Consider the following 288,358-nt stretch of genomic DNA (forward strand, 5'->3'; position numbering starts at 1 on the left):
AAAAAGGAACAGCTGGAGGACCAAATTGCAACTCATTAGGTCAATTGGCAATAGGTCATTAACATGACTGGGTATAAAAAGAGCATCTTGGAGTGGCAGCGGCTCTCAGAAGTAAAGATGGGAAGAGGATCAGCAATCCCCCTAATTCTTTGACAGTGTAAAATTGCAAAGAGTTTGAACATATCATCATCTACAGTGCATAATATCATCAAAAGATTCAGAGAATCTGGAAGAATCTCTGTGCGTAAGGGTCAAGGCCGGAAAACCATACTGGGTGCCCGTGATCTTCGGGCCCTTAGACGGCACTGCATCACATACAGGCATGCTTCTGTATTGGAAATCACAAAATGGGCTCAGGAATATTTCCAGAGAATATTATCTGTGAACACAATTCACCGTGCCATCCGCTGTTGCCAGCTAAAACTCTATAGTTCAAAGAAGAAGCCGTATCTAAACATGATCCAGAAGCGCAAACGTCTTCTCTGGGCCAAGGCTCATTTAAAATGGACTGTGGCAAAGTGGAAAACTGTTCTGTGGTCAGACGAATCAAAATTTGAAGTTCTTTATGGAAATCAGGGATGCAGTGTCATTCGGACTAAAGAGGAGAAGGACGACCCAAGTTGTTATCAGCGCTCAGTTCAGAAGCCTGCATCTCTGATGGTACGGTGTTGCATTAGTGCGTGTGGCATGGGCAGCTTACACATCTGGAAAGACACCATCAATGCTGAAAGGTATATCCAGGTTCTAGAGCAACATATGCTCCCATCCAGACGACGTCTCTTTCAGGGAAGACCTGCATTTTCCAACATGACAATGCCAAACCACATATGGCATCAATTACAGCATCATGGCTGCGTAGAAGAAGGGTCCGGGTACTGAACTGGCCAGCCTGCAGTCCAGATCTTTCACCCATAGAAAACATTTGGCGCATCATAAAACGGAAGATACGACAAAAAAGACCTAAGACAGTTGAGCAACTAGAATCCTACATTAGACAAGAATGGGTTAACATTCCTATCCCTAAACTTGAGCAACTTGTCTCCTCAGTCCCCAGACGTTTACAGACTGTTGTAAAGAGAAAAGGGGATGTCTCACAGTGGTAAACATGGTCTTGTCCCAACTTTTTTGAGATGTGTTGTTGTCATGAAATTTAAAATCACCTATTTTTTCTCTTTAAATGATACATTTTCTCAGTTTAAACATTTGATATGTCATCTATGTTCTATTCTGAATAAAATATGGAATTTTGAAACTTCCACATCATTGCATTCCGTTTTTATTTACAATTTGTACTTTGTCCCAACTTTTTTGGAATCGGGGTTGTACAAATGAGTGTTTGTGGTTTATTGATTTGATAATTTAGTGTTAAATAACGTTTTTTAGCAGTTGATAGCATTGAACAAAAAAAAGAGAAATATTGAAATCAAATATAAACATGCTGCAACAAAGTGAATTTCCCTGTAAACTAGCCACAGCTTCTAGAAATTCTGGCTTCCAGTCCCTAAGCAATCATAATAAACCCCTTCCTATATCAAAATGAGTTTTTTTTTCCAATTATTGTGATCATAATCTAGAGTTGTGCTAAAGAACATAGAGTTGTTCTAAAAGACTTTTGTGCTAAATAACTGAATGCCACCTGGGGCAGTTGTCCCTGCTGAGTTACAGACACAAGAAATTATTTCTTAATAAAAATACTTTCATGAATGAAAGTGTTATACTGCAGTGATTTAGAGATTAAAATGGCCTATGAACCATTTATAGTTCTAACTGATTTATAATTGTAATTAGAAAGTTGGAGAGCCAACAATATGAGAGTGAAGTGGACAGGGAACCGGCAGCTTGAGTGGGGGATGTTTCTGCATGGTCCTAGCGCCTGTACCCTCTCCAGTTTTTGAGCAGGCGCTCTTTCCGTATGGTCCTAGTGCACTGCAAAAGCTGGTGCCTAGATCTCATCTCATTATCTGTAGCCGCTTTATCCTGTTCTACAGGGTCGTAGGCAAGCTGGAGCCTATCCCAGCTGACTATGGGCAAAAGGCGGGGTACACCCTGGACAAGTCGCCAGGTCATCACAGGGCTGACACATAGACAACCATTCACACTCACGGTCAATTTAGAGTCACTAGTTAACCTAACCTGCATGTCTTTGGACTGTGGGGGAAACCAGAGCACCCAGAGGAAACCCATGCAGACACAGGGAGAACATGCAAACTCTGCATAGAAAGGCCCTCACCGGCCCCAGGGCTCGAACCTGGACCTTCTTGCTGTGAGGCGACAGCGCTAACCACTACACCACCGTGCCACCCTTGCCTAGATCTAACTCAATAAAAATAAGGCAACATTTTCCAACCACTTTTTTAAGTTTAGTCAACTAATGGTATTTTTGAGTAAGGAGAACTTAATAATATGCATTTCGATGTATGCAAAAAGATTAAGTTGAGTTTACAGAAAAAGCCAAGAAATTGAGTAAAATCAATGTAAAAAACATCAGCATATTAAACACACAAGACTTAATTAAAATAAGTAACATTTAAATGAAAAACATCTTTTTGTACTCTATTTTATTAATTTTGACCAATTCACCCTTTCTTTGTTTTATTATTATTATTATTATTATTATTATTATTATTATTTGTCACATGCACACTTCAAGCACAGTGAAATTCATCCCCTGCATTTAACCCATCTGAAGCAGTGAACACGAACACACACACACACACACACACACACACACACACACACACACACACACACACACACACACACACACACACACAGAGCAGTGGGCAGCCCAGAGCGCCCGGGGAGCAGTCAGGGATCAGGTACCTTGCTCAAGGGCACCTCAGCCCAAGACCGCCCCACGTCAACCTAACTGCAGGTCTTTGGATTGTGGGGGAAACCGGAGCACTCGGAGGAAACCCACACAAACACGGGGAGAACATGCAAACTCTACACAGAATGGCCCTTGCCAGCCTCTGGGTTCTAACCCGGAACCTTCTTGCTGTGAGGCAACCATGCTAACCACTACACCACCATGCTGCCCGTGAAAATGGAAACTGCTTAAAATAATTAGTTAGCATAATAATAAAAAAATCAAGACATATCAAATTCCAACCTTTATTAAATAATTACCATATCAAAACAGTGGCAATGAGCTGGACAGTATGAACAGTCAACATCCATATTTAGTGCATAGAATGCATGACCTCAACTTTTTAAAGTGCTTTATAGAGCACCTTCACAGTACAGTTTTCTTTCTTTAACCGTATACATATTATTAAAACATTTTCACAAGCCATATCCAAACCGTGTCAATAAGCTGGACAGTATTAACAGTCAAGAACATCAGTATTTAGTGCATACAAGAATGCATGACCTCAGATTATTATATGCTGCTTAGTAGAATATTCAGAGTACAGTTTTTTTTACTGTGTACATCATATTAAAGCATCTTAACTTAAACAACTCACAGATCCACATTCAGGAACATTCGACAGTGAAGCCTGCCTACCCAGGCTTGTTCTTCCGTTGCTGCAGGTGGGCGGGTCGTTACGTTTTACATCTGATATAAACGTTTAAACTGAGTTTTGTTAAATCAATTTATGTTGAAGTCCAATAAAATTAATTTTATCATATAAAAAGTAAGTTATGAAAATATTCACACTTTTTTACTTATAGATAACTAAAAAAACTAAAAAAACTAAAAAAGAAAAATAAATTGATTTATTGGAATAAATATACTTTTAAAAATAAAGTAAAATGGACAATACCACTGAAAGACTTCTTACAGTGTGCCTGCACCCCTGGTTTTTTCGGACCTTAAAAAGGTCCCCGGGGGGGGGGGACTTTTGGGGAGGGGTTCCTGTTGGGGGAGAGGAGGTGTCCCCCCCCCAGTATAATGGTAAGGGAAACACTGAACATCAACATAGACTTCTGGCTATATTACTTTACTCTTAATTTGAGTTGCAAACCTCTTCTACCAAACCTCTTCTTAAAGAGAGAGAGAGAGAGAGAGAGAGAGAGAGTGTGTTCCTCATTGCCTTTGCATGATATCAGTTTGCTACTTGGAGTATGAATCAACATAAGAATGATGTTAGAATGGTATTCACGTACATGTTTATATCCAGTAGGTATTATTTGGATCTCATTATCTGTGTGGTAGCTTATTAAACATACACTGCTGTTGCTTTTCTGTTTAATTAGTCTAACAGTAGGAGCTAAAGTCAACCATATATGGGAATTTGTTTCGAAGAAACTGTTTTGTTTGAGCAACTCGACAATCATCTGCCAGAATTATCAGGCTATCAGGCACTTACGAGATTTCAGGATTACAGTGATATCCTAAAACATTACTTAAATCATAGACCCTGCAGCAATAACAAGAACATTGTGTGCAAAATATTAATGAAAAAAAAAAGATATGTAATATTATGATCTCCAAAATCATGGCCAAGTATCACATTAATTTCTTAAATATACAACGTTTCTGGAGCAGTAAAAATGATGAAAACATTTCTATGACAATTAGCCCAGCAGGTCAGGCCATTTGACCACAGGCCACAGATTCTGGTGGTTGGTTTTTTTCCCTTCATTCTCTCTTACTAATGTCGATTTTCTCCCTCTAATTCCATCCCTAAGTGAAACGTGAAAAGACACAGGGCATCTGAGCACTGACCATCTACTGACGTGAAGACGTGAATAAGTAATTTTGGCATGGTGGTTGTAAGCAAACAATATGCTTACTCACTCAAACATAGAGTCATGCAGTTCTTTGCAACTGCCTTACTAGTTTGTGATTTCAAATCATTGCCGAGCACCTGCTTCATTCTCTTATGTCCATCCATCCATCCATCCATCCATCCATCCATCCATCCATTATCTGTAGCCGCTTATCCTGTTCTACAGGGTCGCAGGCAAGCTGGAGTCTATCCCAGCTGACTATGGGCGAGAGGTGGGGTACACCCTGGACAAGTTGCCAGATCATCGCAGGGCTGGTGCATTCGCTTATGTCATATATGCCATATATGAATGGCTTATATGGGTCTCCTAAGAACAATTTAAAAAACAAAGCCTGCCAGTTTAAGGCCACCAACACAAAACGGAACTTGACCATATCTTGACTGCAGTCAGTATGGGTCTCAGTACCTTTCCTGCAACATTTCCTGATGAAAACTAATGACTGAATAAGATGCACACCTTGGGAAATGTCTGCAGCAAAGTAGAAGCAATTTGTTCCCCATTGAGAAGAGATGCAAACAAAAAAGCCACAGCTGACTCAAGTGATATGCTATAAAACCCAATCCCTCAGGTGCAGAAATTAATAGAGTGTTTGGCTGGATGACTGGTGCTGACAATATTAGTTCTCCAAGAGAAATAGCACTGTTAAGAGGTGTGAGCCGAGATCATAAACCCAGACACTTTCGCCTCTTGTGTTGGTCTATAGACGTAGATTAGAGAGGACACTGAGAAAGCCTCTCTTCCACTGACCTTTTCAAATGCAATACTGCAATCCACGAAGCATCACACTTTCTTTGTGACCAGGTAAACATTAAACAGGTCATGTACTTCATGGGAATGAAATGGATAATAAAAACCGGCACTTCTTTAGGCAAGAATGTATAAATTATTTCTGGCTATAACAACATTAGGTTTTCTCAGTCACTTTGGTGCATTTCTTGAAATAATGTGTGCAAACTGCAAAACACAGTGGATTACGTGCAAAATGCTGAGTTTTATGTCTCAAAAGCAACTATTTATGCCAGTGAAAGTGTCCGTACCAATACTGCAATCCACAAAGCATCACACTTTCTTTGTGACCAGGTAAACATTAACCCTTTGATGCAAAACATATGCACACCCCTTCTAATGCACAACATGGGTCAAAAATGACCCGCATTCATTTTCCAGGTTATTTCATGCTGACTGAGTTTTTCTTTGCTCTACCTTTGGAAATCAATTTATTTTATGATTGAATATTCCAAGTATTCTTTAAATAGCTTGTTTTTAATTATCACAAATCATCAATTTAATTTTTTCTTTCCTACTTTATGAACAAAAATACTTTTTATATTACTACACATGGGTCATCCAAGTGTGATTTAAAATTAAATGTCTTAATACTATAATAATCATTTGTTTCAACACTGTAAAAAATGATTTGCTGTTTTAACTTAAAGTTAGTACCCGGGCTGCCTTAAAATTTTGAGTTCATTGAAATTCATATAGTGAGTTAAATTGTTCACCTCGTTGTGTTAACTTACTATATTAATTTCAATGAACTCAAAATTTTAAGGCAGCCCAGGTATTAACTTTAAATTAAAACAACAAATCATTTTTTACAGTGAAGTAATTACTTTAGCAGTGAATGGGGCCAGTTATTTATTTATTAACTATGTAGTTAGCTAAGCCAACTACAATAAAATTAGCTAACTAAAGTAGAATATGTCAACAGTTAGGTAGCTAATCGTAATTACTTGTAACTTTCTGACAAGTAATCTATTCACTCTCAAGGTAACCTAAACATAATCAATTTTTTTCTAAGGTAACGTTAGAACAATTGAAAAACATTACTTCCATGTATTAGATGGGCAAAGGGCGCTGTGCTGAGCTGTGAAATGTCTGACACAAGCACAATTCACAGTTCCCACCAAACGCTGGAGTAAATGCATGCGGGTCGGTTCTGACCCATGTGTGTAAACTTGATGTAGAATTACAAAAGCTGTGCTTGTTCATAACTTAAGAAAGGAAAAATAAAAATGATGATTTGTGCTAAACAAAAACAAGATATTTACTGCATATTTGGAAAAGTAAATGACAAAATGAATTTATTTCAAAAGTATATCATAGAAACACTCAGCCATACATGAAATAACCTGGAAAATGAATGCAGGTCGTTTTTGACCCATGTTGTGCATTAGAAGGGTAGTGATGCAAAAAGGGTTTTTATTCAAAAAGTAAGAAAGGAAAAAATAAAATAAGGATGTATGATGATCAAAAACAAGTTAATTGAGGAATACCTTGAATACTGAATGATGGAATGAATTTATTGCAAAGATCTCATCTCATCTCATTATCTCTAGCCGCTTTATCCTTCTACAGGGTCGCAGGCAAGCCGGAGCCTATCCCAGCTGACTACGGGCAAAAGGCGGGGTACACCCTGGACAAGTCGCCAGGTCATCACAGGGCTGACACATAGACACAGACAACCATTCACACCTACGGTCAATTTAGAGTCACCAGTTAACCTAACCTGCATGTCTTTGGACTGTGGGGGAAACCGGAGCACCCGGAGGAAACCCACGCGGACACGGGGAGAACATGCAAACTCCACACAGAAAGGCCCTCGCCGACCCCGGGGCTCGAACCCAGGACCTTCTTGCTGTGAGGCGACAGCGCTAACCACTACACCACCGTGCCGCCTATTGCAAAGATATAGAAGATAAAAACTCAACCGGGTCACTTTTGACCCATGTTTTGCATCAAAGGGTTAAACAGGTCATGTACTTCATGGGAATGAAATGGATAATAAAAACCGGCACTTCTTTAGGCAAGAATGTATAAATTATTTCTGGCTATAACAACATTAGGTTTTCTCAGTCACTTAGGTGCATTTCTTGAAATAATGTGTGCAAACTGCAAAACACAGTGGATTACATGCAAAATGCTGAGATTTATGTCTCAAAAGCAACTATTTATGCCAATGAAAGTGCCAGTACCATCAGAATGACGAGTCCTTGTGCCATTGTTTATGAACAAGATAGTCAGAATGTTTAGTCGTGTTGCCAATCTAACAGTTTGCTCTGTAAGTAATTTCTGAAAACTGACTGAAAATACACAAGGCAGCACTTGTTTTCCTGTGTGGTATAACAATGTCAATACTACAAAGTTATACATTACTGTGTGTGTGTGTGTGTGTGTGTGTGAGTGGGGGGGGATTGATTGCAAGAGACTGGACTGGATATGATTCAAAGTTTTTACCTTCTGCCATCTCTATGAGGTAGTTTTGCAGTCTTGTGTGCTATAGTACAGTACAGTGAAATGCAGTACATTAATGTTTGAATACATCCAGGCTGGACAAACTGATCAGGCGGGCCGGCTCTGTGGTCAGCATGAAGCTGGACTCTGTGGTGACGGTGGCAGAGAAGAGGACTATGGACAAACTTCTGAACATCATGGACGATGCCAGTCACCCTCTGCACACCGTCATCAGCAACCAGAGGAGCCTGTTCAGTGACAGAATGCTCCTTCCCAAGTGCAGGACTAACAGACTTAAAAACTCCTTTGTCCCTCACGCCATCAGACTGTACAACTCCTCTCTGGGGGGGGAGGAGGGGTAACAGGAGGACAGAGGACGGGAAGGAGCAGTAGCCTAGCCTGACAAAAAGCAATACTGGACAATGTGCAATATAAATGTGCAATACCTCTCCTACTGGACTTTTTTCACATTTTATTTTTTATATTTGTATATGTTAATACTTAATTTATCTAGAAGTGTTCTCTATTTTCTATTCTCTGTTTATCCTGTAATGATGCTGCTGGAATTTTAATTTCCCTGAGGGAACCCTCCCAAAGGGATCAATAAAGTTCTATCTATCTATCTATCTATCTATCTATCTATCTATCTATCTATCTATCTATCTATCTATCTATCTATCTATCTATCTACTGTTGTAAATACAGTACAATACATAAGTACACAAATATAGTACAGTGCAATGAATAGCAAAATGAATAAATGTAAATGCAAGTGGAATTCTGTACTTTGAAGTTTTACAGTTACTGTATATACAGTACAGTGCACATTTTTGGATTAACCAGCTGTTCTCAAGATGAAACGTTTGTATGATTGAGGATACAGTGGTTCTCCACATATTCGGCTGCACCCTTTGACCAGCCTCGGTCATTGTAAGACCATAATTGAGAACGTGGTCCAGAATTGTGGCCCTTATTTCATCTAGAACATGCCTACAGTGGGTTGCAAAAGTATTCATCCCCCTTGGTGTTTGTCCTGTTTTGTTGCATTACAAGATGGAATTAAAATGGATTTTTGGAGGGTTAGGACCATTTGATTTACACTACATGTCTACCACTTTAAAGGTGAATTTTTTTTTTTAATTGTGACACAATCATTAAGATGCAAAAAAACAGAAATCTGGAGTGTGCATAGGTATTCACCCCCTTTCATATGAAACCCATATGAAAATTGGACTTTCATATGAAAGTCCAATTGGTTGGACCATAAGAGCTGGTCCAACCAATTCACTTCATAAGTCATATAATTAATTGATTAAGTTCCACCTGTGTGCAATCACAGTGTCACGTGATCTGTCACATGATGTCTGGATAAATCAACCTGTTCTGGAAGGACCCTGACTCTGCTACACTACTAAGCAAGCAATATGAAAACCAAGGAGCACTCTGAACAGGTCAGAGACAAAGTTGTGGATAAGTATAGCTCAGGGTTGGGTTATAAAAATATCCCAAACTTTGAATATCCCACGGAGCACCATTAAATCCATTATAGCAAAATGGAAAGAATATGGCACCACTACAAATCTGATAAGAGAAGGCCAACCACCAAAACTCACAGATCAAATCAAATCAAATCAAGTTTATTTGTACAGCGCTTTTAACAATAAACATTGTCGCAAAGCAGCTTTACAGAATTTGAACGACTTAAAACATGAGCTAATTTTATCCCTAATCTATCTATCCCCAATGAGCAAGCCTGTGGCGACGGTGGCAAGGAAAAACTCCCTCAGACGACATGAGGAAGAAACCTCGAGAGGAACCAGACTCAAAAGGGAACCCATCCTCATTTGGGCAACAACAGACAGCCTGACTATAATATTAACAGTTTTAACAGGTATAACCCTCAACTGTCCTCATGGGGCCGTCCTTCACAGGAGTGGGGCGATAAAACTCCGACCAGACACAGGGCACCAGGATGGATCAAGCAGGTCCGAGGGGCAGAAGAGGCCAGCATCTCAATCCCAGGATCAACATGTAACTCAGAGGGACAGATGGGGGGGGAGAGAAAGAAAACACGTTGTTAGGTATGCCCTAAAAATGACAAGTATTAAATCTGTGTGGTAGGCTCACAGAGACGAGAGTCTTTACATCAGGCATGACGCACAATGGCATGTTAATATGGTAAAAAATATATCATGACCTGCTCTGGCTGGATGCTTGATTGGGTGATGGGAGCACACTCCTCAGCAATGATGAGATGCAGATGGGACCCTTAGGCCTGGCCAAGACAATTCAGTTACATTTCACCGGGTCTGGGACATGCGACAGAACGTCTGACGGCCGATTCCCTGCAGGCTACGATAGCCAGTCGAGGTCCCCACCGTCTCCACCAAAAGATTTCCTGTTGACTCCATGTAACTCAGAGGGACAGATTTGGGGTGGGGGTGGGGGGGGGGAAGAGAAAGAAAACACAGGTGGTTAGGTATGCCCAATGTCACCTGAATAAGTAGGAACAGTATACATATTGCACCGAGTACAAGCAGGGACTCCGGCAACTAACTATGACAGCATAACTAAAAGGAGAGAGTCAGAAGGTAACACAGGCATGAGGGAGCCCCGGGACATAAAGCAGCCAGCCACTGCACCGTCAACAAACTCGAGTGAGCAAACGAGTGGGGACTGACAGCATCCATACATCCCAGTTTACCAAAACACTCTATGTCTGAGGACCCTCCAGATCTACTCCTTTACCTCATAAACACCATTAACAAAAGGCTTGACTAAACAGATATGTTTTCAGCCTAGACTTAAATGCTGAGACTGTGTCTGATTCCCGAACATTACTTGGAAGGCTGTTCCATAACTGTGGGGCTTTGTAAGAAAAGGCTCTGCCCCCTGATGTAGCCTTCACTATACGAGGTACCAGCAGATAGCCTGCACCTTTTGATCTAAGTAGGCGTGGCGGGTCATAGAGGAGCAGAAGTTCACTCAGGTACTGTGGTGCGAGACCATTTAGTGCTTTAAAGGTCAATAGTAGTATTTTATAATCAATACGAAATTTGATTGGGAGCCAATGCAGTGTGGATAAGACAGGCGTGATGTGGTCATATTTTCTAGTTCTAGTAAGGACTCTTGCTGCGGCATTTTGAACTAACTGGAGCTTGTTTATGCACTTATTGGAACATCCAGTCAGTAAGGCATTACAATAATCCAACCTGGAGGTAACGAAAGCATGGACTAGTTTTTCTGCATCATGCAATGACATTAAATTTCTTATCTTTGCAATATTTCTGAGATGAAAGAAAGCTATCCGGGTGATGTTATCAATGTGAGTTTCGAATGAAAGACTGGGGTCAATAATCACTCCGAGGTCTTTTACTGCTGCACGTGAAGAAACAGAAAGGCCATCCAGAGTTACTGTGTAATCAGAAAACTTACTTCTAGCTTTATGTGGTCCTAGCACAAGTACTTCAGTCTTGTCAGAGTTAAGCAGAAGGAAATTTATAAGCATCCAGTGTCTAATGTCCTTAACACATTCCTCAATTTTATTAAGCTGGTGTCTCTCATCAGGTTTTGCAGAGACATACAACTGTGTGTCATCAGCATAACAGTGGAAACTAATACAATGTTTACGAATAATATCGCCCAAAGGTAACATATATAGAGAAAAAAGCAGTGGACCCAAGACAGAACCTTGTGGAACACCAAACTTTACCTCGGTACGTCTAGAAATATCACCATTTATATCGACATACTGATAACGATCAGTTAGATAAGACCTGAGCCAGGAGAGGGCCATTCCCTTAACTCCCACAACATTTTCTAGTCTATCCAGAAGAATGGAATGATCAATGGTATCAAATGCTGCACTAAGGTCAAGCAACACAAGTAGCGAGACACAGCCCTGATCAGACGCCAGCAGTAGGTCGTTTACTACTTTAACCAGAGCTGTCTCTGTGCTATGATGAGGTCTAAATCCTGACTGATACATTTCATGGATGTTATTCCTATGTAAATATGAGCATAACTGCTGTGCCACAGCTTTTTCAAGGATCTTGGAGATAAAGGGGAGGTTTGATATTGGCCGATAATTGGACAGCTGACAGGGATCAAGGTCAGGTTTTTTAATCAGGGGTTTGATAACTGCTAGTTTAAAGGATTTGGGTACATAGCCAATCATAAGAGAAGAATTTATTATTTTTAGAAGCGGTTCAATTACTCCAGGCATTATCTGTTTGAATAGATGTGTCGGTAAGGGATCTAGTACGCAAGTTGAGGCTTTTGATGTAGAGATTAATGAGAGTAATTCAGTTTCTTTTAGGGGAGTAAAACATTCTAACTGATGATCTGATACAGTTATATTGTTAACTACAAGGTTGCTTTCATTGTCTAACCTTAAATTAGTAGTTTGAATTTTTTGTCGGATATTCTCAATTTTGTCATTAAAAAAATTCATGAAGTCGTTGCTACTACATACTGCAGGTGTGCATGTGTTGATAGTGGACTTATTCCTGGTTAATTTTGCTACAGTATTAAATAGGAATCTAGGATTATTTTTGTTATCTTCTATTAGGGAGGAGAGATATGTTGATCTCGCAGCACTAAGAGCTTTTTTATACTTCAGGAAGCTCTCCTTCCACGCCAATTTGAACACTACCAATTTTGTTTGACGCCATTTACGTTCCAATTTTCGAGTGGTCTGTTTTAATGTGCGAGTGTCATCATTATACCAGGGTGCTAATTTTTTGTCTCTGACCATTTTCCTTTTTAGAGGAGCTACATTATCTAAAGTATGGCGGAATGTTGACTCTAAGCATTCAGTTGCCTGATCGAGTTCTGCAGGGGCTGACAATGACCCAATCAAAGTTGATAACTCTGGGAGATCATTTATAAAGCTCTGTGCAGTAGTTGACGTGAAAGTACGTTTAATACAGTAGCGTGGTGAGGTGCATATATTATTACTCAGACATATTTTGAATGAGATGAGACAATGATCTGAGATAACTTCAGACTGTGGAAGTATGACTATATTGTCTACGTTTAATCTGAATGTTAGTATTAGATCAAGGGTGTGACCACCATTATGGGTCGGTCCTATGACATTCTGCTTAATCCCGACTGAATCTAAGATGGACACAAACGCTGTTTTTAAAGGGTCTTCTGGGTTATCAAAGTGAATATTAAAATCTCCGACAACTAAAGCTTTGTCTAAGGAAATAACCAAATCTGAGATAAAATCTGCAAATTCAGAAAGAAACTCAGAATATGGCCCCGGGGGCCTGTAAATAATAAGCAATGGAATTAACTGGGTAGACTTATCTTTTGAGGCTACATACATTATATGAGTATGAAGAACTTCAAATGTATTAAATTTATAACCAGGTTTGTGTGTTACACCTAGATAATCGTTATAAATAACCGCGACGCCTCCTCCTCTGCCAGTTAGACGAGGCTGGTGTATATAACTGTATCCAGGAGGACTCGCTTCATTTAATGCTATATATTCATTTGGCTTAATCCATGTTTCTGTTAAACACAGTACATTAAACTCCTGATCAGTAATGAGTTCATTAACCATTAGCGCTTTAGATGTAAGAGATCTAATATTTAATAGCCCCACCTTTAGATCAAAGGTGCTGGCAGCAGCTGTACAGTCAGTCTGATCTAATTTTATATTGATTAGGTTACTGGAACAAACTCTCTGAAAATTTCTACCTTTTTGTTGAGCTCGGGGAACAGACACAGTCTCGATGTAGTGGGCCCTGAGTGACGACTCTGTGCAGCTAGCAGACAGTCGGTTTAGCCTGTTCGTCTGCTCCCTGGCCTTGGCTCTGGATTGTCAGAAATTAACTAGGCCTGTTCTGAGACTATGACCTATGCTGCAGGAAATGAGAGCAGCACCTTCCCGAGTGGGATGGATACCGTCCCGCCCTAACAGGCCAGCAGTGCCCTCAAAATTAGCCCAATTATCTATAAAGCCCACACTGTTTTCAGAGCACCACCTGGACAGCCAGCAGTTCAGCGACCATAACCTGCTGTAAGCTACATCGCCACGCCGCATTGGGATGGGGCCAGAGCATACTACAGCATCGGACATCGCCTTCGCTAATTTAAACACCTCTACAAAGTTACTCTTAGTAACCTCAGACTGACGAAGGCGTATATCATTAGCTCCTGCATGGATAACTATCTTTGAGAACCTGTGCTTGCCTAGGACCCTAAGATTACCTGCTATGTCCGGCGCCCTGGCTCCCGGTATACACCTGACTAAAGCTGCTGGTGCCCCTAAAGGCTGAGCTAATTTCACGTGCCGTATGATAGAGTCCCCTATAACCAGAGCTCTTTCAGGTTTCTCAGTGGGTGCATCACTAAGGAGAGCAAACCTGTTCGACACGTGACGCGGAGAGGAGTGGTGCTCCCGTGGGCGAGCCTCAGCGGTAGCTTTGGCTCTACGCTTATGCCGCCGAGCCGTCACCCATTCGCCCCGCTGTAAGGGCTCTAATGCCGGAGTTGGGGGATTGCTAACTCCACCTAGGGCGTCCAGACTTTCCCTAACAGAAACTACACTGTTCTCACGCTCACTAACCTGCTCTAAAGCCTGGACACGCGCTTCTAGCACTGAAATCTTCTCCGTCAGACAGCTAACTAATCTGCACTTATCACAAGTAAAGCTAATAGAGCTATCGCTAGTGACGGAGGAAGAATGACTAAACATCCTGCACTCAGCACACTGAACAGGCTGAAGGTGTGCCATGATGAAAAGATTCACGTACCTTAAATGAAGATCTGTTGATATTAAAGCAGATCAGATGGCCTCCGCTTGTGGAGGAGAAAAAAAGAAAGCTTCCGGTCTCGGGGTTCTTCCGAAAAAAGAAAGAGAAACAGACCGGGCAAGGAGGGCATTAATCAGAGATGCAACAAAGACACCAAAGAGAACACTGAAGGAGCTGCAAAGATCCACAGCGGAGACGGGAGTATCTGTCCATAGGACCGCTTTAAGCTGTACACTCCACAGAGCTGAGCTTTATGGAAGCATGTCCAGAAATAAAGCCATTGCTTAAAGAAAAAAAAAAGAAAACATGCTTGGAGTTTGCCCAACAGCATGTGGCAGACTCCCCAAACACATGGAAGGAGATTCTCTGGTCAGATGAGACTAAAATTGAATTTTTTGGCCAGCATGGGAAATGCCATGTGTGGCGCAAACCCACCACCCTGAGAACTCCATTCCTACAGTGAAGCATGGTGGTGGCAGCATCATGCTGTGGGGATGTTTTTCATCTGCAGGGACAAAAAAGCTGGTCAGGGCTGAAGGAAAGATGGATGACACTAAATACAGGGCAATTCTGGAGGAAAACCTGTTTGAGTCGGCCAGAGGTTTGAGACTGGGAAGAAGGTTCATGTTCCAGCAGGGCAATGACCCTAAACATACTGCTAAAGCAACACTGGAGTGGTTTAAAGGGAAACATTTAAATGTCTTGGAATGTCCTCGTCAAAGCCCAGACCTCAATCCAACTGAGAATCTATGGCATAACTTGAAGACTGCTGCACACCAATGCAACCCATCTAACCTGAAGGAGTTGGAGCAGTTTTGCCTTGAGGAATGGGCAAAAATCCTAGTGGCTAGATGTGCTAAGCTAATAGAGACATACCCCAAGAGACTTGCAGCTGTAATTGCAGTAAAAGGTGGCTCTACAAAGTATTGACTTTTGGGGGTGAATATCTACAGTATACACACTCCAGATTTCTGTTTCTTCATCTTAATTATTGTTTGTGTCACAAAAAACAACAACAATGTGCACCTTTAAAGGGGTAGGCATGTTGTGTAAATCAAATGGTGCTAACCCCCCAAAAATCCATTTTACTTCCAGTTTGTAATGTGACAAAACAGGACAAACACTAAGGGGGATGAATACTTTTGCAAGACATTGTATTTCCCAGTATTTCACTCCAATGATGTCACTCCCAGGGTTTTCCTGCTGACTTGATTTGTGTTGTCAAAATTCTAATTTAATTAATCAAAATTAAAATTATTTTGATTAACTTAAGATAAGATAAAATAGCCTTTTATCATCCCACAAGGGGAAATTTACATTGTTACAGCAGCAAAATATAGATAGAGAAAAAGATAAGGCAGTGAAGGAGTAATGCAAAAGTATTAAGTACTGTATACATAAAAAGGTATATATAAAAAGAAATAAACTACAAATTTAAAGATAAAAATTAACAAATTTGCATAAATTGACAGGTTTGCAGATATACAGTTAACATAAGTGTATTACACAGGTGGTACTGCATGTGTAAGTATTGCACAGGTAGTATTACCAGTATTACACAGGTAGTATTGCACAAGTAAGTAGTAAGTAGATATATTGCACAAGAGCCATTTTAACAGTTTGTTGTAAAGTAGTGATGCTGATAGTCAGTGAACACAGTATACATTCAGAGGGGTTTCTATGGATGTAGAAGTTTGGCTGTTCCCGTTAGGGTTTGCCAAAGAGTATAATGTCCCTCTATCTCCACCTGTCCTCCGTATCCTTTTCTGTCACATCAACTGTCCTCATGTCCTCCTTCACAACATCCATAAATCTCATCTTTGATCTTCCTCTTTTGTTTCTACCTGGCAACTCAGTCTCCAGCATTCTTTCCCCCAGTATACCCTGGATCTCTCCTCTGGACGTGACATGTCCAAACAATCTTAATCTCACTTTTCTCACTTTGTCTCCAAGCTGTCCTACATGTCCTGTTCCTCTAATATACTAATTTCTCATCATTATTAACCGCTATCTCCGCCTCCGGCAGAATGCGCACTAACATGAGATAGTTGCTTCCGTAGATCCCAATCTTTGGCAAAAGCATTCAGGGAATTTATATGAAGACCTGTCCATGCTGTGATGTTATCTCTCCATCTCTTAGGTTGCTGACTCCTGTTTCTCTTTCCATTAATCATGCCTTCCAAACAGATCTTGTTGACGTCACAATTCATTTGTTTTATGTGGCCAAACAGTTTGAATACTTTACTTTTGATGACAGAAGTGATTGGTGGCAATTGGGTTATTTGTCTAAGATCTTCAATTCTGACATGGTTTAAGAGTTTGGTGTTAATTATAAGTTGCATGACATAATTTTGAAAGACTTCCAGTTTCTCTAGTGCAGCAGAAATCCAGTTGACACATTCTAGTCCATATGAAACTACAGGAAGAACATAGGTGTTGTAGATGCTTGATTTTATGTGGTACAGGATCCATTTTCAAGTTAGTGCAATTTTGTTCTTATCAAAAGCAGCCCAACTAAGTCCAATTCTATGATTCACAGCTATCATTCTGTCATTTTTTGAAGAAAGTTTGTGTCCAAGGTAGATGAATTCATAAAGTTGCTTTACTGGTTTGCCATATATTGTAAGGTTGAGGTCTGGATTAGATTTGTCTGTTGTCATGCAGTCTGTTTTGGAGATGTTGATAGAAAGTCCGGCTTCTGCAGCATGTGTAGCAAGAGAGTTAACAAAAGATTGTAAGTCCTGACAGGATTCATTTATTCCAGAAATATAATCAGCGTAGCTGAGATTGGAGAGGAGGTGACTGACGATTGAGAATCCAGATTGACATTAATTTTCAGTTTTAGAGAGTATTGCGGCGATTACAATGCAGAAGTGTATAGCTGAGAGTACATTTCCTTGTTTCACTCCTTTAAAGATATTGACAGATCTGGAGGTGCCAATATCAGTCTTAACGAATGCTTTTGAATTATCATAGGTGAGTTTTAGTAGGTTTACGGTATGTATAGCTTGTTGATTCTGGTGCTTTCAAGAAATTTCCAAAGACAGGGAAGCTTCACACTATCAAACGCTTTGGAGAAGTCTCTGAAGCGTATATATATATATATATATATATATATATAATACATACAGTGGTGCTGAAAGTTTGTGAACCCTTTAGAATTTTCTATATTTCTCCATAAATATGACCGAAAACATCATCAGATTTTCACACAAGTACGAAAAGTAGATAAAGAGAACCCAGTTAAACAAATGAGACAAAAATATTATATTTGATCATTTATTTATTGAGGAAAATGATCCAATATTACATATCTGTGAGTGGCAAAAGTATGTGAGCCGCTAGGATTAGCAGTTAATTTGAAGGTGAAATTAGAGTCAGGTGTTTTCAATCAATGGGATGACAATCAGGTGTGAGTGGGCACCCTGTTTTATTTAAAGAACAGGGATCTATCAAAGTCTGATCTTCACAACACATGTTTGTGGAAGTGTTATCATGGCACGAACAAAGGAGATTTCTGAGAACCTCAGAAAAAGTGTTGTTGATGCTCTTCAGGCTGGAAAAGGTTACAAAGCCATCTCTAAAGAGTTTGGACTCCACCAATCCACAGTCAGACAGATTGTGTACAAATGGAGGAAATTCAAGACCATTGTTACCCTCCCCAGGAGTGGTCAGCCAACAAAGATCACTCCAAGAGCAAGGCGTGTAATAGTCGGCGAGGTCACAAAGGACCCCAGGGTAACTTCTAACATATTATTATTATTAACTATTTATAGGCCTCCGAGACATTCAGCCAAAGTCTTTCTTGAAGAGTTTGGTGAACTGTTGTCAGTCATTTGCCTAGAGTTTGATTGTCTTATTATATGTGGGGATTTTAACTTGCATGTAGATAATACGGAAAACACTTATGCCAAAGAACTACTTGCACTTATTGACAACTTCGACCTAGTACAACATGTACAGGGGCCGACCCACTCTCGTGGTCATACCCTTGACCTCGTCATCACAAAGGGTCTTACTGTTTCTACTACTGTTGTTGACCTGGCCTTATCTGATCATTTTTGTGTTTTTTCTGATGTTTCTATGTCTCCTCACATTCAGAATAGCTCAACGACTATGGGTAGGAGAGTCATAAAAGACAACACATGTGCTCTCTTTGAGCAAGCTCTCTCTCAGAACTCAACCAAAATGTCAGACTCTGTAGATGATTTACTGGAAATTTTTAATTTAAATATGACCCAAATTATGGATGATATTGCTCCATTCAAAATCAAAAGAGTCAATGATAAGCAGAAAGCACCATGGAAGCAGTACCAGGCTGTTAAACTGCTAAAGAGAGAATGTAGAAAGACTGAAAGAAAATGGTGCAAATCTAAACTTCACATCCATTATCAAATCCATAAAGAGATGCTTTGTAATTATAATTATGAAATTCGTAAAGCAAGACAGTCTTTCTTCTCCAATATCATAAACAGGAATATGAACAATGCCCGTGTGCTATTTTCAACAGTAGAGAAGCTAACTAATCCCCCACCACAATTAGCACCTGAACTTCTCTCAGTTAATAAATGCAATGAGTTTGCATCCTTCTTTAAAGGTAAAATTGATAAAATACGGCAGAATATTGCTCATAATATATCTCAGCTGCAAAAAATTGAAAAACTGCAATCATCAATGACACAAATAGATAACTTCAACACAATGTCAGAATTTTGTTTAATTGATTATGAGACTCTTGAAAAAACTGTACAAAATCTCAGTTCCTCAACATCTGAATTGGACATTCTGCCCACCAACTTTTTTAAGTCTGTTCTTCATCTTATAATTACAGATGTGCTTCAAATTATAAATACATCCCTAGAGACTGGCGTTGTTCCTGTGTCCCTGAAAAAAGCCGTTGTAAAGCCCCTACTTAAAAAAAATAATCTGGATCCTTCAGTATTAAATAACTACAGGCCAATATCAAATTTACCATTCATCGGGAAAATCCTTGAAAAAATTGTCTTCAATCAATTAACTGCCTTCTTGATATCAAACAGCCGTTTTGATCATTTTCAGTCAGGTTTTCTTGCCAATCATAGCACTGAAACAGCGCTGATTAAAGTTAGAAATGACATACATCTTAATACTGATGCAGGCAAAACATCGGTCCTGGTATTACTGGACCTCAGTGCAGCTTTTGATACTGTTGATCACAACATACTGCTATATCGACTTGAACACTGGGTTGGATTGACTGGTAAAGTTATCAATTGGTTAAATTCATACTTAAAAGATAGAAGCTTCTTTGTTACCATGGGAAATTGTTCCTCAACGTCAATGTCCTTGACCTGTGGTGTCCCCCAGGGGTCGATTCTTGGACCATTACTTTTCAACCTTTATATGCTCCCACTTGGGCAAATTATCAATAACAATTCAATTTTGTATCACTGCTATGCAGATGACACCCAAATTTATCTTGCTCCATCACCTAATGATTATGCCCTCCTTGAATGTCTCTACCAGTGTATCGATCAAATCAACAGCTGGATGTCACAAAATTTTCTTCAGCTGAACTCAGATAAAACAGAAGTAATTCTATTTAGAAAAAAAGATGAAAGACTCAGGATTACTAGTATTCTTGACACTAAAGGGATTAAAACTAAAGAAATGGTTAAAAATCTTGGTGTTTTTTAATTTACAGCGAGCTAAACTTTGACAGTCACATGAAAGCAATCACTAAAATGGCATTCTATCACCTAAAAAACATTTCCAAACTAAGAGGACTTATGTCAAAAAATGATCTGGAAAAACTGATACATGCCTTCATCTCTAGTAGGGTTGATTACTGCAATGGCCTTTTCACAGGCCTGCCAAAAAAGACTTCAGCTGGTGCAAAATGCAGCGGCTAGGGTTCTCACACGAACAAAAAGAACAGAGCACATTACTCCAATTTTAAGGTCCCTTCACTGGCTTCCAGTAAGCTACAGAATTGACTTTAAAGCATTGCTGCTGGTGTACAAATCTCTAAATAGTACAGGGCCCAATTACCTCTCTGATATGTTGCAGCGGCCTAACCCAATCAGATCTAACAGATCGCAACAGAAAAATTTACTATTAAAACCTGTTGTTAAAACAAAGTATGGTGAAGCAGCTTTTAGCTACTATGCAGTGCAGCTATGGAACCAACTCCCAGAGGACATCAAAAATGCTCCTGCTGTTGGCAGCTTCAAATCTAGGTTAAAGACCAAGCTGTTTTCAGATGCTTTCTGTTAAATAATTAATATTGTCTTCTATACATGTTTTTTATAATCTGTACTTTTACAGTTTCTGCATGTTTCAAATTTTACTTAACTTTTATTCTATTTTATTCTGCTGTTTTTTTCTTTTCTCCCCCTATTTGAACTTCTACTTCATTTTATTATTTTATTTCTACTATTGTTTAATTCTTATTATATTTTCCCATTTATTTTATGTAATTTTATTCTCTATTGTTTACTGTTTTGCTTTTACTTCTGTAAAGCACATTGAACTGCCACTGTGTATGAAATGTGCTATATAAATAAACTTGCCTTGCCTTCTAAGCAACTGAAGGCCCCTCTCACACTGGCTAATGTTAATGTTCATGAGTCCACCATCAGGAGAACACTGAACAACAATGGTGTGCATGGCAGGGTTGCAAGGAGAAAGCCACTGCTCTCCAAAAAGAACATTGCTGCTCATCTGCAGTTTGCTAACGATCACATGGACAAGCCAGAAGGCTATTGGAAAAATGTTTTGTGGATGGATGAGACCAAAATAGAACTTTTTGGTTTAAATGAGAAGTGTTATGGTCGGAGAAAGGAAAACACTGCATTCCATCATAAGAACCTTATCCCATCTGTGAAACATGGTGGTGCCTGTTTTGCTGCATCTGGGCCAGGATGGCCTGCCATCATTGATGGAACAATGAATTCTTAATTATACCAGCAAATTCTAAAGGAAAATGTCAGGACATCTATCCATGAACTGAATCTCAAGAGAAAGTGGAACACCATGCAACAAGACAACGACCCTAAGCACACAAGTCGTTCAACCAAAGAATGATTAAAGAAGAATAAAGTTAATGTTTTGGAATGGCTAAGTCAAAGTCCTGACTTTAATCCAATCGAAATGCTGTAGAAGGACCTGAAGCGAGCAGTTCATGTGAGGAAACCCACCAACATCCCAGAGTTGAAGCTGTTCTGTACGGAGGAATGGGCTAAAATTCCTCCAAGCCGGTGTGCAGGACTGATCAACGGTTACCGGAAATGTTTAGTTGCAGTTATTGCTGCACAAGGGGGTCACACCAGATACTGAAAGCAAAGGTTCACATACTTTTGCCACTCACATATGTAATATTGGATCATTTTCCTCAATAAATAAATGACCAAGTATAATATTTTTGTCTCATTTGTTTAACTGGGTTCTCTTTATCTACTTTTCGGACTTGTGTGAAAATCTGATGATGTTTTAGGTCATATTTATGCAGAAATATAGAAAATTCTAAAGGGTTCACAAACTTTCAAGCACCGCCGTATATCTCATCTCATCTCATTATCTCTAGCCGCTTTATCCTGCTCTACAGGGTCGCAGGCAAGCTGGAGCCTATCCCAGCTGACTACGGGCGAAAGGCGGGGTACACCCTGGACAAGTCGCCAGGTCATCACAGGGCTGACACATAGACACAGACAACCATTCACACTCACATTCACACCTACGCTCAATTTAGAGTCACCAGTTAACCTAACCTGCATGTCTTTGGACTGTGGGGGAAACTGGAGCACCCAGAGGAAACCCACGCGGACACGGGGAGAACATGCAAACTCCATTTGTATTAGTACTCTGGCGAATGCTTGTGTGGGACAATGTCCTGAGACCCGTGCAAAACAGTACCGTTCCTCTGAGGAAGAGGTGCGGTCCCTTTTTAATCGAGGGACACCTACTGCAGCAGGCCAGGCAGCTAATCAGGTCAACCTCATGCCTTCAACCTCACAGGAGTGCCCCCCAACAGCCCCTGTATACAACCTCCGGCTGTACACAAGAAAGGGCCGAGGACACAAGAGGTAAGAATAGCTAGGCCTATTGTTAGCTTGGTACTGTTTTAAGGTGATTTATTGAAGATATAACACAATAAATGGCCGTGCTTAATGGCACTGCGCTCTGACTCGGCACTTCTCCGGGAATGGAGAAGCTGCTGCGGATGCAGATATTTCGTGAACTGAAAGAGAAGCTTCTCATATATTCTTCGCTCTCGAGTCTCCCGTATTTGATTATTGATCATTACTATGGAATTAAAAATGCGTATTACTGCTGTATTAACCACTGTTACACACTGTGATGTTATACAAGACACAAATGTTGTCTATCAACCACAAAATACATAAATGAATACAGTGTAAAATAAATTCACTGTTAACACTGCCTGTTTCCATGCATAATGATATATTTTCTTTCTAAGGTTTCAAGCACAAGGCAGTTCACGTCCTGTGGCTCAGTCCTTTTTCAAAGAGGTGATTCTCCTGCCAGACAACAAAGCTCCACATGTGCCAAGGCGTACAAAAAAAGCTTGGCTTTTTGAAAACGGCCACATCAAGTCTGCCTTGGAATTTAGGCTACATCCACACGACAACGGCAACGAAATTTTTTTTTTAGCGGGTAAAAAAAATATCGCGTCCACATGGGCAACGGATCAGTAAAATATCAGGTACATATGGCAACGCAACGCTTGCTGAAAACGATGCAATACACATGCCACACCTCTACGTGCGCTGTAAGACGGTCCCATCGGAGACACCAGAACAATAGAAGAAGTAGGACGCATGCGCATAAACCCCTTCTTCTACCCGGCGTGAATGAGTGAGTGCTGCTTGTTCTAGTCATGTGGTTGTGACGTCATCGTAAACAAATCCGTTCTACTCATCCGGATGACTTCGCAACGGCGCCGTTGCCAGATTTTTCCACTCTGGAAACCGTTCTCAAAAAATATCGTTTTGGGGCACCCAAAACGCCGGTGCCATGTGGACGCCATGCCGAAACGATAAAACATTTTATCGGATTCACTTGAATCCGTTGCCGTGTGGACAGGGCCTTAGCTGTGACTGGGATTCTGACACAGTAATGCAGGCAATAACAGCAGCTTTCCAACCAGCTGTGGAGGGATGCAGGTAAGTTTTGGAATGGTTTTGTCATACCTCTTTTCATTGGATATTTGCAAGAATACCATGACAGACTATACCACGAAAGCTTGGATATGCTGGGATATATAACAAGATGAACACACATTCTGTCAATGCACTGTGGTTGTAAATAGCTCATAGCAATTCCATTTAAGTTTTCCTGAACTGAGGTGTCCTGGTAGCTCGCCTAGAGTGTGTCTTAAAGCCCAAGTCTTTCCCACAACAGCTGGGGTTCGAGTACAACCTGGGCTCTTTGCTGCATCTCATCTGTTGCTTTCAAATAAAGTTAAATTATGAAATGGTATCTTTTAAAAAGTTATCCTCAACTAAATAACAGAAGTAAACTGAAGATGGTTGAACAGAGAAAATGACACGTTGTAAATTTGTGTTCATACAAATAATGTATTGACACTAAATATTTTCCTTGTACTGTAGTGTGCTCTTTTAGCCTCAACAGAAGTTTCATGTACAGTGTTTTTTTTTTTCCTTCCCTTAGGTTACAAATCCTGCTGCCATGCTACAACAAACTAGTTGAGCCATCCCTTACCCCCACACAGACTTTGAATGGAGACCTTGTGAAAAAACTGTTTCATCAGAAGTCCATTTATGTCAGGCCTGACAAAATTATTTTAAGTGAGGAAAATTAATATGTAAGTAGTACTGTTGATTTCAAGACATGTTTATGACAGTGGTAGTCACAATGGCAATACTGTATTTTACACTTGATTTAAACAGTTACTTGTAATATGCTCTGATATAATACAAAAGTCTGTAACAATGTTTTGTTGTTAGTACAGTTTATTGGATCCATAAAAGTAATTTTATTTATCATTTTGCATTGACAGTCATGTTCTGATGGAGAAAGAAGCTGTACAAATGACCCTGGTTTGTCAGAAATATCTGACACTGACAAATGTGGTAAATATTTTTGTGTTAACACTATTTCATCATATATTAAGTCTTTTTTTTAAATCAAATTTATTTCAAGTAATATCTTAATATAAAAAAATATATACAATAATATAAATACTGGGCGGCACAGTGGTGTAGTGGTTAGCGCTGTCGCCTCACAGCAAGAAGGTCCAGGTTTGAGCCCCGTGGTCAGCGAGGGCCTTTCTGTGTGGCGTTTGCATGTTCTCCCTGTGTCCGCGTGGGTTTCCTCCGGGTGCTCCGGTTTCCCCCCACAGTCCAAAGACATGCAGGTTAGGTTAACTGATGACTCTAAATTGAGCGTAGGTGTGAATGTGAGTGTGAATGGTTGTCTGTGTCTATGTGTCAGCCCTGTGATGACCTGGCGACTTGTCCAGGGTGTACCCCGCCTTTCGCCCGTAGTCAGCTGGGATAGGCTCCAGCTTGCCTGCGACCGTGTAGAACAGGATAAAGCGGCTAGAGATAATGAGATGAGAATGAATATAAATACTTTCTACCACATAATACATGTATTGTACAAGCGCTAAATATGCTCACTGTCATACAAGTTAAATGTTACTCAAAAGTTAATTTTCCATGTTACAGTTACAGCCATTGGTAGTGCGGCTGACGTTTCCAAAGAAGTTGTCCCAGACATCTCCACTTCTGAGGCCCATTCCCTCCCCAGTCATACCCCTTCCATGTCCAGTGCTGATGAAGTTATATGGTGTTTTGCTACCGAAGAAATTTGCACTGACGCACCTTCTATCCCAGCTGACAACCTCACCATGTCCACTAGCGCTGGTGTCATCACCATTGATGAGACTCTCACCATGTCCAGTGGAACTCCTGCCATCTCCACTGGCAACACGCATGGCTTGTCGGTTGGCCCGACTGCCAGTGCTAGTGGTAACAGGCATTTCACCCTTGCAAAGAAGGCCTCTAGTGTGTCCCATGGTCCCACTCAACCCAATGCATCTGGCAACAGTTCATCCAACATATCCTACAGGTCCATCTTTTCTAAATTTTCATCTCTTTTCGTACAGTATTTGCTATGCAAAGATACTGTGGAGTCATGGTGTCTAGAACAGAGAAGAAAGTTGCCCTCCCTCTGGATTTGTTTTGATCTGAACCTCTCTGACAAACAAATGAACCTTTGCTTGCCTATAGATGGGTGTATGTTAGTGAAAGCCAGTCCGTGGGTCTGTTCTATTTAATTTCTGTTTTTATCACCCACGTGGTCAAGTAACACACTGTTATCACCACTTCATTGAGTGGGGCATCAGAGAGAAAGAAAGAGAGAGCAGCAGAGGTAGAGTGACAGAGAGCAAACAATTCACTTTCTCAGGAAGGTAATCAACTGCTGCCATCAACTGCTCCGTGATACACAAATCCCCATGGATTTAACTTGTGGTTTGTGTCATCTCATCTCATCTCATCATCTCTAGCCGCTTTATCCTTCTACAGGGTCGCAGGCAAGCTGGAGCCTATCCCAGCTGACTACGGGCGAAAGGCGGGGTACACCCTGGACAAGTCGCCAGGTCATCACAGGGCTGACACATAGACACAGACAACCATTCACACTCACATTCACACCTACGGTCAATTTAGAGTCACCAGTTAACCTAACCTGCATGTCTTTGGACTGTGGGGGAAACCGGAGCACCCGGAGGAAACCCACGCGGACACGGGGAGAACATGCAAACTCCGCACAGAAAGGCCCTCGCCGGCCCCGGGGCTCGAACCCAGGACCTTCTTGCTGTGAGGCGACAGCGCTAACCACTACACCACCGTGCCGCCCTGGTTTGTGTCAATATGCCTCAAATAAGAAGAAATGTGTTATTATTATTATTATTGTAATAAACCACAATGGATGTACATAAAAATGTAACTTCATTTACTTTGCTGTATGACTATTTCTACTTGGTACTGTAATAATAGTGTTCCAACCCCCCCCCACAAGTCCTCTGCAGGGGGCACAGGTTCGACTCCTGTGGCCCTTTGCTGTGCATCTCACCCTCTTCCTGTCTCCTCTACAGCTGCCCTATCAAGTAAAAGCAAAAAGCCCCACCCCCCAAAAAAATGAAAAAGAAAAAAATTGTTCCAACCCCAGAGATTGTGGAAATTTTTACATTTTTAAACATTATTGCACATTTTCATGTATATTTTACATACCATACACAATGTAGTTTTGGCCCTCCTAAATGCTTGTATCAGTCTTAATGAATTGCATCATTGACCAGCTAAAACAACACATACCATACTTGATTTGGGGCAGAGACATTGTAGACCCTCCATTGAATTGCCCTCCATCCTCTCAAGGCTCGCCCCACTGGATCTACTGTTCTTAAACACTCTCGTACCCGCCAACGCTGAACTTTGATTCCTATTCCTCTCAAACTACCAGTGACATAGGTCTCTCCAGAACCGGGGGTTTGTCTGAGAATCTCAGCAATAAGTCAATCTAGATCAACATTTGCAATGTCAGTGAAACTCCCATAGTCCACCAGACCAAGTTGTGTCCTGTGGTAGTACAGTGTTCAGATGTTTACAGACAGCATCCGAGATATGGCCATCCAGCTAAATCCTAGGTCCCGCATGTGAATGTGAGCAGCTGGTATATTGTACCTTCAAAGCAGTGGCGGCTGGTAGTCTTTCAAACAGGGGAGGCTGGTCGGTTACGATATTTCCAGATTTTAAAAGAAAAAAGAAAAAACACATCAATTTTGCCCATACTCTTGCCTCTGATCTGGCTGATTGTTGGCAGGGTCACAAACTGTGAAATAACAGGTTCTTTTGGCCCATTAGCCTACTGTCCAATATACATGATGGTGGTGTTGGGGGGGGTATATTTTAACATTTTATATTTTAAAATTGTGGCATGTTGTTTAAAAATTGATCATTATTGAAAGCAGCTCTTTGTCAGGAACCTCAGCAGTAACAGCAGAGTGTTCTGGAATAGGCACAAGCACTGACCTTGGGGAGCCAAACAGAGCTGGGTGCCACACATTTCATTCAATGACACTTTCCCTATATTTTACTTATTTTGACTGAGAAATGTTTTATTGACAATTTTGATAACCCTTCACTTTTAATCCAGGTCTGTAGTGTGAAATGTTCTCGACTGTGTTTTTGTTTAAAAATGTTTTCCAAATTGTAGCTGTGTTTAATTCATATCCAGAAAAATATATATTCCAATACAATATACTCAGCATAAACATTTTAAATAGATTCTATATTTTTGGTCCATCCATGACATATTACTAAAGTAGCCTATTTACTGTTGTTGATGTGGGTCACTTGCTGTTAGCCAATTCACTTTCTCGTACCAGGAGAGCTGAAAGGAACGAGTATTATTCCCTACCTTTTTCACCAAGTCAATTTGAGGCGTTGGTCTACCCTGCTCTGCTCTTTAATTTTAATTTTTTCCTCAAAAGGAAGACTGGCAAATGGCTTCGCCAAAATTAAATCAGCAATGCTTGGCATCCGTGCGCAGCTTTCTTGCTAGCTGACTAGCCCCCTCAAGTTCAAGTTCAGTCACTCAAATAAACAAAATTTCTGGAACTAAGATAGCAAACTTGACAACACTATATTTACACTTTATTTACAATGAAAATATATACAAACTAAAAAAGCTGGTAGAAACCGTATGTAATGAATGAAATCGAAATGTAAGCTGATCTCTTACAATACACCACAGCACTTGCGAATCCGCATGGGACTGAACTGAAATTCACCGCTGCCTGTCTATATTTGAAACGAGCTGTCAATCAAAGAAAATATCCGGCTGCTTTCACCAATCACCAGTCTCCTCGCGGAAAGCTTTGCCATGTCCCTCCCACTGTGAGGCTGGGAGTCCGTGGGCGGGTGTTTTCGCAGTATTTGTCCAATAACTGTCTTGCATTTTGAGATTGAAACGCGCATAGCTCCCAAATGCCATTGAAGTCTACTGAGGCTGGGAGTCCGTGGGACTCCGTGGGCGGGCGTTTTCGCAGTATTTGTCCAATAATCGTCTTGCATTTTGATATTGAAAAGCGCATAGCTCCCAAATGCCATTGAAGTCCACTGAGGCTGGGAGTCCGTGAGACTCCGTGGGCGGGCGTTTTCGCAGTATTTGTCCAATAATCGTCTTGCATTTTGATATTGAAAAGCGCATAGCTCCCAAATGCCATTGAAGTCCACTGAGGCTGGGCTGCATCGCACTGTCAGAAGGGGGAAAAACTCACGCACACATTAGGCGAACTGGGGAAAGTTATAACGGAATGATTTCGCACTGTAGTTGGGTTGAGCACATATATTTCTATGATTATGGATCTGAAATAGCAATGTTATAAGGTCGGCTATAACATAAGCCTAGCGCAATTCATCCTACACGATGTTCGTCATTTTTAGAGGAGGCTGAGCCTCCCTCGTTGTCTTAGAGCAGTGGTTCTCAACCAGGGGGGCGCGCCCCCCTGGTGGGGCGCGGAGGTACTCCAGGGGGGTCGCGAGTAGGCTTCATGTATGGAGGAAAAAAAAAATCTGGGGCTAACAGGCTATAGTAGCTAAGCAGATGCAACACATTTACCCATGTCAAAATGCAGGACATTGGACTATTACATACAAATCAATACTATTATAAAATCTATCATCAATCTATCATAAAATCTTGTGTGTGTGGCCGCATCAGTCGGGGGAACTGTGATATGTTCCCAAGCCTTGCAGACTTTATCAGTAATGCAGGCACTTCCCACGATTTCTCATCTGTCTTTCAAGCAGCGTCAGAGCACCTGTCGGTAATGAGAAAACAGTTTGCGGCATACTTCACAGAGGATTATCGCTCTTTTGCGTGGGTTCGAGATCCATTTGTGTGTACTGCTGACGAACTTCCAGTTGACATGCAGGAACAGCTTATTGAGCTGAAGAGTGACAGTAGACTTAAGGCAGTCTTCACCTCATGCCCTCTTTCGACATTCTGGGCAGCATTGATGCAGGAGTACCCGCAACTGTGTGACGTAGCCTTGAAACTGCTCATCCCATTCGCATCAACCTACTTGCTATCTATCTATCTATCTATCTATCTATCTATCTATCTATCTATCTATCTATCTATCTATCTATCTATCTATCTATCTATCGGTCGATATAAGGTGCTGTAGGTCGGGTGGCGTCACTGCGGGTGAGTGTGTTTTGGGGGGGGATGGGGCGGGGCGAGAAGAGGGGTCCCCAACTGCAATGAACCAGCTTTGGTGGGGCCCAGGTTGCAAAAGGTTGAGAACCCCTGTCTTAGAGCAATCGCCCGTGCTTCAAAGAGAAACAATGAAATAAAAAACAAATCTGTTACTGTGTCATTTCACATAGTGTGAATAAATTGTCTTATTACTTTGCAGCCTATAATCATATTTAGGTAATAATCAATTATAATAAGTTTGTAACTTCTTTATAGTAACATGTATTGAGTAGAGATTACTCTTGGCCTGCATCAGCCTCCATCCCCATACATTTTTTTTTTAATTTTAACATTACTGACCTTGGCCTTCCTCTCTGCGATGCAGAATGCGTGCCCATGCCATGCGCTTGTCCATTAGCGTTCAGCTGTAATGTTATATCCACCAACATCTCCCTTAGAAACTCGTAAATTCCTTCCAGAATGACGCATAATGTTCTTTCAGCAAAGTTTTGTTGAACATTATTACTCACAAGCGCTATGAATGTCGCAATAATGTACATATGATCCTCAAGGTGACGCGATACAGTCTCCAAACTGTTGGTGTCATTTGGAGTACAACCTATAGCAAAAAAGTTTTCCAGTTCAGCAAAATACTGGAAAATTTCAACTGATGCCATTTTGTAAAGCCAGTGAATTCAGAAGGCTAACACTTTGATGAAAAGGATACAAGATTCATTCCATATATTCAAAGTTTCATTCCATATATTCGGGGATTCATTCCATATATTCAAAGTTTCATTCCATATATTCAAAGTTTCATTCCATATATTCAGAGTTTCATTCCATATATTCAAAGTTTCATTCCATATATTCAAAGTTTCATTCCATATATTCGGGGATTCATTCCATATATTCAAAGTTTCATTCCATATATTCAGAGTTTCATTCCATATATTCAGAGTTTCATTCCATATATTCAGAGTTTCATTCCATATATTCAGAGTTTCATTCCATATATTCAAAGATTAAAACTCTGAATATATGGAATGAAACTCTGAATATATGGAATGAAACTCTGAATATATGGAATGAAACTTGGCTGACGTCATGAAGGCACTGCCACTGTCCTGCAGCAAAAATGAGTCAGTCGGCTCAGGATTTGGTTGCAGCTATTTTAAGCAATAAAGACATTGTTAACACTCTGGCAAATGCTTGTGGTTTTATTAGTGTTTACTTCTTTTATGTGCAACGAAGCTACGGTGACAAAGTCATTTCCCTCGTGGATCATTAAAGTCTGTCTAAGTCTAAATCTATGCTTGTGCATTCGCTGATCGCGGCGAATGTTAGCATTAGCATTAATTTTGCCATTAACGTTAGCCGGAAGCTAACGCATATTTGTATAATGGTATTTTCTGTATATAAAACTAATTTGTAAATTTTGTTTGTCGAGTTTTACAGCGTTTCTCAATGTACTCTAATACTCTCCTCTGAGTCAGAGTTTTTCTTGGGACCTGTTGTCTATCTGCCAAGCTGTGGGAGCAGGGGCAGAATACAAAGTTTCATTCCATATATTCAGGGTTTCATTCCATATATTCAAAGTTTCATTCCATATATTCAGGGTTTCATTCCATATATTCAAAGTTTCATTCAATATATTCAGGGTTTCATTCCATATATTCAAAGTTTCATTCCATATATTCAAAGGTTCATTCCATATATTCAGGGTTCATTCCATATATTCAGGGTTTTATTCAATATATTCAAAGTTTCATTCAATATATTGAAAGATTAATTTCCTGAACGGCATGCTATAATATATATACGCACACACTGGTTTGTGGAGTTCCATGGATTTCTTGATTATTTGTTCAAGAGCAAAGATCTGTTCTATGGTTCCTGTGCCAGGTTGGTAAGCAGCTTGAGTAGGGGGAAGGATGCATACAAGTCATGTTTGATTCTTGTTGCAATGATAGTAATAAATACTTTGTATATATGGCTTAACAAGCTTATTGGATGATCGTTACCACATTCAAGACGACTGTTCTTTTTGTAGAGGACAACTATGAGAGCTTCTTTAAATGCTTGTGGTACCTTTCCTGTGGTTAATATTTGGTTGAAAAGGTATAAGAGAGCTTTCATTAGTGGTTCACCACCAGCTTTCAAGTATTCAGAGTAGATTTTATCAAGACCAGAACTTTTTTCATCTTTCATAGCATTTATGGCAGCTTCAACTTCATTTTTCAAGATTCCAGGAATTTCATCTTCTGAAAAGTCATCAACTACAAAAGCATTGGAGTCATCTGCATAAAGTTCTGCCTAGAAATTTGCCCATCTTTCAAGTACTTCATCTTTACTGGTTAAAGGCCCGGTCCCACTGCACTTACGGATGCAAAGAGGATGTAAAACGTAAAAAAATCTTTGCCATCCGTTGGAAAACGCTATGCATCCGTTGTGTACTCATTGCATACGTGCTTCATACGCTCTATCCATCGAGCATCCGTCCACTGTGATTTCATCCGCGCAAAAAATTTTGAGCTGCACAAAACTTTTAGAACAGATGAACTTTCCGCCGTGTACGATGTAAATCCGCGACATATACGAGCAACAAACGTTCTATGTCCGTTATCATCCGTTAAATGTCTGCTGTATCCTCTCTGCATCCTCTGGGCATCCTCGCAACTCACATCCGCTGCAGCTGAAAACGGAGAGAGGGAGGAAAGATAAGGTACATGAAACGTCTATTCATCGTTAGTAGCACGGAAATAGAAAGGATGTAAGCGTATGCATCTCGTATATAAAGTATTCAAAACGGACAAAGCGTTTATATCTGGGATGTATCTCGTATATTTAGGATGTCTGGAGTATGTCTAGAGTATGTAGAAGGACACCTAGCCGGACAATCGATATTTTGTATAAAAAGGGGGAGAAAATCATCTGGATCTCTCGATGTAGCCGCCAGCACGTCTTTCCGCTTTATGCTGACGGCGTGCGTGCTGCATCCCTTTATATCCGCGGAGCAGACGCAATTCATACCCCCCGCATGCGCAGTGAACGGTCTGCATCCGATATACATCCGCGCAACATCCCCTTTGTTTCCGTTAGGCGTACGTGATGCATCCCCTTCATCCGCTATGCATCCACTCTTTCTGCTATGCATCCGCTTCTCAGTTATCACCGGTAACCCCTTCGGAGCTGTCATCCACTTCCATCCACTTCCATCCGCTTTCATCCGCTAGGCTTCCTATGAACATGCGTTTAACATCCCCGCTATATACTACCCACGTCCGTTCTTTTCCGTTCTGTTTTCGCAAATTTTCGCCAATTTTGTCCATTTCTGGAGTGGATGAAAACGGATAGAGCCACCCCCGAAATTTTGCTCGTCCGCTGTGTCCTTTTTGCATACGTTTTGTGTCCATCCGCCAGTGGGACCGGGCCTTAAGGCCCGGTCCCACTGCACTTACGGATGCAAAGAGGATGTAAAACGTAAAAAAATCTTTGCCATCCATTGGAAAATGCTTGAATCCGTTGTGTACTCATTGCATACGTGCTTCATACGCTCTATCCATCGAGCATCCGTCCACTGTGATTTCATCCGTGCAAAAAGTTTTGAGCTGCACAAAACTTTTAGAACGGATGAACTTTCCACCGTGTACGATGTAAATCCGCGACATATACGAGCAACAAACGTTCTATGTCCGTTATCATCCGTTAAACGTCTGCTGTATCCTCTCTGCATCCTCTGGGCATCCTCGCAACTCACATCCGCTGCAGCTGAAAACGGAAAGAGGGAGGAAAGATAAGGTACATGAAACGTCTATTCATCGTTAGTAGCACGGAAATAGAAAGGATGCAAGCGTATGCATCTCGTATATAAAGTATTCAAAACGGACAAAGCGTTTATATCTGGGATGTATCTCATATATTTAGGATGTCTGGAGTATGTCTAGAGTATGCAGAAGGACACCTAGCAGCAGTCTTATCATCACAGTCAGTGTCAGGGGGTGGGGTGCTGGTTCTGACCTTCTTCACCTTGCCAGGGCTTGAACGAGTAGGCACGGACTTCCTTTTCTTGCCTGACTGGCGCACCATGGTGTTGATACAAGATGTAGTAGAGATGTATCAATGTAGCCTCCTTCAAAAACGAGATGTAGTAGAGATGTATCGATGTAGCCGCCAGCACGTCTTTCTGCTTTATGCTGACGGCGTGCGTGCTGCATCCCTTTATATCCGCGGAGCAGACGCAATTCATACCCCCCGCATGCGCAGTGAACGGTCTGCATCCGATATACATCCACGCAACATCCCCTTTGTTTCCGTTAGGCGTACGTGATGCATCCCCTTCATCCGCTATGCATCCACTCTTTCTGCTATGCGTCCGCTTCTCAGTTATCACCGGTAACCCCTTCGGAGCTGTCATCCACTTCCATCCGCTTTCATCCGCTAGGCTTCCTATGAACATGCGTTTAACATCCCCGCTATATACTACCCACGTCCGTTCTTTTCCGTTCTGTTTTCGCAAATTTTCGCCAATTTTGTCCATTTCTGGAGCGGATGAAAACGGATAGAGCCACTCCCGAAATTTTGCTCGTCCGCTGTGTCCTTTTTGCATACATTTTGTGTCCATCGGCCAGTGGGACCGGGCCTTTAGAAGGTTGCCATTTTGGTCCTTGATTCCCCAGTTGATATTTTTAGGGTTTTTTTTTGTAATTTTATTTTATTTTTTAGCTTTTTGAGGTACTGTTTCTGAGGTGGAAGAGAATTTAGTTTTTCAATGTCATCCTGAATTTGTTTGAGCTTGACATTTCTAATCCTGTCTAATAAAAATCTCAGCATCTTCAGCTCTGCTACACTGAAAAAAATTAAACATTGGCTCAAATTAAAAAAATTGAGGTAATCGATCACACCTAATATTGTAGTGTTATACAATATAAATAATTCATTTGATTTGACCTGAAATATTTAACTTCATGTAAACCAATTTCTGATGGTTGAACCAAAGCAATTATTTCAGATTTTCCTAAATTAAAATAAATATATTGGGGGTTTTTGGGCTCTTTTCACCTTTATTGGATAGGACAGTGTAGAGACAGGAAATGAGCTGGAGAGAGAGAGACGGGTTGGGAAATGACCTCAGGTCGGAATCAAACCCGGGTCCCCAGATTTATGGTATGGTGCCTTAGTTGACTGGGCCCCCAAATGCATTGGTTTTATTACTTAATGTAAATAATCTTTGTTAAACCTAAATATTTTAAATTCATTTAAACAACTTTTGAATATGGGAGCAAACTATTTTTTTTTATTCACTGGAATGAAAACAAATACATTAAATGAACAACAGCTTTGTTTCACTTTTTTCAGTGTACCTCCAGTTCAGCCTCCTGTCTTTTTGTCAGTGCCACTGTCTCCAAACCATACATCACTGCTCTTACTACTGTCTTGTACACTTTCTCTTTCACTCTTGCTAGTACCCTTCTGTCACAAATCACTCCTGACACTCTCCTCCATTCATGCAACCTGCTTGCACTTTCTTCTTCACTTCTCTTCTGCACTCACCATTACTTTGTACAGTTGACCCCAGATATTTGAACTCATCTGTTTTGACCTCTATTCCTTGTAGCTGTACCATTCCACTGTCCTCACCCTCATTCACACACATGTACTCACTCCATCTTGCTCCTGCTGACTTCCATTCCCCTTCTTTCTCGTGCATACCTCCATGTCTCGAAGTTTTCTTCCATTTACTTCCTGTTCCCACTACAGATCACAATATCATCTGCAAACATCATTGTCCATGGGGCCTCTTGCCTGATGTCGTCTGTCAACCTGTCCATTGTCATTGCAAACAAGAAATTCCCACTGCACATCTCACTGCAGTCACACTGCCCTCATACATATCCTGCATCAATCTCACATACTTCTCCGCCACTCCCGATTTCCTCATGCAGTACCACAACTCCTCTCTCAGCACCCTGTTATATGCCTTCTCTAAATCTACAAAACACACAATGCAGCTCCTTCTGGCCTTCTCTATACTTTTCCATCAACATTCTCAAAGGAAATATTGCATCTGTAGTACTCTTTCCTGGCATAAAACCACATTGCTGCTCACATACCTCTACCACTCCTCTTCGCCTCGCTTCCACTCCTCTTTCCCATAACTTATTTCTGTGGCTGGTCAACTTTATGCCTCTATAGTTACTGCAGCACTGAACATCATCCTTGTTCTTGAATATTGGTACCAGTATACTTCTTCTCCACTCATCACGCATCCTCTCACTTTCCAAGATTAAAAAGTAATTTGCTATCTCTCCTAAGCCTCTCCATGCCTCCACACTGTAAAAAATAGAATTACGCTTTGTTCTAGTAATTCCATATTCACAATTGAATGGACAAGAAAATATGAATAATTATTAACGAACAGAAAAATCCACATCAAACTGAAAGGGTGCACCTCAATGATGTGTAAATATACAATAGTGAATAATCTGAATTGAAAATACATAATTGCCACAGGTGTTTATTCAGTGCATGCTCTTAATGACCAAGACACGGGGTTTCCTCTCCCAAATGCAAGGGCTGGGCAATGTGGTTCTCTCCAGTTGAAGTTCATGTTGTTGTGGCTCAGGTGGATAAGGCGCCATACCATAAATCTGGGTTCAATTCTGACCTGAGGTCATTTCCCAAGCCCTCCCTGTCTTTCTCTCCTGCTCATTTCCTGTCTCTACACTGTCCTATCCAATAAAGGTAAAAAAAAAAATTTTTTTATAACCTCAATTGCCTTTTTGTACTACTGTGAATGCCACTGTTCAGCAAAAAGAGAAATCTATGTTGGCAGAATGAGGAATTGAAAATTGACTTAATTAAGAATTCTTAATAAAGATAACAGTGTTATCATAGTTTGGATTATCATGGGCACATCGTTAGCAAAACATAACTGTGGCAGCGGGGGCGTGGTCAAGCACCGGTCTGTGACAGGAGGGCGGAGTTGGGGAAGGTAAGTGGCAGAATCGCTTCACCTGAGTGTGATTAATCTATGTTTTGTGTGTGTTCTCCCCAGTAAACCGGGCTATTTAAGGAGGGAGAGCGAGAGCAGAGGAGCTCTACAACCCGAGCACCGGAATGTGTGTGTGTGTGTGTGTGTCTGAGAGAGAAAACCGCTTCCGCTGAAAAGTGAGAATAAAACTGTTTTGCGAACTCAGTCTTTGTCCTGCCGTCCTCTGTGCTCCACCCACATCCAGCGAACATTTACAGTGGTGCCGAAACCCGGGATCGTGGAGCACCTGTCCTGCAGCCCCATGGAATCCTCCCCGTTCGCGGACTTGATCCACGCCCTCGCCACGGCTCAGCAGAGCCAGCACCAGGCACTCGTCACGCTCCGGAAGGAGCAGGAGCAGCGCTTCGAAGCCCTGGTGCTGGCTCAACAGGAAGACCGAGAGGCGTTCCGGCGCCTCCTCGCGTCGGCGGGGTCCACCAGCGCACCGGCCGCGGGCCCGTCTCCCATCACCTTGACTAAGATGGGCCCGCAGGACGACCCCGAGGCATTCATCGCGTTGTTCGAACAGGTCGCCGAAGCCTCGGGGTGGCCGGTGGAGCAGCGCGCGGCGCGCCTCCTCCCCCTCCTGACGGGAGAGGCGCAGTTAGCCGCACTACAGCTCCCCGCCGACCACCGGCTGGCCTACGCCGACCTTCGCCGGGCTGTCCTCCAGCGCGTGGGGCGCACGCCGGAGCAGCAGCGCCAGCGCTTCCGCGCGCTGCGAATGGAGGAAGTCGGCAGCCCATTCGCGTTCGGCCAGCAGCTCCGGGACGCCTGCTGGCGGTGGCTGAGGGCCGAAGATCGCGACGCCGAGGGGATCATCGACCAGGTGGCGCTGGAACAATTCATCGCCCGCCTACCCGCCGGAACCGCGGAGTGGGTCCAGTGCCACCGCCCGGCGTCGCTGGATCAGGCCGTAGGACTGGCGGAGGATCATCTGGCGGCTGTCCCGGCGGCAGGACAACGGCTGTCATCTTCTCTCTCCTCTTCTCTCTCTCTCTCTCTTCCCCCTCCTCCCGTGTCCCGTCCTCGCCCCATTCCCCCACCACGGAGGCGGGGGCCGGCTCCACCCCAGCCGGCCCACCGCACCCGTGGTGCCCTCCCGTTTCTCCCTTCTGTGTCTGTCTCTCCCCCCCCTCAGGTGAGTGACCCTCAAACCACAGCTGCAGAGGGGAGGCCCGGGCCGGTTTGCTGGCGCTGCGGGGAACCGGGCCACCTGCAGCAACAGTGTGTCGCGATGGAGGTGGGGGCGGTGGTGCGGATCCCCGACGCGCCAGAGGCTGCCCTCGATCAGGCCGGAGCATATCGCATACCGGTAAGTGTACAAGGGGCGACATATCAGGCGTTGGTGGATTCGGGTTGCAACCAGACCTCGATCCGCCAAAGCCTGGTGCAAGACGAGGCATTGGGGGGAGCACAAGGGGTGAAGGTGTTGTGTGTGCACGGGGATGTTCACTGCTACCCGTTGGTGTCGGTCCACATATATTTCAGAGGGGACAAATCCATAGTAAAGGCGGCGGTTAATCCTCGCCTTACCCACTCTTTGATCTTGGGGACTGATTGGCCGGGATTCCGGGGGTTGATGGCACACCTAGTAAAGAGTGGGTCCTGCCGGTTAGCGGGTGGGGGTCCCGGTGTCGTTTTGGCTGGAGCTGCGGTCGCAGAGCCGTCTACGTCATCTCCGCGACAGAGTGAGGAGCCCCCGGCCCCTCCTCTTTCTATTGGGGAATCCCTCGCGGATTTCCCACTGGAACAATCGCGAGACGAAACTCTGCGACACGCGTTTGACCAAGTGAGAGTAATCGATGGTCAAACGCTCCAGCCGAACGCCACCCCGACCTTCCCCTATTTTTCCATTTTAAAGGATAGGTTGTACCGAGTGACGCAGGACACTCAGACGAAGGAGCGTGTCACCCAGTTGTTAATTCCAAGGAGCCGCCGGGAATTGGTATTCCAGGCGGCTCACTTTAATCCCATGGCGGGACACCTCGGGCAGGATAAAACACTCGCCCGGATAATGGCCCGGTTCTATTGGCCGGGGATTCGCGGCGACGTCCGTAAGTGGTGTACGGCGTGCCGCGAATGCCAGTTAGTTAATCCCGCGGCCATTCCAAAAGCGCCTTTGCGCCCCCTACCATTAATCGAGACCCCGTTTGAAAGAATTGGGATGGATCTCGTCGGGCCATTAGATCGGTCAACACGAGGGTACCGCTTTATATTGGTTCTGGTGGACTATGCAACGCGATACCCGGAAGCGGTGCCTCTTCGCAATATCTCCGCACGTAGTATTGCAGAGGCCCTCTTCCACGTCATCTCCCGGGTCGGAATCCCGAAAGAGATTCTGACTGATCAAGGCACCTCGTTTATGTCACGAACACTGGCCGAACTGTATGGGCTACTGGGTATTAAGCCGATCCGCACCAGCGTGTATCACCCACAGACGGACGGTTTAGTCGAACGGTTCAACCGCACCCTCAAGAATATTATCAAAAAATTCGTAAGTGAGGACGCACGTAACTGGGATAAGTGGCTCGAACCCTTGTTGTTTGCAGTGCGAGAGGTCCCCCAAGCCTCCACGGGGTTCTCCCCGTTTGAATTATTATATGGGCGTAAGCCGCGCGGCATCTTAGATGTACTGCGGGAAAATTGGGAGGAGGGACCTTCGCAGAGCAAAAATGAAATTCAATACGTTATGGATCTGCGCGCAAAACTCCACACACTCACCCACTTAACTCAGGAGAATTTGCGGCGGGCCCAGGAACGGCAAACCCGCCTGTACAACAAGGGCACGCGCCTTAGAGAGTTCACTCCGGGAGATAAGGTACTCGTCCTGCTGCCCACGTCGAGCTCCAAATTAATCGCCAAGTGGCAAGGGCCCTTCGAGGTCACACGGCGAGTCGGGGACGTCGACTATGAGGTTAGGCGAACGGACAGGGAGGGGGCGCTACAGATCTACCACCTCAATCTGCTGAAGCTCTGGAACGAGGAGGTCCCCGTGGCGTTGGTGTCGGTAGTTCCGGAGAAGGCGGAGCTGGGGCCGGAGGTCCAAAAAAGGTCATTGGCATCTCGCACCTCTCCGGTCCCCTGTGGAGACCACCTCTCCCCGACCCAACTCACGGAGGTCGCCCAGTTGCAGGCCGAGTTTTCGGATGTGTTCTCGCCCCTGCCCGGTCGCACCAATCTCATAGAACACCACATAGAGACGCCCCCGGGGGTGGTAGTGCGTAGCCGTCCTTATAGATTACCCGAACACAAAAAAAAGGTGGTTCGGGAAGAACTTCAGGCCATGCTCGAAATGGGCATTGTCGAGGAGTCCCACAGTGACTGGAGCAGCCCGGTGGTCTTGGTTCCCAAGGCCGACGGCTCGGTCCGGTTCTGTGTGGACTATAGAAAAGTCAACGCGGTGTCTAAATTTGACGCGTACCCAATGCCTCGTATTGATGAGCTGCTCGATCGACTAGGCACGGCTCGCTTTTACTCGACACTGGATTTGACGAAGGGATATTGGCAGATCCCCTTGACTCCATTATCCCGGGAAAAAACGGCCTTTTCCACACCGTTCGGCTTACACCAGTTCGTCACACTTCCATTTGGGCTGTTTGGGGCGCCCGCTACGTTTCAGCGGCTGATGGACCGGGTCCTCCGGCCCCACGCCACCTATGCGGCCGCTTACTTGGATGACATCATCATTTATAGTAATGACTGGCAGCGGCACCTGCAACACCTGAGGGCCGTCCTTAGGTCGCTGAGGCGGGCGGGGCTCACTGCCAACCCGAAGAAGTGTGCGATTGGGCGGGTGGAAGTACGGTATCTGGGCTTCCACTTGGGTAACGGGCAGGTGCGTCCCCAAATTAATAAGACCGCAGCAATTGCGGCCTGCCCGAGGCCCAAGACCAAAAAGGGGGTGAGACAGTTCCTGGGGCTGGCTGGCTATTATCGTAGGTTTATACCTAATTATTCGGACGTCACCAGCCCGCTGACTGACCTCACTAAAAAGGGGGCGCCAGATCCGGTCCAGTGGACGGAGCAGTGCCAGCGGGCTTTCTCTGAGGTAAAGGCTGCACTGTGTGGGGGGCCACTGTTACACTCCCCTGACTTCTCTCTCCCTTTTTTGTTACAGACGGATGCGTCGGACAGAGGGCTGGGGGCCGTTTTGTCCCAGCAGGTGGGGGGAGAGGATCGCCCAGTGTTATACATCAGCCGGAAGCTGTCGGTGCGTGAGGGGCGCTACAGCACTATCGAAAAAGAGTGTCTGGCGATCAAGTGGGCGGTCCTCGCCCTCCGTTACTACCTGCTGGGGCGCTCTTTCACCCTCTGTTCGGACCACGCGCCCCTCCAGTGGCTCCACCGCATGAAGGATGCCAACGCGCGGATCACCCGTTGGTATCTAGCGCTCCAACCTTTCAACTTCAAGGTGGTCCACAGGCCGGGGGCGCAGATGGTCGTTGCGGACTTCCTCTCCCGTCAAGGGGGGGGGGAGTCGGCTGCGGGCCGGACGGGCGCCCGGCCTGAGTCGGGCGGTGGGGGTATGTGGCAGCGGGGGCGTGGTCAAGCACCGGTCTGTGACAGGAGGGCGGAGTTGGGGAAGGTAAGTGGCAGAATCGCTTCACCTGAGTGTGATTAATCTATGTTTTGTGTGTGTTCTCCCCAGTAAACCGGGCTATTTAAGGAGGGAGAGCGAGAGCAGAGGAGCTCTACAACCCGAGCACCGGAATGTGTGTGTGTGTGTGTGTGTGTCTGAGAGAGAAAACCGCTTCCGCTGAAAAGTGAGAATAAAACTGTTTTGCGAACTCAGTCTTTGTCCTGCCGTCCTCTGTGCTCCACCCACATCCAGCGAACATTTACAATAACATTCTTAATGCAGACGGTTGCCTTGAAATTTCAAGTATTCTCAACTATTCTTTTTTTACAGTGCACTGGTATATTATCTAGGCCAACTGCCTCACACAAATTCCACAAAGAAAGATCAAAACCAGCGAGGGATTCATTAAAATTCAAATAACTGCCCGTAAAACCAGATACAATAGGCTTTAAAAGGACATGGATGTGAGCATCTGTGATAATAAAATAAAAAGCAATTTCCTAAACTGTAATTACCTTTATTGTGTTACTTACAGGGTTTTTTTTTTGCCTTCTTATCTCAGATGAGAAGAACTTACTGAATTTAGTTTAAAAAAAAAGAACTGTGATATTGCTTATTTAATTATCAAGGTACTAAAATGAAAGGTAAGTTAAATCCAAAGCAAGGCTTGTATTTGGGTTAATTTAATAAATTTATTTTGGTATAAGCCCTGCAATGTTCATCCATATTCTGATCTAGATACATTTCCTGAACCAGTCCTATTGATTTTCAAGATGAAATTTCTTTTTCACTGGCTAGGATAGGCGATTACCTACTGTGAGATAAATCAGTTCTGTTCATGTTCAAGTGCCCATAAAATCAAGACAGGAAAAGAGTTATTATCTGCAGCATGACTATAAGAAACTAAACAGTCTGCATTAGTTTTGTATTTTGCAGGCGCACCCTAAGAGACATCTAAAGAACCGACAGTAGATCAGACAAGAAACACAAGTAGAAAATGGTTCTGAAAGTTTACATGTTCTGTAAATGTGTTCAATTTAACATTAATTTGTATCACCAATGCAATTAAAAGGCAATGTTTATTTAATGGAAAATTAATGGCTTACACAACCCATTCATTCAAGTGACATACAGTGGTGCTTGAAAGTTTGTGAACCCTGTAGAATTTTCTATATTTCTGCATAAATATGACCTAAAACATCACCAGATTTTCACACAAGTCTTAAAGTAGATAAAGAGAACCCAGTTAAACAAATGAGACAAAAATATTATACTTGGTCATTTATTTATTGAGGAAAATGATCCAATATTACATATCTGCATACATGTCAACCTTTGGTCAATCAAACCTGTATAACCAACCTCCAAAATCCTTATTTCCCTTATAAAATCCTTATTAAATATAATTAAAATAATTTACCTAAAATTTGAATGATAATTAACAATGATATATCCCAGTTACTTTTTATTCAATATTAATAACAATAAACCTTCAGAATGAATACAAAGCTCCAATGTTTGACAAAAACACAAAGTGTCACTCTAATGTTCTGAATTGTACTCCATGACAGCTTTTTTAGCACTCTGCACCAATACCTCACTAAGCTGCATGTCACAGCAAGTGTCTGTGTTGATCTTACACTGCAGTAGGCCAGGTCAGTGTGTCTGCATTCAGGTTCTTTCTGCTCTCTGTGTGTATCTTCCTGACTTGAGAGAAAACTCTCTCACAGTCAGCATTACTGTGGGGTAAACAGAGCACTGGCTAACTTGAACTAAAACACCCACTACCTTGTGTTTTCTGTCTTTTCCAGTTGTTGGCATATCAGTTTTTGAGCGTGCAAATACTGTCATCAGTGGCTGATTTTGCCTTTGGCTTGCATTCCACTGATGTAGTTTCGATTTGAAATGTTCTTTCACATCATACACTCCCGATGCTGCAACTTTGATGTCACGCACACACAGTGTGCAGTGTGCATATTCTTCGTTTTTGGAGGCTACCGGTTGGATTATGCCATTGAAAAGGTCCTTTCATTCAGGGCGAAGCCTACCGCTGTATTGTGTTTTGAATTTCTTTGCCGGAGTGCCCATTCAGAATCTTTTCAGTCGCTATTGAAAGTCGCTCAGGTGGAAATACGTGTTTCAAACAAAATGTTACTTCACGGTTGGTGGGATTCTTGCAATGCGGTGTGCGCATGATCAGAAGTGGAACGAAGTCTCGCTACCACGAGATAATGCACGATTTCATAAGACTCTTTACTAGCTGTGTTGCAAGGATGGACGGTGGTGGAGCAGACAGAGAGCCGGAAAACTTCTTCCTCCAAAAATATATTTTTTATTTTTTCTATTCTCAAAACTTTTCTTAAAATAGTGCAAATATTTACAGTGCACCAACCAAAGGTTCAAATTGCCAAAAAGAAAACTATACAAACAAAAGAAAACCACAAAAATAAAGAGGCTTCAAGTTTGCCAGACTAAATCAAAAAGACCCTGAACAAAACTATTAGTCAGCCAAACCACAGTACCTTCAAACAAGACGTTCCAACCACAACTGAGGCTCTGGAGCTAATGCAGAGCTTACATACCTGCAGCCCCTCCCACAGTTGAGCCCAAATTGCAAAATTAATCAATCAACTAAATAATGATATCCTAAATACAAAATAACAATTTAAAGAAACAAACACAAAAAATACAAACATCCAAAATAATTTTCTTTAACCAAAAACCCTTCAGTGCATAGTAAAATACATGTTTCCCCAACACCAGTAAAACACCCCCGTTAAAATAGTCCGTTCTACCAAACACCCGCGAAACGCCTCCATAACAAGCCAATGGTACAGTCCCTCGGTTTCTCACAACAAACAGGAAGTATGTGGAGTTCGTGTGATGAGTTACTAAAAACTGTTTTGTGTTATAAAAATGCTAGAACTAAATAAATTTGACGTTAGAAATAACCGGTTTGTACGTGTGTTTCCTAGACCATAGACAATGCTTAACAGATGGGAGATGAAAATGCTTAGAAATGTGTGATGCGTTTTACATATGAGTGGAGCCAAACAAATGTTACTAGAATGCCGGTAGGCCTTTCCCTGCACTTGCAACAAATGCTGCTCTCGTTAGAAACTATGGCAAACGGTGGAGTATGAAATGCTTGAAAACCAGTAATACCCATACAGAAAACAGTAATGGAAATGAAGTGCAACTCACAGCGACAGGTCAGCCAAGATGTTTGAACGTTGCTGGCAGATTGCTGCCTGTGCGCTGTGCGCTTGCGTGAGAGGTGTGTGTGTGCGCGAGCGTCATGGCTCACTCCGTGACAGGCTGTCTGTGCTTTCTGTGGTGTACAGTACGTTTGTAAATGTTATGCACTCTTTTATCATCGTGGGAATTGATTATAGCTCTAAATAAATATTGAAGTTTTTTTAAAGAATCCGTATAACTTTATTTGTACGCCCATATACTACGTTTATTGAATCAAATCCGTATAAAATACAGACATTCCGTACAGGTTGACATGAGTGGCAAAAGTATGTGAACCTTTGCTTTCAGTATCTGGTGTGACCCCCTTGTGCAGCAATAACTGGAACTAAACATTTCCAGTAACTGTTGATCAGTCCTGCACACCGGCTTGGATCATTTTCCTCAATAAATAAATGACCAAGTATAATATTTTTGTCTCATTTGTTTAACTGGGTTCTCTTTGTCTACTTTTAGGACTTGTGTGAAAATCTGATGATGTTTTAGGTCATATTTATGCAGAAATATAGAAAATTCTAAAGGGTCCACAAACTTTCAAGCACCACTGTATCAGCTGTAAACTGAATCTAAATACTGTACACGTTTTATGATTGTTATAGGTGTTTACATGACTGATCTACAACTTTAGGGTCCAGTGTGCTCCTGTTGCAGGATACAGATCACATTTTCTATCACAACACAAGCCTAAAATGTACAACTGCATTAACAGGCCTGGCGGCACGGTGGTGTCATGGTTAGCACTGTCGCCTCACAACAAGAAGGTTCTGGGTTCGAGCCCCGTGTGTAGTTTGCATGTTCTCCCCGTGTCTGTGTGGATTTCCTCCGGGTACTCAGGTTTCCCCCACAGTCCAAAGACATGCAGGTTAGGCTAATCGGTGGCTCTAAATTGACCATAGGTGTGAATGGTTGTTTGTCTCTATGTGTCAGCCCTGTGATGATCTGGCGACTTGTCCAGGGTGTACCCTGCCTCTCGCCCATAGTAAGCTGGGATAGGCTCCAGCTTGCTTGCAACCCTGCACAAACTGGCTGGGGGAAGCTGTGGCCTAATGGTTAGATAAGCAGCTTTGGGACCAAAAGGTCACTGGTTTGATTCCCTGGACCAGCAGGAATGGCTGAAGTGCCCTTGAGCAAGGCACCTAACCCCCAACTGCTCTCCAGATTGCACTGGGAATGTTGTACATTGCTCTGGATAAGAGTGTCTGCTAAATGCCATTAACGTAATTGTGCATAATACACACAAGCCATAAGAGTGAGGACAAGACAAGAAGAAGCTAAGAGACAAATATTATAACATTCATGTACCACAGTATTATTAAGGCTGACTCCAATATTGCTCAGGCTTTAGATGAATGATATTTCTGGCTCTCACTTGCATAGCGCGTGGGGTGGCACGGTGGTGCAGTGGTTAGCACTGTTGCCTCACAGCAAGAAGGTTCTGGGTTCGAGCCCAGTAACTGACAGGGGCCTTTCTATGTGGAGTTTGCACGTGCTCCAGTTTCCCCCACAGTCCAAAGACATGCAGGTTAGGGTAACTGGTGGCTCTAAATTGACCGTAGGTGTGAATGTGAATGGTTGTTTGTCTCTATGCGTCAGCCCTGCAATGATCACAGGTGTACCCTGCCTCTTGCCCATAGTCAGCTGGGATAGGCTCCAGCTTACCTGTGACCCTGCACAGGATAAGCAGTTATGGATAATGGATGGGTGGATGGACTTACATAGTGCATGTTCCCCTTATGTCTATTCAAAAACTACAAAAAAGTGAATAGTGCAAACAAACGTACCACATTGTTGGTATGTATGACAAAGTGATACTAGACAGTGAAGTTGGATCCAGTACAGATTTATTGTCTTGTAGTTTAAGTATGGAAACATGGAGATTAATTGAAAACATGCAGGAAGTTAAATATACTGGACTGCTTCTCTCAGACTGGTCTCTTATAACAATACCACAGGATCTTTTGGCTGGCTACTTTTTGGAGTGTCACATTGTCATAGTCCAGTTGTGCCTCCTCTTCATTCCTCGTGTCTCAGCTCTTTCCCATTCCCTTTGTTTCTCATTTTGTCTGTGTGTGTGTCTGGACCTGGGTGTGGCTCTCCTGCTCTCCTGCTTCAGCTAATCAACTCCTGCTGCCAGTCTGTCTGCACACCTGCAATCCATCCAGCAATGAAGCTCCAGTAGTATTTATACCCCGGTTCTGCAAGCCAGTCTTTGCCAGATTGTCCAGTCTACTTGTTTGGTACTGTGTGAAGGCCTCCAATAACTGGTGATGTTGGTGCTTGTATGTTGGTTTAGCAACTGTGAATCTCCTATGCTTCAGATCCCCTGCCTTCCTGTTACCTGTTTGCTAGCCACCTCAGTCTATCTGCTGTGTCTGTCTGCTCCGGTCCCCTGGAAAACCCTTGTGTTATAACCCTGGGTCATAATATGTTTGCTTGCTTATTTTTTGTTGTTGCTGTTTTCCCTCCCTGCCTGAGGGGGGTGCTGTTCATATGTTCCTGTTTTCAGTTGCAGGTGGCAGCAGCTGATTCAACCATAGTTGATTGCACTGGCTTTAAAATGCTCTCTGGAGAGGCTGGATGTGCTTCATGTCTTCAATGCAGGTGGAAATGGGGGAGATGTCATTAAGGATCAGAAGGCTACACTTGATGACATATTGGGTCAGTCTTCAGGGACATTATGACAACCATCCTGCTAAAAGTATTACAAAAGATTGTTGGGAACACTATGAATCTAATTTCCTAAGTTTTGGATGGATAAGTGATGCTAAAGCAGAAAGTATTGGTTTACATCAGCTACAGTACTGCCCAACAGTCCCATTATCACCAGGTTATTCCCATTACCACTTGTAGATTTAAATATTCATCAGGAAATAAGAAAGAAATCAAAGGGTATATCAGTAAGGGAGACTACAAAATTATTTGGATTTTTATTTTTCTAAATATACGTGTGTGTATATATACAGATAGTTCTAAAGACCCCCAAAAAGGGTGTGCTGGATCAGCAGTGTATATCTGAAAGAAAGGAATAAGTATTAAGAAAAGAGTGACCAACAATGTGACGGTGTACACAACAGAATTGGTGGCAATATTATTGGCCCTGAAATGGGTTAAAGAAAATGCAATAAACAAAAGTCATAATCTCAGACAGTTACTCAGCATTGGAAAGTATTCCGTCAGGTAAATCATTTAGAACAGACATAATCAATAATCTTTATAACTTTGCGTAAAATAGATTCAAAGGGCATTTCAACTAGTTTTCTTTGGGTACCTGCACATGTTGGCGTGGAGGGAAATTAACTGGTGGACAAGCTGGCTAAGGGCCTCTGCATGCTCTTGCGACAAGGCTTTCGCAGATAGCTTTTCGCTGACAGTTGTAATTTATCGTTGAGCGGGGAGTAATAGGCGTGCGCGATGTTATTCACCGCCACAACGCAAGGGGGCGCGAAGTTGCGAAATCGCTAGGAGTAGTTGGTGGGTGTGGTTAGTGGAGTGTTTGTCCTCCGGTTACTTATAATGACTAGAACTGGAGTCGTATAGATGTACGTACTTCCTCACTTCCACGATCAATCGCTCTTCGTGCTGCTCCATCTTCGCTCGTGTTTTTAAAAATGGCTGTAGTGAAAACAAACCAAACCAGGGAAGTGGAAGTGCGTGTACAGCGGATGTAGAGTGGACCAATCAGAGCCCTCTTGTCTGTGAGGCTTCTGCGGTGGTCACAATTTTTGGGAGGTGCGCGCAGAGCGTCTGCGAAGGGTGGGGGGCTACGCAGACGCCATCTGCGATGCCATCTGCGAGGACTGCGTTGTCAGCATAAATTGGCCTTAAGCAATCACTAAATAATATGAATATAGAATTGCAAATCCCAGTTAGTAAGGCAGAGGCTAAGATTTACATCAAGTCCTATGCAAAGTCAGTCTGGCAGGAGTATTGGGATGGCAGTGAAACAGGAAGACGTCTATACTACGTTGAAAAACAGATGAATACTGGAAGGATAGGCGGTAGGAGTCAGAGAGAAGATATCATGATCACCTGATAAAGAGTTGGACATACAGGACTTAACTATTCTCTTAACAAAATGGGCAAACACCCAACTGGAAATTGTGAATACTGTAGCCATCCAGAATCAGTAGAGCATGTAATGCTTCACTGTAAGAAATATGAATGTGAAAGAAATGAGCTTTATAGATCTCTCAGAATGGTTAATCATCACAATTTGACATTACCTGGTTTATTAAGGAGAGCATTAAGTCAGATGTATTATGTTATAAAATTTCTGAAAGATTCAAAATGAGGTAAAAGAATATAAGGTTTTTTTTGTGTTTTTTTTTTCTCCTCCCCTTATATCCCCTGTTCGACACTCCAGCCCAGTCGGTGGTGGTAATGCACCTTTAAGTTGGTTTGCCAACCGCCATAAAACCTTGAAGAAGAATGGCTGTGTTTCACTTTCTCCTGGTTCCCAGCAGGACTGTACCTTATGTTGCTCACTGATTTTAAAGTGCTTAAGTTGTAAATAAATATTGTAACTTCTCCTAAAGCAGTCCAGGTAACTGTAGGGGTGAGAAGCCCTTTTTGTTAGGTAAGATCATTTGTAGTTTCTCTTTTTCCTTTGTCCAGGTAAGTTAGGTCATTAAACATGGCTTGTCTTGTTTATTTTGAGCCATGCTCCCCCTGATGTTAATGTACCTTTTACTGAAATAAACATTTTGTATTGTCGACTGCAATCGACTGTGGCACTGGTTGTCCTTGGGAATGGGGAAGTCAATTATTTTTTAAAATAAATGCTACACTCAGGTTTCTCCTAGGCTGGGGTGTAACACCCTGATCTTCTGCTTGCCTTTGTTTAATAAATCAACTCTACCTGCTGAACTGCTGGTTGAGTCTTGCTTTTGGGTCCAGTCTTCTCTTAACACACCCAGGCCCTTACTGAAAATTTGAGCATTTGTCCACAAATGGAACCTCAGGTGGCTCACCTTTTCAAGGGAAGGTAGGGAACCTAAAATGCAGTAAATGTGGGTCAAACCTGTAGCTGGTCTGATGAGTAAACATACAGATTTAAGTGTATTGCTATATAACTAGAATGCTTTTTACTTCCTTGTTGGACTGAGGATGATAACCAGACATGAGCTGACCTTAATTTTCAGGAGATTTAAAAAAAAAAAACACACCTTTGGGAATGCTGTAAATACAAGAGGCTTAATTTTTTTTTTTTTTTTTTTGTGACGAGCAGTTCAAAAGTGGCCCAAGGAAAGCAAGCCATAGTTGTATCTTCTCGTATTCAAGGAGTTATATTTTGTTTACAGGACAGGACCCTTCAGCAATCCGAAGGTGATGTTCGATGAATGCTGTGTGTGATATCCTATGGGTGTGATGCAGGAGCTAAGTAGGGCTGTCTCATCTCTAAGGGACTTGGCTTCAGCTGGAAAAGAGAACTGCTGTCAGCATTTGTAGTCTGGGATTTTGTCTAGACACAAAAGTAAATCTAAAAGTGCTCATGCATGTTAGGGTTCAACTGTTTTAGTATTCAGTGATTAGTTGAAATGGAAAAACACAGTGGTATTGGTGTCCTTCCTGCAATGTAACATGAGCCTCCTTGCCATGCTTTGGTTCAGTTGACTTTATGTAGGTAATTAAGTGGAAGGACCATGTTGCTAAAGCAATAGAATTGAGTAAGTCCCAAAGGCTCCTACAACTAGTGCCTGGCAGTGGTGGTGATTTTTCATTCATTGAGATCTCTGAGCACAATGTTCCATCAATATGAAAGGGGGAAAACTACGCAGTACTACCAGCAGTCCCATTCTTATGATCAAATACGTGTAAGAGTACACATTCTTGGTGGATGCAGGATGTCTTGCCCTTTTCTGAAACTTCATAATAGTGTCTTGCAAAAGTATTCATCCCCCTTGTGTTTGTCTTGTTTTGTCACATTACAAGCTGGAATTAAAATGGCTTTTGGGGGATTAGCACTATTTGATTTACACAATGTGCCTGCCATTTTTTTTAAAAATTGTGACACAATAAGATGAAAAAAAAAATAGAACTCTGGAGTGTGCATAGGTATCCCCCCCCCCAAAAAAAAGTCTCTACTTTGCAGAGCTGCCTTTTGCTGCAGTTACAGCTGCAAGCCTCTTGGGGTATGTCTCTATTAGCTTAGTACATCTAGCCCCTGGGATTTTTGCCTATTCCTCAAGGCAAAACTGCTCCAACTCCTTCAAGTTAGATTGGTGGCGTTGGTGTACAGCAATCTTCAAGTTATGCCACAGATTCTCAATTGGATTGAGCTCTGGGCTTTGACTAAGCCATTCCAAGACATTTAAATGTTTCCCTTTAAACCACTCCAGTGTAGCTTTAGCAGTATATTTAGGATCATTATCCTGCTGGAATGTGAACCTTCGACCCAGTCTCAAACTTCCGGCTGACTCAAACAGGTTTTCCTCCAGAATTGCCATGTATTTAGTGCCATCCATCTTTCCTTCAGTCCTGACCAGCTTTCCTGTCCCTGCAGATGAAAAATATCCCCACAGCATGATGCTGTCACCACCATGCTTCACTGTAGGAATGGTGTTCTCAGGGTGTTGTTTGTGCCACACCTGGCGGCGTTTCCCATGATTGCCAAGAAGTTCAATTTTAGTCTCATCTGACCAGAGAATCTTCCATGTGTTTGGGGAGTCTGCCACATGCTGTTGGGCAAACTCCAAATGTGATTTTTTTTTTTTAAGCAATGGCTTTTTTCTGGCCACTCTTCCACAAAGCCCCACTCTGTGGAGTGTATGGTTTAAAGTGGTCCTATAGGCAGATACTCCCATCTCCGCTGTGGATCTTTGCAGCTCCTTCAGTGTTGTCTTTGTTGCATCTCTGATTAATGCCCTCCTTGCCCGGTCTGTGAGTTTTGGTGGGCGGCCTTCTCTTGTCAGGTTTGTAGTGGTGACATATTCTTTCCATTTTGCTATAATGGATTTAATGGTGCTCCGTGGGATATTCGAAGTTTGGGATTTTTTTTTTTTATAACCCAACCCTGATCTATACTTCTCCACAACTTTGTCTCTGACCTGTTTGGAGGCTCCTTGGTTTTCATGTTGCTTGCTTAGTAGTGTTGCAGAGTCAGGGTCCTTCCAGAACAGGTTGATTTATACAGACATCATGTGACTGATCATGTGACACTTTGATTGCACACGGGTGGATCTTAATCAACTAATTATGTGACTTATGAAGTGAATTGTTTGGACCAGCTTTTATTTAGGGGTTTCATACGAAAGGGGGTGAATACTTGTGGACACTCCAGATTTCTGTTTTTTTATCTTAATTATTGTTTGTGTCACTCACAAACACACCCCACACACACACACACACACACAAAAAAAAAAAAAAAATCACCTTTAAAGTGGTAGGCATGTTGTGTAAATCAAATGGTGCTAACCCTCCAAAAATCCATTTTAATTCCAGTTTGTAATGCGACAAAACAGGACAAACACCAAGGGGGATGAATACTTTTGCAAGACAGTGCATGCTTATTTATGCTTATAAGCCACCCAATGAGCTGGGACCTGTCACAATGGCCATGATATGCATGTAAAATATAGATAATACCTTGCCATTGTTTAGCAATCCCTGACAAGGGGTTAGTACAACAGATTCAGTTGATGAGGTGCACACCATTCACAGCACATTTTCCACCTCTGGGCATACAAGGTCTGTGCACTAGATGCTCTTGTGTTCAGGAATGTTTCTGATGTTGGTTGCAGTTAATAATAATAATAATAATAATAAGTTAAATTTATATAGCGCCTTTCAAGAAACCCAAGGACGCTTTACAATTATAGACAAAGAAAAAAAAAATCTCATCTCATCTCATTATCTCTAGCCGCTTTATCCTTCTACAGGGTCGCAGGCAAGCTGGAGCCTATCCCAGCTGACTACGGGCGAAAGGCGGGGTACACCCTGGACAAGTCGCCAGGTCATCACAGGGCTGACACATAGACACAGACAACCATTCACACTCACATTCACACCTATGGTCAATTTAGAGTCACCAGTTAACCTAACCTGCATGTCTTTGGACTGTGGGGGAAACCGGAGCACCCGGAGGAAACCCACGCGGACACGGGGAGAACATGCAAACTCCGCACAGAAAGGCCCTCGCCGGCCACGGGGCTCGAACCCGGACCTTCTTGCTGTGAGGCGACAGTGCTAACCACTACACCACCGTGCTGCCCAATAAAAATAATAATTAATAATAATAAAAAAATAAAAATAAAAAGTCAAAAGTCCACCGAGTAGGGGTCAGGATGTAATTCCCGTGGTGTAGCAGCCACAGTCCCACCAAAAGACGCACGAAAACGAGTCCCACATCTCCAGCACCGCCACCGTGACGCCATCAACAACATCGCTCGAACACCACGCCATGGATCCACAAAGCGAGCAGAGAAGCTCCGCCACGCAGAGCGCTGGTGTGTCCCAAACCGACTGCACAGCCGCTGCGACGCCACCGAGCAACATCGCTCAGAACATCACGCCAAGCACTAAAGCACAGAGCGCTGGACAATCACGATGTAAAATGAGCAACAGGCTCACTGCAGTCCACAGCTGAGAGCACAGGCATCACCCACAGCGAACCAAGGCCTGGAGGGAACCAACGCCCAAAACTGGGTCTGCAGTTCTCAGTTTGTGCTTCAGACCCACAAGCACAGGTGACCTGGCTGTGCGAAATCCTCCCATCCATTTGAGATAGCAGATCTGCTTGGGGAGGAAGGGTGTAATAACAGGACTGCTCTGCAATGGAGAAGCACCTTTGTCAATAAGTTGATTTGACATTGACGAAAATGCCCAACTGTGCTTGGCCAAACTTGCCAGCAACACTACACAGCACATTTTAAGTTCCCAAAATGAGTTCAAACATAAGTTGGTTCTTTGCAGGGACAATTTCAAATATCAGAGACCCAGCAAACAATCATCTTTATAAATTACTGAAATGTGAGGGGAGAAAATCTTTATTTGATGTTTTTGACAACTCTGCCACCAATTAACAGCTTCCACGTGGAATGCTAAGAAAAGAGCACTTTTAAATAATTATTTACAGTGGATGTCAAAATGGATGCTGATGAAGTAAAACAGATGTCAATAAATGATCCTGAGCCACACCAGTTATAATTTTGTTGGAATAGCAAGAGGATTTTGGAGTGACTGAGAATCTGTTTGCATGTTTTTCCTTAGAATCTGAACCAGGAAAGGGCACGCTAGAAGACGAATGACAGCAATAAAAGCAGTCAGTGTTGGTAGACAAATGAGTACGACAAATGTGATTAGTATAATGACTAGTAATTCTATTAGACAACAAACAATAAACGTGTCTCTAAACAGAGAACATAAGCAGATCTGCTGTTAGTCAGTGTAACTGAGACAAAGGCTACAAAAATTCATTAAAATGTAAATATGTATGTGAAAAATGAAGAAAGTACAGTAAGATGCAAATAAGACACAAATACTAAACTAGATTTATAAGAAATTAGTGTTTTGTAAAAAGGGCACAGTTTAATCATATTGGTGTTTAAATTTATTGATAGATTCTTTGGTGACTTGTTCAACATGGCATTTTTTATAATAACCATAAAGCAGCATAAGAGGCATGAATGCATCTTTGACATTTTTTTGTCCAAATGAATGAGTAATTGATTATTTACTTATTTATGATCAGTTGGTTTAGTAGTCAAATAATCACATACAAATATGAATTCAGTGTCATTTAGTAGCTACTGTATGTATAACTTCAAGCAGGCAAAACTTTAAAAGCTATACGGCCTTTTGATTTCATAAAATCGGTGAAATTTAGTTCCCTCTGAAATTTGGTCATTGTGATATGTGTGTTTATTTCTGTAATATCTCAAACAAACAAACAAACAAACAAACAAACAAACAAACAAAAAACCTTAGGCCATTCTGTGGCTGGAAAGTTATGTAATTTCAGAGGATTCCCGAGCAAATAATGTGCATGAAATCGCTCGCTTCGTGCAGTCAAGCAGACAGAAGTCGTCCGTATGCACATGTGCAGGTTTACTGTCTTCTTCCTCTTCTTCTTCTTTTGGGTTTTACAGCAGTTGGCATCCACAGTGTTGCATTACTACCATCTACAGGTTTACCTTTGAGCGTGCACTGACAGTTCCATCATTTTGCCACTAAATGAACAGCTGATCACACCGAGGTGCTCGCTGACCGCCGATATTTATTAGTTTGGTCCTGCGTTTCCTTTCCTTCACAACATAATGCCTTTTCTTCTCGCTTTCCATTACTGTAGTCTGTCTTTCACATTTCATTCGCATCCTCCATTTTTTTCTCCTTTCTGTTTCAAATTTGTATCCCACAATGCCTTGCACGAACAGGGAAAGCCCACCACATGATGCATAATGTAGTATCTTGAATTGGGTCATGGTGAAGCAGAAAAAAATAGCAGAGAATTTAGGGCCACATGGCCCTAAATTCATTAATTGTTCTATTAGAAAAAAAAAACCCTAATAACATTGGAAGTCTGTGAGTCGAATTCAGTAGCTTACGGTCCACTAAACAATAATAATTGGGTGTCAGGGAAAATTTTTTTATGACCTACACTTGAAAAATCTGAAAGGCAGTCCTGCCTTTAAGTACAAGAGGACAATTTTGTTCTCAAGTTTAAATTTATTTGTCATAACTTCATGCACAAGAGAAAATATGAAGAGACAGTAAAAAAAAAAAAAGTTACTACAAAATAACTCTTTAGGTGTTAATTACTGGAAATAAACCTTTTGTCATGGTCTCTAAGTAATAACAAGCTTATGAGCAACCCACTTGAAATGATCTACTGACATCCTTATTAAAGGAGAAATACTGCTATATAAATTTACACAGAGGCATGCAAGACAATAACAGAGAAATATTCACTTGTTTGGGTTTAATTAATAAACCCTTAAATATTAAAACTGCACATTTTCACTGAAAAAGGACTTTGATCACCAAAACCACTGTACAGCTTAACAACACAGACAGAGATACTTATTAATACAGTGGTGCTTGAAAGTTTGTGAACCCTTTCGAATTTTCTATATTTCTGCAATAAATATGACCTAAAACATCATCAGATTTTCACACAAGTCCTAAAAGTAGATAAAGAGAACCCAGTTAAACAAATGAAACAAAAATATTATACTTGGTCATTTATTTATTGAGGAAAATGATCCAATATTACATATCTGTGAGTGGCAAAAGTATGTGAACCTCTAGGATTAGCAGTTAATTTGAAGGTGAAATTAGAGTCAGGTGTTTTCAATCAATGGGATGACAATCAGGTGTGAGTGGGCACCCTGTTTTATTTAAAGAACAGGGATCTATCAAAGTCTGATCTTCACAACGCATGTCTGTGGAAGTGTATCATGGCACGAACAAAGGAGATTTCTGAGGACCTCAGAAAAAGTGTTGTTGATGCTCATCAGGCTGGAAAAGGTTACAAAACCATCTCTAAAGAGTTTGGACTCCACCAATCCACAGTCAGACAGATTGTGTATAAATGGAGGAAATTCAAGACCATTGTTACCCTCCCTAGGAGTGGTCAACCAACAAAGATCACTCCAAGAGCAAGGCATGTAATAGTCGGTGAGGTCACAAAGGACCCCAGGGTAACTTCTAAGCCAACATTTCTCAACCTTTTTTCAGTCACGGCACCCTTCAGAAGTATGCAAATTCTCAAGGCACCCCCATATAAAATATACGCAGTCACGCTGACCATACGCTGACCCCGGCAGTGACATTGTGACATGGGAAAGGGGGCCGTGAGACAAATTTTGATGATGCATGAGACGGCGATGATCTGCATTAGTGTAACTATTGTTTTTTTGGAATTTTAATTCATTTTATTTATTACAATGTTAGAATATATAATTTTTTGACGGCACCCGTAACGAAGCCACATGGCATCCCCGGTTGAGAAAGGCTGTTCTAAGCGACTGAAGACCTCTCTTACATTGGCTAATGTTCATGAGTCCACCGTCAGAAGGACACTGAACAACAATGGTGTGCATGGCAGGGTTGCAAGGAGAAAGCCACTGCTCTCCAAAAAGAACATTGCTGCTCGTCTGCAGTTTACTAAAGATCACGTGGACAAGCCAGAAGGCTATTGGAAAAATGTTTTGTGGACGGATGAGACCAAAATAGAACTTTTTGGTTTAAATGAGAAGCGTTATGTTTGGAGAAAGGAAAACACTGCATTCCAGCATAAGAACCTTATCCCATCTGTGAAACATGGTGGTGGTAGTATCATGGCTTGGGCCTCTTTTGCTGCATCTGGGCCAGGACAGCTTGCCATCATTGATGGAACAATGAATTCTGAATTATACCAGCAAATTCTAAAAGAAAATATCAGGGCATCTGTCCATGAACTGAATCTCAAGAGAAGGTGGGTCATGCAGCAAGACAACGACCCTAAGCACACAAGTCATTCTACCCAAAGAATGGTTAAAAATGAACAGCAGAGGTTCACATACTTTTGAATAAAGATGAAAGCAGAGGTTCATACACTTTTGCCACTCACTGATATGTAATATTGGATCATTTTTCTCAATAAATAAATGACCAAGTATAATTATCTACTTTTAGGAAATGTGTGAAAATCTGATGATGTTTTAGGTCATATTTATGCAGAAATATAGAAAATTCTACAGGATTCACAAACTTTCAAGCACCAATGTAAGTAAATAATGCATGTGACTTAAATCTGAATGGGGTTGGATTCAAATTTTATCCAATGTGCTGTAGATAAAACTAAACTCATTACTGGAATTATTTTTCTTTTTTACTTTCAGTTGCACTGTCAATGGTTAGCAACACTGCTAAAGTAAAGGCTAAACCATACAATGGCTTTCTCAAATGAGGTTAACTTTATGGATAGGTGACTCAATTCTGCTGAAGATCTGCACTGGTCTAAGACAGCTACAAATCAACTGTTTTTTTTTTTTTTTTTTACCTCATTTGTATACAGTCAATTTCCTCAGTCACAGGCATGGACAGTGTCCTCACATCTGTCTTCCTAGAGGTGTATGTGGATTTCCAACGAAGTAGTACAATTCTCTTGAAATACATTGCTGTGCTATTCTTCACACTGACAAAGCAAAAGGTGTTGATCATACTGTTGCTCATGGCAATACACTCAATTATGTAAAATGCCACCAGTGAGTTCTTCTCCCTGGAAATAAGGGTTGGGTAAAAATCACGCAGAATGGTGTAGCCATAATAAGGGACCCAGCAGAGAATGTATGCTGTGAGGATCCCAATGAGCACCATGACTGTCTTCTTCCGGCAACGCAAGCGCTTCCGGATCTGATCTGTCTGGAAACCAGGGACACTTTTGAACCAAAGCTCCCTGGAGATGCGCATGTAGCACAGGGCCATGCTCAGGACTGGGCAAAAGAACTCCACGGCAAAAATGAAGAGATAGTAGGAACGGTAGTAAAGCTGCTGGTCCACTGTCCAGATCTGAGCACAGAAGGTTTTACTGCGATTGGCACTGTGAGGCACTTTGGTCGCAGAAGTAAAGTACGCAGATGGTATGGATATGATGACCGGAACAATCCACACACCTGTTATCAAACAGTAGGCAGTCTGATGTTTCATCCTGGGCCTTAATGGGTGAATGATTGCCATGTACCTGAAAAGACATCACAAGTTTTATCCCAAGCTTCTAAAGACATCTGCATGCCAATTCATCAATTCAGATAGTGCTATGCATGGATGTCTCAGATTAATTAAAGTGTTGCATTATCAGTTTAGATCTTTACATTTTTCCTCTCCTTTATACTGTTAAAACACCACAGTATGGGCTAGTTCAGCTGGGCTTGCATAGTTCAAAGAGCGTACTATGCCATTAAGTGCATACAAATTGAAGTATCATAATTGTACAGTAATCATACTTTAAAAGGTATCAAGAAACTTTAGAGTATTTTGTAACAATATAATTGTATCCAGTTGCGGCATCAGTTTTATCATAGCCGAGTTTAAATGGCCAATGTGTGCAAGTTTATAAACTAATAAAAATAAAAAGTTGCACAAAGTGACATAGTTTCAACCATAGCCTTAAGTTGTGACCTAAAATTGACACCTATCTCCGAGCAGGTGCAATATTCACTGTAAATAAAACGTATTCTGTTCAAAGTAAACAATGCTGTCGCATGCAGTCAGAGCATTTATTTGCACCTATAAAATCCATTTCTTGTGTGCTAATATGTGTATAGTCATGGACTATGAGCACTTGACATAGACATATCCCTGAATTAATTTCTATAAAGAAACATATTAACCTTATTAGACTTCAAATAGGCTATTTTAACATCAGTCAGCTTATCAGTCTCTTTCCTTGTGTAGTACAAATTGTCATCAAATTGAGATATTGGTAAGTTTGTATACACCATAATATATACAGTATTAATACAGTAGTTTACCATTAATGTAATACTATCCTCTCAGTCAGAGTATTGACACCCATCCACCTGCTGTTTTATGCAGTTCTCTAATCAGCCAATCCCCTGACAGCAGCACAATGCATAGAATCATGCAGATACAAATCAAGAGCTTCAGTTAATGTTCACTTCAAACATCAGAATGGGAAAAAAAATTGTGATCTCTGTGACTTTCACTGTGGCATGGATGTTGGTGCCAGATGGACTGGTTTGAGTATTTCAGAAACTGCTGATCTCCTGTGGTTTTCACACACAGGAGTCTCTAGACTTTACACAGAATGGTGTGAAAAACAAAAAAACACTGAGTGAGTGACAGTTCTGTGGGTGGGAAATGTCTTGTTGATAAGAGAGGTCAGAGGAAAATGGCCTGATTGGTTTGAGCTGCCAGGAAGGATATAGCAACTCTTTACAACCGTGGTGAGCAGAAAAGCATCTCAGCATGCAACAGCAGAAGATCACACTGGGTTCCACAGGAACCAGGAATCTTAGAATCAAGAACAAGTTCCTATTAAAGAGGCTGGTGAGTATGTATGTATGTATGTATGTATGTATGTATGTATGTATGTATGTATGTATGTATGTATGTATGTTCATTTTGACAGCATGAGTGTTTTTGATATAGTTCATTACTAAAATGCCATAAAATGTGTTTTTTGAGTCCAAATACCAGAACAAAAGAAGTGGTATAAATACAAATACAAGATGAATAAACCGAGTCAGCACTTTATTGTAAAGCACAAGCCTTCTTGATTTTGTTCATTTATCTATATTTAAAATATAGCGAACTTGAAGTAAATATATGACATTGAAAATAAGATAGGCGTTAGCTAGATTTTGAACGCATCTCAATTGTAGCTGTAACATTTCCTGTTTATCTCAGATCATGTTTCTGATTGATTGGTGATACTGAAATACGTCACTCTGTGCAATGAAATTTTGATCTATGATCATTTTATGTACATATGAAATATCTTAAGTATTTGCTGTGCAATTAAAGTTCTACAAAGCACTAGTTTTAGAACGTTCAGAGAATTTTAGAGACTTGGAATCGATCCTCTTTGAAAAGCTACTTTGAAAGTAATTTTAAAAAGTGACTAAGTATCCCCTCTTTAGCTATTGTGAACTGAGCATAATCAACACCTGTCCAGGAGAAATGTCACACATGGTTATGTGACAGGTGGCTCTCACCAAATCACACCTCAGGGCTGTCTGTCGAAATACGATTATCTTCCACCAGGGAACACATTTAATTTCACTAACCTGTCCACAGCAATGGCCAGTAAGGCGTTGGTGGACACGTACAGAGACACAGTTCGGAGGTAGTTAACACAGACGCAGAGCACTTTCCCATGGTCCCAGGACAGCTGTTTTACTACATAGTAATCCACCAAGAAGGGGCAGCACACAACAGCCACAAGAAAATCAGAGATGGCCAGGTTTGCGATCAGGAGATTGGTGAGGTTTCGCAGCTTCTTGTAGCGGGCCAGGGTTACTATAAACAAGAAGTTACCAATGCCACACACTAGCATAATGCAGACAAGAACCACTCCAATAACAATGGTGGCCACAAAATACGCCAGGCCCTGAGTGGTGTCTGGCATTTCCTCAGCTGGGATCCCATAGTCCATTTCATAAAGGTCTAGGTAAGGATCATGCTTGTCTCTGGGCACTTGGCTGTCGGGGTCCACAAACACTACTGCCACATGTGTAATGTTTGCCATGATTAAGATGTGAGGGGTTTTGTTTTGCTTTTGTTTTAAAATTCTTGGTCTTTGCCTTAAATCTTCATTGCCTGGGTTAATCAGGTTATGACAGGTCACAGTTAGTAATCACAATGCCAGTCAGCAGTGATGGTCGTTTTCATGGCAGAATCCACATCCTTGTACACCAACCATCAGACACGTTACCCCTGTAATAGGAAATACACAAGTGCATATATTTTTTAATACAGTTTTGAAAGCAAAGCATGTATAATGAATTTCAGGAGCTAATTTTTTTTTTGGAAAACATTCAAAACATCAACTAAAATGGCAAACGGTCAATACCAATAAAAGATCAATTCTGTTTTGTTATCTATTTTCCTATGTTAGATATTTCTCAAATTCTAGGCCTCTTTTCCTCAACAATGCTAATGTGTTTTATGATAAAACATTTATGAGGTGAAAATTTATGAGGTGAAAATGAAAAAGCTAACAATTGCCTATAATAATAATAATAATAATAATAATAATAATAATAGGCGGCACGGTGGTGTAGTGATTAGCACTGTCGCCTCACAGCAAGAAGGTCCTGGGTTCGAGCCCAGCGGCCGACAAGGGCCTTTCTGTGTGGAGTTTGCATGTTCTCCCCGTGTCTGCGTGGGTTTCCTCCGGGTGCTCCGGTTTCCCCCACAGTCCAAAGACATGCAGGTTAGGCTAACTGGTGGCTCCAAATTGACCATAGGTGTGAATGTGAGCGTGAATGGTTGTGTCTATGTGTCAGCCCTGTGATGACTTGGCGACTTGTCCAGGGTGTACCCCATAATCAGCTGGGATAGGCTCCAGCTTGCCTGCGACCCTGTAGAACAGTATAAGCGGCTACAGATAATGGATGGATAATAATAATAATAATAATAATAATAATAGCAACTGTTCTGTAAAGTGCTTCCCAAGCAGGCTTACTGTATTTCCTTAGCCCATAAGAACCCAGACCCAATTCTCCTGAAGGGAAAATTATAGGGGATATAAAACAGACCAAATGGATCTCATAGAACACATTTCTGACATTCTGCCTTTTTTTTATTTTATTTTGAAATACAACCTTGTAGAGTCAAAAATCTATAATGTTACATACATTGGACGTTTATGGTAAATATGGAAGGGTCCAAATTTTCAATCCCCAAGGGTGGGGCTTGCCCTTCACATACTGCCTTATTTGGTTGTGTGTACCTCTGAAGGACACCATTTGCTCATCAACAGAGTTGTGCTCCTCTGGGATGATTTCAAGGCATTGTTTGCAAAACATATCAAGCCATGGATGAATCTTCCAACACTTATCTCCCACTTGCCTGTTAGACAAATCAGTGTTATCAGTGAAATGTAGAGATGTCAGTAGGGTCTGAAAATGGTTGCATGACATGTTGTCAGCCATCATAGAACACCTTGTGTCATTTTCCAAGTATCTACGATTTCCCGGCATTTGGCAAAGACCCATGTGCGGGTAGAGGCCAATCAGTATTTCCAGTTCTTTACTAGAGGTGTTAACATTGCTGTGATGTTCAGATTTTTGTACACTGTGCAAATTTGTTTGCTCCCTCAGTACCTCAAGCATTTCTGCTATTATGAACTTTTTGAAATACTCCAGAGTAGTAAGAAAATGGTCTGGAGGTGTGACGCTTTGTCCTTCAAATGTGCACACAGGAGTTTCAAAAGGTTTCTTTCTCCAAGTAATTTTTTTTCCTTTGACAGTTGTATTTTGCTGCCCAGGGTTTGTGTTTGGTTGCAGTCCTTCATCTAAATCACTTGATTTACTACTGTCCAAATCACTCGACCCACTTGAATCATCACTCTCTGTCTTTGTCATTGGGAGTGTAATTAAGGTCGTCAGGGTTTTCATCCGAGCTACCTTCACATCCCTCAAACTCATTGTCATCTTCTTGGATAATCTCCAGTGCATCCTGAACACTGAATAGATACTGGTTCTTGTATCTGTTCTTGTTATTCTACTAAAAAAAAAAAGTTAGAGATTGAAATAGGCCCAACACCTTGTTTATTTTATCTAGATACTATCCATCCATCCATCCATCCATCATCTGTAGCCACTTATCCTGTTCTACAGGGTCGCAGGCAAGCTGGAGCCTATCCCAGCTGACTATGGGCGAGAAGTGGGGTACACCCTGGACAAGTCACAAGGTTATCGCAGGGCTAACACAGAGATAAACAACCATTCACGCCTACGGTCAATTTGGAGCCATCAATTAGCCTAACCTACATGTCTTTGGACTGTGGGGGAAACCGGAGCACCTGGAGGAAACCCACGCAGACACAGGGAGAACATGCAAACTCCACACAGAAAGGCCCTCACCAACCACTGGGCTCGAACCCAGGACCTTCTTGCTGTGAGGCGACAGTGCTAACCACTACACCACCATACCGCCCTTATCTAGCTACTCATCTCATTATCTCTAGCCGCTTTATCCTGTTCTACAGGGTCACAGGCAAGCTGGAGCCTATCCCAGCTTGCCTGTGTATATCCCAGCTGACTACGGGCAAAAGGCGGGGTACACCTTGGACAAGTCGCCAGGTTATCGCAGGGCTGACACAGAGACAAACAACCATTCACACCTATGGTGAATTTGGAGCCACCAATTAGCCTAACCTGCATGTCTTTGGACTGTGGGGGAAACTGGAGCACCTGGAGGAAACCCACACAGACACAGGGAGAACATGCAAACTCCACACAGAAAGGCCCTCACCAGCCGCTGGGCTTGAACCCAGGACCTTGTTGCTGTGAGGCGACAGTGCTAACCACTACACCACCGTACCGCCCTTATCTAGCTACTAATATGCAAAAAATTTTTTCTGATATATTCATGATTTATCTAATTTGACATTATTTTTATGTTCACATTTTTTAAAATATGCTTTAAATTGAACAACAGAAAATATATTGATTCAGAATAACTAAATCTAAAACTAAATTAATTTAGCCATTCATTACCATTTTTCTTATTATGACAAAGATGTCACAGCGTGACTTCAGTGAATATTTTAAGGTTATAAACCCAGTGTGACGTATATGTCACAATATGATATTGTCGTAACTGGCTTTATATCAATTTGTTCAAGAAATATAGCCAAAACTGCTTAAATGTAATATTAAACATGTTACTAAAGCTTTAGAACTCTTGAATGTTCCAAAACTCACCTTAAGTAACAAAAAACAAGCTTTTTAAAATTAGCTTGTTCAGCCACATGTGCCAACTAGGTACACCACCATTTTGGAAATAATGCCATGGCAAGACAAATTCACACATTGTCACATGACTACATCAGGATGTTCAGTATATGCCACTTTGGAACTTCATGAGTTAAAATCAAGGATAAAGTTGTATAAGGAACTTTCTAGAACATTTAAAAAGTGTGTGATGCCTGTGTCACCATGGGTTCTTATGGGATAAGATCTGTATATTAGCACGGTTAAAGTAAATGCACATAGCCCCTTGTGAATAAAAAAGAAATCATTTAAACAAACTGCTTATCAATCAATATATCAAGATACAATATGTATATTTTTACTCATTCTTACTTAAGATGCATGCTGGATTCTAAAGTTCCTTGACCAACGCTGCAAGAAATGATAGCAAATTTAAGCATCCTGAATGCAGTCAAATGTACAATATCTAGTATTTTCTCAGATTACATTAAACCATTGAATCATTCTGTGATTATTACAGGTTTTCTCAGTAGCTTTGGTGCATTTGTCAGATCAGAATTTAAATTCTCAAAACTGTTTGTTCAAACTCCACATCCTCTAGTCAGTTGTGCTCATTATAAAAGCAATTTCCCATTATCTTGAACAAACAGCAAATGCTTTGGTACATCTCTGCAACTGATTGTGTACAATTGTCTACTGTTTTTTTTAATATTATCAACTGCTCATGTCGGTCAAAATGCATTATGCTGGTTCTCGCTTGAATCGTCCTACCACCCAAAACATCTAGGCATTATTTCATTACTTGAGTAATGAAAGTGTTGAACTAGTTGTCATAATCTGTCAGTCATATTTTACACATTTCTATTACTTTTTTGGTAAATGTGTCCTAAATTGATGAATTGGTCTCAGGTGAATCTTAACTTTCACTGATAAGGGCGAATGTGTGAAGCATCAGATCAACCAACGATCAACCAGTTCTCTACAATAGCTCAGAGGTGAATCCCATGAACCTTCAATTGGCAAGATATATTCACCACTCACTCCTCCTTCAGGCAATCTTTTTTCCCTTAAACTCAGGTCCTCTACCAGAGGCCTGGGAGTTTGAGGGTTCTGCATATTATCTTAGCTGTTCCTACGACTGTGCTTTTCTGGTCAGAGATCTCAAATGTTGTTCTGGGATCTGTTGGAGCCACTCTCCCAGTTTGGGGGTCACTGGACCGAAAGCTTCTATCACCACAGGGACCACTGTTGTCTTCATCTTCCACATGTTTTCTCGCTCTTCTTTCAGCTGTTGATACTACTTGAGCTTCTCAAGATCCTTTTTCCTGATGTTATTGTCACTTGGCATTGCCACATCTATCACCACAGCCTTGTTCTCCCGTTTGTCCACCACTACCACTACTTGGTTAGCCATTGCCAGTTTGTCTGTCTGTATCCGGAAGTCCTACAGGATCTTAGCTTGGCCATTCTCCACCACCTTTGGAGGTGTGTCCCACTTTGACCATGGGACTTCCAGTCCATACTCAGCACAGATGTTTCTGCAGCCACTTGGCTATGCCGATCCATGTACACTCTTCCTGCTAGCATCTTACACCCTGCTGTCATGTGCTGGATTGTCTCGGGAGCATCTCTGCACAGTCTGCACCTGGGGTCCTGCCTCGTGTGGTAGACCCCAGCTTCTGTTGATCTTGTGCATTGGGCCTATTCTTGTGCAGCTATGATTAGTGTGTCTGTGCTGTCTTCCAGTCCAGCTTTATCCAGCCACTGGTAGGATTTTTCAATATCAGCTACTTCTTCTATCTGCTGGTGGTACATCCCGTGCAGTGGTTTGTCTTTCCATGATGATTCCTCTTGCACTTCCTTCTCAGGTTTCTGCTGCCTGAAGTATTCACTAAACACTTCATCATTCGGGGCCATCTCCCTGATGTACTCATGGATCTCTGTTGTTTCATCCTGGATAGTGGCTCTGACACTCACTAGTCCTTGATTTCCTTCATTCCTCTTCACGTACAGCCTCAGGATGCTGGACCCTCCGTGCATTGTCAGGATTTTTCTTGTCCTGATGTCAGTGGCCTCTATCTCCTCCTTCGGCCAGCTTATTATGCCAGCAGGGTATCTGATGACTGGCAGGGCATAGGTGTTGATGGCCCAGACCTTGTTCTTCCCATTCAGCTGAATTCTCAGGAATTGCCTTACTCTCTGTAGGTATTTGGCTGTTGCTGCTTTCCTAGCAGCCTCTTCATGGTTGCCATTTGCCTGCAGGATTCCAAGGTTCTGAGAGTGCTGTTGATGTTGTACAGTTTCAAGCATTCCAGGATCCATGTGTGGGGCATTGAGTCATAGGCTTTCTTGTAGTCAATCCAGGTGGTGCATAGATTGGCATAGAAGAAAAAGAGTAAGGATGTGGGGTTGAAGGGTAAGGAGGCAAAAGAGAGGAAGAAGAAGAAGAGGCCAAGTACATAGGTGTGTTCCAGATGAAATAAGGGCCACAGTTGTGAACCATGTCCTCAATCCTGGGTGGCATGGTGGTGTAGTGGTTAGCACTGTTGCCTCACAGCAAGAAGATTCTGGGTTCAAGTCCAGTGGCCGACGGGGGCCTTTCTATGTGGAATTTGCATGTTCTCCCCATGTCTGTGTGGGTTTCCTCTGGGTGCTCCGGTTTCCCCCACAGTTCAAAGACATGCGGCTAGGTTAACATGGGGCAAGGCACCTAAACCCCCAACTGCTCCCCGGGTGCTGTAGCATAGCTGCCCACTGCTCTGGGTATGTGTGTGTGTTCACTTGTATGTGTGCATATGGGTGTTCACTGCTTGAGATGGGTTAAATGCAGAGGATGAATTTCACTTTGCATGTGACAAATAAAGGCTTCTTCTTCTTCAATCATGGCCTTACAATGACTGAGGCTGGTCGAAGGGTGCAGGCAAACTGAAAGAGAAACCACTGTATCCTCAATCATACAAACATTTTGTTGGGAGAACAGCTGGTTAATCCAAAAATGTGCACTGTACTGTATATGCAGTAATACTGTATACTTACTGTAAAGCTTCAAAGTACAGAATTCCACTTGCGTTTACATTTATTCATTGTACTATACTATATTTGTGTATTTATGCATTATAGCGTATTTACAATACAGTAATTATATTGATTCAAACATTACCTTACTGCATTTCACTGTACTGTACTATAGCACACAGGACTGCAAAACTACCTCACAGAGATGGCCGAGGGTAAAAACTTTTAATCATATCCAGTCCAGTCTCTTGCAATCAATCCCCCCCCCCCCCCCCCCCCCCACAAACACAGTAATGTATAACTTTGTAGTATTGACATTGTTATACCACACAGGAAAAAAAGTGCTGCCTTGTGTATTTTCAGTCAGTTTTCAGAAATTACTTACAGAGCAAACTGTTAGATTGACAACGTGACTAAACATTCTATCTTGCTCATAAACAACGGCACAAGGACTCGTCATTCTGATGGTACTCACAGTTTCACTGGCATAAATATTTGCTTTTGAGACATAAACTCAGCATTTTGAGCAAGTTACGTGCTTTTGCAGGTAATCCACTGTGTTTTGCAGTTTGCACACGTTGTTTCGAGAAATGCATCAAAGTGACTGAGAAAAACTGCAATGTGTACTTAGGGCCTTTGGTTGATTGGATGGAATTTAAGCATTACTAAACATAAAACAGCCTAAAATAAGTTATAAGAGTAGAAGTTCATAGATGTTCAATAATCCTTGCAGGCCTTTTTGCATTTAATCACTGACAGTAACTACAACAAACATTCTGAAATTTTACAACATTTCTGTGTAGGCATAGAGACTTTTTCCTCGGTTAAACAACAACATATATAATCCCCTTTTTATCAAATATAAACAATACACTTAAAAAAAATCAAATTAGTTCATACTGTCTGAACCGCCAGGAATTTGATCTGAAGCTTGAATTGCTGAATTTAGGATGTCTCACATTTGAAGAAATCATTGTAAATTAAATTATTATTGACCAAGGTTTAAAAAGACACCTGGCCTCAACGAAACCTCTGTCAGGAGCAAGTTCAGTTTATGTCAGCATAGTTCCATAGGTTACAATTAAGAATAGGATCACATACACACATAATATCTGGCTGGCGTGAGTGTAAACAACCTGCAAATAACTTGATTTTTTTTTTGTTGAATGATCAAAATGAATATCACCAATAACAGTAAGTAGAGTACTATAAGGAATACTGATAATAAATAACACTGATTGTTTGGAGGAAAGAGAATTGTCTCCCAAATCACATAATGCTTTAGTTTCCAAATACATTATACTACACTTTAAATTCATAGGGGATTATGATTTTATCTTTTATGGGTTTTAATCACAGTATCTTTTTCATTCTCTCACAGACAGGACAAATAGGAAGTAGCTATAGATGGCCCCGCAAAATACATAAAGCTTATTTGAGTCACACGGCTTTTTTTTTTTAATTTGGTAGATTAGGGTGCAAGATATTACATGATTGTGAAACTGATCAAAATCTGGACAGCATATGATTTGCCATGCCTTGCCAGAGATGTTCTGGAGGCCCACTCCTGCTATTCTTGATTTCTCCAGACTCAAGATTGCTGCTGATAGAAGCTCTATCCATACACTGATCTTATGCTAGCTCAACAAAATATATTCAGCTGCTCCAGCTAGCCTGATAAGCATTGCAGAAGCTATTAATGGTCCAGAGATGTACAACCATATTTCCAAAAAAGTTGGGATGCTGTGTAAAATATAAATAAAAAAGAATGTGATGATTTGCAAATCATAGAAACTCTACATTTCATTTAAATTAGTACAAACACAATATAACAAAAGTTGAAACTGATAAATTTTATAGTTGTTTGAAAAATATATGCTCATTTTGAATTTGATGTCAGTAACACGTTTTAAAAAAGTTGGAATAGGGGCATGTTTATCACTGTGTTGCATCACCTTTACTTTTAACACCACTCTGTAAGTGTTTGGGAACTGAGGAGACCAATTGCTGTAGTTTTGAAAGAGAAATGTTGTCCCATTCTTGCCTGATATACAATTTCAGTTGCTCAACCGTTTGGTGTCTCCTTTGTCATATTTTGCACTTCATAATAAGCTAAATGTTTTAAAAGGGAGACAGATCTGGACTGCACGCAAGCTATTTCAGCACCATAACTCTTTTACTATGGAGCCATGCAGTTGTAATACATGCATAATTCAGTCTGGCATTGTCTTGCTGAAATAAGTAAAGCCTTCCTTGAAAAATGATGCCATCTGGATGGCAGCATGTTGCTCTAAAACATGTATATAGTATCTTTCAGCATTAATGATGCCTTCCCACATGTGCAAGCTACAGATGTCATGTAATGCACCCTCATACCATCACAGATAGTGGCTTTTGAACTGTGCACTGATAACAAGCCGGATGGTCCGTCTCCTCTTTAGCCTGGAGAACATAGCATCCATGATTTCCAAAAAGAATTTCACATTTCGATTCATCAGCCCACAGAACAGTTTTTCATTTTACCTCAGTCCATCATAAATGAGCTCGGGCCCAGAGAAGGCAGTGGTGTTTCTGGATATTGTTAATATATAGTTTCTTCTTTGCATGGTTGAATTGTACCTTGCATTTGTGGATGCAGTGATGAACTGTGTTCAGATGATGGTTTTTAGAAATGTTTCTGAACCAATGCAGGAATTTCCACTTCAGAATCACATCTGTTTTAATGCAGTGCCACCTGAGGGCCTGAAGATCACAGGCATCCAGTGTTGCTTTTTGTATTTTTTTTTTCCACATTGCATAACTTTTTCAGTCTTTTGTTGCCCCATTCCAACTTTTTTTGAAATGTGTTACTGACATTAAATTCAAAATGAGAATATATATTTTTCAAAAAGCAATAAAATTTCTCAGTTTCAATATTTGATATGTTGTCTTTGTACTATTTTCAATGAAATATCGGATTTCCATGATTTGCAAACCATCACATTCTGTTTTTATTTAGATTTTACACAGCGTCCAAGCTTTTTTGGAAACGGGTTGTATGTTTGCACGATGAGTTCATTCTTGAGTGAGCATATTGGAGAGAAAAGACAATGATGAGTTGGACTATGGATCCTATGCAATAAGAGTCATGAGTAAACTCTCATGACCTTGGATCAAAATGCAAGAGATACATTCAACCATTATGAGTGACAATTGCGACTCTTATGGAGATTGTTTCACTGGCTAGAAAATGGGCTCTAAGTCCAGGAGAACAGTATTTGATTTTCTGGTCACACTCAGCAAGACCCTCTAATTCAGCACAAAGAGTCATACAAAGACACAAAGAACACTAAAAAATCTACAATTGTTTTCTTTAGAAACTACGTGCTAGCCAGTCCCTCAGGCTGTTAATAGATTATGTGGTATTAGCGTACCTGCACACACACACTGATATAATGTGAAACCTGAGTGGATGACTATTTTTGAATTTGCACTAACTATAGGTTATTTTCTCTTTACGATGTGGGATCAAAAAGGTCTGGAACTATTGCTGATGTAAACCAGCAGAGCAGGTCAAGCAATGGAGACCCTTGAAATGCTTCAGCAAGCCCACAGCAATGAAGCACTGAGCTGGGCAAGGTATTTTGTGTGGCATTCGTGCATCAAGAGGGGCAAGGCATCAATGCAGGATGACGTTCTGCTCCTCTTGATGCATGAATACCTCTGAAAACATCTCACCCAGCTCACTGTGTCATCAGCTTAGGTTTGCTGAAGCATTTCCAACATCTCTATTGCTGATTCCCAAAGTTTGACACAGAATCTGATGTTTGTTCTCTGTTGCTTAGTAAAACCGCAAATGTGCACTTGAGCTTTGTAACATAAATGCATGTAAACCAGATCCAAATGTTGACAGCACGATGCCATGTGGCATACTGACTCATGAGCATTACTGCTCGCTCCTGCTGCATGTGCATGACCTTGCCACACTCCGTTCATTTGCAACAGGAACAGTTACGGCACTTTTTGATCACAGCTCATATGCACGAAGGAGTCCATGCAATAAGTCCACTGCTGATCACTAATCATGTCCTGCTGCACTGTAAAAAATGTCCGTAGAATTAACAGGGAATTTATGTAAAATCATGACATAAAAAAACTGTAAATACAAAAACAATGAAGCAGTGTGTAATTTACATCAATATACTGTAAAACTCCTCACCAAATACCACTGTTAATTTAACAGTAAGAATATGTTGAATTGATCATTTTTTTTGTAGAATTTACAAATTGTTGTAGTTTAAACACAGACAAACTGTAATACTAAAACAGAATGTGATAGTTAAAATTACATAATTGCCCTGTTAAAAAAAATACAAAAACGGCCACTGTCGTGGCTCAGTCGACTAAGGCGCCATACCGTGAATCTGGGGACCCGGGTTCGATTCTGACCCAAGGTCATTTCCCAGTCTCTCTCTAGCTCATTTCCTGTCTCTACACTGTCCTATTCAATAAAGGTGAAAAAAAGCCCCCCCCAAAAAATATCTGCCTAGTAGATCATTGAAACCAGCATACAAAAATCCCGTTGTTCTTACGGAAAAAAACTGGCAGCTGGAGTCACCAGAAAAAATCCGTAAAATATACAGCAAAACGGTAATTGCTTTTACGGTACAGCTTGTACATTTTACAGTTAAATCCAGCATATAAAACACTGGACTTCTGTTATATTTGCTACTTTAAACTGTAAAATGTACATGCTGTGCTGTAAAAGCAATTACCGTTTTGCTGTATATTTTACGGATTTTTTCTGGTGACTCCAGCTGCCAGTTTTTTTCCGTAAAAACAACGGGATTTTTTTTACAGTGTGTGGTAGAATTTTGAATGGTTTTTATTCCATTGCTATGCGAATTGCATGTGTATTCTTTTGTTTGTTGAAGCACAAGTGATAAACATCTTAAAAAATTTGATTTTTGCAGTTTAAACTGGCTGAATCACATGGGAGGCAAATACTGTATGGCTTGTTCTCACTGGATACCACGTGATTAAAACATTTATAGACTCAAGTAATATTAAGGACTACACAGCATTTGAATTTTTTTCATGATATCCAGTTTTCTATCTTTGAAGAAAAAAACTGTCTTGGTTTCATCAAATTTAGACACACTCACGACTTTTGAAAGTGTGTTGCCACATCTTGATGTTTGTCATAATTTGTCACAAATTATGCCATAACAACAGTATCTGCCTTGCTAGTTTTGCTAACTGATTCCAAGCAACAAAGCAGTTTTATTTGTTAAGCTTTAATTCAATATTACATATCTGTGAGTGGCAAAAGTATGCGAACCTTTGCTTTCAGTATCTGGTGTGACCTCCTTGTGCAGCAATAACTGCAACTAAACGTTTCTGGTAACTGTTGATCAGTCCTGCACACCAGCTTGGAGGAATTTTAACCTGTTCCTCCATACAGAACAGCTTCAACTCTGGGATGTTGGTGGGTTTCCTCACATGAACTGCTCGCTTCAGGTCCTTCCACAACATTTTGATTAGATTAAGGTCAGGACTTTGACTTGGCCATTCCAAACCATTAACTTTATTCTTCTTTAACCATTCTTTGGTAGAACAACTTGTGTGCTTAGGGTCGTTGTCTTGCTGCATGACCCACCTTCTCTTGAGATTCAGTTTATGGACAAATGTCCTGACATTTTCCTTTAGAATTCACTGGTATAATTCAGAATTCATTGTTCCATCAATGATGGCAAGCCGTCCTGGCCCAGATGAAGCAAAACAGGCCCAAACCATGATACTACCACTACCATGTTTCACAGATGGGATAAGGTTCTTATGCTGGAATGCAGTGTTTTCCTTTCTCCAAACATAATGCTTCTCATTTAAACCAAAAAATTCTATTTTGGTCTCATCCGTCCACAAAACATTTTTTCAATAGCCTTCTGGCTTGTCCACATGATCTTTATCAAACTGCAGACGAGCAGCAATGTTCTTTTTGGAGAGCAGTGGGTTTCTCCTTGCAACCCTGCCATGCACACCATTGTTGTTCAGTGTTCTCCTGATGGTGGACTCATGAACATTAACATTAGCCAATGTGAGAGAGGCCTTCAGTTACTTAGAAGTTACCCTGGGGTCCTTTGTGACCTTGCTGACTGTTACACGCCTTGCTCTTGGAGTGATCTTTGTTGATCGACCACTCCTGGGGAGGGTAACAATGGTCTTGAATTTCCTTCATTTGTACACAATCTGTCTGACTGTGGATTGGTGGAGTCCAAACTTTTTAGAGATGGTTTTGTAACCTTTTCCAGCCTGATGAGCATCAAAAACGCTTTTTCTGAGGTCCTCAGAAATTTCCTTTGTTCATGCCATGATACACTTCCACAAACATGTGTTGTGAAGATCAGACTTTGATAGATATTCTTTAAATAAAACAGGGTGCCCACTCACACCTGATTGTCATTCAATAATATTTTTGTCTCATTTGTTTAACTAGGTTCTCTTTATCTACTTTTAGGACTTGTGTGAAAATCTGACAATGTTTTATGTCACTTTTATGCAGAAATATAGAAAATTCTAAATGGTTCACAAGTATATATATAATGTCTTGCAAAAGTATTCATCTCTCTTGGTGTTTGTCCTGTTTTGTCACATTACAAGCTGGAAGTAAAATGGATTGTTGTGGGGGTTAGCACCATTTGATTTACACAACATGCCTACCACTTTAAAGGTGGAAATTGTTTTATTTATTGTGACACAAACAATAATTAAGATAAACAGAAATCTAGAGGGCGGCACGGTGGTGTAGTGGTTAGCGCTGTCGCCTCACAGCAAGAAGGTCCTGGGTTCGGGGCCGGCGAAGGCCTTTCTGTGTGGAGTTTGCATGTTCTCCCCGTGTCCGCGTGGGTTTCCTCCGGGTGCTCCGGTTTCCCCCACAGTCCAAAGACATGCAGGTTAGGTTAACTGGCTACTCTAAATTGACTGTAGGTGTGAATGTGAGTGTGAATGGTTGTTTGTGTCTATGTGTCAGCCCTGTGATGACCTGGCGACTTGTCCAGGGTGTACCCCGCCTTTCGCCCATAGTCAGCTGGGATAGGCTCCAGCTTGCCTGCAACCCTGTAGAAGGATAAAGCGGCTAGAGATAATGAGATGAGATGAGAAATCTAGAGTATACCCTCCCCCTCAAGGTCAATACTTTGTAGAGCTACCTACTGCTGCAATTACAGCTGCAAGTCTCTTGGGGTATGTCTCTATTAGCTTAGCACATCTAGCCACTGGGATTTTTGCCTATTCCTGAAGGCAAAACTGCTCCAACTCCTTCAAGTTAGATTGGTGGCATTGGTGTAGAGCAATCTTCAAGTTATGCCACAGATTCTCAATTGGATTGAGGTCTGGGCTTTGAGTAGGCCATTCCAAGACATTTAAATGTCTCCCTTTAAACCACTCCAGTGTAGCTTTAGCAGTATGTTTAGGGTCATTGTCCTGCTGGAATGTGAACCTTCATCTCAATCTCAAACCTCTTTCTAACTCAAACAGGTTTTCCTCCAGAATTGCCCTGTATTTAGTGCCATCCATCTTTCCTTCAATCCTGACCAGCTTTCCTGTCCCTGCAGTTGAAAAACATCCCGACAGCATGATGCTGCCACCAACATGCTTCACTGTAGGAATGGTATTCTCAGGGTGTTGGGAAGGGTCTGCCACATGCTGTTCGGCAAACTCCAAACGTGTTTTCTTTTTTTTTTTCTTGAAGCAGTGGATTTTTTTTCTGGCCACTCTTCCATAAAGCCCCGCTCTGTGGAGCGTATGGCTTGAAACGGTCCCATGGACAGATACTCCCATCTCCACTGTGGATCTTTGCAGCTCCTTCAGTGTTATCTTTGGTGTCTTTGTTGCATCTCTGATTAACGCCCTCCTTGCCCGGTCTGTGAGTTTTGGTGGGTGGCCTTCTCTTGTCAGATTTGTAGTGGTGCCATATTCTTTCCATTTTGCTGTAATGAATTTAATGGTGCTCCCAGGGATTTCTGGGAGCTTTGTTATAGATTTCTATAACAAAGTTTGGGATATTTTTTATAACCCAACCCTGATCTACCGGTATACTTCTCCACAACTTTGTCTCTGTCCTGTTTGGAGGCTCCTTGGTTTTCATGTTGCTTGCTTAGTAGTGTTGCAGAGTCAGGGTCCTTCCAGAACAGGTTGATTTATACAGACATCATGTGACGGATCATGTGACACTTTGATTGCACACAGGTGGCTCTTAATCAGCTAATTACAGTGCTCAGCGTAAATGAGTACACCCCCTTTGAACAGTAACATTTTAAACAATATCTCAATGAACACAAACAATTTCCAAAATGCTGACAAGACAAAGTTTAATATAACATCTGTTTAACTTATAACATGAAAGTAAGGTTAATAATATAACTTAGATTACACATTTTTCAGTTTTACTCAAATTAGGGTGGTGCAAAAATGAGTACACCCCACAACAAAAACTACTACATCTAGTACTTTGTATGGCCTCCATGATTTTTAATGACAGCACCAAGTCTTCTAGTCATGGAATGAACAAGTTGGCGACATTTTGCAACATCAATCTTTTTCCATTCTTCAACAATGACCTCTTTTAGTGACTGGATGCTGGATGGAGAGTGATGCTCAACTTGTCTCTTCAGAATTCTCCAAAGAAAATAATTTCTTTACACCACAAAGGTGAAGGCTACAAGAAGGTGAGCAAAGCTTTACTTATCAGTCAGAATACTGTAGCAAAAGTGGTACAAAAATTTAAGAAAGATGTAACTGCAACCATCTCACAGAGACGTCCAGGTCGTCCACGGAAGTTAACACCTCGACAGGAGCGTCTTCTGACGAGAAGGGTTGAAGAAAATCAGCATGCAAGTGCACTGCAGTTATCTAAAGAAGTAGAAAGACAAACTGGGGTGACTATTTCCCGTGACACAATACGGTGTACACTGCAGAGGAATGGCATGCATGGATGCCATCCACGAAAGAAGCCTCTCCTAAAGCCCAGGCACAAAAAAGCCCACCTAGAGTTTGCCAGGGCCCATGCTGACAAAGATGAAGACTACTAGGACTTTATACTCTGGAGTGATAAGACCAAGATAAATGTTTTTGGAACTGATGGCTTCAAAACTGTATGGTGTCGCAAAGGTGAAGAATACAAAGAAAACTGCATGGTGCCTACAGTGAAACATGGTGGTGGCAGTGTCCTTATGTGGGGCTGCATGAGTGCTGCTGGTGTCGGGGAGCTGCATTTCATTGATGGCGTCATGAATTCACAGACGTATTGCTCTATACTGAAAGAGAAGATGCTACAATCACTCCATGCCCTTGGTCGTCGTGCACTTTTCCAACATGACAATGATCCTAAACACACATCTAAGGCCACTGTTGGATTTCTGAAGAAGAACAGGGTGAAAGTGATTCAGTGGCCAAGTACGTCTCCTGATCTGAACCCAATCGAACACTTTTGGGGAATTCTGAAGAGACAAGTTGAGCATCACTCTCCATCCAGCATCCAGTCACTAAAAGAGGTCATTGTTGAAGAATAGAAAAAGATTGATTTTGCGAAATGTCGCCAACTTGTTCATTCCATGCCTAGAAGACTTGGTGCTGTCATTAAAAATCATGGAGGCCATACAAAGTACTAGATGTAGTAGTTTTTGTTGTGGGGTGTACTCATTTTTGCACCACCCTAATTTGAGTAAAACTGAAAAATGTGTAATCTAAGTTATATTATTAACCTTACTTTCATGTTATATGTTAAACAGATGTTATACTAAACTTTGTCTTGTCAACATTTTGGAAATTGTTTGTGTTCATTGAGATATTGTTTAAAATGTTACTTTTCAAAGGGGGTGTACTCATTTACGCTGACCAATGTATGTGACTTATGAAGTGAATTGGTTGGATCAGTTCTTATTTAGGGGTTTCATACGAAAGGGGGTGAATACCTATGCACAACTCCAGAATTCTGTTTTTTTTTTCATCTTAATTATTATTTATCTCACAATAAAACAACAATTTTCACCATTAAAGTGGTAGGCGTGTTGTGTAAATCTAAAGGTGCTAACCCTCCAAAAATCCATTTTAATTCCAGCTTGAAATAAAATGTTTCAACATTTAAAAAAATAAAATAAAATTCTATAAACAGTAATCAGTAAGCCATAATAAATGAAACAAAGTCAATATTTGGTGTGAGACGACCCTTTGCTTTAAAAAAAAATAGTAGTCTCAGGTCCAGTGAGTGCAGTTTTATGCGGAAATGAGCTGTAGGTTTTACTGAGCGTCTTACAGAACCAGCCACAGTTCTTCTGGACACTTTGACTGTCACACTCGCTTCTTCATTTTGCACCAAAACCCAGCAGCCTTCATTATGCTTTCTTTTTTAATCTGAAAAGTGCTCTCTTATGTAATATGCTGCTCAGATACAAATGTTTTTTTTCTGTAACACTTAATTTTGTGGTGGAAACCGAATGTTTGGACTCCAAAATGTTTTTGTACTGACTCGATAATGTAGAAGTCATAGAATAGAAGTTTGTATGAAAAAAAAATAGGGGGCACACAGTATATATATATATATATATATATATATATATATATATATATATATATATAACTATGGGACTGTGTGTCAGTGATACAGTATTTATCTTCTCCTTTAGAGATGCAAGCACATTTGCACATCTGGCTACTTAATCAAATCTGCTACAGCTGATTACTGAAAAGTAGACAGATGGTAAATTAGAATTATTGCTTTTTGTTTTGTCTTATTGTTGTAGATAGAATTTATTTACTACACAAATTAGACACAAGATCTCAAACCAAGGCTGATTTAGGGCTATAATAAAGTCTCACTGATCTACAGCCAAAACCCTGGATGAAGCATCTTGTTTCTTTCATAATCATTCAGTCGGGTTCAATGTGCCAACTGATAATCACATCATCAGTTTTCTTTGGCTAATCAGACACAAGGTACGCCACCACTCTTGCCGGAGCGGTTAGGTGCCTTGCTCAAGGGCACTTAAGCCAATTCTGCTGGTCCAGGGAGTTGAACCAGCAATCTTTTGGTCCTAAAGCTATTTCTCTAACCATTAGGCCATAATGACATTTTGAAGACATGTCTGTGCTCCTATAAGAGGATGACCACACTTTTTTTTTTAAAAATAGCTGATTCAACTGAATGACACAGAATTTAACTTGAAGCTCGAATTGTCTCATCTCATCTCATTATCTCTAGCCACTTTATCCTTCTACAGGGTCGCAGGCAAGCTGGAGCCTATCCCAGCTGACTACGGGCGAAAGGCAGGGTACACCCTGGACAAGTCGCCAGGTCATCACAGGGCTGACACATAGACACAGACAACCATTCACACTCACATTCACACCTACGGTCAATTTAGAGTCACCAGTTAACCTAACCTGCATGTCTTTGGACTGTGGGGGAAACCGGAGCACCCGGAGGAAACCCACGCGGACAACATGCAAACTCCGCACAGAAAGGTCCTCGCCAACCACGGGGCTCGAACCCGGACCTTCTTGCTGTGAGGCGACAGCGCTAACCACTACACCACCGTGCCCCCCAGTTTGAACTTCATTTTAGTTTGAAATAAAACTGAATCACTGATATGATCCTCAGATCAGACAAGATTTCCTTTGAAATAATACACATTCATCATCATATCATTTATAATTATATTTGATTAATTTCAGTGAAAATCAGGGAAGCTCTATAACCACATTATTCCTCCAAGTCTAATGTAATGCCTGTGTCTGAACGCCGTCCATCCTCCTGATCTCCGCGGTTCGAACTCAAGCCCTTCATCCCGATTCAAACTAAACTCCTGCATACAACACGATTCTTTCTGACGTTTCTCAGGAAATAAAAACCTGAAACACTAAAACAAAAAGTCTGTTAATGAAAGCCGGTCATTAGAAACAGTGCCGTAATGACTGAAGGCTATTAAACAACATCCTCCACTCCTGAGTGTGAGTTTAGTCTCAGGTTATAAATGATTTCTCAGAGCTGATCATCTCACCTTTATCTAAGAATTCCGGAACATTTCCCATTTCGCTCCTGTGCTGAAAGGAATACGAAGTAGTGTGTGTGTGTGTGTGTGTAAGGAGGAGGATGCATGTGTGTAAAAGTGGGGAGATGCGGGTGAGACTGAAGCTCCCTCCCTCCCTCCCTCTCTCTCTCTCTCGAACAGAGGAGCTGGAAGCAGGCTTGTGTGAAGAACAGGTGTGTTAAGTGGCGGCTGGCCCATAGGGGGCGCTCGGGCGCCGCCCTCGCAGATCTCATCTCATCATCTCAAGCCACTTTATCCTGTTCTATCCCAGCTGACTACGGGTGAAAGGCGGGGTACACCCTGGACAAGTCGCCAGGTCATCACAGGGCTGACACATAGACACAGACAACCATTCACACTCTCATTCACACCTACGGTCAATTTAGAGTCACCAGTTAACCTAACCTGCATGTCTTTGGACTGTGGGGAAAACCGGAGCACCCGGAGGAAACCCACGCGGACACAGGGAGAACATGCAAACTCCGCACAGAAAGGCCCTCGCCGGCCACGGGGCTCGAACCCGGACCTTCTTGCTGTGAGGCGACAGTGCTAACCATTACACCACCGTGTGATGTGGAGGGGAAAAAAATATAAAATATATATTTTTTTTTTTTCGCGGTCCGATTTCCATCAAATCCTGCGCTCTGATTGGCTGGCGAGCAGGTCCCCAGTTACGGACCCCAGTTACGGACCCTGGTTACAGACCTCTGGCGACTTGCTCGTTCACAACAACAACAAGCATAGTAGCAATTTTTGCCAACATTTATTTTCACGGTGGTATAGTGGTTAGCGCTGTCACCTTACAGCAAGAAGGTCTGGGTTCGAGCCCTGTGGCTGGCGAGGGCCTTTCTGTGCGGAGTTTGCATGCTCTCCCCGTGTCCGCGTGGGTTTCCTCCGGGTGCTCCGGTTTCCCCCACAGTCCAAAGACATGCAGGTTAGGTTAACTGGTGACTCTAAATTGACCGTAGGTGTGAATGTGAGTGTGAATGGTTGTCTGTGTCTATGTGTCAGCCCTGTGATGACCTGGCGACTTGTCCAGGGTGTACCCCGCCTTTCGCCCCTAGTTAGCTGGGATAGGCTCCAGCTTGCCTGCAACCCTGTAGAACAGGATAAAGTGGCTAGAGATAATGAGATGAGATTTATTTTCGCATTTCTCAGGAGAATGGCATTAATTTTACAGCACGGATAGCGATAACGACAGTCTTCACAACGAAAGCGAGTTTTACTACCCTGAGGAAGACGAAATAAAAGAAAACATTTCAGGAGAAAGCTAAAAACCTGTAACTGTTGCTAACGCCGAGCAAAACCATGGCTGAATCCTGAATGACTCAATTTTGTATAAATAGGGGACTTCATAGGTGGCAAAATGTAGTTTTTTTTTCCTGCCATGGAAGTGCACTTGTATACCGAGGAGGAAGCCATTTGCATTACAGCCGTGAATGAGGCTTCAAAATGGCAGCTTGCCTCGGCTTTCCCTTTCGGGCGCTCTCGTTTTCTGTTAGAATTTGGTAAAGAAAAAATAAATATATTATTTACCAGCTTAAGGTTGGTCCATATGTTGAAATACCATGACCTTGGCCTTGAACACTGACCTTAGCCCAGAGGGCCTCGCTCAGTACTTTCAAGACCTCGGTCACGGTATTTCACCATACAGACCTCCCAGCTGGTAAATAACATATATATATATATATATATATATATATATATATTTACAAATTTTATTATCAATGTCAGTTTTACTTAAAAGTGTGTGCCTACATGCAATCTGAATTATTTAAACAACATTTCCACCAACTGACTCTCATTCAACAGTGAATTTCCACCGACAGACTTGGATCATTTGTCTTCTTGGGCGCTCGGCAAGGCGCCCCAGAAGTGCAGCGAAATAGCTAATCGTGTATGGTTGCTAGAGAAAAATAATAAATATTTGGACAATCAGCATCGCCGAATTTAATGGTTTTGGGGCGCTGGAAATTTTGCCCCTGCTACAGGGCAGGGGCAAAATCTCTCTCTCTCTGTCTTTGGTTAGAGATGATGTTCAAAACTAGACTTTTAGTTCATACTGGACAATAATCACACATCTTTCTTGTCATAGTTTGTATTCACAACAAGAGTGTCAACACTGTGTTTCACTCCCCCTCTCTCTCTCGTTTCACAGAAATACACCTAGCTCAGAACACACACACACGCACACACACACACACACACACACACACCTCATTTCATAATCACTCTCTCACAGAACTCTTACACTCACCTTAGAATCAGACACATACACCACCTCTCTCTCTCTCTCTATTTCTTTTCATACAATCACTCAGTCCCACACTCACCTTAGAAACCTTCCCCCCTCTCTCTCACTCACTCATTCTCACACACACACACACACACACACACACACACACACACACTGTTGATTTGTATAGATTCAGCTGAAATCAAACCCTTGCTATAAACTTCTCTCAAGAACTTGAGTATTGTATTGTATTTGATACCGTTCCTTTCCAAAGCATAAATGGAGCCTAATATAGCTGTAAACTGTTAATTTACTTTATCTGTGAAACTGCTGATTTTGAGAAGGAAATTAAATTATTATTGTGGAATTGTTGTCATTTTCTGACTGTTCATTTGAATGCTTATACTGGACTAGGCAGGGAAATCTACTGGCTCACCAGCCCCACCAAGAATTTTTTTCACCAACCGCCACTGGGTGTGTCATTTTTATTTTGACACTTTTCAGTTATTTTTCTACTTCGTAGACACACCCACAACATGGTGTCAAAGCTCTCTCTCTTTCTTTCTCTCTCTCTCTCTCTCCTGGCTGTTTGAAAGACACACAGAAACACAAGTTAATCGACAGCCAGTAACGAAGACTCGAGTCTGACTCGTGCCCTAATTTTAAGGACTCGTGACTCGACTTGAACTTGAATACTTCAGACTCGGACTCGTGCATTAACTGCATTCGGATTCGTAAATTGGAGATGAGGACTCGGATTCTTTCTTTATTTTTTTTCTAATATGCCATAATAATTTGACATAAGATATTTATATCGACATTAATTTTGTACTAATTTCATGCAAGAGTGTCACACCTGCGCACCTTGGCGCGTGCATCAGATAGACTCTCGGGCACGCTCTGGACAGCACGCGCACCAAGCGGACTCTCGCACCTGCACAGGATTAAGGCGCAATCAACGTGCCGATATAAAAACTGTGAAAACACACTTACTTTGCAAAGTATTGAGTTGCGTTGTTGACACATTACCGAGCCTTATTTTCTTGTTTGGTTTCCTGATCCCTGATTTCCTGTTTCTCGTCTTTGATTCTGCCAAGTCTATGATAGCCTGTTTGTGCCTCACTCGACCTATTGCCAGTTTCACTGTCTTACGATTTTGACTGCTGTTTTGGATTGTTTACCCATCTTCACTTGTATTAATAAACACACCTTCTGCACTTACATCTGTCTCCCAACCATCTCTGACAGAATACTTCACACTCCCTGACAAAGAGAATACACATTCACCTGTTTGTACGTCATTTCCAGGAACAAACTAATGTTAATGGCGTTAAAACAGCCACCATCAAATGGTGCGGTTGGAGTCTTGTTCTCAGACTTGACTCGGATCAATAGTGGGCTTGACTCAAAATTTTTTTAATGACTTGGACTTGTCTCGGACTTGAACACTAGGGATTTGAGACTGGGCTCAGACTCAGACTCAAAGTTTAGTGACTCGACTACCACACTGGCAGTAACTAGACACAGATGCACCTCATCACAATGTTACCTACTGGTTCAACCTGCCTCCTCCTGTTCACAGCCGATGCTCAACCATGCTTCCACTGCCACATACCCTAACTGCCCAACTCAGGCCAGGGAGTCATCTGGCCTGCAGCTGACCCCCCCACACCAGAGGGAGAAGTAATCCGCCACCACCATCAGCACCCCCAGCCTGTGGACCACCTCAAATTTATAGGGCTGAAGGGCCAGATACCAACGAGTAATCAGCGCGTTGGCATCCTTCATGTGGTGGAACCACTGGAGCAGGGCATGGTCGGAACAGAGGATGAATGGGCATTCAAGCAGGTAGTACCGGAGAGTGAGGACTGCCCACTTGATAGCCAGACTCTCTTTATCTATCTTGCTGTACTTTGACTCTTGCATGGCGAGCTTGCGGCTGATGTACAGCACTGGATACTTCTCCCTCTCCACCACCTGGGACAAAACAGCCCCCAGCCCTCTGTTTGATGCATCAGTCTGTAAAACAAAAGGGAGAGAAAAGTCAGGAGAATGCAACAGCAAGCCCCAACACAAAACTGCCTTTATCTGAGCAAAAGCAAGTTCGCATGGCTCTGTCCACTGGATCAGATCTGGTGCCCCCTTTTTAGTAAGGTTAGTCAGTGGGCTGGTGATATCCAAAAAGTTAGGCATGAACTGCCTATAATAGCCAGCCAGCCCCAGGAACTGGCTCACCCCCTTTGTGGTCTTAGGTCTCGGGCAGGCTGCAATCACTGCAGTCTTATCAATTTGGGGACGCACCTGCCCATGACTCAAATGAAAGCCCAGATACCATACTTCCACCCATCCAATTGCACACTTTTTCCATTTGGTGCAAATGATGAAAAAGCTGTTTTACTCAGTTCTGTTCTTGTAAAAGGTATGCATAGTAATATTTTTTCTGATAACCTAGTCCTGTAAGCACTATTTTGATAAAAAAGTAAACTGGAAATATAATGGGGTAGTTTACCCATAAGTGCTTTTGCAATAAAAATCAAAGCATGGACTTTTTGCCGGAGGGAAAGAGATGACCATTGCACTGTTTCATACAGAGTACAGTGGTGAGTCCTAGCCAATGCACCTGTGATAATACGCAAAGCTGAGTGGTACAATACATCTAACTTTTTTAGTAAACATAAACTGGAATGCATATAAATTATGTCACCATAATCCAGCACTGATAAGAACGTGCTCTGTACCAACCTTCTCCTTGCAGTGTAAGGAAAACACTTTTTCATTCTAAAGAAAAGCCTAGCTTTGGTCTCAGTTTTTTACAGAGACTCTCAATATGGACACCAAAAGACATCCTATCATCCAACCAAATGCCCAGGTACTTGTAAGAAGATACTCTGTCAATTATTGTGCCATCTTGTATTGACACAGCAAAGTCAACTGGAGAGCGTGAGTTTGTAAAAAGCATTATTTTTGTTTTTTTGGCATTCAATACCAGCTTCAACCCTATAAGAAATGACTGGACTTGATTAAAAGCAGTCTGAAGTTGTGTAATTGCTTCCCTTACTGTTGAGGCTGAGGTATACAAAATGGTATCATCTGCATAGAGATGAACCTTTGTCTGCTCTAGCTCCCTGCCCAGATTATTTATATAAATGGAAAATAAAATGGGGCCCAAAACTGAACCTTGCGGGACCCCCATTGTTACTTCCTGTAAGGAGGATATAAAATTATCAATGGCAACACATTGGGTTCTGCCACTCAGGTAGTTTGAGAACCACCTTAGCACAGAGCAACTGAAGCCAATACTTTCCAATCTTTGCAGAAGAAGATGATGGTCCACAGTGTCAAAAGCTTTGGATAAATCAATAAATATTGCAGCACACGACTTCTTGCTATCCAACGCATTTACAACGTCATTTGTTTCTGAGGTTACAGCTGTAACTGTACTGTGTCCTTGCCGGAACCCAGACTGCATAGGATTTAAGATAGAGTTATCAGTTAAAAAAGCTTTAAGCTGTTCATTTATAAGGGACTCAAACAGTTTAGCCAGGACAGAAAGTCTGGAGATTGGGCGATAGTTGTCCAATACAGATGGGTCTCCACTTTTTAAAAGTGGGAGGACAAAGGCAGATTTCCATGACTTTGGTATAGAACTACTTTGGAGGCTAAGATTGAAGATGGAGGAGATAGGGCCAGATATCAAATTAGCAGCAGTTTTGAGAAAGAAAGGCTCAATCTGGTCTGGGCCAGCAGACTTCCTACAGTCCAAACCTAAAAGAGCCTTTTGAACTTCGAAGGCAGATATAGGTATAAATTAAAACTATTTAGACTTGTATTGATACAGTTTGAGATAGGGATTACACTATTTATGGTGTTTGCTGGAAGAGTTAACTGAGTGGCTATTCCAGCATTAATAAAGTGCATATTGAAAGTATCTACCATACTTTGCTTGTCCCTAATTACACCCTGCCTAGATGTTAGAAATTCAGGGATAGTGGGGGGTGGCACATCTCCTGAGGAGGATTTAATTACTTTCCAGAATTTTTTAGGGTCACTGAGGTTTTCATTTATGAGATTAATATAATACTCACTTTTTGCGCTTTTTATTAATCTTATACATTTGTTTCTTAAAACCCTATAATTTAACCAATATACATCAGTGTTATATCTTTTTGCCTTGACCCATGCTTCATTTCGCTCCCTAATAGCAGTTGCAACTAAGTCAGTAAACCAGGGATTGTCCCTGCCCCTCACTCTATACCTTCTAAACGGAGCATGTTTACCAATTATGGCGATAAAAGACTCCTTAAAATAATCCCAAGCCATTTCAACATCATCCATAAAACTAACTCTGTCCAAGTCACTGTGGTAGATGTCATGAAGAAATGCCTGCTCATTAAAACGTTTAAGATTTCGTTTAAAAATAAATTGCAGCTTGGTTTTAACCATTTTGCAATCTCTAGCACACGCAGTCATACAATGATCACTAACATCATTGCAGAAAACACCAGCAGCAGAAAATTTGTGTGGAGCATTAGTCAAAATCACATCAATGAGGGTAGATTTGTCCATGCGTTTTGGATTGAGGCGTGTAGGTGACTTTATTAGTTGTGTCAACTGTAACGCATCACACAAGTCCCTTAACGCTGATGAAGAAGATAGCCAGTCCAAATTCAGTAGGCTTCGGATTTTACGAACAACAGCATGTAACGGCCGGCGGAGCTGGCTCGGAGTCAAGAGGAGGCGGTGTGCGCAGAAGCAGAAGAGGGGCAAGCGGGCCGGCTTACTAACCAGGCTAAGAGCTAACACTAGCAGGCCAGCTATTCCATTGCTCTTTTTATCCAACATCCAGGCGTTGGATAATAAAATGGATCTGCTATGACTGAGACTGTGCCAACGGGAAATGCAGAGCTGCAGTGTCTTTGTTCTGATAGAGACGTGGCTTGATAACAACATGCTGGACTCCATCTTCGAGCTTAACGGGCAACTACTATTCCGCTCAGACAGGGACCGGCAGCTCTCCAGAAAAACAAGAGGAAGGGGACTCTGCATCTATGTCAACAAAGGTTGGTGCACAAACTGTTCTGTGGTGGGTAGACACTGCTCTGAGGCTGTGGAACATTTAATAGTGAAATGCTGTCCTCACTATCTGCCACAGGAATTCACAGCAGTGTTCATAGTGGCTGTTTACATCCCTCCGCGAGCTACCACTAAAGACGCTCTGTGGGAGCTGCACAACAGTATTGGTGTGCTTCAAAACAAACATCCAGAAGCATTGTATGTGGTGGCGGGGGATTTCAACCATGTGAATCTGCAGGACACTCTCTCCATGTTCCACCAGCATGTTAATATTGCCACTTGGGGTGAAAACACTTTGGATAAAGTGTTTACCAATGTACAAGGAGCATACAGAGCAGCGCCTTGCCCCCACCTCAGTGCCTCAGACCACATCTCCCTCCTGCTGGCTCCTGCATACTGTCCAGTGTCAAGGAGCAGGAACGCAGTAATAAAGACCATCTCCGTGTGGCCTGCAGGTGCTGTGTCCATGCTCCAGGACTGTTTTGAGACCACAGACTGGCAGATGTTCAGGGAGGCTGTGACATCAGGGAGCAGTGTGGACTTGGAGGAGTACACGTCTTCTGTCCTGCATTACATCAGGAAGTGTATGGAGGATGTGACCACCTTTATCCGGCCAAACCTGAAACCTTGGCTGAATGCAGAGGTGCACTCCTTGCTGAGAACCCGTGATGCCATATTTAGGGATGGTGATGCAGCAGCACTCAGAGTAGTGAGAAGGAACTTGTCGGTGGGCATAAGGAGAGCAAAGTCCACATATGCTCTCAAGATCCAGGGCCATTTCAACTCAAGTGACCCACAGAGCATGTGGAAGGGCATCAGGTGCATCACCAACTACAAGAAGAGTTGGAAAAGAAGTACAGTGCCCTGAGGACCCAGTGCTCCCTGACACCCTGAATGCCTTCTACACTCACTTCAAGGCCTCCAACACCACCACTCCCTCCCAACTCACCCCCTCCTCCGATGAGCCCCCAGTCATCAGCATAACAGCAACAAAGGTGAGGAAAACACTGCAGTGGGTCAATCCCCCAAAAGCCCTAGGCCCTGATGGGATCCCAGGCAGGGTTTCTGAGGGACTGTGCTCACTAGCTGCTTGAGGTTCTGACGGACATATTCAACATCTCGCTGACTCAGGCCAGAGTCCCATCATGCCTCAAGACAGCCATGATCATCCCTGTGCTGAAGACCTCCGTAGCGTCGTGCCTCAATGACTACCACCCCGTTGCACTCACCCCTGTCACCATGAAGTGCTTGGAGAGGCTGGTGATGAGGCACTTGAAGCAGACCATCGAGGTGGCAGAGGACTCACACCAGTATGCTTACAGGCAGAACCAGTCCACAGCTGATGCCATCTCTGCTGTGACCCACCAGGCCCTCTCTCACCTGGAGTACAAGGACTCCTATGTGAGGCTGCTGTTTCTGGACTTTAGTTCTGCATTTAATACCATCATCCCACAGAAACTGGTGGTCAAGCTGGTAGCACTGGGAACCTCATCCTTGTGCAATTGGGTCCTGGATTTCCTGACCTGCAGGCCACAGCGTGTCAGGATTAACAACAACACTTCCTCCACCATCACCCTGAACACCATCTCCCCCCAGGGCTGTGTGCTCAGCCCTCTGATGTACACACTGATGACCTTCGACTGCAGGGCTCACTACGAGAACAATCCCGTGGTGAAGTTCGCTGATGACACAGTAGTGGGTGGACTCATCACCAACGGGGACGAGTCGTCATACAGAATGGAGGTGGAGGACCTGACAAGGTGGTGCAGGGACAACAACCTCATCCTCAACATCCAGAAGACCAAGGAGATGGTTGTAAATTTCCACAGGACTGGAACCCCCTCCACATCGATGGAGCAGCTGTGGAGATGGTACATCAGGTACTTCGGAGTACACCTGACCAACATGCTCACCTGGCGCGCCAACACCATGGCTGTCATAAAGAAAGCCCACCAGTGCCTCTACTTCCTAAGGAAACTGAAGAGGGCAGGATTGGGAGCTGATGTCCTCAGGTCCTTCTTTTACAGCTGTGTGGTGGAGAGCATCCTGACCTCCTGCCTCATGGTGTGGTATGCTGGCTGCACTGTGGCTGAGAAGGAGGCGTTGCAGAGGGTGGTCAAGTCTGCACAGAGGACCATCGGGTGCAGCTTACCACCCATCACTGACATCTACACCACCAGATGTAGAGAGAGCCACCTGCATCCTCCATGACCCCACCCACCCTGCATATGGACTTTTCACTCCCCTGCCCTCTGGAAGGAGGCTGCACTGCATCTAGGCAAAAATATCTAGACTGAAAAACAGCTTCTACCCAGATGCAGTCAGAACTGCTCAAATCCCCCCCCACACACACACACCTCGTATACTGAACACTACGCACCTTACCAATGTGCCTTAATACTGTGAACTGTTGCTGCTCATGTTTTTGCTGCTGTACTTTCGCACTGTTGCACTGAAGACCTTTAAGCTGTTGCGACTGCAGTACATTGTGCAATACTTTACTGTCCTTTGAATTTTAATGTTATCTTAGATAGCTTTTATTTTAGTTTATTCAATTTTTAAATCCAACCTTAGTTTATTATATTTTATTCTATTTGTTATTTAACTATTTTTACTTATTTAGTTACTTTTTTTTTAAATTTACTTATTCAAGCTGCACACACCGAGACCTGGGTAACTGCATTTCGTTCTTATCATATCACATGGGGGGCGGCACGGTGGTGTAGTGGTTAGCGCTGTCGCCTCACAGCAAGAAGGTCCTGGGTTCGAGCCCCGGGGCCGGCGAGGGCCTTTCTGTGTGGAGTTTGCATGTTCTCCCCGTGTCCGCGTGGGTTTCCTCCGGGTGCTCCGGTTTCCCCCACAGTCCAAAGACATGCAGGTTAGGTTAACTGGTGACTCTAAATTGAGCGTAGGTGTGAATGTGAGTGTGAATGGTTGTCTGTGTCTATGTGTCAGCCCTGTGATGACCTGGCGACTTGTCCAGGGTGTACCCCGCCTTTCGCCCGTAGTCAGCTGGGATAGGCTCCAGCTTGCCTGCGACCCTGTAGAAGGATAAAGCAGCTAGAGATAATGAGATGAGATGAGATATCACATGGTTTGAATGACAGTAAATCTGAGTTTGAGTCTGAAAAAAATAAAGTCTGCACAGAATAAATAAAATAAAGTCTGCACAGAAAATAATCCACACTGAACCAACCCGTCAGTCTTGGGAACCCAGACCACTGGGCTGCTCCAGTCACTGTGCGACTCCTCAATTACTCCCATCTTAAGCATAGCTTAGAGTTCATCCCAAACCACATTTTTCTTGTGCTCAGGGAACCAATATGGGCGGCTGTGCATCACCACCCCTGGGGGAGTCTCAATGTGGTGTTGTATGATATCAGTGTGACCAGGGAGGGGCGAGAACACATCACAAAATTCCTCCTGGAACCTAATCACCTGTGCTACCATGGACAGTGAGAGGTGGTCTCCACAGGGGACTGGGGTGAATTGGGCTGCACTTTTTAGACTTACCTCCGGTCTCAGCTCCAATCTCTCCAGAACTACCACCATCGCCAGAGCCACAGGAACCTCCTCTCTCCATGGTTTCAGGAGATTGAAGTGGTAAATTTGACATGTGCCTTGATTAGTCAAGATTTCTTTTGGAATCCCAACTTGGGAGATAACGTGGAAGAGTGCCTTTGCAACACTGCATGCTGAAATATTGCAGAGAGGCACTGCTTCCGGATATCGCATTGCATAATCCACCATCAAGTCAAGTCAAGTTTATCTGTATAGTGCTTTTAACAATAAACATTGTCGCAAAGCAGCTTTACAGAAAATTAAAGACTTTAAACATGAGCTAATTTTATCCCTAATTTATCCCCAATGAGCAAGCCTGTGGCGATGGTGGCAAGGAAAAACTCCCTCAGATGACATGAGGAAGAAACCTCGAGAGGAACCCAGACTCAAAAGGAACCCATCCTCATTTGGGCGATAACAGATAGTGTGATTATAAATAATTTTCTTCTATAACTGTGTCCTATATAGTCACAAAGTATAACTGTGAAACCAGGAAATTCATTATAGTTTTAACGTGAAGTCTGTTTTTTTGAAGTCATAAACTGTTCATTGATGGTAAAACTTGAGTGCAAAACTGTTCATGACAACTGCAGTCCTAAAGTTAGCAAGTCAACTGTAGTCCTCAGATGTAAATAAATTACTGTAAGTGTCCAGAGCCATCTTCCAAGTGTGACTTTTGACTGTCCATATCCACAGGAGTGATGTGATAAGACTCCAGCCAGACGTTGGGCATCAGGATGGATCAGGTAGGTCCAAAGAGCAGAAGAGGTCAGCATCTCGGTCTCAGGATCGACATGTAACTCAGAGGGACAGACAGAGTGAAGCAGGGGGAGAGAAAACACAGGTTGTTAGGTATGCCCAATGTCACCTAATGAGTAAGAACTGGATACATTTTGTACTGAGTGCAAGCAGGGACTCCAGCAAAACTAACTATGACAGCATAACTAAAAGGGAAGAGCCAGAAGGTAACAGACATGAGGGCGCCCTAGGACATAAGGAAGCCAGCCACTACACCATCAACAAACCCGAGTGCGCAAGTGAGTGGGGGGCCGACAGCATCCATTCATCCCAGTTTACCAAAACACTCTATGCCTAAGGACCCTCCAGATCTACTCCTTTACCTAATAAAATTATTAACAAAAGGCTTGACTAAATAGACATGTTTTCAGCCTAGACTTAAACACTGAGACTGTGTCTGAGTCCTGAACACTACTTGGAAGACTGTTCCATAACTGTGGGGCTTTGTAAAAAAAGGCTCTGCCCCCTGATGTAGCCTTCACTATATGAGGTACCAGCAGATAGCCTGCACCTGTTGCGAGAACACAAACGGTCGGCCCACTTCGCTGCATGCCAGAAAACAGAAGCGCTGGAGCTGCTCTTCTGGGCCACGGCCGATCCGCTGTAGGATGGCTCACTTCAGGTTGGGGTACTCCAGCATGCTGGTGGTCAGGAGCTGCCAAGCCACAAGCTGGGCTTCCCCAGACAGGTGCGGCAATAGGCAAGCCGTCCACTGTGAGGTTGGACATGAGCTCGCCTCCGTGACATGAACAGCTCAAAGAAGGTGTTAGGGTTATCCTGTGGCCTCATCTTGACCAGCTGGATAGACACACTGGCTGCAGAGACAACCACTGGAGCACCCGTGGACTGGATCCAACTCCGGATCATCCGCTGGTCTTTTGCTTGGGCTTCGAGCAGAGCCTGGAAGTGCCAACCCTGGTCTACTGACAGTGCGACAAGGGCATGCTGCTGGCGATGGATGTCATTGGCGAGCATTTAGAGGAGCTCTCTGACTGGTTCGGACTCCATGGCCGTGTTGGTTTTTTTTTTTTTATTTTACAGGTGTGTTCTTTTTATTTGGACACTTTTTGGTAATTTTACTGCTTCCTTCGTTCGTTCGTACACACACACGCACGCACGCACGACAGGGTGTCACAGCTCTCCCTCTTGTTCCTGGTTGTCTGAAAGACACACAGAGACACAGGTTAATAGACAGTCAGTAATTAGACACAGGTGCACCTCATCACATGTTACCTCATACTGGTTCAACCTGCCTCCTCACTGTTCACAGCCAACACTCAACCATGCCCCTGCTGACACGCCCATGGAGCACCATTAAATCCATTATAGCAAAATGGAAAGAATATGGCACAACTACAAACTTGACAAGAGAAGGACGCCCACTGAAACTCACAGACCGAGCAAGGAGGGCATTAATCAGAGATGCAACAAAGACACCAAAAATAACACTGAAGGAGCTGCAAAGATCCACAATGGAGATGGGAGTATCTGTTGATAGACCACTTTCAGCCATACACTCCACAGAGCAAGGCTTTATGGAAGAGTGGCCAGAAAATAGCCAGTGCTTAAAGGAGAACTGAAGTCATTTTTAAACTTGCTTTATTTCTTAATTAATGTGTTATTCATGTTCTCAGTTTTAGTAACCTTATATCATGAGTCGTATTGGCAACCAATTACAATTAAATATTATACTTATCTGCCTAGGGCGGCACGGTGGTGTAGTGGTTAGCACTGTCGCCTCACAGCAAGATGGTCCAGGTTCGAGCCCCATGGCCGACGAGGGCCTTTTTGTGCAGAGTTTGCATGTTCTCCCTGTGTCCGCGTGGGTTTCTTCCAGGTGCTCCGGTTTCCCCCACAGTCCAAAGACATGCAGGTTAGGTTAACTGGTGACTTTAAATTGACCATAGGTGTGAGTGTGAATGGTTGTCTGTGTCTATGTGTCAGCCCTGTGATGACCTGGCGACTTGTCCAGGGTGTACCCCGCCTTTTGCCCGTAGTCAGCTGGGATAGGCTCCAGCTTGCCCGCGACCCTGCAAAACAGGATAAAGCGGCTAGAGATAATGAGATGAGATGAGATTTATCTGCCTATTCGGTTTTTAGCCATGTTGAATTTAGTTCATGTGGTCCATGGCAGGCGTCACTTATCTACGCGATCTTCACGAGACTTGTGCGAGACTTCAAAATGTGAAGTGTCAGCCAGGTGTCAGTGCCACCATTTTGAAAACTGTTTTCCAAATGAAATATTGCACAAAAATGAGTTTAAATGATGATTGCCTACTTTTTTCAAACTTTCCTGATTGCTATCAAAACAAACACAACTTCCGGCTTGATTACATCAGCATTCGAAAGAGGGTGCATTTGTCTTTTGACAACATTGGCAGATGTTGGTCACTTTGATTTCCTCTGTACGTTTTACTTCCATCCTACGATGTCTCGCACAGGTCTCAACGAATCTCATTCATGACTATTGCTTTGACATATGGACTGATATATTACATAGCATATTTCAAACACTCATAACTTGCTATAGCAGTGACAAAATAGCTATCAAAAATGCATTCCTATATTTAATAAAATAAGATAAATAGAATTTTGATAATAAAAAATTTGCCTTCAGTTCTCCTTTAAAGAAAAGTGGCAGACTCTCCAAACACATGGAAGAAGATCCTCTGATCAAATGAGACTAAAATTGAACTTTTTGGCCATTGTGGGAAATGCCATGTGTGGTGCAAACCCAACCCTTCCCATCATCCTGAGAACACCATTCCTACAGTGAAGCATGGTGGTGGCAGCATCATGCTGTGGGGATGGGGATCTTTTTGAAGGATAGTGTTCATCCCTTCATCTGCAGAGACAGGAAAGCTGGTCAGGATTGAAGGAAAGCTGGATGACACTAAATACAAGGCAATTCTGGAGGAAAATCTGTTTGAGTTGGCCAGAGGTTTGAGACTGGGATGAAGGTTCACATTCCAACAGGACAATGACCCTAAACATACTGCTAAAGCTACACTGAGGTAGTTTAAAGGGAAATATTTAAATGTCTTGGATTGGCCAAGTCAAAGCCCAAACCTCAAGCCAATTGAGAATCTATGGCATAACTTGAAGATTGCTCTCCACCAATGCAAACCCAGTTAACTTGAAGGAGTTGGAGCAGTTTTGCCTTGAGGAATGGGCAAAAATCCCATTGGCTACGTAGATGTGCTAAGCTAATAGAGACATATCCCAAGAGACTTGCAGCTGTAATTGCAGCAAAAGTTGGCTCTACAAAGTATTGACTTTGAGGGGTAAATACCTATGTACACTCCAGATTTTTTTTCATCTTAATTATTGTTTGTGTCACAAAAAAAAAACAACAAAAACAATTTGCACCTTTAAAGTGGTAGGCATGTTGGATATATCAAATGGTACTAACCCCCCAAAAATCCATTTTAATTCCAGCTTGTAATGCAACAAAACAAGACAAACACCAAAGGGGATGAATACTTTTGCAAGACACTGTATCTTTTGGAAGAATAGTGTTCATCCCTTCAGTAGGCTACCATAAAGAACCTGCCATTTTTTTCTTGTCTTGCTTTTGAAAAAAATTGAGTAAATCTACAATCCCTTACTCTCTCTGTTTAAGCTTGCACTCAACCCACATGAAAATAACTCAGTGATATGAATGTGCATAGAACAAAATGTGGACAATTAGGTTGCATTTCATAAAAAATCTCATTTCCGGTGAAGTGTTTGCTTCAAGTGATATGATGCATTAAAAGCATAGTATCTGAGGTTGTCTGTGTATATGACATAGACTTTCGTGAATTGAATGTAATGAATATTGAATTGCTTTTACTTTATCAATAATATTCAAGCAGTACAGCCCTCGGAGATACTTCTGATCTCTGATGTCTGAGATACACTGGTGAAAACTTGCCTGGACAACACAATAGGTTTATTCATTGACCTTCAGTAGGCACTTAATCCTTGTCATGGTCACAGTGGATTTGGAGCCTATCTAAAGAACACTGGTCGCAAGGCAGGAGAATTCACCACAGATCTGACAAGTCAATGGCAGGGAATCATGCACACATAAATTCATGCTAGGCACAATTTAGCATAGTTAAAGCCTTATGTAATGCTAATCTAAGCTCAGGATTGAACCAGGGACTCTGCAGCTCTGTACAAACAGCACCACCCATCATGCCATCTGACACAATATAATCTTCAGGAATCGTTTTATTTTCATCATAGACACAGTGGATCTGCAAATAATGTTTAAGATTTTGTCACCTTTGTGACTTGGGGTACTGTTTACATCAGTTTCACAAATACACTCAGTACATGTTCATGTTTGTCAATGTTTATGCCACATTTATCATTCGGATTCATTGAAACGTACTGCCTATTTATCTGCTGTTTATTAAAGCAGTATGCTTTTTTTCCTGATATATCTTCTTGACATCTCTACCAAATATATATTCTGTATATTTTTATACACACAATTAGTCCACTAATGTTGGCATGTATACATGTCAAAGTTCCTCTCATTTATTTGCTGTGAGCAAATAAAGGATGTCCAATCTGGTTTTCACCTTTTGATGTGGCAGAGAAGTGAAAATATTACAGGAGGTAAAACTGATATCAGGCACTCTTAAAATTTGCTTTCATTATGGCGATATAAGAAATCATTGATCTCATGTTGGAATGGTGTGGCAAGAAAACCAAGTGCACCAAGAGCACCAACACATCGCTTATGGCAGTTTGATAATACTGCTCTGATGCAGCAAAGGAGCAAATGAAAGATGAGATGTGCAGTACCAGTCAACAGTTTGAACACACTTACTCATTCATAAGTTTTTCTGTATTTTGACTATTTTCTACATTGTAGAACAATACTGAAGACATCAAAACTATGAAATAACACACAGAACATATGATAAACAAAAGGGTTAAAAATATATTTCATATTTTAGATTCTTCAAAGTAGCCAACATTTACCTTGATGATGCTTTGTATACTACTGGCATTATCTTAACCAGCTTCATGAGGTAGTCACCTAGAATGCTTTTCAATTAACAGGTGCCTCGTCAAAAGTTAATTAGTGCAATTTCTTGCCTTCTTAACGCGTTTGAGATCAAACACTAAATAGTAAATGAGACCGTCAATAATGGCATAGCTCACTCCGGCCCTGTCTAGTCCAGAAGGAACGATGTAAAGTGGGCCACCTTGTGGAATAAATGTTGCAAGCTATATACACGATGTACAAGCTATATATAGACGCTATATACACCCTAGGAATACCAACCTATTTGCCAAAAAGAATACAAAACGGCAAGGAACTGACCAAGAAGAAGCGATTTTTGTTGAATTGCTCATTAAGGTTTAATTAGTCCATAACTTCATTAAAAATTGTATTTAAACAAATCTAGGTAGATATTATATGCACCCTAGGTATCCTTACCTTCATGCCAGAAAGAATCAAAATTAGTGAAGAATTGAGGGAGAAGAAGCGATGTGTAGAAACTGCTCATTAGGGCTTAATTACTCCATATCTTCATTATTAATTGCAATTACACAAATTTGGGTAGAAGCCATATGCACCCCAGGCAGACCTAACTTCCTGCCAAAAAGAATACAAATCAGTGAAGAATCGAGAGAGAAGAAGTGATTTCCATGAAATGTGGACGATGCCAGATGGACAACGGACGGACAACGACAACACATGATGGCATAAGCTCATCGCCTGTCAGCCAGATGAGCTAATATTAACAATACAGTAAATAGCTCTATTCCACAACGGGTGACACGGTGGTGTAGTGGTTAGCACAGCCGCCTCACAGCAAGAAGGTTCTGGGTTCGAGCCCACCTTTCTGTGTGGAGTTTGCATGTTCTCCCTGTGTCAGCGTGGGTTTCCTCTGGGTGCTCTGGTTTCCCCCACAGTTCAAAGACATGCAGTTAGGTTAACATGGGGTGGCCTTGGGCTGAAGTGCCCTTGAGCAAGGTACCTAACCCCTGACTGCTCCCTGGGCCCTGTAGTATGGCTGCCCACTGCTCTGTGTGTGTGTGTTCACTGCTTCAGATGGGTTAAATGCAGAGGATGAATCTCATTGTGCTTGAAGTGTGCATGTGACAGATAAAGGCTTCTTCTTTTTCTTAGTAATCCATATTATGTCAAGAACAGCTCAACTAAGTAAAGAAAAAGAACATCCATCATTACTTTAAGATATGAAGTGTCTTTTAGTTAATAAAAATATTTTTTAAAAACTCCATTGAATTAGAAGGTGTGCCAAATTTTTGCCTGGTACTGTATATGTTGAGATGTAGATTATATCTGGCAATCAGAATGAACCATAATGAAAAGCAGTTAAATATGACTGTAGCTGAATTTGGGAAAATAATTTAAAATTGAGTTTTTCTGGCTAGGAATTTACTTCTCAACTTCAAGAAGACATAAATATATTTTACCAAGCGACATGGAAATTGCCTTATTGTTATGGGTGGTGGAGGTGAAGTTTGGATCCAGAAGCAGAAAAATGCACAACAGACAGTAATCCAATAAATAAGGTGATTTAATCCAGGGGAAAAAAGGGCGTGGCAAAAAGGTAGCAAAACAGGACAAAAACACAAATGGCAAAAATAGTCCGGGTAATAAGAGACAAAAACCTGACAAGAACACGAGACAGGTAAGGACAAAAACTTCTTCTTTTGGCTGCTCCCGATTAGGAGTCGCCACAGTGGATCTTTCGTCTCCATTGCTCCCTGTCTTCCGCATCCTTCTCTACCACACCTGCCACTTTCATGTCCTCTCTCACCACATCCATGTATCTCCTCTTTGGCCTTCCTCGTTTTTGTTTGCCTGGCAGCTCCATCCTCAACATTCTCCTTCCCACATGCTCTGCATCTCTTCTCAGTATGTGCCCATACCATCTCAGTCTCATCTCTCTTAGCTTAATTCCCAAGCTCTCGACATGTGCTATCCCTCTGATGTACTCGTTCCTTATCCTGTCCAACCTTGACACTCCCATTGCAAACCTTAACATCCTCAACTCCACCACCTCCAACTTTGCCTCCTGTCTCTTCGTTAACGGTACGGTCTCCAATCCATACATCACAGCTGGTCTCACTACTGTCTTATACATCTTACCTTTCACTTTTGCTGGGACTTTCCTATCACAAATGACTCCCGAAATCCTTCTCCAACTGCTCCACCCTGCCTGCACTCTCTTTCTCACCTCACTATCGCAGCCCCCATTTTCCTGCACAGTTGACCACAGGTACTTGAATTCACCAACTTTCTTTACGTCTGCTCCTTGCATCTTCACTACACTCTCATCCCCATTCTCATTGATGCACATGTATTCTGTTTTGCTCCTGCTCACCTTCATTCCTCTTCATTCCAATGCATACCTCCATCTCTTCAAACCCAACTCAACCTCCTTTCTACTTTCACCACATATCACAATATCATCCACAAACATCATGTTCCATGGTGACTCTTGCCTCACTTCGTCCGTCAAGCTATCCATCACTATGGCAAACAAAAAAGGACTCAAAGCAGATCCTTGATGGAGTCCCACCTTCACCTTGAACCATTCAGTTGTTCCAACTGCACACCTCACTGCTGTTTCACTGTTCTCATACATGTCATGCACCACTTTAATATACTTCTCATTCACGCCACTCTTTCTCATACAATACCATAACTCATCTCTCGGCACTCTATTGTATGCCTTCTTCAGGTCTACAAACACACAATGTAGCTTTCTCTGGCCTTCTCTGTACTTCTCCATTAACATTCTTAAAGCAAAAATTGCATCTGACATGCTCTTCCTTGGCATAAACCCGTACTGCTGTTCACAGATTGCTACCTCTCTTCTCAATCTCGCCTCCAATACCCTTTCCCATAGCTTCATGGTGTGGCTCATCAATTTTATCCCTCTGTAATTACTGCAGCTCTGTACATCTCCCTTATTCTTGTATATTGGGACTAGCACACTCTCTCATTCTCTAGGATCTTATTAAACAATCTCGTTAGGAACTCCACAGCCATCTCACCCAAACATCTCCAAGCCTCAATTGGGATACCATCTGGTCCAACTGCTTTCCCAGTCTTCATTCTTTTCATGGCTGCCCTCACCTCATCCTTACTAACCAACTCTGCTTCCTGATTTGCTGTCTCCAATGAATCTGACCTTTTCTCTCTTGGATTCTCCTCATTTAATAAATCCTCAAAGTACTCTTTCAACCTTCTTAATACACTCTCTTTGTTTGTCAGCACATTTCCATTTACATCTTTCATCACTCTTACCTGCTGTACATCCCTCGCTTCCCTGTTTCTCTGCCTAGCTAGTCTGTACAGGTCTTTCTCTCCTTCTTTGGTCTCCAGTCTTTTGTACAACTCCTGGTATGCATCTGCTTTCGCCTTCGCTACAGCTCTTTTTGCCTTCTGTCTCATCTCTCTGTATAACCACCTGCTTTCCTCGTCTCTCTGATCATCCCAATTCTTCTTTGCTAGCCTCTTCTCTTTTGTAATTTCCTGCACTTCTGTTCCACCACCATGTCTCCTTGTCTTCCTTCCTCCTTCCCGATGACCACCCTAGCACCTTCCTTGCTGCCTCTCTTACTAGTACAGCAGTAGTATTCCAATCTTCTGGCAGACTTCCATGACCACTCAATGCTCGTCTCATTTCTTCCCTAAACTCCTTCTGATGTTCAATCTCTTTTAGTTTCCACCACTTAATCTTTGGCTCCACTACTTCATGCTTCCTCTTTTTCACTTTCAAGCTCATCCTGCACACGACCACTTGATGTTGTCTAGCTACACTCTCCCCTGCTATCACTTTACAGTCTCCAATCTCCTTCAGGTTACCCCTTCTGCAGAGTATGTCGTCCACCTGTGTAGATCTTCCTCCACTCTTACATGTCACCCTGTGCTGCTCTTTCTTCTCTAAGTATGTATTGACTATTGCCAAATTCATCCTCTTTGAAAAATCAACCACCATTTGCTCTTCCACATTTCTCTCTCTTACACCATATCTGCCCATCATGTCCTCATCTCCTCTGTTTCCCTCGCCAACATGTCTGTTGAAATCTGCTCCTATCAGCACACGCTCCTCCCTCAGTATACTTTCTACCACTTCATCCATCTTTTCCCAGAAAGACTCTTTCTCTTCATTCTCACATCCAACCTGTGGGGCGTACGCACACACAACATTGATTACCACTCCTTGAATTTCCAACTTCATGCCTATCACTCTATCTGACACCCTCTTCACATCAATCACACTGTTGACCAACTCTCCCCTTAAAACAATATCAACACCATTTCTCTTTCCATTGACTCCATAATAAATCCATTGCCCGATCCGGTATGATATTTCTCTTTTCATTCTGCATGTTAGATTTGGCACAGTTTTACACCGGATGCCCTTCCTGATGCAACCCTCTCCAATTTATCCGGGCTTGAGACCGGCACCAAGAGTACGCTTATGCACCCCCAGTGGCTGGATTAGGTAAGGACAAAAACACAAAGGACAAGGACAAAAACACTAAAGCAAAAAACCATGAACAAGAAAAAACCCTTGGCGCAAAAAACATGAATTAGAAAAATAGCTAGAGGGAAAAAACATGAAAAGCATGAATGGCACAGAAATGGCTAGAGAAAACAAACGAGACATTCTGACAAAGTCAGAGTCTGAGAACGCCCTTTAAATAAGCAGTAGTGAAAACTAGGACGTGAGTTCAGGTGGGATGGAATTCCCGTCCCGGATCTGGATCAGCACTGGCATGGGAGATCCGTAATCTCTGGAGTGGATGTCCGGGGCAGAGCATGACAGTACCCACCCCCTTCAATGAGCGCCTCCAGGCGCTTTAGTAAGAGCGTCGGGGTGTTGCCGGTGGAAGTCGGAGATGAGGGTTGGGTCCAAGATGAACCTGGCGGGGACCCAACTTCTCTCCTTGGGACCGTAACCTTCCCAGTCCACCAGGTACTGGAGTCCTCTGCCTTGCCACCGCACCTTCAGCAGTTTTTTGACCATGTAGGCTTCGCTGACATCAATGAGCCTGGGAGGAGGAGGGGGTTTGGAGGGTAGGGACAAAGAGCTAGAGACCAGAGGTTTAAGCTGTGACAAGTGGAATGTGGGTTGGATGCATTGCATGGTGAGTGGTGGTGCCAGTCTGACGGAACATGGATTGATTACCTTACTGATGAGGAAGGGTCCTAGGTACCTGGGAGCCAGCTTGTGGGAGATGGTTCTGAGTGGCAGGTGGCGTGTGGAAAGCATGACTCATTGCCCCACCTGGTAGGTGGGCGCCTTAGAGCGGCATTTGTCGGCCTGCCTCTTGGATGCTAGGGCAGAGCGAATGAGTCTTCTCCGGGCCAATGCCCATGTCCTCCTGCAGCGGTGTATGAAGATCTGGGCTGAGGGTACGGCAACCTCCTCCTCTTGGTTGGGGAAGAGTGGTGGTTGGTAACCTAGGGAGCACTGGAAGGGTGAGAGACCTGTGGCAGATGAAGAAAGTGTGTTATGAGCATATTCGACCCAAGGTAAGTACTTACTCCAAGAACTGGCATCCCTGGACGCCATACACCTGAGTGCCACCTCCAAATCTTGATTCACCTGTTCTGCTTGGCCATTGGTTTGGGGATGGAAACCTGAGGAGAGACTACAGGTGGCCCCAATGAGTTTTCAGAAGGCCCTCCAGAACTGTGCAGTGAACTGAGGACCCCGGTCGGAGACAATGTCAGTGGGGAGTCCATGTATGTGGAAAATATGGAGGATGAGTCATTCGGTGGTTTCTTTAGCTGTGGGAAGCTTGGGCAGAGGAATGAAATGGACTGACTTGGAGAACCAGTCGATAACTGTGAGGATGCATGTGTTGCCACCTGAGTTGGGGAGTCCTGTGATGAATTCCAGGGCAATGTGAGACCAGGGTTGATGAGGAGTTGGGAGGGGTCTTAGCAAGCCGGCAGGGGGTTGATTGGCTGTCATGTTCCAGGCACATGTGTCGCAGGCTGCTACGAACTCCTGGACATCTTCCTTGATGGATGGCCACCAGAAGCATTGTTGGATAAGTGCCAGGGTTTGAGCAGCTCCCGGGTGACAGGCCAACTTGAAGCCATGACCCCACTGCAGCACCTGGGTTTGCACAGAACAGGGAACAAACAGATGGTTAAGTGGTGTGTTTCTTGAGTTACCTTCTCCGGGTTCCTGCTCCAGGGCCTTCTGCACTAATGTCTCTACCTCAAGTAGGGCGGCTCCCACCAGACAAAGTGGAGGGAGGATGGTTTTTGGCATTCTAGACTCCTCCTGGCGGGAAGAGAATATCCTGGACAGGGCGTCTGGTTTGCCTGGGCGGTAGGAGAGTGTGAAACGGAAACGGGAGAAGAAGAGAGACCATCGGGCTTGCCGTGAATTGAGATGTTTGGCGGACTTGAGGTATTCTAAATTCTTGTGGTCAGTCCAGACAAGGAAGGGGAGATCTGACCCCTCGAGCCAGTCCCTCCACTTCTCCAAGGCGAGCTTGACGGCCAACAGTTCTCTGTCGCCGATGTCATAGTTTCGTTCAGCAGGGGACAGCCAGCGAGAGAAGAAGGAGCAGGGGTGGACCTTGCCATCACTGGCCCTCTGGGAGAGGATGGCTCCAACCCCTGACTCGGAAGCGTCGACCTCCACAATGAACTGTTTGGCCGGATCGGGTATGGTGAGAATGGGTGCTGTGGTGAACTTGGGCTTGAGCATAGAGAAGGCTTTCTCTGCTTCCTCCCCCCACTTGAACAGGCTCCTGATCGAGGTCAACACCATGAGAGGTCTGGCCACCGTGCTGAAGTCGCAGATGAAGTGCCTGTAGAAATTGGTGAACCCCAGGAAACATTGGTGCTCTTGTTGTGAGGATGGGGTGGGCCAATCAGCGACTGCCTCGAGCTTGAGGGGGTCCATCTGGATCCTCGCTGGGGAGATGATGAATCCCAGAAATGAGACAGAGTTCTGGTGAAATTCGCTCTTCTCCGCCTTGATGAACAGTTTGTTCTCTAGCAGGCACTGTAGGACCTGCCGGACGTGACCCCTATGTTCCTCCAGGGAGCGGGAGAAGATCAGGATGTCATCCTGGTACACAAAAACGAAGATGTTTAGGAAGTCCCTTAAGACATTGTTAACGAGTGCCTGGGAGACTGTGGGTGCGTTGGTCAGGTCGAAAGGGACCATGAGGTACTCGTAGTGATCAGTGGTGGTGTTAAAGGCTGTCTTCCACTCGTCCCCCTCCCTGATCCTGACAAGATGGCATGCATTGCATAGCTCTAACTTGGTAAATACCTTGGCTCCCTGGAGTAGTTCGAAGGCCGTGGTTATGATCGGTAGTGGGTAGTGGTTCTTGACTGTGATGGCATTGAGACCCTGATAGTCAATGCAGGGGCGGAGTGACTTGTCCTTCTTTTCCACAAAGAAGAATCCCGCCCCTGCTGGGGAGGAGGAAGGGCAGATGATCCCAGCTGCCAAAGATTCGGAGATGTATTTCTCCATGACTTGCCTTTCAATGGGAGACAGAGTAGAGTCGGCCCTTGGGTGGCGCTGTCCCGGGTAGGAGGTCAATTCCACAGTCATAGGGTCTGTGAGGAGAGAGGGACACTGCTTGGGTCTTGCTGAAGATGAGTTTAAGGTCCAGATATTCTGGAGGCACATGAATAGAAGTCCGGGAACTCTCTGGCTGAAGGCTGCGGTGGTTTGGCAGGAGGCAGAGCAGAATTCAGACAGGAAGCTAGGCAGGACTGGCTCCAGCCTAGGATGGTGTTGTCAGCCCAATTTAGGTGGGGGTTATGCTAGGCTGATGGGTACGTGGGGGTCATTCATGACATGAAACTGGATGGTTTCTGAGTGGTTACCGAAAATCCTCAGGGTGAATGGGTTGGTAACGTGGGTGATGGCAGTCAAGCCGGTGCCATTGAGTGTCAGGACAGTGAGAGGGATGTCGAGAGCGAGTAGCAGGATTCCCAGACGCTTGGCAGTGGCAGACCAGATCAGGTTCCTGTCTGCCCCCGAGTTGACGAGGGCCTGGAGGTGGTGATGCTGGTTGTCAGGAATAATGATGACAGGGAGTAACGGATGATTAGCGGGGAACTGGTTCCAAGGGTTGCCCACCAGGGCCCCTCAATTCAACTGGTGGGCTTGTCCTTTTAGCGGGCAGGCTCAGCAGATGTGTCCCAGCTGACCGCAGTAGAAGCAGACCCCCGTGCTCCGCTGGCAACGTCGTTCCTCCACTGACACCCGAACCCGGTCTACCTTCATGGGTTCGACAGACACGGCGGGAGGTGGAGAGGAGGTGAAGCTGGGGCGGTTCTTCTTTCTCATCCGTTGCTGGGCCCAAGTGTCAATGCAGTTGGCGAGGTCCATGAGGCTGGAGAGGTTCGACGGCAGTTCCCATGATACCAATTCATCCTTAATGGCATCGGACAGGCCGTGCAGGAATGCGTCAATCTGGGCATTCTTGTTCCAACCGCATGATGTTGCCAACGTTCGAAGCGTAGTCCAAGGTAGACCGGGACCCCTGCTGCAGCTCCATGAGCCCTCTAGCCGCCTCCCGGCCAGACAGAGAATGGTCGAAAGTTCACCTCATCTCCTCGAAGAAATCCTTGAAACTGGAACAAAAGGGCGCATCGGCATCCCAGACCACTGTTATGCTACCAGGGAGCATATGCTACCAGGGAGCATTCTGTGGGGAAGGCCAGAGGTTGCAGCTCTTAGATCAAAGATCATTGAGACAGAAATGATCTGCAAGTACCTGGTTCTCCATCATAGGGCTGAGGCGCTGAAAGTCTCGGTTCATGGAGAAAGGTGGTGGCAGGAGCTGAAGTAGGAGGCAGTTGGGCAGGGGTAAGCACAGCTTGAAAGTGCTGAATCTGCATGGTGAGGAGGTTGAGTGAGTCAGACAGGGTGGCGAGGTTCTGGGTAATCTGCTGTAGGTCTTGTTGGTGGGTCCCAAGGAGAATCCCTTGTTGCTGGACGGCCATTCTCAGACTGGTGAGTTCCGCTGGATCCATGTTGGCCAGAACGTACTGTTATGGGTGGTGGAGGTGAAATTTGGATCCAGAAGCAGAAAAACGCACAATAGACAGTAATCCAATAAATAAGGTGATTTAATCCAGGGAAAAAAAGCGTGTGGCAAAAAGGTCACACACAGGACAAAAACAGGACAAAAACACAAATGGCAAAAATAGTCCAGGTAATAAGAGACAAAAACCTGATGAAAACACGAGACAGGTAAGGACAAAAACACTAAAGCAAAAAAACCATGAACAAGAAAAAACCCTTGGTGCAAAAAACATGAACTAGAAAAATAGCTAGAGGGAAAAATCATGAAAAGCATGAACGGCACAGAAATGGCTAGAGAAAACAAACGAGACACTCTGGCAAAGTCAGAGTCTGAGAACGGCCTTTAAATAAGCAGCAGTGAAAACCAGGAAGTGAGTTCAGGTGGGATGGAATTCCCGTCCCGGATCGAGATCGGCGCTGGCGTGGGAAATCCGTAATCTCCGGAGTGGATGTCCAGGGCGGAGCATGACATTTATACTTTCTACAATTGCTTTGGCTGGCTGTCTGCAAAGATCGGGGACTGTGGGAGGGTCATGGGAGCACAGAGGCCTGGTGCGCCTACCTAATGTTCTACCTGAGGGCAATCAGACTTGGCAGTCAGGAGGTGGGTAAAATGGTGCACAGTGTTCTTTGATCTGGGACTGCGGGCATGTGGTCCTTGGCAACCTGGGTGGCTTCAGCTAGAGTATGGGGTTTTTGGCACTGGACCCATTTTAGGTAGTGGCTGGAAGTTTCTCCAGCACCACATATCATCATGTTATTCTCCTGGGCTTGGGCTGCAGTGGAATTAGATGTGATTATACTTAAAATACTTTCTGTTAGTCACCTAAAGTGCTAATTCACACATTTCCTTCTTTGTTTTATAACCACGAAACCCATTTTGTCAGGATGTACATCTTTTTGGGGAAAACAACACATTAAGCTTTCACACTTCATATAACCTTCAGCTGAACATCTGATAGAGGAAAGATGTTACAGGATTTTGTTGACCTGTGCATTTGGTTTTTCCCCATCTATATTTTCTAAATCCTGTCTCCTGCACTGTGATTTACCCACAGGCAATTATATGTTATTTGTGCCTAATGCATGCTGAGTATTGTGTTGCATGTTTATTTATGTGAGTGCAATAATGATATAAACTTCTATTGAAAATTCTGCGATGGCTGAGACTATGAGATCTTAAGTATCATTGAGATGTATAAAAATAAAATGTATAAAAATACATTATGTAAAAGAATTACTCAAATGATCTCCTGTTAGGGTGTCTCAGCTGCTGATTAGAGATGCCACATACATATATATTTCGGGTCATAACTGCCCTGATTCATGTTAAACCAGCTGATTAAACAACTGATTTTTTTTTTGTGCATCGCAGTCCCTTTAATCTCAGCAAGGCTACATGTCACAGCGCTATAAGCTGATAAGATGGAGGAAGACAGCAATGTTTGCATCAATGCCAGAAACAGCAATACTGATCAACCTTTGTGGTCATAAATAAACCAAATAACAAATAGAACAAGCAGATCTCCAACAAGCTTACAATAAAATTAAATGCCATTTGAGGATCAAATGGCATTCAATCTCAAACAGCTAAAACATTTGCTATGTTTGGGTGGAAAATATTATGTTCTGTGATAAGCATTATTTCTGTTATTTTACCAATTTCTGATAAATAGAACAGTGCAGGCTTGTAGTAGTAGAGTTCAGGACTCAGACTCGAGTCTGACTCATCCCCTAATTTTAAGGACTCGTGACTTGACTTGGATTTGAGCACTGATGACTCAGACTTAGACTTGGACTCGTGCATTAACTGCATTAGGACTCGTAAATTGGAGATGAGGACTTAGATTTTTTCTTTATTTTTTGTAACATGCCATAATAATTTGGCATAAGATATTTATATCTACAATTAATTTTTCACTAATTTCCTGTAAGAGTGTCATATCTGCGCACGTTGGCGCATGCGTCAGATAGACTCTCGGGTGCACTCCAGACAGCGCATGTGCCAGGCAGACTCTCGCACACGCGTGGTAAATGACTCATGCCTAAACAGGATTAAGGTGCAATCAGCACACCTATATAAAAACTATGAAAACACACTTCCTTTGCGAAGTATTGAGTTGCGTTGCTGACACATTACCAAGCCTTATTTCCTTATTTGGTTTCCTGATCCCTGATTTCCTGTTTCTCGTCTTTGATTCTGCTGAATCTACGATAGCCTGTTTGTGCCTCGCTCGACCTATTGCCTGTTTCACTGTTTTACGATTTTGCCTGCTGTTTTGGATTGTTTACCTGTCTTCACGTGTATTAATAAACACACCTTCTGCACTTACATCTGTCTCCAAACTATCTCTGACAGAATACTTCGCACTCCCTGACAAAGAGAAGCACATTCACCTGTTCATACGTCATGTTCAGGAACAAGCTAATGTTAATGGCACTAAAACAGCCACTGTCAAATGGTGCAGTTGGAGTCTTGTTCTCGGACTCAACTCGGATCAATAGTGGACTCGACTTGATTTTTTTTTTTTTAATGACTTGGACTTGACTCGGACTTGAACACTGGGGACTCGATACTGGACTCGCACTCGAGGTTTAGTGACTCAACTACAACACTGGAACAGTGAAATACTTCTTGTTAATGGAACTGTAGACCCTATTGCATGAAATTACACTCAGTGTCCACTTTAAAAGAAACACCTGTATTCTCATACATCCATGCAGTTATCCAATAATTTGACAGCAGCACAACATATCTCCAGGTCAAGAGGTTCAGTTAATGAATGAAAATGGGGGTTGTCAGTGACTTGTTTTGGGGGGATTTCAGAAACTAATGATTTCTTAGGATTTTCATGCGCGACAGTTTTTAGAGTTTATACAGAAGGGTGCAAAAACTTCCAGTGAACCACAGTTCTGTTGATGAAAGCGGTCAGAAGAGACAAACCATGCCGCTTCAAGCTGACAGGAAAGCTTCTGTAACTCAAATAACCACTCTTTACAACCATGGTGAGCAGAAAAGCATCTCAAAAGGCAGAACATATCAACCCTTGAGGTTGACAGGCTACAACAGAAGAAGACTCCTGCTCCTACTCCTGTCAACCAAGAACAGGAATCTGAAGGTTCAGTCTGCTCAGACTCACTAAAACTGGACAGAAAAAGACCACATGATTCCAAGGTTTTTTTTTCTTCCAAATTTCAACTGTCCAAATATTTTGGTGAACCTCTAGCCACCATTGAGTCAGATTCCTGGTTTTGGTAGACAGGAGTGGATCTTGATAACTGCATTAATATGCAGGTGTAAGAAGAAGAAAAAGAAGACTTTATTTGGTCATATGTACACTCAAGCACAGTAACATTCCCCCTCTGCATTTAACCCATCTGAAGCAGTGAACACACACATGGACACACACAAGTGAGCAATGAGCACACACTCATACCCAGAGCAGTGGGCAGCTATGCTACAGCGCCCAGGGAGCAGTTGGGGGTTAGGTGCCTTGCTCAAGGGCACTTCAGCCATGATACAGAGGGCAAGGGGAAAGTGCTGTTTATTCACTCAACTCCCCTCATATTTTTCCTGCCGGTCCCAGGAATTGAACTGGTGACCCTTTGGGCCCAAGGTTGCTTCTAAAGTGGACAGTAAGTGCAATGTCATCATTTCATGTTCACATGGTTCAGACATATTTAAAGTGTATGTAATGTCTTATTGTAATTCATTAAAATGAATATATATCATTAGTAATGACCAAAATGAATTCATAAAGCAGGGGAAAAAATAATATTAATTATTTGTTATTTCATTTTCAAGCACATATTGATAAATCACGGCTTCCGGATCCCAGAAAAAGGCAGCCTTGCCTCAGGGCTAATCTTGCACAACGTCACGCGTGGAACCCTGGTCTGGTTATCTGGGCCATTTTGGTTCATCTGACTCCATGCTGGGCGGCACGGTGGTGTAGTGGTTAGCGCTGTCGCCTCACAGCAAGAAGGTCCGGGTTCGAGCCCCGTGGCCAACAAGGGCCTTTCTGTGCGGAGTTTGCATGTTCTCCCCGTGTCCACGTGGGTTTCCTCCGGGTGCTCCGGTTTCCCCCACAGTCCAAAGACATGCAGGTTAGGCTAACTGATGACTCTAAATTGACCGTAGGTGTGAATGGTTGTCTGTGTCTATGTGTCAGCCCTGTGATGACCTGGAGACTTGTCCAGGGTGTACGCCGCCTTTCGCCCGTAGTCAGCTGGGATAGGCTTCAGCTTGCCTGCGACCCTGTAGAACAGGATAAAGCGGCTAGAGATAATGAGATGAGATGAGATGACTCCATGCTTGTTTACTCACTGAAATTAGATATTGTTGTTGGAATCTTACAAAAATAACGATGGGAAAGTGCTGTGTTGTGTTTGGATGTTCAAATTCCTATACAACAGGACATTCAGTTCACCAATTTCTGAGAAATGACATTAATCTAAAGCGACAGTGGGTGAAGTTTGTGCAAACGAAACAGGCAGATTTTGTGTCGCCAACTAATAATAAATTTGATTCATAAAATGTTCATCACCACCAGAACAACCAAATGGGAAATTATTGGAGCAAAAAAGAAACCCATTTAATTAATAAATGACATTTGATCTGACATTTGGACAGTTCACCGATTCCCCTATTATCACACACACACACACACACAGTGTTCCAGATCCAAGATTATGAGCAACATTGACACGCTCGCGACATCCGATCTGATCATACCTGATGCACTTTAACAGGAAGAAAAAGAAAAATGTGCACATGCAATCGTCATCATCATCATCATCATTAATTATTAACTGAAATGTGTTAAATGCTCTCAGATTGCAATATTGCAAGACTTGATTTGTTTTTAGTTTTTTCAGGAAAACATGATGAAAGGTAACCACTGCGTTCTGCACATCTATCTATCTATCTATCTATCTATCTATCTATCTATCTATCTATCTATCTATCTATCATCATCATTTCCCTCTTGGCACGAGATTGGCCTAGGGGCGTGGCTGCTCGGAGCAAGAGAACCTCATCTCCAACGTCTGCTCGAAGTCTTGTTTGTTCATCATAGTTTTTAGGGCCTGATGTTTGTCGACCCCAAGCAGTTCCTCAACCTTCTTCCAGTTTCTTCTCTTGTCGAACAAGACAACTTTCTGGATGGTGTCATTATCCATCTATCTCTCCATCTCTCGCGTGCTACAGAGGAAGACTGTCATGAACTGAGTGAACTGGCATCTGTTTCTTGTCTTGGGGGTTTGAAAAGATAACCATTTACTCTGGAATATCCTTGATAATCATCTGCCCCTTTATCTGACATATAAGAATCCCAATCACGATCAGAATTCTCTCCAAAACATGATTCGAGACCAGTCTAACCACTGCTGCGTACATGAACGAAATTGATACCTGGATTGTTCTATGTGTGACATCACGCACCCCTTTGGGATCTTCTGGTTCAGTCTTGGCAGATTCAGTGAAAATCAGCTGATTTTATCGATTTTCCATTAATTTAAGGCCTTTTAGATCAGCTATGGTTCGAAAACACATGGTCAACCGACATCATGATTGTTGCTTTGTACAAGAAAAAAAGTGGGGTTTAGAGGCATTACATACACTTTAAGTAAAACATATTGAAATGGAAATGTCTGTTAAAAATTTTTTTGGAAAAAAAAATTTGCAGGGAAAATGGTGAACAAACAGTTGTGTTTTGCATTTGAGAGCACATATTTGACAGTTAAACTGCTGGATGGTTGAAGAAACAAATGGATGATGGATATTCTCCTTGAATTAGTTATTTTGGCTGCAGGAAAAAAAACCCATTGTGTATCAGTTTCATGTTGTTACAATGCTAGTTACGGGCGGCACTATTCGGAGTGATACTTCGTGCACTCAGTAACAAGGACTGTAATGTGGTAATGCAATAATGATATTATACCCTGCCCTTGTTGCAAAAAAAAAAAAGCATGAGCTCATTTCAAGACATTATATTCTGCTGCATGATTTCAGAGTCTTTTTTTTTAATCTGCAGCTTTGTGAGTTCCAATGAGGGTAAAATAATGACAAGGGGGACAAGAGGTTCTTCATTAGATGCATACACACACACACACACACACACACACACACACACATATATATATATATATATATATATATATATATATATATATATATATATATATATATGAATATGAGAGTGATTTCTATTATAGGTCAATATGTAAAATAGATTTACTGAATGAGATGAGATGAGATGCAAAAATAGACCTTCATGAATGATTACCACATAGAAATAACTGTGCATGCAGAATACAGGTCTCATGACTTTACTGGGCTTTTCTGTCTGAAACCACTGACCTCCAGCAAACGCACATGTTCATTATTCAACCACTGCCAAAACATATTCAGACCATTGTTGTACTTAAAAAAAAGTGGCTGTCATGCAAAAATTCCTTCCATCTCTGTGAACCATAGAATGCACACATGTCCTACATCCTTGCCTTGTTCCTCTATGGCGAGTGGTAATTGTGTTTGGTTTAAAAGAGCACAGCCTCCTTAAAGCACAGGACAAGTACATGTGCTGTAGGTTTTAAACAAGGTGCTCGAGGTGTGCCATGGCCTGATGATGATACGTGGTGACAGACAGTACCCGCACACTCTCTGCTCCGGACTCATTGGCAAAAAGCCTCAAAGCTTTCTTTGTGACTACTCACTCTTGCACTGGTTCTCACCTAAGCACAGCCAGAGGCTTTAGATCCATCTGGGTAAATAAGGCTGGCACTTAGAACAGCAAGAGCAGGAGCATCTTACCATTATTTCACAAGCTCACACTCATTTTTGATATACTTAGACTGGATGACCTTTAGTGAGTATGGATCTCTCCCTGCATGGGGAACCAATTTATTATTCGATATATGGAGACAGGTGAATATCTGAAGGTTTTGGATTAAAGGTTGCATTAAATTGTCAAATACCTGTATCAACATAAAAATGCCATTTTATCCAATTCCTTCATATAATCAGTTATTTTTGTGCTTGCATCACAATCCACGATTGCAAGCAGTGGGACCTTTGTAAAATGAGGTCCCCTATGGGTCCATGTGGCTACTGCTTATAAATAAAATAGTTTTCTGATCCCATGTCCATACAGTAAATATAGCAGATATACATGTTATCAATTCTACTCACATCGTCTCTTGCAAGCATCACCAAGCTGTGAGCAGCATCAGGGCTCGTAGTGTTTTGGTTCCCAATTTTGTTTACTGCGTTTTGTTCAAAATACAGTGCTGTGAACTAGATCTATTTTCAAAATAGTAAGAAAGCACTTGTTCATTAATTGTCTTCGAAGCATTATTTAGTACTAATGAGTAAATTTTGTTTCACAAGTGTAGTGTAAAGACTCTACAATAAAAAATTTAATTAAAAAAAATTAAGCGAATAGCAGAAGTTTGATCACAGCTTTTCAATATACCTGCCAAAAAGCTAAAAAAAAACAAAACCTTATAAAACCTTTCAGAAGGACCAAACAAAAGCTGGATAATCAAAAGGTAAATTTTCTTCAAATAAACACCACTTAATTGATATCGAATCAGTAGCCTTGTTGAACCACGAGGTGAATTTCATTTATCTTTTTATCTGCCGATTATCTTCCGATACTATGAAGTTATAACAAGGTTTCTCTTGTTTCGTTTCTGGTTTTGATTGGTTCCGAAGTTTATCAAGAAGTAGAACAGGTAATTGAACTTGATCAGGATAAGTGCTGATTGGTTACAAAGTTTCGCTATTGTTACACTCATTCTTACAAAATGATGACATAGTGGCTTCGCTATTCGTTCTTGTGTACATTTGATAACGCGAGATCAACTTTTCATATTGCGAGATCACAATTCGCCGTTCTGGTGATTGTAATGCGTATGCACAGTGCGCTATTGTTACACTCATTCTTACAACACGATGACATAGTGGCTACTGCCTCGCTTTGCTTCTATGAGGCAGTAGCCACAAAAACTTTACGTCTGGCATTTGCTGTCTAGCTTCGTTACACATTAACACGCAGAGAGAAAGTCTTTCAGTATGAGCGCACAAGCCTTCTGTCCACCACACAAGCATCAGGTGCCACCTGGAGATTTTGCTCGATCGTTCCAAGCTTTCTTTTCTGTTTGCATTATTAAGCTTAGCACTTTGAAAGTGTGTAATTGAAGCAGAGAGCTGACCAGAAAACAAGGCAGATTCACAATGGTTTGCTTGACACAGCAAAGTCTGTCCTCGCATTCCTGCCGCTTTTGCATTGTCAACAATGCAAGTGCTTTTGCTGGCTATTGCTACAGTGGCACCAGGATCCCACTGGAAGCCTCTAAATGTTACATGTTGTGACAACAAGAGCTTGAAAACATTTTTTGTTGCCTTTTCAAAGCATGGCCAGTGTGGTATGAGCTGTCAAAGGGTGAGCAGCCCAGTTTTCACTTACTAAAACAGCATCACTGGGACACTCAGAGGAGGAATCCACCAAGCATGTTCAAGTCCAGTTACCTGCGCGAAGTGCGCAAGGAAAAATATGAACACTCTGATGAATTTGAGGATCAAGGCGAAGCAGGATCTGAAGCCTCTTTCTGCAGTTCCAGCATGGTGCCTGGCTTGGAGAGCCTGCAGGAGCTGAACAGCCGTTTTGCCCGCTACATCAACAGGGCCCGTGTTCTGGAGCAGCGCAATGCAGTTTTCCGCAAACAGCTGGAGACACTGCAGCACATGGAAGAGGAAGCTGGGCTCGAGGAGCTCTTCAGTGAGCAAATCAGCACGAACCAAGAGCGAATCCATGAACTTCAGGCTGAGCGCACCAAGCTGGAGAGAGAACTCAAGGATGCTGAATGCATGCTGGAAGAATTTAGCGACAGGTTAGCTCCAACACTTCACACACAATTTGCAAAAAATATGAACATCTCTATGTTCATGTATGCTAAGTTTGAAAAGAACTACTATCTAATGCTATCTAAGATCAATATACACATCTCTCTACATATAAAAATTTATGTAGCAGGGTGTTAAACAACTTGGCTTGCTCACAGATACAGAAATGAATGTGAACATCAAGACCAGCTACGAGGGACTCTGGAGCAGCTTAATAAGGTACAGGAATAATTTTATTTGATTTTCCACATAAACCTACTGAATTATGGATCATTCAGACAGAAATTTGAGTTCATCTACAATATATTTAACTGTAAAATAAAAGAAGGCATAGCTAACAGGCATCACAATTAATGAGAACCCTCACAATGTCTTGCTGATAGTAGAAATCTGCTCAGTATTGCCATCTTTTCAAAGATGCACGTCAAGCATAACTGAAAAAAAGAAAAGTTACATGATTTATTCATCCAGAACAAAGGTCTCTCTCTCTCTCTCTCTCTCTCTCTCTCTCACGTCCAATCTTAGATGAACAGTTTTTTCCTGAAAAATGGTGGTTTCAAGGAGGTCGTTTGATTTCTCATCTAGTCTTTTATCAAATCTGTAGGAGGCAGATGCTGCACTTCTGAGGAACCTGGAATATCAGATTGAGTCTCAGTTCTTGCAGGACGACATAAAAGCCACAAAGGAGAGACATAAAAAGGTAACCAGGGTGTATGCCTAGCTTATTATCTTTGCCCATGAAGTTCTTCAGTCTAGCAGTGGAAAGGCGAGGTGACTTGCTCAAGTGATGAAGTCAGTCATCAACTGGTGAAGGAGAAATCTCTTCAATATTTCAACACAGTGAGTGGAATTATATAAGACCTGAAGTATTTTACTTGCAAGGGGTTCACACAGTAATTTTCCATCCATCCATTATCTGTAACCACTTATCCTGTGCAGGGTCGCGGGCAAGCGGGAGCCTATCCCAGCTGACTATGGGCGAGAGGCAGGGTACACCCTGGACAAATCATCAGATCATTACAGGGCAAACACATAGAGACAAACAACCATTCACACTCACATTCACACCTATGGTCAATTTAGAGTCACCAGTTAGCCTAACTTGCATGTCTTTGGACTGTGGGGGAAACCGAAGCACCCGGAGGAAACCCACGCAGACACGGGGAGAACATGCAAACTCCACACAGAAAGGCCCCCGTCAGCCACTGGGCTCGAACCCAGAACCTTTTTGCTGTGAAGCAACAGTGCTAACTACACCACTGTGCCACCGCACAGTAATTCTAAACAAATCAAATTTCACAGTTGTACTATGCAAAAGACAGCTTAGTGGTTTAGTCTACTGCTGATTCTGATCTATTACTTGATGTCCAATGCACTACTTCACTAAAGAATTATGGGAAACCTGTCCCTGGATCAGTCGTTAATTGTGAATGATCCATTTGTGTACCCAATGAAATAACCATAGCCAACAGCAGCACGTATCCAAATAGAAGGGCACTCAGAGAGCTCAGACCTCCTCCAAGGACTATAGTCGACTCTTCATGATATGCAAATCTGCAACCGCAACTACTTTATATGTCTGTACTCTCAGAAAATAAAGTACCTTTAGGGGTACAATGGCTTGGCACTGGGGTAATACCCTCAAAGGTACTTATTTGTACCCTTCATATACTGCTTAGGAACATACAGTATATGTACCTTTTTGGCCCTAAAAAGGTACACATAGTTACCTTGAGGTCCAATAATAAGCCCTAGGAGGTACATTAGTGTAGATCAGGGCAGGAATTTCACGAGGGCCATGGCCCTCATGCCCTCTCAATTTGGCCTTGTGCCCTTGGAAAAAATATCTGCCATAAGGCCACAGTGGCCTTGATGCCCTGCGGTTTTGCGGTTTTGTAGTCTGCCTCATGACTGCCAATAGGCTTTAACATCACCTGCGTCTATTGAGAAAAAAAACGTCTTTTGATGACAAATCTGGATTCTTATTGGGCAACTCATCAGTGGTGGATCAGACTCGAGCCTGGCATGAACCGCTCCGACGTGCTATAATGATACCAGTCTATCACCAGCCAACCAGGAGACTTAATCAAACGCATCCCCCGCCCACTTGTGTCCGCGTCTGAGACGTTGAATTTTCACAGAAGGAGGGAAGAAGTTGACTGAGGTAAGACTGTGTGATAAATTAACGAACGAATAAGATAGGAATTTCAACATATAGGGCTTAAGTTTGTTACCGTTAAATAACCATTGCTTGTACAGTAACGTTATGTCGTTACAACATTGACCCACTTTTAACGTGCGAGTACTGACTGTAGCCGGTAACAAATGTTAATTAGCTTGCTGTCAAGTTTTTCCTTTGTCGAGCTTTAAGCGTAAGGTCATGGATGTTACTACTGCTTGTTCCTGCCGTAATATGATACGTGATATGTGCTGTTGTCTGTTCATAGCCACTTTTTTAATCTATGCAGTTAGCATTGTTTTGTTACTAGTATTGTATGTTTCTTTTTGCTGTCTAACCGAAGCGTAACTGCTGCCATCTTGACGAGATTACCATCGCAAGAGATTTTATCTCATTGTTTTTGCTGTCATTACAACATTAACATTTACTTTCATTCATTTTCATATACATTCTAGTATATGTTCCATTTACAGTCAAACATTTTGATGTACTCCAGGCTCAATTTTGATTAATCAAAAATCTGCGTAGTAGTACAGTCTGAAGATGCTCTTGCACATTCGGTGTCAAGTGAACAAAAATTATGGGAGGATATAGGTTTAATAAGTTTTACAATTTTTGAAGTGAGTGATGGATTGATAAGTTTAGGTGTGTTCAATATTTTCTTATCTTCAGACATAATAGTGTAGGAGATGTTTCTTTACCTGCTTGATAGTTTCGACTGAGACTCCAATCTTCCTCAGAAGAGTCATTAGTCCTTAAATTAAATTCATTATAGACGTGAACTTTAAATCATTGTTTTATCTTATGGCCTTGGTGCCCTGGCTTTTGGCCTTGGTGCCCTCAAAAAATTGACAGCACAAAAGGCCAAGTGGCCTTGCCCCTAAAATGATGAAATTCCAGGCCTGGTGTAGATTGTACTTTGAGGGACAGAAATGGAATCCTACTGTACCCCTATTTCTGACAGTGTGGATATACTTCCAAAATTAATCGAATCATGTGCTTACACACATATCCCAGAGGATTACTGATACCCATGAATGTAGTTTGTGATATGGAGTCATCTTATTTCTATATTGGCTATATTTTGTCACTACTGAACTTTATTACGGGCGGCACGGTGGTGTAGTGGTTAGCGCTGTCGCCTCACAGCAAGAAGGTCCTGGGTTCGAGCCCCGGGGCCGGCGAGGGCCTTTCTGTGTGGAGTTTGCATGTTCTCCCCGTGTCCGCGTGGGTTTCCTCCGGGTGCTCCGGTTTCCCCCACAGTCCAAAGACATGCAGGTTAGGTTAACTGGTGACTCTAAATTGACCGTGAGTGTGAATGGTTGTCTGTGTCTATGTGTCAGCCCTGTGATGACCTGGCGACTTGTCCAGGGTGTACCCCGCCTTTTGCCCGTAGTCAGCTGGGATAGGCTCCAGCTTGCCTGCGACCCTGTAGAAGGATAAAGCGGCTAGAGATAATGAATGAATGAATGAATGAATTAACTTTATTACCATTTATTGGATTTTAGGATGGCAAATACTGTATCTCTCAGTGTTTAGCGAAAGTGGAAGTAAATTCTTGAGTCTGCTCTGTGACTTGCATCCACTCCAAAATTCTTCTTTGCTCCATACTACATCCTTCCACCAAGTTTCATGGAATTTAGGGTGGTAGGTTTTGTGCAGTGCTGCTTACAGTCATACAGAAAAACAAACAAACCACACTGAAAACATAACTTCCTTGGCAGCAGTAAATGTATGGATTCCACTGATACACAAAATACAGTGTCTCGCAAAAGTATTCATCTCCCTTGGTGTTTGTCCTGTTTTGTCACATTACAAGCTGGAATTAAAGTGGATTGGGGGGTTAGCACCATTTGGTTTACACAACATGCCAACAACTTGAAAGGTGCAATTTTTTTTTCTATTGTGAGACAAACAATAATTAAAATGAAAAAACAAACAAACCCAGAAATCTGGAGTGTACATAGGTATTCACCCCCTTTCAAATTAAACCCCTAAATAAGAGCTGGTCCAGCCAATTCACAAGTTACATAATTAGTTGATGTTAGGGGTGGTGGAGGTGTGGTGAAATAGGATCCAAAAGCAGAACACGACTCAGACAGTAATCCAATAAATGAGGTGATTTTAATCCAGGGAAAAAGTAGCAAAAATAGTCCATGTAAAAAAGGAGACAAAAACTTGACAAAACAAACGAGGCAGACAAGGACAACAAAAACACTAGTGCAAAAAACCATGAACAAGAAAAAAATAAAACGCTAGTGCAAAAAGCCATAAATGAGAAAAAGCTAGTGCAAAAAACCATGAACAAGGGAAAAACACTGGAGAGAAAAAAAAACATGAAAAAGCATTAAGGCACAGAAACAGTTAAGGAAAACAAACGAGACGTTCTGGCAAAGACAGAGTCTGAGAACGACCTATTTATACACAGCAGTGAAAACCAGAAGTGAGTTCAGGGGAGAAGGAATTCCTGTCCCAGATCCGGATCGGCGCGAGAGATCCATAATCTCTGGAGAGGATACTAGAGACCAGAGGTTTAAGCTGTGACACATGGAACATGGTGTAGATGCATCGCATGGTGAGTGGTAGGGCCAGTCTGACGGAACATGGGTTGATCACCTTTTTGATGAGGAAGGGTCCTAGGTACCTGGGAGCCAGCTTGCGGGAGACAGTTCTGAGTGGCAGATGGCGTGTGGAGAGCATGACTCGTTGCCCCACCCGGTAAGTGGGTGCCTTAGAGCGGCGTTTGTTGGCCTGCCTCTTGGATGCTAGGGCGGAGCGAATGAGTCTTCTCTGGGCCAATGCCCATGTCCTCCTGCAGCGGTGTATGAAGATCTGGGCAGAGGGTACAGCATCCTCCTCCTCTTGGTTGGGGAAGAGTGGTGGTTGGTAACCTAGGGAGCACTGGAAGGGTGAGTGACCTGTGGCAGATGAAGGAAGAGTGTTATGAGCGTACTTGATCCAGGGTAGGTACTTACTCCAAGAACTGGCATCCCTCGACGCCATGCACCTGAGTGCAACCTCCAAAGCCTGGTTCACCCGTTCTGCCTGTCCGTTGGTCTGTGGGTGGAAGCCTGAGGTGAGACTACAGGTGGCCCCGATGAATTTGCAGAAAGTCCTCCAGAACTGTGCAGTGAACTGAGGACCCCAGTCAGAAACGATGTCAGTGGGTAGTCCATATAGGCGGAAAATGTGGTGGACGAGTAATTCTGCGGTTTCTTTGGCTGAGGGGAGCTTGGGCAGAGGAATGAAATGGATGGTCTTGGAGAAATGGTCAATGACAGGGAGGATGCATGTGTTGCCACCTGAGTTGGGGAGTCCTGTGACGAAGTCCAGGGCGATGTGAGACCAAGGTCGACGTGGAATCAGGAGGGGTCTTAGCAAGCCGGCAGGGGGTCGATTGGCTGTCTTGTTCTGGGAGCATGTGTTGCAGGCTGCCACGAACTCCTGGACGTCATCCTTGATGGATGGCCACCAAAAGCACTGCTGGATGAGTGCCAGGGTTCGGGTGGCTCCCGGATGACAGGCCAGCTAGGAGCCGTGACCCCACTACAGCACCTGGGTTTGCACCGGACAGGGAACAAACAGATGGTTAGAAGGAATGTTGTTGGGGTTACCTTCACCGGGGTCCTGCTCCAGGGCCTTCTGCACGAGCGTCTCAAGCTCTAGAATGGTGGCTCCCACCAGGCAGCATGGAGGAAGGATGGTCTCGGGCAGCTTAGACTCCTCTTGGTGGGAAGAGAATATCCTGGACGGAGTGTCAGGTTTGCTGTTCTTGGAACCTGGGTGGTAGGAGAGCGTGAAGTTGAACCGGGAGAAGGAGAGACCAACGGGCTTGACAGGAATTAAGGTGTTTGTTGGACTTGAGGCACTCCAGATTCTTATGGTCAGTCCAGACTAGGAAGGGGAGCTCCAACCCCTTGACCCAGTGCCTCCACTCATCCAAGGCTAGTTTAACAGCCAGTAGTTCTCGGTCGCTGATGTTGTAATTCCATTCGGCTGGGGATAGCCGGCGGGAGAAGAAGGAGCATTGGTAGACCTTGTTGTCACTGGCCCTCTGGGATAGTATAGCTCTGACCCCTGACTCGGAAGCGTCGACCTCGACAATAAACTGCTTGGTTGGATCGGGTATGGTGAGAATGGGTGCTGTGGTAAATCTGTGCTTGAGCATGGAAAAGGCTTTCTCTGCTTCCTCCCCTCAGTTGAATTGGGTCTTGGTCGACGTCAGGGCTGAGAGAGGTCTGGCCACTGTGCTGAAGTTGCGAATGAAGTGCCTGTAAAAGTTGGTGAATTCTAGGAAGTGCTGGAGCTCTCATCTCGAAGATGGGGTGGGCCAATCAGCAACTGCCTCGAGCTTGAGGGGGTCCATTTGGATCCTTGCCAGGGAGATGATGAATCCCAGAAACGAGACAGAGCTCTGGTGAAATTCGCTCTTTTCCGTCTTGATGAACAACTTGTTATCTAGCAGGAGCTGGAGGACCTGCCGGATGGGACCCTGATGTTCCTCCAGGGAGTGGAAGAAGATCAGGATGTCATCCAGGTACACGAAAACGAAGATGTTTAGGAAGTCCCTTAAGATGTCATTAACAAGTGCCTGGAAGTCTGTGGGCGCATTAGTCAGGCCGAAAGGGACAACAAGGTACTTGTAGTGACCAGTGGTGGTGTTAAAGGCCATCTTCCACTCATCCCCCTCCCTGATCCTGATGAGATGGTATGCATTGCGTAGCTCTAGCTTGGTGAATACCTTGGCTCCCTGGAGTAGTTCAAAGGCCGTGGCCATGTGTGGTAGTGGGTAGCAGTTCTTGACTGTGATGGCATTGAGACCCTGATAGTCAATGCAGGGGCGGAGTGACTTGTCTTTCTTTTCCATGAAGAAGAATCCCACCCCTGCTGGGGAGGAGGAAGGATGGATGATCCCAGCTGCCAAAGATTCAGAGATGTACTTCTCCATGGCTTGCCTTTCGATGGAAGAGGGAGAGTAGAGTCATCCTTTGGGTGGCGCTGTCCCAGGTAGGAGGTATATTCCACAGTCATAGGGTCTGTGAGGAGGGAGGGACACTGCTCGGGTCTTGCTGAAAACAAGTTTGAGATCCAGATATTCCAAAGGCACATGAGAGAGGTTGGGGAACTTGCTGGCTGAAGGCTGCAGTGGTTTGGCGGGAGGCAGAGCGGAGTTCAGACAGGAAGCTAGGCAGGACTGGCTCCAGCCTAGGATGGTGTTGTCAGCCCAGTTAAGGTGGGGGTTGTGCTGCATTGACCATGGTAATCCTAGGACGATGGGTACATGGGGGTTGTTCATGACGTGAAACTGGATGGTTTCTGAGTGGTTACCGGAAATCCTTAGGGTGAGCGGATTGGTAAGATGGGTGATGGTGGTCAAGCCAGTGCCATTGAGTGTCAGGACAGTGAGAGGGATGTCAAGAGCAAGTAGTAGGATTCCCAGATGCTTGGCAGTGGCGGAGCAGATCAGGTTTCTGTCCACCCCTGAGTTGACGAGGGCCTGGAGGTGGTGATGCTGGTTGTCATGGATAATGATGACAGGAAGTAATGGACGATTAGTGGGGGACTGGTTCCAAGCGTTGCCCACCAGGGCCCCTTGATTCACTGGTGGGCTCATCCTTTTAGCGGGCAGGCTCGACAGATGTGTCCCAGCTGACCGCAGTAGAAGCAGGCCCCCATGCTCCACCGGTGATGTCATTCCTCCGCTGACACCCGAACCCGGTCGACCTGCATGGGTTCGACGGACGCCGCGGGAGGTGGAGAGGAGGTGAGTCAGGGGCAGTTCTTCTCTCTCCTTCATTGCTGGATCCGAGTGTCGATGCAGTTGGTGAGGTCCATGAGGCTGGAGAGGTCTGACGGCAGTTCCCGCGATACCAATTCGTCCTTGATGGTGTCAGACAAGCCATGCAGGAACACATCAATCTGGGCGTTCTTGTTCCAACCACACGAAGCCACCAACGTCCGGAACTTGATGGCGTAATCCGAGGTAGACCGGGACCCCTGCCGCAGCTCCATGAGCTCTCTGGCCACCTCCCGGACGGACAGAGAGTGGTAGAAAGTTCTCCTCATCTCCTCGGAGAAATCCTTGAAACTGGAACAAAAGGGTGCATTGGCATCCCAGACCACTGTTCCCCACTCTCTGGCCTTGTCAGTGAGGACCGTTATTGTATATGCTACCTGGAAGCGTTCTGTGGGGAAGGCCAGAGGTTGCAGTTCTAGGATCAATGAACATTGAGACAAAAATGATCTGCAAGTACCTGGTTCCCCATAGTAGGGCTGAGGCGCTAGAGGTCCCGGTTCGTGGAGAAAGGCGGTAGCAGGAGCTGAAGCAGGAGATGGCTGAGCAGGGGTAGGCATGGCTTGACAGCGCTGCATCTGCATGGTGAGAAGGTTGAGTGCGTTGGACAGGGTGGCAAGGTTCTGGGTAATTTGTTGTAGGTCTTGTTGGTGGGTCCCAAGGAGAGTCCCTTGCTGTAGTCCCTTGTTGTAGCCATTCTCAGATGGGTCAGTTCTGCTGGATCCATGTTGGCCAGAACGTACTGTTAGGGGTGGTGGAGGTGTGGTGAAATAGGATCCAAAAGCAGAACATGACTCAGACAGTAATCCAATAAATGAGGTGGTTTTAATCCAGGGAAAAAGTAGCAAAAATAGTCCATGTAAAAAAGGAGACAAAAACTTGACAAAACAAATGAGGCAGACAAGGACAAGAAAAACACTAGTGCAAAAAACCATGAACAAGAAAAAAATGCTAGTGCAAAAAGCCATAAATGAGAAAAAGCTAGTGCAAAAAAACATGAGCAAGGGAAAAACACTGGAGTGAAAAAAACATGAAAAAGCATTAAGGCACAGAAACGGCTAGGGATAACAAACGAGACATTCTGACAAAAACAGTCTGAGAATGGCCTATTTATACACAGCAGTGAAAACCAGGAAGTGGGTTCAGGGGGGAAGGAATTCCTGTCCCGGATCCGGATTGGCGCTGGCGTGAGAGATCCATAATCTCCAGAGTGGATGTCCGGGGCAGAGCATGACAGATGATTAAGATCCACCTGTGTGCAATCACAGTGTCACATGATGTCTGTATAAATCAACCTGTTCTGGAAGGACCTTGATTCTGCAACACGAGTAAGCAAGCAACATGAGAACCAAGGAGCACTCCAAACAGCTCAGAGACAAAGTTGTGGAGAAGTATAGATCAGGGTTGGGTTATAAAAAATATCCCAAACTTTGAATATCCCAGGGAGCGCCATTAAATCCATTATAGCAAAATGGAAAGAATATGGCACCACTACAAACCTGATAAGGAGGGCGTTAATCAGAGATGCAACAAATACACCAAAGATAACACTGAAGGAGCTGCAAAGATCCACAGTGGAGATGGGAGTATCTGTCCATAGGACCACTTTAAGCCATACACTCCGCAGAGTGGGACTTTATGGAAGAGTGGCCAGAAAAAAGTTATTGCTTAAGAAAACACATTTGGAGTTTGCCCAACAGCATGTGGCAGACTCCCCAAACACATGAAAGAAGATTCTCTGGGCAAATAAACATTCTTATAACACTAGGTCATCTTACTCCAAGAACTTATATACTCAGTATTCTCGCACAAATTTACAAAAGAACTAATTTTCCCGTGTTGGTGTTAGGGTATGGAACCAGATTTCAACTTCTATAAGATCTTTATCTAAATTGTCATTCAAGAAAAAAGTCAGACACCACCTTTCTTCCGATTTAAGTAGATATGGATATGATGTTGACATCTCCAAACTCTTTCTTTCTACATAACTTTATTTCTATATATAATTAAGAGCTATATATATTTATATATATACAACCCCGATTCCAAAAAAGTTGGGACAAAGTACAAATTGTAAATAAAAACGGAATGCAATAATTTACAAATCTCAAAAACTGATATTGTATTCACAATAGGACATAGACAACATATCAAATGTCGAAAGTGAAACATTTTGAAATTTCATGCCAAATATTGGCTCATTTGAAATTTCATGACAGCAACACATCTCAAAAAAGTTGGGACGGGGCAATAAGAGGCTGGAAAAGTTAAAGGTACAAAAAAGGAACAGCTGGAGGACCAAATTGCAACTCATTAGGTCAATTGGCAATAGGTCATTAACATGACTGGGTATAAAAAGAGCAGCTTGGAGTGGCAGCGGCTCTCGGAAGTAAAGATGGGAAGAGGATCACCAATCCCCCTAATTCTGTGCCGACAAATAGTGGAGCAATATCAGAAAGGAGCTTGACAGTGTAAAATTGCAAAGAGTTTGAACATATCATCATCTACAGTGCATAATATCATCAAAAGATTCAGAGAATCTGAAAGAATATCTGTGCGTAAGGGTCAAGACCGGAAAACCATACTGGGTGCCCGTGATCTTCGGGCCCTTAGACGGCACTGCATCACATACAGGCAGGCTTCTGTATTGGAAATCACAAAATGGGCTCAGGAATATTTCCAGAGAACATTATCTGTGAACACAATTCACCGTGCCATCCGCCGTTGCCAGCTAAAACTCTATAGTTCAAAGAAGAAGCCGTATCTAAACATGATCCAGAAGCATAGACATCTTCTCTGGGCCAAGGCTCATTTAAAATGGACTGTGGCAAAGTGGAAAACTGTTCTGTGGTCAGGCGAATCAAAATTTGAAGTTCTTTATGGAAATCAGGGACACCGTGTCATTCGGACTAAAGAGGAGAAGGACGACCCAAGTTGTTATCAGCGCTCAGTTCAGAAGCCTGCATCTCTGATGGTATGGGGTTGCATTAGTGCGTGTGGCATGGGCAGCTTACACATCTGGAGAGACACCATCAATGCTGAAAGGTATATCCAGGTTCTAGAGCAACATATGCTCCCATCCAGACGACGTCTCTTTCAGGGAAGACCTTGCATTTTCCAACATGACAATGCCAAACCACATACTGCATCAATTACAGCATCATGGCCGCATAGAAGAAGGGTCCGGGTACTGAACTGGCCAGCCTGCAGTCCAGATCTTTCACCCATAGAAAACATTTGGCGCATCATAAAACGGAAGATACAACAAAAAAGACCTAAGACAGTTGAGCAACTAGAATCCTACATTAGACAAGAATGGGTTAACATTCCTATCCCTAAACTTGAGCAACTTGTCTCCTCAGTCCCCAGACGTTTACAGACTGTTGTAAAGAGAAAAGGGGATGTCTCACAGTGGTAAACATGGCCTTGTCCCAACTTTTTTGAGATGTGGTGTTGTCATGAAATTTAAAATCACCTAATTTTTCTCTTTAAATGATACATTTTCTCAATTTAAACATTTGATGTCATCTATGTTCTATTCTGAATAAAATATGGAATTTTGAAACTTCCACATTGCATTCCATTTTTATTTACAATTTGTACTTTGTCCCAACTTTTTTGGAATCGGGGTTGTACATAAATTTATACAATCTTAGTTTTAACTTTAAATATTATATAATACCATGCATGAATTATTATTATTATTATGATAAGTATACCTCTCTCTTTATATACAGTGCGGCAAAAAAGTATTTAGTCAGTCACCAATTGTGCAAGTTCTCCCACTTAAAAAGATGAGAGAGGCCTGTAATTTTCATCATAGGCATACCTCAACTATGAGAGACAAAATGAGAAAAAAAAATCCAGAAAATCACATTGTCTGATTTTTAAAGAATTTATTTGCAAATTATGGTGGAAAATAAGTATTTGGTCAATAACAAAAGTTCATCTGAATACTTTGTTATATACACTTTGTTGGCAATGACAGAGGTCAAATGTTTTCTGTAAGTCTTCACAAGGTTTTCACACACTGTTGCTGGTATTTTGGCCAATTCCTCCATGCAGATCTCCTCTAGAGCAGTGATGTTTTGGGGCTGTCGCTGGGCAACACGGACTTTCAACTCCCTCCAAAGATTTTCTATGGGGTTGAGATCTGGATACTGGCTAGGCCACTCCAGGACCTTGAAATGCTTCTTACGAAGCCACTCCTTCATTGCCCGGGCGGTGTGTTTGGGATCATTGTCATGCTGAAAGACCCAGCCACATTTCATCTTCAATGCCCTTGCTGATGGAAGGAGGTTTTCCCTCAAAATCTCATGATACATGGCCCCATTCATTCTTTCCTTTACATGGATCAGTCGTCCTGGTCCCTTTGCAGAAAAACAGCCCCAAAGCATGATGTTTCCACCCCCATGCTTCACAGTAGGTATGGTGTTCTTTGGATGCAACTCAGCATTCTTTCTCCTCCAAACATGACAAGTTGAGTTTTTACCAAAAAGTTCTATTTTGGTTTCATCTGACCATATGACATTCTCCCAATCATCTTCTGGATCATCCAAATGCTCTCTAGCAAACTTCAGATAGGCCTGGACATGTACTGGCTTAAGCAGGGGGACACGTCTGGCACTGCAGGATTTGAGTCCCTGGCGGTGTCGTGTGTTACTGATGGTAGCCTTTGTTACTTTGGTCCCAGCTCTCTGCAGGTCATTCACTAGGTCCCCCCATGTGGTTCTGGAATTTTTGCTCACCGTTCTTGTGATCATTTTGACCCCACGGGGTGAGATCTTGCATGGAGCCCCAGATTGAGGGAGATTATCAGTGGTCTTGTATGTCTTCCATTTTCTAATAATTGCTCCCACAATTGATTTCTTCACACCAAGCTGCTTACCTATTGCAGATTCAGTCTTCCCAGCCTGGTGCAGGTCTACAATTTTGTTTCTGGTGTCCTTTGACAGCTCTTTGGTCTTGCCCATAGTGGAGTTTGGAGTGTGACTGTTTGAGGTTGTGGACAGTTGTCTTTTATACTGATAACGAGTTCAAACAGGTGCCATTAATACAGGTAACGAGTGGAGGACAGAGGAGCCTCTTAAAGAAGTTACAGGTCTGTGAGAGCCAGAAATCTTGCTTGTTTGTAGGTGGCCAAATACTTATTTTACCGAGGAATTTACCAATTAATTCATTAAAAATCCTACAATGTGATTTCCTGGATTCTTTCCCCCCATTCTGTCTCTCATAGTTGAAGTGTACCTATGATGAAAATTACAGGCCTCTCTCATCTTTTTAAGTGGGAGAACTTGCACAATTGGTGGCTGACTAAATACTTTTTTGCCCCACTGTATATATTTTTTTTTCAATGTTATTGAATGATATATTACTGTACCTTTATATCAAATAACAAGTATTGTCTCCTCTTTTTCTTTATGTTACAAAATAGTTGTTAATTTGTCAAGTATGTTTTTATTATCATTTTCATACATATTTAAGTATTATATTAATTCATATAAAATATTTTTTTCTTTGTAAACATGAGTCTGCCTTGATTAGCAGTACACTATTTGCAGACTCGTGTAGTCTATTATATGTTTATATGTAATTGTAATAAAAGATTGATTGATTGATTGATTGATTGATTGATTGATTGATTGATTGATTGATTGATTGATTGAAATGAGACAAAAATGTAACTTTTTGGCCATCATGGGAAACGCCATGTGGCGCAAACCCAATACCCTGAGAACACTATTCCTACAGTGAAGCATGGTGGAGGCAGCATCATGCTGTGGGGATGTTTTTCATCTGCAGGGACAAGAAAGCTAGTCAGGACTGATGGAAAGATGGATGGCACTAAATACAGGGCAATTCTGGAGGGAAACCTGTTTGAATCAGCCAGAGGTTTGAGACTGTGATGAAGGTTCACATTCCAGCAGGACAATGACCCTAAACATACTGCTAAAGCTACGCTGGAGTGGTTTAATGGGAAACATTTAAATGTCCTAGAATAGCCTAGTCAAAGCCCAGACCTCAATCCAATTGAGAATCTGTGGCATAACTTGAAGATTGCTGTACACCAACGCAACCCATCTAACTTGAAGGAGTTGGAGCAGTTTTGCCTTAAGGAATGGACAAAAATCCTAGTGGCTAGATGTGCTAAGCTAATAGAGACATACCCCAAGAGTATTGGCTTTTTTCTTTTCTTTTTTTTTGGGGGGGGGGGGGGGGGTGAATAACTGTACACACTCCACATTTCGTTTTTTATTTTAACTATTGTTTATGTTACAATAAATAAACAATTTTCAGTTTTAAAGTGTTGTGTAAATCAAATGGTGCTAACTCTCCAAAAATCCATTTTAATTCCAGCTTGTAATGCAACAAAACAGGACAAACACCAAGGGGGATGAATACTTTTGCAAGACTCTGTAACTCCTGACAACACCATCTAAAATATTTTATTAGCATTGCTGCTTTGACTTGATACTACTAGACAGCTAATCATTTCGTGAGAATCAGTGGGAAATTGAAATGCCATTCAGGCTTAACCAACTTTCTGTTGTACTAAACAATCTGTATAAAAATATGACCCCATGCTGTATATCACAAACACTGAAATATCTTATAATTCAATTTTCACCACTGCACAGTGGAAATGAAGTCTTTCATGTTAACAACGCATTTATTTTCTCTTGTAAACGTGCCAGGTCAGGCGATGGTTACAAGAACCACATTTTTTCGGCAGAAGTGTGCAAGGTCACTGAGTGGTGTGCTGAACTGGGATGGGTTTCCCAGAAGCCTCTTAATGCTAAGTGTGTCTTAACTAGGAGAGAATTAAATTTCATTGTGCTGCTCGCTCTACCATTTAATGATGATCTTTGTGCTGCAATGCTTTTGGGGAACTCAGCACAGTCTTGTTTCCTCCAAGTGCAATAAAAAAATCTGAATAAAATGAATTACAGTATAACCATACAATCAGATCCCTTGCAGCATATGATGTGAAAATGCAATTATGTTTTATTAACACAGCTGTAAATGAGAGATTTTGTGTGGATAATTGTTCTGAATTCTCTCCAATCACTAAATTATACCTCCAAACTGACCTAAATTGCTTGACCTGATAATAAATGCAGAAATGCATTTTAAAATTTTAAAACAGCATCCAGCTACCTATTTAGATTAATAATGGCACCTCGATTTGTAGACATTATGTGTAATGAAACTACAAATCTATGAAAATGTGATAAAAGCATTTGGAAGCAGACCATATTGACATAATGATCTCACACACACACACACACACACACACACACACACACACACACACACACACACACACACACACACAGTCTGTAAATCATCCCAACTGGCAGTGAAATCAACTTCTCACCATCTTTTTAAAACCATATTCTCCCCATCTTCTGTCCTTCACAGAATCTTGCCGAGATACAGACGTACTTGAACATCCTCCACCAGATCAACCAGACTGTTATGTTAATGCCCAGTGTGTCAGTGGGGATCTCAGAGGTGAGGAAAAGGAGATGACTGAGAGAGAGAGAGAGAGAGAGAGAGAGAGATGCTCAGGTCACACCTAGTCCATAATGATGACACAGTAATTAGATGTAATTATGATGTAATTATATTGTTAATTATATTTAATGGGATATCTACGAGGGGCAGCATGATGGCAAAGTGCATAGCGTAGCCACCTCATAGCACCAGCATTATTGGTTCTCCAGTTTCCAGTGTTCCTGAGACAGGAGAGACAATTTGAAAATCGTAAAACTATCCAGTTTCAGTGAACTTGTGCCCACTGTAGCATCAGATTCCTGTTCTTGACTAACAGGAGTAAAACCCAGTGTGGTCTTCTGCTATTGAATCCCATAGGCCTTAAGGTTTGCTGTTTTGTGCATGTTGAGATGCTTTTCTGCTCACTACAGGTGTAAAGAGTGGTTATTTCATTTACTGCCATCTCAAATCAAATCAGCTGCCACACGATCATTTTAATGGCTAAGTATTCTTGCATGGATGTGCAAGTGTCCAAATACTCCTAACAAAGTGTTTCTCTTTCTTTTTGCGTTTATATCACTTTTTGTTTTTGTCTCTTTCTCTTCTTTCACTCTGTGTCTTTCTCTCAGGAGCAAGAGAAGCTGATAAGTCAGAGGAGAGTTCCTGCTTTGAGCGCTCAGTTAGAGGAGTACAAGAGTGCTCTCTGTCAGCTGCAAGCGCAAAAGCACAAGATGCAAACGGAGGTAGGTCACCATAGAGACGGTGAAGAGGGGTGACATTTGGTCACTCTTATTACTCATGTTGCTCACCAGATATTGCACATATGTCCAATTAGATGCCTCGGCTCATTGTTTTTCTGAAAGCAGATTATTCATTAACGGCTATAAATTGGTGGAATTAAATTTGAAAAACATCTAAGTGCAAGAGTGAGAAATCAAATAGTAAACATGTCAACCAGTCGTGGGAGTTTAGGGATTAAGATGTCACTTCCATTGGGGAAAAAAAATGAGGTGTAGCAGGTATCATTGCTGCCTCACAGCTCCAGGGTCCCAAGTTTGGTCCTGAACACTTGTTACTGTCTGTGTGGAGTTTTTCCCCATGCAGGGGTTCCTCCTGATTCTTCAATTTCCTCCCATACACATGCCCATAGATGGACTGGCGAAGGAAAATTGCCCCACATGTGAATATGTATGGGTATAGTGCTCTGTAATGGACTGGCATCCTATCTAGCTTGGGTCCAGTGTTCCTAGGATAGATGCCGGATCCATTGTGATCTCGACCAGGCAAACTAGTGGGCAGTAACTTGGCATCTATATCTAGTGTGTGTGTGTGTGTGTATATATATATATATATATATATATATATATATATATATATATATATATATATATATATATAAAGGATATTACATGGTGGTGGGAAGATATGAAGTTTCTTTTCGAGTGGTGAATATATTTCAGGAGTGAGCATAGCGAAAAAGTGAAATATTTTTCAACCTGAGAAGATAAACTTAATTTCTTCAAGCCAACATGTAATATTTTTTAAATATATAGAAACATAAAAAAATGCAAGTTAATCAAAAGAATTTTAATCTTGAACCAGTTCGTCATTTTGACAACATGCATCAAGTCAGCAGGAAAACACTGGGATTGATGTCATCGATATCCTCACGAGTAAAGATATTGGAAATTAGTCTATCCACATTCACTGGATATGAGCAATTGCGCGCTCTGTTTGGCTACTGTAGTACTAGGCTATGAGCTCATATACCATGAGTAGAGAAAAACAAAATGGCGGAGCATTTTGCTGAACCAGCTGAGGACGAAATAAAAACTTGACTCGAAAACAAAACCCACCAAAATACAAAAAAAAGTAATGAAAGTATTTGATGGTCAGAACATATCTTTTTTATTTTTCAAAAATTATTATTATAGCATTTTTCACAAACTGCTACGGTCATTTCGCCAGGTTGTTTCCATTCTAAGCAGAGATGATTTTGTCAGATGTTTTGTATTTGTCGGATGTTATATAAAGTTTTTATTTATCGAATTTGCAAAAAATAAAAATGCTCTGTTTTTCAAAATCCAGTGAATGTGGATAAAATAAAAGTTATTCCACTCAATCTCGTCATACATGGATTATAACTGACTCAGCGCTACGTTCCTCATCAACTATCAGGTCATGTACGACTTGATTTCATGGAAGAATCTGTGTGTGTGTTGTGAGTTTTGGGAATATTAAAATATATATTAAATACATCAAAATTGCATATACTATATTTCTAGGGAAAAAATAACTTGCTTGAAGTGGAAACTACTGTCATTTTTTTCTGATTAATTGTTCTATATTTTATAAACTGGTATTAATTGCAATGCCTAAGGCCCCTTAATTATTCAGGTTCGAAGGTCCATCCATCCATTATCTGTAACCACATATCCTGTGCAGGGTCGCAGGCAAGCTGGAGCCTATCCCAGCTGATTATGGGCAAGAGGTGGGGTACGCCCTGGACAAGTCATCAAGTCATCACAGAGCTGACACATAGAGACAAACAACCATTCACACTCACATTCACACCTACAGTCAATTTAGAGTCACCAGTTAACCTAACCTGCATGTCTTTGGACTGTGGGGGAAACCAGAGCACCTGGAGGAAACCCACGTGGACACGGGGTGAACATGCAAACTCCGCACAGAAAGAACCCTCGTCAGCTGCTGAGCTCAAACCCAGGACCTTCTTGCTGTGAGGTGACAGTGCTAACCACTACACCACTGTGCCGCCCTTAGGTTTGAAGGTGAACTAGGAAAATAAATTAAACTTAGCAATAAAATCCATATACACAACCACTGGGTGGCAGTAGAACATCAACTATTGTTTATATCTATCCATCCATTATCTGTAGCCGCTTGTCCTGTACAGAGTCGCAGGCAAGCTGGAGCCTATCCCAGCTGACTATGGGTGAGAGGCGGGGTACACCCTGGACAAGTCGCCAGGTCATCACAGGGCTGACACACAGAGACAAACAACCATTCACACTCACATTCACACCTACGGTCAATTTAGAGTCACCAGTTAACCTAACCTACATGTCTTTGGACTGTGGGGGAAACCAGAGCACCCAGAGGAAACTCACGCAGACATGGGGAGAACATGCAAACGCCACACAGAAAGGCCCTCACTGGCCGCTGGGCTCGAACCCAGGACCTTCTTGCTGTGAGGCGAGTGCCTCACAGCAAGAACCACTACACCACTGTGCTGCCTGTTTGTATTCAAATAATTAAAAATCCAAATAAAACCAGACAAATCACTTTTTAGGTGAACATGCAAACCTGGTTCAGTATCACCAAACATCAAAATAATGTGTGTATGTAGTGTCCTACAAGTACTTTCAACTACCAGCACATGACCATTTTACTCCCTATATCTCATTTGGACATTTGATGGAAGAATGTAACAGCAGAGGTTGTATACCGGTTGTGTTGACTCCTGTTTGCAAACCAAATTGGTCCTCAAGGACAATAAAGTCTTTCCAATCCAATCCAATCCAATCCAATCCAATCTTCTGCATCTTTCCCCCAGACCTCAGCATTGGAGCAGGCCATCAAGATCACACAAGAAAGTTATGATGAAGAGATCCAACTGTACAATGAGCAAATCGAGTCCCTCAAAAAGGGGATTGAAGAGGCTGAACGCTTGCTGGAGAAATACACCAATGAGTGCAGACAGCTGGCTGTGTACCAGACCTCACTGGAGAATGAGCTGGACAGATACAAGAGAATCATTGAGAATGAAGACAGCAGGTGATATGAATGTGGATATCATGGAAGCAAACTTTATTGGATGCTTGCTGAATGTGTCTCCATGATACTGGGTTCTGAGCTGTAGCCACAGGGTGGCAGTACAATCTCAGGAACCCAATGAAACTTGTTTCTATGACAATCTTTAATATTAAGAAGTCAAAGATTTCTCAGATTCAGCCTCGAACATAAAATTGTGAATGTTGTATTTATTTGAATTTGTCTACAACATTCTTAGGTGTGTTCAAACTAGCCTATATATACTAGCCTTTTTTAGTGTTTTGAAAAATGAAAAGTGCATACAGTTTTTTAAAAAATATTCATAATTGCATTGTGTTTCACACTAAAACACATTTTGAAACAAGTATCCCTGATGCTCTGCAGTGTTGTGATCACACTTGTCTCACTCTGTTTCACAGATTGAACTCAGCTATAATTGGAAGCCCCATTAGTCTGTTCACCACCAATTACAGATCACACACTCGCAGCCCCACCATGACCAGCCGAGGGAAAGGTGACGGAGGAGGAGGGTGATGTGGAGACCTGTGTGTCATGTCCATTTAGGCTATTTTTAAATCTTTTTAGCCTGGAACAAATGGCCTCACAGATCTAAAACTCATATATATGTAAATTTATTGGGTTGAAATTCACTTGGCAAAGAGTTACAGTTTGGACTGGTTTATAGTCAGTTGGTCAGATTTTAATCCGAAATTCAGTTGTCCAATTTGGCAACACTGCAACTGGTTGCAATGAGCTGAGAATTGTCAGGTGTATTGTAAAAATGATTATCATATTCATTTGATCATTTGAATTATTATACATACAGGCCACTTTTTCCATGGAATAAAAACATGTATTCTGTTACCTTCTAGCAGGTTTATTGATGGCATGCAATATTGTTATCATATCACTTATCCTCCAGGTATTATGCCGCTCTCCCCAATGGAGAATGAGCGTACAGTATTGTTATAATATTGCATGTTGTCAAGACAATACGACGTCACAAATTGACACTCATGCGAAGATCCAATAACAAAACTTTTCTGCTGCACATGTGCACATCATTTCTTTGTCAGCTGGGAAAGAGAGAAGACGGGGTTAATCCACTGCTAGGTTAAAACACTAAATAAATAAACTGAAACTAAAGATGCGCTGAACACCTGAAAGGCTACTAAAACTTCATTATATATTCTTCACGCATATTTACAAGAGAAAAACATACCAACAGACATGGAAAAACTGTAAAAGAGACACATCGGAGATGTAAAACTTCCGTGCTAGCGAGTGACTGTGACAGTTTGTAAACAAACATGGCCATGAGGTTTTCTTTGTTATAAGCAGAAGATTTTGAGAGAAGTTTGGCTGCCAGGTCGCTCCGTTGTGTGTAGTTGTCGATGTTGATTTTAAAAGTAGCTAAGTAAATTACACAGGGAAAGTAATAATAATAATATTCAGCTTGACTGCGCTAGCATTGGCCTGCACTAACACTACACCAGCTAGAAGGTAACTGGACTGCCACGCTAACAGCACTGAGTCATGGGCGAGCTCGCATCAGCCTTTGCTAACGCCACTGCTATGCCAGCTGGAAGCTAACTGGACTGCCGCGCTAACAGCACCGAGTTATGGGTAAGCTCGTGTCGGCCTACGCTAATGCTACTGCTATGCCAGCTGGAAGATAACTGGACTGCTGTGCTAACAGCACAGAGTCACAGGTAAGCTAGTGTTGGCCTTGGAGAATGCTGATATGAAGAGTGTGTACTGTATGTATAATAATATTGGCTTGCTTTTTTTCGTGGTCTATCAGGTATATTCTCATCTTCGACTCGTTCAATATCATGCTAGCTGAATGGAATATATCTGATATACCACTCAATGCCAGCCAATATTATTTAATTATTGATTTAGTCTCCAAGCTCAGTCTAAAATACCTGATAATTTTAACATTGTGACAATCCTGTAATTAAGATATTTTCATTTAGAGTAGAACATTTAATGTACTGCTGATTTCGGACCAGCCTGAATGGTCAAGTCAAGCAATCAGAGATGCATGATGGGATGTTTTGATAGATACGATTGAAATAATCGAAGTATTTTTACACTGCAAAAATATCTGCAGATTTACAGCATTATTCTATAAGCAATTCACATCAAAATAGTGTTTTATAATTTTATAGGATTGTACTGTAAACTGTAAATAAACAAGCAGTTCGAGCAGTGCATTGGTTTACAGTAAAATACCAGAAAATGCAATGCATTGTGGGATATCTAATGTTTTAGGCGGGAGTGAGAATGATAAAGGTCCTCATTGTATCAGCAAATCATTGGACCATTTTTGTGCCCTTTATTTTAGAGACTATATTTGGCGAGCACTAACCCTCTTTAATGTACGTTTGTATGCTGGTAAAAATTTTGGTTTTGTAAAGCAGTGAAATTTGTCTTTGAAGTGTAGAGGTGGTTGAATTAGAGCAAGGGATGTGATGGTACAATGGTTAAGGCTTTGTTCTATACCGTAGATCAGAAGGTTGAAAGTAAGAACTTTAACCTTCACCTGCTCAGTTGTAGCCTTCCTCAGTTGTACTGTTCCTTTGGATAAAAGCATCAGCCAAATGTAATGTAAATACAATTATGGTACTGTAATTATTTTTTACAGTAAATGCATGCGGCGGCACAGTGGTGTAGTGGTTAGCGCTGTCGCCTCACAGCAAGAAGGTCCTGGGTTTGAGCCCTGGGGCCGGCGAGGGCCTTTCTGTGCGGAGTTTGCATGTTCTCCCCGTGTCCGCGTGGGTTTCCTCCGGGTGCTCCGGTTTCCCCCACAGTCCAAAGACATGCAGGTTAGGTTAACTGGTGACTCTAAATTGACCGTAGGTGTGAATGTGAGTGTGAATGGTTGTCTGTGTCTATGTGTCAGCCCTGTGATGACCTGGCGACTTGTCCAGGGTGTACCCCGCCTTTCGCCCATAGTCAGCTGGGATAGGCTCCAGCTTGCCTGTGACCCTGTAGAAGGATAAAGCGGCTAGAGATAATGAGATGAGATGAGTAAATGCATGCTGCTGTCAGTAAGTTACTCCAAAATGATCTGGAAAATGTGGGGTATATTTTAGGAAACATACATACTGCTTTGCTGCCAGTATGACTATAGATTTTACAAATCTAAAAAATAAAAATAAAAAAATGCAACATATTTAAATAATATTGGCTGGCTTTTTTCGTGGTATATCGGATATATTCCATTCAGCTAGCATGATATTGAATGAGTCGAAGATGAGTTTATTATCATGCTAGCTGAATGGATTATATCTGATATACCACAAAAAAGCCAGCAGATATTATTATTATTATTATTATTATTATTATTATGTATACATACACACTCTCTTCATATCAGCATATCAGCATTCTCAAAGGCCAACGCTAGCTTACCCACAAGTTGGTGCTGTTAGCGCAACACTGAAGTCATCTTCCAGCCAGCGTAGGGTTCATTAGTGTGGCAGTTGAGTCACCTACAGCTAGTGTAGGGTTTATCAGTGCGGCAGTGATGTGATCTATAGCCGCTGTAGCGTTCATCAATAGCACAGGCTAATGACTGAGAGTTCTGTCCCAAGACTCTTCTTCCACGCACGCTCACCACAGTATGTTTCACTCAGACTTAAGTATTTGTTTCCTTAAGTAATTTACTTAGTTACTTTTAAAATCAACATCGATAACTACACACAACAGCATGACCTGGCAGCCAAAATCTTCCGCTTTTAATGAAACAAAACTCGCAGCCATGTTTATTTACAAACTGTCACAGTCACTCACTAGCACGGAAGTTTTACATCTCTGATGTGTCTCTTTTCCAGTTTTTCGATGTCCGTTGGTATGTTTTTCTCTTGTAAATATGCGTTTTGGTTTTGGTAGCCTTTCGGGTGTTCAGCGCATCTTTAGTTTCAGTTTATTTATTTAGTGCTTAAACCTAGCACTGAATTAACCCCGTCTTCTCTCTCTCCCGGCCAACAAAGAAATGATTGTGTGCATGTGCAGCAGAAACGTTTTGTCATTGGATCTTCACATGAGCTCCGATGTATGACGTCGTGCTGTCTTGACAATGTGCAATATTATAACAGTATTGCACGCTCATTCTCCATTGGGTAGAGTGGTGTAATACATGGAGGATAAGCGATATGATAACGATATTGCATGCCATCAATAAACCTGCTAGAAGGGAATCGAATACATGTTTTTATTCCATGGAAAAAGTGGACCGTATGTATGATAATACACAGTATTGTCTGCTTCATTGTTGTATTTTGGATATAGGATCGTTTATACTGAAACACAATACATGTTGAGTGTCTGAACAAGTTGTACAGAACAAGTTCTGGTGAATATTGACATATCTGTTGGAAGGAAGTTGGAAGGAATGCAGTTATCTACCTCTAGGCTCTTTCAGGAAATTTGTAATTGCATTGGATCTATGGACAAAGGCAGACTGAACCACTTGTCTGTAAGAGGGGAGATAAACATCCAAAGGTCCTCCTTTAATTATTACACATTGAAATCTTAGTCTCAACTGACATTGTTTATTCTGACAATATTCCTTTATTTATAAGTTTAAAGACACCTAAAGCCAAGTATTTCATGTAAATCAGGCATTTTGAGAGCCCTACATGTATCGGCAGACTGAGTTCTATCATTACTTCACTGCCTTCCCTCTTGACATCCCAGACTATTGATTAGTCAATTCCCACACTCTTCTTTTCCATTTCTGGAAAAGGTGCTTTGGCAGGAAGCTGGATCAGTGCTCGGCATCTGCTCACAATGATGCATGATGCTGACCTTTCCAACAAACTCCTCTGGCACAACACTGTGCAAGTGTGAATCGTTTGACTAATTGCTGTGTGCTCAAAACAACACTCGAGTGATTCATTTAACGCAATTGTGTGTTTTAAGTGGAGAACAAGGTTTTAGGTGTGATTAGTCTTTGTATGTACATGTGTATAGGGCTGCTCTGGTGATCACATAGTGATTATTACCTTGATTTTGGCCTCAGCAATTAGCCTGCTTATCATTAAATAATTAAGGCCTTTTTTGTAAACTGCACTGGTGTTCAGAAAATGAGTGCTGTAACAAAGCAAATAAGTGAAATGGGAGCATGTTGGTCGATGTAGTGTGCTGGTAGAGGTTTGACAAATCACTAAAAGATCTTTGTTTCAGTCTTTCACACATGGCAGCTCAATGTTCTGTAATAAGAGTTCACAAAATATGCAAGTCTGCTCATCATGATCAATATTCATAAGCAACGTGTCAGCCAAATTAATCAACTACAATTCAGCTTTTCTCCATAATATGCTCTGTGCCCATGGATGTGTTCATTTATAAACAAGTTTTTCTATTCCTGTCATTAATTAAATTTTTTCTTACTCTACTCTTCTTCATTTTTGCTTCTTGAAATATTAGTAACTGCTAAGATGAAGTCACAATGATTCTGATTAATCCTCATTTTCAGATATCACTCAAGCCTTCCAGGACATTGCCAATGTCAAGCCCCGTCAGAAGAGCCAGGCCAAGAAGGTGATCAAAAAGAAGGAGCTCACCTCTAAAGATGTGACCGAGGATGTGCAAGAGGAAAAAGAGAAAGAATCAGTTGAGGTTGAAGAGGAGGTGAAACAAGCTTCTCCGTTGAAGGCTGTGACTCGTACCGACGTGCCTGATGGTGCCCAGATCAGCAAGGCTTTTGACACACTCTGTAACCTTGTGCGCAACCGTATGCGAAGGTACAGGCAGCCTGAACCCATCACTGATTTCTATACTCAAGGCCGCTATGTACTGGTGACAGGTGAATCAAGCTACCTGGACCCCTGCTTCTACAGCACAACACCCTCTGCTGGCCACATTTTCGTCACCATTTGTGACAACGGCATCTCCCCGTTTGAGCCCTGTGAGCGTAAAACTCCTTCTCCTCCACCTAGTCCCTCCCCTGCTGCCATCCCAGTAATTCCTCCCAGTCCCCCAGATGACAAGCACACCGAAAAGAGGGATGACGAGCCAAGTGGGAAGGAAGATGCTGATGACCGAGGGAATAGCCCGACTCCAAAGAGTGGCAAGGATAAGAACAAAAAAGACAAAAATGGGCAACAAGGACCTCCACCCATGACCTCAAGCTCCACCATAACTCCAGATTCCATAAGCTACGAGAAGGTGGAAGTGGTGGAGTCGGTGGAGAAGCTTTCACCTGACCTCAAAGTGAAGGGGTATGAGGAAACTTCCATGGTGGTGGAGACCATGATTGAAAAGACAAGCAAAAAGAAGCATGGACACCAGGCTACATGAGAAGACTCTGGGTTTTGGTGCTGCTTTTTATCACTAAGCCCTAAGGGATTTCCAGTATTGTCCTTTGCCCCAAGAGTTTTTGAACTATAGCCAAAATCCAAGAAACCCCAAAACCCAAAAGATGCTGCTTTTTGTTCATTTGAAAAATTAGTAATTGCCAGTTGCACAATTTTGCAGTGTAATTTTGCAGTTGATGAATAAATAATCAGCATGCTTAAATATAATTTTCCGTGTTGTTTTTTTCATACAAGTATGGCGTTTAAGTCATGGCCATGAAATGCAGCACTGAAATGCATATAGAGAAGCATGATGAAGCTCGTATTTCACAGGATCACTAAAGCATAGATTCACACTCTGTGAAGCCTCACTCACTCTGCACTCTGAGGTGAATATGTTTGTCTAAGTGAGCCAGCTGGAGATGACACTCATCCATTTTACATGAAGGTCGGCCAGTGGCGTACAGATGTGACCTCTGCATAACCTAGTCTCTGGAGCGAGAGATAACCAGAATCCATTTGGGTTCTGTCTTAAAAAAAACATACCTCTCTGTGTAACATTTAATTATATGGGAATAATTAGCCATTGGGGTTAACCATTTCTATATATATGGACAGATGACAAAAACGGGGGTTCTGTTATGCTGGAGCATTTTGTTGGCATGGTTTGGGTCTATGTCTCCTTATATGGACGGGTCACTATAAATCAATACATGAGAGCTCAGTGAATAGTTTGAGGAGATGAAAATGATTTGCATCATAGACTATGGCTTTCACATTGATCAGATATCAGTATATTTAACCAAGTATGGGAGATTTTGGAGTGACATTTAACAGTTATTCCACGAAATCAAGTTGTACATGAGCTGATAGCCGACGAGGCCCATAGCTCCGAGTTGGCTATAAGCCATGTACGATGAGATTGAGTGGAATAACTGTTTTATTCTATCCATATTCACTGGATTTTGAGAAACAGAACATTTTTATTTTTTGCAAATTCGATAAATAAAGACTTTATACAAAACAAAATCATTTCTGCTTAGAATGGAAACAAACCGGTGAAATGACAGGAGCAATTTGTGAAAAATGCTATAATAATTATTGAAAAAAAAGATATGTTCTTACCATCAAATACTTTTATTCCAAAATTTGTTGCTTTTTTTTGTGTGTGTGTGTGGGGGGGGGGATCTTCTTTTTTTGGTGATTGGCAAACCAACTTAAATATGCATTACTGCTACCAACTGGACTGGAGTGTAGAACAGGTGATATGGGGGGGGGGGGGCATCTATATTCTTTTAGCTATTTCTGTTCCTTTTAAATACTTGATAATTTTTGGGGTTTTGTTTTTCGAGTAGAGTTTTTATTTTGCCCTTGGCTGGTTCAGCAACATGCTCTGCCATTTTGTTTTTTTTTTCTACTCACAGTATATGAGCTGATAGCCTAGTAGTAGAGTAGCCAATCAGAGCATGCGATTGCTCATATCATATCCAGTGAATGTGGATAGACATGTCTAAACTGCATTAAACAGCACCCTCGTCTTTCATTATCAAACCAGCAGTTGAAAGAATATCTTCAGAAAGCACGGTGTTTTTCACTCTAGGACACTTGTTGAATCCGTACCAAGATGCATTGAAGTCTTTCTGGTGGCTAGTAATGTTTTTTTTCCTTTTTGTTATAAATCTGTATACATTATAAGGTTAAGGACAGTTGTTAAAAGAGAGGAATGACTGAGATGCTGAGATAATGTACGAGTACATCTGAGAAATATAAGCTTAGTTCTTTAGGTTGGATAAAGCAAATCAGACTATTAATGGATGCAATTAGTTTATCTTTATTACTGAAAACATGTTTCTGTAATTAATCCTTTAGAGCCTATTGCCCATATGCTGTAAAACATCCTCAGCATCACTCAAATGCTTTAACAAACTGCAGAACAGATTTATTATTAGATATATTGAAGGTTATGAAATTGGTTTTGTTGTTGCCCACAAGCTGTGATCACACTTTACATCTCCTGTTTAGATATAAATAGGTCTTATTCAAAAAAATATATAACAGAAATCAATGTCACTGCTCTTTGAGCAAGGTACTAGTCTTTAGGTAGAATAACACAGAGAATCATTTACAGTCACAAACTGTACAATAGTTGTCTTTGTAGAGGTGGAGAGACAGCGAGGGAAGCAATAAGTTAATCTACTATATATATATGGCGTATATACATTTTCTAGAAATTATAAAAAAGAAGAGAATACAAGAGGTAATATCTTGTAGAGTAGGTCATTTTGGAGAATATACTTTTTTATTTATGCGGGCCTACATGAAACAATCATTCAACAGGGAACTCGTGACTACAGAAAAAAAATATAGGAGCGAGAAAGAGAGAAAGAGAGAGAGATACACTGAGAAGAAACGTGAAAAGAAGAAAGTGAGAGAAAGTGAGAGAAGGCAGGCATCATGCAGTTCACACTGAGGCTAGTTGCTTTTGCTCATCATCCTCTCAAGGCTCTTTTCAACAGCTTCATCCAGCTCCTCCTCCAGCTCCTCCTTTTTGGACATGGCTAATTTGGACTGGTAGTCCCTGACCACTTGCTCTATGTAGGGTGCACTCTGTGTGCCATGCAGCATGAGGGTCCACTCGTGTAGATGGCCGCTCTGTGGAGATTCTCCACTGAAGCCGACTTCAAGCTTCCAGGTGCCACGAGGGTCCTCGCCCCACGTGTGCGTGCTCATGAAAGGCCACTTGTCGAACCCCACGGTGGAGTCAGCGTCACGCGGCCGCCGGCTCAGCAGGATGGACTTGGTGCCCATGGGCGAAGTCAGGTTGAGCATGAGCTCACCGCGCCGGCTTGCGTTCACTGTCACCACTGCCTGGACATGCTCCAGATAGCGCACAAAGTTCTCCCGGCCCTGACATGCATCTGTAGTGATGGTGAGTGCTAGCTTGGCACCTGATTGGATCTTGCTGTGTGAAAAAGAGAGACAGAGACACATACTGTGTGAGACTGACTGTCTTAATTAAATCAAAATTAAAACATTAATGCAAATTATACAGCTTCAATTAAACTATTATATAGTTTCAGTGGGCGGCACGGTGGTGTAGTGGTTAGCGCTGTCGCCTCACAGCAAGAAGGTCCAGGTTCGAGCCCCGTGGTCGGTGAGGGCCTTTCTGTGCGGAGTTTGCATGTTCTCCGCGTGGGTTTCCTCCGGGTGCTCCGGTTTCCCCCACAGTCCAAAGACATGCAGGTTAGGTTAACTGGTGACTCTAAATTGACCGTAGGTGTGAATGTGAGTGTGAATGGTTGTCTGTGTCTATGTGTCAGCCCTGTGATGACCTGGCGACTTGTCCAGGGTGTACCCCGCCTTTCGCCTGTAGTCAGCTGGGATAGGCTCCAGCTTGCCTGTGACCCTGTAGAACAGGATAAAGCGGCTAGAGATAATGAGATGAGATGAGATAGTTTCAGTTCGAAAATTGGATTGCCTGAGTTATCGATATATCAATATATGCACAAATCACAAGAACTGATTTCTCTATTAAAGGGGCCAAATGACCCTTCCCAGAATCTAATTCATTGTTTTTGTTTACATACGGGCCACTGAATTTTGAAAGCACATGACGATATGACCGTTTTTCTGCTATAGTTCTTCATGCACACTCACCTAGCTGAATACTGAGCCTTTACAAGAAACCATTGGTTAATAAAAAAGTAAGGGACCAGTTATTATGAACAAAACGCCTGTGGATCTCCAATCCTACCAACTCAAAACATCAACAGCAGATCAACAAAGTCTGGCAAACGCATACAGTAGGTACGTCTAGTTGTGGAAGATTATCAGCCTTAGCATGTGGTAAGATTTACATTTATCTACCTTTCTTACACTGCTAGTATTACACCAATATATAATTTTGAATAATTTCCGTCAATAAATAAATAACTAAGTATAGTATTTATTACGGGTGGCATGGTGGTGTAGTGGTTAGCGCTGTTGCCTCACAGCAAGAAGGTTCGGGTTCGAGCCCCGTGGCCGGCGAGGGCCTTTCTGTGTGGAGTTTGCATGTTCTCCCCGTGTCTGCGTGGGTTTCCTCCGGGTGCTCCGGTTTCCCCCACAGTCCAAAGACATGCAGGTTAGGTTAACTGGTGGCTCTAAATTGACCGTAGGTGTGAATGTGAGTGTGAATGGTTGTCTGTGTCTATGTGTCAGCCCTGTGATGACCTGGCGACTTGTCCAGGGTGTACCCCGCCTTTCGCCCGTAGTCAGCTGGGATAGGCTCCAGCTTGCCTGCGACCCTGTAGAACAGGATAAAGCGGCTAGAGATAATGAGATGAGATGAATATTTATTACCTCACCCAGGACGTTGTCCACCAGGGGGCGAGGTATTGTTTTAGGTCAGGTTTGTTTGTTTGTAAACGATGTTACAGGAAAATGGCTGGATCAATCTTCATGAAACTTTCAGGATAGTTGGGCATTGGTCTCAAATAGAACCTCCAACACTTTGAGGGTCATCCAGTCAAGGTCAAGGTCACAGTGACCAAAAAGGTAAAGAAAAAAAAAGCTCTGAGCTCAGATTGCAGGAACACTACCTCAGAAAGATTCCTCCCACAAACACGCTGATTGTCTCACTACCTGCTCATTTGCATACACTGTGCTGTCATTGGATGGTTTCTTCATTCATTTACATATGGAAAGGAAGGGATTTTGGCCATGCCTATTTTTAAACCCCATTTATGATAACTTCCCCGCTCTATTGAGTTATTATTATAAATATAAATGATAAATTATAAATAAATGGGGGGCGGCACGGTGGTGTAGTGGTTAGCGCTGTCGCCTCACAGCAAGAAGGTCCTGGGTTCGAGCCCCGGGGCCGGCAAGGGCCTTTCTGTGTGGAGTTTGCATGTTCTCCCCGTGTCCGCGTGGGTTTCCTCCGGGTGCTCTGGTTTCCCCCACAGTCCAAAGACATGCAGGTTAGGTTAACTGGTGACTCTAAATTGAGCGTAGGTGTGAATGTGAGTGTGAATGGTTGTCTGTGTCTATGTGTCAGCCCTGTGATGACCTGGCGACTTATCCAGGGTGTACCCCGCCTTTCGCCCGTAGTCAGCTGGGATAGGCTCCAGCTTGCCTGCGACCCTGTAGAAGGATAAAGCGGCTAGAGATAATGAGATGAGATGAGATAAATAAATGGACTAGACTAAAGAAATCGCTTTCAGACATGTTTATGCTTATTACAGAGGAAAAGTGCGTTCCACTGAGCTCTAGCACCGGGCCATTTCCAGGAAATAAGAGTTGGGTCATGGCGACAGCGGGTGTATGTCAGCCTCAGTTCGGAGGTTTCAGTTTCGAAAACTGTAAGAGGTAAGAGTAAAATAATATAAAATACAGACACTTGGTATATTTTACTTCTGTGATTTTTAAATTGTTCATTTTTGGATTACACTTCATTTTTGTGCCTACTGCCTCATAGAATAAATATATACGCTATAGTTACTGTATGGACATGGTATCAGAAAACAATTTTATTTATAAGCAGTAGCCACATGAACCCATAGGGTACCTATTTTTTTTTTTTTTGCGATATCTTCCTTCATATTCATCATAAGTGCTACCGGGCGAGGTTTGTTTTGCCTGGCAGCACTTGTTTATATATTGTAATCAGTGTGGTTTCTTTTTGTTTGTTTGTTTGTCTCTTAAGAATCTAGCGTCTAGACGGTTGCACCGATTGACTTCAAATTTTCAGGGTAGGTGGGCAATGGTCCGTAGATTGCCTGATTAAATTTTGGGGGTAATCAGGTCAAGGTGAAGGTTAAGGTCACCGGAAAGGTTAACCTTTCGGTCAAAATAACATATTTTCCATTACATATTTTCCGGTTGCAGGTAGACAGATGTTTACTATGAGCATAAAGGAACTCCGGGCGGCACGGTGGTGTAGTGGTTAGCGCTGTCGCCTCACAGCAAGAAGGTCCTGGGTTCGAGCCCCGGGGCCGGCGAGGGCCTTTCTGTGTGGAGTTTGCATGTTCTCCCCGTGTCCGCGTGGGTTTCCTCCGGGTGCTCCGGTTTCCCCCACAGTCCAAAGACATGCAGGTTAGGTTAACTGGTGACTCTAAATTGACCGTAGGTGTGAATGTGAGTGTGAATGGTTGTCTGTGTCTATGTGTCAGCCCTGTGATGACCTGGCGACTTGTCCAGGGTGTACCCCGCCTTTCGCCCATAGTCAGTTGGGATAGGCTCCAGCTTGCCTGCGACCCTGTAGAAGGATAAAGCGGCTAGAGATAATGAGATGAGATGAGATAAAGGAACTCCCATATGGCCTTTCATTTGGCACCATGATCTCTGAACTTGAGTGACCTTGAAAGGTCAAACTCAAGGTCACGGATTTTCAGAGGGCTGGAACTTGAAAACGATTGATGGTAAACAGATATTTACCATAATCAACTTATAGGAAGTGCCATATGGGCTTTCATTTGGCACTATGACTTTTGACTTTGAAATGTCAAACTCAAGGTCACGGATTTTCATAGGACTAGAACCTGACAGCTGATGATTGAGAAATATTACCATTATCAACATATAGGTAGAAAATAAGTGCTGCCGGGCGAGGTTTGCTTTGCCTGGAAACACTTGTTTGTCTAATTTGTTTAATTGGGTTTTGTTTAGAATCTACTTTTAGGATGCTTTAGGTCATATTTTTGCAGACATCTAGAAAATTCTCAAAGGTTCACAAACTTTCAAGCACTATAACTACTTTGACAAAATATCTTCAATGTCACATTACAATTTATGATCTGTGGACTTGGATGTCATCATATTGTTGCGGATTGTTTTTCAAACGTAACAGAGTGGAATATCGATGACATCGAAAATGGAGCTCGCCCCTGGAAGGGTGAGCTCGCCCCTTTAACGTGCCAGGTTTTAAACCAACAAAAGCTTTACACATAAGCCACTTGCTGTTAACAGACTACATTGTGCTGTGGAAGAACTGCTTATTGTGAATATCAGTAATAATGAATTAAATTGTTTTTTGAATTTTGGATTTTATCATAACGCTTTCGCTGTTTTATCAAAACAATAAGCCACTTGAGGGTGTGCATTACAGTCATTTTATCATTAGTAAATGGGTTTGGGGCATTTTGCTTTGTGCCTAAGAACACACTTACACATAGCTTATTGGTTTAATAAACTCGAATAAAGTAATCAGTACTTCTGTCACCCTGGAGTTCCTATCACATTAAACTGCAGTCTTCTAAATTCAAGGAGGAACATTTGCATATAACTAGCAGGAGAAACAGGAAAAAAAAAAACTATCACTTTCTCATCTGGAACAGTTGGATCCGAACTCATTTTCTTCTCTGAAATATTAGTCTGGTAAGAGCAGGCTGTAAAGAGCAGACAACAGAAACCCTATTACGTCCCTTTTTTCAGTAATGCACCCTAGTGCGAGACAAATTGTTCTGGCAAGATGAAGGGATCTTGTCCACACCATAAGAGGAGGACGGCTTTGTTGCTGGGCTCGCACAAAGGCACAGTGCTGCTGACAGCCTGTTTTGTGCCAGCACAATGATAACGGCAGAGGGCTGACCATAAAGTGGACGGAATGGCATTATCAGAGACAGGTCTCCCATCCCGCTCCATTATTGCACTCAGATTACGTATGTGGGTCTGCGTGAGACCACTAGTACGCAAGTAGGGCGTATTTCCTGGGAGACTAATTCAGAAAAGCAGAAGTTAGAAAAAAATCGAGTGTGCATTCAGTGGGTGGGTTGTTTGAAAAATGGGAACATCAGGAAATAAAGCCGCATGGGGTGTCTCATGAATATGCGTTGTTAAAAGTGCAGCTTGCACCATGTGAAATGAAAATCGATGGTTTCTAAAAATACATTTCCTAAATACACCATTTGCGCAACAGTGACACAGGAAGACAATCAGAGTAGAGCAATGCAATGCTACTGACTGCATTTAGCATTAAATGTGCTAATTGGATTAATGTAAGTGAAACGGCAAGTGCATCGTAGTGGCTATTAACAGACCTGCACAGCTTCATCTGAGCGACAGAAAATCAAACAAGAACACAGTCATTTAACTCTTTGCTGTCAAGATCATTTACAACAGGAGGCATATCTCTTGACTTTCATCTGCAACTTTCTGATATTTGCCCTTTTTGGTATATTTCTGAGCTGTATCTGAAAATAAATAATGTGACTTATAAGACATCTGCACATCTGGGAAGAAGTCAATGGTTATAGATGGAACTAAATATGAATGTTATACATGGATTGAACAGATATGTATTTTAAACAGACACAAATAGGAAGTAAAAGATTCTTGTTTATATATATATATATATATATATATATATATATATATATATATATATATATATATATATAACCCCGACTCCAAAAAAGTTGGGACAAAGTACAAATTGTAAATAAAAACGGAATGCAATAATTTACAAATCTCAAAAACTGATATTGTATTCACAATAGAACATAGACAACATATCAAATGTCGAAAGTGAGACATTTTGAAATTTCATGCCAAATACTGGCTCATTTGAAATTTCATGACAGCAACACATCTCAAAAAAGTTGGGACAGGGGCAATAAGAGGCTGGAAAAGTGAAAGGTACAAAAAAGGAACAGCTGGAGGACCAAATTGCAACTCATTAGGTCAATTGGCAATAGGTCATTAACATGACTGGGTATAAAAAGAGCATCTTGGAGTGGCAGCGGCTCTCAGAAGTAAAGATGGAAAGAGGATCACTAATCCCCCTAATTCTGTGCCGACAAATAGTGGAGTGTGGCAGCGGGGGCGTGGTCAAGCGTCGGTCTGTGAATGGAGGGTGGAGTCAGGGAAGGTAAGTGGCGGAATCACTGCACCTAACGGGAATTAACCTGTGTTTGTGTGTCTTCCCCAGTGACCGTGCCCTATAAGAGGAGAGGGAGAGCGGAGGAAGGGGGCTACTCCCAACCTGGATACTGGCGTGCGTGCGTGTATATGTGTGTAGTTAAAAGCTGAAAAGCTACAATAAACGAGTTTTGAGAACTCAGTTCTGGCCTGCCGTGCTTCTGTGCTCCACCCACCTAGAACACCTGCTACAGTGATGCCGAAACCCGGGACGGAGCGCAGGAGAGAACAGCCCCATGGAGTCCTCCCCCTTCAGGGACCTGATCCATGCCCTCACCACGGCCCAACAGAGCCAGCACCAGGCGCTGGTCGCCCTCCGGGAAGAACAGGAGCAAAGGTTCGAGGCCCTGGTGCTGGCGCAGCAGGAAGATCGCCAGGCATTCCGGCACCTACTCGCGTCAGCGGGGTCCACCACCTCCACCGCCGCGGGCCCTTCCCACCTCACCCTGACGAAGATGGGCCCGCACGACGACCCTGAGGCCTTCCTCGCTCTCTTTGAGCAGGCAGCAGAGGCGTGGGGTTGGCCAGTGGAACAGCACGCGGCACGCCTCCTCCCCCTGCTCACGGGCAAGGCGCAGCTGGCCACGCTATAGCTCCCCGCCGACAGCCGGCTGGTCTATGCGGACCTCCGCAGGGCCGTCCTCCAGCACGTGGGTCGCACTCCGGAGCAGCAGTGGCAGCGCTTCCGCGCGCTGCACCTGGAGGAGGTCGGCCGGCCGTTCGCGTTTGGCCAGCAACTCCGGGATGCCTGCCGCCGGTGGCTGAGGGCCGACAACTGCGACGCCGAGGAGATCATCGATCTGGTGGGGCTGGAGCAGTTCGTCGCTCGTCTTCCAGTAGGAACCGCGGAGTGGGTCCAGTGCCATCACCCGGCGTCGCTGGATCAGGCCATTGAGCTGGCGGAGGACCATATGGCGGCCGTTCCAACGGCAGGACAGCGTGTCTCCCCTTCTCCCCTCCCCTCTCCCTCTCTCTCCCTCTCTCTCCCCTTCTGTTCCTCTCCCTCGCCCCATTCCCCCACCGTGGAGGCGGGGGCTGGCTCCACCCCAGCCGGCCCGCCGCACCCACGGTGTCCTACCATTTCCTACTTCCGTGTCTGTGTCTTCCCCCACTCAGGTGAGTGATATCCGGAATACCGGTGCAGAGAGAGAGCCTGGGCCGGTGTGCTGGTGCTGCGGGGAGCTGGGGCACCTCCAGCATCAGTGCTCGGCAATGGAGGTGGGCGTGGTGGTCCGGATCCCCGACACGCCAGGAACCGCCCTCGATTGGGCCGGAGCGTATCGCATACCGGTGAGTATCCAAGGGGATACGTATCAGGCTTTGGTGGACTCCGGCTGTAATCAGACCTCAATCCACCAAAGCCTGGTGTAAAACGAGGCATTGGGGAGAGCACAATTGGTGAAGGTGTTGTGTGTGCACGGGGATGTTCACAACTACCCTTTAGTGTCGGTCCACGTTCTGTTTCGAGGGGAGAAATTTAGAGTTCAGGCGGCGGTTAATCCTCGCCTCACCCACTCTATAATTTTGGGGACTGATTGACTGGGATTTCGGGATTTAATGACGCACTTAGTGAAGAGTGGGTCCTGCCGTAGTTTAGCGGGGGGAGGTCCCAGAGTGGCGTTGGCAGGAGCAGCTGTCACAGAGCTGTCTACATCATCACCGCATCAGAGTGAGGAGCAGCAGGCTCCTTCTCCCTCTCTCGGGGAATCCCTCGCGGATTTTCCGTTACAGCAATCGCGAGACGAGACTCTGCAGCATGCGTTTGACCAAGTGAGAGTAATCGATGGTCAAACGCTCCAGCCAAACGCCACCCCGTCCTTCCCCTATTTTTCCATTATTAAGGATAGGTTATACCAAGTGACACAGGACACTCAAACTAAGGAACAAATAACCCAACTTTTGATCCCAAAGAGCTCACTTTAATCCCATGGCTGGACACCTCAGGCAGGATAAGACACTAGCCCGAATAATGGCCCGGTTCTATTGGCCAGGGATTCGTGGCGATGTCCGTAGGTGGTGTACGGCATGCCGCGAATGCCAATTAGTAAATCCAGCGGCCATCCCAAAAGCGCCTTTGCTCCCTCTACCATTAATCGAGACCCCGTTCAAAAGAATTGGGATGGATCTCGTCGGGCCATTAGATCGGTCAACACGAGGGTATCGCTTTATTTTAGTTCTGGTGGACTATGCAACGCGATATCCGGAAGCAGTGCCGCTCCGCAACATCTCCGCATGTAGTATTGCGGAAGCGCTCTTCCATGTCATCTCCCAAGTCGGGATCCCCAAAGAAATTCTGACTGATCAAGGCACTACGTTCATGTCACGCACACTGCGCGAACTGTATGGGTTATTGGGAATCAAGCCAATCCGCACCAGCGTTTATCACCCACAAACGGACGGCTTAGTCGAACGGTTTAATCGCACCCTCAAAAACATAATTAAAACATTTGTAAGCGAGGACGCAAGGAAACTGGGATAAATGGCTCGAACCCCTGCTTTTCGCAGTGCGAGCGGTCCCACAAGCCTCCACGGGGTTCTCCCCGTTTGAATTATTATATGGGCGTAAGCCGCGTGGCATCCTAGATATGCTGTGGGAAAATTGGGAGGAGGGACCTTCCCCGTGCAAAAATGAAATTCAATATGTTATTGATCTGCGCGCAAAACTCCACACACTCACACACCTAACCCAGGAGAATTTGCGGCAGGCTCAAGAACGTCAAGTCCACCTGTACAACAGGGGCACGCACCTTAGGGAATTCACACTGGGAGACAAAGTACTCGTGTTATTGCCCACGTCGAGCTCTAAATTAATTGCCAGGTGGCAAGGACCCTTTGAGGTCACACGGCAAGTCGGGGATGTCGACTATGAGGTGAGGTGAATGGACAGGGGTGGGGCGTTACAGGTATACCACCTCAATCTGTTAAAACATTGGAGCGAGGAGGTCCCCGTGGCGCTGGTGTCGGTGGTTCCAGAGAAGGCGGAGCTGGGGCCAGAGGTTCAAAAGGGAAAATCGGCATCACCCACCGCTCCAGTCCCCTGTGGAGCCCACCTCTCCCCGACCCAGCTCGCGGAGGTCGCCCGGTTGCAAACAGAACTTTCTGACGTGTTCTCGCCCCTGCCCGGCCACACCCACCTCATAGAACACCACATTGAGACGCCCCCGGGGGTGGTAGTGCGCAGCCGCCCTTACAGACTGCCCGAACACAAGGAAAAGGTGGTTCAGGAAGAACTCGAGGCCATGCTCGAAATGGGCATTGTCGAGGAGTCCCACAGTGACTGGAGCAGTCCGGTGGTCTTGGTTCCCAAGGCCGACGGATTGGTTCGGTTCTGTGTGGACTATAGAAAAGTCAATGCGGTGTCTAAATTTGACGCATACCCAATGCCTCGTATTGACGAGTTGCTCGATCGACTAGGCACGGCTCGTTTTTATTCGACACTGGATTTGACAAAGGGATATTGGCAGATCCCCTTGACTCCACTATCCCGAGAGAAAATGGCCTTTTCCACACCGTTTGGCTTATACCAGTTCGTCACACTTCCGTTTGGGCTGTTTGGGGCGCCCGCTACGTTCCAGCGGCTTATGGATAGGGTCCTCCACCCCCACACCACCTATGCGGCCGCATACTTAGACGACATTATTATTTATAGTAATGACTGGCCGCAGCACCTAAAACACCTGAGGGCCATCCTGGGGTCGCTGAGGTGGGCGGGGCTCACAGCCAACCCGAAGAAGTGTGCGATTGGGCTGGTGGAGGTACGGTATCTGGGCTTCCACTTGGGCAATGGGCAGGTGCATCCCCAAATCAATAAGACGGCAGCGATTGCCGCCTGCCTGAGGCCCAAGACCAAAAAGGGGGTGAGGCAGTTCCTGGGGCTGGCTGGCTATTATCGTAGGTTTATACCTAATTATTCGGACATCACCAGCTCGCTGACTGATCTCACTAAAAAGGGGGCACCAGATCCGGTCCAGTGGACGGAACAATGCCAGCGGGCTTTCTCTAAGGTAAAGGCTGCACTGTGTTACACTCCCCTGACTTTTCTCTCCCCTTTGTTTTACAGACGGATGCATCGGACAGAGGGCTGGGGGCTGTTCTGTCCCAGGAGGTGGAGGGGGAGGACCGTCCAATGCTGTACATCAGCCGCAAGCTGTCGGTGCGCGAGGGCAGGTACAGCATCATAGAGAAGGAATGCCTTGGCATCAAGTGGGTGGTTCTCGCCCTCCACTACTATCTGCTGGGGTGCCCTTTCACCCTCTGGTCGGACCACGTGCCCCTGCAGTGGCTCCACCGCATGAAGGATGCCAATGCATGGATCACCCGTTGGTATCTGGCACTCCAGCCGTTTAAGTTCGAGGTGGTCCACAGGCCGGGGGCACAGATGTTTGTGGCGGACTTCCTCTCCCGTCAAGGGGGGGGGGAATCGGCTGCAGGCCGGACGGCTGCCTGGCCTGAGTCGGGCGGTGGGGGTATGTGGCAGCGGGGGCATGGTCAAGCGTCGGTCTGTGAATGGAGGGTGGAGTCAGGGAAGGTAAGTGGCGGAATCACTGCACCTGACGGGAATTAACCTGTGTTTGTGTGTCTTCCCCAGTGACCGTGCCCTATAAGAGGAGAGGGAGAGCGGAGGAAGGGGGCTACTCCCAACCTGGATACTGGCGTGCGTACATGTATGTGTGTAGTTAAAAGCTGAAAAGCTACAATAAATGAGTTTTGAGAACTCAGTTCTGGCCTGCCATGCTTCTGTGCTCCACCCACCTAGAACACCTGCTACATGGAGCAATATCAGAAAGGAGTTCGACAGTGTAAAATTGCAAAGAGTTTGAACATATCATCATCTACAGTGCATAATATCATCAAAAGATTCAGAGAATCTGGAAGAATCTCTGTGCGTAAGGGTCAAGGCCGGAAAACCATACTGGGTGCCTGTGATCTTTGGGCCCTTAGACGGCACTGCATCACATACAGGCATGCTTCTGTATTGGAAATCACAAAATGGGCTCAGAAATATTTCCAGAGAACATTATCTGTGAACACAATTCACCGTGCCATCCGCCGTTGCCAGCTAAAACTCTATAGTTCAAAGAAGAAGCCGTATCTAAACATGATCCAGAAGCGCAGACGTCTTCTCTGGGCCAAGGCTCATTTAAAATGGACTGTGGCAAAGTGGAAAACTGTTCTGTGGTCAGACGAATCAAAATTTGAAGTTCTTTATGGAAATCAGGGATGCCGTATCATTCGGACTAAAGAGGAGAAGGACGACCCGAGTTGTTATCAGCGCTCAGTTCAGAAGCCTGCATCTCTGATGGTATGGGGTTGCATAAGTGTGTGTGGCATGATCAGCTTACACATCTGGAAAGACACCATCAATGCTGAAAGGTATATCCAGGTTCTAGAGCAACATATGCTCCCATCCAGATGACGTCTCTTTCAGGGAAGACCTTGCATTTTCCAACATGACAATGCCAAACCACATACTGCATCAATTACAGCATCATGGCTGCGTAGAAGAAGGGTCCGGGTACTGAACTGGCCAGCCTGCAGTCCAGATCTTTCACCCATAGAAAACATTTGGCGCTTCATAAAATGGAAGATACGACAAAAAAGACCTAAGACAGTTGAACAGCTAGAATCCTACATTAGACAAGAATGGGTTAACATTCCTATCCCTAAACTTGAGCAACTTGTCTCCTCAGTCCCCAGACGTTTACAGACTGTTGTAAAGAGAAAAGGGGATGTCTCACAGTGGTAAACATGGCCTTGTCCCAACTTTTTTGAGATGTGTTGTTGTCATGAAATTTAAAATCACCTAATTTTTCTCTTTAAATGATACATTTTCTCAGTTTAAACATTTGATATGTCATCTATGTTTTATTCTGAATAAAATATGGAATTTTGAAACTTCCACATCATTGCATTCCGTTTTTATTTACAGTTTGTACTTTGTCCCAACTTTTTTGGAATCAGGGTAGTGTGTGTGTATGTATATATCAGGGCTTTCCCCAGAAAAAAATATCAGAGTGGTGCTACTGATGCAGAGCCCAACCCGTAAGGGCTGGCCCAACCCAGAGGGCTCCGAATGCTGCTAGGATATTAGAAACTTCAAATGGTACATTCTAGTGGCATCTGGGGCTGATTTAGGCACAATTCAACGTTATTAAATTTGCTGTTTTTCACCTTGTCAAATACGTAAGGTGCAAAATTTAAAGGGCAAAATCAGATTTGAAATGAAAACACTTTGTAGCACGTCTCTTCATTTTCTGATGCCAGGAACAGAATCGAGGTCAAATCATGCAACATCGCCATCTAGTGGCCAGTGCCTCAAATGTGGTTTTATGTATGGTTGCGAATGGCAGTCAGTGCAAGCAGCGAAACCCTGTATTTTCACTTCTGAGTTGAGTACCAGGATAGTCTAGACCTATATATTACAATATCTTCCTATTTCTATAGTTGTTACTCATTTTCAGAGGGGAATAGGAGATATTTAGGTGCGGAAAGTGCTCTGTATTGTTGAATTTATTGTATTGATTTTTTTTTCCCAGTGTGCAAGTGACAGTGCAGCACTGATGTCGCACAGCACGGTGCACATGCGTGTATATATATATACTGTATATATGGTTGGCACGGTGGTGTAGTGGTTAGCGATGTCGCCTCACAGCAAGAAGGTCCGGGTTTGAGCCCAGTGGCCGGCGAGGGCCTTTCTGTGCGGAGTTTGCATGTTCTCCTCGTGTCCGCCTGGGTTTCCTCCAGGTGCTCCGGTTTCCCCCACAGTCCAAAGACATGCAGGTTAGGTTAACTGGTGACTCTAAATTGACCGTAGGTGTGAATGGTTGTCTGTGTGTCAGCCCTGTGATGACCTGGCGACTTGTCCAGGGTGTACCCTGCCTTTCGCCCGTAGTCAGCTGGGATAGGCTCCAGCTTGCTTGCGACCCTGTAGAACAGGATAAAGTGGCTAGAGATAATGAAATGAGATGAATGAAGGCTACTGGGTTTTGGTGCAAAATTAAGAAGCAAGTGTGGCTGGTTCTGTAAGATGCTCAGTACAGCTCATTTCCTTATAAAACTGCACTCACTGTATCTGAAACTACAATTTTTTTCAAGCAAAGGGTTGTCTCACACCAAATATTGACTTTGTTTCATTTAGTCTGGCTTACTGCTCACAGTATTTATTTTTTAATATTGAAACATTTCATTTCATTATTTTTAAGCCATTTTTGTGCACAGTACTGATTATATATGTTTGGCCTAGTGAATTTGCTTGCTTTGGAACACACCAATTACGAACTTGAGTGATGTAGCTGAGGTTGAGGAACTCTCAGAGCCAAAGTACACACCATGCTGATAGTGCTGGTCTTTCTGGCTATATTTTTAATTCTAAACATATATACTGTACATACGAATATTTGAAGCACTAAACAGATACAGATAGTGGCACCGCGTTACACTTCTATCATTGATGTCGCTAGAGTAGTGCTCAGGTTATATGCCGTTGCAGGAGCTGTGTTTGGTAACAGGTCAAATCTTCCCTACTATAAAGACTGTGATACAGAACAGTGAGTGAGTTTTCCTGTTGTTGTGTTTACTATTAAAGCCCGAATTGGATTATTAATAAAGCAGCAGGTGGAGGAGTGCCATGCTGCTGTTCTGATTGTAATTACTGTTCTGGAAGAAAAGATGCTGTCATGTGAGACTGGAAACACTTCTCTGTGACTGCAGTGTAGAGCGAAGGGAAAAGGAACAGAAGGTATATATGCCTCTATATGGGTTTGAGATGTGAGTTTATGATTGACAGATACGGTGTTCTGTTGACACTCTCTCACCAGCTGTCAAAAAAAAAAAAGCAAGGTCTTCACCGAATCCTACAAAATGCTCATTAATTCTCTTGCTCTTCTTACAAGCACACACTCATTCTTTCCTGCTTCCTATTTTTCCCCCTTGCGCTTAATCCACATCTATTTTGTTTTGTTCCATGTTTTTGGGAACGTTTTTTTCTAAAACAATTAAAGCCTTATTTTTCAGAATTGTTCAGTGCCGGTTTGGTGTCTGAGGCTTTGGCAGCATTCATTAGTCAGGGCTGATAGGGGGTCTTATCACATGGCGGCTGCCCTGCATGTCCGTGCTCATTAGAATTCAGCAGCATCTTTCTTTTCTCTTCTGCTTTTTTTAATTGCTATTCTCACCCACTGCCTCGGCTAGGACTCTCGCTGTCTCTCTGCTAGGTAAGATATGAGAGCTGGCATTCTGGTCTATGGAGGTTTGACAAGGACGCACACAAGCACAGAAATATAAACATACACAGTTTGCACATGTACCCGCACACACACTCTCTTTCTTCCTGGCACTCAAGCCCAGTCTAATTGAGGCTGTTGCCATAGGATGCTGTGCCCAGCACTGAGTAGGAGAGGACTAATTATAGCAGACGTGAGAATAAGGAGCACAGGTGCTTGGGGACAGAAAAGGGACTCCCAGTGTATGTGTGGGAAGAGAGAGGAAGATTTGACACCTGCAATATGCTGTCATGTGGAAGTCAGGGATGCTGTCACACTCCACCCATCCTTCCATACTACATTTACATGCAGCAGAATGTCAAATAAGGAGGATAAATATGTTTAAAGAAAATGAAATACTAGCTCAAATGCAATCTTCTGTATAAAATCATTTATGTTTATTAGAATTTTTAACCTGGGCTCAATATTTGTCCTACGCAGCACTTACTGTGCCTCCTGCACTGATCCAGCCACGCAGTGAAAACGCTCAGGCACAGTCTTCCAGTCACGCGCCAGGCTGACCATGGCACCGGCATCCAGCACGCCGTAGCCGAACAGATGGTTGAACTCCAAGCCCACGCCGTTTCTCCTCCACTGGTGCACCTCATCATGGAGTTTATTCCTTTTTGAAGTGAGCACTGTAAGGTGCTGCATGTCCCTCCAGGTCAGGTTTGGACTGCACACACACACACACACACGGAAAACAAGCTTAAGGCAAAATGGCTTGATTAATTAAAAAACAAAAACAAAACATAGCTATAACACTTTTGTAATGGTCAACACATTCAGAAATATGGTTAAGGGATATCTGGATTTCTGCCGAACAGTTAATAATTAAATAATGAATTCTGAATAATTAATGTCTTTTGGCCCTTTGATCTCCAGAATGATCTCTCTTTATGAAATCAATTTGCCACATAACATCAATTTCAAGGTCATGAGTTGCTGCAGTGATGAATAACATTATTTTCCTGTTGCTTAATTCAGCTTCTTGTGTTTTAAGTCACCAACAGATGCCCTGATATAATGATGTCAAATCTCCTGATATCACCTTTTATCCAATAATTCATCCACGATTAAAGGTGTGAGTCATCTTTCAAAACCGTCAATCCTCTGCTCTTCAGCATGTTGCAGGTAGCGCTACAGTGCTGTTAGCACGTTTGGGCAACTCACAAAACACACATGTAATCGCCGCCTGGAATCAGTATTTACCATTGGCTGGAGCAAGTGACCTGCTCTACCATCAGCTACAACATTATTCAATGCTGAGCAAACACTGAGGCTTTGCAGAGGTAAGGTCATGTCAACATTCATTAACACCAGTCAAAGACTGTATCAAGCAGCACGAGTGAAGTGAAAATGACATGCTGAAGTCAGTTCCACCACAAAGAGAGCTAAATTAATAATACGACATGTACTTTTTTGACTATAGGAACTAAATGGGCAATGCTTTGATATTCTGTATAGCAGTATCGTCTTTGATACGATGCGGCAAGATGTCATCATAGTAGCCTGAGGCATTTTGCTCTTTTCTTCCTTTTCTCCTTAATGCTCATGATGCTTTTTTAAGGATTTTTTTTTTCAGGGATGTAAGGTGCAGTATTGTCCAATGTGCTAGAAAATTCCTTCTGTGATAATACAAAAAAACCTGTGTGTGCACCGTGGTATCTAGCACCAAGACATTAGAAACAGATCCTTGAAGTCTGATAAGTTGGGAGGTGTGGTCTCTATGGATTGAGACCTGGGATTTGGAGGCCAAGTCAACACCTTGAACACTTTGTCGTGTTCCTCAAACCAGGCTTGTAGTACTTGAGTCCAGGACTCGGACTCGAGTCCGACTGGTGCCCTAATTTTAAGGACTCGTGACTCGACTTGGACTTGAGCACTGATGATTAGAAATTATGACATTAACTGCATTCGGACTCGTAAACTGGAGATGAGGACTCTGATTTTTTCTTTATTTTTGTAATATGCCATAATAATTTGGCATAACATATTTATATTTATATCTACATTAATTTTTATACTAATTTGGTGTAAGAGAATGCGCATTCACCTGTTCATACATCATGTTCAGGAACAAACTTACGTTAATGGCGCTAAAATGCCTGGAGAGAACGCCCCTAGGATTGTTTGCTTTGCTTATACAGACTTCTCGTGCAGTGGGAAAAAATGCACTGCTGTGTGTTCCATATGTAGAAGAACTATCGAGGAGACGATGGGGACAACCTTGAACTTCAATCGTCATTTGGCAAAACTCCACCCAGAGAAGGAAGTGACATGCTGTGTTCATTGCCCTGTTGATAGCGAGGCTTGCTTGCTGACCAATGAACTAGCGAGTGTTAACCCTCTCTCATGTTCACTGCCCTGTTGATAGCAGAGCTTGTGTTGGACTCAACTCGGATCAGTAGTGGACTCGACTCGAAATTTTCTTTAATGACTTGGACTTGACTCGGACTTGAACACCAGGGACTTGAGACTGGACTCAGACTTGAGGTTTAGTGACTCGACTACAACACTGCCTCAAACCATTCGTGAACAATTTTTGCAGTGTGGCAGGGCACATTATCCTGCTGAAAGAGGCCACTGCCGTTAGGGAACACCGTTGCCATGAAGTTGTGTACTTGGTCTGCAACAATGTTTAGGTAGGTGTTACATGTCAAATTAACATCTACATGAATGCCAGGACTCAAGGTTTCCCAGCAGAATGTTGCCCAGAGCAACTGCTGGTTTGTCTTCTTCCCATATTACATCCTGGTGCCCTATCTTCCCTGGGTAAGCGATGCACACAGACACCCCAGGTGTCCACGTGCTGTAAAAGAAAATGTGACACATCAGACCAGGCCACTGTCTTCTATTGCTCTGTGATCCATTTCTGATGCTCACATTCCCATTGTGGGTACTTTCGGCAGTGGACAGGGGTCAGCATGGGCACTCTGACCGGTCTGTGGCTATGTGGCCTCATACGCAATGCATAGTCAGCATTATCTTTTTCAGCAATTTGTGCTACAGTACCTCTTCTCTGGGATCGGACCAGAAGGGCTAGCCTTTGCTCCCCATGCACATAAATGAACCTTGGGTGCCCATGACCCTGTTCACTGGTTGTCCTTCTTTGGACCATTTTGGAAGGTACTAACCACTGCATACCAGGAACACCCCATAAGACCTGAAGTTTTGGAGATGTTTTGACCCAGATGTCTAGGCAATCACAACTTGGCCCTTGTCAAAGTCACTCAGATCCTTACACCTGCCCATTTTTCCTGTTTCCAATACATCAACTTTGACAACTGACTGTTCTCTTGCTGCCTAACTTATCCCACCCCTTGACAAGTGCCACTGCAACGAGATAATCAATGTTATTCAAGTTACTGTACTCATAGTAGAAGCCAATTAGGCAATTTGTGAATTATTCACACTTAGTGTGTGTTAAATCAAACACGTTTTCCCATCTGTCTGAGCATCTCCTCAAGCACAGACACCTGAATTGCAGTGTCGAAATCAGATTTATTGCCACTGCGTGTGCTTGTAATAACCACAATTTTCTGTAATAGAGAATCAAAGTCAGTGGCCTTAAGAGGAGAATGAAATTCACAACAGGGAGTCAAATCTAGATCAGGAGTCTTCTCAGTCTCTCCAATCAGATAAGTCAATAATGATACAAAAGCAAATGTTAGCATCAGGTCTAACAGATATACAGTGGATATAAAAAGTGTACACATCCCGTTAAAATGATAGGTTTTTCTGATATAAAAAAATTAGACCACGATAAATAATTTCAAAACTTTTCCCATCTTTAATGTGACCTATAACCTGTAGAATTCAATTGAAAAACAAACAAATCTGTTAGGGGGAAAAGCATAAAAAATAAAAAACATACAATAATCTGGTTGCATAAGTGTGCACACCCTTAAACTAATACTTTGTTGAAGCACCTTTTGATTTAATTACAGCATTCAGTCTTTTTAGGCTCATACCTGCCATCAATTAAAATGACTCTGATTAACCCCAAATAAAGTTCAGACATTTACTCCGTTGCATCCTCCAGCAAAAGCCAGGGTTCACAGAGAGCTTACAAAGCATCAGAGGGATCTCACTGTTGAAAGGTATCAGTCAGGAGAAGGGTACAAAAACATTTCCACAGCATTAGATATACCATGGAGCACAGTGAAGACAGTCATCAGGAAGTGGAGAAAATATGGGACAACAATGACATTACCAAGAACTGGACGTCCCTCCAAAACTGATGAAAGGACAAGATGAAAACTGGTCAGAGAGGCTGCCAAGAGGCCTACAGCAACACTGAAGGAGCTGCAGGAATTTCTGGCAAGTACTGGTTGTGTACTACATGTGACAACAATCTCCTGTATTCTCCATATGTCTGGACTATGAGGTAGGGTCAAAGAGAAACATCCAGGCCCGGCTAAATTTTGCAAAAAAAAAAAATACATCAACTCTCCCAAAAGCATGTGGGAAAATGTGTTATGGTCTGATGAAACCATGGTTGAACTTTTAGGTCACAATTCCAAAAGGTATGTTTGGCACAAAAACCAACACTGCGCATCACCAGAAGAACACCATACCCACGGTGAAGCATGGTGGTGGGAGCATCATGTTTTGGGGTTGTTTTTCTTCAGCTGGAACAGGGGCTTTAGTCAAGGTGGAGGGAATTATGAGCAATTCTAAATACCAGTCAATTTTGGCCCAAAACCTTCAGGTGTCTGCTAGAAAGCTGAAGATGAAGAGGAATTTCATCTTTCAGCATGACAATGACCCCAAAAATGTTTTGGAATGGCCCAGCCAGAGCCCAGACCTAAATCCAATTGAAAATCTGTGGGGTGACCTGAAGAGGGCTGGGCACAAGAGATGCCCTCACAATCTGACAGGTTTGGAGCGCTTTTGCAAGGAAGAGTGGGCAAATATTGCCAAGTCTACTGTAGATGTGGCAGGCTGATAGACTCCGACCCAAACAGACTGAATGCATCAAAAGGTGCTTCAACAAACTATTAGTTTAAGGGTGTGCACACTTATGCAACCAGCTTATTGTACGTTTTTTATTTTTTATATTTTCCCCCCAACAGATTTGTTTGTTTTTCAATTGAATTGTACAGGTTATAGGTCACATTAAAGGTGGGAAAAGTTTTGAAATTATTTATCGTGGTCTAATTTTTTTACATCAGAAAAAACCTATAATTTTAACGGGGTGTGTACACTTTTTATATCCACTGTACTGTATTCCTAAGTGGATAAAGAATTTTACCTTTGCTAAATTATGACCTTTATAACCTTACACCACATTTTAGAAGTCTTATTATGGCTTTACTCAGTACCAAGCTTACAGTATTTTTAAATCGGTGCTATTTATCAATTATTCCATGAAATCGAGTTGTACATGAGCTGATAGCCGACCAGGCGCGTAGCACCGAGTTGGCTATAAACCATATACGACAAGATTGAGTGGAATAATTATTTCATTATATCCACATTCACTGGATTTTGAGAAACAGAGCATTTTTATTTTTTGCAAATTCAGTAAATAAAAACATCATACAAAACGTCCAACAAAATCATTTCTGCTTAGGCGGACTTCTTTAAAACCTATCAATGGCTGCACAAATTGACTTTAGTGTTGTTGTTTTTTTGTAGAAAGTGCCATCTTGCTGTTGTGCCGAGGTATAGAATAGCTTTAGACATTTATTTAATTCTTCAAACTTCTTTGAGCTTTTGAACCAGTCTAAAAAAAATTAAACAAATTTTAATACTTAAAGATGAAGAATGTATACAAACCGGCGAAATGACAGTTGCAATGTGAAAAATGCTATAATAATAATTCTTGAAAAAGTAAAAAAAAAATGTTCTTACCATCGAATATTTTTATTCCATATTTTGTGCTTTTTTGTATTCTGGGGGGTTTTGTTTTCAAGTAGTTTTTATTTTGTCCTCGGTTGGTTCAGCAACATGCTCCACCATTTTGTTTTTCTCTACTCACAATATATGAGCTGATAGCCTAGTAGTAGAGTAGCCAGTCAGAGTGTGCGATTGCTCATATCCAGTGAATGTGGACAGAATAAAATAGTTTATATAATAGCTATATTATATAATCTAAAAAGCTATAATAGCTTTTTCTATCTTTTTTTTTTTGTGCCCAAAAGATTTGCATCGACACAAAAAGAGGACTTTTAAATCAACAATAGTAGTTTAAAAATGGATCCATTTCCCCTTTCAAAATGTTGAGCACCTGTCCCTATAAAGGTCTCTTGCTTTCAATTAAGCAAATTATGGAGAGCTTTGAGCCAATGCAGTGATGCAAAGTGTGTACTCCACACCCATTTAATTAGCTTTAAGGACCAGATGAAGGCCAATGTTTTTTTGTTCGCTGTCATTCATACAGTGATTTGCTCGATGTTGGTTTCGAGCACAAACATAAAGAGAAAGGCATCAGGTATACAAACAGGAGAGGCTTAAAACACTATCATGGTGGGACTGATAGGCAGAGCAAACTGCTCACTGACGGTAATCGACAGCCAAGACTGCAGTACAGTCTCTCTTACAAACTCTACTGCATGTTTCATAAATCTTTAATTAGGAGGTGTCACTGAAACATGTTATAAGAAGCAGAAGTGTACGTACTTGGCTTCTAATGCCAAGGCAAACACACCAGCAGCCTCGGGAGCAGCAGCTGATGTGCCTGAATGACGCAACGTACAGTTTCCATACAGATCTGTGGTGGCCTGGAGAAAGAAAGAAAGAAAGAAAGAGAGAGAGAGAGAGAGAGAGAGAGAGAGAGAATGAATTACAATCTATTTATATGGTTCCTATATTTATGCCAATATTTATGGCAGTTTAGGCCAATGCCAAAAGCTTTCTTAATTCGAGTTGAAGGATGAAGAGAGTGAAAAAAGTGGGCCAGAGAAAGAGGGAGTGTGTCAAGTGTCACATCAAAAAAAAAAAAAAGACTGGACATTAACCAAACCCAACTATTCTGTTTAACTTCACATTTGCTTGAGATCACTACACAAAGAATTTTATGACTATGCTAATAAATTTTATACACAAACAAGCAAATAGGGAATGCAGGAAACTAAGGCTCAGAAACACACATTAACAATGAATAAGATTTTGCAAAGAGAGGAAGAAACAGAAAGGTATAAAAACACAAAATAACCAAAGACTGAACATGGAACAGGTGCACACATTAGGTAACAGACACAACCACAGGCACATAGTAATGTACACAAAAAGCACAAGTTGTGACCTCAAAACAAAATATGAAAGTGAGAGGGGGATTTGTGACATAGTGTATCCAAGGAATATATAAAACAGGTACTATTTTCAGATTTTACAATGTAAAATGATCAAATTCAAGGGAATGCATTGGCTTAAATCTAACCCGAACCTACAGTTGTGGTCAGAAGTTTACATACAGTGACATTCATGTCATCTTGGATATGAATGTCATGGCAATATTTGGGCTTTCAGTCATTTCTTTGAACTGTTCTTTTTCTGTGGCAAAATGATTGTACAGCATACATCTTTAATTAAAAAAAACTAGAACTTGGTGCACAAGTTTTAATTTTCTTCGGGTTTTCTGAAATCAACACATGGTCAAAATTATACATACAGGGTCAAAAATGTACATACACTCACTTAGATTATTAATTCCGAGGTGCTGAAACTTCCAAAATGTCTCTTATCTTGCCAAGGCCGAGGTCTCTTAACTTCCTGTTAGTGATCATGACTGACTACAGCTGGTAGCTTCTCTGTGCCTTCATAAAAAGAGTTTGTTTACAGCACTCACTGGATTGACCAACACACAGTAAAATGGGAAAGTCCAAGGAGCTCAGTGCAGATCTGAGAATGAGGATCGCAGATGTACACAACTCCAGAATGTCTCTTGGAGCCATTTCTAAACAACTTCAAATTCCAAGATCAGTTCAAACAATTGTATCCACGTTAGGTGTAGTCACTTTGCCAAGCAACTTTGCTTCAAGAAAACCCAAACTGTCACCCTCAGCTGAAAGGAAATTGGTTTGGATGGTCAGGAACAACCTGGGAACCACCATGGCACAGCCCTGCCATGAACTGGAAGCTGATGGATCACTGTCTACAGTTCAGATCACCATGAACTAAGAGGCTGCTATCCAAGCAATAACCCCCTGCTCCAAAATTGACACCTTCAAGCTTAACTAACGTTTGAAGCTGATCACACGGACAAAGAAAAAAGCCCTCTGGAGGATAGCTGTATGGTCAGATGAGACAAAGATTGAGTTATTTGGCCACAATGACCACGATGTACAGGGGGACACTGTACCAGCTGGTGGTGGTGGTAGGATCATCATGCTCTGGGGCTTTTTTGCTGCCAGTGGAACTGGTTCATTGCACAAAGTGGATGGAATAATGAAAAAGGAGGACTACTTCAGAATTCTTCAGCGTAAACCATCAGAAACTTGAACACGACTTGGGACTTGGGAGTTACAACAGGACAATGAACCCAAACACACATCAGAGCTGGTTGTGGAGGATAAAGTAGGCTAACATTAAGCTTAAAACAAGTCCTGACTTCAACCCTGTTGAAAATACATGTACGTGCTTATAAGTCGAGTCCATGCCAAGGGGAAAAAATAATAATAATTGAACTCTACTAATTCTACCATGAAGAGTTGTGAAATATCCAACCAGAATTCTGCCAGAAGCTTGTTCATGGTAAACAAAAATGTTTGGTCAAGGTGAATCTTGCGAAGAGACATTTTACCCAAATATTAGGTGTGCTGTATGTAAATTTTTGACCCTGTATGTATAATTTTGACCCTGTGTTGATTTCAGAAAACCCAAAGAAAATTAAAATTTGTGCACCAAATTCTAGTGTTTTTTTTTAATTAAAGCAGCATGCTGTACAATCATTCTGCCACAGAAAAAGAACAGTTCAAAGAAATGACTGAAAACCTAAATATTGCCATGACATTCATATCCAAGACAACATTCATGTCACTGTATGTAAACTTCTGACCACAACTGTAAATCAAAGAACTGAAGAAGAAAGATAAAAAAAAGGTCCTTTCCTATCTGTGACAGCATGAGTTCATCTCAGTCTTTGATGCCTTGCCCATTGGACAATATCCTCTCGATCATGCAAAAAGTACTCCATCTCAGCTGATATCTTTAAATTGTGTGAGGGCAAGTAAACTAGGTTCCATGCTGAATACATCCCCCTGCAATTTCCATTTAACAGGTAAGCATTCACACACACAAAGCACAAAGCAATTAGCTCTTTATCATTTCTATCATTCTGTGCTTTAGAAGGCTTCCACTGGCATTAGGTTTCATATGTATTTCCTCCAGGCATGATGCAATTGGCCTACTTGTATTCTGTGTACTGCCATTCTATGAAGAACACAGAGAACTGATACCTAACAGTCAGCCAGTGCTTCCCAATCAATATCTTGATCTTTGACGCAATTATTGATCTTTATTTCTCTCATCTCTATGCAGTGGAAATATTCAGCAGTGTAGTGTCTGCCAAAGTTTTTCAATCTTTTCAAAAATCCTTTTTGGGGTGGATATAAGAAGCCAGCAGTTCAATCCATTTAAGCCGTTTAAGCAGCAATTTAATGTTTCTACTCATGCTTATTTATTTCATCCGAGCAACATTTTTTCATCGCTGTTTTATATTGATCTTTCTTTTCTTCCCAGTGATTCAAGTAAAATTCCACTTAAATAGCTGCCTATTTGTTTCCATCCTTAATAAGCTATAGCATAATGGAGATGAATACCCTAGTGTCCTCAGGATTAGTGTAGAAAGCCACTTGAGATTCAGTCACAGAAACTGCTTTTGTTCTTTAAACAGGGTTGTCCAGAAAATCTGAAGTAGCCTGCTAAAAAAAAAAAAAAAAGTAGTAAGCGGTTCTGGAATTTGCGGCAGCAAAGCCGTTGTGGCATGCTAATGCTAAGGGTGTCTGGGGGCATGCCCATCCATCCATCATCTGTCACCACTTATCCTGTGCAGGGTCGTGGGCAAGCTGGAGCCTATCCCAGCTGACTATGGGCAAGAGGCGGGATACACCCTGGACAAGTCACCAGGTCTGGGGACATGCCCCCCCAGAAAATTTTTAAATTTACATGCCTTCTGGTAGATTCTGATGCATTCTCAGCTCATAAATTACTAACCATTTCCCAGTAAAATACTTGCAAAATATGTATGAAATTTCCCTCCAGATGTCTTTGTGCTTGGCTTTCTCATTTACCCTCTGTAGTACGTTGCCTTGTTCTGTAACATAACTACATATGCTATGGTGTGGTCACGTGATCCGGCTCAGCCAATCGGAGCACGAGAATCGATCAACAAATATGGCGTTGCTTCCGGTCATGACCCGAATCAAAGACAATTTCGTGGTGAAATACAGTAATTGGATTTGCAGCAAATTATGGGCAGTGTAGACTATATAAATTGCTTGAATATTAAAAAGCAAGTTTTTATTTTTTTCTGGGATCGAGTAGCTGGCGCAGACCGTCTGTGTAGGCGGAGAAAGGTGCCGGTGCTTGTGGACATCTCTGTTTAAACATTGTCAGGTCAGGTTTGTGCTGTAACTGTTTTTGTACAGTGTCTTGCAAAAGTATTTATCCCCCTTGGTGTTTGTCCTGTATTGTTGCATTACAAGCTGGAACTAAAATGGATTTTTGGAGGGTTAGTACCATTTGATTAACACAACATGCCTACAACTTTAAAGGTAACATTTGTTGTTTTATTGTGACACAAACAATAATTAAGACGAAAAAACAAAAATCTAGAGTGTGCCTAAGTATTTGCCCCCCCCCCAAAAAAAAAGTCAATGCTTTGTAGAGCCACCTTTTGCTGCAATTACAGCTGCAAGTCTCTTGTGGTATGTCTTTATTAGCTTAGCACATCTAGCCACTGGGATTTTTTCTCATTCCTCAAGGCAAAATTGGTCCAACTCCTTCAAGTTAGATGGGTTGCGTTGGTGTACAGCAATCTTCAAGTTATGCCACAGATTCTCAATTGGATTGAGGTCTGGGCTTTGACTAGGCCATTCCAAGACATTTAAATGTTTCCCTTTAAACCACTCCAGTGTCGCTTTAGCAGTATTTTTAGGGTCATTGTCCTGCTGGAATGTGAATCTTTGTCCCACTCTCAAACCTCTGGCTGACTCAAACAGGTTTTCTTTCAGAATTGCCCTGTATTTAGCGCCATGCATCTTTGCTTCAGTCCTGACCAGCTTTCCTGTCCCTACAGATGAAAAGTATCCCCACAGCATGATGCTGCCACCACCATGCTTCACTGTAGGAATGGAGTTCTCAGGGTGTTGGGTTTGTGCCACACATGGCGTTTCCCATGATGGCCAAAAAGATCAGTTTTATTCTCATTTGACCAGAGAATCTTCTTCCATGTGTTTGGATAGTCTGCCACATGCTGTTGGGCAAACTCCAAACGTGTTTTCTTAAGCAATGACTTTTTTGTGGCTACTCTTCCATATAGCTCCGCTCTGTGGGGTGTATGGCTTAAAGCGGTCCTATAGACAGACACTCCCGTCTCCGCTGTGGATCTTTGCAGCTCCTTCAGTGTTATCTTTGGTGTCTTTGTTGCATCTCTGATTAATGCCCTCCTTGCTTGGTCTGTGAGTTTTGGTGGGCAGCCTTCTCTTGTCAGGTTTGTACTGGTGCCATATTCTTTCCATTTTGCTATAATGGATTTAATGGTGCTCCGTGGGATATTCAAAGTTTGGGATATTTTTTATAACCCAACCCTGATCTATACTTCCCCACAACTTTGTCTCTGACCTGTTCGGAGTGCTCCTTGGTTTTCATGTTGCTTGCTTAGTAGTGTTGTAGAGTCAGGGTCCTTCCAGAACAGGTTGATTCATACAGACATCATGTGATGGATCATGTGACACTTTTTGACTGCACACAGGTGGCTCTTAATCAACTAATTATGTGAATTATGAAGTGAATTGGTTGGACCAGCTCTTATTTAGGGGTTTCATATGAAAGGGAGTGAATACCTATGCACACTCCAGATTTCTGTGTTTTCATCTTAATTATTGTTTGTGTCACAATAAAACAATCATTGTCACCTTTAAAGTTGTAGGCATGTTGTGTAAATCAAATGGTGCTAACCCCCAAAAAATCCATTTTAATTTCCGCTTGTAATGCGACAAAACAGGACAAACACCAAGGAAGATGAATACTTTTGTAAGACACTGTATATTTAAGAAAGATGAAGGTATTTCAGAACTGGTTGTGCTTTACTATATGGGCAGATATTAAGAGAACATTTGTTTCACTTAATTTTCACAAGATGTTAAAGTACTGTGTCTCGGTGCACATACTGGCATAAACAAACACACACTGCCTCATTCTTAATAGGTTCCTCGATGAGAGAGAAAACCTTTTTAGAACTGCCCAAATTTTAGCATCTAATAAGTTATATCTCGCTGTGCTACCAAACCTCTCCCACTGAAAGTCTCCATAACAGTCTCCAGTCTTTGTAGGATTTGCATGGACAGTAGATGGTCTTCAAGGATCCAGTGGTCTTAGGAAATCTGCCAGTATCCCATTATCAAAACCCAAATAGACTTAAACAACTGCCACAGGCTCCATCATGGCTTACGGACTATTGATTAGGAATTAGTGGGACTGGGGTGATTGCTAATCCATTGTAGAACACCAAAACCAGGTCAATCAGTTCTGATTATAATTATTGACATTTAGATGTTTGGTTTCTCTTGAGCATTTTCACACACTCCACAAAAACAGCCCTTGAGAAGCTCTGTGCCACTGAGCCAAACTATCATTGTTCATCATCCCCCTTGACCTGTCAAAAGCCTTCAACACACTCAGTCACAAGAGTTTATTGTCCATCCTCACAAACCCTGTAATTAGAGACACAGCATGGTGATAGTTTGATTCTTGCGGGAAGGTCATATTAGGTGACATGGAGAGAATCCATGTGCTCCATGCAGACTCTCCATATGTCTTCCACAAGGGTCAGTGCTTAGCCCCCTTCTACTCTTCCTTGATACCTGCTCTCTTAGTGAGGTCATATCCTCACATGGTTTTTCATACCACTGCTATACTACTGATAGTCAGCTCATCCTCTCCTTTCGTCCCTGAGACATGCATGTTTCTGCATGGGTCTCAGCATGTCTGCAACATCTTATTACACATTAAACTAAATTCCAGCAAGACTGAGGTGCTGTATATCCCTGAACACACATCCTCATGTTAAGGTCTTGTGATCTCCTTGAAGAATTTTCATATAAGACCATCTTATATGAAGACTCCCCAATGCATGCAACATTGGGGGAGTTCTTGACAACCAACTATCCTTCTCAAACAGGTGCTTGTTCAATCCTTTGTCACTTACTACTGCAACTTGCTTCTGGCAGGTCTTCCTCTCTGTGCCATGTGACCACTGCAACCAATCCAGAATGCACCAGCACAACTCGTTTTCCCAAGTTCTACCACACCATCCTATTGCTACAGTCCCTCTATTGGCTTCCTGTAGCTGCCCGCATTCCCACCAAGCCAAAATGGACTCCGACGGTTTACGGTGGTTTAGCCCCCAGTGTATTAGCCCCATCTTCAGGTGTTTTAGCCTCATCATTGAATCTAAGTTTGATCATAATTTTGCCTTCTAAGATACCAATAACAGTAATCAGTTTTAGAGTTAAGGAACAAAAATTATATGGCCGGCAGCCATATATTGATTGGCGGCCATATTGTCATGACTGCTAACATGCTGAACATCTTACATTCTTCAAGTGGTAATTATTACCTGCGAACCATAATATGTTTCTTAGAATGATGACTGCATCTTTAGAATGTACTTTGAAACTGCTCTGTTGAGCTAGCAGATATTTAAACATGCAAACCCTTGATTTGATTCAGCTAGCTCATCAGAGTTTCTTCAACTACTTTGTTAGTTTACATAAGTCATATGAAAAATTCACTCAAAAACTTCAAGTTCAAATTTTCCTTTAAGAAAGTTCTGTTCTCTTTAACTCTAGAATGATCAATCATAGACATGTTTTATTAACTTTATTTAGATTTAAACATGGGGCTAAACCACATAAAGATGGGGCTAATACACTGGGGGCGAAACCACCAGATACCTACCTCCAGAAACTTAGCGGACTGCACTCTGCACCACCTTCTTTATGAACCTTGTGAGCATGGCTCGACTGGACCCACCATCCTCAAGCTACAAGGGAAGCATGCATGAAGACTCAAGACTCTTCTCTGTCTTGACAACCAGGTCATAAAATGAACTGGATATTTTAATATGTAGCAGTACATGGTTGATATTTAAACCTGACTTTTGATTGCAACTATTTATAAAAGTCTCAGTGACACTCAAAAAGACATATTCTTCAAACTTGCAACACTGATGTTATTCACTTAAATTTTGAGTAATATGTTACCAGGCTTGTAGTACTCGAGTCCAACTCATGGCTTAATTTTAATGACTCCGATACTTGACTTGGACTTGAGCACTGATGATTTGAACTTGGACTCAGACTCGTGCATTAACTTGGAGGCCAAGTCAACACCTTGAACACTTTGTCGTGTTCCTCAAACCAGGCTTGTAGTACTCGAGTCCAGGACTCGGACTCGAGTCCGACTGTCTTGTCTCGTCTTGTCTTCTTCCGCTTTATCCGGGACCGGGTCGCGGAGGCAGCAGTCTAAGCATGGAAGCCCAAACTTCCCTTTCCCCAGACACCTCAGCCAGCTCCTCGGGAAGAACACCGAGGCGTTCCCAGGCCAGCCGAGAGACATAGTCCCTCCAGCGTGTCCTGGGTCTTCCCCGGGGCCTCCTCCCGGGGGGACATGCCTGGAACACCTCCCCAGGGAGGCATCCAGGAGGCATCCGAAAAAGATGCCCGAGCCACCTCAGCTGATTCCTCTCGATGTGGAGGAGTAGCGGCTCTACTCCAAGCTCCTCCCAAGTGACTGTGCTTCTCACCCTATCTCTAAGGGAGTGCCCAGCCACCCTGCGAAGGAAACTCATTTCAGCCGCTTGTATCCACGATCTTGTTCTTTCGGTCATTACCCAAAGCTCATGTCCATAGGTGAGAGTCGGAACGTAGATCGACCGGTAAATTGAGAGCTTTGCCTTTTGGCTCAGCTCCTTCTTCACCACGACGGACCGGTAAAGCCACCGCATCACTGCGGAGGCTGCACCGATCCGCCTGTCGATCTCACGCTCCATCCTTCCCTCACTCGTGAACAAGATCCCGAGATACTTAAACTCCTCCACTTGAGGCAGGACTTCTCCACCAACCCGGAGAGGGCAAGCCACCCTTTTCCGGTTGAGAACCATGGCCTCGGACTTGGAGGTGCTGATTCTCATCCCAGCCGCTTCACATTCGACTGCAAACCGCCCCAGTGCATGCTGAAGGTCCTGGTTTGAAGAAGCCAACAGGACAACATCATCCGCAAAAAGCAGAGATGAAATCCTGTGGTTCCCAAACAGATTTCCTTCCGGCCCCTGGCTGCGCCTAGAAATTCTGTCCAAAAATATTATGAACAGAACCGGTGACAAAGGGCAGCCCTGCCGGAGTCCAACATGCACTGGGAACAGGTCTGACTTACTGCCGGCAATGCGAACCAGACTCCTGCTCCATTCATACAGGGACCGGACAGCCCTTAGCAAAGAGCCCTGAACCCCATACTCCCGAAGCACCCCCCACAGAATACCATGGGGGACACGGTCGAATGCCTTCTCCAGATCCACAAAGCACATGTGGACTGGTTGGGCAAACTCCCATGAACCCTCAAGCACCCTATGAAGGGTATAGAGCTGGTCCAGTGTTCCGCGACCAGGACGAAAACCGCATTGTTCCTCCTGGATCCTAGTGTGGCAGCGGGGGCGTGGTCTAGCATCGGTCTGTGACAGGAGGGCGGAGTCGGGGAAGTTAAGTGGCAGAATCATTTCACCTGTTGTTAATTGATGTTTGTGTGTCTTCCCAGTGACCGCGCCCTTCTTAAGGAGAGAGAGTGAGAGCAGAGGGACTCTCTCTCCATAACCAGACAGCTAATGTGTGTGCATGTGTCTGTGTGTATCTACAGCTGAAAAGCTGAATAAAGAGAGTTTCTGTATGCTCAGTTCTGTCCTGCCGTCCTTCTGTGCTCCACCCATTTACACGAACTGCCACAGTGGTGCCGAAACCCGGGATGAGCACAGAAGACAACAGCCCCATGGAGTCCTCCACCTTCGCCGACCTGATCCACGCCTTCGCCACGGCCCAACAGAGCCAGCACCAGGGGCTGCTCGCCCTCCGAAAGGAGCAAGAACAACGGTTCGAGGCCCTGGTGCTGGCGCAACAGGAAGATCGTCGGGCGTTCCGGCACCTCCTCGCGTCGGCGGGGTCCACCAACTCCACCGCCGCGGGCCCTTCCCCCCTCACCCTCACGAAGATGGGCCCGCAGGACGACCCCGAGGCATTCTTCACGCTCTTTGAGCAGGTAGCAGAGACCTCGGGGTGGCCGGTGGAACAGCGCGCGGCGCGCCTCCTCCCCCTGCTAACGGGAGAGGCGCAGCTGGCCGCGCTACAGCTCCCCGCCGACCGCCGGCTGGCCTACGCGGACCTTCGCCGGGCCGTCCTCCAGCGGGTGGGACGCACCCCAGAGCAACATCATCAGCGTTTCCGCGCTCTGCGCTTGGAGGAAGTCGGCCGGCCGTTCGCGTTTGGCCAGCAACTCCGGGACGCCTGCTGGCAGTGGTTGAGGGCCGACAGCTGCGACGCCGAGGGACTCATCGACCAGGTGGTACTGGAACAGTTCGTCGCGCGTCTACCAGCGGGAACCGCAGAGTGGGTCCAGTGCCACCGCCCGGCGTCGCTGGATCAGGCAATCGAGCTGGCGGAGGATCATCTGGCGGCTGTCCCGACGGCAAGACAGCAGACGACCTCTTCTCTTCTCTCCTCTCTCTCTCTTCCTCCTGTGTCTTCTCCTCGCCCCATTCCCCCACCGCGGAGACGGGGGCCGGCGCCACCTCAGCCGGCCCGCCGCACCCGCGGTGCCCTTCCGTGTCTCCCTTCTGTGTCTGTCTCTCCCCCCCCTCAGGTGAGTGAGCCCCAGAGCACTAGTGCAGAGAGGAAGCCTGGGCCGGTTTGCTGGCGCTGCGGGGAACCGGGCCACCTCCAACAGCAGTGCTCGATAATGGAGGTGGGCGCGGTGGTTCGGATACCCAACGCGCCAGGAGCCGCCCTCGATCGGGCCGTAGCGTATCGCATACCGGTGAGTATCCAAGGGGATACATATCAGGCGTTGGTGGATTCTGGCTGTAATCAGACCTCAATCCACCAAAACCTGGTGCAAGACGAGGCATTGGGGGGAGCACAATTGGTGAAGGTGTTATGTGTGCACGGGGATGTTCACAACTACCCTTTGGTGTCGGTCCACATTATTTTCAGAGGGGAAAAATTTATAGTAAAGGCGGCGGTTAATCCTCGCCTTACCCACTCTTTAATTTTGGGGACTGATTGGCCGGGATTTCGGGGTTTAATGACGCACTTGGTCAAGAGTGGGTCCTGCCATTTGACAGGGGGAGGTCCCAGTGTCGCTTTGGCGGGAGCAGCTGTCACAGAGCCGTCTACGTCATCTCCGCGCCAGAGTGAGGAGCCGCCGGCTCCTCCTCTCTCTATTGGGGAATCCCTCGCGGATTTCCCGTTAGAGCAATCGCGAGACGAGACTCTGCGGCATGCTTTTGACCAAGTGAGAGTAATCGATGGTCAAACGCTCCAGCCGAATGCCACCCCATCCTTCCCCTACTTCGCGATTATGAAGGATAGATTATACCGAGTGACGCAGGACACTCAAACTAAAGAGCGAGTCACGCAGCTGTTAATTCCGAAGAGCCGCCGGGAATTGGTATTCCAGGCGGCTCACTTTAATCCCATGGCTGGACACTTGGGGCAGGATAAAACACTAGCTCGAATAATGGCCCGATTCTATTGGCCGGGGATTCGCGGCGATGTCCGTAGGTGGTGTACGGCATGCCGCGAATGCCAGTTAGTAAACCCAGCGGCCATTCCAAAAGCGCCTTTGCGCCCTCTACCGTTAATCGAGACCCCGTTCGAAAGAATTGGCATGGATCTCGTTGGGCCATTAGATCGGTCAACACGAGGGTACCGCTTTATATTAGTTCTGGTGGACTATGCAACGCGATACCCGGAAGCGGTGCCTCTTCGCAATATCTCAGCACGCAGTATTGCGGAGGCACTCTTCCGCGTCATCTCCCGAGTTGGAATCCCGAAAGAGATTCTGACTGATCAAGGCACCTCGTTTATGTCACGAACACTGAAGGAACTGTATGGGTTATTAGGTATTAAGCCGATCCGCACCAGCGTTTATCACCCACAAACGGACGGCTTAGTGGAACGGTTTAATCGCACCCTTAAAAACATAATTAAGAAATTTGTAAGCGAGGACGCGCGTAACTGGGATAAATGGCTCGAACCCTTGCTCTTTGCAGTGCGAGAAGTTCCCCAAGCCTCCACGGGGTTCTCCCCGTTTGAATTATTATATGGGCGTAAGCCGCGCGGCATTTTAGATGTGCTGCGAGAAAATTGGGAGGAGGGACTTTCACCAAGCAAAAATGAAATTCAATACGTTATTGACCTGCGCGCAAAACTCCACACACTCACACAACTAACCCAGGAGAATTTGCGGCAGGCCCAAGAACGGCAAACCCGCCTGTACAACAAGGGTACGCGCCTTAGAGAGTTTGCACCGGGAGAGAAAGTACTCGTACTGTTGCCCACATCGAGCTCTAAATTAGTCGCCAAGTGGCAAGGGCCCTTTGAGGTCACACGGCGTGTCGGGGACGTCGACTATGAGGTGAAACGAACGGACAGGGGTGGGGCGCTACAGATTTACCACCTCAACCTACTCAAACTCTGGAACGAGGAGGTCCCCGTGGCGTTGGTGTCGGTGGTTCCAGAGAAGGCGGAGCTGGGGCCGGAGGTTCAAAAAGGAATATTAGCATCACGTCCCTCTCCGGTCCCCTGTGGAGACCACCTCTCCCCGACCCAACTCGCGGAGGTTGCCCAGTTGCAGACCGAGTTTTCGGACGTGTTCTCACCCCTGCCCGGCCGCACTAACCTCATAGAGCACCACATTGAGACGCCCCCGGGGGTGGTAGTGCGTAGCCGCCCTTACAGGTTACCCGAACACAAGAAAAAGGTGGTTCGGGAAGAACTCGAGGCCATGCTCGAAATGGGCATCGTCGAGGAGTCCCACAGTGACTGGAGCAGCCCGGTGGTCTTGGTACCCAAGGCCGACGGGTCGGTCCGGTTCTGTGTGGACTATAGAAAAGTCAACGCGGTGTCTAAATTCGATGCGTACCCAATGCCTCGTATTGATGAGTTGCTTGATCGGCTAGGCACGGCTCGTTTTTACTCGACACTGGATTTAACAAAGGGTTATTGGCAGATCCCCTTGACTCCATTATCCCATGAAAAAACGGCCTTTTCCACACCGTTCGGCTTACACCAATTCGTCACACTTCCTTTTGGGCTGTTTGGGGCGCCTGCTACGTTTCAGCGGCTGATGGACAGGGTCCTCCGCCCCCACGCCACCTATGCGGCCGCGTACTTGGATGATATCATTATTTATAGTAATGACTGGCCGCGGCACCTACAACACCTGAGGGCCGTCCTTAGGTCGCTGAGGCGGGCGGGTCTCACGGCCAACCCGAAGAAGTGTGCGATTGGGCGGGTGGAAGTACGGTATCTGGGCTTCCACTTGGGCAACGGGCAGGTGCGTCCCCAAATTAACAAGACTGCAGCAATTGCGGCCTGCCCGAGGCCCAAGACCAAAAAGGGGGTGAGACAGTTCCTGGGGCTGGCTGGCTATTATCGTAGGTTTATACCTAATTATTCGGACGTCACCAGCCCGCTGACTGATCTGACTAAAAAGGGGGCACCAGATCCGGTCCAGTGGACGGAGCAATGCCAGCGGGCTTTTTCTAAGGTTAAGGCTGCACTGTGTGGGGGGCCACTTTTACACTCCCCTGACTTTTCTCTCCCTTTTATGTTGCAGACGGATGCGTCGGACAGAGGGCTGGGGGCCGTTTTGTCCCAGCAGGTGGAGGGGGAGGATCGCCCTGTCTTGTACATTAGCCGCAAGCTGTCGGTGCGTGAGGGGCGCTACAGCACCATCGAAAAGGAGTGCCTGGCAATCAAGTGGGCGGTCCTCGCCCTCCGGTACTACCTGCTGGGACGCCCTTTCACCCTCTGTTCGGACCACGCGCCCCTCCAGTGGCTCCACCGCATGAAGGATGCCAATGCGCGGATCACCCATTGGTATCTGGCACTCCAACCCTTTAACTTCAAGGTGATCCACAGGCCGGGGGCGCAGATGGTCGTGGTGGACTTCCTCTCCCGTCAAGGGGGGGGGGGGAGTCGGCTGCGGGCCGGACGGCTGCCCGGCCTGAGTCGGGCGGTGGGGGTATGTGGCAGCGGGGGCGTGGTCTAGCATCGGTCTGTGACAGGAGGGCGGAGTCGGGGAAGTTAAGTGGCAGAATCATTTCACCTGTTGTTAATTGATGTTTGTGTGTCTTCCCAGTGACCGCGCCCTTCTTAAGGAGAGAGAGTGAGAGCAGAGGGACTCTCTCTCCATAACCAGACAGCTAATGTGTGTGCATGTGTCTGTGTGTATCTACAGCTGAAAAGCTGAATAAAGAGAGTTTCTGTATGCTCAGTTCTGTCCTGCCGTCCTTCTGTGCTCCACCCATTTACACGAACTGCCACACCTAGGTTCGACTATTGGTCGAATTCTCCTCTCCAGTACCCTGGAGTAAATCTTCCCTGGGAGGCTGAGAAGTGTGATTCCCCTATAATTGGAGCACACTCTCCGGTCCCCTTTCTTAAAAAGAGGGACCACCACCCCAGTCTGCCACTCCAGAGGCACTGTCCCCGACCGCCACGCGATGTTGCAGAGGCGTGTCAACCAAGACAGCCCCACAACATCCACAGACTTGAGATACTCAGGGCGGATCTCATCCACCCCTGTTGCCTTGCCACCGAGGAGCTTGCAAACCACCTCAGTGACTTCGGCTTGGGTAATGGACGAGTCCACCTCTGAGTCATCAGCCTCAGTCTCCTCAATGGAAGACATGACGGTGGGATTGAGGAGATCCTCAAAGTATTCCTTCCACCGCCCGACAATGTCCCCAGTCGAGGTCAACAGCTCCCCACCCGCACTGTAAACAGTGTTGGCAGAGTACTGCTTCCCCCTCCTGAGGCGCTGGACGTTTTGCCAGAATTTCTTCAAGGCCGACCGATAGTCCTTCTCCATGGCCTCCCCGAACTCCTCCCAGTTCCGAGTTTTTGCCTCCGCAACTGCCTGAGCTGCAGCACGCCTGGCCTGCCGATACCCATCAGCTGCCTCAGGAGTCTCGGAGGTCAACATGGCCCGATAGGACTCCTTCTTCAGCTTGACGGCATCCCTTACTTCTGGTGTCCACCACCGGGTTCGGGGATTGCCGCCACGACAGGCATCGGAGATCTTGCGGCCACAGCTCCGAACAGCTGCGTCCATAATGGAGGTAGAGAACATGGTCCACTCAGACTCAATGTCCCCCGCCTCCCTCGGAAGCTGGGAAAAGCTCTCCCGGAGGTGGGAGTTAAAGACCTCCCCAACAGAGTGTTCGGCCAGACGTTCCCAGCAGACCCTCACCATACGTTTGGGCCTGCCAGGTCTGTCCAGCTTCCTCCTCCGCCAGCGGATCCAACTCACCACCAGGTGGTGATCAGTTGACAGCTCAGCCCCTCTCTTCACCCGAGTGTCTAAGACATAGGGCCGGAGATCAGATGAAACGACAACAAAGTCTATCATCGACCTCCGACCTAAGGTGTCCTGGTGCCATGTGCACTTATGGACACCCCTATGCTCGAACATGGTGTTCGTTATGGACAAACCGTGACTAGCACAGAAGTCCAATAACAAAACACCACTCGGGTTCAGATCGGGGAGGCCGTTCCTCCCAACCACGCCCCTCCAGGTGTCACTGTCGTCGCCCACGTGAGCATTGAAGTCCCCCAGTAGCACAATGGAGTCCCCAGTCTGAGCACCCCTCAGTACCTCTCCCAGGGACTCCAAGAAGGCCGGATACTCTATACTGCCATTCGGCCCGTAGGCACAAATAACAGCAAGAGCCCTCTCCCCAATCCGAAGGCGCAGAGAGGCGACCCTCTCATTCACTGGGGTAAACTCCAACACATGGCGGCTGAGCTGGGGAGCTATAAGCAAGCCCACACCAGCCCGCCGCCGCTCACCATGGGCGACTCCAGAGAAGTGGAGAGTCCAGCCCCTCTCGAGGAGCTGGGTTCCAGAGCCCAAGCTGTGCGTGGAGGTGAGCCTGACTATCTCTAGCCAGTACCTCTCAACCTCCCGCACAAGCTTAGGCTCTTTCCCCCCCAGCGAAGTGACATTCCATGTCCCAACAGCTAGCCGCTGTGTCCGGGGATCAGGTCGTCGAGGCCCCTGCCTTCGACTGCCACCCAATCCACACTGCACCAGTCCCCTACTGCTACCTCTGTGGGTGGTGAACCCATGAGGTAGCAACTCATGGCTTAATTTTAATGACTCGGATACTTGACTTGGACTTGAGCACTGATGATTTGGACTTGGACTTGGACTCAGACTCGTGCATTAACTTGGAGGCCAAGTCAACACCTTGAACACTCTGTTGTGTTCCTCAAACCAGGCTTGTAGTACTCGAGTCCAGGACTCGGACTCGAGTCCGACTGGTGCCCTAATTTTAAGGACTCGTGACTCGACTTGGACTTGAGCACTGATGATTAGAAATCATGACATTAACTGCATTTGGACTCGTACATTGGAGATGAGGACTCGGATTTTTTCTTTATTTTTTGTAACATGCCATAATAATTTGGCATAAAATATTTATATGTACATTAATTTTCATACTAATTTCGTGCAAGAGAATGCACATTCACCTGTTCATACATCATGTTCAGGAACAAACTAACGTTAATGGTGCTAAAATGCTTAGAGAAGAGCCCCTAGAATCATCCGCTTTGCTTATACAGACTTCTTGTGCAGTGGGAAAAAAATTGCACTGCTGTGTGTTTCATATGTAGAAGAACTATCGAGGAGACGACGGGGACAACTCCACCCAGAGAAGGAAGTGACACGCTATGTTCATTGCCCTGTTGATAGCAGGGTTTGCTTGCTGACTGATGAACTAGCTAGTGTTAACCCTCTCTCATGTTATTTGCCCTGTTGTTAGTGGGTGGGGCTTGCTGAGCAATGAACAAGCTTTTTATCTGTACCCTATTAACTAAAATGGGGCAGTCAAGCAGTAACGTTAGTCCAACACAGCAGCAGAGACGGTTTCAGATAAAGCAAGCAACAGCCACCGTCAAATAGTGCAGTTGGAGTCTTGTTCTCAGACTCGACTTGAAATTTTCTTTAATGGCTTGGACTTGAACACTGAGGACTTGAGACTGGACTCGGACTCAAGGTTTAGTGACTCGACTACAACACTGTATGTTACTACTTGTGCCTATCAAGACACCACCTGATAACCTACAGTGAATCATGTGAAACACTGCATTTCATCTCATCTCATTATCTCTAGCCGCTTTATCCCGTTCTACAGGGTCTCAGGCAAGCTGAAGCCTATCCCAGCTGACTACGGGCGAAAGGCAGGGTACACCCTGGACAAGTCGCCAGGTCATCACAGGGCTGACACATAGACACAGACAACCATTCACACTCACATTCACACCTATGGTCAATTTAGAGTCACCAGTTAACCTAACCTGCATGTCTTTGGACTGTGGGGGAAACTGGAGCACCCGGAGGAAACCCATGCGGACACGGGGAGAACATGCAAACTCCGCATAGAAAGGTCCTCGCCGGCCACAGGGCTCAAACCCGGACCTTCTTGCTGTGAGGCGACAGCACTAACCACTACACCACCGTGCCGCCCACTGCATTTCATATCGTCCTCTAATAAAAGTTGAGGCATAACAAATAATGTGGTCAGACACTGACTGCATTTCCATTGCTTAAAAGCCACAAAGTTACCAGGGACTACAGAGCATAAAAAAGACATATGAACACACACACACACACACACACACACACACACACACACACACACACACACACACACATGCATGTATACTCCCCCACACATCCACACAACAACTACCTACTCACCACTCCTGCCTCAGGGTTCCTCTTGCGACCATTGCTGAATGTCGAGGCAAGTGTGGAGGAGCAGCTCTCGTCATACAAAGCTGTGCGTCCATCGTTAATGGCGGAGTTAATGGAGATGGTCCACATGCTGGAGGCATAGCCATCACAGTTGCAGTCATCATAGCCACCACCATCCCCCGAAGCCCACACGTAGATACTGCCTTTCCCCCCTCGGCCCTGTTCAGACACAACACACATAACAAAATCAACGATTTTAATAAGTTCAGTAATAAGTAACACATTGCAACAGAGGTCATTATTTGTGTAGGTCAGACTAGTCTGAGGTAAAAAAGCATCGTTTTGGCTTTTCGATAAACAGCAGAACACCGCCATTCTTACAACCATCATCAATGTCAAATGCACTGTACATTTATTCGGTTGCATACCATTAGCTCTCATATTGCCACTTGTTCCCTGATTATCATCTTTATATGTAGCAATTAACTATGCTTGGTTAAGTGGATTACTTGGCTTTACAGTTTCATGTTCATAAACTACAAGACAGACTCAAGATTCTTAATGAATTGCCCGTGGTTTTGTTTTCGTAAACACATCTTTCCTCCTCTCTCTGAATTTATTTATTCCTCCATCCCCCTCACCACCCCCTATTTTCATGTATTCTCTCTCATTCTGTTCCCTCTCTCTGAATGGAGACCCATCAGCTCAGCTTGGCTGCAATTAGCTAAAAGAAATGATTGCACTTTAAACGCTGCTGCTTTTGTAACAAGCTCTATTCACACAGAGAGCTGATAAGAGGGAATCTTTGAGGTGTGGGAGGACCACAATCTTTCGAAGGGACACTTTCAGAGAGGGGAGCTGCAAGGATTTTCATGCATCTCCTTTCAAAAACCATTCTGTCACTATAAGATTACGTATACCTCATTCCCACTCAGACTGAAACCGTATATTTACCTCTATTATTCTGTAATGGTGTCCTGTGGGAATGGGACCAAAACAGCAAAGTTGAAACGTTACTCTATCCCCTGATGACTTAGTAACGTTTACGTAAATCTTTTGCCATGGCTCCAGTGGGAATCGGAACCATCAGATTTACTTGTTGTGATCAGTCACAATGTTGCTGGCGGTGATATGAATGATGTAGTGATATTGTGACAGATCTACTCATACTGTCTGAATGTAAAGCAACCGGCGGCAAACTCAATAGCAACAAGCAGATACAGTAAAAGCAAAAATGTTATGCTTGCTAACTAGCTAATGTCTCGGCTTGGGGTTTTCGCAACAATGGACTTGCCACTTCGTGAATTATACATCATGTCTATGATACGTCATATCATAGTTCACGTGTCTAATGGAGGTTCCGTAACAGGTAGGAATACATGAGGTGGCATGGTGGTGTAGTGGTTAGCACTGTTGCCTCACAGCAAGAAGGTCCTGGGTTCGAGCCCAGTGGCTTTTCTGTGTGGAGTTTGCACGTTCTCCTCATGTCTGCGTGGGTTTCCTTCGGGTGCTCCGGTTTCCCCCACGGTCCAAAGACATGCAGGTTAGGCTAACTGGTGGCTCTAAATTGACCGTAGGTGTGAATGGTTGTTTGTCTCTGTGTGTTAGCCCTGCGATGACCTGGCGACTTGTCCAGGGTGTACCCTGCCTCTCGCCCATAGTCAGCTGGGATAGGTTCCAGCTTGCCTGCGACTGTGTAGGACCAGATAAGCGGTTACAGATAATGGATGGATGGATGGATGGATGGATGAATACACAATATTTGTTACCTTTCCATTATGGAAGACTGAGTGGGAATGAAAATTTGTTATCTATTCCATGTTGTTTTTACCTCGTACAACAATGGATTTCATGCATGAAAGGGGCTTTATTCTACTTTCCCCAAAAAGCCATACATATTGGCCATATTGGTTTTACTGAACATTGTGCATGATGCAATTCAGTTTATCTCGTTTGGAAAAATGGGCCCAAATGAGATATAATTGACCAGTTTTGCAATGACAAAATTCTACAGTAAATGACTAAATGTGTTATAACAGTGCTCTACAACTCAACAAATAATTGATGAGGTTTTTAGTTTAAGCTAAGTATAAGCTACTCACCCTTGATCAATCGACATTCCCCATGACTCCCATGGAAACCTATTCACTTCTTAAGAGAAGGTGGGTGGTGAAATTTTGTCACTTTTTATTTCAGCTGCAAAGCGTCAAGTGAAATATTCTGAGATTATCCTAAATGATAGTAAGAGCACTCTGATAGAACCAGAACTGCAACAGTTCTCTCGACACCATTTTATTCCATTAGCTGTGGTAATTTGAACAGGTCAAAGTCATGGACTAGAGAAACAAAAAAGAAGTGATATGTACTGAAGTCCCTAAGAGAATTTCTCCCCACATCTTTTTAGAGTGCACAGAAAAAGACTTACATAAGCCACCGTTACCACGGAGAGATTGAGTGGGATATGACTTGATTAGGGTTGTTTGCTCTGCCCCGGTCTAGAGGGAGGAATATGAGGGTAGAAATAATCATTCCAGACCGCTTGGTAACATCAGGGCATCACGCTATAGTGCTGTGATTAATTCAACAAGTTAATTTGAGGCCATGACCATGAGGCCTTGTTTGTCACGTCGGCAAAATATGGAGGGACAGCTTGGTACTTTACACGAGTGCTTCTTTGGATTTCATGAACTTCTACTTCATCTACTTTGGAATCACTGATGCCTTTTGAGATCTATCTAGATATGATATTTTGAACAAAAATGGGAATATTTCCAGGTAACCACAAATAATACCAAAGACCATCATATAAAAATGGTCATCTGGCAAGACATGTTGCAATACAGATGTGAGTGGGAAGTCAAACTCTCACGGTTACAAGAGGACTAACCCCCCCACTGTAACCTTAGTTGTATAGGCAAGAGGCCGAGGGCTACGGAAACGGAGATTGGTGCCGCCCAATGTGCTTGATGGGAGACTGCCTGGGAAGACCAGGTTCTGGTGCGGGAAGGACTTGTGACTTGACAAATAATAATTCTCTATAGCATAAGTTCTCAACGGGTTGTGACCTCATGGGGATGGGGTCACAGGAGAATTTTTTCAACCATTAATGCAGTTCTATGAATCTAAATTAGATTTCAGTAATATTTTATATTACTTTAAAATGTAAGATGATTGTTACAAGCATTAACTTTCCTTTGTCCAACATGCTCTCATGTTAACCAAAGTGGCCATGTTAATCAAAGTTCTGCCTGGCACGGTTATAGTTTCCAGCTTGAAACACATTACGAAATACAATATTCATGCTATATGTTCAGTGTATGAACACAATCTACATAACACACAGGTGATATTTCAGTCTGTAGCTTATAGTAGCAGCATACGCACTGGAAAAAAAAATCCATCATTCGAAAACTTCTACAGAGCAAAGACATAAAAATCTTACTGGCTTCACAAACATTATCATATACCGTGACAGTCCACATTTATAACAATAAAACACCATATTTCCCATGAATACCTTGTTGACGCCATCTGCCATGGCCTGAAGGGTTAGCTCACGAGGCCCGTCCACCGTCTTGCCATCATCAGTGGGACCCCAGCTAGCGCTGTAGATGTCAATAACCTGCGGCATGTGGCTGATGGAGGAGGCTTCAATGATGTCCGTCATGAACGGCTGGTCCAACATTCGGATGCCTAAACCGTAGGACAATCCAGGTCATGCTTCTTACCATATCTCCATTTTAATTTGCATATGACAGTCTCTATTCAAATCAGCTTGCTTTTTCTTTATATAACTTAAATCCAGGTTCCAGGTTAAATACATCCATAAATACTGCAGTTTATATCTTTCAGCTGTATCTCAAACTTGATGTTCTGTGGCTCTACTAAAATGGTGTGTCTGAGACAGGGAGCTTTGGGAAATAATAGACAAGTCTATTCCTGTACTGTTCTGGAGGCATATTCTTTAAAGCTGGTCCTTATGAGAATTGATCGAGGGGTTAGTTGAGCGGGACCAGAGAGGCCCATGTGATAATTGCTTTTGCTCCTTACAGAACACTGTTCTGCATGTTCATCTGTCTTTACACCATCTGTACAACCAGCAGGTCGATAACTGGTTTAGTTTTCATTCCTATTCACATTCTTTCCTACAGTTGTGAGCCATTTTCTTTCTGTTCCTTTCGAGTGCATGTTTTTTTTTTTTTATGTGACTCATGTGTATTCTAGTTATTTCACCACAAATCTAACTGCCAACGGCATAACCATGAATAATGGTCATGACCTTTTATAATATCTCGAATATTGTAAGCAATATAGATAATCATTGTGAATAACTGTACTTAAGTGTAGTGCCTGCAGCCACCTGTGAATCCTCATGAGACGACCATTCAGCATGTTATTTTCAAATCTGACTGAACATCAAGATGTGATGATAGAGAAAAATACGTCTTGAAAGAATAAGAAAGAGGCAGCACGGTGGTGTAGTGGTTAGCACTGTCACCTCACAGTAAGAAGGTTCTGGGTCGGAGCCCAGTGGCTGATGGGGGCCTTTCTGTGTGGAGTTTGCATGGTCTCCGTGGGTTTCCTCTGGGTGCTCCGGTTTCTCCCACAATCCAAAGACATGCAGGTTAGGCTATTTGGTGGCTCTAAATTGACCGTGAGTGTGAATGGTTTTTTTTATCTCTATGTGTTAGCCCTGTGATGACCATAGTCAGCTGGGATGGGCTCCAGCTTGCCTGCAATCCTGGACAGGATAAGTGGTTACGGATAATGGATGGAGAATAAGAAAAAATGAAAGAAAGATCAGCACCTTTTGTTCCAGGTCCCAAAATTGTGTTGATTATGAAAAAGGAACTATTATTTCTATTTACAGTGGTGCTTGAAAGTTTGTGAACCCTTTAGAATTTTCCATATTTCTGCATAAATAGGACCTAAAACATCATCAGATTTTCACACAAGTCCTAAAAGTAGATAAAAAGAACCCAGTTAAACAAATGAGGCAAAAATATTATACTTGGTCATTTATTTATTGAGGAAAATGATCCAATATTACATGTGAGTGGCAAAAGTATGTGAACCTTTGCTTTCAGTATCTAGTGTGACCCCCTTGTGCAGCAATAACTGCAACTAAGACATTTCCGGTAACTGTTGATCAGTCCTGCACACCGGCTTGGAGGAATTTTAGCCCATTCCTCCGTACAGAACAGCTTCAACTCTGGGATGTTGGTGGGTTTCCTCACATGAACTGCTCGCTTCAGGTCCTTCCACAACATTTCGATTGGATTAAGGTCAGGACTGTGACTTGGCCATTCCAAAACATTCACTTTATTCTTCTTGAACCATTCTTTGGTAGAATGACTTGTGTGCTTAGGGTCGTTGTCTTGCTGCATGACCCACCTTCTCTTGAGATTCAGTTCATGGACAGATGTCCTGACATTTTCCTTTAGAATTCGCTGGTATAATTCAGAATTCATTGTTCCATCAATGATGGCAAGCCGTCCTGGCCCAGATGCAGTAAAACAGGCCCAAACCATGATACTACCACCACCATGTTTCACAGATGGGATAACGTTCTTATGCTGGAATGCAGTGTTTTCCTTTCTCCAAACATAACACTTCTCATTTAAACCAAAAAGTTCTATTTTGGTCTCATCCGCCCACAAAACATTTTTCCAATAGCCTTCTGGCTTGTTCACGTGATCTTTAGCAAACTGCAGATGAGCAGCAATGTTCTTTTTTGGAGAGCAGTGGCTTTCTCCTTGCAACCTTACCATGCACACCATTGTTGTTCAGTGTTCTCCTGATGGTGGACTCATGAACATTAACATTAGCCAATATGAGAGAGGCCTTCAGTTGCTTAGAAGTTACCCTGGGGTCCTTTGTGACCTCGCCGACTATTACATGCCTTGCTCTTGGAGTGATCTTTGTTGGTCGACCACTCCTGGGGAGGGTAACAATGGTCTTGAATTTCCTCCATTTATACACACTCTGTCTGACTGTGGATTGGTGGAGTCCAAACTCTTCAGAGATGGTTTTGTAACCTTTTCCAGCCTGATGAGCATCACCAACACTTTTTCTGAGGTCCTCAGAAATCTCCTTTGTTCATGCCATGATGCACTTCCACAAACATGTGTTGTGAAGATTAGACTTTGATAGATCCCTGTTCTTTAAATAAAACAGGGTGCCCACTCATACCTGTCATCCCATTGATTGAAAACACCTGACTCGAATTTCACCTTCAAATTAACTGCTAATCCTAGAGGTTCACATATTTTTGCCACTCACAGATATGTAATATTGGATCATTTTCCTCAATAAATAAATGACCAAGTATAATAGTTTTGTTTCATTTGTTTAACTGGGTTCTCTTTATCTACTTTTAGGACTTGTGTGAAAATCAGATGATGTTTCAGGTCATATTTATGCAGAAATATAGAAAATTCTAAAGGGGTCACAAACTTTAAAGCACCACTGTACGGTATGTGCTCCAGATAAAAAAGGTTGGCACAGTGGATGGAAATGTTGCTTTTCACAAGTTAAATTGAGCTCACTGTTTTGCCTACAGAATAGGCTGAATAGGTTCCATGAGTAAAATAAATATTTGGTAGACTCCTCAGATCTGAATTTATTCTGAAAATGCCTATGCTGAATACACACTCACCGGCCACTTTAATAGACCCCTTCGCAGTAAACGTCATTCATACGTAAGAGGAAATTGCGCGCGCAGCCTGGACCCAAAAAAGACTCAGCGACGGTAGAGACGAGAAGAAATATTTGGAAGAAATGCCTAGTTGTTGTGTTGTCGGGTGTCAGAATCGTAGCAGTGATGGGGTTAAAATGTACAGAATTCCAGCAGGATCTCACCCATTCCAAAAAAATCGCCGACGTCTATGGCTACAAGCCATCAAACGTGTAGACTGGGATGAAAGCACTATCAAAAATGCGCGGGTTTGCAGCACCCACTTCATCACAGGTAAGATCAGGCTATTTATTAAATCTTTCTTTTTTATTCTTTCTAGTCTTCGTTTATTGATGTAGCAAAATACTTTGGTAACGTTTGTCTGATTAGCTGGTCATAGTTACACAATGTAATGAATATTGTTAGCATGTTAACTTAGCTTTGCATGCAATTTTGTTTGTAGGAGAGGTCTCGCTTGACTCAAGCAGTCCAGATTTTGTGCCATCATTATTTGTGTATGCCGAAAATCACAATTTTAAAGCAAGGATGGAAAGGTAAAATTGTGTGCCCTCACTCTAAATGCCAACTTACGTTGACTGCTCTAACCTAGCTCCCGCCCCGTTCAGTTTCATTTCTGCTCTCTGCCTCTTGCTTTTTACGCAGCTCTGATTTCTCTTAGCTGCACTCTTTACACTATCATTCCTTTTATGCCATTACCTCCTGCAAATTGCTGTTTAGTGTTGGGATTTGCTGTTGTAGCTAAAGCCACATTGCCATCACATCACTGGCATAATTTGATTAAAACAAAATGAATATGAATGTCCCATTGTTAATCAAGTTGTAGTCTTGCTGTAACCAGAACGTTGATGGCAGGCTACTTTTGTAAATAGTTTTTTTTTTGAGTTTGACATTTTTTGTAAATAGTATGACTGCCTTCAGGTATCAGAGGAAAACTTACTAACATCGTCCGTCCACTCTTTAATTAAATACGGATCCGGTAGGCGATGTCCACTTGTTAGAGTTAACTTATTTATGTAGCATTCTCGATCTTGTAACGACAATTGTTTTGCATAATCTGACAGCTCATAATGCCGGTCTATGGGCAGCGCCATTGTTTCTGAGTCCAGGCTGCGCGCGCATCCTGGCAACGGTTGGTTTGTTTACAAACATGCGAAGGGGTCTATAGGTACTTGTTCTTGATTCTAAGATTCCTGTTCTTGGCTGCAGGAGTGGAACCCAATGTGATCTTCTGCTGTTGCATGCCAAGATCTGGCCATTTTCCTCTGATCTCTGTTACCAACAAGGTGTTTGTTTCCACCCACAGAACTGTCGCTCACTCAAAGTTTTTTGTTTTTTGCACCATTCTGTGTAAACTCTAGAGACTGTTGTGTGTGAAAACCCCAGAAGATCAGCAGTTTCTGAAATACTCAAACCAGTCCATCTGCCCCAAACCAACACCCATGCCACAGTGAAAGTCACACTTTGAGATCACAATTTTTCCCATTGTGATGTTTGAAGTGAACATTAATTGAAGCTCTTGATTTGTATCTACATGATTTTATGCATTGTGCTGCTGACAAGGGATTGGCTGATTAGAGAACTGCGTCAAACAGCAGGTGGATGGGTGTTTCTAATAAAGTGGCCGGAGAGCGTACGTATCAAAATTAACAAATATTATGAGACATACCTGCTACTTTGGAATTGTAGGCCACTCCGACACCACAGATGTTGTTATTAGCCACTGCAGACACCTCTCCAGCACATCTGGTCCCGTGGCTGAACATTTGTATTCAGAAAATATTACAAGTTAGTAGCATATGCGTTGTATATACTGTAGTCATTCAGAATTCATGAACACTATTAGCCAGAAACATTGCTAACACAATATATTGACTTGGTGTGAGAACCAAACCAAAAGAAAAAAGTCCCCAGTGATTTAAAAAAAAAAAAAAGACCTAGTGTGAGGTTTTTTTAAACAGTTGTCTGAACCAAAGAGTTGCTTGCTCTCAGTTCAACTGCATGTCTTTATTGGCGGTTCATTTCTGTTCTATATGCTAAATTTATTCAAGGCAATTCATTTGTCTTTATATGATGATCACTGTCTATTGCTGCACCCGACATATTTCTGCTTACTGCACATTCATACGGCTCACAAATTAATCTTACATAATCCAAAACCAATTGGGAAGCCCTCTGTCGGCTGACATGTTATGCAAATGGAAATCTATTTGTGTCAAGTATGATAGAAAACGTCTTTATGGGCAGCTTCTTCATTCTAAAAATAACCTTAGCCATTATAAGGAAGCTGTGTGCTGTTCTCAAACCAGCACAATGGAGAAACATGAAGCCAAGGAGCACGCAAGAGCACACAAAGAAATACAGGGGTTCTCAGAAATACAGCTTTTTTTTTTGTTCATAAATAACTGTCTAATAAACCGGCAAGTCTGTGACACTAATGATATTACTGCTGCCATCATATGCTTCACACAGAGAGAGAGAGAGAGAGAGAGAGAGAGAGAGAATGACAAGAAGAAGCTATACTTCTGCTCTTCTTTATTAGAAAGGTTGGCCTCAAGCTCTTTTTGGGTGTCACAATGTGCCAGGATTTATTAACATTGAGATTTTGAGTATAGCAGTAATAAAGAGGGAGGCGTGCTAATCTGCACTGCCTCTGACCCCGTTGAACACTTTCTGGGTGCCATCTTCCACTACACACACACACATACACTAAGAAATCACTTTTATTCCATTAACAAATGATCTGCAAACTGCATTACTGCATCTGAGCCGTATAAGGAATACGCATCCTCTCTTTTCAGAAGTACTAAGTATTTTCAAATATTATACGGTGGTATATTTTAATGCTGTTGAATTTTTAATGCTTCTGCGTTCCTTGTTTTCTGTGGTCACACCTCCACAGACCCTGACAAGTGAAACACAGCAATCTCAGTGTGCTGCAAGGCATCAGTGTGGGCCATGTACTCCATATTAATGCAGCCAAGCTGAGAGCCCAGAGAGAAGATGACTTAATAGGGCTATGTGTTAGGAAAATCAATAAGACAAAAGCAAGCAGCCTTTCAGCCAACCACTGCCAGGAAACTCAGTCTTGGGTCACCACACTTATCCTCCTTCCTCCTCCTCCAGCCACCTTTTGTGTCTTGAGTCACAAAGCCCACTGACTGATGGACTGCTGATTACCTGTTAAACCAATCATCTGTGTAGCGAGGGTATGGGTACGGGTCATTGCTGCTGAAGTCGTAGCTGGCCTCTGCATTCTGAAAGAAGGAAACATGGGTTATGGAAATAGAACTGAAAGTACACATCTGTTCTAATATAAACTTCAAGAGGTCAGAAAGAAGAGTTTCATGCTGAGTATGCAGGTTAGAAAGCAGCTGATGTGACACTGAACATGATGTACTGTATATTAGGGGTTTAACGCAATGTAAATATCTACATTTGTATTTGTATCTGTTTCATGCTCCAAATAGCTGTACCTACAACCCCAATTCCAAAAAAGTTGGGACGCTGTGTAAACTGTAAATAAAAACAGAATGCGATAATTTGCAAAATCATGGAAACCCTATATTTCATTGAAAATAGTACAAAGATAATATATCAAATGTTGAACCTGAGAAATTTTATTCATCTCATTATCTCATTATCTCTAGCCGCTTTATCCTGTTCTACAGGGTTGCAGGCAAGCTGGAGCCTATCCCAGCTGACTACGGGCGAAAGGCGGGGTACACCCTGGACAAGTCGCCAGGTCATCACAGGGCTAGAAATTTTATTGTTTTTTGAAAAATATATGCTCATTTTGAATTTGATGTCAGCAACACGTTTCAGAAAAGTTGTGACAGGGGCATGTTTACTGTGTTGCATCACCTTTACTTTTAACAACACTTTGTAAACGTTTGGGAACCGAGGAGACCAATTGCTGTAGTTTTGAAAGAGAAATGTTGTCCCATTCTTGCCTGATATACAATTTCAGTTGCTCAACAGTTCGGGGTCTCCTTTGTCGTATTTTGCGCTTCACAATGCACCAAATGTTTTTAAATAGGAGACAGGTCTGGACTGCAGGCAGGCCAGTTTAGCACCTAGACTCTTTTACTATGGAGCCATGAAGTTTTAATATGTGCAGAAAGTGGTTTGTCATTGTCTTGCTGAAAGAAGGAAGGCCTTCCCTGAAAAAGATTTTGTCTGGATGGCAGCATATTGCTCTGAAACGTGTATATATCATTCAGCATTAATGATGCCTTCCCAGATGTACAAGCTACCCATGTCATGTGCACTAATGCACCCTCATACCATCACAGATGCTGGCTTTTGAACTGTGCACTGATAACAAGCCGGATGGTCCCTCTCCTCTTTCGCCTGGAGGACGTGGTGTTCATGATTTCTAAAAATAATTTCTACTTTTGATTCATTAGACCTCAGGACAGTTTTCCATTTCACCTCAGCAAAAGAGCTCGGGCCCAGAGAAGGTGGCGGTGTTTCTGGATATCATTTATACCTGGTTTTAACTTGCATTTGTGGATGCAGTAATGAAGTGTTTTCACAGACGATGGTTTTCTGAAGTGTTCCTGAGCTCATACAGTGATTTCCACTACAGACACGTGTCTGCTTTTAATGCAGTGTCGCCTGAGGGCCTGAAGATCACAGGCATCCAATGTCAGTTTTCAGCCTTGTCTCTTGCATACAGAGATTTCTCCAGATTCTCTGAATCTTTTAATGATATTATCTATCATAGATGATGTGATCCCTAAATTCTTTGCAATTTTACACCGAGGAACGTTATTCTTAAATTGTTGCACTGTTTGCCCACGCAGTGTTTCACAGAGCGGTGAACCCCTCCCCATCTTTACTTCTGAGAGACTCCACCTCTCTGGGATCATATTTTCATACCCAGTCATGTGACTGACCTGTTGCTAATTAACCTAATTAGGTTTTTTTTTAGCATTACACAACTTTTTCAGTCTTTTGTTGCCCCTGTCCCAACTTTTCTGAAACGTGTTGCTGACTTCATATTCAAAATGAGCATATTTTTTTAAAAATGAAATAAAATTTCTCAGTTTCAACATTTGATATGTTGTCTTTGTACTATTTTCAATTAAATCTACGGTTTCCTTGATTTGCAAATCTTCACATTCTGTTTTCATTCACAGTTTACACAGCATCCCAACTTTTTTAGAATTGGGGTTGTGTATCTTTATTCAGATTTAACCCTGATGTTGCCGTGGCTTAACAGGAATGTTTTTTAAAGAAAAAGAATAGTATGCCTCCTATTTTTATATATATTTGTACCTGTTTAGAACACATCATCTGATAATTCTGAATAACGTATTCACTTCATATTTATATTCAGTTACATCTCTAATATACAGGCTGGCTAATCAAGTACCAGCAAAACAGAAGTTCCACATTTAAAAACTGGAAGGGCACTCGATAGCATGCATAATTCCAACAAGCTACATGCTATCAACATCAAAATCAAAGCACTTGAACCGAGGACAATACTAATACTGTACAACAATTTTTTTTTATCAAAATCTGTTCACTACTTTTTGAGTTATGTTGGGAACAGACAAAAAAAATCCTGGATTTGAATACATATCTGGACCTTGGATCCACATACATATCTGGATTTGCATCAGAATTGAATCCACTGTTCCTTGGCCCATGATCCACCTTTCCTCAAAATTTCATCAAAATTTGTTCACTACTTTTTGAGTTACCTTGGGAACCGACAAACAAACAAACAGAGGAGAAAACATAACCTCCTCCAACAAAGTTGGTGGAGGTAAAAACTATTACAAAATACAACTGATTGTGACTGCATGTTTATTGAACATATGCAAGAGTGATTGTACACAAAATAAAGGGAATTTCATTTAACTGTTAAAAATATAAGTTACTTGAGAAAAAAGTGAATAAAACCCAAGAACTACCCATATTAGTGAAAAATGTATTGTCACATAATTTATCACTATCTCCAGATTTCTTCAGCACATCATCCACACAGTTCATATAGGGATTATTAGACCTTCACAAAATGTTTTCAGATGTTCTGGTTGACCTTAGGCTTAGTTCTGATGCTGTTATCTCATCAGAAAATGCACTGTTTCATTAAAACCCCCCCGAAAAATGTCCTTTTTTCACATAAATACAAGTCTGGTTTGATCTGTAATGCCAGCTCCTGGGGTAGCGAGTGACCTACATATCATGACCAAGGACAGTACATGCCTGGACCAGACCTACTTTCAACAATCTATGGAGCACTTGCATGTGACGTCACAGCCGATCCAGATTGTGACAGACGCCATCTTGTTGGTCAAACGCCATATTCCGCCTTCTACTTCTACTTCTGCTTTTACTTCTACCTTTTCTTCTGGAAAACCCTACTATATACAATTCTACTACAACGGCTGCGGCTACAAGCTCTCCCTACCTGTGCATGTTTTTTATGTTTTTTGTGTGTGTTTTTGCGTGTTGTTCGTCTGTACCGGACTTCAATATCCACTACAACCATATGGACTTACTGGACATTGGTTTCCAGCAGAAAATGACGGTTTGTAGCGATTTCCATCGCATGCACAACATTCCGGACGAGATAGCGAGACCAGCGGGGTCTCCGTGGATTGTTATCGGAAGCAAAGCGAAGGAGGCGGCGCCGGGAGCGGAAGCAAAAGCGAGGCTGCAGAGCCGGCCTGTTGACTAAGCTCAGAAAACAGCCACTCAAATCTCCACTGCCGCCTCTACCTCTCCAACGCCAGATCCATGTAAACAAGACGGACGATTTGGAATTACAGCTGGAATTACCTTATTCTATTCTATAATCGGCTGGTCAGTGCTATACTCAATACTTAAGTGACTTACCCATCCAGTGAGGATTCTTGTTTACAAGATGCCACATCTGAGTCACTGACAAATCCTGAATTTCTGTAAAGATAACTGTGCAAAGATTTATAGGCACGCAGTGCTTCACCACTGAACAGCGAGGGAAAGTTAATGAGGTAATTATACACGTCTGGGTATTCCGCTGGCAGTTCAAAATCCGGTCGTGAAAACTCCGTCCGGAAAGCCATAAGGGTCACTAATCTGTAGATCGTTTATTTTAGACATATATCTAGTTATCTGTTCATTAGAAAAATGAGCCGTGTAGTCCGTCGGTTGAAATTGATCCATTCTGTACACGAGTGCAGCAGTATTCAGCTGTGTTTTTGACCGACAAGATGGCGGTTGTGTACTTTCCGGTCACGTGACTGCAAGATCTCTATAGATTCAAAGCTCTGCCCCTTTCTTAACAGTCCAAGATACCCCCCCTTCCCTTAATTGTCACTGGCTACACTGATACCCTGATTGACTTTAACAGCAATTAAATGTGAAGAAGTTTATGCAAGCCTATTTTGGAAAATCATGTCAATTAATCCTGGGTGGCTTGTGTCCAATCAGAAATGGATACATTACAGGAAAAGACATGCAACTTCCTCTACAAGGTGAATCACTGAGCAGGTTCTCAATAACAAGTAAGAGATATTTTTCTCTGATTAACCCATTTTTAAATTCTCACATAATTTACCCATGGGTACACCGTAAAGAGGTGGCATGGTGGTGTAGTGGTTAGCACTGTTGCCTCACAGCAAAAAGGTTCTGGGTTCAAGCCCAGTGGCTGACGGAGGCCTTTCTGTGTGAAGTTTGCATGTTCTTCCCATGTCTGTGTGGGTTTCCTCCGGGTGCTCCGGTTTCCCCCAAAGACATGCGGTTAGGCTAACTGGCTACTCTAAATTGTCCATTGATCAAGCTTGGTGGGAGATGGGCTCCACCAAGTTTAAAGTGCCCTTGACACACCAATGATGGACTGTTAAAATGTCATCAGTGGTGCCATTGCTGGCTATAGGACGAAGAAGGTAGATGCTGTAAAGCCAAGGTTTTACAATATTTTTTGCCTGTATGCTAAAATCCTATGGTGACATATACAAAACAGGAAAAGACAACAAAGGTAATCTTATCTTGCTGAGCTTCGCACAGAAACAATCCATCTATCCATTATCCGCAACCACTTATCCTGTACAGGGTTGCAGGCAAGCTGGAGCCTATCCCAGCTAACTATGGGCGAGAGGCGGGGTACACCCTGGACAAATCGCCAGATCATTGCAGGGCTGACACATAGACACAGACAACCATTCACACTCACATTCACACCTACGGTCAATTTAGAGCAGCCAGTTAACCTAACCTGCATGTCTTTGGACTGTGGGGGAAACCGGAGCACCCGGAGCAAACCCACACAGACACGGGGAGAAAATGCAAACTCCACACAGAAAGGCCCCCATCGGCCACGGGGCTCGAACCCGGACCTTCTTGCTGTGAGGTGCTACACCACCGTGCCACCCACAGAAACATTCACGAAACGTAAATAGTTAAAAGAGCACAGTGAAGCCACAATAGGAAATAAAAGTCTCAAGTCAAAGTATGAGCAAGTCCGAATGAAGGAGGTGCATGAAGGAGCAAATCTGCAGGATGCTTGGTGTATGTGACGAGAGAGAAAATGCAGGTGATAACAAAACTCATTCATTCATCTCATCTCATTATCTCTAGTCGCTTTATCCTTCTACAGGGTCGCAGGCAAGCTGGAGCCTATCCCAGCTGACTACAGGCGAAAGGCGGGGTACACCCTGGACAAGTCGCCAGGTCATCACAGGGCTGACACATAGACACAAACAACCATTCACACTCACATTCACACCTACGGTCAATTTAGAGTCACCAGTTAACCTAACCTGCATGTCTTTGGACTGTGGGGGAAACCGGAGCACCCGGAGGAAACCCACGCGGACACGGGGAGAACATGCAAACTCCGCACAGAAAGGCCCTCGCCGGCCACGGGGCTCGAACCCGGACCTTCTTGCTGTGAGGCGACAGCGCTAACCACTACACCACCGTGCCGCCCATAACAAAACTCGAATATTAATTTGCTTTCAAAACTGTTGATATATGAAGAAACAATCCTTTTAATCACAATCTCACTAAACATTGGTATGTCTCTGTTATTGCCTTTGTACCCAACTCCCTTGGCTAAAACCAAGTACCTTCAAATATCTAGCAACTGCTATGCTATAAGACAGTACTGGCATTATTCCTATAACCTTGAGGCATTTAGCAAACAGAGACACCTTTGAATGTTGAAGGTGCCAGCTATTACCACTTCTCATGGCAAAACAGAAGGGAAAACAGATGGCTCGAAGTCACTTCACGTTGTACAAAACCAATCACCCTGACTTTCTCAGTAGCTAATGTCAAGGAGAGGACCACTGGTGAGCTAAATGTCCTCCAGGTCTGACTTTCCTTATAAGGATCATAAAACATAGCCAATTTCTGTAACTGGTATTGCAATCCAATCTATATTTTCACTTGTCAGCTTTCCCTTTTTTTGTACTTATGCTCTATCATGCCTACCGAACATTCAATGAATTTGAATCGAAAGGCAAATCCTCTCCGGGATTTGAGGATTCTGTACATCGGAATAATCTCATACACGTTTTACAGGAATACTACGCGGAATAATCCATTCATGGGTCTAATTCTAGTTTTCTCTCCTTAGTCTGAGATGATATGTGGTGAGTGAAAGCAGATATGCGGGCGCATAAATGTAGTGTGGGTTTTATTTAGGGCAATCCATAAATCGTTGTCAGAAATCCTAGCAGGGTTCAGATCACAGGCAGACAAAGGCTACGTTTACATTACGTCGAATCAGCGGATCATCAGATTAACGTTCTTAAAACGATTCGCGTTGACACTAAAACCGTTAGCCGTGCACACAGCAACACCAATACGCGGATACGCTCGGCTCCGCAGGCATCCTGCGCTCCAAATCACTCCGCCCTGAACAGCGAGTGCCCTCTGGAGGGTGCGCACTCCGGCCCTGCGCAGCTCACACAGCGCGCGAGTGAAGTGAACAAGCCACGATTCGGGACTGAGCCGCTGTGTGTGATCCCAGCGCATATCACTTATTACTTGCAAGTGGAAGGATGGCAAGCCTAAAGACAATCATAACTACACAATGGGCAGTATTTGCATCAGTATTTGCAGTATTTTCATACTTTTATACTCTTTAATGAAAGGTGATACAAGGCGGAAGTCTGCGCCGTTTTTCAGCAGTCGTGTCACATGACCAACGCCAGCGAATCAGGAAGGTGGATGTCACAGTGACGTTGTCCAATGAGACGCCAGCTAGAGCTCAGCACAGCGTATTCGCGTATTCTCAATGTTTACACAGCACCGGAGCTGATACGATCTAGATTGAATACGTGGACGCTGGCGGATTCCCGTTTCCCCGCTTTTTCAGGGGGGTTAATGTAAACGGACAGTGCGTCCGCGAAGAAAACGAGACAGATACGGTCTAGTGTAAACGTAGCCAAAAACAGAGTGGTTAGAATCTGTAATTGTATTGCTCAGTTGTATCCCGTCTCAATTGTAGGTCATTTTGGATAAACACATCTTCTCAGATGTTTGTTTAATGGTGTCAGAGCTCTGATATACTGTAATATAGTATATCCTCTGCTCCTTCATGTTTATTTCTTGCAATTAGACTAATTACTCATACTCTAATTAAGGTCAGAGAGAGTAACTGCTTGCTAATTCTGCTATTAGCAAATGGATAGCGAAATTATGGTTACCAAGCCAAGAAGCCTTTATTTGTCACACGTACACTCAAGCACAGACTTAAGCACACAGTGGAATTCCTCCTCTGCATTTAACCCATCTGAAGCAATGAACACACACACATGCACACACAAGTGAGCAATGAGCACACACACATACCAAGAGCAATGGGCAGCTATGCTACAGTGCCCGGGGAGCAGTTGTGGGTTAGGTGCCCTTGCTCAAGGGCACGTCAGCCCAACTTCTGGTCATGGCTGCCTCGTGTTAACCTAACCTGCGTGTCTTTGGACTGTGGGGGAAACCGGAGCACCCGGAGGAAACCTATGCAGACACAGGGAGAACATGCAAACTCCACACAGAAAGGCCCCCATCGGCCACTGGGCTCGAACCCAGAACCTTCTTGCTGTGAGGCAACAGTGCTAACCACTACACCAGTGTTGTAGTCAAGTCACTAAACCTCGAGTCCGAGTCCAGTCTCAAGTCCCCAGTGTTCAAGTCCAAGTCATTAAAAAATTTTTGAGTCCACTATTGATCCGAGTTGAGTCCGAGAACAACACTCCAACCGCACCATTTGACGGTGGCTGTTTCAGCACCATTAACATTAGTTTGTTCCTGAACATGGCGTATGAACAGGTGAATGTGCTTCTCTTTCTCAGGGAGTGTGAAGTATTCTGTCAGAGATGGTTGGGAGATGGATGTAAGTGCAGAAGGTGTGTTTATTAATACAAGTGAAGACGGGTAAACAATCCAGAACGGCAGGCAAAATCGTAAAACGGTGAAACGGGCAATAGGTCCAGCAAGGCACAAACAGGCTATCGTAGACTCGGCAGAATCAAAGTCGAGAAACAGGAAATCAGGGACCAGGAAACCAAACAAGGAAATAAGGCTTGGTAATGTGTCAGCAATGCAGCTCAATACTTCGCAAAATAAGTGTGTTTTCACAGTTTTTATATAGGCGCACTGATTGTGCCTTAATCCTATGCAGGTGCGAGTCATTTACGGCGCGTGTGCAAGAGTCCGCTTGGCGCACGCGCACTGTCTGGAGCGCACCCGAGAGTCTATCTGATGCACGTGTCAAGGCGCGCATGTGTGACACTCTTGCATGAAATTAGTACAAAATTAATGTAGATATAAATATCTTGTGCCAAATTATTATGGCACGTTACAAAAAAATAGAGAAAAAATCAGAGTCCTCATCTCCAATTTACGAGTCCGAATGCAGTTAATGCACGTCAGAGTCTGAGTCATTAATGGTCAAGTCCAAGTCGAGTCACGAGTCCTTAAAATTAGGGCACGAGTTGGACTCGAGTACTACAAGCTTGCACTACACCACCATGCCCCCACCAGAAGCTGTCGTGTTTCTTTGTGAAAATCCTCAGTTGCCATGAGGGTCTTTTTATGGCCTTAGAAATGGCAATGGCAATTCCCTTTATTGCTGTGAGATGGCCAGCTCAACACCCAATTTTAAAAACTATGCAAAATTGGAGCTGAAGGTAAAGATGGTCCTGTCTCTCAGCAGGAAAATAGCCAATCATGGTTGTCAGTGATCTGATGCATGCTGAAGAGCATAGTTAACTCTCTCCTCAATGTCTTTAACTGCCCTAAGCAGCAGTTTGAAAGGATGTGGTGGCTTTTTGTGGCTCCAAATAACCATGTTGTCATGAACTAGGGGGAAACGAGTTATATATAAAATATATGAATATACAAATGTAAGCTTTGTGATTCACTGAGTGAACCTCAGAAACACTCAATGTGTTTGTCTCTTGCTAATGATTTGCTAACAATTTAATTAACAAGTCACTCTTTCCTCAGAGTTAATGATGTTCTGGCACATCTGGAAACCACATGGGCTACTTATACCCAAATTATATGAGGAGTCTTATTCAATTTTTGACGAAAGAAGTCGGGTCAAAACGTCAAGTGGAAAAAACAATCCATTGGAACAGATGTAGCAGAGTAAACATTTCTTGGGCTGCATTTACATCGGGATATTTTTTTGGGGGAAAAAGGCAGACTAGGCTGAAAATAGCACAGAAGAGATCATTTTCATAGCAATTGTTTGAAATATGTTCAGTGGACATCAAAGCATCATGTAAGTTATCACAATGAGGTAGATGAGGAGATCTAAAGACTCCTTACTGCTGCTCAGGCCAGCACCACATTACTTCTGTTGACCTCCATTTAATGAAATATATGACTGAGGCTCAGAAGTCAGGAGTTGTGAAATAGAGTCAACACCTTGGATAATGGAGAACAGATGCAGAATTTTTTTTAATCGTTTTGCAAAGCTATCGCTCTGCGTAAATGCATTTCTTTGTCACATAAATAATAATAATAATAATAATAAGTTCAACTTATATAGCGCCTTTCAAGAAACCCAAGGACGCTTTACAATTATAGACAAAGAAAAAAATAATAACAATAATAAATAAATAAATAAATAAATAAATAAATAATAAAAAATAAAAAGTCCACCAAGTAGGGGTCAGGATGTAATTCCCATGGTGTAGCAGCCACAGTCCCACCAAAAGGCGCATGAAAACGAGTCCCACATCTCCAGCACAGCCGCCGTGACGCCGTCAGCCACATCACTCAAACACCACGCCGTGGATCCACACAGTGAGCAGAGAAGCTCCGCCACGCAGAGTGCTGGTGTGTCCCAAACCGCCTGCACAGCTGCCGCGATGCCACCGAGCAACATCGCTCGGAACATCACGCCAAGCATTAAAGCGCAGAGCGCTGGACAACCACGAATGTTAAATGAGCAGCGAGCTCACTGCAGTCCACAGCTGGGAGCGCAAGCACAGCGAACCAAGGCCTAGAGGGAACCAACGCCCAAAACTGGGTCCAGAGCCACACCACAACTGGCGGACAAAACACTCAAACAAACATCAAACTACACAAACACACAGAAAAAAAAATAAATAAAATGAAAATTGAAAAAGAAAGAAAATTAAAAAAAAAAATAATAATAAAAAGCTCTGGTGAGAAGCGGCAGCCAGAATGCGCACGACGTACTCTCAACCGGAAACGGAAACCAAAAAAAAAAAAACAATGATAATATCTTCAAAATTAACTAAAAAAAAATCAGATATCAGATAACAGATTTAGAACGTCATTTGTCCATCTCGGATGTGAAAAAATATCTGATCCGAGCGTATGGACATATGTAACATTATTATATACACATTCACTGGATATGAGCAATCGTGCACTCTGATTGGTTACTCTACTACTAGGATATCAGCTCATATACTGTGAGTAGAGAAAAACAAAATGGCGGAGCATGTTGCTGAAACAACTGAGGACAAAATAAAAACTCTACTCGAAAACAAAACCCCAAAATATACAAAAAAAAGCAACAAAATATGGAATGAAAGTATTTGATGTAAGAACATATCTTTTTAAAATTATTTTTCACAAATTCCTCCTGTCATTTTGCTGGTTTGTTTACATTCTTCATCTTTAAAGGAGATACGCAGAACCATGGCCTCACTTTTTGTTTATAAATGCCTTGAGACCTCAAGAATGGCAAAGGAATAGCTTTAAGCATTAACAATAAATCTAATATCGTAATTTTTACAATTAAAGTGATTTATATAGGTAGCGGTCTGAGTGAATGACCTTGATGACCGTAACGTTACAGCAGGAAGTCTATCGGTCTCCTCACCATTTCCGCTATACTAAAACACAGAGCTGACTGTAACTCCGATCCTTCATTTTGAGCTAATTTATCGCCATGCCACATAGATGTGTTGCTGGCGGGTGCAGCAACACGACAGAAGGTGGATTTATGTTGCATTCATGGCCCAAGAATGTTCAAACTGCAAAGATTTGGACGCATTTTGCGAGAAATTAATGGATTGGGCCCCTACGAAGTGGTCTCTCCTCTGCTCTGCACATTTTACTGAGGACTTGTACGAAACATTAAAATTTGTTGAAATTTTTTAGACTAGTTCAAAAGCTCAAAGAAGTTTGAAAATTACATCACTGAAATGTCCAAGGAAGAATTAAATAAATGTCTAAAGCTATGCAATTCCTTGCCACAACAGCAAGACGGCACTTTGTACAAAAAAACAACACTAAAGTCAATTTGTGCAGCCATTGATAGGTTTTTAAGAAGTCCGGCCAAGCGGAAATGATTTTGCCGGAAGTTTTATATAAAGTTTTTCTTTATCGAATTTGCAAACAACAAAAATAAAAATGCTCTTTTTCTCAAAATCCAGTGAATGTGGATAGAATAAAACAGTTATTCCACTCAATCTCGTCGTACATGGCTTACAGCCTACTCGGCCCTACGTGCCTCGTCGGCTATCAGCTCATATCCGACTCGATTTCGTGGAATAATTGTTAAATATACCATGTCAGAAGTCAGCTTGAGTATCTTGTACAGCATCATGGCTCTCGGTTTCTGCTCCGACACTGATATACTGAGTGGGTCTGCTCGTGCTATTTCTCACAACATTATTTTCTGTGCTTTGCACATGCACATAATCTAAAGCATCTATTTCCCAGACAACACTGAGAGACTGAAATTCATTAAGCTGTAGTTGAAAATATCATGCATAGAAACCACTGATGGCTCCAAGGATAAGTATTCTGGCTGGCATTTGCCAGGATGAGTCAGTGAGTGACAAAGGGCAGGCTCTCATCTCCGTGCTCTGTGCAGTGTAATGACATGCTTGGAGCAAGTGTCTTGGTGTATATGACTGTTGGCTGAGGGGTACTGAAACTAGCAGACTGCACTGGATCACTGTAGTGTTTTAAGGTGGGCAGAAATTGCTGACATCAATACCATAGCGACAGGCCAAGTAGAATCTTTTCACACAGTTTCAAATGTCACAGATGTACTAGAACACAGAAATCGCCACTAGGTTTGAATTTGTTCCTCAGAACATTTCGACCATGATTCATTTATCTATTCCTCTAGACCTCTAGATTGCAGTAGGTTATTCAATTACATATTTAATGACCTCCTAATTTGTAGCGGCGTAGCTTTCCAGTATGATAAAAAAAAAAGTCAGTTATAATTATACATAGCTCATTAAAAATCTGTACTGATTTTCTGTAGCTGCACCATTACCCCATTCATTACTGAAAAAACAAACAAACAAAACAAAAAACAAATAGTGCTTTCTCTGAACAATTCACAGGCCATCGGCATCTCGCTACCTTTACCTAAAGAGACAGGAAAGCATGCTGAAAAGCAAATACGCAGAGCCATGGCCTCACTTTCATTTATAAATGCCTTGAGACCTCAAGAATGGCACAGGAATAATTTTAAGCATTAACAATAAATCTAATATAGTAATTTTTCGATTCAAGTGATTTATATAGGTAGCGGTCTGAGCGAATGACCTTGATGTCCGTAACGTTACAGCAGGAAGTTTATCGGTCTCATCACCATTTCCGCTATACTAAAACACAGAGCTGACTGCAACTCCGAGCCTCCATTTTGAGCTAATTTATTGCCATGCCACGTAGATGTGTTGCTGGCTGGTGCAGCAACACGACAGAAGGTGGATTTACGTTGCATTCATGGCCCAAGAATGTCAAAAACTGCAAAGATTTGGACGTGTTTTGCAAGAAGTTCACGGGCATTCTGGGCAGCTACGAAGTGGTCTCTCCTCTCCTCTGCACATTTTACTGAAGACTCGTACGAGACCTCTGATCTGTTGAGGAGCGTTGGCTATAAGCCCGTATTGAAAGAGGGTGCAGTACCAACAATTAAAGAAAAAGAAAACTACAAGAAAAGGAAAGTATTTATTTTATTCAAATTTTTTAAAAGGAAAGTGAATTCAATTGCACCAGTTCTCCCGGAGTGAGCCGAGCGTTGTTGCTAAAACCGGGGACGGAACAGGACGGGACATATCGCTCGGGCAGTGACCTCCCCGCAGTTGTTGCTAAAAGCAGTGACATCCTGTTCTCATCTCATCTCATCTCATTATCTCTAGCCGCTTTATCCTTCTACAGGGTCGCAGGCAAGCTGGAGCCTATCCCAGCTGACTATGGGCGAAAGGCGGGGTACACCCTGGACAAGTCGCCAGGTCATCACAGGGCTGACACAGACACAGACAACCATTCACACTCACATTCACACCTACGGTCAATTTAGAGTCACCAGTTAACCTAACCTGCATGTCTTTGGACTGTGGGGGAAACCGGAGCACCCGGAGGAAACCCACGCAGACACGGTGAGAACATGCAAACTCCACACAGAAAGGCCCTCGCCGGCCACGGGGCTCGAACCCGGACCTTCTTGCTGTGAGGCGACAGCGCTAACCACTACACCACCGTGCCGCCCCACATCCTGTTCTGTCCCGGGTTTTAGTAATTGCCTGAGCCCAGTAATAATGGCGGAGTACATAGTTTGAAGAAAAGTGAATGAGTGGAGCAGCCGTCTGATTTCTAAACTGGATATTGCTGCCATCTCACCCTTATGTGGAAGAAGTGAATGAACAGAGAACTGAACAAACAACTGAAAGTCAGATTGTTTCAAAAACAATCGGCCTTCAAGAAGCGAGAACACAGACGGGTAAGCTCCGACTCTCATTTGGATTAAAAAACCCCACCACGTTGCTTACCTGCATTTAGATTAATACATGTAACTTGTATTGTGTGTTTAAGTTACAGCAACGTGAGGAATGGCTACAAGGCTGTGCCCCGCCCCCACTTCGGACAGTCTGACCACATCTCTGTGTTCCTCTACCCAGCCTTCAAGGCCCTTCTCAAACAAGCCCCCCCAGTGAGTAAAACTGTTAAAGTTTGGAATGAAGGGACTGATCTGGTGCTCCAGGACTGCTTCAGTTCTACAAACTGGGATGTGTTTAAGACTGCTGCTTTGAGAGAAGACTGTTCTGTGGATTTAGAGGAATATGCATCTGTGGTCACCAGCTACATCAACACGTGCATTAATGACACTGTCCCCACCAAGCGCTGCAAAATATATCCAAACCAAAAACCTTGGATTAACAGTGAAGTAAGCTCCATGCTACATACACGCTCCACCGCTTTTGCCTCTGGTGATGCAGATGGATATAAAAAGGCCAGATATGACCTACGTAGATCCATCAGGGAAGCCACACAGCAAATTCCTCAGTGTTGAATTAACACCCAGAGTGTTTATATTGGTCCAATTGGACCCCAATTGGACCAATATAAACACTCTGGGTGTTAATTCAACACTGGGGAATTTGCTGTGCAAGAGGCAGTACAGACTGAAGCTGGAAGGATATTACAACACCTCAGACTCCAGATGCATGTGGCAGGGCCTGCAACACATCACCAATTTCCAGCAGAAGAATAGCAGGGTCACAGCCAACCACAACACATCACCAGATGAGCTGAATGAGTTCTATGCTCGCTTCGACACCCTCAACACCAACCAACGCAGAGGGATTCTACCAGCAGAGGCAGCACAGAGCTCTTCACCCACTGTGACCATAACCAAGGTGAGCAAGGTCTTCAGGAGGACTAACCCCCAAAAGGCAGCCGGCCCTGACAACATCCCCGGCCGTGCTTTGAGGGCCTGCTCCACACAGCTAGCAGAGGTCTTCAGACATTTTCAACCTGTCCCTTTCCATGTCATCTGTGCCCACATGCTTCAAGACCACCACCATAGTGCCCCTCCCAAAGAAAAATAATATAACATGCCTGAATGACTATTGCCCAATTGCACTCACTTCAGTTGTAATGAAGTGTTTTGAGAGGATAGTCATGTCACACATCAAAAAGGACATCCCAGACACAATAAAAATCCCTTCAATTCGCATATTGTCAGAACCGTTCAACTGACGATGCCGTCAATGCAGCCATCCACACAGCCTTGTCACACCTGGAACACAGGGATACCTATGTTCGAATGCTGTTTGTGGACTACAGTTCAGCCTTCAACACTGTCATCCCCAGCAGACTGACTGAGAAGCTCCCCACCCTTGGACTGACATCCTCCCTCTGCTGCTGGGTCCTGGACTTTCTCACAAACAGACCCCAGGCTGTCAGAGTCGATACCAGAACATCCAGCACCAAGACAGTGAGCACAGGGACCCCCCAAGGCTGTGTGCTCAGTCCACTCCTGTACATCCTCTTCACCTACGACTGCACCCCCTCCCAGAGCAACACTTCCATTATCAAGTTCGCTGACAACACCACTGTCATTGGGCTGATCACTGGTGGAGAAGAGAGAGCCTACAGGGAGGAGGTGACTCGGCTGGTCTCCTGGTGCCAGGAAAATAACCTCTCCTTGAATGCTGAGAAGACCAAGGAGATGATTATTGACCCGAGGAAGAGGAGGAGAGACCAGCACGCCTCGCTGCACATCGACGGGACACAGGTGGAAAGGGTGAAAACATTTAAATTCCTCAGAACTCACATCAGTGAGGATCTCACCTGGACACACAAGACACAGCAGACCATCAAGAAAGCTCAACAGAGACTCTTCTTCCTGAGGAAGCTGAGGAAATTTGGACTGTCCACCAAACTCCTCAGCAACTTCTACAGGTGCACAGTGGCAAGCGTCCTGACAAATTCCATCATTGTGTGGTACGGGAACTGCACAACTCAGGACAGAAAGGCTCTCCAGCGTGTCATTAAAATGGCACAGTTCATCTGTGGAGCTGTCCTCCCCCCACTACAGGACATTTACAACACCCGGGTCACAAAACGGGCACAGAGCATCATCAGGGACCAAACACACCCACAACACAGACTATTCACGCTCCTACCATCTGGCAGACGCTACAGGAGTGTGAAAGCAAGGACTACTAGACTGACAAACAGTTTTTACCCCCAGGCCATCAGGCTTTTGAACCACGGATTATAATCACCATCTACTTCTATATTTGCAATTTTGCACAAGACATTACACATTGCACATTATATCTGTTCATATGCATATTGTTTGATTGTTGTCCTACTGCACATTGATTGGTTATTTGTTATTCTTTATTTTAATTATGTTTATTTTCATTTATTTTCATTCTACTTTTATATTTTGCATTGCATATGCACTTTATATTTTATATTTCGTATTTAATATATATTTCTTTTTATATTAGTAAGCATAGTTTGGTCGGGTAGTTGCAAAATAAGAATTTCATTACCCAATAATAACCGTTGTGTCTGTTATTGTGTATATGACAAATAAACATCTTGAATCTTTAATCTAAGTTACCACTATAAGATTATTTAATTTGCTTCAGAATGTGATTGTCTCAGTTCATCTGATTATTTAATTAGCCTTTTACGTTTTAGAAGAAAAAAGAAGAAGAAAAGAAGAAACCTTTATTATTCATCACATGCACACTTCAAGCACAGTGAAATTCATCCTCTACATTTAACCCATCTGAAGCAGTGAACACACACACACACACTCAGAGCAGTGGGCAGCCACACCAGAGCGCCCGGGGAGCAGTCAGGGGTCAGGTACCTTGCTCAAGGGCACCTCAGCCCAAGGCCGCTCCATGTCAACCTAACTGCATGTCTTTGGATTGTGGTGGAAACCGGAGCACCCGGAGGAAACCCACACAGACACGGGGAGAACATACAAACTCCACACAGAAAGGCCGTTGCCTTTCTGTGTTTGAACCCGGGACCTTCTTGCTGTGAGGCGACCGTGCTAACCACTACACCACCATGCCGCCCCAAGTTTTATCAGTGAAAATGCATGCATGTACATGTATGTTACATAAGTTATAACACCTATCCTGTTTTAATGAGAGTCAACCCACAATCAATGAAGTCAAATCAGTCTTAGTTGAGCAAGTCGGTAACGCTATTTCTTACTTTCACTGTAAATTTTTATTTATATGACTTTGGTCTATAGCTGTAAAAGGCCTCAGGCTTAAAACTGGTTCCTGCTGTGACGACATGCACTCAGGGCTGGCTGGCTCAGCGGGGCAGCTCGAATGCCAACTTTGCGGTCGATTTTAACTCTCAAAAATATATATTTTTTTATTCCTATTTATGCAGCATACAAGAGTCAAGGATGGAGATACTATCCACTCAGAAATGTATTTAAAAATAAAGGCCCTGCGTATCTCCTTTAAGAGATGTTCAGGATTTCCTTGTCTGTGCTCAGAAAGAGGTATGAGGTCTATTCAGTTTCAACAACATGCTGTGCCTGAGTACATTTTGTCAAGATGTGCTCTTCTCCCTGCCTCTTTTCAACTCCTCTCTTCCGTTTGCCTGCCCAACTAATTTAGTAAGAAGTGGTTCATGACAATAGATTTTGGTCAGGCAGGACGACATTAATGATGACATAATTAAGTTGACAAGCTATCACGCTTGACTTATGTTAAAGCCTACTATCTACTGAATGTTTAGAATAACCCAATGGGCATTTGAAAGTTGACATGAATTGAACGAACACCAAAATTGTACACCGGTTTTCAAAGAAAGAACCGAAAGCCAGTGAATCCAGCACAGATGACTAAACCTACACAAAGTCAACCGATACAATTCTTTTAATTGATAAACCAGAGAAATAAGAAATTTTGCTAATCAGTCTCTCGATTGTGGCTTTATTGGAGCAAATATGGCTTCTGATTGCAGATAATTTCATTTCAAAGTCACATTAATAACCCAGGTTGTTACGTAGGTAGCTCAATAACAGTGCTGTGTTGTAGTCGAGTCACTAAACCTCGAGTCTGAGTCCAGTCTCGAGTCCCCAGTGTTCAAGTCCGAGTCAAGTCCAAGTCAGTAAAGAAAATTTCGAGTCGAGTCCGAGTACAGTCCACTACCAATCTGAGTTGAGTCAGACACAAGCCCCGCTATCAACAGGGCAAATAACATGAGAGAGGGTTAACACTAACTAGTTCATCGGTCAGCAAGCAAGCCCCGCTATCAACAGGGCAATGAACAGCGTGTCACTTCCTTCTCTGGGTGGAGTCTTACCAAATGACGATTGGAGTTTGAGGTTGTCCCCGTCATCTCCTCGATAGTTCTTCTACATATGGAACACATAGCAGTGCATTTTTTCCCACTGCACAAGAAGTCTGTATAAGCAAAGTGGACAATCCTAGGGGCTTTTTTCCAGGCATTTTAGCGCCATTAACGTTAGTTTGTTCTTGAACATGACGTATGAACAGGTGAATGTGCATTCTCTTGCACGAAATTAGTATAAAAATTAATGTAGATATAAATATTTTATGCCAAATTATTATGGCATGTTACAAAAATAAAAAATTTGAGTCCTTGTCTCCAATTTATGAGTCTGAATGCAGTTAATGCACAAGTCCGAGTCCAAGTCATCAGTGCTCAAGTCCAAGTCAAGTCACAAGCCCTTAAAATTAGGGCACAAGTCAGACTTGAACCCAAGTCCTGGACTCAAGTACTACAAGCCTTTAACAGTGTAGATTCAACTTGCTAATTTCTAATCAGAGAAAGGACTGAAAACTCTGAACTACAAAGACTTTTTTTCTGAACTTCCTTTTTTTTCCATTTTTCAACTTTCTTTTTTTAAATATAAGTAAATTCAACTGGGTTCAATACACAGCAGGTGTGATTCCCATCGCCGCTGCCACAGTATGCTGGACACAACAAGATGACCGTTTGGTGGAATGACCTTCCCACTGAGGTCAGAATTGCCGACTCCCTGACCACATTCAAGCGCAGACAGAAGACTCACCTCTTCAGGCTGCACCTCTACCCATCTTCCCTGCCCACTGTGTAACTGTGCACCAGTCTAGACCAACCCAGGCTGGGTACTGTTTAGCCTGGGGTAAGCCATTGTTGGAGTTTTATTTTTCTGTTTAGTTGTAATTTGTCAGTTGATTTGTATGGTTGGTTTGTTTCCTTGGCTGTTTACTGAGTATTGGTACTTCAACAGAATATTACACTAAGTATTATTCTGTCACTTATTCAGTTGACATTAGAACTTTCTTGTCTAGAAGTTCAGCATTTCATGCACCTGACTTTTGTACTTGTTGTACATTGCTCTGGATAAGAGCGTCTGCTAAATGGCATGTAATGTAATGTAATGAACACAGAAAACGTAGTATCATCAACTGTCCTGTCCACCGTTCCTCCCCATTCATAAACAAATTGCTCATAGAGAGAGCACGGGGCAGTGTGATGCTTGCCCCAGTGGGCCTCTATTAGCACTTTTTGTAGTTTTGACCACTGGGTGCAACAATTACTCTGTCAAATGACAACATTTTGTAGTCACTCAAGAGAAACAATTAGTACTTTAACAAAATTTAAAATGTATGCAGTTGTGACTGAGTCACCACTGAATTTAGATGTCCTAAAAAACCTGTATTTACAGTTGCGGTCAGAAGTTTACGTACAGTGACATGAATGTCATCTTGGATATGAATGTCATGGCAATATTTGGGCTTTCAGTCATTACTTTGAACTGTTCTTTTTCTGTGGCAGAATGATTGTACAGCATACATCTTTTAAAAAACACTAGAATTTGTTACACAAGTTTTAATTTTTTGGGGGTTTTCTGAAATCAACACAGGGTTAAAATTATACATACAGGGTCAAAACTTTACACACGCTCACTTAGATTATTAATTCAGAGGTGCTGAAACTTCCAAAATGTCTCTTAGCTTGCCAAGGCCGAGGTCTCTTAACTTCCTGTTAGAGATCATGAATGATTACAGCTGGTAGCTTCTCTGTGCCTTCATAAAAAGGGTTTGTTTGCAGCACTCATTGGATTGACCAACACACAATACAATGGGAAAGTCCAAGGAGCTCAGTGCAGATCTGAGAAAGAAGATAACAGATATACACAACTCCGGAATGTCTCTTGGAGCCATTTCTAAACAACTGCAGATCCTGACATCAGTTCAAACAATTATATGCAAGTTATTGTGAGGTGTAGTCACTTTGCCAAACCACTTTGCTTCAAGAAAACCCAAACTGTCACCCTCAGCTGAAAGGAAATTGGTTTGGATGGTCAGGAACAACCTGGGAACCACCATGGCACAGCCCTGCCATGAACTGGAAGCTGATGGAGCATTGTCTACAGTTCAGATCACCATGGACTAAGGTGGGGTTTACATTAGATCATATCAGCGGATCATCAGATTAACGTTTTTAAAACGATTAGTGTGCACACAGCAACACCAATACACGATTCGCGTGCACACAGCAACACCAATACACGGATACGCTCGGCTCCGCAGGCATCCTGCGCTCCAAATCACTCCGCCCTGAACAGCGAGTGCCCTCTGGAGGGTGCGCACTCCGGCCCTGCGCAGCTCACAGAGCGCGCGAGTGAAGTGCACAAGCAGTGATTCGGGACTGAGCCGCTGTGTGTGTGATCCCAGCGCATATCACTTACCACTTGCAAGTGGAAGGATGGCAAGCCTAAAGACAATCATAACTACACAATGGGCAGTATTTGCATCAGTATTTGCAGTATTTTCATACTTTTATACTCTTTAATGAAAGGTGATACAAGGCGGAAGTCCGTGCCGTTTTTCAGCAGTCGCGTCACATGACCAACGCCAGCGAATCAGGAAGGTGGATGTCACAGTGACGTTGTCCAATGACGACGCCAGCTAGAGCTCAGCACAGCGTATCCGCGTATTCTCAATGTTTACACAGCACCGGACCAGACACGATCTGGATTGAATACGTGGACGCTGGCGGATTCCCGTTTCCTGGCGTTTCCAGGCGTTTTAATGTAAACGGACAGTGCATCCGCGAAGAAAATGAGACAGATACGGTCTAATGTAAACTTGGCCTAAGAGGCTGCTATCCAGAAATAACCCCCTGCTCCAAAATTGACACCTTCAAGCTTAACTAACATTTGAAGCTGACCGCACGGACAAAGAAAAAGCCTTCTGGAGGATAGCTGTATGGTCAGATGAGACAAAGATTGAGTTGTTTGGCCACAATGACCACCATGTACAGAGGGACATTGTACCAGCTGGTGGTGGTGGTAGGATCATCATGCTCTGGGGCTGTTTTGGTGTCAGTGGAACTGGTTCATTGCACAAAGTGGATGGAATAATGAAGAAGGAGGACTACCTCAGAATTCTTCAGCATAAACCATCAGAAACTTGAACACGACTTGGGACTTACAACAGGACAATGAACCCAAACACGCATCAGAGTTGGTTGTGGAGGATAAAGCAGGCTAACATGAAGCTTAAAACAAGCCCTGACTTCAACCCTATTGAAAATATATGGACCGTGCTTATAAGTCGAGTCCATGCCAAGAAAAAAAAAAAAACAAATTTAATTGAACTCTACCAATTCTACCATGAAGAGTCGTGAAATATCCAACCAGAATTCTGCCAGAAGCTTGTTCATGGTAAACAAAAATGTTTGGTCAAGGTGAATCTTGCGAAGAGACATTTTACCCAAATATTAGGTGTGCTGTATGTATATTTTTGACCCTGTATGTATAATTTTGACCCTGTATTGATTTCAGAAAACCCAAAGAAAATTAAAATTTGTGCACCAAATTCTAGTGTTTTTTTTTTTAATTAAAGCTGTATGCTGTACAATCATTCTGCCACAGAAAAAGAACAGTTCAAAGAAATGATTGAAAGCCCAAATATTACCATGACATTCATATCCAAGATGACATTCATGCCACTGTATGTAAACTTCTGACCACAACTGTGTGCTCATTCAATTGCATGAACCAAGGTACAGTGTTTGTAAAGTCTCCATCACCTAAAAACAGGCTCCAAGATACAGACAAGAACAGCGCAATCAACTAGCGGTGATGACCATATGCAGAAACATATGCAAGGATCCATCCGAATGAGAGGGAAAGAGAGAGAGAAATGCTCTGGCAATTTGAGAAGATGGGGAAACACGGAAAGTTTTATAGTATATACACTAACGTTCAAAAGTTTGGGGTCACTTTGAAATGTCCTTATTTTTGAAAGAAAACCACTGTTCTTTTCAATGAAGATCACTTTAAACTAATCAGAAATCCACTCTATACATTGCTAATGTGGTAAATGACTATTCTAGCTGCAAATGTCTGGTTTTGGGTGCAATATCTCCATAGGTGTATAGAGGCCCATTTCCAGCAACTCTCACTCCAGTGTTCTAATGGTACAATGTGTTTGCTCATTGCCTCAGAAGGCTAATGGATGATTAGAAAACCCTTGTACAATCATGTTAGCACAGCTGAAAACAGTTTAGCTCTTTAGAGAAGCTATAAAACTGACCTTCCTTTGAGAAGATTGAGTTTCTGGAGCATCACATTTGTGGGGTCGATTAAATGCTCAAAATGGCCAGAAAAATGTCTTGACCCCTTGACTTCTGCTCCTCCTACTCAAGCGAGTAGGACGCTTCTTTGCTTTGCTCCTGCTTTCTTAATCTTTATTTCTATACTTTACTTTCTCATTGACTTTCCACTATTTCATTCTTTTTTTTTATTTTTTTATCTTTATAAGCTTTTAATTTAATTTTAATTTAATTTCCCCCTTTTTTTTTTTTTTTTAAATGCCAGGAAGCAAAAAATCCTGCAGAAAATGCATGGAATTAGAACAGAGGATTTCTATTCTGGAATCAAAGATTAATGCTCTGCCAAAGACGGACGAATTAAAAGCGATATCTCAGGAAAGGAGTACTGAAACAGTGGCTGAGAATGCAGAGATTTAGCTCCGACAGACTGAGGACATTGCAGACCAAGTGGAAGAATTCATAACTCAACCTGTAAGTACTGAAAACTGGCAAATGATGGGTGCTAAGCCAAAAAACAAAAATAGAAGAGTAATTACTTCAACACCAGCTCGTTCTACAAATTACAATAGGATCTACAATCCTATGGAAAATCCACAGCCTATAAGGCTTCAGAACAAATTTGAATGCCTCAGGGATGTGGAAGAGGATTTGTCAAGCGGACAAACACATAGTGAAAAGAGATCACACCAAGATCGAAGAGCTGTGAGAAGAGGCAAAAAGCAGCTCGTAACACCACCTGATCCCACAACCCTTGTTCTTGGTGATTCCACTGTAAGACAATTAAAAGGTTATGAGATGATTATTTGTTGTCTTCCAAATGCATCCATCTCTGACACCAAAGACAGCATTTTGAAACTCATGTCCGAGCATAAAACTATTAAACGTATTGTTGTGCATGTGGGAGCAAACGATGTTTTCAGAGAACAGCTGTTTGTCCAAGATGATTTCAGAAAACTTTTTTCTGAGCTCTATAAGACTGGAATTCAATCTTTTATCAGTGGCCCACTCCCAGCGAGAGGAAGTTTTGCTTTTTCTCGACTCTTCAGTCTTAACACCTGGCTTGGAAAAACTTGTTCTTCATTTGGTATGAATTTCATAGACAATTTTAACCTTTTTTGGAATCGCAAAGAATTTTACAAGCCAAATAGCACTGAACTCAGCTGGATTGGAGCCAAAGTCTTAGCAGACCACTACAAACTTGCAATCTTTTCTCAGCCAGCACCGAGGAAAACAGTTGATAAGATGTCGCAGACTGACATAGTTACAAAGCCTAAACAATCATCTTTGCAAGTCGTCATCAAGGACACACAAACATCTGACTTGCAGGCCTCCCAACATTCAAGGACAGACGACTCCACTTCTCCTCGGATGGATTTCCCAAATAGCATGAAAAAACTGCTCCCAATGGCTACACTTTCCTTTTCCAGCCCAAATCTGTCGCGACAAGCAGTGTATCCAGTACATCAAAATTGTGTTCGTCCAGGACTTTCAGCTGGCTACAAATCTTTTTCACCATCCAAAAGATACATGTCATCTCCAGTCCTTTCACCCTCAAACCAAATGGAACATTTAGAAAGTCTTGTTTGATGTAGTCTGGGTCCCTGCAAATGGATGTAATGTTGAAAAAAAGTTGGGACCCGATGTTGACACTATTCCTGTGTTGATAAGAAACAGAAAACATAGAGCACATTTAACCCTGGGGGTGAACCAATCTAATCTCCTTCCTGTTTTAAAACAGCATCAAAGTGCACAACCAAATATAGCTTCTAGAATTTCTGTAAAGCTAGCTCTTCTGAACATTAGATCACTTTTAAACAAGTCATTTTTAATTAATGATCTTATTTGTAAACACAATCTTGATTTTTTGCTTCTAACTGAAACCTGGCTGGATCAAGCAAATAGTGCTACCACCCTTATCGAAGCAGCTCCCCCAAATTTTTATTTTTTGAATGTTACCCGGCAAGGGAAAGGTGGAGGGATCGCAAATATATTCAAAGTCTCTTTTCAATGTAAACAATCCTCACTTGGTGATTTTACGTCCTTTGAACACTTATGTGCACTTGTTACATGCTCTCCTAACATATTATTATTAACTATTTATAGGCCTCCGAGACATTCAGCCAAAGTCTTTCTTGAAGAGTTTGGTGAACTGTTATCAGTAATTTGCTTAGAGTTTGATTGTCTTATTATATCTGGGGATTTTAACTTGCATGTAGATAATACTGATAACATTTATGCCAAAGAACTATTTGCAATTATTGATAACTTTAACCTGGTACAACATGTACAGGGGCCGACCCACTCTCGTGGTCATACTCTTGACCTCGTCATCACAAAGGGTCTTACTGTTTCTTATACTGTTGTTGACCTGGCATTATCTGATCATTTCTGTGTTTTCTTTGAAGTTTCTATGTCTCCTCACATTCAGAATAGCTCAACGACTATAGGTAGGAGAGTCATAAACGACAACACGTGTTCTTTTTGAGCAAGCTCTCTTACAGAACTCAACCAAAATGTCAGACTCTGTAGATGATTTACTGGAATTTTTTAATTTAAATATGACCCAAATTATGGATGATATTGCTCCATTCAAAATAAAAAGAGTCAATGATAAACAGAAAGCACCATGGAAGCAGTACCCGGCTGTTAAACTGCTAAAGAGAGAATGTAGAAAGACTGAAAGAAAATGGCGCAAATCTAAACTTCACATCCATTATCAAATCCATAAAGAGATGCTTTGTAATTATAATTATGAAATTCGTAAAGCAAGACAGTCTTTCTTCTCCAACATCATCAGCAGGAATATGAACAATGCCCGTGTGCTATTTTCAACAGTAGAGAAGCTAACTAATGCCCCACCACAATTAGCACCTGAACTTCTATCAGTTAATAAATGCAATGAGTTTGCATCTTTTTTCAAAGGTAAAATTGATAAAATAAGGCAGAATATTTCTCATAATATATCTCAGTTGCAAAAATTGAAAAACTGCAATCACCAATGACACAGATAGATAACTTTAACACAATGTCAGAATTTTGTTTAATTGATTATGAGACTCTTGAAAAAACTACAAAATCTCAGTTCTTCAACATCTGAATTGGACATTCTGCCCACCAACTTTTTTAAGTCTGTTCTTCATCTTATAATTACAGATGTGCTTCAAATTATAAATACATCCTTGGAGACTGGCGTTGTTCCTGTGTCCCTAAAAAAAGCTGTTGTAAAGCCCCTTCTTAAAAAAATAATCTGGATCCTTCAGTGTTAAATAACTACAGGCCAATATCAAATCTACCATTCATCGGGAAAATCCTGGAAAAAATTGTCTTCAATCAATTAACTGCCTTCTTGATATCAAACAGCCGTTTTGATAATTTTCAGTCAGGATTTCGTGCCAATCATAGCACTGAAACAGCGTTGATTAAAGTTATAAATGACATACGTCTTAATACTGATGCAGGCAAAACATCGGTCCTGGTATTACTGGACCTCAGTGCAGCTTTTGATACTGTTGATCACAACATACTGCTATATCGACTTGAACAATGGGTTGGATTGACTGGTAAAGTTATCAATTGGTTAAAATCATACTTAAAAGATAGAAGCTTCTTTGTTACCCTGGGAAATTGTTCCTCAACATCAATGCCCTTGACCTGTGGTGTCCCCCAGGGGTCGATTCTTGGACCATTACTTTTCAACCTTTATATGCTCCCACTTGGGCAAATTATCAATAAAAATTCAATTTTGTATCACTGCTATGCAGATGATACCCAAATTTATTTTGCTCTATCACCAAATGACTATGCCCCCCTTGAATGTCTCTACCAGTGCATCGATCAAATCAATAGCTGGATGTCACAAAATTTTCTTCAGTTGAACACAGATAAAACAGAAGTAATTCTATTTGGAAAAAAAGATGAAAGACTCAGGATTACCACTATTCTTGACACAAAAGGGATTAAAACTAAAGAAATGGTTAAAAATCTTGGTGTTTTCATTGACAGCGAGCTAAACTTTGACAGTCACATGAAAGCAATCACTAAAACGGCATTTTATCACCTAAAAAACATTTCCAAACTAAGAGGACTTATGTCAAAAAATGATCTGGAAAAACTAATACATGCCTTCATCTCTAGTAGGGTTGATTACTGCAATGGCCTTTTCATAGGGCTGCCAAAAAAGACCATCAAACGACTTCAGCTGGTTCAAAATGCAGCGGCGAGGGTTCTCACACGAACAAAAAGAACAGAGCACATTACCCCAATTCTAAGGTCCCTTCACTGGCTTCCAGTAAGCTACAGAATTGACTTTAAAGCATTGCTGCTGGTGTATAAATCTCTAAATGGTACAGGGCCCAATTACCTCTCTGATATGTTGCAGCGGCCTAACCCAATCAGATCTACCAGATCGCAACAGAAAAATTTATTATTAAAACCAGTTGTTAAAACAAAGTGTGGTGAAGCAGCTTTTAGCTACTATGCAGTACATCTATGGAACCAACTGCCAGAGGACATTAAAAATGCTCCTGCTGTTGGCAGCTTCAAATCTAGGTTAAAGACCAAGCTGTTTTCAGATGCTTTCTGTTAAATAATTAATATTTTTACATTTTTTATAATCTTTACTTTCTCTGCATGTTTTAAATTTACTTTAATTTTATTCTATTTTATTCCGCTGGTTTCTTTTTCTTTTTTTCCTTTTTTTCTTTTTTGGCATTTTATTATTTTAGTTCTACTGTTTAATTCTTATTATTTTCTTTTAATTCTTTTAATTAATTGTTTTAGATTAAAAATAAAATTATTTTATGTAATTTTATTTCTCTATTGTTTACTGTTTTTGTTTTTGCTTCTGTAAAGCACATTGAACTGCCATTGTGTATGAAATGTGCTATATAAATAAACTTGCCTTGCCTTGCCTTGCCTTGACTATATTTTCTATTCATTTTACAACTTATGGTGGTGAATAAAAGTGTGACTTTTCATGGAAAACACAAAATTGTCTGGGTGACCCCAAACTTTTGAGCGGTAGTGTATACACTCCATACACTTTCACAGTCCCACTCATTCATACTCAGGGCCACTTTAGTGTTGCCAAACATACAGTATTTCGGGGGGGGGGGGGGGGGGGGGGGTGCAGAGAACCTGGAGGAAACCTACACGGGCACAGGGAGAACACTGACTGTACTTTATATACTGTACGTAATTTATATATTACCTAAACATCATATAAAAAGATGAGTGTGGGATACTCCTTGTGTGTAAAAGATATGAAGTAATTGCCATCGAAAAAATATACATAATGCTGCACAGTGTTGAGAACTGGCAGCTTGTGCTCGTTATCTGTTATGTCTGGCAGAAAGACAGAGAAGCAGAGAGAGAGAGAGAGAGAGAGAGAGAGAGAGAAATGCTCTGGCATACCTCCATTGAGCTGCCATCTAAGTATATAGTCAAGTGCAGTATTAAAAAAAAATACATATCACTTCTGCCAAGCGAATTTAAGATTTATTTTCTTAGGAGGCTCCACTAAAAATAGAGGCAAATAAAGCAGTGCATCTTGGTCGTCAGGCACTGTAAAGCTGATATTTTGGGTATGCTGCAGCAAAGATGCCTGCATGTGTTCTGATAATTCAGAGGGAACGGGGAGTTGGAGCGCTGGGTGGAATTGGTGCTAAATAAAACAGTAGCAGCAAGAAAGGGAGGGAAGAGAGAGGAGAGGAGAGGAGGAGAGCGGGGAGGAGGCAGTAAATGACTGTTTCAGCCTGGCTCGGCAGGAGACATTGGCCCAGTGGAGCGTGCGCTGGCATCACCCAGCGCCAAAGATAAGCAAAGGTTATTTTTGGGTTAAGGCTCCTCCGTGTTCAAAGGCATGCCCACACACCACACCTGCACGACTCCATCCCTGAATCAGGACTTCACACAAGCCGAACATGGCACATGTGCCTGTAAATCTGCCTGCTTCCTTTGACAGTGTGCATTCGCTGAAGGAAGAAAAAGATGTATAAAGAATGGAGAGGTGTTTGTTCTTTCAGCTCTGAAATCTCTACTGACTGAGATTTGTGGCGGAAGAACGGCAGCATGTTTAATTGCTAAGGTGCGGTCTGATCCCATCTCGCCACAGAAAAGAAAAATACATTGATTCGTTCCAGGTCGGATTGCACGCACAAGCCAAATGTGTCTTCGACGGCGAGGAAGGAAAAGTCTTTCCAGCAACTACTGCAATCACAGTTTCTTTCGTATGCATTCAATTCTGTTCTGTCTATTAGCTTCTGCCTGTATTTTGGTGTTTGGCGGTACTATAAAAGAGCTGCAGTCACACTATAGGTCACACTCCAGATGTGTTCGCATGTAGAGAGGCTAGTCAACATACGGTGACTCAAGTTTGTCTTTGTAGTTGGCAAACATTAGCCGCAGAAAGTGATGAATAAATTATTGATCAAAGATAAAAATGGGTGAAGCTCATTTTCTGGAATCCTTCAGCTCATCTCTCAAATCCTTACATTATTTTTCTCAGGACAGCACTGATAACATTGCAAGATTTATTATTATTATTATCTCATCTCATATCTCATTATCTCTAGCCGCTTTATCCTTCTACAGGGTCGCAGGCAAGCTGGAGCCTATCCCAGCTGACTACGGGCGAAAGGCGGGGTACACCCTGGACAAGTCGCCAGGTCATCACAGGGCTGACACATAGACACAGACAACCATTCACACCCACACTCACACCTACGGTCAATTTAGAGTCACCAGTTAACCTAACCTGCATGTCTTTGGACTGTGGGGGAAACCGGAGCACCCGGAGGAAACCCACGCGGACACGGGGAGAACATGCAAACTCCACACAGAAAGGCCCTCGCCAGCCCCAGGGCTCGAACCCAGGACCTTCTTGCTGTGAGGCGACAGCGCTAACCACTACACCACTGTGCCGCCTATTATTATTATTATTATTATTATTATTATTATTATCTCAGGTTGGACACAGAGACAGGTTATAAAAGACTCATTTCAAAAAAACATCATGCAAAATGGTTTCCTTTCAGTGACAACGCTATTAGCTGTTCCACCTCACTGGGTCCTGAATCCTACAATAATGTAGGCTATTGTTAATAAACTGCTCTATAAATTCATTACTCTGAAACGTCTTGTTATTAAAGAAGTCTTTTGCTCCTCTTCTTCCTGCATCACATTAGCGGAGCACTGGAAGCGTCTCAACTAATGAATATTTATATCCATCAGAGGTCTGCTTATGAATATTAATGAACAGGTAGACATTTTCCATTAAAGCTAAAGGTTATTAGTTGGAAAAGCAGAGAAAGACTTTCCAGGTGAAATGATTAAAATCACTTAGACGTAACGTTTGGAGTAAAATGACTGCGATGTCTTTCACAGACGTTCAGGAATAGCATAAAATCCAAGAAAATAATAAAATATGAAACACTTGTTGCAAATCGGATTCTAGTTTTTAGTACGAAAAACAAATACGCTTTCTGATGAACAAACTCCCGACCTATATTAAGAGTATCGTGCTAGAATTGATTTGCCTTAAAGATAATGCTGCAGTGTCTATAATTTCAGCAGCTCATTAAAGAAAAAAAAAAAACCCGCAGTAACACTGCCTGTATGATTTAGAGTTACCCAGAATAGCTGATTTGGCAGAAATATTACAGTACACACCGATCCATCTACAGGAGAAAATAAAATGACTACACGAGAGGGTGTGATATAATGACGAGGTCTGTATAGTATGTAGCTTAAACTGGAATAATTTATTCATCTCATCTCATTATCTCTAGCCGCTTTATCCTGTTCTACAGGGTCGCAGGCAAGCTGGAGCCTATCCCAGCTGACTACGGGCGAAAGGCGGGGTACACCCTGGACAAGTCGCCAGGTCATCACAGGGCTGACACATAGACACAGACAACCATTCACACTCACATTCACACCTACGGTCAATTTAGAGCCACCAGTTAATCTAATCTGCATGTCTTTGGACTGTGGGGGAAACCGGAGCACCCGGAGGAAACCCACACGGACACGGGGAGAACATGCAAACTCCACACAGAAAGGCCTCTTCGGCCACGGGGCTCGAACCCGGACCTTCTTGCTGTGAGGCGGCATCGCTAACCACTACACCGCCATGCCGCCCGGAATGATTTATTGATTTATTTAATTATTTAGTGATTTTGTTGATTTTAATCTGATTAGCCATGACCCCTGCTACTATGCCACAAGAAACACTGGAAAATGCTGGAAGAAAAAAAAAACACCCATAGTGTGCAAATTCTGACTCTTGCCCCTTTTCCACCAAAGCAGTTCCAGGGCTGGTTCGGGGCCAGTGCTTCGTTTGGAACCGGGTTTTCTGTTTCCACTGACAAAGAACTGGCTCTGGGGCCAAAAAAACCAGTTCCAGGCTAGCGCCAACTCTTTGCTGGGCCAGTGGAAAGAACCGCTACGTCAGCGGGGGGGCGGAGTTGTTAAGACCAACAACAATAGCAAGACCGCGAAAGGTCGCCATTTTTAAGCGACAAGAAGCAGCAGCTGTACAAACGCGAAGTCATCCATTATTGTTGTTGTTGTTGTTGCTGCTTCTTCTTCTCCGTGTTGTTGCTGCTTCGATGTTCGCGCCAAGGTTTATGCAAACGCAGCGATGTAACTGACGTATACAGCGACGTAACTGACGTATACAGCGATGTAATGACATGGCTTCCCTTAGCACCGCGGGCTATGGAAAAGCAAACTGGTTCTCAGCTGGCTCGCAAGTTGAACGAGTTGTGAACCAGCACCAGCACTGGCCCCGAACCAGCCCTGGAACTGATTTGGTGGAAAAGGGGTATAAGACAGTTCCTCAACCTTAGCTACATCACTCCAGTTCATAATCGGTCTCGACTAGAGATGTAGGCAGGATAGTATTTTTTTTTTTATCCGTCTCACACAGATATTATTTTTCATTTTATCATGATATTTTCTATCAAATTTATTTGGTTCTAGTTCTTAAAATATAAACAAAATAATCACCTAATTTAAACCATGACTCTGCCCAGGCAGTTACTAAGGATGAATGAATGCTATAAAATTATCACGTTAACAAACATGGCCTTTCTTTGTCCCGTGAGTGTCGTATCTGATCACCTGCTCATGCCTGCATGAAAGTAAAACCTGTTACGTCCCCAGTCTCAGCTAGATGCTATAATACATTTTTGGTTTACCCAAAATGCTCCATCAGTGCAAAGGTGGCTTAATTACGCCAGATACACAGCCATTATAGAGAGATCTCACACAGTGATAAATAAGGCACTTGCTGACACTATAGAGGTTTGGGATGCCCTTATTGCATTTCTAAATAATCAACCAGCTCCTGTAACCGCTCCTGACTGACTGTGTTGTGTGCTGTGACTGAATGTTAGATAAAATCTTTGTATTTATGTGTGCAAGTATGTACATGTACAGTGTCTTGCAAAAGTATTCATCCCCCTTGGTGTCTGTCCTATTTTGTCGCATTACAAGCTGGAAGTAAAATGTTTGTTTGGTTGGTTGGTTGGTTGGTTGGTTGGTTGGTTGGTTGGTTGGTTGGTTTTTTTTTGGGGGGTTAGCACCATTTCATTTACATAACATGTCTACCACTTTAAAGGTGCATGTTTTTTTTTTTATTGTGACACAAACAGTAATTAAGATGAAAAAACAGAAATCTGGAGTGTGCATAGGTATTCACCCCCTTTTGTATGAAACCCCTAAATAAGAGCTGCTCCAACCAATTCACTTCATAAGTCACGTAATTAGTTGATTAAGATCCACCTGTGTGTAATCAAAGTGTCACATGATCAGTCACATGGTGTCTGTATAAATCAACCTGTTCTGGAAGGACCCTGACTCTGCAACACTACTAAGCAAGCAACATGAAAACCAAGGAGCCTCCAAACAGGTCAGAGACAAAGTTGTGGAGAAGTACAGTATAGATCAGGGTTGGTTTATAAAACTATCCCAAACTTTGAATATCCCACGGAGCACCATTAAATCCATTATAGCAAAATGGAAAGAATATGGCACCGCTACAAACCTGACAAGAGAAGGCCGCCCACCAAAACTCACAGACCAGGCAAGGAGGGCATTAATCAGAGATGCAACAAAGACACCAAAGATAACACTGAAGGAGCTGCAAAGATCTACAGCAGAGATGGGAGTATCTGTCCATAGGACCACGTTAAGCCATATACTCCACAGAGTGGGGCTTTATGGAAGAGTGGCCAGAAAAAAGTTATTGCTTAAGAAAACACATTTGGAGTTTGCCCAACAGCATGTGGCAGACTCCCCAAATACATGGAAGGAGATTCTATGGTCAGATGAGACGAAAATTGATCTTTTTGGCCATCATGGGGAATGCCATATGTGGCGCAAACCCAACACCCTGAGAACACCATTCCTACAGTGAAGCATGGTGGCGGCAGCATCATGCTGTGGGGATGTTTTTCATCTGCAGGAACAGGAAAGCTGGTCAGGACTGAAGGAAAGATGGATGGCACTAAATACAGGGCAATTCTGGAGGAAAACCTGTTTGAATCAGCCAGAGGTTTGAGACTGGGACAAAGGTTCACGTTCCAGCACGACAGTGACCCTAAACAGACTGCTAAAGCTACACTGGAGCGGTTTAAAGGGAAACCTTTAAATGTCTTGGCCTAGTCAAAGCCCAGACCTCAATCCAATTGAGACTCTGTGGCATAACTTGAAGATTGCTGCACACCAACGCAACCCATCTAACTTGAAGGAGTTGGAGCAGTTTTGCCTTGAGGAATGGGCAAAAATCCCAGTGGCTAGATGTGCTAAGCTAATAGAGACATACCACAAGAGACTTGCAGCTGTAATTGCAGCAAAAGGTGGCTCTACAAAGTATTGACTTTGGGGGGCAAATACCTATGCACACTCCAGATTTCTGTTTTTTCATCTTAGTTATTGTTTGTGTCACAATCAAACAATAATGTTACCTTTAAAGTGGTAGGCATGTTGTGTAAATCAAATGGTGCTAACCCCCAAAAATCCATTTTAATTCCAGCTTGTAATGCAACAAAACAGGACAAACACCAAGGGGGATGAATACTTTTGTAGGACACTGTATGTGTAAAATTGTCCTAATTATCAGGTGCTTGTGTTTTTTTTTTCTGCTGTTGCTGAATTTTTCCCCTTTCCTCTCCTCCTTTCCTCTTTTATCCTCCTTGCAATTTCTTCTATTTGGTCTCCGCAATGCTGCGGCAGTTTGTGTATAGTTTGAGTTCATTTTTCTTTATGCTATGTCTTATATTCTGAGGATTTCCAAAGGACATCTCTCAAATGTCGCATGGAAAACTGGTTTGGGCTCAAAATAAAATAAAGTTGATCCCCAAAAAAGCTGAATAATAATATACAAATAATAACAAATAAAATAAAAAAAAAAGCTAAATAAAAATAATGTTTCCTATTCGGTTACGTCCCTTGCGACCTTACAGCATGCAAAACAGGATTACGTATACTTACATAATTGGATGCAAGGTCTGGGTGTAAATAATCGATACCTGTCAAAATAGCAAAACATATGCTTTATCAGTGGTATAAATTAATATATAAGCAAAATAGGTTATTCATAGGTATGTCATAAGAACAGTAGATATAAGTAAATTAATTAAAATGGGAGATGCGTTTAAAGTTCATATACCATCATCCATGATGGCGATGGTCACTCCTTTTCCAGTGTAGCCCATTTTCCAAGCCTCAGCCACGTTGAGGTCCAGCCCGGGAGTGCCGTCTGCCTGCCCTGTATTTATCTAATCAACAACACAATATGGACCTGTTTGTATGAGCTGGACACCACAGGTGTGTGGACATTATAAAATTAGTCACAACCCCAATAATGGCGCAGGGCAAAATAAAGGTCACGGATAATAGAGTGGCGCTGGGAAACATTTAAAACTGACAAGCTCGATAAAGGTGATATTCTGTTTTCATAAAGCAGACATAGTTCCCAAGGATGATAAAGCCATGGAGGAATAGAGAAGGCGTTTTGAAGATGCTGGCTCGAGGATTATGGTTGACATTGATTACCAAAGAGAAAAATCATTTAAATTCATCAATGAGTATCAGCTGTTCTGATTAATGTGCCATGAACAGCTATGGTACTGAAGGTCAGGCATAAATGCATGAGGCCAATAAATGTTGGAATTACTCACAAGGTACCACTGCTTGTTAAAAAGTGGATCATTCAAACCGATGTCAAAGTCACTGATGTCTCGATAGCCTCTCTTCTGACGTTCGAATCCCTCCTGTACAATCACTTTTTTAACCTGAGACACACGATACAAAAAAAATCGTCAACACTGACATTTTCTGAAATCATTCTCTTTCAACATTTCGTCTGTGAATTCATGAGGATTCCGTTTACACATTTATCATTCTACAACCCCGATTCCAAAAAAGTTGGGACAAAGTACAAATTGTAAATAAAAACGGAATGCAATAATTTACAAATCTCAAAAACTGATATTGTATTCACAATAGAACATAGACAACATATCAAATGTCGAAAGTGAGACATTTTGAAATTTCATGCCAAATATTGGCTCATTTGAAATTTCATGACAGCAACACATCTCAAAAAAGTTGGGACAGGGGCAATAAGAGGCTGGAAGAGTTAAAGGTACAAAAAAGGAACAGCTGGAGGACCAAATTGCAACTCATTAGGTCAATTGGCAATAGGTCATTAACATGACTGGGTATAAAAAGAGCATCTTGGAGCGACAGCATCTCTCAGAAGTAAAGATGGGAAGAGGATCACCAATCCCCCTAATTCTGCGCCGACAAATAGTGGAGCAATATCAGAAAGGAGTTCGACAGTGTAAAATTGCAAAGAATTTGAACATATCATCATCTACAGTGCATAATATCATCAAAAGATTCAGAGAATCTGGAAGAATCTCTGTGCGTAAGGGTCAAGGCCGGAAAACCATACTGGGTGCCCGTGATCTTCGGGCCCTTAGACGGCACTGCATCACATACAGGCATGCTTCTGTATTGGAACTCACAAAATGGGCTCAGGAATATTTCCAGAGAACATTATCTGTGAACACAATTCACCGTGCCATCCGCCGTTGCCAGCTAAAACTCTATAGTTCAAAGAAGAAGCCGTATCTAAACATGATCCAGAAGCGCAGACGTCTTCTCTGGGCCAAGGCTCATTTAAAATGGACTGTGGCAAAGTGGAAAACTGTTCTGTGGTCAGACGAATCAAAATTTGAAGTTTTTTATGGAAATCAGGGACGCCGTGCCATTCGGACTAAAGAGGAGAAGGACGACCCAAGTTGTTATCAGCGCTCAGTTCAGAAGCCTGCATCTCTGATGGTATGGGGTTGCATTAGTGCGTGTAGCATGGGCAGCTTACACATCTGAAAAGACACCATCAATGCTGAAAGGTATGTCCAGGTTCTAGAGCAACATATGCTCCCATCCAGACGACGTCTCTTTCAGGGAAGACCTTGCATTTTCCAACATGACAATGCCAAACCACATACTGCATCAATTACAGCATCATGGCTGCATAGAAGAAGGGTCCGGGTACTGAACTGGCCAGCCTGCAGTCCAGATCTTTCACCCATAGAAAACATTTGGCGCATCATAAAATGGAAGATACGACAAAAAAGACCTAAGACAGTTGAGCAACTAGAATCCTACATTAGACAAGAATGGGTTAACATTCCTATCCCTAAACTTGAGCAACTTGTCTCCTCAGTCCCCAGACGTTTACAGACTGTTGTAAAGAGAAAAGGGGATGTCTCACAGTGGTAAACATGGCCTTGTCCCAACTTTTTTGAGATGTGGTGTTGTCATGAAATTTAAAATCACCTAATTTTTCTCTTTAAATGATACATTTTCTCAATTTAAACATTTGATATGTCATCTATGTTCTATTCTGAATAAAATATGGAATTTTGAAACTTCCACATTATTGCATTCCGTTTTTATTTACAATTTGTACTTTGTCCCAACTTTTTTGGAATCGGGGTTGTATTAAAGGGGAACTGAAGGCAAATTTTTTATTCTCAAAATTCTGTTTATCTCATTTTATTAAATATAGGAATGCATTTTTGATAGCTATTTTGTCACTGCTATAGCAAGTTATGAGTGTTTGAAATATGCTCTGTAATATATCAGTCCATATGTCAAAGCAATGGCCGTAAACGAGATTCGTCGAGACCTGTGCGAGACGTCGTAGGACGGAAGTAAAACGTACAGCGGAAATCAAAGAGACCAACATCTGCCAACGTTGTCAAAAGACGCGCGTGCCCTCTTTCAAATGCTGACGTAATCAAGCCGGAAGTTTTGTTTGTTTTGATAGCAATCAGGAAAGTTTGAAAAAAGTAGGCAGTAATCGTCATTTAAACTCGTTTTTGTGCAATATTTCATTTGGAAAACAGTTTTCAAAATGGTGGCACTGACACCTGGCTGACACTTCCCGTTTCGAAGTCTCGCACAAGTCTGGTGAAGATCGCGCAGATAAGCGACGCCCACCGTGGACCAGACGAACTAAATTCAACATGACTAAAAACCGAATAGGCCGATAAGTATAATATTTAATTGCAATTAGTTGCCAATGCGTGCCACGATATAAGGTTACTAAAACCGAAAACATAATTGAATAACATGTTAATGAAGAAATAAAGCATGTTTAAAAATGACTTCAGTTCTCCTTTAATAGTCTATGCACTGTGTATGCGCTGACCACAGGCTTGTTTAAATTAATAGAAAATCTTCTTGCCTGAAAAGCATATCGAAAGCAACAAAAGGTTCATCCTCAGAGTTTCCCAAGATTTAATTATAGCTCCGCAATCATTCTAAATACATCAACAGGTGGTTTGTAGTATGCAGCTGCTGACTGAGTTATCAGCACAACATAAGCAAAATTGCTAAAAGAATGCACACAGCCTAGATCCATCCATCCATTATCTGTAACCACTTATCCTGTGCAGGGTTGAGGGCAAGCTGGAGCCTATCCCAGCTGACTATGGGTGAGAGGCGGTGTATGGACAAGTCTATGACTATAGACAAGTTACCACATCACCGCAGGGCTGACACATATACCCTGTCCACACTAGGGATTTTGTACCGATACGAAACTACTTTTGTACCGCAACACCTGTCCACACTAGCAACTATACCGGTACTGTAGCGGTATAACTGTATCGGTACGAAACCCACAAATGTATGGGTTTCGTACCGGTACAGTATCAGTACTGTAGCGCTTCGCTGTAGTGTGGACAGATGAAGCGGCTCTGTATCGATACAAATATAATGCGCATGCGCAAAGTTACACACCTCAATCGATGTCTTCGCTGAATAAAATAGTGAAGAACGGAGATTCGTTTTCTTTGTTTCTTTCTCAACTGCCTCGCACGTTTTATACGATTCGACTGAATAAATGACCACCAGAAATACAGACTGTACATCGACAACAAAAAGCACACACACGTTGTTTCATCCGTACGGAAGCCGAGAGAGGCCCTTCATATAATCCCTTTTTTTAAATTCACCTTGTTATCCAGAGATAACGACATAATTAATTCAGGATCTTGAGAAAACAACACAACTAATTCGAGATCTCGAGAAAACAAAACCGTTATTTCGAGATCTCGAGAAAACAAAACAATTATTTCATGATCTCGAGTAAACAGCTGAGAAATGGTTCATTCAGGTGTGCCAAGAGGCTTGTGATATGCTGACTTTGGGGCTATTTCTCATTCTGTATAGACGCAACTTTGGTCATTAGAATGTCTGGAATAATCGATCACCTAATAAGGCAATATTTTGATCAGGGGTTGACACAGGGAGAGATTGCATTAAGTCTTTTAATAAGGGATAATTTCAAAATTAGTCCGCGGCACCTCCGCAGAAGACTGGCCCGGCTTCGTCTCTACCGACGGAGATACAGTGATCCAGCTGAGATCACGGAATAATTGTTTTGTTTTCTTGAGATCTCGAAATAACGGATGCCATATATTCTCGGAGGCGGCACGGTGGTGTAGTGGTTAGCGCTGTCGCCTCACAGCAAGAAGGTCCTGGGTTCGAGCCCCGGGGCCGGCGAGGGCCTTTCTGTGTGGAGTTTGCATGTTCTCCCCGTGTCCGTGTGGGTTTCCTCCGGGTGCTCCGGTTTCCCCCACAGTCCAAAGACATGCAGGTTAGGTTAACTGGTGACTCTAAATTGACCGTAGGTGTGAATGTGAGTGTGAATGGTTGTCTGTGTCTATGTGTCAGCCCTGTGATGACCTGGCGACTTGTCCAGGGTGTACCCCGCCTTTCACCCGTAGTCAGCTGGGATAGGCTCCAGCTTGCCTGCGACCCTGTAGAAGGATAAAGCGGCTAGAGATAATGAGATGAGATATATTCTCGGAAGGAAGTTACTCGGTAACCACGGAAACATTTCACGCACGCGCATTTCAACTACCGTGAAAGAAAACCGCAAACATTTCTCGCTAGTGTGGACAGATGCACTAAACTGTACCGGTATACTTTGTATCGATACAGTTATACCACTTTTGTACCGGTATACATGTGAGCACAGCAATAGATGACTTGCAATCACGTGATCAAAATGTGCTACGTCATGAGCGTCCACCATGATGGTGGATATACGAAGCAACTAGGATGGCAGCCGCTGAAAGCCTATCTGTAAACAGTGCTGAATTTTCTCAGTATTATGTTTTTCTCAGTATTTGAACGGTTGAGCAAAAGTTCGATGCAAAGAGAAGATAGATATGTGTGGTTTTGAACCATATGATTTAAAAAAGTCAGACTTTTCTGAAGATAAGACGCTTCTACCGACCATCGAGTACCCAGATATCGCGTTCTATCTGGTTTGGCTGCCGAAGAATCAAGTCCGTCCTTGGATGAAACACAGCCCATTTTCTGAGTGGACGCCCAGTCTGGATTGTTTCTATCGTATAATTTTGCCAACGCTCCTAGAAGCGAAATGGTAATACATGTTAAAATTATAACAACGACCGAGTGAACCACGGCAAGAGAACACTCATTTTATAGCAAAATTCTAGCAACACGAAATAAAATTCTTCCATGATATTATCGAGAAAGCTCAGAACATGCCACGGTTACAAGTACTGTTGTGCCCACAACCGTATACAGCACAAAGATATGGCATCGCTAAAAGAACGCTTAAAGCAGCGGAAAAACAAAGAGAGTTGTGCACGCGTGACTATTTTTGTATGGAATGTCGCTTGACTCCCGCATTTGTACATCCACCAACATCCGGGTTTCTGTTTTGCTTTGACGTCACTTGCAAGTCAAGGATGGAGACAAACAACCATTCACACTCACATTCACACCTACGGTCAATTTAGAGCCACCAATTAGCCTAACCTGCATGTCTTTGGACTGTGGGGGAAACCGGAGCACCCGGAGGAAACCCGAGCAGACACAGGGAGAACATGCAAACTCCACACAGAAAGGCCTCTTCGGCCACTGAGCTCGAACCCAGAACCTTCTTGCTGTGATCTGTGCCTCATCACAACACATATAATCATCCTCATTGATCTATCTGTTAGGCCAAGTACTTCTGCTCCTGTGGTGCATGCTATAGAACAGTGGCGTGCACAGACATTTTGGGGGGCAAGTGCTCTTAATGTTAATTTATAGCCTGGGCCCGCCCATCCTAAGCGTGACGCAACACGAGGGCCTGTTCAGAGCTTAGTCTGGCCAGGCAGGCTATCTACAGCATTTCCAAGCTCCCAAAAAATCGGGAACCAATCAACTTTGAGCATCTCCAACGGCCCTGGGTAGAGGCGTGTTCAAGGCACTGACATAGTAGAACTGCGACCGGAAGCCATAGATTGTTTACAGAATCTATGCCGGAAGCGCTTCATTCACATCACGAACATGGAGCAGCGGCAAGCCTTTAACACAGCGGTAGATGCTGTATTGAAAGCATTCAACGGGAAGTTCTCATTGAAAACGGAGCAAAGAGCAGCCCTGGAGGTATTTATTGAAAGGAAGGACGTTTTCGCCTTGCTCCCGACCGGCTTCAGTAAGAGTTTAATCTACCAGTTAGCCCCGTCACGTCACATACGTCAGAGGAAAGAGTGATGTGATTGGTTTAAGCTTCATCACAGCCTTTTCTGGCTTCGACCAGTAGCAAACTGAGGCATTTCAGGGAGGCGGGTCAACCACGGGCTCTGGGAAACGGTTGGGCTTAATAGCTTGGCCAGACCAAATGCTCGGAGAGCTTTGAAGTCACGTTAGCCAGGCTAGTTAATTTATTACATCAAGGCTTTTTGACTTTGCCAGGAATCTCTAGTTGAACAAAATAGAAAAAGAAATTTTTGTTTTCCTAAATCTGAAAATGGTCTAGCAAAAAATATAATACTTATGTGCAGTTGTTTCTGTATGCGACGGGCTACTTCACGATAAAATAATTACAGCTTGGGCTTAGAGGGCAAACAATACATTTTCACTCGATTCATGTGTTACCTGGCTGGTGGGGCAGGGGAAGAGCTGACTGACTGCCCGATGTGTTGTCTGCGCTACGACAAGGCCGTGGCTTCCAGGACGCTATGCTGCTGCAACCTCACATTGAATGCACTGCACACTTGTTCACGTGACAGAGCAAGAGAGACAGAGGTCCGGTGTGTGTGCGGAGGGGGCACACATCAGGACATTATTTTCACACACGCTTTTAATGCCGCGGCTTTTCTAAAAGATCATGTCGACATCGGCCTCAGTAAACTGTAAAAAAAAAAAAAAATTAAAAAGGGCACTTTTTTGGACCGAGGGCAGAGGGGCAGGTGCTTGAGCACCACCTCGTGTCTATCTGTGCACGCCACTGCTATAGAAGCTATAGGACAATATTGACATGAGCTTTTCTGATCTCTGGTAGTCACCGCTGCTGTTCAAAATCGTGTCCAAGACCTTCTCAACCAATATTTGAAATCAGGCCTTCCAAACCAATGAATTAAACAACCAAAACATAAAATCAAATGACTGGACGATAAATTGTTTTTTCTACACATAAGGCCATACTCTGGAGGCGTGATAGGTAAAAGGTCGTGTTTCGCCTATAATGAGGCAGTTACTCAGCAGCCTAAAAGGACAGAAAAGGAACAGATAAAGAGGATGGAGAGCATAGCAAACACTAGGATTGTCTCAGTGTAAACAGCCAGCAGCTTGGGCAGCGAGCATGAACTGAGCCGAAGTAGGAAAACAGGAGCACAGGATCAATATGAGGCACTCTGTAACAACACTTGAATACAGTTTAAGACTTGAAAAAGCTCGTCTACGTCCTTTCATTGATTGCTGAAAAGCTAACCAGCACAAGTCTGAATGTTCCTTTGCTTAACATTTATTGATGCCTGACACAGTAATGGTTGAGAAGCTAATAAACCTAATGATCATTTTGGATTTCAAACACAGCTGTTTAAAGCATTGCTAGTTTCACTTTAAACACTCATGGTGCAAAATACGAATATCACTTTAAAACACTGCAGTAGGGTTTTATATGTTCATTTTAACAGCATTTCCATAAAAGAGATACCAACTCTGTCTTCCTGCATCATCACCTCTACTGTTCAAATCAGTTTAAAAAGTGAAATAACGCTTCGTTATAGCATAACGAATTCCTTTATTCACAATATTTTTTTACAGAACAAATCCATGTTAATAGGATCACTCGTGCTCCTGCTCATTCACGCAATTATCCAATCAACCAATCATGTCGCAGCATTATGCGTAACATCATGCATAATGCAGATGCAGGTCACGAGCTTCAGCTCATATTCAAATGTGATCTCAGTGACTTTGGGATGGTTGTTTGTACCAGACGGGTCTGATTTGAGTATTTCAGTGACTGCTGAAAATCTCTGGGGATCTGTGTAAAGTGTACACAGAATGGTGTGAAAAAAATCCAGTGAGCAGGGATAAGAACAGGCATACTGGTTTGACTTAACAAGATGGGAAGAGTAACTCAAATAGCTACTCTTTGCATCCGTGGTGAGCAGAAAATCATCACGACATATTGAACATTCAGGCGGACGGGCTAGAGAAGAAGACAGCATTGTGTTGCACTCTCTTCAGCCAGGAACAGGAATCTGAGGCTACAGTGGACACCATAACCTGACAGTTGAAGATTGAAGAAAAGATCAGACCAGGTGATGTTTTTCCAATCTTGCCACTGCCCAGGATCAGCGAGCTTCTGACACTTGATTGGTGGATAAATGCATGAAGGTACAGGGGTATTCCTGGGTTTCACGTGATGTCACAGCCGCCTCATTATTTATTCAAACCTTTAGCTGGTGGTCAACCAAAGCTCAGCTGACAAAGCATTTGTACGGAGAAGGTGCATTGCTCGCATTAAAATGCCTTACGCTTGCGTTGTTTGAGGTTGTTCAAATCGATCAAACCGTGAAACTGATAAAAGTTTCTTCAGGGTTCCCCATGAACTAATAAAAAAAAGTGAATGAACACAGGATTTCACAAAAAGACGTCGAGAAAGGTGGCTTTTGAACCTCTCACTGAAATCGAAGGGAGCCGAGTCGAAGCATACTCAAGTTTGCAGTGATCACGTCATGAAAGGTTTGTATTTCCCTCTCAGCTATGTCGTTAGTGTTTTCCAAGTACTTTTCTTGCTGCAGTAGTGCTTGAAAGTTTGTGAACCCTTTAGAATTTTCTATATTTCTGCATAAATATGACCTAAAACATCATCAGATTTTCACACAAGTCTGAAAAGTAGATAAAGAGAACCCAGTTAAACAAATGAGACAAAAATATTATACTTGGTCACTTATTTTCTGAGGAAAATGATCCAATATTACATAGCTGTGAGTGGCAAAAGTATGCGAACCTCTAGGATTAGCAGTTAATTTGAAGGTGAAATTAGAGTCGGGTGTTTTCAATCAATGGGATGACAATCAGGTGTGAGTGGGCACCCTGTTTTATTTAAAGAACAGGGATCTATAAAAGTCTGATCTTCACAACACATGTTTGTGGAAGTGCATCATGGCACGAACAAAGGAGATTTCTGAGGACCTCAGAAAAAGCATTGTTGATGCCCTTCAGGCTGGAAAAGTTTACAAATCCATCTCTAAAGAGTTTGGACTCCACCAATCCACAGTCAGACAGATTGTGTACAAATGGAGGAAATTCAAGACCATTGTTACCCTCCCCAGGAGTGGTCAACCAACAAAGATCACTCCAAGAGCAAGGCGTGTAATAGTCGGCAAGGTCACAAAGGACCCCAGGGTAACTTCTAAGCAACTGAAGGCCTCTCTCACATTGGCTAATGTTAATGTTCATGAGTCCACCATCAGGAGAACACTGAACAAAAATGATGTGCATGGCAGGGTTGCAAGGAGAAAGCCACTGCTCTCCAAAAAGAACATTGCTGCTCATCTGCAGTTTGCTAAAGATCACGTGGACAAGCCAGAAGGCTATTGGAAAAATGTTTTATGGACAGATGAGACCAAAATAGAACTTTTTGGTTTAAATGAGAAGCGTTATGTTTGGAGAAAGGAAAACACTGCATTCCAGCAGAAGAACCTTATCCCATCTGTGAAACATGGTGGTGGTAGTATCATGGTTTGGGCCTGTTTTGCTGCATCTGGGCCAGGACAGCTTGCCATCGTTGATTTAACAATGAATTCTGAATTATACCAGCGAATTCTAAAGGAAAGTGTCAGGACATCTGTCCATGAACTGAATCTCAAGAGAAGGTGGGTCATGCAGCAAGACAACGACCCTAAGCGCACAAGTCGTTCTACCAAAGAATGGTTAAAGAAGAATAAAGTTAATGTTTTGGAATGGCCAAGTCAAAGTCCTGACCTTAATCCAATCGAAATGTTGTGGAAGGACCTGAAGCAAGCAGTTCATGTGAGGAAACCCACCAACATCCCAGAGTTGAAGCTGTTCTGTACGGAGGAACGGGCTAAAATTCCTCCAAGCCGGTGTGCAGGACTGATCAATAGTTACCGGAAACATTAGTTGCAGTTATTGCTGCACAAGGGGGTCACACCAGATACTGAAAGCAAAGGTTCACATACTTTTGCCACTCACAAATATGTAATATTGGATCATTTTCTTCAATAAATAAATGACCAAGTATAACATTTTTGTCTCATTTGTTTAACTGGGTTCTCTTTATCTACTTTTAGGACTTGTGTGAAAATCTGATAATGTTTTAGGTCATATTTATACAGAAATACAGAAAATCCTAAAGGGTTCACAAACTTTCAAGCACCACTGTATGTGACAAGGCTTTTTTTTTTTTTAATTTATATATTTTGGGGTAGCCTAAAATGCTTATAAAATCAGAGACCACCAACTTAAAAAGCTGCTCATAAACTTAACAGTGTTAAAACATTTATCTTCCCGTTAAGTCTTCAAGGTTTATCATGTACAAAATGTTAAGAGAGATGAAAAAAAAAAAAAAAAGCTTGGAAATGTGTTTGGAAATTGTGCCCTTTCATGCCGATCCTGTCTTGTGTGTAAATTTGCTGATAAATGCATCGCTTCTGCCGGAATTCTCACCGAATAGCTGCATAAACACTACATTCATTCTTATTCACATGTGTATGATGATGAGCCTCAGTCTATCCTGAAGGCCACGTGTGCATCTAACATAGCAATTTGCATAAATCGACACTTATGAATGACTATGTACAGTAAAGACGGAAGCAGCAGAATTCATGAGTTCTGTCAGGTCAGAGGCAAAAGGGAAAGTAAATAATTATTTGAGAAAAGTAGTATAAGTACGCAACAAGATGCAAAGAAGTGATTCGGTGTATAATGACAGTTAACTGTGTCTCTGTATACAGCAGAAACATCTGTTTTTATTTCCGCCACCCTGCCTATTCACCAAAAATCAAAAAGCCAGCCATCCACCTCTCCAGCAAGGCTGTGCAATATGTCATGTGTTTTTTTCCGAACAGAAAGCTGACTGATGCTACTTGCTTTAACTGTTTCTCAGTTACAAACTGTACCTGTGCTCTGTGAAGTTTTATGTTTCCTATTAAGAATGACTAAGTTCATTTTTACACACATTACCTATCAAATTATTTACATTGCACAAAAGATACAGCTTATACTAACTGGAGGACTTTGTATCACACTGAACAAAATATAAATGGATATTTAAACTCCTCCAGGATGAGCCCCAGCCTTGGGTTTGGCTCTGATGATAAGTATCGATAAACAGCACAGACATCCATATACGTTGATTTGTATTTAAATAAACAGACAAAAATACTCTTTAACAAGCTATAATGCTCTCCCGTCCTCTTTAATACTACTACGTGCAATATGTTGAGATGAATATTATTATTATTATTAAGACCTTTGAAAACACTGTGATCTAATTTTTAGGCTGCATCACCCTCCCCTATTAACTATTGTTTTCCAGGGACTGGAACTGGGTCGGTTTCTATGGGAACTAAACACTGAAACTGTAGGCTTACCCGTCGGTCCTTATCCAGATGCTGGCGGCGACGAAGGCTGCGTTTCCTCTTTGCTTTAGGAGTGTCCCGGGGGTAAAAATGAAAAAGTCTCTCACCAAAGGGAAGCTTGAAGAAAAGACAAACAGCTTGTATGAGGTTCTATTAAAACAAAAAAACAAAAAAACGAAGGTGTATATGGTCGAGCACAAATTAGTGGCCATAAATACAGAAGAAATATGTTCATAATGTTTAATTAAAGGTTTATCCAAGGTCACTGGATTGAGCAGAATAAATGACCTTTATGTATCCAAAGTTTTTGACGATGTATAATAGTGTGTTACTGCAAAAAGACGAAATATTATTAGCATTTGCATACTGACAACCAGACCTAATGTTAAAAAAGGCCCGAGACTGATAAGTAGGACAACCCTATTTGTGTGTGTGTGTGTGTGTGTGTGTGTGTGTGTGTGTGTGTGTGTGTGTGTGTGTGTGTATGTGTGTGCAGATAGATAGATAGATAGATAGATAGATAGATAGATAGATAGATAGATAGATAGATAGATAGATAGATGAGTACACATCTGAGTGTGAAACATAATGTCAACTCAAGATGTCCGGTTTACAGATTAAAATGTACACGGGAGTGACACAAAGTACTAAGGGCACAATTACAAACTTGGATCGCTGCATAATTTCTGTGATACAGTTTGTGAGATTTTGTCAGATCTCCTAAATAGGCTACAATCAGAGGAAATCTTGAATGCCTGACCGGACAAGTCCTGCTTTCCACACCATTAGATATTGTAACAGTCCACTGCGCGCTCACACACACACACACACACACACACACACACACACACACACACGCAGCTCATATTTTGACATTTGACCAAACTCATCGTAACATTAATAATGTCCTCCATTCACTCCTAAACTCAATTTATGAGGACTGAATAAATAAGTGGCATGATACAGGAGGTCAATATGCTTCAGAAATGGATGACTAGCAATGGATTTACTTTATTGTAATGTGAATGAGCGGTCGTATTTTCTATTATCAGGACAAAACCCTCTGTTTCTTACTCAACACACTGTCAGAAATAGGGCTACAGTAGGACCCCATTTCTGTCCCCCAATGTACAATTTGCACTAATATACCCCCTAGGGCTCATTATCGGACCTCAAGGTAACTATTGGCCCTTTTCCACTACCCTTTTTCAGCTCACTTCAGCTCGCTTCAGCTCACTTCAGCCCGACACGGCTCGCGTTTCGACTACCAAAAACCAGCACGACTCAGCTCGCTTCAGCCCTGCTTAGCCCCTAAAACTCGCACAGTTTTGGAGTGGGGCTGAAGCGAGCCAAACCGAGCTGAGTGAGGCTAGGGGCGTGAGCAGACACTCCCCTGTGCACTGATTGGTGAGGAGGAGTGTCCTCACATGCCCACACACGCCCCGTGAGCGCGCTGGGATCTGTAAACACCGCAAACCCGGAAGAAGAAGAATTACGAATTACGAGAATTTCTGAAGCCTTTATGCACCTCGCCTCATCTATACGCTCTTGCCAGTATCTGTTGGCGTTGTCGGTGACAACAAGCCACAGCACCAAGACCAGCAACACTAACGACTCCATGTCCATGTTTATTGTTTACTATCCGGGTCGTGAGACTACCGCTTAAAAGCTCACTGATGTCACTGTTTGCACTGCTTAACGACATCACGTGACGTCCACCCACTTTCGCTAACTCCACCCAATGTGTCCACCCACTTCCAGCCAGCACGGTTCAGCGCGGTTGTAGTCGAAATGCAACTCCAACAGCCCCGCTCAGCCCGACTCAGCACGGCACGGCTCAGCCCAACTCAGCCGCGTTTGTAGTGGAAAAGCGGCATATGTGTACCTTTTAAGGGCCTAAACGGTGCATTTACCGTATGTTCCCAAGCTGTATATAAAGAGCACAAATTAGAATTAAACCTTAGAGGGTAGTGCCCCAGTCACGAGCCGGTGTACCCCTAAAGGTCTCATCTCATCTCATTATCTCTAGCCGCTTTATCCTGTTCTACAGGGTCGCAGGCAAGCTGGAGCCTATCCCAGCTGACTACGGGCGAAAGGCGGGGTACACCCTGGACAAGTCGCCACGTCATCACAGGGCTGACACATAGACACAGACAACCACTCACACTCACACCTACGGTCAATTTAGAGTCACCAGTTAACCTAACCTGCATGTCTTTGGACTGTGGGGGAAACCGGAGCACCCGGAGGAAACCCACGCGGACACGGGGAGAACATGCAAACTCCGCACAGAAAGGCCCTCGCCGGCCACGGGGCTCGAACCCGGACCTTCTTGCTGTGAGGCAACAGCACTAACCACTACACCACCGTGCCCCCGACCCCCCCCAAAGGTACAATACTTTATTTTCTAAGAGTGCAGATATTCATATTGAACTGTATAACTCAAATCCTGCACATGTGACTGGGCATTTTCTGATGTCGTAATGTACTATTTAGTTCTGGACTATGGCTATTGCAGTGACACTGATTTTACACTGATTTAATGGAGATTTCTTTGCAGGTTCTTGACTGCTATACATGCATATACAGTACATGAATATGAATCCATTGGTCATTTTAAGCGTGTGGTATACAGTATATGTAAGGAAAACGTGTTATCAACATCTGTACCTGCACAAGACTAATTGGAAAGTGAAATGGAAAGCTGTCATGATTTTGTTTGTTTGTTTGAGACAAACGTGTTTTTGGAAATGCAATACAACTTTAAAGTGCATATCCTGGACCAAATTCAGTTTTTTTTATATGAAAGTATGTCCCTTTACACACTCATCCAGAAGGGTAAATTTCCTCCGGGTGCTCCGGTTTCCCCCACAGTTCAAAGACATGCGGTTAGGTTAATATGGGACGGCCTTGGGCTGAGGTGCCCTTGAGCGAGGCACCTAACTCCCAACTGCTCCCCGGGCGCTGTTGGCATGGCTGCCCACTGCTCTGAGTATGTGTGTGTTCACTGCTTCAGATGGGTTAAATGCAGAGAGGAAATTTCACAAGTGTGTGATGAATAAAGTTGTGCTTTCTTTCTTTCAGGCTGTGTGAGCTTTGCACGGTTTCAGTGCACAGCCTGTGTAGACCAAGCGCTCCCATTTCTCTCTCATTGTCCGGTCTGTTGGAAAACGATGAGTACTAATCCCATCAAGATTGGTGTTGCTACACCCTCTATTAACCATTTTAATAATTATGTGATAACGTTGAAGAAATTTGCAGAAAACCACCAGGTCATTTTCTCATAAACAAACCAGCGCTGATGTAGGATTCAGAAGGAGGCGTCCCACAGATGACGTCATGAAAATGAATGTTTGCCAGGAAATCGAAATGCCAAGTTTTTTCAGAGGCGGACCAATTCGCCTCAAATGGCTTGATTTCAACTGAATTTTTCTGGTATTGCGCAAGGTAAAAAAAAATTGCACAAAATGCAGAATGTTACAGATATTTGACCAAAGTTTAATATAAAATAGGAGAATTACATTGATCTTGCTCCTGAATTTACCCGTGATATGCACTTTAATCAGTTTAAAAAATATATATACAGTATTTCAAGTACCTGTGTGTAATTTTTGTCCATTTTATTCCCATAAACCTACTTTGCTTTGCTGATGTTTTTATGTTAAGGTGCAATCCTGCATGCGCTGTAATAACACTCTTGATGGTGGGAAGACTAACAGACTAATGAGATCATGGTTTGTAAACTTTAACTGACCAGAACACAAAGCCTCATTTCACCTGAGAAGGAGGAAAAACAAATGCTGGCCAATTGCCCATGGGCTCTGTAAACTTTTAACTGAACAAATTACTCTTCAAATGTTTGCATGGTTTAAATAAAAATCTTCTTTATTGCCATAGGCTTGGTGTATAAAAACCATGGGATATTAAAGGCTGCTCTACACTGCAAAAAATGATATCTTAGCAAGTGAAAACATCTAGCAAGAATACAAGACACCAATTCTGAGATTATTAAACCTAGTTCTGGACCGCAACCAACTTATTCTAAGATGTCTTATCAAGTCTGTTCCTGCAGCAAGATAATTTCACTAGTATTAAGGAATTTTTTTCCCTCAAATTCAGTTTTCAATTTTTTGCAGTGTAGTTTTGAGACAAGTCTTTGTCATCATTTTGAACAATCTGGAGCATTTATTAATTAGACCCTATTTGAATGTGTTTAGTGGTGTAATCTTTTCAGCTCTTACCTGTCTGACACTCCCAAAGCCATACTCAAGTGCAAGTTGGTGAGCATCTTCATTCCCTCCCTGGTGTAATTGCACTATAAGATGGTTTGTATAAATTCCCTCGTCGGTGGCTCCAGTGAAAAGGAGCAATGCAGTAAACAACAGCACACCGACTGCTGTCCCATATTTCACAGCTCCGAGCATCGCGTCTCTTTTGCGTCTCCGTGTTCTTAAGTGATTTATTACTGGGGTTTGTTTGGTTTGAAATAAAACACGAGGTGCATATACGGCGACTTTTATCAGGCTTTTTCAGGATGCATGTCCTCGTCCTGGATATTGTTAAATCTGGAAAGAGTCCTAACGTCGGTCGGTCGGTCGGTCGTGCGCTGCGCGCGCGCAGGACCCAATCTACATCTCACAGCTCGAGCGCTTTTTCATCGGTAATTCAGCGGCCTAAACGTGCGGCTCTTGTTCACGTGATGCTCCGCGGCGTACTGGCCAATTATGCAGCAGTGGGCGTGGCTACGAACTCTCGACTCTCCGCCCTCGCTCTCTCTCTCTGTGTCTCTCTCCTTGCCTTTCAGCACCTTGGAGAGTTCCCCAGTCAGGTTTAATTAAGAACGAGGCACAAGAAAACTCCATGTCATTTAAAACAGAATTTCCTCTGTTAATCAACAGATTAATTATTCTACTCGCTACTCAAGGCTGGTGTTGAGTGGTATATCAGATATATTCCATTCAACTAGCATGATATTGAACGAGTCGAAGACAAGATATACGACATACACTACCGTTCAAAAGTTTGGGGTCACTTTGAAATGTCCTTATTTTTGAAAGAAAAGCACTGTTCTTTTCAATGAAGATCACTTTAAACTAATCAGAAATCCACTCTATACATTGCTAATGTGGTAAATGACTATTCTAGCTGCAAATGTCTGGTTTTTGGTGCAATATCTCCATAGGTGTATAGAGGCCCATTTCCAGCAACTCTCACTCCAGTGTTCTAATGGTACAATGTGTTTGCTCATTGCCTCAGAAGGCTAATGGATGATTAGAAAACCCTTGTACAATCATGTTAGCACAGCTGAAAACAGTTTAGCTATTTAGAGAAGCTATAAAACTGACCTTCCTTTGAGCAGATTGAGTTTCTGGATCATCACATTTGTGGGGTCGATTAAATGCTCAAAATGGCCAGAAAAATGTCTTGACTATATTTTCTATTCGTTTTACAACTTATGGTGGTAAATAAAAGTGTGACTTTTCATGGAAAACACAAAATTGTCTGGGTGACCCCAAACTTTTGAATGGTAGTGTATCTAGATAGAACATCTATCCATGATCTGTAGACGCTTACCCTGTTCTACAGGGTCATGCGCAAGCTGTACACCAGTCGCCAGATAATCACAGGGATGACACACAGAGACAAACAACCATTCGCACTCACATTCACACCTAGGGTCAACTTAGAGCCACCAACTAGCCTAACCTGCATGTCTTTGGATTGTGAGGGAAAACGGAGCACCTGGAGGAAACCCATGCAGACACCCATGTTCTACAGGGTCGTGCGCAAGCTGTACACCAGTCACCAGATAATCACAGGGCTGACACACAGAGACAAACAACCATTCACACTCACATTCACATTCACTCCTAGGGTCAACTAAGAGCCACCAACTAGCCTAACCTGCATGTCTTTGAATTGTGAGGGAAAACGGAGCACCTGGAGGAAACCCATGCAGACACCCATGTTCTACAGGGTCATGCGCAAGCTGTACACCAGTCGCCAGATAATCACAGGGATGACACACAGAGACAAACAGCCATTCACACTCACATTCGCACCAACGGTCAACTTAGAGCCACCAACTAGCCTAACCTGCATGTCTTTGAATTGTGAGAGAAACCGGAGCACCTGGAGGAAACCCATGCAGACACCCATGTTCTACACGGTCGTGCACAAGCTGTACACCAGTCACCAGATAATCACAGGGCTGACACACAGAGACAAACCACCATTCACATGTACATTCACATTCACATCTAGGGTAAGCTGAGAGCCACCAACTAGTCTAACCTGCATGTCTTTGGATTGTGAGGGAAACCGGAGCACCTGGAGGAAACCCATGCAGACACCCATGTTCTACAGGGTTGTGTGCAAGCTGTACACCAGTCGCCAGATAATCACAGGGCTGACACACAGAGACAAACAACCATTCGCACTCACATTCACATTCACACCTAGGGTCAACTTAGAGCCACCAACAAGCCTAACCTGCATGTCTTTAGATTGTGAAGGAAACCAGAGCACCTGGAGGAAACCCATGCAGACACCCATGTTCTAAAAGGTTGTACGCAAGCTGTACACCAGTCGCCAGATAATCACACGGCTTACACACAGAGACAAACAACCATTCACACTCACATTCACACCTAGGATCAACTTAGAGCCACCAACTAGCCTAACCTGCATGTCTTTGGATTGTGAGAGAAATCAGAGCACCTGGAGGAAACCCACGCAGGCACTCATGCAAACTCCACACAGAAAAGCCCCTGTCGGCTACTGGGCTCAAACCCAGAATATTCTTGCTGTGAGGCAACAGTGCTAACCACTACACCACTGTGCCACTCAAGATATAACATATATACCATATATCCTTCCCTCCATTATCTGTAGCCGCTTATCCTGTTCTACAGGGTTGCAGGCAAGCTGGAGCCTATCCCAGCTGACTATGGGCAAGAGTTGGGGTACACCCTGGACAAGTCGCCAGGTCATCACAGGGCTGACACAAAGAGACAAACAACCATTCACACTTACACCTACAGTCAATCTAGAGCCACCAATTAACCTAACCTTAATGTCTTTGGACTGTGGGGAAACCAGAGCACCCAGAGGAAACCCACACAGACACAGTGAGAACCTGCAAACTCCACACAGAAAGGCCCTCGCCGGCCACTGGGCTTGAACCCAGGACCTTCTTGCTGTGAGGCAACGGTGCTAACCACTACACCACCGTGCTACCTGAGATATAACAGCTATACCATATATCTGATATACCATGAAAAAAGCTAGCCTATATTATTATTATTATTATTATTATAATACATACACATTCGATGGAACAATTATAGATTTTACAAAAAGTTTGTTTACAAATTGTCACAGTCGCTCGCTAGTTCAGAAGTTTTACTTGTAGTGGCACAGTGGTGTAGTGTTTAGCACTGTCACCTTACAACAAGAAGGTTCTGGATTTGAGCCCAGTGGCCGACGGGAACATTTCTGTGTGGAGTTTGCATGTTCTCCCCGTGTCTGTGTGGGTTTTCTTCAGGTGTTCTGATTTCCCCCATAGTCCAAAGACATGTGGTTAGGTTAACATGGGGCAGCCATTGCCTGAAGGTTGGGCTGAAGTGCCCTTGAGCAAGGCACCTAACCTCTAACTGCTCCCTGGGCACTGTAGCAAACCTGCCCACTGCTCTGGGTATGCGTATGTACTCATTGCTCACTTGTGTGTGCTAAAGATGGGTTAAATGCAGAGGAGGAATTTCACCATGCTTAAGTCTATGCCTGAGTGTACATGTAATAAATGAAGGTTTCTTGCCTTCTTGTCTTCTTGTCTAATACATATCTTATGGCATTTTCAATTCACTGTGACAGTTTACTGTGCGAGCCACTGGTGAACAAAGAAATGCTTCTGCACATGTGCAGCAGAAAACTTTCTCATTGGATATTCGCATCAGCTCCGATGTGTGACGTCATGTTGTCATGACAACCATGCAATATTGTAAACCATATTCAGTGCTCGTTCTCCATTGGGTAGAGTGATGTAATACAAGTAGGATAAGCGATATGCTAACAATATTGCATGCTATCAAACCAAATAAATGAAACCCGCTAGAAGGGAACAGAATACATGTTTTTATTCCATTGAAAAAGTGTCCTGTATGTATATTAATCATTATTATACCGTATTCAAAGTTATGCATGTCTAGCTACACCAGTGTTATCTGTCATACAGAAAGAGCACAATAGACACATTATTTATAATGCTCAAGGTCGCTCAAGGTCTTCTATGCTACTAGGACATGGTGATACATGCCATTCCAGTCACTGTGCGCTGTCAGAAATAGGGGTATAGTAGGAGTCCATTTCTGTACCCCATGTACATTAGTGTATAATCTACACTAATTTACCCCTTAAGGTTCCTCAAGGTAATTATGTGTACCTTTTTAGGGCCAGAAAGGGACATATTATGTTCCAAAGCACTATATAAAGGGTACAAATAAAAAATTTAGAGGGCACTGCTCCAGTGACAAGCCATTGTACCCGTAAAGGTACAATAATATACAACCCCAATTCCAAAAAAGTTGGGACAAAGTACAAATTGTAAATGAAAACGGAATGCAATAATTTACAAATCTCAAAAACTGATATTGTATTCACTATAGAACATAGACAACATTTCAAATGTCGAAAGTGAGACATTTTCAAATTTCATGCCAAATATTGGCTAATTTGAAATTTCATGACTGCAACACATCTCAAAAAAGTTGGGACAGGGGCAATAAGAAGCTGGAAAAGTTAAAGGTACAAAAAAGGAACAGCTGGAGGACCAAATTGCAACTCATTAGGTCAATTGGCAATAGGTCATTAACATGACTGGGTATAAAAAGAGCATCTTGGAGTGGCAGCGGCTCTCAGAAGTAAAGATGGGAAGAGGATCACCAATCCCCCTAATTCTGCACCAACAAATAGTGGAGCAATATCAGAAAGGAGTTTGACAGTGTAAAATTGCAAAGAGTTTGAACATATCATCATCTACAGTGCATAATATCATCAAAAGATTCAGAGAATCTGGAAGAATCTCTGTGCATAAGGGTCAAGGCCAGAAAACCATACTGGGTGCCCGTGATCTTCAGGCCCTTAGATGGCACTGCATCACATACAGGCATGCTTCTGTATTGGAAATCACAAAATGGGCTCAGGAATATTTCCAGAGAACATTATCTGTGAACACAATTCACCGTGCCATCCGCCGTTGCCAGCTAAAACTCTATAGTTCAGGGGCGTCGTGGCTCAGGTGGATAAGGCGCTATACCATAAATCCGGGGACCTGGGTTTGATTCCGACCCGAGGTCATTTCCTGATCTCTCCCCATCTCTCTCTCACTCGTTTCCTGTCTCTACACTGTCCTATCCAATAAAAAGGTGAAAAAAGCCCCCCCCCCAAAAAAACTCTATAGTTCAAAGAAGAACCTGTATCTAAACATGATCCAGAAGTGCAGGTGTCTTCTCTGGGCCAAGGCTCATTTAAAATGGACTGTGGCAAAGTGGAAAACTGTTCTGTGGTCAGACAAATCAAAATTTGAAGTTCTTTATGGAAATCAGGGACGCTGTGTCATTCGGACTAAAGAGGAGAAGGACGACCCAAGTTGTTATCAACGCTCAGTTCAGAAGCCTGCATCTCTGATGGTATGGGGTTGCATTAGTGCATGTGGCATGGGCAGCTTACACATCTGGAAAGACACCATCAATGCTGAAAGGTATATCCAGGTTCTAGAGCAACATATGCTCCCATCCAGACGACATCTCTTTCAGGGAAGACCTTGCATTTTCCAACATGACAATGCCAAACCACATACTGCATCAATTACAGCATCATGGCTGCGTAGAAGAAGGGTCCGGGTACTGAACTGGCCAGCCTGCAGTCCAGATCTTTCACCCATAGAAAATATTTGGCGCATCATAAAATGGAAGATACAACAAAAAAGACCTAAGACAGTTGAGCAACTAGAATCCTACATTAGACAAGAATGGGTTAACATTCCTATCCCTAAACTTGAGCAACTTGTCTCCTCAGTCCCCAGACGTTTACAGACTGTTGTAAAGAGAAAAGGGGATGTCTCACAGTGGTAAACATGGCCTTGTCCCAACTTTTTTGAGATGTCTTGTTGTCATGAAATTTAAAATCACCTAATTTTTCTCTTTAAATGATACATTTTCTCAGTTTAAACATTTGATATGTCATCTATGTTCTATTCTGAATAAAATATGGAATTTTGAAACTTCCACATCATTGCATTCTGTTTTTATTTACAATTTGTACTTTGTCCCAACTTTTTTGGAATCAGGGTTGTAATTTATTTTCTAAGAGTGTATGTTCTACACCATTACATTACAGGCATTGAGCAAATGCTCTCATCCAGAGCAACGTACAACAAGGGCAAAAGTCGGGCACAAGAAGCTCTGAACTTCTAGACAAGAACTTGTTAGCACTTACATTAAATCTACAGTAACTGTGCTACAATTAGGGTAACAACTAGAGACGCATTGCAGTACTCACAGAAGACAGGAAACTGTACATTGCATTACAATGTATTAACAGCTGTGTTGTGTTGTATTTATTGTGTTCTTCTCATGGTACCTGTGCCCTGGGCCCACTGTAGCCTCAGATTCCATTTCTGCCATTGTAGCCCATCCAACTCAAGGTATGTGTTAGGGTTTTGCTGGGATTCGAACCTGGTTCGTTGGTGTGATAATCCAGCAAACCCCCACTAGGCCACCAGGGGGATGACTCAAATGCAGAGGCGTGAGGCGGAAGTAGAAAAAGAATCAAAAGGTTTATTTAAACTATATACACTATATACAGGGCAAAACAAAAGACAAAAAAAAAAAAAAAACAAAGAGTAAAATCCAAAAGAAAAGCAAAGTGCAAAAATACAAAAGCTAAGAAGATCAAAAAACACAGTACAAAGGAAACTGGAGATAAACATAACAGCACAAAGACTCCGTGACAAGAGGACTGAACTCAGGGGTATAAATAGACAAACTAATTAAGGACACAGGTGAAGATAATTAGGCAATTAACACAAACACAAAACACAGGAACAGTGGCGGCCTCTAGAGGCCAAAATAAACACGACATGAAAAGGAAATAACAGCGGCCTCTAGAGGCCAAAACAGTCCTAGTCCTAACAGGACCCCCCCCTCTAGGAGCGTCTCCTGACGTTCCCAGGGCGATCCGGATGGGCCGAATGGAAGTCCCGACATAGTTCTTTATCAAGGACATCCCGTGCAGGAACCCAGCAGCGCTCCTCAGGACCATAGCCCTCCCAGTCCACCAGATATTGCAACCCGCCGCGGACCCGGCGGGAGTCAAGCAGGCGATTCACAGTGAACACAGTCTGCCCCTGGAAGATGCGGGGGGGTGGGGGGTTCCTAGGGGCAGGGGCATACGTAGACGTCAGTACGGGCCGTAACAGGGAAACATGGAAAGTGGGGTTGATCCTCAGAGTCCGGGGCAACTGGAGCCGGTAGGAGACAGGGTTCACCCTGCGCACCACCTTGAAGGGGCCAATGTAGCGAGGAGCAAGCTTGTGGTTCTCCACCCGCAGTGGAAGGTCCTTAGTGGACAGCCAAACACGCTGCCCAGGGCGGAAAGCGTGTGCAGGTCTTCTATGGTGGTTGGCCTGAGTCTGGTTGGTTCTGGAGGTCTGTATGAGGGTCTTCCTGACCTTGCTCCAGGTCTTGCGACACCGTCTCACATATTGGTTGACCGAGGGCATCCCCGCATCCTCCTCCTGGTCCGGGAACAGAGGTGGCTGGAACCCGAATTGGCACTGGAATGGCGACAGCTTGGTGGCCGATGACTGCAGGGTGTTGTGGGCGTACTCCGCCCATGGCAGCCAGGTGCTCCACGATGTCGGGTTATCCATAGCCAGGCCTCGCAGGGTGGTTTCCAGGTCCTGGTTGAGCCTCTCCGTCTGACCATTGGACTGTGGGTGAAACCCAGAGGAGAGGCTGGCAGTGGCTCCGATGACCTTGCAGAACCCGTGCCACACTCGGGAGGAGAACTGGGGCCCTCGGTCTGAGACGATGTCCTGTGGAAGACCAAAGACTCGGAAGACATGATTAAACAAAAGTTTCGCAGTTTCAAGAGCAGAGGGGAGTTTGCACAGTGGTATGAAGCGGCAGGCCTTGGAGAATCTGTCAACTAAGACCAAAATGACCGTGTTACCTTGTGACTCAGGGAGACCCGTGATAAAGTCGACTGCCACGTGGGACCAGGGACGCCGGGGAATGGTCAGAGGATGCAGGAGACCCTGGGGACGCTGTCGTGGGTTCTTAGTTCTGGTGCAAACCTCACAGGACAGGACAAATGACCTTACTTCCTTCTCCATGTTAGGCCACCAGAAGCGTCTTTTCAGGAAGTCCAGGGTCCTCCGAGCTCCCGGGTGGGCGGTGAGAGGGGAAGAGTGACCCCACTGGAGAACCTTGGCCCGGGCTTGATGTGGGACGTACAAGAGGCCTGGTGGCCCCGTCCCAGGACCGGGGTCCTGGCGTTGGGCTCGTCGGACAGCCTCCTCAATACCCCAGCGGACAGGGGCCACAATCCGGGACACAGGGATAATAGGCCCGACTTCATTCTCCCTGTTAGTGGCAGAGAACAGTCTGGACAGTGCGTCAGGTTTGGTGTTCTTGGAGCCGGGGCGGTATGAGAGGGTGAAGTCAAACCGACTGAAAAACAGGGCCCACCTAGCCTGTCGAGGGTTCAGTCTCTTGGCTTGCTGGAGGTACTCCAGGTTCTTGTGGTCAGTCCAAACCAGGAATGGATGTTGTGCTCCCTCCAGCCAGTGCCTCCACTCCTCAAGGGCCAGTTTGACCGCTAGCAGTTCTCGATCCCCCACATCGTACCGGGACTCAGCAGGACTCAGGCGGTGGGAGAAGTAAGCGCAGGGGTGCAGCTTTCCTTCCGAACGTTGAGAGAGCACCGCGCCGACACCACTGTCCGAGGCGTCCACCTCCACGATGAATGGTTGGGAGGTGTCCGGGAGAACCAGAATGGGTGCCGTGCAGAAGCGGTCCTTGAGGTCTTTGAACGCCTTTTCTGCCTGAGGAGACCAGCCATAAGATCCACCTGTCCCTTTGGTGAGGTCTGACATGGGTGCTGCCACAGAACTGAAGTCCCTGATGAACTTGCGGTAGAAGTTAGCGAATCCTAAGAACCGCTGAACCTCCTTAACGGACTTGGGAGTAGGCCAATCCCGGACGGCCAGGGTCTTGGCAGGGTCCATTTGGAGTTGGCCTGTCCGTACAATAAATCCCAGAAAGGAGACCTCGGGAACATGAAATTCGCATTTCTGGGCCTTGGCGAACAGATTGTTCTGTAGCAGCCTCTGGAGAACCTGGCGGACATGGTGGCGGTGCTCCTGCACGGTCTTGGAAAAGATAAGGATGTCGTCGAGGTAGACAAAAACGTATAGGTTAATCATGTCCCTTAAGACGTCGTTGATTAGGGCCTGAAAAACAGCTGGTGCATTGGTGAGTCCGAAGGGCATCACCTGGTATTCGTAGTGCCCAGACGGGGTGTTAAAGGCAGTCTTCCACTCGTCTCCCTGTCGGATACGGATGAGGTGGTATGCGTTCCGTAGGTCCAACTTGGTGAAGACGGTGGCGCCTTGGAGCAGGTCGAAAGCTGTGGACATCAGCGGAAGGGGATATCGGTTGCGCACAGTGATCTTATTCAGGCCCCTGTAATCAATACATGGTCGGAGCCCCCCATCCTTCTTGCCGACAAAGAAGAAGCCGGCTCCAGCAGGTGAAGTGGAGGGTCGAATAAACCCAGAGACCAGGGCATCTTTGAGGTATTCCTCCATGGCCTTGCGTTCTGGCTGAGAGAGTGAAAACAGTCTGCCACGAGGAGGGGTAGTCCCAGGGAGCAAGTCGATGGCACAGTCGTAGGCCCGGTGCGGAGGAAGAACGGCGGCCCTGCTCTTGCTGAATACCTCCTTGAGATCCCAGTACTCTGTGGGAACTTGAGATAACTCGGTGAGATCAGGGGGCTCGGCAGGAGACACAGGATAGCTAGAGAGCAGACAAGAGGCATGGCATGCAGGGCCCCATTCCACAACCTGGCTTGTTACCCAGTCTATGCGAGGGTTGTGGCGAGTAAGCCAAGGAAGGCCTAGAATAACTGGGAACTCAGGTGAAGGAATCAGGTGCAGGGATATTTCTTCCTTGTGACCTTGAGACTGGAGGAAGACTGGAGAAGTAACTTGAGTGACTCTTCCATCACCTAACGCTTGGCCATCGAGGGCAGACACAGACAGAGGGACTTCAAGAGGTGCAGTCGGAATATTGATGCTTTGGGCGAAGTGAATATCCATAAAGTTCCCAGCCGCCCCTGAGTCTATCAAAGCTTGACAAGAGTGGACAGACTCACCCCAGGAGATGGAGACCGGGATGTAGATTCCTTGGCCAGGGAGTCCGGGAGAGAGGGTAGGCCCCGTCACAACCCTCCCTCGGCTGGACGGGGCGGTCCTTTTCCCAAGAGTTCGGGACATGATGCTCGGAAGTGACCAGGCTTGCCACAGTAGATGCAGCACTTGTCCCTCCTTCTGCGCTCCCTCTCAGATGCGGAGAGGCGAGTACGACCCACTTGCATGGGTTCTGGACAGTCACTGAAGGAGGTAGACGGTCTCCAGGTAGAGGTAGGGAGGCTGGGGGGGCTCAAGGCTTGGTGGCGTTCTCTCATCCTGTTGTCCAGACGAATAGCATGTGAGATGAGGGTTTCGAGGTCACTTGGGCATCCAATAGAGGCCAGACCGTCCTTGATGGGGTCAGACAGACCATGGTGGAAGGCTGACACCAGGGCAGTCTCGTTCCATCCACTTACTGCTGCGAGTGTTCGGAACGAGATGGCGTAATCTGCGACGCTTCCTCCTTGCCGGATGGACATGAGCTTTCGGGCTGCGTCGGTACTAATGTCTGCCTGATCGAAGACCCGAAGCATCTCTTCAGAAAACAGCTGGAAATCAAAGCACTCAGGTCCCTGTCTTTGCCAGATAGCAGTAGCCCAGGCTCGCGCCTTACCAGCTAATAAGGTGATCACAAAGGCAATCTTGCGGCGATCCGTAGTGTAGGTGGTAGGCTGAAGCTCAAAGGTGAGTTGACACTGGGTAAGGAACTCTCGGCACTCACTGTGCTTGCCGTCATACCTCTGTGGTGCAGGAAGGCTGGGTTCGCGAGGTGAAGAAGGCAGCATTGCAGGAGGCACTGGAGCAGGAGTGGGAGCTGGATCAGGAGCAGGAACTGGATCAGGAGCAGGAGATGCAGGCAGAGATGTCAGCTGTGCCAGGGTTTTCCCAATTTGCTGAAGCAGTTCCTCGTGGCGAGCGAGGGCCTCACGTTGGCTGGTGAGCGTACGTCCATGAGCGTCCATGGTCGCTCCGAAGCGTGTCAAAGCTGCCATAATTCCCTGAAGGTTGGCCGGGTAGACAGTTGAAGCAGCCTCTGCTGAGTCGGTCATGACGGAGTCTTTCTGTTAGGGTTTTGCTGGGATTCGAACCTGGTTCGTTGGTGTGATAATCCAGCAAACCCCCACTAGGCCACCAGGGGGATGACTCAAATGCAGAGGCGTGAGGCGGAAGTAGAAAAAGAATCAAAAGGTTTATTTAAACTATATACACTATATACAGGGCAAAACAAAAGACAAAAAAAAAAAAAAACAAAGAGTAAAATCCAAAAGAAAAGCAAAGTGCAAAAATACAAAAGCTAAGAAGATCAAAAAACACAGTACAAAGGAAACTGGAGATAAACATAACAGCACAAAGACTCCGTGACAAGAGGACTGAACTCAGGGGTATAAATAGACAAACTAATTAAGGACACAGGTGAAGATAATTAGGCAATTAACACAAACACAAAACACAGGAACAGTGGCGGCCTCTAGAGGCCAAAATAAACACGACATGAAAAGGAAATAACAGCGGCCTCTAGAGGCCAAAACAGTCCTAGTCCTAACAGTATGGCATGTTATGAGATGCTCAGCACATCTGTAAAGAGTGGTTATTTGTTTGAGCATAGCCCTCCTGTCAGTCTGACCATTCACATCTGACCTCTCTTAGGATTATTACCTTTTTATGCTTTTTACTGTCTGTAACCAACCATAAGATCCATACTTTTACACTGGTATAAATATTGTGTCTTCCCCATTATCTGATGACTGTTGACACTTTCTGTAATATATCACACAAAGGCTTTGGAAAACACTATTCTACAGTATATCTGTATGTACAGTTGTGGTCAGACGATTACATACAGTGACATGAATGTCATCTTGGATATGAATGTCATGGCAATATTTGGGCTTTCAGTCATTTCTTTGAACTGTTCTTTTTCTGTGGCAGAATGATTGTACAGCATACATCTTTAATTAAAAAAACACTAGAATTTGGTGCACAAGTTTTAATTTTCTTTGGGTTTTTTTTAAATCAACACAGGGCCAAAATTATACATGCAGGGTCAAAAATTTACATACGTTCACTTCGATTATTAATTCAGAGGTGATGAAACTTCCAAAATGTCTCTTATCTTGCTGAGATCTCTTAACTTCTTATTAGTGATCATGATTGACTACAGCTGGTAGCGTCTCTGTGTCTTCATAAAAAGGGTTTGTTTACAGCACTCATTGGAGTGACCAACACAAGGTAAAATGGGAAAGTCCAAGCAGCTCAGTGCAGATCTGAGAAAGAGGATTGCAGATATACATAACTCTGGAATGTCTCTTAGAGACATTTCTAAACAACTGCAAATTCCAAGACCAGTTCAAACAATTGTATCCAAGTTATTGTGAGGTGTAGTCACTTTGCCAAGCCACTTTGCTTCAAGAAAACCCAAACTGTCACCCTCAGCTGAAAGGAAATTGGTTTGGATGGTCAGGAACAACCTGGGAACCACCATGGCACAGCCCTGTCATGAACTGGAAGCTGATGGATCACTGTCTACAGTTCAGATCACCATGGACTAAGAGGCTGCTATCCAAGAAATAACCCCCTGCTCCAAAATTGACACCTTCAAGCTTAACTAAACTTTGCAACTGGCCACACAGACAAAGAAAAAGCCTTCTGGAGGAAAGCTGTATGGTCAGATGAGAAAAGTTGTTTGGCCACAATGATCACCATGTACAGAGGGACACTGTACCAGCTGGTGGTGGTCGTAGGATCATCATGCTCTGGGGCTGTTTTACTGGCGGTGGGACTGGTTCATTGCACAAAGTGGATGGAATAATGAAGAAGGAGGACGACTTCAGAATTCTTCAGCATAAACCATCAGAAACTTGAACATGACTTGGGACTTGGGAGTTACAACAGGACAATGAACCCAAACAAGCATCAGAGCTGGTTGTGGAGGATAAAGCAGGCTAACATTAAGCTTAAAACAAGTCCCGACTTCAACCCTATTGAACCTATGGACCATGCTTATAAGTCGAGTCCATGCCAAGAAAAAAAAAACAAATTTAATTGAACTCTACCAATTCTACCATGAAGAGTCGTGAAATATTCAACCAGAATTCTGCCAGAAGCTTGTTCATGGTAAACAAAAATGTTTGGTCAAGGTGAATCTTGCGAAGAGACATTTTACCCAAATATTAGGTGTGCTGTATGTAAATGTTTGATCCTGTATGTATAATTTTGACCTTGTGGTGATTTCAGAAAACCCAAAGAAAATTAAAACTTGTGCACCAAATTCTAGTGTTTTTTTAATCAAAGATGTATGCTGTACAATCATTCTGCCACAGAAAAAGAATAGTTCAAAGAAATTATTGGAAGCCCAAATATTGCCATGACATTCATATCCAAGATGATATTCTTGTCACCATATGTAAACTTCTGACCACAACTGTATGTATGACTAGAAGACAATAAAGCTCTCTATTATCTCTACTCATTGTTTGTCTATTAATACTTTAAGCTAATCAAGAGTTTGCATTAGGGGCAGCACGGTGGTGTAGTGGTTAGCGCTATCGCCTCACAGCGAGAGGGTCTGGGTTCGAGCCCCGTGGCTGGCGAGGGCCTTTCTGTGCGGAGTTTGCATGTTCTCCCCGTGTCTGTGTGGGTTTCCTCCAGGTGCTCCAGTTTCCCCCACAGTCCAAAGACATGCAGGTTAGGCTAATTGGTGACTCTCAATTGACTGTAGGTGTGAATGGTTGTCTATGTGTCAGCCCTGTGATGACCTGGCGAGTTGTCCAGGGTGTACCCCACCTTTTGCCCGTAGTCAGCTGGGATAGGCTCCAGCTTGCCTGCGACCCTGTAGAACAGGATAAAGCGGCTAGAGATGATGAGATGAGATGAGAGTTTGCATTAGAGTGATTTTATCACAGGTAAGGGTGTGAGGCAGCATGTGAAGCAGAGTGCCTGAAATTCCCCTTATCCATGATAAAATCACTATAATGCACACTCTCAGGTGGGTTATTGCTTTAATAAAATGGCAACAACAGCAACCATATGATAAAATCCAATGTTGAATAATCAATTTAAGTCAAGTCAAATCAAGTTTATTTTTATCGTACGTTTAACAATAGGCATTGTCGCAAAGCAGCTTTCCAGAAAATTAAAGGCTTTAAACATGAGCTAATTTTATCCCTAATTTATCCCCAGTGAGCAAGCCTGTGTCAATGGTGGCAAGGAAAAACTCCCTCAGATGACATGAGGAAGAAACCTCGAGAGAAACCAGACTCAAAAAGGAACCCATCCTCATTTGAGTGATAACAGATAGTGTGATTACAAATAACTCACTTCTATAACTCTGTCCCATATAGTCACAAATTATAACTGTGAAACCAGGAAACTCATTATAGTTTTAACATGAAGTCTGTTTTGTTGAAGTTATAAACTGTTCATTGATGGAAACCTGAGTGGAAAACGGTTCATGACAACCAACTGCAGTCCTAAAGTTAGCAAGGTAACTGTAGTCCTCAGCCATAAAAGCATTACTGTAAGTGTCCAGAAGCGTCTTCCAAGTGCGACTTTCGACTGTCCATATGGGGCCGTCCTCCACAGGAGCGATGTGATAAGACTCCAGCTAGACGTAGGGCATCAGGATGGATCAGGCAGGTCCAAGGAGCAGAAGAGGTCAACATCTAGATCTCAGGACCGACATGTAACTCAGAGGGACAGATGGGGGGAGAGAGAGAAAACACAGGTTGTTAGGTATGCACAGTGTCACCTAATGAGTAAGAACAGAATACATTTTACTGAGGGCCTCCAGCAAAACTAACTATGACAGCATAACAAAAAGGGGAGAGCTAGAAGGTAACATAGGTATGAGGGCACCCCTGGACATAAAGCAGCCAGCCACTACACCGTCAACAAACCCGAGGGAGGGAGGGAGGGAGGGAGGGAGGGAGGGAGGGGCTGACAGCATCCATACATCCCAGTTTACCAAAACACTCTGTCTGAGGACCCTCCAGATCTACTCCTTTACCTCATAAACACCATTAACAAAAGGCTTGACTAAACAGATATGTTTTCAGCCTAGACTTAAATACTGAAACTGTGTTTGATTCCCAAACACTACTTGGAAGGCTGTTCCATAACTGTGGGGCTTTGTAAGAAAAGGCTCTGCCCTCTGATGCAGCCTTCACTATACAAGGTACTAACAGATAGCCTGCACCTTTTGATCTACAGTAAGTAGGCGTGACAGGTCATAAAGGACCAGAAGTTCACTCAGGTACTGTGGTGCAAGACCATTCAGTGCTTTAAAGGTCAATAGCAGTATGTTATAATTTCAGTGAATTTAATTTAATTAATTACAGTACAATTGAATTAATTATTGATAATATTTGCTCTCAAAATTTCTTCCACCACACAATGTTGACAGCAAGCTCTGGTTCATAAGCAACATCTCATCTCATCTCATTATCTCTAGCCGCTTTATCCTTCTACAGGGTCGCAGGCAAGCTGGAGCCTATCCCAGCTGACTACGGGCGAAAGGCGGGGTACACCCTGGACAAGTCACCAGCTCATCACAGGGCTGACACATAGACACAGACAACCATTCACACTCACACCTACGGTCAATTTAGAGTCACCAGTTAACCTAACCTGCATGTCTTTGGACTGTGAAGGAAACCGGAGCACCCAGAGGAAACCCACGCGGACACGGGGAGAACATGCAAACTCCACATAGAAGGGCCCTCGCCGGCCACGGGGCTCGAACCCAGGACCTTCTTGCTGTGAGGCGACAGCGCTAACCACTACACCACCGTGCCGCCCCTCATAAGCAACATAATAAGCATAATAAGATTAAGGCATTCCATGGACAGAACGCTCAGTAGCTTAGGTGTAATGGTTTTACTGCCTTAAAACCTGATTCATGAACATAGAATTCAGTTACTGTGATGCATTTTACAACAGCTTCGGAAGTGGCTTATCAGGTTTTAGAACCCAAACTATCCATTTTATAATGTTTTTTTTTCTTCCTTGGTTCTTGATGCTTAGCACTGTCGCCTCACAGCAAGAAGATCCTGGGTTCGAGCCCAGTGGTCGACAGGGGCCTTTCTGTGTGGAGTTTGCATGTTCTCCCAGTGTCTGCGTGGGTTTCCTCCGGGTGCTCCGGTTTCCTCCACAGTCCAAAGACATGCAGGTTAGGCTAATTGGTGGCTCTAAATTGACCGTAGGTGTGAATGTGAGTGTGAATGGCTGTCTGTGTCTATGTATCAGCCCTGCAATAACCTGGTGACTTGTCCAGGGTGTACCCCGCCTTTCGCCCATAGTCAGCTGGGATAGGCTCCAGCTTGCCTGCGACCCTGTAGGACAGGATAAGTGGCTACAGATAATGGATGGATGAATGGGTTCTTGATGCCAAACACTGCAGCTGTTTTGGGACATTGCAGGAAGGTGACGTTAATTTTTGTCGAAATGTATAGACTTATAAGTCTTTGTGGAGCAGTGTGTCTTTTGATTTTTTTTTTTTTGCTGGAAGTGATTTATAGTTGCTAGAGTAATATGCCTCCTGGGTAAATGTACACCATGTGTGCCATGTGGGAAAGGGAAAAAAAAAACCAGAACATTCTTTAGGCTTTATACCAGATGGCTCATCACTGCTTATATAAGTGTTCTACATTCAATTCTATTCTATTCTATTCTCTTCCATTCAATTTGGTAAGCTTTTTTTATGCAATTGTGTACATTAGAAAACATTAAGTAATAACATAACATAAAATAAACCTGTTAAAACTTGGCAAATGGTGAGAGAAACAGCTTTGTGACCAAAAGGTCACTGATTTGATTCCCTGAACTAGCAGGACTGGCTCAAGTGCCCTTGAGCAAGGTGTCTAACTCCCAACTGCTCTGGCAAGAGTGGTGGCATACCTTGTGTCTGATTAGCCAGAGTAAAACTGATGATGCGATTATCAGTTTGGGCAAGAACCTGGAGAGAAAAAAAAAAACTTGGCAAAGGGTAAAAAAATCATCCATGGCTTGCTATGCTTGTGCTTTGGTGACTATTTTGAATATGCTTCCATTATAACTCACTATAGGATATCTAATAAAAGGTCTAATCTCATATTCATACAGCAAAAATCACTATATAATAATATACATGCATGTATATAATAGTTTGCATAACAGGAGCTGATGGAACAACACAACAATTTGCATTCGGCTTTGTCAATGCATATGGGTTTGAGTCATATTGGAGGCTTGGGCCTTAAATCAGAGGAACTACAGCACATTCAGTAGGTGGTCATAATGTTTTGGCTCATACATATACAGTACTGTGCAAAAGTCTTAGGCATGTGTAAAGAAATGCTGGAGACCAAAAATGGCTTAAAATAATGAAATGAAATGTTTCAACATGAAAAAAATACTACAAACAGTAATCAATAAGCCATAGTAAATGAAGCAAAGTCGTCCATATTTGGTGTAAGACGATCCTTTGCTTTAAAAAAAAATAGTAGTCTCAGGTACAATGAGTGCAGTTTTATAAGGAAACGAGCTGTAGGTTTTACTGAGCGTCTTACAGAAGCAGCCACAGTTCTTCTGGACACTTTGACTGTCACGCTCGCTTCGTAATTTTGCACCAAAACCCAGCAGTCTTCATTATGTTTTCTTTTATAATCGGAAAAGTGCTCTCTTGTGTAATATGCTGCTCAGATACAAACTTTTTTTTCTTGTAACATTAAATTTTGTGCTGGAAAACGAACGTTTGGGACTCGAAAATGTTTTTGTACTGACTGGATAATGTAGAAGTCATAAAATAGAATTCTATAACAAAGTTTGTATGAAAAAAAAATAGGGTGCCCAAGACTTTTGCACAGGACTGTATATTCAGCACAGGACGTTTGATAAAGGATGTGGTGCAAATGTGATTTAAAAAAAAAATGGGTGTACTGTCAAATTTGTAAATAGCATTAACACATGCTGATGAGAGTCCGATGTAAAAACATAACAGGAAACACTGATATCCAGAGTACTACTGTTGTGGTTTTATTCAATTTAAGTTTCATTCAGTTGACAATATTGGATCAGAACAAAGTGTAAGAGTGAATAAAACTCAATAAAGCCGAAGATATTTGGAACAACTGCTTGTATGTCTTCTACATGCCAATGAGTTGAAATATAGAATAGAACAATAGAAAAAAGCATGGATTTCTTGCTTGGTGAATTAATGTTCGATATGATAAAACCTTTCAGTCTCAGTCTCCAAATAATTACTTGGTTTCGACATTTCTGCTGCAATTATAGACTTGCTGTGCATTAATCTTTTTTTTTTTTTTTTTGCCAAACCAGACATACTGAAGCCTTGTAAGAGAAAGAATGAATATGTAACAGTGTCACTGCTGAAGGATTTATTAAGCTCACATTGTGTTCCATTACAAGAAGCAGCCTGTGAGGAAAAGCCGAGTCTGGCAGTGTCTGGGGCGTCTCTGACTATTCTTATATTTGACTGCAGTCTTTGTCTGTGGGAGAACATATATATATATATATATATATATATATATATATATATATATATATATATATATATATATATATGTGTGTGTTATTTACCAGCTGGGAGGTCCATATGGTGAAATACCGTGACCGAGGTCTTGAAAGTATTGAGCGAGGCCCTCTGGGCCTAGGTCAGTATTCAAGGCCAAGGTCATGGTATTTCACCATACGGACCGACCTTAAGCTGGTAAATAATAGATTTATTTTTTTCTTTACCAAATTCTAACAGAAAGTGAGACCGCCCGAAAGGGAAAACCGAGCTGAGCCGCCATTTTGAATCCTCATTCACGGCTGTAATGCAAATGGCTTCCTCCTCGGTATACAATTGCACTTCCATGGCAGGGAAAAAATTACATTTTGCCGCCTATGTAGTCCCATATTTATACAAAATTGAGTCATTCAGGATTCAGCCATGTTTTTGCTCGGCGTTAGCAAGTTACAGGTTTTTAGCTTTCTCATGAAATTTTTTATTTTATTTCTTCTTCCTCAGGGTAGTAAAACTCTCTTTCACTCTGAACACTGTCGTTATCACTATCCATGCTGTAAAATTAATGCTATTCTCCTGAGAAATGCTGGCAAAAATGTATAAGATTTAATTTATAATCTTATAAATTAATTTTATAAAAAAAAGATAAATGTTGAGAAAAAATTCTACTATGTTTGTTGTTGTGAACGAGCAAGTCGCCAGAGGTCCATAACCGAGGTCCATATCGCAGGATACGGACCCGCTCACCAGCCAATCAAAGTGCAGGATTTGATGGAAACCGCACCGCGAAAAAAATAAGATAAATCATTATCCCCCGCCCAAACTTTGGGCGGTGGATATAGAAATGGGTTTCGTCCATCCATCTGTCCATCCGTCCGGTCATGTTTTTGTTTCCGGGCCATATCTTTAAAACTATTGAAGATATTTTCATGCAACTTTGTATACATATCAAGCAACATGTGAACTGGTGCCTTTTGCTATTTTGGATTTTTGAAAAAAAATATATTTTTCAAATTTTTATGTAAAAAATAGATTTTGACTTAGTTTCTAAGAGCAATGTTCATTTCCGGAGCATATATCCAAAACTATTCATGATACGGATTTGAAACTTGGTATACATGTTAACAAGGTGATCCAGATGTGCCTTTTCATACTAAGAAATCTGAGAAATTAAAATTTTTCATGTTTTCATAGAAACAATTTCAGACTTAGTCTCTCAGGTTAGTCTTGGGGTAGGTTTTGTTTCCGGAGCAGAACTTGAAAACTATAAATGGTATGGTCTTGAAAGTTGGTATATGTTGATTAAGTAATGTATACGTGCCTTTTAATACTAAGAAATGTGATAAATTTTCATTTTTAGCTCAGCTGGAGGGCGGCACGGTGGTGTAGTGGTTAGCGCTGTCGCCTCACAGCAAGAAGGTCTGGGTTCGAGCCCCATGGCCGGCGAGGGCCTTTCTGTGAGGAGTTTGCATGTTCTCCCCGTGTCCGCGTGGGTTTCCTCCGGGTGCTCCGGTTTCCCCCCACAGTCCAAAGACATGCAGGTTAGGTTAACTGGTGACTCTAAATTGACCGTAGGTGTGAATGTGAGTGTGAATGGTTGTCTGTGTCTATGTGTCAGCCCTGTGATGACCTGGCAACTTGTCCAGGGTGTACCCCGCCTTTCACCCATAGTCAGCTGGGAAAGGCTCCAACTTGCCTGCAACCCTGCCAGGATAAAGCGGCTACAGATAATGAGATGATGAGATGAGCTCAGCTGGACCAAAGGTCTGATGGGCTTGTGCCATGGGCTGCTGAGGTTAGTGTAAAGAGGTGTAGGGTTGGTTTCCTGTAGCACAACTTGAAAAATGTGACAAATAATATCTTGAAACTTGGTATATAGTTGGTATATAGGGCAGGGGATATAGATGACTCTGTCTTCTTGTTTTACAGTTTAATTACATCACATGAATATTTCACTGAATAATAAATATAATTTGATATACTGTCTACCATTACCTCTGTGGCTGAATTAGGTCAGAACTATTATTAGCACTACAAATAATCTATTTCACAAGGTTTACACCTTAAAACTAGACGGCCTTTCGATTTCATAAAATCGGTGAAATTTAGTTCCCTCTGAAATTTGGTCATTGTGATACATGTTTATTTCTGTAATATCTCAAAAAAAAACAACAACCAGGCCATTCTGTGGTTGGGAAGTTATTTAATTTGAGGGGATTCCCGAGCAAATAATGTGCATGAGATCGCTCACTTCGCGCAGTCAAGCAGACAGAGGAAGTCTGTGTGTGCATGCGCAGGTTTACCTTGACCGTGCACTGACAGTTACATCATTCTGTCGCTAAATGAACAGCTGATCACACCGAGCTGCTCGCTGACCGCCAATATTTATTAGTTTGGTCCTGCGTTTCCTTTCCTTCGCAACATAATGTCTTTTCTTCTCGCTTTCCGTTACTGTAGTCGGTCTTTCACGTTTCATTCGTGTACTCCATTTTTCTCTCCTGTTTCAAATTCGTATCCCACAATGCCTTGCGCAAACAGGGAAAGCCCACCACGTGATGCATGATGTAGTATCTTGTATTGTGTCATAGTGAAGCAAGAAAAAATAGTGGAGAATTTAGGGCCATGTGGCCCTAAATTCATTAATTGTTCTATTTAAAAAAAAAACTAATAAAATTGGAAGTCTGTGATTTGAATTCGGTACGAAAATCTACGGGGCGGCACGGTGGTGTAGTGGTTAGCGCAGTCGCCTCACAGCAAGAAGGTTCTGGGTTCGAGCCCCGGGGCCGGCGAGGGCCTTTCTGTGTGGAGTTTGCATGTTCTCCCCATGTCCGCGTGGATTTCCTCCGGGTGCTCCGGTTTCCCCCACAGTCCAAAGACATGCAGGTTAGGTTAACTGGTGACTCTAAATTGACCGTAGGTGTGAATGTGAGTGTGAATGGTTGTCTGTGTCTATGTGTCAGCCCTGGGATGACCTGGCGACTTGTCCAGGGTGTACCCCGCCTTTCGCCCGTAGTCAGCTGGGATAGGCTCCAGCTTGCCTGCGACCCTGTAGAAGGATAAAGCGGCTAGAGATAATGAGATGAGGTGAGACGAAAATCTACCATGGTTTACTATGGTTTTACCATGGTTTTTATGTAGTAACCATGATTCTACCATGGTATCTCATGGTTATTCTAAGTACTATGAACCAACCATAGTATTAGTATGGTTTATCCATGGTAGTAACCATGGTTCTACTATCGTATTTCATGGTGATTCTAAGTACTATGAACCAACCATAGCATTACTGTGGTTTATCCATAGTACTGCAGTAGCTGTGGTAGCATCATAGTTGTATGTGTAATAGGTCATAGTAACTACGAAATTAGTTTAAAAAGGGATAGTATGGTTTTTAAAAGGACGCACTAACTGTAGTGTTACCATGCTTTCGTCCAACAGTCAATGCTGTAGAGAAGGATCTCGATTAACAGCCCAGATCCATTAACATTTACTTAGAACCTAAAAATTTAACTGAACATTGAGGTAAAATGCACCATGGTTTTCATGGTTACCCAAAAAAACATGAAAACCATGAATAACTATAAACCATGGTAAAACCATGGTTAGTTTTCATAGTAAAACCATGGTTAATTTTCATAAGGGATAGCTTTTGGTCCACTAAACAAAAATAATTGGGTGTCGGGGAAAATTCTTTTTATGACCTACACTTGAAAAATCTGAAAGTCAGTCTACCTTTAATAGCTCCTTTTCGGGTTCCAGTCCCATCCGCCAACAGGAATCTGTAGCTACAGTGTGCACAGGCTCAACAAAACCTCATAAATGAAGATTGGACAAAAAAATCAAGGATCCATTTTATTTTATCCAATCAGCAACTGTGCAGTTTGGATGATCCTGTACTGATTATAGCTCAGGTTCTTGTTCTTGGTTGACAGGAGTGGGACCTGATGTGGTCTCCTATTGTAGTCTATTCACCTCATGGTTTGGTGTGTTGTGCAAATAATCTGAGATGATTTTCTGCTATTTGAATGAGCCTGTGTGTGTGTGTGTGTGTGTGTGTGTGTGTGTGTGTGTGTGTGTGTGTGTGTGTGTGTGTGTGTGTGTGTGTGTGTGAAAATCCCTGGAGATCAGCAGTTTCTAAAATACTCAAATCAGCCCATATGGGCCCAACAACCGTGCTACGGTCAAATCATTCTGATGTTTGATGTGAGCAAAAAAAAAACTGAAACGCTTGACATGTAACTGCATGACAGTATGCATTGTATTGCTACCACATGATTGGCAGATTAGGTACAGTTGTAAATGCATGAGTGAACAGGTGTATTGGCATGTTTTATGAAGTGACGAGTGAGCATATGTGCATATGTAGAGCACTGCTGTGTCCATTTGACTAGTTTAAGAGCTTTACACACTCTCAGAAAATAAAGTACAGTGACAGTGGCCTGTCACTGGGGCAGTACCCTCTAAGCTGCTTATCTGTACCCTTTATATACTGCTTGGGAACGTATACAGTTGTGGTCAGAAGTTTATATACAGTGACGTGAATGTCATCTTACTGTAGATATGAATGTCATGGCAATATTTGGGCTTTCAGTAATTTCTCTGAACTGTTCTTTTTCTGTGACAGAATGTGCAGCATACATCTTTAATTTAAAAAAAAAACACACTAGAATTTGGTGCACAAGTTTTAATTTTCTTTGGGTTTTCTGAAATCGACACAGGGTCAAAATTATTCATACAGGGTCAAAAATTTACATACTCTCACTTAGATTATTAATTCAGAGGTGCTGAAACTTCCAAAATGTCTCTTATCTTGCCAAGGCCGAGGTCTCTTAACTTCCTGTTAGTGATCATGATTGACTACAGCTGGTAGCTTCTCTGTGTCTTCATAAAAAGGGTTTGTTTACAGCACTCATTGGATTGACCAACACACAGTAAAATGGGAAAGTCCAAGCAGCTCAGTGCAGATCTGAGAAAAAGGATTGCAGATATATAGAACTATGGAATGTCTCTTGGAGCCATTTCTAAACAACTGCAAATTCCAAGATTAGTTCAAACAATTATATGCAAGTTACCGTGAAGTGTAGTCACTTTGCCAAGCCACTTTGCTTCAAGAAAGCCCAAACTGTCACCCTCAGCTGAAAGGAAATTACTTTGGATGGTCAGGAACAACCTGGGAACCACCATGGCACAGCCCTACCATGAACTGAAAGTGGATGGATCACTGTCTACCGTTCAGATCACCATGGACTAAGGGGCTGCTATCCAAGAAATAACCCCCTGATCCAAAATTGACACATTCAAGCTTAACTAAAGTTTGAAGCTGACCACACGGACAAAGAAAAAGCCTTCTGGAGGAAAGCTGTATGGTCAGATGAGACAAAGATTGAGTTGTTTGGCTACAATAACCACCATGTACAGAGGGACACTGTACCAGCTAGTGGTGGTGGTAGGATCATCATGCTCTGGGGCTGTTTTGCTGCTAGTGGATGGAATAATGAAGAAGGAGGACGACTTCAGAATTCTTCAGCATAAACCATCAGAAACTTGAACATGACTTGGGACTTGGGAGTTACAACAGGACAATGAACCCAAACACGCATCAGAGCTGGTTGTGGAGGATAAAGCAGGCTAACATGAAGCCTTAAACAAGTCCCGACTTCAGCCCTATTGAAAATATATGGACTGTGCTTATAAGTCGAGTCCATGCCAAGAAAAAAAAATTTAATTGAACTCTACCAATTCTACCATGAAGAGTCGTGAAATATCAAACCAGAATTCTGCCAGAAGCTTGTTCATGGTAAACAAAAATGTTTGGTCAATGTGAATCTTGTGAAGAGACATTTTACCCAAATATTAGGTGTGCTGTATGTATAATTTTGACCCTGTGTTGATTTCAGAAAGCCTAAAGAAAATTAAAACTTGTGCACTAAATTCTAGTGTTGTTGTTTTTTAATTAAAGATGTATGCTGTACAATCATTCTGCCACAGAAAAAGAACAGTTCAAAGAAATTACTGAAAGCCCAAATATTACCATTGACATTCATATCCAAGATGGCATTCATGTCACTGTATGCAAACTTCTGACTACAACAGTATGTACCCTTTTTGGCCCTTAAAAGGTATACATAGTTACCTTGAGGTTCAGTAATGAGCCCTAGGGGGTACATTAGTATAGATTGTACTTTGGGGGAAAGAAATGGACTCCTACTGTACAGCTATTTCTGTCAATGCAGCTTCAAGCATTTCTAGACGATGATCAAAGACAGTATGTCAAAAGTTTAAACCAGTACTGTACATCGAAGCACTCATAGCGTGATGTTGATTTTATTTCTGTAATTTAGCTCATCCTCAAATGTTCCCTTGTGGCTTAATAAACCTCTGTCAGGAATTTCAAGTAAAGTGCTGATAAGCTCAGTGTAAAAATAAGACCATGTTTCCAGTGAACAACTTCAAAAGCCAAACAAAGCCTGATTGACAGTATTAGTGTGTGCGTGTTTTTCTTTCACTTGCTTTTCCCTCAAGTCATTTGCTAATGACATTTCTGTTTACTGTTCCATGTCTTTGAACTTGCAATTGTTACTAATCTTAGTAGCTGGGTCATTATCATATTGAATAATATCATTGCTGTCTTGTGTGTCATTGTGTTTGCTTTAGGAAAAAAAAAAGAAAGTCTTGTTCATAGGTATTATACAACAGTGCTGTTGAATTCTCAAATATGATCGGTGTTGATTCATTTTCTGTATCCGCATGACTCGGCCAGCATTTCTGGCTGGAATTCAAATCATAGTTTTTTATTAATGCTGTTGCTCCAATCAATACAGCATTGTTTCTATAGTAACAGAGACTTATAAGGCAGACGATCGGCGTAAGTCTAATAATAAATATATTAAAATATGTTCTTTGAAGGCGGCACGGTGGTGTAGTGGTTAGCGCTGTCGCCTCACAGCAAGAAGGTCCTGGGTTCGAGCCCCGGGGCCGGCGAGGGCCTTTCTGTGTGGAGTTTGCATGTTCTCCCCGTGTCCGCGTGGGTTTCCTCCGGGTGCTCCGGTTTCCCCCACAGTCCAAAGACATGCAGGTTAGGTTAACTGGTGACTCTAAACTGACCGTAGGTGTGAATGTGAGTGTGAATGGTTGTCTGTGTCTGTGTCAGCCCTGTGATGACCTGGCGACTTGTCCAGGGTGTACCCCGCCTTTCGCCCGTAGTCAGCTGGGATAGGCTCCAGCTTGCCTGCGACCCTGTAGAACAGGATAAAGCGGCTAGAGATAATGAGATGAGATGTTTATTTCGCCGTTATAATATAATCTAAGTGATAACAGGAACTAGCTTGTCTCATGGGCATTGTATAACATTAAACATAACTCTTAATAAATAGAAATCAATCAAGAGCACATAGCAATTGCTGGCAGGTATAAGAGAAACGAAACAGTTTGAGTTGTGCCGCAATCAGAACTTAATGAACAGCACATCCTTACATATTTGCAATAGCAATATTGTAATACCATCATGTCTAGGCTGTGAGCATGGAGCTGCTTTTCTGACAGGGGGCTACCTGCCTAACTGTAAGAAAACTCCTGCTAATGGCACGACATTCTTTTGAATGCAGCGCACAGATGAATCAATTTGCTTGCACCGATATCATTACATGCCTTTTCACTGAGATGAAAAGGAAATCATTTTCATTCTCTGCTGTGTTCTATGACGATGTCTTGGAATCTGTGCTGCTGATAAGAATTACAGGAGTCATAGTTTAGAAGTGAGTGATATTTTCTCTCCAGACAGGTAAAGAAACCTCAACTGAAGTGCATGATGATGCATGTTGGTACTGAGCTGTGCCAAGTTTCCTAAAAGCATCGTAGCACAAAGATCATCGTTAAATGGTAGAGCAAGCAGCACAATGAACACTCTCTTTCTCCTAGTTAAGATGCTCTTAGCGTTAAGAGGCTTTTGGGAAACCCACCTCTGGTCAAGTACCCAGAGCCTTTCCTGCCCATATGCTCACATAAATTATGATCTTATAAAGTGATATTCTCTGTCCATTGGACATTCAGGCACACACACACACACACACACACACACACACACACACACAGATATTCTCTTTTCACAAGAAGAAAAAATAATTTTCTTTGCCAGTCTGTAGTGTTTGAGTAAAATAGGGCTTTTCCCCCTTAGTGTATTTCCACCAACAATCCACTAGCTTATTAAAAGCTTTGTAGCCTGTTACTCATCTCATCTCATTATCTCAAGCCGCTTTATCCTGTTCTACAGGGTCGCAGGCAAGCTGGAGCCTATCCCAGCTGACTACGGGCGAAAGGCGGGGTACACTCTGGACAAGTCGACAGGGCTGACACATAGACACAGACAACCATTCACACCTACAGTCAATTTAGAGTAACCAGTTAACCTAACCTGCATGTCTTTGGACTGTGGGGGAAACCAGAGCACCCGGAGGAAACCCACGCGGACACGGGGAGAACATGCAAACTCCACACAGAAAGGCCCTCGCCGGCCACGGGGCTCGAACCCGGACCTTCTTGCTGTGAGGCGACAGCGCTAACCACTACACCACCGTGCCGCCCCAGCCTGTTACTCATCTATTCAAATCTGAGTCACTGACATTGATAACACTGATTATATCCTTTCAACATGTTAGCAGTCCTGTCAATCACTTGAATAAATTTCATGGGGTACTCTGAAAATAATCCTAGTTGGGTCCATTTGGATTAACCCAGCATGAGTTGCTTTAAACCAGTAAGATTGGGTTAGAATATTGGCCCTGGATGCTAAGTTGATTTTTTTTTTTAAACTCAGTTTGTGGGTAAAAATGACTAATTTGCCGAACAACTTAGTTGTTATGGATACAGTCTGTACATTGCATGAGCAGCTGTTTGTTTGTTTTTTTCCATATCAGCACAAAAGAAGCTTCAGGCAGCACTTTCTCTCTACAAAATGATTATGAAATCACTTGAAACTTACTTGGCTCCAGTGCTAGTCTATAATTCAACCTAACCAAGCTGGAAGTAATGGTAATAGTTACGTAACAGCCCAATAGATAAGCGAATGCTAATTGTAAATAAAATTGTGTAAGAATTTAATCCAAGCCAATTTCAGTCATATTTCCCACTCAAATAAGATTATCTAGAGTGCTTTTTGTCAGCAGGCTAACACCGGTGAGCAAGATAAAAGTTCTAACCTACATAATGACTCCAGAAATATGCATTTTCAAAAGGTTAAACTGAATTATGAATTACATCTGAAGAAAAAGTTGCCGAACAAATTTCTTGCCATTGGAGGTGATTTCTGTGACTTCAGCCTTTTCGCAGTGGAAAAATCCAGAAAGTTAATCTTGATGCAATGTTCTAGAATTTGGGTGGCACCCAACAACCAAAGCACAGCAACCCAGCATTTTTTGCAGTATGGTTCTCTATCATCCAAATATTTTTCCTATTTCTAAGTTGGACAAACTCTTATATAAGAGTTGGATAGCAGCCTCTTAGTCCATGGTGATCTGAACTGTAGACAGTGATCCATCAGCTTCCAGTTCATGGCAGGGCTGTGCCATGGTGGTTCCCAAGTTGTTCCTGACCATCCAAACCAATTTCCTTTCAGCTGAGGGTGACAGTTTGGGTTTTCTTGAAGCAAAGTGGCTTGGCAATGTGACTACACCTCTCAATAACTTGCAAACAATTGTTTGAACTGATCTTGGAATTTGCAGTTATTTAGAAATGGCTCCAAGAGACATTCCAGAGTTGTGTATATCTGTGATCCTCTTTCTCAGATCTGCACTGAGCTCCTTGAACTTTCCCGTTTTACTGTGTGTTGGTCAATCCAATGAGTGCTGTAAACAAACTCTTTTTATGAAGGCACAGAAAAGCTATAAGCTGTAGTCAATCATGATCACTAACAGGAAGTTAAGAGACCTCGGCCTTGGCAAGATAAGAGACATTTTGGAAGTTTCAGCACCTCTGAATTAATAATCTAAGTGAGAGTATGTAAATTTTTGACCCTGTATGAATAATTTTGACCCTGTGTTGATTTCAGAAAACCCAAAGAAAATTAAAACGTGCAGCAAAATAGTGTTTTTTTTAATTAAAGCTGTATGCTGTACAATCATTCTGCCACAAAAAAGAATAGTTCAAAGAAATGACTGAAAGCCCAAATATTGCCATGACATTCATATCCAAGATGGTATTCATGTCACTGTATGTAAACTTATATATATACAGTGGTGTGAAAAAGTGTTTGCCCCTTCCTGATTTCTTTTTTTTTTGCATGTTTGTCACACTTAAATGTTTCAGCTCATCAAACAAATTTAAATATCAGACAAAGATAACACAAGTAAACACAAAATGCAGTTTTTAAATTAAGATTTTTATTATTAAGGGGGAAAAAAAATCCAAACCTACATGACCCTGTGTGAAAAAGTGTATCCCCCCCCGTTAAAACATAAATTAACTGTGGTTTATTACATTTTTGGAAAGCTGAGTTCAATTTCTCTAGCCACACCCAGGCCTGATTTCTGCCACACCTGTTCTCAATCAAGAAATCACTTAAACAGGACCTGCCTGACAAAGTGAAGTAGACCAAAAGATCCTCAAAAGCTAGACATCATGCTGCGATCCAAAGAAATTCAGAAACAAATGAGAAACAAAGTAATTGAGATCTATCAGTCTGGAAAAGGTTATAAAGCCATTTCTAAAGCTTTGGAACTCCAGCAAACCAGTGAGAGCCATTATCCACAAATGGTGACAACATGGAACAGTGGTGAACCTTCCCAGGACTGGCTGGCTGACCAAAATTACCCCAAGAGCGCAGAGACGACTCATCCAAGAGGTCACAAAAGACCCCATAACAACATCCAAAGAACTGCAGGCCCCACTTGCCTCAGTTAAGGTCAGTGTTCATGACTCCACCATAAGAAAGAGGCTGGGCAAAAATGGCTTGCATGGCAGAGTTCCAAGATGAAAACCACTGCTGAGCAAAAAGAACATAAAGGCTCGTCTCAGTTTTGCCAGAAAACATCATGATGATCCCCAAGACTTTGGGGAAAATACTCTGTGGACTGACGAGACAAAAGTTGAACTTTTTGGAAGGTGTATGTCCCATTACATCTGGCGTAAAAATAACAGCATTTCAGAAAAGGAACATCATACCAACAGTAAAATATGGTGGTGGTAGTAGTGTGATGGTCTGGGGCTGTTTTGCTGCTTCAGGACCTGGAAGACTTGCTGTGGTAAATGGAACCATGAATTCTGCTGTCTACCAAAAAATCCTGAAGGAGAATGTCCGGCCATCTGTTCGTGACCTCGAGCTGAAGCTCACTTGGGTTCTGCAGCAGGACAATGATCCAAAACACACCAGCAAGTCCACTTCTGAATGGCTTATGAAAAACAAAATGAAGACTTTGGAGTGGCCTAGTCAAAGTCCTGACCTGAATCTGATTGAGATGCTGTGGCATGACCTTAAAAAAGCGGTTCATGCTCGGAAACCCTCCAATGTGGCTGAATTACAACAATTCTGCAAAGATGAGTGGGCCAAAATTCCTCCACAGCACTGTAAAAGACTCATTGCCAGTTATCACAAACGCTTGATTGCAGTTATTGGTGCTAAGGGTGGCCCAACCAGTTATTAGGTTTAGGGGGCAATCACTTTTTCACACAGGGTCATGTAGGTTTGGATTTTTTTCCCCCTTAATAATAAAAACCTTCATTTAAAACCTGCATTTTGTGTTTACTTGTGTTATCTTTGTCTAATATTTAAATTTGTTTGATGATCTGAAACATTTAAGTGTGACAAACATGCAAAAAAATAAGAAATCAGGAAGGGGGCAAACACTTTTTCACACCACTGTGTGTGTGTGTGTGTGTGTGTGTGTGTGTGTGTGTGTATATATATATATATATATATTCGTGCTGTCAAGCGATTAAAATATTTAATCACGATTAATGTCGCGACTGTCATAGTTAACTCGCGATTAATCGCAATTTAATCGCACATTTTTGTCACATGAAAAACCATTGTAATTCTCTTCTCAGCATAAAAAAGTGAATGGGCTTGCTCACCGTTCGAACTACGGGGGTACTCGGGGGATCCGAGATCCCCTGAAACAGACATGAGATCCCTTGAAAACATGATTTGGGAAATGTTGGGGGGGTCTCTAAAATATTGACAAAATGATGTTTATTGACATAGCAATCGTGTGTAACGGGAAGCATTTGCATATCCGAAGTGAGCGCGCGATGGAGATCCACGCTCTGAGACAAGCACAAGCACCCCCCAAGGGAAAAAAAGTGACCCCCCGAAAATATCGGCATAGTTCGAATACTGGTTGTACCAATGTTTTTTTTTTATTGCAGAGCATAACACGTCTTGTCACAGCCACTGCAAAGTGGGGCTGGAGCCGCCGATGGGAAAACGAAACCTAAGCCGAGCACCGTGGCTCTTCGGGGGAGGGCAGAGGACTCTGGCTGTGCGGGGCGTGGCATTACAGTCTAGCTGCTATCGTTTTTCTAAGCAAAGTCTCTGTTCCAAGTTCCTGGCAGTTTCAAAAGCTTATGAAAAACCTACATCATGTCACAGAGCGTTAATCTCGCGATAAAAAAATTATCGCCGTTAAAATTGAGTCAAGTTAACGCGTTAATAACGCGACATTTTTGACAGCACTAATATATATATATTAGCTTTGTTTATATTTTATTATAGAAAGAATGTGATCATGTCACATTTTATTGTGCATGGCTGAGAAATTGAAACAGGAAAATGTCTTTAAACACCACAGAGTCAGAAGTGCCAACTTGGTCAAATAAATATCATTGTGATGTTTGGTCACATCCAAAGATTTCTTATTTCTCAGCTGCATAAACTGTTCAGTTTGGAAAGAACTTGATGTGACGTTTGTGTGCATACATTCACTTATGATATACCGTAACCTCTCAACCGAGCAGTATGTCTCACTCTCAGGAGAAAAGTCATTCTCTGACCTTAGTATCCATCAGATATACTTAGCTTGGCCATACTGACTTTTTGAAAGTATGAACTAATGAAAATATTTGTCATTTTCTTTATCCAGTCATCGAAGGCTTAGTATCCTTGTGTGTGTGTGTGTGTGTGTGTGTGTGTGTGTGTGTGCTTCCATTAGAGCTCATTTAGAGACCCAGTATATATATATATATATATATATATATATATATATATATATATATATATATATATACACATATATATATATATATATATATATATATATATATATATATTATATATATATACACATATATATATATATATATATATATATATATATATATATATATATATATACACACACACAGTGGTGCTTGAAAGTTTGTGAACCCTTTAGAATTTTCTATATTTCCTCATAAATATGATCTAAAACATCATCAGATTTTCACACAAGTCCTAAAAGTAGATAAAGAGAACCCAGTTAAACAAATGAGACAAAAATATTATACTTGGTCATTTATTTATTGAGGAAAATGATCCAATATTACATATCTGTGAGTGGCAAAAGTATGTGAACCTCTGCTTTCAGTATCTGGTGTGACCCCCTTGTGCAGCAATAACTGCAACTAAACATTTCCGGTAACTGTTGATCAGTCCTGCACACCAGCTTGGAGGAATTTTAGCCCATTCCTCCGTACAGAACAGCTTCAACTCTGGGATGTTGGTGGGTTTCCTCACATGAACTGCTCGCTTCAGGTCCTTCCACAACATTTCGATTGGATTAAGGTCAGGACTCTGACTTGGCCATTCCAAAACATTAACTTTATTCTTCTTTAAGCATCCTTTGGTAGAACGACTTGTGTGCTTAGGGTCATTGTCTTGCTGCATGACCCACCTTCTCTTGAGATTCAGCTCATGGACAGATGTCCTAACATTTTCCTTTAGAATTTGCTGGTATAATTCAGAATTCATTGTTCCATCAATGATGGCAAGCTGTCCTGGCCCAGATGCAGCAAAACAGGCCCAAACCATGATACTACCACCACCATGTTTCACAGATGGGATAAGGTTTTTATGCTGGAATGCAGTGTTTTCCTTTCTCCAAACATAACGCTTCTCCTTTAAACCAAAAATTTCTATTTTGGTCTCATCCATCCATAATACATTTTTCCAATAGCCTTCTGGCTTGTCCACGTGATCTTTAGCAAACTGCAGACAAGTAGCAATGTTCTTTTTGGAGAGCAGTGGCTTTCTCCTTGCAACCCTGCCATGCACACCATTGTTATTCAGTGTTCTCCTGATGATGGACTCATGAACATTAACATTAGCCAATGTGAGAGAGGCCTTCAGTTGCTTAGAAGTTACCCTGGGGTCCTTTGTGACCTCGCTGACTATTACACGCCTTGCTCTTGGAGTGATCTTTGTTGGTCGACCACTCCTGGGGAGGGTAACAATGGTCTTGAATTTCCTCTGATCGTGGATTGGTGGAGTCCAAACTCTTTAGAGATGGTTTTGTAACCTTTTCCAGCCTGATGAGCATCAGCAACGCTTTTTCTGAGGTCCTCAGAAATCTCCTTTGTTTGTGCCATGATACACTTCCACAAACATGTGTTGTGAAGATCAGACTTTGATAGATCCCTGTTCTTTAAATAAAACAGGGTGCCCACTCACACCTGATTGTCATCCCATTGATTGAAAACACCTGACTCTAATTTCACCTTCAAATTAACTGCTAATCCTAGAGGTTCACATACTTTTGCCACTCACAGATATGTAATATTGGATCATTTTCCTCAATAAATAAATGACCAAGTATAACATTTTTGTCTCATTTGTTTAACTGGTTTCTCTTTATCTACTTTTCGGACTTGTGTGAAAATCTGATGATGTTTTAGGTCATATTTATGCAGAAATATAGAAAATTCTATAGGGTTCACAAACTTTCAAGCACCACTGTATAATAAAAGGTCTAGTCTCACATCAGTACAGTGATATCACTATATAGTAATAGCACCATACAGACAGCAAGGAAAGTCTTGATACCAGAATTACTCTGTTGCCTGGGAAACAAGTAGAGCATGTTACTGCAGAATCCATAAGGTGTGTTTTTCTCTTCTGCTGAGTCAAAGAAATAAACTGGTGCAAATTTGCATGTGAGTATTAAGCATGGTAGACATGGTAAGATGTCAAGACTTTCAAAACCACAGACTAATATATTTGGATTGACTCCAGTCCTGAACCACCAAACGATCTCCACCTGTCTACCTGCATCACTATTACTCCTGGTGCAGTCAATAAGATTACGGAAGAAAGAAAAAAAACCCAAAGCAATACAGAACTCAGATCCTCCCAGAAGGTTCTGTAATAACAGAATCCAAATAACGATTTTGTAGGCACCCTCATGTCCTTGTGTTGTGCCCTCTGGCACTCTACTTCTATATGATTACAACCAACAAGACCAACACACTGAGGACATCCGGCTTGGTGACATCATCAGTTTGGTTTAAAGCAATGTACTGAAGCACATTAAAGCAACGTATTACCATGAAGAGCCCGTGGGCAGCAGAAAACTCTCATCTATGCCGTGCTCACAGTGGCAGAAGATGACTGACAATTTGTCATGTTGCAAAGCCCTGGCCAATGCAGATTAAATTGAATCCATCAGTCTCGCTCTCCTCTCACCGGAAACTAAATTGTTCTACCGCTGTGTCACTGCTATTTACTTTTCCACTGCCCAGTTCGTAATCAAATGACATATGAACCCCATGCCTTGGCAGCCCTGTGATTTGCAGTGTGTTTTTCCATGTCCACTCGCTTATCAGTGCATCCGATATCAGGTGTTTTACAGAAAAGTGAATATGTGCCATATAAATATAGGTTATATGGATGTACGGTTGAATAATTTAACCTGTAGAAATTTCATTTAGGTGTCATTAATCACATGAGGATAGAAAGAAAGAAAGAAAGAAAGAAAGAAAGAAAGAAAGAAAGAAAGAAAGAAAGAAAGAAAGAGTACATTTGTTATAATTACCAGAGGGGAACCGTCAGGGCCTTCTCGGCCTTCAGAGAAGGCCCAGACATATCAGCACTTCAAATGTTATATTTCATTTCTTTCATTCTTTAACTGCTTTCATAATTTCATTATAATTATTCTCTTCTAACTCTAATTCGGCCTCATTTTCTGTCAAATTTGCTTCAGAAATGAAAGGGTTACTGTCCTGAAAACATTAAAATCGAGCTATCCAATGAAATTTTTTTATTTGTTGTCTCTAGGCTGAGAAGAGTTTAGCTCTGGCTCACTCACTGGTTAGGACTTCATTGCCAGGACAGAAGGCCATGGCAGTGTATGTTTATGTAGGAAGTGACAGATGAATCAACCAATCAGATTTTGATTTATAGAGGGAGGGACCAAAAATTTATCGCCCGAGGCCTTCCTGAAGGCAAGCACTAGCTTAACCATGACTCAGCGCTGTCAGTGCAGCAGTGAAGTAACCTTCCAGCCGGTGTAGCGTTCATCAGTAGTGTTAGCGAATGCTAATAAAGCAGTCAAGTCAGTGCTATCGAGACTCTCCAGACTCTTTCTCCATGCATGCTCGCCTCAGTATTTTTCACTCAGACTTAAGTGAAAAATTCACTTTACATTCATTTCCTGATGTACTTTACTTCGTCACTTTTAAAATCAACATCGACAACTACACACAATGGAGCGACCCAACAGCCTGACGCTAATCCCTTACAACATCCTTTGCTCTGTTGCTTTTTTGGTGTCTGGCTAAGTTTTAGCTGAGCTGAAGTCCCAGCTCTAATAGTAACAGATCGCCACTGATCATTACTAAGCTTTTATGGTTATTGGCAACCCTCCTTTGATCACACCCACCTCCCTTTGCCACACCCTCTTTGGTCACAGCCACCCCTCCTTTGGCCACACCCAGCCCCTTTTGGGGATTACGTTAAAAGTTTTTTTGGCTTGTTTGTTTGTTTGTTTGTTTGTTTGTTTGTTTGTTTGTTTGTTTGAGGAGCACAGAGTTATACTGTAGAAGTAAGATTATATTGGAGGAATTATTCACATTATAGACATTATACTATGAGAGAGAGAGAGAGAGAGAGAGAGAGAGAGAGAGAGAGAGATTCCAAGAAGTGATCCATACATTGTTATTCTTTACACGTTTACCAAGTGTGTTTTGGATAATTGAAGTAAAGAAAGCAAGAGTGAAAAGGGGGCCAGATGAATAATCAGACTAATTCTTTCCTCTCACTTTTATATCTCATCCCAAATTGAGCACAGTGTGACTTAATGAATGAACCATCAATGTAAATCGACAGCTGAAAGCGAAGAAAGAGCACAGTTTACCGTCGACTGAAGTTTGTTTCAGGAAACAAATAGAAGGGGAAGAATAAATAACAATCCAGATCAGAGAGAATTACCTTGATGAAGCTACAAATGCAAGTGTATACTCTTGATGACTGGATTGGAGTCCCTGAAATGACTCTCTGTGCTGCTCTGAGGTCCGTTTATGGTGCCAGGCTAGTGGGGGAAAAAAAAACCTAAAACATTGAATGCTAAACCACATAATATGGATACGCATCGGGCCATTGGACAATGTCATCATCGCCGAACCCAGTCCAGGCTTGAGGCGAACCATGTTTGGTTGACTTGGCCAGAATTGCAGCAGTGGGGTGGCCAGTTCCTTTCTCCGCGCACACACACACACACACACACACACACACACACACACACACACACACACACACACACACACACCTATAGGCAATTTAGAGTAGTCAATTAACCTGGCTGCACATCTTTGGACTGTGGGGAAAACCGAAGCACCCAGAGGAAACGCATGCAGAGAACATGCAAACTCCACACAGAAAGGCCCCCATTGGCCACTGGGCTCAAACCCAGACCCTTCTTGCTGTGAGGCGACAGTGCTAACCACTACATCACTGTGCCACCCACTGGGCAATGTAATATTAGGGATTAAGTTTTCATGCTTCCATCTAATATCACCACCAGTCATCACTGCCTCCATACCTTACATAAACTGTAATTAAGCAGTTAATTTCAGGTTCAGCATAAAACCCCAAGAGGCAGAAAAGCAGTAAACCAGCATAAATCTAATATTTGGCCTGGTATTTAATAATGCTACCATTACAATATAATGAAGACAAACCCACATTGCAAAAAATTCATTGATCAAAATAGCACTCGAACAATAAGACCAGAACAGTAAATGTGGCATATTACCAGTGTTGTAGTCGAGTCACTAAACCTTGAGTCCAAGTCTAATCTCGAGTCCCCAGTGTTCAAGTCTGAGTCATTAAAGAAATTTCGAGTCAAGTCCGAGTCCAGTCTGAGAACAAGACTCCAACTGCACCATTTGACGATGGCTGTTGCTGCCTTTATATGAAACCGTCTCTGCTGCTGTGTTGGACTAACGTTACTGCTCGACTGCCCCATTTTAGTTAATAGGTTACAGATAAAAAGCTTGTTCATCTCTCAGCAAGCCCCGCCCACTATCAACAGGGCAAATAACATGAGAGAGGGTTAACACTAGCTAGTTCATCAGTCAGCAAGCAAACCCTGCTATCAACAGGGCAATGAACATAGCGTGTTACTTTCTTCTCTGGATGGAGTCTTACCAAATGACAATTGAAGTTTGAGGTTGTCCCCGTCATCCCCTCGATAGTTCTTCTACATATGGAACACACAGCAGTGCATTTTATCCCACTGTATGAGAAGTCTGTATAAGCAAAGTGGACAATCCTAGGGGCTTCTCTCCAGGCATTTTAGCGTCAGCAATGTTAGTTTGTTCCTCAACATGATGTATGAACAGGTGAATGTGCATTCTCTTGCACAAAATTAGTATAAAAATTAATGTAAATATAAATATCTTATGCCAAATTATTATGGCATGTTACAAAAAAATAAAGAAACACTCAGTCCTCATCTCCAATTTCTGAGTCCAAATGCAGTTAATGCATGAGTCAAAGTCCGAGTCCGAGCCATCAGCACTCAAGTCCAAGTAAAGTCGCGAGTCCTTAAAATTAGGGCACGAGTCAGACTCGAATCCAAGTCCTGGACTCAAGTACTATAAGCCTGCATATTACACCCATTTTCAACATAATATGCTACTTTTTTTCTTGTAACATTTAATTTTGTGCTGGAAAACGAACGTTTGGACTCTCAAATGTTTTTGTACTGACTCGATAATGTAGACGTCATAAAATAGAAATCTATAACAAAGTTTGCATTAAAAAAGGGTGCCTAAGACTTTTGCACAGTACTGTATATTAACAAGTTTGGTACAAGTGTACCAAATCCAGATGTCAGTGCAGTTTCAGCAAGTCCAGCAATATTCCCTATTATTTTTGATGAACGCTAGTGCACATGCAATAGATTAGATTAGATAGAACTTTTTAATCTAATCTAATCTATTGCATGTGCAGTAGCATTCATCAAAGGTAATAGGGAATATTGCTGGACTTGCTGAAACTGCACTGACATCTGGATTTGGTACACTTGTGCCAGGTCATTGTGTTACATGTTATATATCTCATCTCATCTCATTATCTCTAGTCGCTTTATCCTTCTACAGGGTCGCAGGCAAGCTGGAGCCTATCCCAGCTGACTATGGGCGAAAGGCGGGGTACACCCTGGACAAGTCGCCAGGTCATCACAGGGCTGACACATAGACACAGACAACCATTCACACTCACATTCACACCTACGGTCAATTTAGAGTCACCAGTTAACCTAACCTGCATGTCTTTGGACTGTGGGGGAAACCGGAGCACCCGGAGGAAACCCACGCGGACACGGGGAGAACATGCAAACTCTGCACAGAAAGGCCCTCGCTGGCCCCGGGGCTCGAACCCAGGACCTTCTTGCTGTGAGGCGACAGCGCTAACCACTACACCACCGTGCCGCCCATGACAATAACAATCTAGGCAAATGAAACTGAACAGGCTTAATGTTGAACAATATATGATTTATTCCTCAAAATTTGAATGAGAAATTCAAAGGTATGTGGATTCCATGAGCGATTTCACAAATTTTCAATACGTGCGTTGCCTGAGACGCGACACACGTCAAGTCGGTATTCCAGCTCCTGCCAAACACACTGCGGCATGTCTTTGCTAACAGTCTTTTCTGGGAACAGTGCATTTTTAGAGAATTCTCTCATAAATGCATGCTGCACAGTCTTGTTCGAATGTGTTCGAGCGTACTCTAACACAAAAACGCCTTTTCTTTTCCAGTGAATGGCATTTCTATACCTAAAAAGATAAAAACACAAAACATTAAAGATAAAATTTTGACCTGTTCCCACACATGCTGTTAAAATTTGAGGTCAATTGAATGAGACTTGAGGGTGGCACGGTGGTGTAGTGGTTAACACTGTCGCCTCACAGCAAGAAGGTCCTGGGTTTGAGCCCAGCGGCCAACAAGGGCCTTTCTGTGTGGAGTTTGCATGTTCTCCCCGTGTCTGCGTGGGTTTCCTCCGGGTGTTTCGGTTTCCCCCAAAGGCATACAGGTTAGGCTAATTGGTGACTCTAAATTGACCGTAGGTGTGAATGTGAGTGTGAATGGTTGTCTGTGTCTATGTATCAGCCCTGTGATGACCTGGTGACTTGTCCAGGGTGTACCCCGCCTTTCGCCCGTAGTCAGCTGGGATAGGCTCCAGCTTGCCTGCGACCCTGTAGGACAGGATAAGCGGCTAGAGATAATGGATGGATGAACGAGAATTGGCAAAGTTATTACATTGTGAAATGATATCAAAAATTTTTTGAAACAAGCTGTATCTTAATCTGAGCACTAACTTGCTATTGTTGACCAAATTCATTCTGTCCCACCATTAACAAAAACGTAACAGCTTTGTCCACTCAGATTTTGTCTGACTATTGCCTTTGTTACTGGTTGGATTTCCCCCTTGCATGTGTAAACAGAACAGCCACGCAAACAGCACTGCAGCATCTAATGGAGACATCCGCACATCAGCAATATGGCACTCAAGAGCTGGCAAACTATGTTAAAACACTCACAGAGCACTTGGTGATTGTGCAAAAAAGCTGATGTGCTGGATTTTCAATACACTGCGTACTCGCTTCTCATCAATCTCACCCTGAGGATTATGTTGAGGTCTAAAAAATTGCCAAAAGTGAGTTGCTGCCTTATCTCTCAATCTAATGGGTAAGTCATGGAGTCCACTATAAGCTTCCAGCCATTGATGGCATTGAATATTATAGGTATAAACAGAGATTCTCGTGAGGATGTGATTAGCTACAGCTGGGGGTGGACAGTAACGAAGTACATTTACTTGAGTACTTTACTGTACTTGAGTATTATTTTTTTGGAAACTTATGACTTTAACTTCACTACATTTGAAAGACAAATATGGTACTTTTCACTCCACTACATTTCTATCAAGGTCCTCGTTACTCGTTACTACGAAGCAGCTTTGAAAGTGGATGTTTTTTTTCTTTTCTTTTCTAAAACGTGATTGGTTTTTTTGAAGGTGACACTGAGAGCCTGTCAGTAATCACTAGGGTCACGTCATGTCCATAGACTGTATAAAATCAAGTTCAGTGATTTCTCAGCAGCGTTATTTGAACACAATCGGTTGATGGCAGAATGTAAGGTGGTGGTTCTTCTGGAGAATGCACGCACACATGGCCCATGAACCCATGTTTCAGTTTTCTGAAAGGACTGAAGATTTGTTTCGCTTTAAATGTTTGCTTTGTTTGCCTAAAACGAACCACATCACAGCCTACAAAAACTCACCGTCCAACCTGCGAAACCATATTGAGGTATGTAAACGTTTTATTCCAAGAGAAAGCTTGTAATGAAGTTGTCTGTGCTTTTAGATCTAGCAATAACGTTGCAACAGCTATGCAGTCTGGTTAGCCAAATTACTTTCTATGGATTTGCCCACCAAGTTATCATCGCCTTGTCCACGGCTAACATGAACACATAGCTAGATAACTTGGACACTGTTAGTTAGCATGTAAAAACGGAGTTACGCTAACATGAATAATGTTAACTTATCTGAAGTCCTTTCAGAAATACGCTTTAGCATAATCTTGCCAAATAAACAGAATATAGAAATCTTTCTTTTCTAGTAGCGTTAGCTACCCAATATGATTTTGAGTTTGAAAAGAGTTTGCTAGCGTCAGGTGGAGCTTCAGCTCTACAGGTTCTACAAGCTAGTCAGTAAATCCAGTCGGTTGCTTCAGAGGCGTTAGGTTTTGTAAGCGCTGTGGCAATGATACAACAATGCATTGACAGAAAATGTACTTTTAATACGTAAGTATTTTTAAACGCAAGTACTTCAGTACTTTAACTTAAGTAAAAAATTGACTGTACAACTTTCACTTGTATCAGAGTAACATTTGACCAGTGGGATCTGTACTTTGACTTAAGTAATGAAGTTGGGTACTTTGTCCACCTCTGGCTACAGCAACTACTGCATCTAAATTCCATGAAGTTCCAATTTTTTTTTATCAGTATAGAAAGGACCAATAGAGTGTGGCCCATGCTTGTTGGAATGAATGATGCAATATCTCTCAGTGTCTTTTCCATTAAACTCCTCAGGTGCCAGACTCCAAGAGAGATAGGGTCATGCACCTGTACACACTCACACCCTAGGGGATATTTTGAGGAAAGAAAGATGCCCTTGCCTATGTTAGAGACTAGATCTCCCTCAGGGATGCATTCAGAGCTGAGTTAAGCATGTGTAGTAACACCCATCATTATTCATATCAGTGAAATAACTAAAATGACTACCTGTAATTTATGTGCTGCTTGGACAGTTATGCAGAATAAACTTGTGCGAAGCGGAGTTTGCCAAAAACAGAAGCAAGTCTCAGTTATGTATGATGTTGGGTTTGAACTTGATTCAATTTTACTTGTTTAATATTGGCACAGTTTGTTTGATAGTTTGACCAAGGGCTGTATGTGCACTCAAAAAATCTATGGAATGTCATGGAGGCAATGAAAAACACAATACATATGATGATACTCAATAATTAACTGTATCATCATGAAGGAAATCAAAGCAGGTAGTGCCTTAATCTGAGACATTTGAAGATTTTATAAAAATTTGGAATGAAATTATTATATATTACACATACAGATAAGCTATGACAATTCAAACTTTCTATTGCTGTAGTTGTAGTTCATGGATGTGTTGGATTAAGTGCTACTTTATATAAAGTATTCTTCCAAGAGGATTTAAGAACCCCTTGTCATCAGCTCCTCCCAAGAGACGACTGACACCAGAGCCCATGGCTTCAAATATCCATCCATTATCCGCAACTGCTTATCCTGTGCAGGGTTGCAGGCAAGCTGGAGCCTATCCCAGCTGACTATGGGTGAGAGGCAGGATACACCCTGGACAAGTCACCAGGTTATCACAGGGCTGACACATAGAGACAAACAAGCATTCACACTCACATTCACACCTACAGTTAATTTGGAGCCACCAGTTAACCTAACCTGCATGTCTTTGGACTGTGGGGGAAACCGGAGCACCCGGAGGAAACCCACGCAGACATGGGGAGAACATCCAAATACCACACACTGGGCTCGAACCCAGAGCCTAACTGTAACTAAACCGTGCCGCCGTGCCGCCCGAGATATAACATATATATCTGATATCTGATATGTTTTTATCGGGGTTGTCTTCCCTAGAGCCGCTGAGCCACTACAGACGGTCTTCGCCATGTGAGAGGATGATGGTGTGGCCTCTTGATGGTATACTGGCCATATGTTGCACTTCACAAGGCGCTGGATATGGAGAGATCAAACTGAGATGCCATCATGCATGACCAGCCAGAAAGGTACTACTCCTCCAGTGATCCTTGCCCCCATCTACACAAACACCCATGCCAAGGTGATAACTCTGGACGGAGATTTTGAGGAATTTGAAATCAATTCAGGAATATTATAAGGTGACACGTTAGCCCTGTTCCTGTTCATCATCGTCCTAGACCTTGCACTGAGAAAAGCTGTCAAAGGAAGAAAATCAGAGCTTGACTTCATGATTACCCATAAACGTTCCCAGAGGCAGCTTGAAATGTGTCTGACAGACTTAGGCCAAGTTTACATTAGACCGTATCTGTCTCGTTTTCATCGCAGATGCACTGTCCGTTTACATTAAAACGCCTGGAAACGCCGGGAAACAGGAATCCGTCAGGGTCCACGTATTCAATCCAGATCGTGTCTGATCCGGTGCTGTGTAAACATTGAGAATACGCGGATACGCTGTGCTGAGCTCTAGCTGGCATCGTCATTGGACAACGTCACTGTGACATCCACCTTCCTGATTCGCTGGCGTTGGTCATGTGACGCGACTGCTGAAAAACGGCGCGGACTTCCGCCTTGTATCACCTTTCATTAAAGAGTATAAAAGTATGAAAATACTGCAAATACTGATGCAAATACTGCCCATTGTGTAGTTATGATTGTCTTTAGGCTTGCCATCCTTCCACTTGCAAGTGGTAAGTGATATGCGCTGGGATCACACACACAGCGGCTCAGTCCCAAATCACAGCTCGTGCGCTCCACTCGCGCGCTCTGTGAGCTGCGCAGGGCCGGAGTGCGCACCCTCCAGAGGGCACTCGCTGTTCAGGGCGGAGTGATTTGGAGCGCAGGATGCCTGCGGAGCCGAGGGTATCCGTGTATTGGCGTTGCTGTGTGCAGGCGAATCGTGTATTGGTGTTGCTGTGTGCATGTTAATTGTTTTAAAAACGTTAATCTGATGATCCGCTGATACGGTCTAACGTAAACCCCACCTTAGACTAATCAGATGACAATGCTCGAAAAACCTCATGTCCGGTCATCCAAGACAACTAAAGTCTGTGCAAGGACGAGTAAAACTTTAATGGTAGTCGTCCAATCGGACAACAAAAGTTAGTGCTGGCAACCTAAGCAACACAGGCGCTAAGAGAGCAGGGAACCAGTCTAAAGTAGCTCATCTCGTTTCACGGGAAATGCATTAAAATTTTATTCATCAGCACGACAATATATATAGGGCAGCACGGTGGTGTAGTGGTTATCGCTGTCGCCTCACAGCAAGAAGGTCTGGGTTCGAGCCCTGTGCCCGGCGAGGGCCTTTCTGTGCGGAGTTTGCATGTTCTCCCCGTGTCCGCGTGGGCTTCCTCCGGGTGCTCCGGTTTCCCCCACAGTCCAAAGACATGCAGGTTAGGTTAACTGGTGACTCTAAATTGACCGTAGGTGTGAATGTGAGTGTGAATGGTTGTCTGTGTCTATGTGTCAGCCCTGTGATGACCTGGCGACTTGTCCAGGGTGTACCCCGCCTTTCGCCCGTAGTCAGCTGGGATAGGCTCCAGCTTGCCTGCGACCCTGTAGAACAGGATAAAGCGACTAGAGATAATGAGATGAGATGAGACGACAATATATAAAAGTACAAAAAAAATTGAGGAAACCATTCAAATTTCCTTTTTTTTTGTTATAATTCGTCAAAGTATGTGTGTGTTTGAGTGTACAGAAAAAGCTCAGCTCAGAGAGGTCCACGTAATAACGTAATTATACCAATTGGCTAAGGGTAACAAGGGTCGAGGACATCATGTGCCAGCAGCATGGTTGAAGCGGGCAGGTGTCAAACTTGGCATTTCTATATCATGATTGGAGTTAATTATATATATATATATATAATGATTTTTTTATTGTTTTGATGGTTTCATATATTTCGTAATCATATCATTTATATTTTCTAAATATTTATCAACATACCACCATTGTGGCATGGGAACCTGTGATTGGTGGACAGCTGACAAAGGGTGTCTCCCATTGGTTGTAAGTTGTGACATAAAAATCGTAAACACATATGGGACCTGCTGATTAGCTGTTCACATACTAAAGCCAGGCGGAGATGTCCAGCATCTGTTGCTGTTGTCCGAAGAAAACTACAGCTAAAAAGTTATACTACCGAATTACTTGGATAATCTTAGTCAGAAAGAAACGAAGGATAGATAGATAGATACGGAAATTAGAGTTTATTAGCAGTTATGATCCATACAAAATTCCTCGAAATGACTGGAGTGACAGTGCAGATTTATGGCCTAGCATTAGCTACATGTTGGAATATACCTTCTTTTTCTCGAAAAGTCCCGACACAGAAGAACAGTTTTTAAAAAAACTACAGAAGCAAGAAAACCTTCTTTGTGTCAAGACTTTTTCCCAACATCAGCTTTTGGGAACATAATGTAGTAAAAGCCAAAGCATTTACTCTCAAAGGGCTTTGACTTGAACTGTGGGCTGGATGGTATCCCCACCCTTCCATGTCTCATCAACCCCACAGACATGTAGTTACCCAGCTATCTGAACTTTATCATTTACTGTATACAGTGATGCTTATTATTGTTAAAACAATATCCGAAGTGTTATTTGTAAAATAACAAAATATCTTGCTCTAGACTTTCAAACAATATTGTAAGATTTTATTTTAATTTTATCTAATAGTGGATGGTACAATAATTACAAACACTAACAGAATCAGCACATTCCAATTGTAGCTGTAGTCATATAGTAGCTATAATCATTCTTGTAATAATAATTTCAATAAACGGTTAATGTTCAGTTGCCTTTTCATTTATTATCGATTCAAAGGCACAGCTGAGCCACACAGGTTGATCAGTGTGTAACGGACAATAACAATTTTATCCAAAACAGTTTTTCCTGCCTTAGTCGATTTATTTCCATTTCACATGTGTGCAGCAGTTATAAAGTTCAGTGTGTTTGTGTAGAACTCTCTCGAACTGTAGGTTCATTTCTACGCTCTGGTTCCACAGTGACATTTTGCACAGGACTGGGTTCCTTTGATAACAGAAATCCAGCATTATTATTATACTCATTCAAAACTCTCCACAGGTTAATATACCCTAAATTATTCATTCCTCTACTACTAGAACTTCTTTCTTTCTGAAGGTGTCTGCATATACAGTATTGGTGTTATGGTTTTGTGGATTTATGATAATTATGCTACTTCACCTATAAAAAAAATTAACTGCATTCTGTCCTCTCCAAAATAAAATAAAGCTCTGGGCAAGTGGAGTTGTTTATTTGAGTATGTTTTGGGTGAGGGGCAGCACGGTGGTGTAGTGCTTAGCGCTGTTGCCTCACAGCAAGAAGGTCCGGGTTCGAGCCCCGTGGCCGGCGAGGGTCTTTCTGTGTGGAGTTTGCATGTTCTCCCCGTGTCTGCGTGGGTTTCCTCCGGGTGCTCCGGTTTCCCCCACAGTCCAAAGACATGCAGGTTAGGTTAACTGGTGACTCTAAATTGACCGTAGGTGTGAATGTGAGTGTGAATGGTTGTCTGTGTCTATGTGTCAGCCCTGTGATGACCTGGAGACTTGTCCAGGGTGTACCCCGCCTTTCGCCCGTAGTCAGCTGGGATAGGCTCCAGCTTGCCTGCGACCCTGTAGAACAGGATAAAGCGGCTAGAGATAATGAGATGAGAATGAATGAGATGAGATGTTTTGGGTGCTGCTTGCCCATTGGGCAACTAAGGCTGGGAGATTTTTTTCGAGGCCTAGATGACATTGCACTGCTTTCGAGTAGTATTTGCCAGACACAAGGTCTTCTGGAACATGTGGAAGATGAATGCAGCCACATTGGTCTTGAGCTTAATGCTGCAAAGACTAAAGTTTTAGTCTGTAACATTCCAAGCAACACACCACTTTGCTCCTGGCAAGGTCAATGTCTTGATGAGGTTCCTGATTTCAAGTATCTTGGCTCATGGGTGAACTCATCTGAGACAGACATTAAGGTCAGGAAAGGCCTAGCTTGGAAAGCACTCAACAGCATCACGGATGTTTGGCGATCAAATCTCTCTAGACAGCTACAGCTTCGTTTCTTCTTGGTTACTGTTGAATCTGTTTTGCTTTATGGTTGCGAGGGTTGGACCCTCACATCTGCATTGGAGAAATCCCTAAATGGCACCTACATGTGCATGTTCCATAGGGTACGGTACTTAACATCAGCTGGAGAGATCATATCACCAATTTGGAGCTGTATGGTGACATCCCCCCATATCTTGGACAACAGGAGGCTTGGCCTTGTTGGTCATTGCTATTGCCACCCTGACCTTCCAGCAAGTCAGCTGGTGCTGTGGCGCCCAACCCATGGTCATCTGAGGAGGGGCCGCCCTCCAGCCATATTTCTAGACACACTAATGAGGGACACTGGGGCTCAGTGTCTCTCTGAGCTAACATCGTGCATCAACAATCGTGATGACTGGGCCACCAGGCGTATAGCTCAGCATCATTGATGATGATGACTATATAAAGTCTGCGATGACCTGGTGACTTGTCCAGGGTGTACCCCGCCTCTCGCCCATAGTCAGCTGGGATAGGCTCCAGCTTGCCTGTGACCCTGCACAGAATAAGTAGTTACAGATAATGGATGGATGGATGGATGGATGGATGGATGGATGGATGGATGGATGGATGGATGGACTATATAAAGTGCTAAATAATATGGGTGGAAACCATGTTGTTGAAATTACATGAATTACATTCAGATAATTGCAATGACAACTTAAGCCTAGGTCACAACCGGACGTACAAT

The 288,358-nt window shown here is 42.9% G+C and overlaps 3 protein-coding genes and 1 long non-coding RNA gene across 4 annotated transcripts; 2 read left to right on the forward strand and 2 right to left on the reverse strand.

The window, feature by feature from the left end:
* Window positions 1–23,830: 23,830 nt before the first annotated feature.
* On the forward strand, window positions 23,831–24,813 carry LOC132888571 (uncharacterized). The gene is made up of 3 exons (XR_009654952.1): window positions 23,831–23,905; window positions 24,414–24,550; window positions 24,763–24,813. It is a non-coding gene; the product is annotated as an uncharacterized LOC132888571 (long non-coding RNA).
* Window positions 24,814–57,820: 33,007 nt separating this feature from the next.
* Window positions 57,821–61,034, reverse strand: prokr1b (prokineticin receptor 1b). Its single transcript, XM_060924616.1, has 2 exons — window positions 60,574–61,034; window positions 57,821–58,505 (listed from the first exon to the last, which is right to left on the reverse strand). Exons 1-2 carry the CDS (start codon window positions 61,032–61,034, stop codon window positions 57,821–57,823), a joined length of 1,146 nt encoding a protein of 381 aa, XP_060780599.1.
* Window positions 61,035–113,559: 52,525 nt separating this feature from the next.
* On the forward strand, window positions 113,560–139,529 carry LOC132888573 (filensin). The gene is made up of 8 exons (XM_060924617.1): window positions 113,560–113,939; window positions 114,111–114,171; window positions 114,557–114,652; window positions 129,348–129,440; window positions 130,052–130,165; window positions 133,000–133,220; window positions 133,637–133,731; window positions 138,706–139,529. The coding sequence occupies exons 1-8, from the start codon at window positions 113,560–113,562 to the stop codon at window positions 139,527–139,529; spliced, it is 1,884 nt and encodes a 627-aa protein (XP_060780600.1).
* Window positions 139,530–141,997: 2,468 nt separating this feature from the next.
* pcsk2 (proprotein convertase subtilisin/kexin type 2) lies at window positions 141,998–241,256 on the reverse strand. Its single transcript, XM_060924619.1, has 12 exons — window positions 241,074–241,256; window positions 236,845–236,949; window positions 225,571–225,684; window positions 225,060–225,168; window positions 224,882–224,919; window positions 190,763–190,839; window positions 189,252–189,340; window positions 184,406–184,581; window positions 180,892–181,107; window positions 163,312–163,412; window positions 157,133–157,360; window positions 141,998–142,487 (listed from the first exon to the last, which is right to left on the reverse strand). The coding sequence occupies exons 1-12, from the start codon at window positions 241,254–241,256 to the stop codon at window positions 141,998–142,000; spliced, it is 1,926 nt and encodes a 641-aa protein (XP_060780602.1).
* Window positions 241,257–288,358: the final 47,102 nt, after the last annotated feature.

The sequence above is a fragment of the Neoarius graeffei genome, chromosome 7, assembly GCF_027579695.1.
Source record: "Neoarius graeffei isolate fNeoGra1 chromosome 7, fNeoGra1.pri, whole genome shotgun sequence".
In the NCBI taxonomy this organism is placed as follows: Eukaryota; Metazoa; Chordata; class Actinopteri; order Siluriformes; family Ariidae; genus Neoarius; species Neoarius graeffei.

What these genes read in the sequence shown, in the direction of transcription:
- pcsk2 (XM_060924619.1), bottom strand. Translation starts at nt 241,256, where the DNA reads ATGCTCGGAGCTGTGAAATATGGGACAGCAGTCGGTGTGCTGTTGTTT. An exon ending in TTAACAAGCAGTGGTACCTT is followed by an intron (nt 225,169 to 225,570) that starts GTGAGTAATTCC and finishes GTTGTTGATTAG; the next exon opens with ATAAATACAGGGCAGGCAGA. An exon ending in ACAGATGATTGGTTTAACAG is followed by an intron (nt 189,341 to 190,762) that starts GTAATCAGCAGT and finishes ACAAATGTTCAG; the next exon opens with CCACGGGACCAGATGTGCTG.
- LOC132888573 (XM_060924617.1), top strand. Translation starts at nt 113,560, where the DNA reads ATGTTCAAGTCCAGTTACCTGCGCGAAGTGCGCAAGGAAAAATATGAA. An exon ending in CTGGAAGAATTTAGCGACAG is followed by an intron (nt 113,940 to 114,110) that starts GTTAGCTCCAAC and finishes GCTTGCTCACAG; the next exon opens with ATACAGAAATGAATGTGAAC. An exon ending in CTCTGGAGCAGCTTAATAAG is followed by an intron (nt 114,172 to 114,556) that starts GTACAGGAATAA and finishes TCAAATCTGTAG; the next exon opens with GAGGCAGATGCTGCACTTCT.
- prokr1b (XM_060924616.1), bottom strand. Translation starts at nt 61,034, where the DNA reads ATGGCAAACATTACACATGTGGCAGTAGTGTTTGTGGACCCCGACAGC. An exon ending in CTGGCCATTGCTGTGGACAG is followed by an intron (nt 58,506 to 60,573) that starts GTTAGTGAAATT and finishes ATGTCTTTTCAG; the next exon opens with GTACATGGCAATCATTCACC.